At 43.3% G+C, this 271,540-nt stretch overlaps 1 protein-coding gene and 1 pseudogene across 2 annotated transcripts; one reads left to right on the top strand and one right to left on the bottom strand.

Moving 5' to 3' along the window:
* Positions 1-42,980: 42,980 nt before the first annotated feature.
* Positions 42,981-192,540, bottom strand: Adamts18 (ADAM metallopeptidase with thrombospondin type 1 motif 18). 2 transcript variants are annotated; one of them, XM_052166686.1, is made up of 23 exons: positions 192,451-192,540; positions 192,258-192,348; positions 188,825-189,138; positions 123,744-124,026; positions 121,423-121,616; positions 121,099-121,182; positions 119,151-119,310; positions 116,997-117,102; positions 112,787-112,924; positions 110,039-110,192; positions 99,839-99,934; positions 95,198-95,346; positions 88,583-88,755; positions 83,492-83,622; positions 82,179-82,302; positions 81,308-81,552; positions 58,547-58,688; positions 57,392-57,518; positions 53,753-53,957; positions 51,012-51,194; positions 48,760-48,963; positions 46,916-47,063; positions 42,981-43,096 (listed from the first exon to the last, which is right to left on the bottom strand). In XM_052166686.1, exons 1-23 carry the CDS (start codon positions 192,538-192,540, stop codon positions 42,981-42,983), a joined length of 3,657 nt encoding a protein of 1,218 aa, XP_052022646.1. The 2 variants fall into 2 exon arrangements, with proteins under 2 accessions (XP_052022646.1, XP_052022647.1); XM_052166687.1 differs by having other exon boundaries at positions 58,553-58,688.
* LOC127672209 (uncharacterized) lies at positions 74,270-74,388 on the top strand (annotated as a pseudogene).
* Positions 192,541-271,540: the final 79,000 nt, after the last annotated feature.

Here is a 271,540-nt window from a genome sequence, read left to right as displayed (position 1 = left end):
AGCCTGTCCCTCTCTCCTCTCTGCTGTTCACTCTCACAGCTGGGTCCTTGTCCCACAGAGACCTTCCCTTGCCATCCAGACCTCCAGGCTCCCTCAGAACAAGGTTTCATCCGGAGGCACTGGGTCACCATAGGGGTGTTAATATATATTAGAACTGAGGTATAAAGAGAGCTACTGTGAAAGATAGGGTGGGATTCAGAGGAGGGCAGTTGGAGAAGTGCTAAGAACACAGCCTGAGAAGCCACTGGAAGGATGAGGCTAGAAGAGTGAGCTTCCTTAGAAGCAGGGCAGGGATATATTAGTTTTTTTTTTTTTTTTTTGTTCCTGTGGTAAAAAGACCATGACTAAGGCACTGTGGTGGTTTGAATATGGTTGGTCCACAGGGAATGGCACTACTAAGAGGTGTAGCCTTGTTGGAGTGGGTGTGGCCTTGTTGGAGTGGGTGTGGCCTTGTTGGAGTGGGTGTGGCCTTGTTGGAGTGGGTATGGCCTTGTTGGAGTGGGTGTGGCCTTGTTGGAGGAACTATATCACTGGGGGAGTGAGTGGGCTTTGAGACCCTCCTCCTAGCCACATGGGAGACAGTCTTCTGTTTGCCTTTGGAGCAAGATGACGACCTCTCAGCTCCTCCAGTACTCCACCTGCCTGGATACTGCGATGCTTCCTACCATGATGATAATAGACTGAACCTCAGAACCTGTAAGCCAGCCCCAGTTAAATGTTGTCCTGTGTAAGATTTGCCTTGGTCATGATGTCTCTTCACAGCCATCGAAACCCTAACATGACAGACACCGTATAGAAGAGACGGATTATTTGGGCTTACCATTGCAGAGGTCTGGAACCCATAACAGTGGGGACAGAGGGACAGCAGGTGGCTTGAGAAGGAAGCTGAGAGATCACATTTCCACCCACATGCAGGAAACAAAGAAGGAACTGGAAGTGTAGCCCAGGCCACGCCCTTTCAAAGCTAACCATCTGTGATATACCGCTGTAGTACCTAAAAGTCCCATAACCTCCCCAAACCCACCACATCAGAGACTGGTCACCTTAGTGAAAAGAACCTGGAGCTGGACTGTCTCCCTGGCATCCCCACCCCTGCTGTGTACAAGCTCTCGGGCTCTGAGTAAACCACTCCCCTCTGCCTCAACTTCCTCATCTGCAAAACACTGTTATTGTATGGAGGACCCAGACCGCAATTCTCACTCTAGGAGCCAGGACCCCTTTGGAGGTTGCAGATGAGATATTTACATTATAATTCGTAACAGCAAATTTACAGTTATGAGGTAGCAACAAAAGCAGTTTTATGGTTAGGGTGAGGGGCTCACCACAACATGAGGAACTATATTAAAGGGTCTCAGCATTAGGAAGTCTGAAAACCACCGAGCTAGGACTGATAACACACAAGAAACACTCATAAGAATTCTCACAGAACTGTAAGGCTGGAGGAGGTGGTAGCCATCATTCTTATGAAGACCTTTCATATCACGTAGCCAACGCCCAAATCTCCCTATACAACCAGTGAGTGACCTGTGAATTAAACCGAATCCACAAGAGAACAAGGATTCCTGCTGTCCAACCCAAGTCATCCTGTGTTCAAGAACTTTATAAAGACAGAGGTTTATTTCAGCTCATGGTCCTGGAAGTACATGGTTGAGAAGCCATTTCTGGTGATGGCTTTCTTGCTGGCAAAGTCCCAAGGTGATGGGACTTCACTTCTGGTCTCTTCCTGTTCTTACAAAGTATCTGAATTCAGGCATGGGAACCCCACCCGAACAATCCATGAATCTTGGTTATTTTCCAAAGGCTGGGACCCTGAACACCATAGTCCTACAAATTGTCCATTGCCTTTCTCCTTCATGATGGTGATTAAATGAAGCATGCTTATTTGGCATGGATCATTTACCTATCCTGTCTCAAACAGTCCAACCTGCTTTGACCACCTACCACACTCTGATACTTTGCTAGTTCCTGAGAAAGTTCTAGAAAATGTTGTTCCCACAGGTTGCCACCATAGAGTTTAGAGTCTCAGCTGGAGGAAGTGTGTTTAGCACTCTGAGGGTGTCAGTGGGGAAGTACCTTGTCAGTAACTGGGCACTTCCCTCATGACTCAGTTCTTTTGACCTTGCTGAGGAAACAGTGAAACCAAAACAAAACCCTCTGCCAACCCAGGAGATGTCCGCACAAAACGTGACCAAGAAGACATTTTCTTCATTACATGGTCTCTAAGTCAGCACCACAGCCCAGGCAGTCTGTTAAAGAGATCACAAAGACAGAAATGTCACCCTTTGATGACCAGGCAGATTCAATATGTGAGCGGCAAGTAGTCTCCAAGCAAGTGCAGGCACGGTTCACGTTATCACAGGGTCCATACCGAGTCAAGGTGATTGGCTGCATCGAGATTTGCTTTACACAGGTAACAATAGCAACTGGCAGTTTAAGAAATGGGCACCTGCAGAAGTTCTTTCTACCCCACTACAGGGACCAGGCCTTAGGGTCCTTAAAAGGGCCTTCCTGGATCATTATAATGGCCAGCAGCACTTCTCTTTGGAAAAGATTTGTGTGTAGAGACCCAGAGGACGTTGAGCCAGGTGTGGAAGCCCACAGCTATAATCAAAGCACTGGGGAAGCAGATCTCTATCAAAAGAAAGCACAAGCCACATAACAGACTCTGTAGATGACTTTAAAAGACAGGGTGTGGGAGAATTAGGCATAGTATTTCCAATTGCCATTTGTCTTACAGCCGTGAGCAAGTCACTTCCTTCTAGCGGCCCTCCCCTCCCCTCCCCCTTTCTATGTAGAAAAAGACAATGGCTGCATCTGAGCGCTCACCATCATTAGGTACCCTGTTTTAGGCCTGACCAAGGTTGTGTAAAGCTCAGCTGACTCATTAGCGTTGGCCTCATTCCCTCTCCTCCTCCTGCAGTTGCGGTGGGAAGCTCACATGTTCTTCATCACACTCATCCCAAACCCAGCATACCCACCCAAACCCAGCATACCCAAGTAACACCTGATGACCAACACCAGAGTCATGGGAATAAACTCCCTGCTTTTCTGGTGCCGTCTTCGAATTAGCCTCCGGAGAAAGCAGACCACGGAGTAAAGCCAGGACCACGACCCTTCACAGACCCTCCGTCTGTTCTCTCCACCTGCTGCTCCTGTTCTCCAAACCTCCTACCCTATTTGTAAACTCGTTGGAATTTACAACATTTTACAATTTAAGGTTGGAACCTTACACCACAGCAAAGAAATATCCTTAACAATATCCCGGCGGGCAGTGGTGGCACATGCCTTTAATCCCAGCACTCTGGGAGGCAGAGGCAGGTAGATTTCTAAGTTCGAGGCCAGCCTGGTCTACAGAGTGAGTTCCAGGACAGCCAGGGCTACACAGAGAAACCCTGTCTCAAAAAAACAAAAAAACAAAAAACAAAAACAAAAAAAAACACCAATATCCCATAAACATTTTCCAACAGTTCCCATGCCCAGAAAGGGGTAAAATTCATATTCACTGTACAAAGAGCCCCTAAAACCTAACAAAGAAACCATAGTGTTATCCATCTATAGAAAGTCTGAGCTAGATCCCTGCCTTCCAAAGCATATTCGTGCCCATGGGTATGTTCTTCAAACCACTAATTTCCAAATCGTGCTACAGGCTGAGGTCAGCAGCAGCTCTGTGATTCCGTCCCTTTATGCTATCCCAACTATGACTGGATTTACTTTAAAAATTTCCAGTCGATAATGTGCACTTGGCTTTGCAGAGCACTTACCCAGAAATAAGGAACAGTATTGATCGAGGTCAAGCTCCAGGAAAAGTGATATCCGAACTCCCTGCATCAGCAGCTCCTGGGAACGGGCTAGGAAGTCAGGAAGCTGGCTCCTATCCCAGACCTGCTGAGAGGAACACTCCAGGTGGACACTGTGATCCATCTGAGTTTCACAAGCCCACTGTGTGGCTCTAATGTCCACGTTTGCAAACTGAACTGTGGCAGAAAAGAGCTGCTGTCTTTCCTGTCCACTTGTACCCTTGTGGTACAGTTTTTCAAAAAAGATCGCTATTGAAGCCAAACATTCCTGACTCAAGCCAAAGACCCTCCTTATTGAAAAGTGCAATTCAAGAGAGTAGGTGTGGTGGCATGCGCATGTAATGCCATCGCTTGGAAAGCTGAGGCAGGAGATTGAAAGTCTGAGTCCATGCTGGACTATACTCAGGGACAGGTTTCCTGTGAGAGAAAGAACTGGTTACTTGTCAGATGAGATCTCAGGCCATGGGCCAGTAAAGAACACGTGTCTCAAAAAACAAAGTGCGATCCAAGAAAAATCATTTACAGCTATAATCTTCACCACAACTGTAAAGCAGAGACTAAAATAATAGTTTCAGTAGAGTTGTGTAAAACGTCAGTTTCCTTTGCCGCTTTTACAAAGTTTTACTTAATGAGCGGCCACGTGTATAATATACAATATCTATAATATAGATTCTATGCCCTCCATTCCTCTCTGCCCCTGAAAATGTTTTAATGATTACTATTAACATGCATATACTCATGCATGTGTATCTCTGTGTGTATGTCTATATTGTATGTATGTATGTATGTATGACATACCCATTCCGTTTATCATTGCTCATCTGTTCATATGTCCAGGCCTGACCACTTGTATTGGACATCTTATGTGGACACTCATCCCTGGAGGAAACTACCCCTTTTTCTTTGTTTTGTTTGATCGCACTTTGTTTTTTGAGACACGTATTCTTTACTGGCCCATGGCCTGAGATTTCATCTTCCTCTCACAGGAAACCTGTCCCTGAGTATAGTCCAGCACGGACTCAGACTTTCAATCTCCTGCCTCAGCTTTCCAAGCGATGGCATTACATGTGCGTGCCACCACACCTACTCTCTTAAATTGCACTTTTCAATAAGCAGCGATTGACCTTCTACAGCTCTTCATCTATGGGTGTGACCCTGTGGAATATCCCCCCACCCCATGCACGTTGGTACATCAGCTGGTGGTGTCAGTGTGCAGGTCTTGTTTATGCAAGCACATCGTGAAGGTCTTAGGGATGCATTTTTATCAAAATGCAGAGGACTAGAGCGATGTGGAGGTACCCAAACCCAACTGATATATCTGCAATGGAGCCTTTCTCCCCATAAAGGAAATAAAAAGTACATGCTTTGTTGTGAGTCATAGGCATATCTATGTTCAACCTAATCCCAGTTATAAACATGTACATCTGTCAAATAGGATTCGTTTTTTAGATAAGATACTCACTATTCATCCCTAGTGGGTATAGACCTTGCTGTGTAACCACTCTGGCCTCAAATGCATAGAGATCCAGTGGCTTCTCAGGATGGGTACCAGGATTAAGGGATTGGGTGGTGTGTCACCACACCCACAACCCTGCAATATAGTCTTTGTATGAGTAGATCAGTGTGGGCCTAATGTCAGATTCTCTATGTGGGCCAGGTGACACCTAAATCACCAAGGTAGGGTGTTAATCTCCTTTCAAAATATTAAGAAATAAATCTGCGTTTTTGGGTTGAGATGCCTGAAACACAACTTCAGTCTTTGAATATCCCCCTTTAAATAAAGTCTTGAGGAAGCAGCTATTATTTTTTAGAGTATAATTTATTTGATTTATTTTCCTTCTATTTATTTATTTATTTATTTATTTATTTATTTATTTATTTATTTATTTATTTATTTTTGTGCTCTACCTCCAAACAGTTATCTAACGCCAATAACAGAAGAGAGAAACCCAGCTAGGTCCACCTGGGTCTAAAAGCTATGTCCTCTCCCATGGCAGTCGGCTGTGAGGGTGACCTTTAACCAGTTTCAATGGCTTATAAACCTCCAGGGCTTTGGATGATTGCTTTGGATCAGAGCAAAATTGAGAACCGGTTTTTGGAACGAGCTAGCGCTAGCCACGCGGTCAAACTAGCCAGGAGACAGAGCACAGCTGGCAGTGTCTAGCAAATCCTACAGCATCCATTTCAATTTTCAAGATGGGTTGGTGGCTCTTTACCTTGGTCACATGAATGACTTTTAAAACACCAAAGGCTCTTTTTCCAGAAGGTCCCACAAATTACTGGCTTTCTACCAGCCTTCCTGCTTGGCTGGTTATTTTGCTGGTGTAAAGCTTCATTAGAATGGATTCCTGGGAGCTAGGCCTTTCAAGAGGCCTTTCTGTCGCAGTTCTCTTGCTTTACATTGCAAAGGCAGGAATTTGCATGTTAATTAAAATTCACACTATACTCCTGTGATCATCCCCTCCAACCCGCTGAGTGAACTTCCCACACCCACTTCCTTGTCATCTTCTTAATGCCACCATCTTCCCTGGCTGGCCCTGCCACTTGTCTGGCTTCTCTAAGAATCTAAATTCTTACTCTGCCTCTAGTCTCATCAAATGTCCATTCATCAACCAACAGTGTGGTCAGAAATAACTAACTCATACCACTTTATTACACTGGTGATTTCCTATGAACCACAAGGTTAAGCCCCAAGCCCTTGTTCCAGACAACCAGGCCTTCCCACTAGTCTTGTGCAAGCATGCCTTTGTAGTGCTGCCTCTCCCCTCTCCTCCCCCACCCCCCACCTCTCGCTTCTCACCTGGATCCCAGCGGCCCACCTCCAAATCTCCCAAGGCAGAGACTGGTTTTTATGTGTGCTTACTTTGGATAAGGTACTCTGGACATCTTACAATTTTTTTATTTGTTTGTTTTATTTGAGACAAGGTTTTTCTATATAGCCCTGCCATTTCCCCTTGGGATATCCAGGCATCATTGAGCACTGGGCTGGACTGGAAGGAGAGAAGCTTAGCTGGGTGGGTGGGTGGATGGGTGGATTAGGCAGGATCTTGGCTGACACGAGGGGAAGGTGCTGGGGGGAGAGGGAGGTGGAGCGTAGACTTTTAGGAGAGAGTTTTTAGGGAGTAGGTAGGGGTTTTGGGGGTGAGTGTACACTATTGGCTGGTGCTGGGTGCTGGGAATGCTTCCTTTGCATGAAGAGAAATTCCAGGTGCTTGCTGGTCACGTCCTTATAGAGAGGAAGTTTAACATGTAATCTGGCCACCAGGCCATGTGACTACCTCAGAGGTGGTCTGTCAGGACATGCAGGCCCAGAGCAGGGTAGAAACAGTCCTACCCCTGCTGGTCTCAGGATGAGATTGTCAGGGTTTGGGTGCCTTTCTAGCCCTACATAGCCCCAGCTGGCATGTTTTATTTAGTGTGAGCTGGCCTTGCATTTATAGCAATGCCCCTATTTCAGTCCCCAGAGTGCTAAGATTATTCCCCCTTCGTACCTGGCGTCTTACAAATTCTTTTAATTGACACATAAAACATACAAATAATGGTGTGTCGTGTCACATGGTGTTTGGATACCTGCACACACTGTATGATGTTTAAATCTTGACAAGTGTATCTATCTGTGCCCAGGGGGACAACATAATCCAAACCCTTTCAGTTCAGCAAATGCCCCACCTGTGGAACAATGTCACAATTAGTGACTGGCCTGGGAGAGTCCCGTTCATTGTGGGCAGTGCCATGCCTGGGCAGGTGGCCTTGAACTGTGTAAGAAGCCAAACAGAGCAAGCTATAAAAAGCAAGCCAGTCAGCAGTATTCCCCCACAGTTCTGCATTAGCTGCCCCCTCCCAGCTCCTGCTTTGGGTCCATGCCCTGATTTCTCTCAGTAAGAGAGCAGTGCCCTGGGAGTTGTAGGATGGAATAAACTCTTTCCTCTGCAAGTTGCTTTTGGTCATGATAGTTTACCCTACCAATTGAAATGCTAACTAGCATTATATTTTATTCTAAAATACATGTCTACTTGCTTTTGCTCCCCCCATTTAAAATTTTAATTAAAGGATAATTATATTACTTCTCCTTTCTTTGACACCCCCTATTCCCTGCCATATCTGTCTTTTCTACTCCCTCCCAAATTTATGGTTTCTTTTTCTTCTTCTTCAATTGTTGTTACATGTGTGTGTGTGTGTGATTTGTTTTAATATGTAGATACAATGTAAAAAATAGTTTTGGGTAAAAATGCCCTCTTACCCTTTCTCCAATGACAACATCATCCATAACACTGATATGACATCAGAACGTCATATGCCTCAGAAAGGTGTTTCAAAGATCAGAGAACGATGAACAGAAAGGTTAGCCGGGTATATGGGTGGCAATGTTGCATGACTTTCCCTGGGAGATACAGACAGACATCTCCTCATCCAGGCTAGAACACTGTCAGTTGGCCAAAGATTACACCCAAGCCCACCCAAGGAAAGTAGTGCATTTACGAGGCCCCCTTAGAACAGCAGGGGTGGCTTCAGGCAGGCACATCATTGCAAAGTCTGCCACAGCGTGAGTGAAAGCTGTTCCCCAGAGCTATTCAGCTCTCAAGTGGAATCTCTCCTGACCCCTGCAGCTGCTACTGCTTCTGTAACCCCGAGAGAGACTCGGGACTCATTTTCTGAGGAAAGTGCTATTCACTCGCTGGAAGGAAACTTTGTGGCCATTAGAAGCTCACTTTTCAGACTGGTTTGGAGAAAGGGGTCACATAGACCTAGCCCTGGAAGTTTTTAGTCTACAACATCCAACACTCTGGGTGTGTTGCTAAGTGCAACTGTTCCCAGGAGATGGCAGCATCTGCCCAGAGACACACCAACTCCCTCCAAATAACTCAGGATGCCGAGTACTATGCTTAGAGAACAGCAGAGGGCGCCAAGCTCCACTGTTGAGTGTGAAAGAGACTGTTTAGTGGGTCTTGTAGGAACATCCTTGTGTTTGTGGCTTTTCCACACCAGCGTTACTGTTCCACATGTGCATGCTACAAAGTTGCTGAGGGGTGGAGCTGGAGTGGGGGGCAGCAGAGAGACAGACAGAAATAGGGAGAGAGACAAAACACTCCTCTTGCTTTTGCATTGCAGTAGTTAGACAAAGTTGTTTTTTTTTTTTTTTTTTTTGCATTAAATGCTTGTTTCTATCTAAACTTTGTTTTATTTTTAATTATGTGCCTAGGTCTATCATTGAGTATGTGCACATAAGTACAGGTGCTTATGGAGGACAGGGGAGAACCTTAGATATCTAGAACCGGAGTTACAGATATTTACAAACCTCTTGCTGCGGCGGCTGGGACCCAAACTTGGGTCTTCTGCAGGAACAGTATACACCCTTACCAAGCAACACACCTCCCCAATCCTCAAATCCTGTTTCAAAGCCAGGGTTTATTAGATGCCATGAACACTGAGGGTAAAAACTGAGTGGGAGTTGTTTCCATAGGAATCAAGAAACAACGAACTAGGACTACTTCCTTGTGACCCGCCTCTCTGTTTCTACCACCATGACTCCTCATATTGTATCAAATGAGCTTGTATTGATCCATACCAGTGTAGATATATCAACACCATATAAATTAACACCATAAGTAATATCTCTCCATTTCCTTACACTTTGATAAGTTGAGTTTTAATGTTACCTCTTAGGCACTTTTGTTAATTGTTTGGTTGATTTGTTTTAAATAAATCTATAGACAGACAAGAAAAAAGATTCAGTCTTAGATCTGAGGGCTTGATGTGTTTGCATAGCAGGTGTGAAGCCCCAACATCATAAAACATCAAAAAAAAAATCTAATCTCCCATTTGCCTGGTACCCAAGCCCATATTTGTTCTATATCTCTGGCTTTCCTTACAACATGAGAGAATGTTCAGTTATCTGAAAGGAATTTAGTGTCGCTTGTAATTTTGTTTTTTCTTTTCTAAATAAAATGCCCTTGAGTCAAAAACCTTTCCCAAGTGCTGAACAAAAATTTTTGTGCTAAAGGCAAGTTCTAGTAAAGTCGAATGAAATGTGGAATTCTGGCTGGGTGAAATTCTCAGGAGCCTTGCATAGCACAGTTTATTTTTTTAAAAAATAACAATATATAAAAGGTTCAATTATTCACATTTTAAAACACAGCGAAATAAATTGGCCGTGGTTGTTGCTTGCAGTGTTAACACATCCTCAGGTTGAGGTGAGATGGCAGCGGATGTCTCTTCTTCATGCGGGCTGGCGACAAGGCCAGTGTAAACCGGCAAAAGGAGGCTGCCTAGTAAGTCAGTGTGAGTTCCACGTGGCCTTAATCAAGGCATCGGGTTCTAAGCTGCAGATGCAATCAGTTGTTTCTGCCCCGCCGTGGTCAGACCACTGTGAGTGCTGGACTTTGGTTCCAGCCTTTTGGAAATTTGTTTTGGCAACTGGAAATGTGTCAGAAGAGCAGCAGGCTGAGACTCTGGAGCCTGCGGAGCTGATGGAAGGTAAGACTATGGCTGATCCCTATAGTGTAGGCTGAGGAGGGGTGATTGCTGGGGGGGGGGTATCTTGCACCCCTACTCCAATATGCAGGGGAGGGTTTGGTCAGATACCTGTGTACGCAGAGGCAAAGCAGAACCCATATATCAACAGTTCTCAACCTGTGAGCTCATGACCCTCATGGGGGTCACACATCCCATACCCTGCATATCCAGTATCATCATTAACAATGTGTAACAGTAACAAAATTACAGTTATAAATTCGCAATGGAATCATTTTATAGTTGTGTGTGTGGGGGGGGGGGGTCATCACAGCATGGGGAACTGTATTGAAGGGTTACCACATTAGGAAGGTTGAGGTCCACTACCTTATATCCATAGCAGGGACCCATCATCAAATTGGTGTCCTGCGAGGGTTGGTGGAGCCTTGGAGGGCTGATGACCTCTGTACCTACCAGGGAATCTTCCACAATTGGCTTGAGCTGAGCTGAATGCTGGGAACACAGTGATGGTCAAGATAGATACCGGCCTTGCTTTACCACACGTTTAGTCTGGTGAGGAGAACACACAGTATGATCTCAGGGTGGGAGGCACCTTACACAGGAGTGGGGAGCAGGGAGATGTCTCAGGAGATAAAAGAACTCGCTGCCAAGCTTGCCTACCTGATCTGGATCCCCAAAACCCACAGGCCAGAGGAGATACAGATGTCTGGAAGTTGTCCTCAGACGGTCACATGCTCACGGCAGTTTATTGCACAGACGGACAGACAGTCAGACAGACAGACTCACACGATAAGTCAAAGAAAGACAGATGCAGAGGAAAAAATACATAAATAAATGTGATGATAATATTAAAAACCCAGAGGAAGGAACAAAACAGGGAGGGGGCCATGAGAAAGCATTTTCACAGGTGTGAGAGGTAGGGGGTGGGGTGAGGAGGATGTGGGGGTGAGAGGTGAGGGGTAGTGGGGGGGGAGCGCTCGGGGTTGGGAGGGCGAGGGAGCCAGAGACAATTCCCAGAGGACCGGTGTCCAATTTGAGACCTGAATGGTGTTAAGAAGGGAAAATTCCTCAGACCAATTAAATTGAGCGGAGTGTATTTGAACAAAACAAAACAGTAATGCACAAACTATGCGGCTCCTGGAACTAAAAAGACAGCGCTGCGAATTCCCACCAAAGCACGGTCTGATGGTGTTTATCTAAAGTGCCGAGTGCGACCCAGAGACCCAAACTGGGAACAGCTTAATTAAGTAAGTAGTTTCAGAGCAGTCTGCAATTAGCCAACGCTTAGCTACTGTCATTAACTTGTGCGTTGCTTCGGTCTGGTGAGGCCAGCGGAGGAGCCTTGTTCACTCCAATGGCTGTCTGCAAATTCTAACAGTAGTCAGTGGGAATTAGTAGGAGCCCAGGGGTGAAAGGATTTTTTCTCATGGGAACCATTTGCCTTCCCAAGCACAAAAGTACCTGAGAACTGTCATGTGTTTGTAAACTTTACAGGGCACACACAGGAAGACTGTCTGTATCTAATAAGAGGCCAGGATTGCTGCTGGGAGCCATGATGGGGTTTAGCTTAGATCTCTAGCCTGGAATGGGCTCAGCCAGGTGTCTCTCCTCTTGAGCTGTCTAGTATCACCTATGAAGCGGCTGTCCTGTGTGTGGGTGGTCCAGGTGGCCTCTGGTTTCTGGTAGCTGGTGCAGGAATCCTTTGGTACCTCAGTTACTCCTATCCAGGTTCTCAGCCTTAAAATGGGGCAGACAGAAGAAGTTCCTTACACTGTGGTCTCCATCCAAGCAGTTCAAGAGGCCAAAGGAGGGGGTGCTTGAAGACTTTTGGGGAGCTTGGTTGTAGAAACAGCTGCCAGGGTTCAAGGCAAGTATGATCTTAGCCCAGGTCTAAACAATGATGAAATCAACTCCAACTTCCAAGATAGGTGCTGTAACATTTTGTGGCCATCTCATTTAAATTGCTACATTTTTCTTTAAAAAAAAAAAAAAGCAAGCAAGCCCCCCTCCCCCATTATAGTCAATTCAAAGTGACTTCAAGAAGCAAAGTTTTGAAGGATAAAGGGTTGAGAGGGCCACAGTATCTGAGGGAGAGGGTGTGGGAGAACATAGCTGTCTACTCAGAGATGTTCTCAAAATGTGGTACCAGAGAATCAGGGAAGGAATCGTGGGATGTCAGGGAAGAACATTCTTACAGCTATACCACTCTGTGCCTACCGGCATACCTGGCTGTCTTGAGGTGAGAACCACTAATCCTTATATGTGAATTATGAAGGGCCTTGCACAGTGGCTGAGGGACCAGTGTGAACATATTTACAGTTAGTGATGTAGACAGTGGGATTTCTCTTTGTCTATCCAGAGCCTCCTTTCCTGGATCCTCCAGGGACTAAATCCAGACTTTCTTCATTCTGTGAATTTGGTCACCAGCATGGCTGTGGTACTTACTGGGTCCTGGGTCCTATCATCTCTGAATCCTGGTTCCTAGAATGTGTTCTTGGAGGTAAAGGGAAGATTCTGCTTGCAAACTGTCTGCAAACATCGGTATTTGGCTCCATTGTGAGCACTACAATGAGGGGCCACAAGAATCATGACGGGTCTCAGCACTTCATCACGTGGACTTTGAGCACATGAAGGTAGAAACTTTCAAAGCTCTCTCCTGCTGTCCCTGCCAGTTCAGTTGCCATGGAAGTTTTTTTCCCTGCTATTTATCTCCAACAACTAGACAAAGGATGTTTTGCTTCTGAAGAGACAAGAGAAAAAAAATCAACATTTCGGTAAAGCCGAGGATGGAAGTCCTCAGCTGGACCAAGGTCATTTGATAGCCAAATGGTCTAAGCAGTTGGGATGGGACAATAAATGCTCACTCATAGTTTTTGTTGCTTAGTGGTTAGGAACAAAACAGGGTTTGAAAAGGAAGGTACAGACTCCCTCAAGCAAACCCTTCTGCTTTCTTTCTTTTTTTTCTTTCTTTCTTTCTTTCTTTTTCTCTTTCTTTCTTTCTTTCTTTCTTTCTTTCTTTCTTTCTTTCTTTCTTTCTTTCCTTTCTTCCTTCCTCTTTTTCTTTCTTCCTTTTTCTTTCTTCCTTTTCTTTCTTTTCTTTCTTCCTTCCTCTTTTTCTCTTTCTTTTCTTTTTCTCTTTCTTCCTTTCTCTTTCTCTCTCTTTCTTTCCTTTTTTCATTCCTCTCTTTTTCTTTCTTTTTCCTTTTCTTTCTTCCTTTCTCTCTTTCTTTCCTTTCCTTTCTTCCTTCCTCGCATTCCTCTTTCTTTTTCTCTTTCTTCCTTTCTTTCTCTTTCTTTCTTTCTTTCTTTCTTTGAAGCTGGTGAGCCCCTAGCCTTATGCTCAGTCTCCTTAAAAACTCAAGTAGAGGCATATCCCCTAGGCAAGGATGGGTACAAGTGCCCCTGGCTTCCTAAGTACACCCCTTTGTTTCATGTTTCCTCCCCCACACTACCCTGAAACTGAGGAAGCACCAGCAGAACACAGATCAAGGATTCAGCAGTTCTTAAAAGTTCTTAAGATGAGGAGTCGATGTCATTCGCTCAGCCTTATTGCTGGCAGGAGGCACTCTTTTGTTTAGCTTTGAGGAAAAGAGCAGGCTCTCAGAGGTGGGTAGGAGTAAGGACTTGTTGACTCAAAGCATTTCTGTTAGATTAGCCTGGATTCTGCAGAATGACATAGCCCTCAGCCTCAGGATGCCTGTGTTTTGGTAAGATAGGAACGGGATCCCCTCTGGGACAGACAGGCCTGGGGCTAATTATACCACAGGGCGAATTCATCACTAAAATCTTTCACTTACAAAGACAAATTACCTCATACCTTTTACAAGACCCTAAAAAATTAGGTGAGCGAATCCTCTGTCCAGCCAGCGCAGGGACCCAGACAGCAGATGGCACTCCTCCAAGGCGACGCCTTCCTTGAAGCAGGTTTTCAGAGACCAAGATGAAACAGGCAACCGTTATCATCACCTGGCTTATGAGATCTTTCACAGACCACAGTCTTCTTTGATCTTCACTGCAGTCAGTTTTGAGAACAGTGTTGTTATTACCTGCATTCGTGAACAAGGAGACTGTGGTCTGGACAGAGAGAACCCCATACTAGAGCCAAGATAGTTTGGGTTTAGAGGACAAACAGGTCTTAGTTCTAGATTCTAGCCTGCCACTCTGCATATAAGGTCTCTGGGGTTTGAGATGTGAAATTCTGTCCCTTCATCTTCTAGGGATGATAATCTTCAACTCAGGGGCTCCTGACCGGATACATAGGTGTATCATGCCACTTCCAACGAATGTACTATCTTATCCATTGGGATTACGTGTGATCAAACTCCTACCTGCTTAAGTTAACAGATGAAAGATCTAGGTTAGGTTAGTCTTTCTGGGCCATATTTTCTTACTGATAAAATATTGACAATCAGAACAGCCACGCCTATTGATAATAGGCCACTGACATAGCTGATAATGATTTAAGTCAGCGATAAGCACAGAAATGGTCGTAGTGATGTTCATGATGACAATGTTGCTGATGGTAGCACCTATGCTCTCGTGACTTGTGCAGCTGAAGTCCAACACCATGTCCTCATATGTTGACTTGCAAGAGCTTTTCTATTTCAAGACAGGAAAACGAATTAAAGCCAAAGATGGTAAGCAATTTGAAATCCCAAGGCATGGGGTTCAGGACAGACATTTTAAAGACAATGGAAACGTGGGAGGGCTGAGCTAATGCCTTCCAAATGGCTAGGATGGGCTCTCTTAGGCTTTGAAAGGAGTCTCTAGGAGAGCCCGGCTTTACTAATGGGTGCCCATGAGGCTGTGGGACTGAGCTGTAGAGCTGCTGGATCTGAGGTATGATGGAAGTCTTACCTGCAGCTCCAGTTGGACAGGAGTGACTCAGCAGTTTTCACAAGGAAACCACCACGCTCAGTTATTGCTTCTTTTGCCATCGTAGCCTCTTTTATTTGGAGAAGTGTAGGCACTAGTTAGCTAAGCTCAGCAGTAGGGAAAACCAAAACCAAAAAACAAAAAAAACAAACAAACTCCCATGTGATTTCACTACTTCATTTGCGTCTTTTGTTTTGGTTTCTAGGGTTTATTTGTTTTATTGTTGTGCCTGTAGTTTTGCTTTTGAGACAGGGTCATGCTGTGTAGCCCTTAGTGGGCTGACACTTTTTTATAACCCAGGCCGGCTCAGGGTCATGCTGTGTAGCCCTTAGTGGGCTGACACTTTTTTATAACCCAGGCCGGCTATAGAAATCTATAATCCTTCAGCCTTAATTTTTTTTCTTCAAAGCTTTTTTTTTTTCCTGTGTGTGTGTGTGTGTGTGTGTGTGTGTGTGTGTGTGTGTAAACAAATGCAGATATGCATGAAGGTGTCTACAGAAGCCAGGAGGAAGTACCTTGGGATACCTTGGGAGAAGTACTTACATACATTGTGAACCTTCAGATCTTGATGCCTGAACTTTGACATCTGAACTTTGGTCCTCTGATAGACCAGTGAGGTCTCTTAGCTGCTGAGGCAGCTCTGCAGCTTCCTTCCTTCCTTCCTTCCTTCCTTCCTTCCTTCCTTCCTTCCTTCCTTCCTTCCTTTCCTTCCTTCCTTCCTTCCTTCCTTCCTTCCTTCCTTCCTTCCTTCCTTCCTTCCTTCTTTCTTTCTTTCTTTCTTTCTTTCTTTCTTTCTTTCTTTCTTTCTTTCTTTCTTTCTTTCTTTCTTTCTTTCTTTCTTTCTTTTATCCTTGTTCTTTATCCACCTCTAGACCAAGGAGCTACTAAGCTATTAAGACCTCACTTTTTTTTTTAATTTTTTTTATTCGATATAATTTATTTACATTTCAAATGATTTCCCCTTTTCTAGTCCCCCACTCCCCGAAAGTCCCGTAAAGACCTCACTTTTTTATCTGTAGACATGTAGAGAAGAGTGTCACCTTGGAGTTTTGACTAAGACCCCACTAGACAATAAGCTGCCTTTAGTACCAGCTTGACTGCATTTTGGCAAGTCGGGTAGAGACACAGCTTTGGGGATCTGACAACAAGAGAGGGGAAGGGATCTGGTTCTGTGGTTACCATCTGAAGGGTTGAATCCCTGCATCCATCACCGATGAGTTCTATGAGGAAGGAATCAGTCTGGGAAGATCTGTATCTTTTCTTTTCTCCTGGAATCCCTTAATGAATGTTACAATTATGGCTGTCGAGCCTCTGCTATGTCTTGCCTCAGGGTCCTTTTATATTTGGGTCACAGCAGAACTGTTCCATTTCACCATCTGCTTGCTTTTCTTCTGTAGCAGGGACCCACCTTCCTATGAATTGTTCCTCCAAACAAGCTGATTTCCTGAGGGTCTTTTCAACTGCAATGTCTTTCTTTATACTCCATCTAGCATTTCCCTAGTTAACTCTAGCATCAGGTTCCAGAAAGAGATGTGGTTGTCAACAGCAGCTGCCTCATCAGTACAAACAAGATCAACTAACAGATCTAAGGTTACCCAGAGCCCTGTGGGGAAGACACGCAGGATTCCATGCGTGTATGCAGTGATGACCTTAGGCTGAAATCTAAAGCTGTGCTTTCTGCATTCATTACTGGACCCAATGCTGTTCCCACCCCCGGTGCTCTGGGCAGCCTGTTCATTAGAATCCTATCCCATTTTTCTCACCCAAATGGAAATAAAAACTTGGAACCAGAAGCTTTTCATTGCCTCTGAGTAGCTGAGCCAAAGAAGAGCAATGGCCTGGAAACCAGAGAGTCTGGACGCACATTCTGCCTGTGCTGTGAACTTGATCTTGATTTGCTGAGAATCACCTGTCCAATCAAACCCTGCACGTTCATGCGTTCATCTAGAGAGCAAAGGAGTTGAAGCCTCGTGGGCATCTGTGTTCCCACCCAGCATGGCATGTGGTTTTGTTCTAGATAAATGGCACGCAAACTCTGCTTTGACTCCAAAGCAGCCCCAGTCACCGACTCCCCTGTAGTAGCTGCCTGGGTCCTATATGGTTTGCATTAAGGACTTCACCCCCCCCCCCCCCCAACAAACACCAGCAGGGCATGAGAACAGCTCATACCCATCTGGCTCTGTAAATGGGGCTGGATCTCAGCCCATGAGTGGCATTGCCCACAATGATGTCATCCTCAATTTTTGGGGGGGTAGGGAGGTGGGGGTGGGGAGGGAAAAACTCTCTTCAACTATTGGGACGGCCTGTGGCCACTGGATCAGTGGCTTGGATTGTAGGGATTTGGCCGTTTTCTTTCTTTCTTTCTTTTATTCTATAATAAAAGAAATGTCACTGACACAAACCCTAATTCAAGTTATGTGAGGGATTTTATTTAAATCCACAAAGTCAATGAGAACCAGACCTGGGCCTGCAAATAAGGCCAGACACAGTGGCTTAGACTGGGGTACCAGGATCGGCCTCAGTTCTGAGGTTAAAGATCGTTCTTTCTTTGGTGGCTCTGTCAGACCCTTAACATCACTTAAGCCTAATTGATTCAGGGGAATTGAAGTCCGTGAATGTGTACGCTGGCTGCCGTGTCTCCGAAAGTGTGCTCACATTCCTTAAACTATGGAGCCCAGAGAGTCTCTCAGAAAAGGCCCTGAGTACTGGTTTTTGTGGTATTGCCTCTGCTCCCTTCCTGCTCCCAAAGGAGGGCCTCTAATTAAGACCTGATGATTTTACCTGGATCATCTCAGGCCCCTTGAGGTTAAGCTCCATCCCCTTCAGGTAGAAGAAACTCAAAGATGAGGTGTACCTCAAAGATTTTACTGTTTTATAACTTTGGGCCAGACTTCCTAGCACTCTGGGTCTTGCTAAGTGGGTTTTTTCCCCCTATAAAATGGGACAAAATTTCCCAGCATAATGTCCTCCCTGCCCCTGCCTGCTCTACTGCAATACAACTCTCTGTTCTCAGGTTGCTAGGTAATGTGTATGGATGATTTGGACTTTATCTGATTTCGCCATGATCTTTGGAGTCTTCCCCATCTTCTCTCAGATAGTTGTCTCAGAGAGCGTCTGACTAAGCCAGAATAGCTTGAACTCATAATCGACCTGCCTCAGATGTCTGAGTCTTGGGGTTGCAGGTGTGTTCCACTCTACCCGCCGGCTTACTTCAGCCTGATGTCTTGCTGTAGTCATTCCTTCAGACTCAAGCAAGCTTTTTCTCCTCAGGTGGTGACTTTTTGAAGGTTAGATGCTACCTTCAAAGATCATGTTTACATTATTTTTTTTAAAAAAAAATCAAAGAATAGCCAAAGATAGAATAGAGAAGATAACCTTTACTATGCTCAAGATGTCCACAGATACATTTATGACTGTGTGTTTCTAGTTTTTCTCCCCCGTACAGTATCGGTATTAAAGTTAGTGAAAACCCATGAAAATATATCTGATTTCAATATACCAGTAGAAAAAAAGAAAAATAAAGAAAAACTCCTGCCATCAAGTCACAGGAAGAAACACAGAGAGATCAAGAGGCAGTGGTAGTGGTGGTGGTGGTGGGCAATCTCTACTCTGAGCCAGTTCATTTTAGACATTTTACCACATTTAACTTCTGCAGATGCAAATTCAGATAATGTATATGGTAGTGATGTAATTTGAAAGAGGGGGTGGATAACCAGGCGTGGTGGCATATGCCTGTAATCCCAGCACTTGGGAGGCAGAGGCAGGCGGATTTCTGAGTTCGAGGCCAGGTTGGTCTACAGAGTGAGTTCCAGGACTGCCAGGGCTACACAGAGAAACCCTGTCTCAAAAAAAAAAAAAAAAGAAACCAAAAAAAAAAAAAAAAGAAAGAAAGAAAAAGAAAAAGAAAAAGAAAGAAAGAAAGAAAGAAAGAAAGAAAGAAACAAAGAAACAAAGAAACAAAGAAACAAAGAAAGAGGGTGGGGAACTATAACTCAAAGAAAGCCACAGCATCAGTTGCAACGTTTCAGAAGCAGGCACTAAGGTGGCTTTAGTAGTGTGAACAGTTCACCGACAAAATGCTTCTGAAAGGTAGGAAGGAGATTCCTGGAGGGAGATCCTTCAGGCTGTGTTGTGGGTCCAGAGTGGGCAGGGCAAGCCAATGGCTATGATTCAGATCTGATAAAGTATTGCCTGATTCACCAGGGACACCAGGGAAAAGAGGGATGTATTACAGATGCCCCATGCTGGCTTGAAACAGCCCCACTCCAGTGTCCCGTGATGTTTAGAAGATGAAGTACTGAGCTCACCAAATCTGAAAATTCTCAGGTGCCTGAACTCCTTGCCAAATCTGAGTTAAGATGTTCCCACAAAACCATGGCTTGAAAATGGGTCAGTGTGACCATTTCTGGACCTTGAGGAGCCTGGTATACATTTTAAAATATAGTTCCAAAGATAAAAAGCATGACAAAGATCAGAATGATATTGATATAAATAGGACTTTAAATCTCAGTGTCATATACATGACAAGATGCAAGGTGACTTTCTGGTTCACAATCCTCCATCCATTACTCTGTATTTCCCCTCTTAGAACTGTCTTGGCAGGACTTACAGGGATCATATAATATACAAAATAATTAAAAGTTATTAAAACCCCCCAAATGATTGAGCCTACTGATTAAGCAACTGTGTAGACATCCAAGTCACTGAACAGGCTGCAGTGGTTGCCAAGTGTTGTAACCTTGGGCTGGAAAGGCGAGGGATTTATACAAACAGGATTCCTTCTCAAGCTTCCTCTACCAGGCCTTGGTCTGTGCCAAGTCCTGATTAACTATGACTTCATTCTAGACATCCTGGGACTTCAGCCTTTAAGCCACATTCACTTGAGTGCCTTCAAGTAGATGGCACGGGATTCAACACAGTGTGGACCCTGGGGGGTGTTTATAGAACTGCAAAGAGATAAAAATACCTCTTCTCTCTCTCTCTCTCTCTCTCTCTCTCTCTATATATATATATATATATATATATATATATATATTATATATATGTGTGTGTGTGTGTGTGTGTGCGCGTGTGTGTGTGTGTGTGTATCTGTATCTGTGTGTGTCTATGTGTCTCTGTGTGTGTCTGTGTGTCCATGTGTGTCTGTCTACGTGTCTGTGTGTGAGTAATCCAACCAGGCTTTAGCGTTCTTCATATGTATTTGGATTTGGGGATAGCCACTTGGAATTGAATAATCTATCAGGGGCCTGCATTGTTGTGGTCTGTTTGGAGAAGGTCTCTTGTTGCCTTGGTTGGTCTCAAACATACTAACAGAGAGGAAGATGATCCTCATGCCTCCACAAGGCTACAAGACCGAACACTCACACTGTTGGGCGTAGTCCTGGAGATTATACGCGCTTTGTACATACCAGGCAAGCACTCTACTAGTTAAGCTGAACTTTTAGGCCTCTCTAAATTCTTTTTAAAGGTTGCAAATAAAAGCTCAAGTGGAGACAATGAAGCAAGTTTAGGTTCTCTTCAGGGGACGCTGATGCTCAAGTGTATATGTCTCAATCTGGAAATGATTTCAATCACTCCACTTGCTGGTTCCCAAGTAGAGTTAATAAAGATCTCTGGGCTTGAAGAGCTGAATGACTGACCACAGTTGGGGTAGAGGTAAGAGTGCTAGTCACTTGTCTCAAGAGAATAAGAAGACTGGTAACAGGGATAGACTCCTATCTGCTTTCTAGTACACCTAGACCCTAAACCTTGCAGTCCCAGAGCTTGTTAGCATGTTCGGAGTTCTCTAGACCTTCAGAGAGACAGGATGGTGGTTGGCTCACCTGGAGAGAAGCTCCTTATCACTGAAGGCTCTCAAGCAGTGGCAGAAAGTCCTCCATCAAGTGAGTTCTTAGAAGAGAAGGGCATGTTCTTTGATGACTCCAGAAGTCAGCTTTGAATATGCCACGGGAAATAATCCCCTACAACTGGAACCTGTAACACGTCTGCTGGTACCCTCCATCCCACTTTTGTGTCTACACACATACTTTCTGACTTGAAAATACAATTGTATCAGGAAATCACCAAAGGCTTCACTAACCTCTTTTGTTTTCAGTGACCTGTCCTGACTGCTATACCTTTCTAATCTGATCTTCACATTTCCCTTTAGAATCCATTCAGCTCAGCTCATCCTCTTATCCAATGGCATGATCTACAGGTGGGTGTCACCTAAATTACCTATCACTGTGGAACAAATAAACTTGAGACTTGGGTTTCCCAATTAAGCGCTTACTGGCTTGTCGTCATCCAGGTGCAACTAGTTGTGGGACTGTAGCCTGGGACTTTGATGGATCAGGGTTGCAATCTTTCTCACCTGCCTCTCTGGTTAGTCTGAGAACTATGCTTTAAGGTGACTCCCTTCTACAGCCCAATTGCAGTTGAGAAGAATTAGTGAGGTACTTGAGTATACTATGGTGACTAATCAGGCTGGCATGTGAGAGGCGGTACCAACCCCTAGGCTGGGCCCTGAAATGTATAAGAATGAAGAACACAAGCAAGGATTATTTTGTTTCTCTTGCCAAGATGAAAACAAGCAAGGATTCTTTTGTTTCTCTTGCCTCTTGGCTGTGGATATGATATGACTAGCTCCCTGAGTTACTTCTTTCTCTTCTTGGTTATGGACTGTAACCTGAAATTATAAGTCAAATAAACTCCTTCTTCCTATCACTTGCTTTTTTCAAGACATTTTTATTATAGAAACAGAAATCAAATTAGAACAGTGACCTGAGCCACAATTTATTTGGCAATATTTTGTAGGTGGCTCAAATTAGCCCTTCTGGAGAGGGAAATGCATAAAGGTGTGGATATCAGTGGGCAGAGATCACAGGAGGGCTATTTTGAAGACCAGTTACTATGCCTGTAAGTTCAACATGCTATCTTGCATGTTATTCTGTTTGCCTTAATTAACTCTGTCTTCTACCTAGCTACCTCCCATCCATATTCCCAGAATCATCTTAGATTCTATTTTGGTTAGGGTTGCTCTTACTGTGATAACCACACACACAACCAAAGAAACTTTGGGAGGAAAGGGTTATTTCATCTTATAATTCCAAGTAACAGTAAATCACGAAGGTAAATCAGGGTTGGAATTCAAGCAAGGCAGGAACTAAAGCTTTAGAAGCCATGGAAGAATGCTGCTTTCTGACTTGCTCTCTCTCTATTGTTCAGTCTGCATTCATATGTAACCCAGAGGCCCTTGCCCAGGGGTGGCACCACATACAGAGAACTGGGATCTTTCTCATCAGTCATTAGTCAAGGAAAGTTCTCATGGACTGGCTTACAGGCCAGTCTTACAAAGGTATTTCCTTAATTGAAGTTCCTTCTGATATGTGTCACAGATGCTATCTACTTTTTTGGGGGTCTTTGCTGAATGCATATAATAGAATCAATTTCTTTCCCTCTTTTTTTTCAAAGCACTTTGCACATGCTATTATATAAGAGTTTGCCACTCATTATTAAACAGCAGTCTCTATCAAGAGATGTGGGACAACAAGGGCTACTCCATCACTTCCAGTGCTTCCAAGACTAAGCTAAACATTGGCAACCAGCAGGTACTTATGAGACCCATCAATGAATTAATTTTATCTCCTTCCATCTCATCATGGCTTGCTTGCTTTCAGGGGGTCAAAATTAATACTAATGTAGAGTGCAAATCATTTCCTTGGAAAAAGAGAGAAGAGGAGATGACGACCAAATGTTTTTTATTGTAAGTGTTTTCATTTAAAAAAAAAAAACCCTATCATTACATATAACTTTTAATGGAAAACATCTTTCTGGGGGATGGAGAGACGGCTCAGCAGTTAAGAGCACTGGCTGATCTTCTAGAGGACCTTGGATTCAGCTATGAGTATACTTATGGCAACTCACAACCATCCTGTAACTCTAGTTCCTGGGAATCTAATGCCCCCCCTTCTGGTCTGAACAGCCACAAGGTGCACATGTGCTGCATAGATAGACATGCAGGCAAAACACTTACACACATAAAATAAAAATAAATTAGTCTTAAGGAAGAATGACTTCCCAGGGGAAAATTAAGATAAGCATTAGCAATCATTCAAGAGAAAAGAAGCCATAGAGGTTACGTTGCCCATACCTGTCCTTCAGCAAATGGTAAGTACAGAAGTCTTACTTTAAAGCTACTGAAAGGGTTAGCTCAGGAACTTTGGAAAGGTCATGGAACACTTGCCCCTCCCAGTAGGGAGAAGCTAAATTACATTCCTCAGACTACAGAGTGTTAATTTACTTCTTTAAAGGGAGACAATACCTTGAATGAAATTTGCTCTTCTCCCCCACCATTGGGGGGGGGGTGTCAATTTCATTAGTCTCTAATTTCATTCTCTTAAACTTCCATGGAGGACACAGCAAGCTGCTTTTACGCCATCTTGGTTCTAGCTAAAGTTATTTGAGACGAGGGAGCCTCAATTAAGAAAATGCCTCCATTAGATCAGACTGTAGGCAAGCCTGTAGGGCATTTTCTTAATTAGTGATTGGTGTCGAAGGGCCCCGCCCACTGTGGGTGGAGCCATCCCCCGGTTGGTGGTCTTGAGTTCTATAAGAAAGCAGGCTGAGCCAGCCATGATGAGACCGCCAGTAAGCAGTTCAGCGCCTCCATGGCCTCTGCATCAGCTCCTGCCTCTAAGTTTCTACCCTGTTCGAGTTCCCGTCCTGACTTCCTTCAATAATGAACCAGGAAGTGGAAAACATAAGCCAGCAAACCCTTTCTTTCCTCCTTAACTTGCTTGTTCTTGATGTTTCATCATAGCAATAGATAACGCCAACTAAGACAACCATCTGATAAAGGGAATAAGGAAGGCTCAACCTCAGAATGACTTCATCCCAGGCATCGGCTTTGTTAAACTCAGAGGGTCAAATTCAATGATGAACTGGATTCCTTTGAAAACAGGAGGTAGGGGGGATGGGGAGATGGCTCAGGTGGTAACTGCATTTAGTGATAGCCTGATAACCTGAGTTCAATCCCCGGGACCCATACCATGAAAGGCAAGTACTGATCAACGCAAGTTCCTGTCTGCTTTGCACACGGGTTTGATGATACATGCATTCCCATGCACAACCACTCCTACAGTAGCACAAATAAATAAGTAAAAATTTAAAGAGGAGGAGTGAAGGGAATCAGGAAGGACAGAGACCTTTTGCATAAATTCAGTTGTGAATTTAATAATTTCTTCCATTTGGATTAAGGTTTACTTAAGGATCCTGTTTGTATTTCTCTGTGACCTCTGTCACCCCAAATTGGTCCAAGTAAGTCATATTGCCAACATATACAGCAAGACCAATGCGAATTTTTAGATGCTCCTTGGAGAGGTAGAGAGGAAAATAAGACTGTCTGTGTATTGTGTACGAAGACTAGTATATTGGAAAGCCTTTTCTTCTTTTTTTATTTTGTATAAAACTTGCCATTTTATAAGGTAGGCAGGGCATTTGATATTAGCATAGGGCCAGTGGCATGTGCCTGGTGGTTTGGGTGTGTAACAAGAAGTCCCCTGAAGACCATTCACCCCCAATCTTCACTCTGTCCCTTGTCACCCTGGTGACTAAGACTCTGCACAGATGTTTTCAATCTTTGCTTGTTAAATCTACCCAAGGCTGATAAATAAATGGCTTCAGCCCCTTACACAACAGGCTGAAGTCATTCTTAGGTTTTTCATCGAGAGTGGAAATAATCGTAAAATAAAACAGGGCTTGGGTTCAGCTACGATGTTATTGGGACCAAACACAAAGGTTTTTGGTCCTGCTGAGTTTCAGAATATGTACTGCACAGATCTATCCCAAGTCAATGGAGCCAAAGAGTTTCTGTGAGAGCGGGACACGGGCACAGATTTATGTGCATCTCTGTGCATTCAGAGTTGAGAGTCACAAAATCTAATGATATCCAGAGCTCTAAGAGGATATGAGAATAAATCAAATTTGGGCAGAAAATGAGCACAAATCCTGAATCTAGAGTTACCCGAGCTTCCATTAAAGTCAGCATTCTGATTCACTATGAAAATGTATCTGGCAATTAATATTCATTATTATATCAATCTAATTAATTCAGGGAGTATAGTTAATAAGTCTTCTGATGTTTTTGTAGGAATAGTGACCTTTGGGCATTCCAGATCCTCAGTCACCAGAATGGCAGGGTCTACGATACATTTGTATGAATTTGGTGGAACTGATAAACTGGTGAGAGGCAGCAGAGCCCCCGGGGAGCTCATTGGAGTAGAAGTTGTATAAAACCATGTCCTAGCATCCATTTTGTTTTGCCTTAGACTACTCAGGCAACTTAATGTTGGAGGACATTCGATCTAGGGCTGTTCTCCATCCAACGGCACCCAAAATCACCTTTGTAAGTTTAGAGAATCTAGAAGATTCTCAGATAATATGGAACACTCCTGTGTTAGGAGCTGGAGAGAGGACTCGGTGGTTAAGAGCAGGGACCAGCTCTTGCAGAGGATCCTGTTTCCAGCACCAACATTAGGTGGCTCCTAACTGCCTGTATCTCCAACTCCAGGAGATCTGAGACCTTCTCCTGGCCTTTTGGGGCACACGTGTCTACCCATTTAAACACACATGCACACACATAATTAAAGATAAACTAGGAACAGAAACAGAGAACCTCTGTACTAGTTATCACTAAGTACTCCTACCAACTCTCACTCGCTTCTGATACTCTGTTATAAGGATGTCCACAACTGGGTTATCTTATATGTCTTAAAATTTCCTTATAAACTGTCTTCCTTGGACTATGTATGGTTCGTGTACCCTAGAACACGTTCACTTAAAGTGTTCAATTCAGTAACTTTGAGATCTTCAAAGACGTTGGAAAAAACACTTGTGCATTTTATGAATCTATACATTATCTCTTTTCTGGATACTGCGCATGAATGGAACAGGCTGCCTGCCGTGACTGGATTTTTTCATTTAGAATGTTTTCAAGAAGTTGCACATGTTTTATGATGTGCCAATACTTCATGTTATGTATTTTGACTTTTGTTATAAATTGAACAATTGCAAATTGCGTGTGCTTACTGGATAGAAAATCATGCTATTGTTACAGTTTTCTAGTGGATGTTTTAGGGACACACATACACACACATGACATGATGTCAGCAAAAAGACATAATTTATTCCTTTGACTTAATGGCTTGGACAGTCTGTGTTCTGTTGAATAGAAGTGCTGAGAGCCAGTCTCCTAGTGCTCTGAACATGAGGAGGACACTGCAACTTTTCACTGGAGGTATATGTTACAAGTGGAGTTACTGTAGCCTTTTCTGCAGTGAGATATATTTCTTATATACCTACTTTGTTGATTTCTTTTTTAGCACCATAGTTAAATGTTGAAGCTTGTAAAATGCTTTATTGTGCATTCTTGGAGAGATGATATGGGTTTTGCTGTTATTTTGTTTGGTTGGTCTTTTGTTTGTTTGTTATTGCTTTTTGTGGGCTTTTTTTTGTCTTTTTGTTCTGTGATTGTGAATGTTATATTTATTGATTTGTGGTTATTGAACCATTCTTAAGCTCCAAGAACAAACCATTGTAAACAAACCCTTTAACAGACTGTTTAGTGTTATAGGGTTTTTCCTCTTTTTTGGTGTGATATTTTGAGGATTTTTTTCTGTCTATGTTAGTAAGGGATCTTGGCCTATAATCTTATTTTCTTGCAACATCTTTGAATGGTTTCACTATCAATGTAATGCCAGGCTTGTAAAATCAGATCAGAAGCATTCTCTCATACCGTTTTCTTTTTCTTTTTTGGCAAAGAGTTTGAGAAGGACCAATGTGAGTTTTTAAAATGTTTGGCAGGCTGCATCCATGAAAATGTTGGAGTCCTTGGATTTTCTTTGAGAAATTTTTTATTATTATTATTGTTGTTGATTTAAGATACTTAGTCATAATCAGTCTGTTCAGATTTTCTCTGTCTCCATAATTCAGCCTTGCCAAGTTGAATGTGTTTAGGAATTTATCCTCATTTTAATGGTTGACTGATGCCAATTACCATGGAACTGTCATTGTCATTTCTGTTCTCTAGTATTCCCTCCTTTGCTTGCTTGGATTGTAAGATAAGCTCTTCCCAAATAGCCTAGGTTGGACTTAACCTCTCTGTGTAGCTCAGGATAGCCTGCATACTGATATGTTTTGCTTCTTTTATTATGTGTATTTTTTTCTTTTTTTTTTTTAAAGATTTATTTATTTATCATATGTAAGTACACCGTAGCTGTCTTCAGATACTTTTTCTTCTCTCTCAGGCCCTGCTCACTCGGGCCCTGCTCACTCTGACCCAAAGATTTATTTATTTATTATATGTAAGTACACGATAGCTATCTTCAGACACTCCAGAAGAAGGTATCAGATCTCATTATGGAGGCTTGTGAGCCACCATGTGGTTGCTGGGATTTGAACTCTGGACCTTCAGAAGAACAGTCAGTGCTCCTCACCTCTGAGCCATCTCTCCAGCCCCATTTGAATGTTTTCATTGGCTTATATCCATTGTAAATAGTACTGGGTTATATTTTTATACATGTATATAACGTATATCCAGCATATTTCTTGGGTAATTTTCTTATAAATACGGAAGTTATTTTGAGTGTCTTTCCCTTTTCCATCCCACCTGTTTTCTTATTCCCTCTCTCTCCCAAAACTCCACTTATTCTCCTAAATAATAGCATTGCTTCTTTCATGCAATACATATGTACATAACTCTATAGATCTATATAAAATCTAGTAAACACGGGTAAGGGAAAATGCATAGTATTTGTTTTTCTGAAACAAACTTGAGACTTAATTTGCATAATACAATTATCTCCAGTTGAATCAATGTCCTGCATATGACATAACTTTATCCTCTCTTACAGCTGAAAGCCATCTCAGGATTTGTTTGTTTATTGTGTGGAACACATTTTCTGTATCAGTTCTTCCTTTGATGAACACCTGGGTTGGTTCCATAACTTGGCTACTGTGAATAGTGTAATAAGTATCTATGTGCAGGTGTTAACTTGTAGGCGTTTGGGTAAACAGCAAGGAGTGGTACAGCTTGGCCATATGGTAGTGCTATGTTTACTTTTTCAGAAGAATCATATTGCGTTCTATAGTGTCTCCTTTAGATTTCTACCAGCGTTGTATGAATTCCCTGCCATCCACACATCTGCCAGAACTTCTTATTACTTTTGTTCTTAATGACTGTCATTCTAATTGAGATGAGTTAGAGTCTCAATGTAATTAAAGAAAATCTTTTAGTTTATCTTATTTTATCTATATCTATCTATCTATCTATCTATCTATCTATCTATCTATTTATTTTTGGGTTTTTTTGAGACAGGGTTTCTCTGTATAGCCCTAAAGAAAACTTTTTAAAAGGCTTGTTTATTTGTGGATATAAATGCTTGTCTGTGTGTATATGTGTATGCCATATGTCAGCAGTGGCTAAGAAAGCCAGAAGAGGGAGTCAGATCCTCTGGAACTGGAGTTTCAAGAGGTTGTGAGCCACATGGGATAGAACTCTGGCCTTCTGCAAGAACAGCAAGTGCTCTTAACCGCTGAGCCCTCTCTGCGGCCCCTCAAGGTGGCTTTTGCTTTCCTCTGAAGGTGACAGAGGATGAATATTTTTTTGTGTTGGTCATCTGTAGTTTATCTTTGAGAACTGTGCATATTTTCATTGGCATTATTTTTTTTACTGATCAGATTACTTGATTATTTCTTTAGTTTTTATAATTTAAATTGGTCCTCTAGCAGATGTATAGCTAGCATAATTTCCTCCCTAATCTAACTGCTCCCTTTGCTGTGAAGCCTTTGAATTTCACAAGGTCTCATTTTTTCCCAAGCAACTGAAGTCCTATTCAGGAAACCCTTGCCTGAGCCTAGTTTTTGAAGTGTTTCCTCTAACAGTTGGAGAGTTTCAGGTCTCCCATTATGGTCTTTGATCCATTGAGGGTTGGCTCCTTATAGGATAAGAGGCAGCAATCTAATGTCACCCTTCTGCTTGTGGGCATCCTGTTTGCCCAGCACCATTTGTTGAAAACTCTGGATTCTCTCTTGACATCCTTATTAAAATTCAGCTGTTATATTCTGTATTTTTTTTTTTTTGTCCATAGACCCACACATGTTTTGTGATAGTGCCACACTGTTTTTCTTACTATGGCTCTAGAATATAACTTGAAATCAAGTATGGCAGTTTTTTATTAATTAATATTTTTAATCAATTAATAATATTTTATTTATTTACATCCCAAATATTATCCCCTCCCCCAGTCCCCCAGCAGAGTTCTACCCTCTCCCCACTCCCCTTAGCCTCTGAGAGGGTGCCCCCCCAGGTAACTCCCATCCTAGTGTATCTTGTCTCTACAGGATTAGGCATATCCTCGCCCACAGAGGCCATACAGGGCAGCCTTCTGTTGCATAAGTGCCCATAGCCCGGAACCAGCCTGTGTATGCTCTTTGGTTGGTGGCTCAGTCTCTAGGAGCTCCTAGGGGTCCAGGTTAGTTGACATTGTTGGGCTTCCTATGGGGTTTCTATAGTGATATTGTTAAGAATTATTCTTGCTCTGGGTTGCTTTGTCTTTCTGGGGCCTTTTGTGCTTCCATATGAATTTTATTATCTTTTCTATTTCTATGAATAATAGTATTGGAATTTTGATAGAGACCGCATTGAACGTGTATATTTATTTTGACAGTACATTCATGTTTGCACTATTAATTCTTCCAATTGATGAAGGACTTTCCATCTTTTACTGTTTCCTGAATTTCCTGCATCAGTCTTGTAGGGGGTAGTTCTCTTTATTGGCGTAATACAAATCTAGACATATGTGGGAAGAAAGAATCACAGTTGAGGTATTTTCTCCATCAGATCGGCTTGTGGGCTGGTCTGTAGGGTATTTTCTTGATTAATGACTAATGTGGGAAGGCCCAGCCTACCATGGGCAGTGCTACTTCTGCTCTAGTATATAGTATATATATACTAGTATATAGTATAGTATATATTTCTGGGTGTATAAAACAGCAGGCTGAGCAAGCCATGGAGAACAAGCCAGTGAGAAGCACCCCTCGTGGCCTCTGCTTCGGTTTCTGCCTCCAGGATCTCGCCTTATGTTTCTGGCCTGACTTCCCTTTCTGATGGTCGGAAGCTGCAATAAGCCCTTTCCTCTCCAAGGTTTTTAGTCACTTTTTAAATCACTGCTATAGTATTAATTACATTTATGGCCTTAATCAAGGGCTTATACAAATAAGACACTCATTAGGATTTCAAAGTTGTATGTGACAGAACAGAGGAGATCGTATGATATAAATATGGTAAATACACTATCTAATGTAATCAAAATATGTTATTCTTACTGTGGCATTTAGTAGAAAAATTTATACTATTTTGGTTTTTTTTTTTTCTCATATTATACCCTAACTACAGTTTCTCCTCCCTTCTCTCATCCCAGTGACTCCGACCTCCTCCATTTCCCTTCAGAAAAGGGCAGGCCTTCCAGGGATAGCAACCAAACATGGCATAGCAAGTTGCAAAAAGACTAGATCACCACCCCCCCAGAGCAAGCAGAAACATTAGAGACCTCCCCAGTTCCCACTGTTAGGACTCCTGCAAGCTATACAACCATAACATAAGCAGAGGACTTAGGTCAACCCATGCAGGCTCTGGGACTGTTGGTTCAGTCTCTGTGAACTCCTATGAGCCCAGGTTAGCTGACTCTGTGGGTTTTCTCATGGTCTTCGTGTTGGTCATGGTTTTATCACACTGATAGAAATCATACTTGCCAAACGTTTGTACTGTAGAGGCTTCCCACTTCCTTGGTTAGGTTTTTCAAGAGGCATTTATTTCTGAGGCAGCTATGCGTGGTGGTGTCTTCCTGATTTCTTCCTGGGTGTGTTTATAATTTAGAGATAGGAAGGCTACCGAGTATTTTGTGTTAAGTTTGTAACCCTGCCAATTCCTGAATGTGTTCATCAGCTCTGAGAGTTTCCCATTGAGTAACTTTAGGGTCTCTCACACAAAATGATTCCATCTACAAATAAGGATTCTTTGCCAAGTGTGTCTTTTAAAAACTCTTCAACAGATGATGAGTCTTGTCAAATTTTATTATATGGCTGTATAGGTTTTCTCCTTTATACTTAAAAATCTTTTTATTATATTTATTTGTTTTGTGTGGGGGCATGCATAGAGTCCTAGAGAGTGTCTAGTTGTGGATTTTGTTGGGTTTATGCCATTTAAGATTCATTGAGAGCTGTGCATGTGGATTAGTTTTGAAATCAAAGTTAGAAAATTTCAGCTAGTTGATCATAGAGGACTCTTGTGTTCAGAATTTGGCCTGTAGGATGCTTCTATGGTCCAATGGCGGGTGGATGACACAGGGTGTTCCTAAATGTCATTGGCCTGACTTAATCTCTCAGCTTAAGTAGAAATATTTTGTTTTAGCTAATCTCAGTTGCACAGAGACAAAAGCTATTCAATAGGGTCACGTAGGAAAATGGCGAGCCCAAGGATTTCCTAGGCTGCAGAAGATATTTAAGGCCAATCTGGGCAAATTTAGGATCAGGAAGATGGCCCAGATGTTAAGCAGCTCACAATGCTAGCTCTGGAGAAATCTTCTGGCCTCTTCGGAACTGCATTCATATGCCCAAACCCCCCACACTGACACAGGTACAATACACTTATTAAAAATTAAAATCTCAAAATGTGTGCAATCAGACCCAGGGAAAAAGCTTGGTAGTACAGTGCTTGCCCAGGATGTGCAAGGCCCTTTGTTCACTACAGTACCACCAAAATGAAATAAAATAAAACAAAAAAAAACAAAACAAAACAGAAAACACCGGCAATTCAAATCCCAAACAAACAAACAAAAATTAACCATAAAGTCAAAAACAACCCAAGACAGACCCAAGTCTTAAACCCACTTAGACCTCTTATTATTAATTTTTAGTTGTATGATCTTAAATAGTTATTTAACTTTAATGAGCCTTAGCTCCCCTCCCCTGAAAGAGAAGGACAATAAGAGATTTCATAGGAAAATTGGAAAAAGTGCAGATAAACACCCCTGAACCTGATTCAGGGGTCTGTGGCTCAGTACATATCGGTTTCACTTTTCTCTTCAGATGGTTGGTAGCTCTTGGGGGCACTCCACTTAGAGGCAGTTAAACCAAACCTGAATGATCTGAGTTGATAAGATTATCTAGATTGCTGTTAAATCTTCCTGCTACTTTGTCCCCGGAGGCAGCGAGACACCCAACTCTTAAACCAGAATCCTCGGGAAAGCAGGACTTTCCAAGGCGCCTCTGAAAGACGCTTTGTGCTCGCAGACAATCCCGGGAGTGTGCCTTGCAGATAGACAGTACAGCGCCGCAGCATATTAATCTTGCCTCAAATCCTATTTCATGTCTTCCGGACTTTGAAGAGGAGCGGTAGGTGGGAACAATTGATCTATTGAGAATGGCAGGCTGATCTCCCTCTGAGACCTCTACCTGGGTGACTACATTTGGACAGAAGACAAGCGCTCTGGCCCCTGCCAAAGGGGGTTTCCTGTTCCCTTACTGATGCTGGCCGCAGTTCAGTTGGGAAGTGTGCTCGCACAACTGTGACCCTGGAAAAGATGTTGAAAGTGCCCACCCCGTGAGGGCGTAATAAATTGTCATACAGGAATCAACTTCCTCCCTCTACGACTGAGCGAGGAGGAGGCTGGCCGCTGGCGACTCTTAGGTTGCCAGCTTAGCCGCTGGTGGAGCCAGACACGCACCTGTGCCAGGAAAGCCCGCAGCTGGGGAGCGCTGACCTGGGGCTTCAGCCTTGTGAAATCTAGACCATGAATGAATCTGCTTATAGCCCCTTTCCTGAGGAGCTTTAAAACCGTAAAACATTTGTTTTCTTTGTAGTATCGACAAATAGGAATTGTATGGATTACATACAGCAGGGGTGGGGGTGGGGGGTGATGAGTGTGTTGTTAAATGATTATGGTGACCAAGTTAGCATACTAATCGCCTTACAAGCTACCCTGCCCTTCATTTCTCTTGTGATGTGGAAATACTTTCCACCTTCCCTCTTAGCACATTTTAAGCACATGATGACATTAACGTGTGTGTGTGTGTGTGTGTGTGTGTGTGTGTGTGTGTGTCCTATTCACATCTCAGTTGCTAAATGAGTTGGCTTTATGGTATTGTCATTACAAACAATGATTTAGTGAACACACCGGCTGAATTCCCTTTGGATGTGTACCTGTCTGGTAGTTCTATTGTTTCATTCCTAGAGAGGTTTACTGTATCAGTTCACATCTCCTCTGACAAGGAGGACTCCTTTCTCCATTGTCCCAAACGCTCGCTGCCCTTTGCCCTTTGTGAACGGGCTATTCTGACAGGTGTAAGGTGGCATCTCAAGGAAGTTTTACTTGGCATTTCCCTGCCGGATCCATTCTGTTGAACATGTTACCATTGTTTGTCTTCCACTGAGGAATGCCCATGCCCTTTGACCCTTTGCAGTCCAGAGTTTTCTTTTTGCTATTATAATGTATGAATTCCTTATATAGATTCTGAGTGTGATCCAGAGTTTTCTTTTTGCTATTACGATGTATGAATTCCTTATATAGATTCTGAGTGTTAACCCCTAGCGGACACATGGTCTAAAGTAATTCCCCCAGAGTTCTGCAGATCAGCCTCTCACTCTGTTGATTATTTCCTTTGCTACTTAAATGACTTCACAGTAATGGATTCCTCAGATGGAGAACAGAACTCAGAGGCTTTTTGTGCCAGAAGGCAGCTTCCCTACACCGGTCCTGGCTCAGCAGATTCACATCTAAAGATGAACAGAGAAGGATAGGACTTAGACATCTTTATTTATTTTATTTTATTTTTCCTTTAGTCCCTCTAATATGGTAGCATGCATTTTTCACTGCAGATTTTACATGAATGTGATTGGGTTGTCATGACAACATGACACAGAGGCTGTGGAAATGCAATAGAATGTTACAGTGCTTAGGACACAGAGACACGATAAGGCTGCACATGTGTAAGCCGAAATTTCCTTCTAGAACATTCTCTCTATTTAACCTTCTCTATTGAAATATAGCATGTGTATTCTTAGTCTACCTACTTAAAGTATCCTGTTAAGTGGTTTTGGCTTATTCACAGTTTCAAAGCGTTGAGCATTGCTCCTGGCCTTGGGGCACACGATAGATAAACTTCCTCACACACCAGACCTTTATAAAGGGACCGAGCGCGAGTGATACTTTTGCAAGGTCATCCTTATGATCTTTTTAGTGGTAATGGGGTTTTGTTAGAGGGAAACTTGACTTAATCAGTCATATGTGTTAAACGAATTCAGGAGTATTTCTTACTAGATTTCTGTTGGACTCCTACTCCTTATTAAGTTGTCCTTAATGTTAATAAGTGTTTCTCTGTCAAGTAAACATTGAAAAATACTTCAGAATACGATCAAATGTGAGTATCCCTGAAAAAAAAAATCACTTGATCTGATTTAGTCTCATTAATTTACTGGATAATTTTAAGAAAGATAATTTTAAGAAACTCTAAAAAGTTTGGCTCTGTCTTTCTAGGTCTGTGAAATGGGAGAACATTTCTCTAAAATTCCTTTAGAGTTAAATGTTCATATATTGTCAGGTAGGGCATTTTGTTTACTGCTATAGTTTTGTGACTTTGTTATCGTTGAATAAGGTGAAAAATATTCATATTTTTATCATGATTTGCATATTCTGATGTGCATGTTTCCTGAGAGCAACAGGTTGAGCATATGTACAAGGTCCCATTTAGTAGGACGAATTGTAAAGTAAGAACTTTAATAAATGGGTCTATGACCTTTCAAGAACGCCTGTGACCTTGGGACAATGTATGTTATCTTGCAACAACATCTGTAACCTTGAAACAATGTCTGTGTGCAGAGACCACCACTCTGTGTCTCCTCTGGCCTCGCATGCTTTCTGGTACTAGGACCACATGGTTACTAGGCTCTAGGGTCCCAGCCCTTTTGAATCTTTCTATTTTACAATTTGTAAAGGGTGGCTATTTCTAAATTCCCAGACTTTCCTAGTTATCCTTGAACTCAGTTTCCCCAACCTCAGTCTCCGGATAGCTGGGATGGCGGGTCTTTTTTTTTTTTTTTTTTAACGACCAGGCCAGCTGTATTCTGTACATTCAAGTCCCTTCGGGTCAGACACAAGATCTTTTTTTTTTTTTTTTTAGCTGTTTGGATCTCACGTCGTAGTTGTGGTTCATGGATATCCAATAAATCCTCTTGTTGAAAGAACACATGTATGCTAGTTAGCGGACATGTGGGAAAAATAATGTTAGTTGAGGCAGACCAGACTAAGAAAGATGGAGCGTTACTGTGCATGTCAGAGGGACTTTGACTCGAAAAACAAATAACAGCTCCAAGAACATGTGAAATGTCTTTCCCCTCGGTGGACCAGGCCACAAGTAATAAAATCTGTGGACAATAAGGGCGTCATAACAAAGGAGCAGGGCTGTTGAATACAAACACAATCCCTTCTTTAGTGGGTTTGCATTTAGCAGATGTGTAAATAGGCAACATGTTAATTTTTTAAGTATCTGGAACCAATCTCCTTTTATAAAACATGAAAGCTGTGAATTAATGAATATAGCCATAAAACAGAATCGGAGTCCCAGAGCAGTTCAGACCAACCAGGAACTTGTTTACACTTTACTCTGTCCCAAAGCACGGTTCCCAGCTTCTCCCCGCCATTAGGTTGTCTTCCTGCCTTCTTTCCTTCCCTTCCTCCTCCCTTCCATCCTTCTTTCTCTCTCCCCTGCTTCCCTTGCATCTCTCTCCCTCTCATATGTCCCTGGCACTATGTCAGGGAGGTGAGCATTGGAACTATTCACAAAAATGGCTCACTCACTAGCTCCTTGGCACACAATGACAGGCAGGACAGCCACCCTTTGTTCTATCTTTGTTATTCTGAATCTCGGGGCTCAGGCTGCAGCTCTGAGGCTGCACACCTGAGGCTGTGTGGATTTTTTTTTTTTTTTTGCCACAGTCTTGTTTCCATGGTTACTCTTCACCAGGCTCTCACCTACACTGTAGCTCTTGCCTGTGGCTGCCCTACTGAGATGATAAATGGCTGATTGTCCTCCACACTGTTGGTCTTCATTTGGCAAACCCGGAGTGTCTCTGGAAGTGAGAGAGAAAAAAATTGACCAGGGTGTTGGTTCTGCTCTCTGCCAGTCAATCTTTCCCTTGTGCAGTTGAGTGCAGGTGGTGGAGAGGAGACCAGGCAACGGGCCACTGCATTAGTAGGCGAGTCTGGCTTCACCACTGTGGAACTGTACCATGTGGCCTGGTTCCAAGGAGGCTCCTTTGTGTAGCTGGGAGGACAGTCCCTTTTTTATTATCTTAGACCCATGGTTCCAAAACCAATTTTTCTTAGACTTGAAAGCCTTTTAAGAGATAAATTCTTGGGCCCATCTGCAGGATTAACACATGCAATTTGTTTGAAAGGGACTGGGAAATTTGAATTACCCTTAGGTGGTGGATCGGATGGATACAGTTGGTTAGGTAGCATTGTTCTGAGGTTCTGTGTCCAATCTGCTTTTCAAAGGGCATAGGGACAGGAGCGAGAGTACTCTCTTTTTCAGAAAAAGAAGACACTCTACCCCTGATGCACAAAATAACAGTGTTCCAGACTCCTCCTCCCTTAGGAGCTTGCTGGGGACCATTAACATGGGTGATGGGTTTTCTCTACTCTAGCCATGCCCGTTAACATGGGTGATGGATTTTGTCTACTCTAGCCATGTGAGAAGGTAAGGGGAGTGAGGAGACACATGCCTGAGGCCTTGCTCATCTGACATAGCCCCTGAGCCTGGTTGGCCCTCCGAGAACACGTCCTCAGGGCCTCTACTTCCTTACAGAAGGGCTCTGCTCTTTGCAGTTCTCACACTGGTTTAATTATCTAGGGACCACCATGGGGTTGCATGCTTGCTTGGAGAGCCCCGAACGTGGTCTACAGAGAGTTTCTAACATGGCATAGGTGCTATAATGCAGTACTAGGCAAGGTCAAGTGGTATCCTGGCTTGTATAGCACAGAGGTACCTCTGTGGTTGGTTGGTTGGTTTGTTTCTCGACCCTATTAAGGTATTAGAACAGCTGTTGAACTTCATTGTGTCTGTTACAATAGCTGATAGCCACATACAATGCTTTCTTTCTTTCTTTCTTTCTCTTTCTTTCTTTCTTTCTTTCTTTCTTTCTTTCTTTCTTTCTTTCTTCATTTATTTATTTTAACTGTGGGTGATTGTATGTCTGTGTACCATATGCTTCCCTGGTGCTTGAAGATGTCCAAAGAGGAAGGAAGTCACATGTCCTGGAACTGGAATTATAGCTGGTCATGAGCTATATGTGGGTGCTGGGAATCCAATCTAGGTGCTTTGCAAGAGCAGCCAGTGTTCCGAACCACAGAGCCATCTCTCCAGCCCCCGACTTGCGGTACTTTTTAATTAGTAAATAGTATGATTGTGAACTCAACTATGCTCCTTACTCAACATAGGAAAGCACTTAGAGACGCCTAGCAGTGATAACTTTATGATGTGCATGCAGGATGCTGGTACCCTGAAGGGGAGGGGCAGCTTGCTACTGCTTTGTAGCAACTAACAAATATCTGGACACATTCAGAACATGCCTCTGGGCACTTTCTCAGAACAAAAATTTATTGGACAGAAATCACAACATGATTCCCAACATCTACCAAGGACAGTCAACATTGGTACCATTTGCCCTCTCTCTGCACAGTGGAAACTGGCCCTCAGGATTATCTCATCAATGGAATATTTCATCTCTATTTGTTCTGACACAGATACAAAACCTCACAAATTTTAAGGAATTATGAACATTTCAGTCCTCGTTGAGAATTTTTTTCAGATAGTACTTTGTAAGCCAATTATATGATGAATATTTTTTAAACTAAGCTAAAATGTGCAATATAAATGTTAATTGGGGTTGTTTTGTTTTGTGGACTGTGCACAGAACTTCAAACATGCAAATGCAATGCTCTGCTGCTGAGCCCTACCCCTAGCCCCACCAGGATATATTTTACTTTTTACTGATGTGTGTGTGTGTGAGAGAGAGAGAGAGAGAGAGACAGACAGACAGACAGACAGACAGACAGAATGTTCGGGTGCCTACAAGAAGCCAGAAGAGGGCATGATATCCCCCTGGAGCTTGAGTTAGTTTGTGAGTCACTAGATGTGGGTTCTGGCAACTGAACTCTGGTTCTCAACCATATACATATATTTTCATTTGAAGGAGTTATAAAGCAATGGCCTTTTAAAACTCTTTCTTCAGAGAAAATAATTATTTTCCTGTAACTGGGCAGAAAAAGTGAGTGCATATTCAGTGATCTCATGAGAAAGTCAGGATGATGCTTTTTGAGTGACAGGCATGAGGGTCACCTGTCCAGAGCCTCTCCTGAAGAAGTCTCCGTTACATGCACACAAGGGTGGCTGATGTACAGGAGCCTCAGGGTTGCTATGGTTTGGATGTAAACTGCTCCTCAGGCTCAGGTTTGACCTGCTGGCCTCCAGTTGGTGGCCCTGTTCTGGGAAACTGTGGAACTTTCAGAAGGTGGGAGCCTGGCTGGAGGAAGGGGGTCACTAGAAAGAGCTTTGAGGGGTATAGCCTGCTTCTGTTTCCTGTTTCATCTCGGCTGTCCTCTGCAGATGCAAAACAGCACCCACCATGGAGCTGTTTGCTACTGTGCCTTCTCAATCCTGGTGGCCTGTGACCCCTCTCAAAGAAATAATCCTTTCTTCTTATAAACTGCTTATTGATGGGCATTTGGTCACATCTATGAGAGAAACATCGAATACCAGTAGAAGCCACCAAGGCTTTTGAAGAATTAAAATCTTAGGGGAAAGATAAGGCAAAACAGACCCAGCATAGAAGAATCCCTTCCTGTACTTTTAAAGAATATCTATCATCTATCTATGTATCTGTCTATCTGTCTGTCTATCTATCTGTCCGTCCATCCGTCCGTCCGTCTGTCCATCCATCCATCCATGTATGTATGTATGTATGTATGTATCTATCTATCTATCTATCTATCTATCTATCTATCATCCATCCACCCACCCACCACCACCACCACCATCATGCCACATTCTTATTATGTAACCCTGGCCAACCTGGAACTGACTATGTAAACCAGATTGGCCTCAAACTTGAAGAGATCGACTTCCTTCAGCTTCTGCCTTTCGAGTGCTACAGTTAATGGCATGGTCACCACACCTGGCATGCATTATGCTGTTTTTAATTTGTATGTATGTGTGTCTGTCTGTCTGAGTGGAGGTACCTGTAAGACCCAGAGTGTCAGATCACATGGAGTTTGAAATTGGGTGTCTTTTGAGCTTCCCAACATGGGTTAAAAACTGAGACTTGCATCCTATGCAAGAGCATGTGTGTTCTTCACCACTGAGCAACCTGTCCAGCCCATGTTTCTATAAGCCCTTCAAGATAAGGCCACAGAACCCATAAACAAGTAACCATTTCCCTATGACATTTACAGCAATAGGCTCAATGATCTGAATGCTATAATCCACTCTTAGTAGGACACTCACTGCAGTAGAAATGATCGGAACAGAGCCCATGCCAAGAGCAAGCCTTCTCTCCATCCTGATGATCCTGGGAACCTGCAAGCTCCAGACACTCTGGTGCTATTGCTCAGGAAATGCTATCATCCCAGAGAGAAGCTATTATTAAGGAATAGAGTTTTTAAACTATACAACAAGTCTCCAAGTATCCTCTGTTGAAAAGAGGGGCTTAGCAGGAATTTATTACCTTCCACCCCGATTCCCCATCTTAAATTCCCAGCTCTGCCCATAATTCATCATCATTAAAGTCATTTATCACTAAAGCCTTATTCATATGCATCTCAGGGACCATGATTCCAAGGCTTCTGTGTTCCCTGCTTTCTTTATGTCTCCCAGGATTGTGACAAAAGAGTGCTAAGGGGTCTGAGTTCGAGTCTTGACCCTATCACAAGCTGGCCATTTGCCTCAGGGTCAAATATGTGATCTCTCAGAATCCCAGAGGCATCCTATCAAACACAGTGAATAGTATTCCCTAATTGAACTGGTGTGTACATTAAAGAACCTATATAAAAGTGTTGTGCATAGGACCTGGCAGCCATGAAATACAAACAAATCTCTCCTAATCATACTTTATTACTCTAAAATACAAAGATAAGCTTTTTTTGCTTTCACTTTCTATCCTTAATCCTATTTTTATTTTTTCTGTAAAATACTCTTAAATATGTTTTTTAGAGCTATGCCTGGTGTGTAGTCATAAATTCAGAGAAATGCTGGAGATTCCGATTATTTGCACTTAAAGAACTCTCTTTATCCAGAGAGTTCTTAGTCTTCATGGGTCTGATTACTAAAGTTTGGGATGCTGTTTAATGCCTTTCCCCCCTCTTTTCTTGTCCGATCCTGTAAATACTTTCTCCCCCCTCCCCTTTCATTTTGACACACTTTGCAGAATGCTTTTCAAATAGGAAGTAGCTTTGATGGCTTTATCTTCAATGATTTCCATAGACAAGTGTTCATCTGCTCCCCACAGCAGAACAGGTCAGAACATCATGTCTTGAGACACTCACATTTTGTTTTATGTTTTTTCATTCATGTGTGTGGGGCTGCACATGTGTCAAAGCGTGTGTGTGGATATCGGAAGACCATTTTCTGGGGTCAGTTCTGTCCTTCCACGGTGTGGGTTCAGGGCTTGAACTCTGGTCGCCAGGGTTGGCATCAAGTGCCTTTACTGGCAGAGCCATTTGACTGGCCCCAGATCCATCAGCATTGGACGGTTTATTCCCTCATGCATAAAGGTGCCTTCTTAAAGCTCCTCCCCTCCCCCTTAGTGAAGTTGCTAAGGTTCTGTAGCAACAGTTGGACAATCAACTCGGAAGCCACTCACTTCTCAGTTCAAAAATTTAACAAGTTTCAAAGACAAGGAAACAGAATACTTTATTATAAAACTTATAAAATAATTAAATATTACACATATATTTTGATTTTTTTCTCTATAATCCATGTTTTTTTTTAATTCAATATTTTCCCTCAGAATATCATTTACTCAGAGAAGAGAGGTGAGAACACGTAAGAATAGGCTATTAATAAATTAATTCTTTCCCATAAAATAATAAAGTGATAATTCTAGAAAGTCAATTTCCCACTTTTCATAGCGCAAGGGAATGGTAGTGTGGTTTATTTTTGTTTGGCTTTGTTTTGTTTTTCTCCTCATATCAAAATGGCTACTGAAAGGCCAATCCAAGATGGCCAAGCTGTTACTCTTCACTTCCATGGCAAGCAAGAGCGCATGGTTCCCACTGGGATGGGGACAAAGAATGCTGTTAAATTTAACAGACCACTGTCTCGCTAGTTCTGCTGAGCTGGCAAACCCCTGTTTGAACCAAGACTCTGAGAAGCAGTAAAAATGAGTGTACATTCATCAAAGAAGTTTTGGGGGGGGGAAGAGTAGTGTCATATAAACAAGCTCTGTAGAGCCACTTCTCAAAGAATTACAGGGGGGACACAGTCTTTTAAGTTACTCTGGTTTTGGCAAAACAGCGTGGTACTTTTCCAATTGAGAACAATTTTAAGCTTGTTAATGCCTATCAACAGCTGGCTGGCTCCTGATGATCAAAACTCTCATCTGAGACATGGTAAGATGCCGTTACTCATGGAAAGATCTTGGTGAGTTATAATTTATTAATGTGGCGAGAAGACAGATGGAATTTTCTCTAGCCACTGTGTTTTATTTTTTTTTTTCCTTGTTGACCAAGTCCCAGGGCGAATTGAAACTTGTCAGTTGGAAGGAGAAAAACCACAGGCAGCCTTTAATTTTCTAAGCACTCTGATAATATGTGTGGAGCATTATAAATGGCGGGCTTGTCCCCTCCTTCAAGCATGCTATTTCACCAGTGAGCACCTATTTTTACCCCGAGTGAACATGTCACCAGTTCTTGTCTCGAAGAGCAGGGAACATTCCCTGCCTCCCAAGTCCCCATTCAAGAAGCACCAAAAGTTATGAGGTTGATGTCACATGAAAGGCATCATCAGTATTTGACACCCCCCTCCCCCACCTCGGGTGTGAATTTTAATTCCATGGAGAACTTAATAGTCCATGTGGCCCTGTTTCCAGAATGTTCCTGGGAATATGTTTCGAGTTGTTCATTTCGGTCTTGGAGACTCACTCTAGGCAGAATATACTTGAAACCAAATAAAACCAACAACACACAAAATGAAACACAAGATGAAGCTTGCCCTCCCAGCAGCAAACACCCATGGAGCACCATCTGGTGTCAAGAGTTTGACACAATAGATTCCAAAGCGACTGTTAGGCAGAGTTCCATCCATGTATTCAATGGCCCCAAGTCTCAGTCCCTGACCTGAATGGAACCTTAGACGCTTTTAAAAATAGACATCTTTGCTGTTGAATCCTTTGATGTTCATGAGTACGTGTGTGGGGACGAGACCTATCACAATGTCAACGAGGTTCCCACTTTGTCAAAATGAAAACTTGACTCATTTCAGTATGCTGTATCTCTTATCTTCAGCATCGCAGTGCAAATCAAAGTTTTTTTTTTTTTTAAATCTTTTAAGTTAGATTTGTCTTCGCTTCTCATTGTCAAGTGCTTTAGATGAACCATGTGTTTCCAGGGGTCGACTAAGAAGGCTGGTGGCAATCTGTCCATTCTTTAAACCCTGTGTGGATTTCCTCTGAGGGTTGTGGTCTTGATGCCAAGACCTAGAGATGGACGGGTAAGGTCCTGGCCTAAGGAGGGTGAGGAGACCCCAAGATCAGCTTTTCCTTGTGCATGATCTACAACACTGCTTTCCATAAAATTTGTGGTTGCAGACTCCGTGCTGAGGGACCAGGTGACACCAGCTGAAGAAGTCCACACAAGACGGATCATCTGAAAGGAGAGAAAGCATTTAGCACAGTGGCTAAGGCTTCCAGCCTTCCTATTAAGACAAGGGCCTATGGAACAGAGACCTAGGCCTTGTTCCTCTGTGTGTTCTGCCCATGATACATATAGACTTTGTGAGGGCAGGATTACGATGCCAAAAGGGACTGCATTTGTTAGCAAAATTTAAATGAGGGGGCAGTGTTAGAAAAACTAAAAAGCCATACCCAGGAGGAGGACATGTCTACTTATCTGCATATAGCCTGGCAGTTAGTATAGACAGACATAAGGGTCCCAGGGCTATACCCTCCACAGGAACATTTCTTAACTGCTCTCCTCTTACCTTTGGATGTGCAGTAAAGACCCAAGCTCTCCAGACTCCTTTTGTATGGGTCCCAGCTTGGATTCTCTCTGTGACTCACATCTGCCTACAGTTCCTTAACTCCTGGGTTCTTGTTCCCTTTCATGCCCTTCCCCATTTCACAGTCATTCCCAGAAATCCCTTTTAGAGACAAACCAGTTCCCGTCGGGCCCTTTTCCCATCTCTAAATAGTCCAAGGAATGAAGGCAGAAGCTCTAGGACCGGAAGCCAGCCTCCATCTACCCCTCTCTTTCCAAACTCAGTCATACTAGGCCGCTTGCTGATTGGTGACGCAGCAGTAAGCTCTTAACTATCACTGTCCCTTTTACTGAAAGCTGGACTTTCCCTAACCTTCCGGGTAAGGCTCTTCTCTCCTCTGCCCACACAACAAACCAGACTACCGCTTGTTCTTGTAGGGAGGGTCCTTACTCCTTTCCTTGCTTTTCCACACTCAGTTTACCCACCTTCAACCACCTGGTTGCTAATTGTCCGTCCTCTAGAAGGCAAAAAGCTTTGGGACCATGGTCTTGGTCTTGACTCTTCGTTGGTTTCTTCCCCAGACTTAAAATAGTGCCAATCACAAAGTAGTCTCTAGATCAATATTTTCTTAAAGTTATCGATGATTTTCAGTCTTAGAACACTATCGTCATGTTGTGTTGACTTGAGCGTTAGGCTCCTCCTCCCAGGTTCGAGAACTCATACTGAACAATATTTTTTAAATCAGTATATGGAAAAATGGAGTTTAAATCCCTGAAATGGACACTCTGCTAGGTTGGGCATTGGGCACCAGAGACCTAGGTTTGAGATTCAAGTCAGACATTAAGATGAAGAATATTCAAGTATATTCCATTTGCCTAACATTTATGTATGTATATACACTGACACACATATATGATTTCAACTATTATATATGTGCCTACCTCCAATGCTCCAGATTAGGTAGCATGTATCTCTGTACTTTAGTCATTCTATTTACAGTCTAGATTATTCTGTTGGCACAATGGAAGTTTTGGAAGATAATACAAGCCACTGGAACTATTGTCCTAACCACATGGTCACCTATTTTTGAGTGAAGGTCCTGTATTATACCCCAGGATAGCTTTGACCTTGTGGCTATTCTTCTGCCTCTGCCTTCTAAGTGTTCTGACTAGAACATGGTATCAACTCTCACCTTACTTTAAAAACGTTTAAAAATTATGTGTGTAAGTGCTCTTTCTACATGTGTCTATTCGCCACATGCATGCAATGCCCACAGAGGCTAAAAGGCAGCATTGGATTCACTGAAGCTGGAGTTTTATGGTTATGAACTGTTATGCGGGTGCTGGGAATTGAACCTGATCCTTTGGAGGAGTGCCTAGTGCTTTTAACCACTGAGCCATCTCTCCATTGAACAGAACAGAATTTCAACACAAGCATATGTCTGGGGCCATGGGCTTCATGTAGATGAGGAGGTAGAGGGAGAAAGGTCAGCGTGCTATGTGAGTCTGGTACCTTCTTTGCTTTGTGAATGTTTGATGATAAGAACAGTTATGACTGGCTGGGTATGAGATATGAACCAGGCTTACATTGTGGAGGCTGACGTAAGAGCCCTCTCTCTTGGCCTTCCTCTACCCATGCCAAAAAGCAGCAAGCACCATTGTCTACGTCTTCAAAATCCATCCAGTTTTCTACCTTCCTTACTACCCCCCTGTACAAAGAAACTACTCTATCTCTCCTTGGATAGCAGCAGCCACCTCTCCATGGGGAGATCCTGTTCTCATTCTAGGTAACCCATGGTCATGATCTTACAGACCCCATGGCTTTCCACCTTAGCTGGCTAAATCTAATGTCTCTGATGACTGATAAGGCTCCTGTACCACTGTTGGTTTGTGCCTCTGCAGTCCTCAAAATGTGCTCCTACTCCAAGTATCTTTCTATTCCTTTGTATTTGCCCTTTCTTCTGCTTGGCAAACACGAGGTCTGCCTTTCTTATTTTCTGGAGGCCCTCTTTGAAAGTTGCTTTCAATTCTGATGTCTGATTTGACCATTGTGTCAAGCCTGGTTTCCCCACCTCTTTCTCAAGGTGGGTATTTATTGTGGTATCTTCCAACAAGGCTCTGTGATCATTAATAGCTTCAGAATAGGACCCTGCTTGCCATATTCTTTTGCACAGTGGGAGTCCTGGGCATACGTGGTAAGTTCTTAGTGACCTTGATATGAATAGACTATAGGCAAGGGCATCACCCCACCATACGTACCATCATTCATTTATTGCATGCTTAGTGGCTAGTATGAGCCAGGTAAGTATCAGATGAGAAGAAAACAAAACTAACATGATTTTGTCTCTCTTGTGCCTGAGAGGTGCTCCCAGGACTAGCTAGACTACTAAGGGGTCACATTTCCTTTTTGGGTGGTCTGACTACAGAGATAGACAGGGCGGGGATGGGGTCTGGCAGCATGTGCCCCATTACTCTAAAGTACTAAATCTCCTCCAAGTACAATCCCAGTGTTGATTACAGATGATCCTGCGATCACAGTCACTCAGGCTAACGCAGGGAAGAAAACTGATGTCCTGAGATGCCAATCAACTGCAGCTTAGACAGGAAGTGGTGCAGGAAGACTGGCAGGGAAGAGGGAGGGGCTGACTGACAGGCCAAATATTATTCACCACAAATTGGACAAAGTAGGCTGAGAAATTCGGCAGGCCTGGAAAACCTGTGATTGGGTTAAACTGAAAAGAAATCCCAGTAGTTGTGTGCTGCAGAAAGACTCTGATCTGACTGAGAGATACATCCAGGGTTTGCCAGATTACTGTAAAATGACTTGGATTTCTAAGCATGACTCTGAACTACCCATCAGTACCCACTGCCCTGTACTTGAAACCAACTAAGAACACTGTCATTTTAATGTATTGCAAGTTCCCTGTCTTGCCAATTAAAATGTAAGCTCTTCTGGGGGAAATTTTGTTTACCTTTACATTTTCACTGGTTAGCAAAAATTCATTTTTTGAGGGAGGGTCTCATGTAGCGCAGACTGGCCTCAGATTTACTATGTAGCCAAGGATGACTCCAGTCCTCCTGACTTGATCTCCTAAAGGCTAGAATTATGGGTGTGCACAGTTATGCATAGTTTTGTGTCATGCTGGACTGGAACACTGGGATTTGTGCATGCAAAGTTTGCATTCCACCAACCAAGATAGATCTCACATTCCAGATATTTCATCTTGAAAAGGAAGAGTGGTGATAGGACCTGAGATCGAATGGCTGAAAATCCTCATTGAATGAAACATCACCTTCAAATCATGTAAACAATATGGTATTGACCAGAACTGCCCCAGATTTGGGATTGTACAAGTGTAATTATGCAGGTCCATGGGTGCTGATTGGAACAGAGGTGTCATAGAGTCGTGCAAAGTACAAGGTGCACCACCAACTCTAATGAGCTGTGGAAAAGCTTTCTTAAAACTGATGGGGCAAAGGATCCTTTACCTCTCTTTTCAGGAGCTGGACAGAAGTTGGTATTACAGGCTCTGAGCACCGGGGGCTTCTGATGGAGTGGACAACTTGAGGAAGGCCGGCCTTGCTGCGTGCAGTGGACAGATCGGGTCTGGACCCCTCCCCCACAGGTTACTGTGCACTGCCAAGGAGGGGAGAGAAGGGAGTGTTATACCCATTCAGCTGGACAGCGTCCTCTCTGAGGTTAGTGGCATCAAATAGGAAGTATGACATTCATAACCAAGATGCCTCCAGATGACAGCATTTTTATTCAGCCCAGTGTGAGCTGTGTGGTCTATCAGAAAAATCTTGGGCGAGGGCTACTGCACCACCTGAGAATATGTGTTCCCAGTTAAGGGGTTCTTAAGGAGGTAGGCTTCAGAAGCGCCTTCAAAACTCAGAAACAAATCCAGACACGGCCAGGGATGGAGTCCAAGAAACCCAGGTAATCTCAACCAGATGCCAGAATGGATGGGGGTAGTTTGAAACAGATTCCATAAAGGACATACTAACTAGAGACACTTTGGCATGGTGCCTAGCCACGTTTTGAGGTAGCATGGTACCCAACAGCCATGGCTTTAATGTCCAATTAAAACATATATAGGCTCTGAGTTTCCTTTTGTCCTCAGTGGCTATGTGAAAACTTGATGGATCCTCAGCAGAAGGACAAACAAGGAAATCTTGGGGGCAGCAACGCTGTCAACAGATAGTTGCTGCTTTGCTCTAGAATGTGCTGCAGGCAGCTGAGGGTATCATTTCTTACAAATACTGCTTTGTGGCCTGGTGTTTGGGAGGAAAGAGGAAGCGTTTAGGAATTATCCCAGCATTCAAATACAGACGTATGATTTCCATCAAATTGTCTGACTCTAACATTTTTAAAATATGTATATAATAAGCATTTAGTTCTAAAGTCAGCCTTTATTATACAAAAACAGGTGTCTAAGGAGGAAAACATCTGGCATTTTTTGGCTGACTTCTGATCATATTTACTCATTCAGATAAAAGTATATAATTCCCCCAGTGTAAAAATGTCTTTATATTCATTACACATAGTGGGTTTCACAAACTATAAAAAAGAATTTGTAAATGTTAAATAAAATCACAAAACTTAAGAAGCCTATAGCAGTGGGTATATGCATCTTACCATGCCTAGTCTATTAAACATGTTCAATTCCTTTTCATTGGTGATTTATTCTCAGGTCCCTCCTGTACCTTTCTATAGCCCCCAGGCCCTGCATTTAAGTTAAGGGTGTGGTGAGCAGTTTCAGTTAGATTAGTGAGCTCTGTAGTCTGGATGTCTCAAGGACCTCAACATAGCTTCCAGTTCTTATGGAACCCAACTAGTGTTCCCAAGAAAAAATATCTATATCAGCTGATGGCTGAACATTCTCACCCACAAAATTGGGACAACGATGGCTAACACAAGAAATAATGCAAATATAGAACGGGAAAGAACATGTAGGTCATGAACAGAAAGCACAGGCAGGGGTTGGCAAAATTTAGGACGTGCTCTTTGGAAACATGTTTCTCTAGCAACTAGGAAGTAGAGGTAGAAAGCAGTATCCCCGAAGTGATGGTTTCAAATGGCAGCAATCAGCAGACTCTGTGAGTACAATGGCATAGGCTTTCTATTCAATGCTTTACTTAAATTTTTCCAGTCTTCTATGTCTAAAACTATGGTTGCCAGACCCTGGTACATCTAGAGGGTCCAGACTCATCTAGAGGGTGGGGTAGGTCAAATGATGCCAACCGTTCCAACTCTATACATTGGGACGACAGGCAATATCCCTCTGCTCTGTCTCACTTTACCATCTGCCTCCTAAATTGCATGTACCAACCTGTTGCCATGGTGATGAATACCAGCCCGCCACCACGCTGTACACTGGGCAAGCCCTTTGGTTGCAGGTTTCTTCCAGTTCCAGGTTTGGCTTCTTAATGTTGCGGCATCTCCGCTCTGGGAATGTTATCAGTTTCCCCTGCAAGGTCTTCTCGATGCACTTCAGTTCTCTCTTCCTCGTACCCAAGCCACAGGCTGCGGAACACTAAGAGCCCAGAAAGGAGGTGTGAGAGCTCCACAGTCAGATCTGCTGAGTTGTCTGTGCACACAGTGTCAACTGCATGATACGGCAGCCACGTCCCTCTGGTGACGGAGGAGGAAATCAAAGGTGGGAGCCGTTGCAGGAATTTTCCTATCCAGTTTCATCAGCATAGAGAGGGCCTGTGATTAGCTGGGGAGGGGGGGCAGGAAGGGCTGGAGGGGGGAAGGAGGCAGAGCAAAGGGTTGTGAGAAGAGGGGTGAAGGGCGCCCATGAGAGGGTGGCAGGTCAGAGAACCAGAATGGCTTCAGACGTTTTTCTGTGTGTTTCATAAGGTTAGAAATATTGGAATAAAGCTTATCACTTTTAATTGGCTCTGGAATTACTCTGTTGACATCTTGTAATTGTGTTGATAATATATGTCAATCTAATTGGCTAAGTAAGGTCTAAGAGTCGTGCTTTACTGGGTAGCTGGGGTGTGTGGGCACTGGGCGGAAGAGAGATGAACTCGAGGGACCCCACCAGAGATATGGCTAGGCTGACAGGACAGGACAGCCAGGGGAGCAGGGGTCATGTGGAGCGGGACCCTGCCGGGACATAGTGTTATAAACCACCAGTGCCCATACCAGAACCATGGCCTGGCAGGCAGGAGAGATGGTGGGGTGTTCTTTTTATTATTTTCTGCAACAGGGAAGTGATTTTCTCTGAGTTACAAAGAAAGATCCCTGTTCATCAGGAATGACGAGGTGTCATGTAGATGTGTGAGGCTGAGGTCACTGATTTACTCACTTTGTCAAAGCCCCGTACATTATCTTATAATAATTTAAAATACTCTTGATTTCACCTCAGCCTCCATCCTTAGAGCTGGGGATGTACTAGAGTGAAGACGGCTACTTGATACCTCTCTGAAGAGTGGAGAGTTTGAGCCACAGAATGAAAATGGTCAAGGATGGAACCATTTTAGGTCAAAAAAACTGCCTGTTATTCTGTCTCCTTCTTGGTTAGATGTAACTGCATGCTTCTCTACACACATCCTAGTTCCCTTATAATGACTCAGCGACCTTTTATTTTTTTAATGAATATATGTGTAGGCCATAAGCTTTGGGTCATTCCCTGGCTGGCTCATAACTTACATAACCTGTTTAAACTATTCTATGTCTACCACAAGGCTGTTACATCTCCTCAGTTTCATGGGTCCAACTATCTCTCAGAGTTCCTAACTTTCTCCTTTAACTCCCACCTTTTATTTCCTGCCTTTTGCTAATAGGCTGTCAGCTTTTTATTGACAGGTGATGCTTCTACACAGTTTGCACTAATATTATCCTAACTGTGTTACATCAGGGAGGGAAAGAGAGAAATATGAAAGAGGACTGACTGTTTTAAACTATTAAGCAATGTACGGACAAGGTCTTGATGAAGTGAGCATTTTAATACATCAGTATAAATATTATAAAATAGGAAGGTGATATGTTAGCTCCTTTGTAAAGATGAAGATGAAGGAGTTAGCTCAATGTTACCTGTGTGGTGCATATTGACGACTGGTAGCAAAAAGGGCACATTTTTCATTTGGCTATTTTACAGAAATGCCTCTAATAAAATGATTGAGAGGAGACAGGGATACTATAGGATTTCATTCATGAGGTGGGCCAACGTTTATCACCTGGAACAGAAGTGCATTGTGGGAACAGATGTGTGGCCACCAAGCTCCTTACAGTAGGTGATGCTCACTGTTAGGCTTACAAGATTTCAAACAACCTAGGAACCGTAGCTCTGGTGTTTCCAGAGAGGTTGATGTGAAGTTGGAAGATCCACACTAAACATGGGGGCTGCTACCACACGGGCTGGGCTCCTGGACTAGGTGAGGATTGGATAAAGCGTGTGGAACACCAGTGATCATCTCTACATTTTATAACCATGAAAACAAGAAAGAACAATAAGTGGGTACCTGGCACATGCATGTACAGGAAGGAGTCATGTGGGTGTGGGTGAGGGAGGGACCAATTATGGGAATATCTCCAAAATAGTCACGCCCACTTGAGTGCCTAAGCTCCTACCTCACTCCATGCAGAGGCGATCCATTGGAGCCTGTTGTTTTTGGGGCACCGTCCCAGCACACAGCCCTCCTGTGTCTCGGGTCTGGGGCTGCTGGAACACAGGCTCTCCGGGAGTGTCTCTGCTGAAGGGCTTTTACAAAGGACCTCACGTCTCCGCAGTCCTCGTCCACAAGTCTTGGAACACTAGAAGAAAGAAGAAGAGGAAGAAGTAGTTCAAGAAGAAGAAGGAGGAGGAGGAAGAGGAAGAGAAGAAGAAAGAGGAAGAAAAAAGAAGAAGAAAAGGAGGAGATACCATCTGTACCCATCTCAGATATATTTCAGTTGGGTAAACACTGAGAATATAGTAATGGGATATTTAGCTTCCTCTTGAAATATCTGACCACCTGCAGCTGCTAGGTTAGTCTAGCAGTCTGAAGATGAGCTAAGCTCATCATTGCAAAGGTTTTCTCTCTCTCTCTCTCTTTTTTTTTTTTTTTTTTTTTTTTTTTGGTAGGCATAGGGTATGTTGTACAGGAACTTCCTCTGTCTGCCATGAGAATTTGTCTAAGGAGTATTCCTGTGCCAGCACAGAAAGCTCAGTAGAAATGTGTACACACACTCAAGGAGGATGTGAGTGATAGTGTCTGTCAAGAACAAAATTCTCTCTCCCAAGATCTTCCTCTTGGCCACGGTGCATAGTGCAGACCACCAGACAGAGGATACATGCATTCATCAAACATCTCTGAACAACTTTGCACAATCCAAATCTCTCCCTTGGGAAGCTTACTTATTTTTTTTTTCTAAGACCTTTCTTCTTTGGCTTTCCCGAGAATCCTGCAAACCAGATAAGATAGCAAAGAATTGTCCCCAGAGCAGGGGAAACTTATCAAGATGTCTTAGAAGACTGGCTCCCCACAGGGCCTGTCTTGGAGGGCTCTATCACTGTATTGATCTTTGAGGGGTTCATCTTTTTTTCTTAGACAAAATGAGATGTGGTCTCTGGTACCTAAATGAGAGGCTGGGGCAGAGCCCTACATGGGCTTAGACTGTAAATTCTCACTCATCTCATGACAAGTACATCCTGTGACAGCTGGGACTTTGCAAAATATGCAGCATTATGGGTTTTGGGTAGCAAATTGGACCACATATCACACAACTGTCCATCAACTTTCTGAGTTCATTGCTGTCAATCTCTTCAAAAGAAAACACCTAGGATGAAGCCCAGCTCGCTAGCTGCTGAGAGAGAGATACGAGCTGGTAAGTGAGTGGGAAACCAGAGCCTCAGAGCCTATCAGTGCCCTCAGGTATAATTCCTGAGGAGTTAATAACATCTTAATTTTGCTCGCAATTTTTTTTTTCAGAAGAGCAAGCTGTATCTGTTGGTTGTAGAGGGAACTGATTTGTCACCGTGACCCACGTCTGAGAGCTGAACAGCTTGTGGGAAGTTTGTTTCATGTTCATCGTGAAACTACTCAGGATAGATCTCTGGTCTTTGCGATTCAACTTTAAAAAAATGAAAAACTTATGAGTACTTTAAGATTTGACGGATGCTCTGTAGCGCCGCCCATTTATGTTGGGCCACACCCATCATACACCTGGCTCCATCAGCCCTCCATTTGCAAGTCTCAGTTGGAGAGAAATACTGATTCCACACCACATCCTACTAAGATTTACTCCATGCTGTAAACAAATGTTTTCCTCTTTTTGCATGGAGCCATTTTCAAGTTCAATATATTCCTATATACTCTTGGATCCTTATTCCCTATAAAGTACAGTCTTACTTTGATTAAAAATCTCCCCCTCGTCTCTTCTAGAAATTTATTTGTGCCTTGTTAAACTTGGTTAAAAAAACAAACAAACAAAAAAACAGACTTCCTTTAGGAGAGAACCGGAGAACCGAATCTTAGGGAAAGCACAGCAGCCATGGGCCGTTAGCCACTAACTATCATCACGGTACATGCCTTCTACTGTCTGCCCACACAGGCTAAGATGAGAAGCTGAAGGTAAGGAAATCCTGCTACTTATCCTGTGTTTTGGGGAGCTCTCTGTACCCCAGAAGATGTTTGCCTCTGTGCTCCAGTAGGGCCCATTCACTTCTAAGATGTCTCTGAGATGTATATGCTCCCAGAAAAGGACATCTGTTTTACAGGACATTTATGAAGTGTGCAGAGCAGGCAATTCCTACTCTGTGCCTCTTCTGACCCCATGCGACAATTGCAAACTGGGTGCCATTTCTTATGTATTCTTTTAGCTCTATGTCTTTGCCACTGAAGTAAAAATTAAATCTTTTTTCCTTTATCTTTTTCTTTGTGTCCCCTATTAATTAATTAATTAATTAATTCTGTATGCATCAGAATGCATCAGATAACTTACAGGAACTGTGTGGGTGCCGGGGCTTGTTCTCAGGTGCTGGGCCTGGTGGCAAATGCCTTTACCCATGGATTCATATCTCTAGTAGCTAGGACTAAGTGCCAATCCCCTTCTATCTGCATTTGTAGGCTGCCCTAAATAGTCTCCATGCTAATTTCTGGACCACTAAGGAAGAGTCTAAGCTCTGGCAGAAGAGGCCCAAGACCTCTAGCCAGATAAGAACCATTAAACTGGTACTAGCTGAAATGAAGATTCACAGGCACTGTCTTGTTGATTCACCAGAAAGATGCACAGAGCTGAGTTCCCCGCAGACTGCAGAGTCACCTGTATTTCCACCACCTTGGCTTTTCCATGCAGACCCAAACCAGGGCTTCCAAAGCAGTGCTCGTTACCTGAGACCAGGGCCCGGGGCTCCACTCTGGAGGGCAGGCGTGGCTGTTGCAGACTTGAACCTGAGTGGGCGTGCTCACTGGACAGAGCGAATGCAGCACAGCCTCTTCTTTCTGGAAGGGCTTCTTCTGCACACACCGTATCTTGCGGCTCTGCTGGCCCCCGGCGCAGGACTTACTGCATGTGCTCCACTCACCTGGTAACCAACTTTCAGAGAGAACCAAAATTACTTCCTGTCAAGTCAAGGCTTGACGGTGCCACTCAAGCAGCTATTGGGAAAGACTTAACCACCCAAGAAAAGCCTCTGATCCATTTTATAACAATCAGGCCACACCCACTAACTGATCTTTTATGGCTGTTGGATCAGACGCCCACTGGGATAGCAGGGATGCTATCAGGAGACACATTTAGTTACCACAAGGTTCTGGGAAAACAAAATATACATTCTAGCCGTCTATATGGAAAGATACTTTCTACTCTCTGAGCAATTCATCCCTGCAAATTTACTTAGCTTTTAACTATGTGACAGGGACCTAGGTGCTTCGGTTGGAAAGATGAATAAGGTCATATTCTTCCCACGAGGGAAGATGAATAAGGTCATATTCTTCCCACGAGGGAGTCTACTACACAGAGAAACTGTGGATACGCACATCAAGACAAGGCTGGCTGATAAGCACCATGACCCAGATTAACAAAAGTACAACCTCAAGGCTAGTGGAAGTGGAAGTGGAAGGAGGGGCGGGTGTCTATGTGGGAGAGGGAACACCTCAGAGGAGGAGACTCTGGGAAGCTCTTTCTAAGCAAGCAGCTCCTCACATTCCTTTTCTAGTCTTGGTTGGTTTCTGGTCATCACTGATGGGTCAGAGACCTAACCTCACATGATTCATTTAAAGATGGCCAGATAAGGTTTTCCAGAACTAAGTCGTGACGCATGAATGCCGATCTATGCCAATGATGACTCCTTCTGACCAATGGAAATGGTGTGATTTACAGATATTAAAAAAAACCAGTAGCTAGGGCTGCTAATCTGACCCTACGTGGTGATTTCTACAAGTTATTTTGGACACGAATATGCTAAGTGCTGATTATTTTTAGGAAATAAGACCAAACCAGTAGCTAAGTGTGCTTTGTTCAGACCTCAACAATTTCATTACCTTCCTTAATCTTGTTTCCTCCCTCTTTCTGGTTTCTATCTGTGGTGGTTTGAATATGCTTGGCCCAGGGAGTGGTACTATTTGGCGGTGTGGCCTTGTTGGAAGAAATGTGTCACTGTGGGCATGGGCTTTAGGACCCTTGACCTAGCTGCCTGGAAGTCAGTTTTCTCCTGTTTGCCTTCAGAACAAAGTGTGAAACTTCCAGCTCCTTCTGCACCATGCCTGCCTGGATGCTGCCACACTCCCACTTTGATGATAATGGACTGAATCTCTGTATGTGTAAGCCAGCCCCAATTAACTGTTGGCCTTATAAGAGTCATGGTGCCTTGGCCTTGGTGTCTGTTCACAGGAGTAAAAAACCCTAACTAAGACACCATTATATCATGCCTGTGTGTGAAATTAAAGTCCTTCAGTCTACAGAGTCAAGTGCGGAAGTGCTAAGATGGTATGTGTTCTAAAATAATCACAAAAAACACACCATCCTATTTTTTTCTGTTAATGACAATGTATGGAATAAAATAATTCCTCATATTTATGTAATTTCTGTACCTTATAATACCTTTTAAAAAATAGTATGAAATTGCTAGTTTCGCCATTTGCCTACACAAATGGTATTTTTCTGTTAAATTCCAATTTCTTTCATCTTATGGCAAATAGGATGGGTTGTACATGCACTGGAAAAAGCATCACACAGGCACTTTCGGGTGGCCTGCCTGGCCTTCCGTGTTTGATTCCAGGGCTACATTTCCAAATGCCTTCACTGTATATACAGTGACTCCGGGCACAGACTCCAGGTTGTCCATTTCATCCCTTACTGCCTAATCCCTAGCATTTTACAGCACAGGGCTTTGCATCTCAGTCCTGTTCTTATCCACCATTTCCATTCCCCCCACGGAAGGTTGTTGCCAATGGCTGAGACTGTACCCTGTCACCCCCACACCACACTGCTAGAGCCTGGTGTACAGTGAGTCCCGATGATAGGCTTCATCAGGTGGGTCCGTTGTCTCCACACTTCTCAGAGTCCAGAGCCTTCTTTCTAGTCTATGCTTGGGGAAGAACAAGTCTCCTAATCGAATGTATTGACACCAAGCAAGGGCAGAGAACAAATGGGGAGAGAGGGGGCAGAGGAGCCCACCCATGAAACGAGCTTCCCTCCTCAGACTCTGCAAGGCGTGGCTCTGATTCCAGACAACAAGCTTGCTCTTCACAGAAGAGCATGGGTTTCAGGAGAGTCTAGAAGTTCTAGATGACCTTAGCATGCTCCATACACGGACATATGTATCAAAAAGTCCCTTTCTTTTGCCAGGTGGCCTAATTGGTGATAGGAGGAAGTCCTGAAATCAGAAACTATCATCTTGTCAATCGGTGTTACGATTCTGTATGTATACATCAGTACACATACTAACCCCCCTCCCCTAAAGAACAGATGAACCTAGTCAAGATAGTCAAGAACATTTTCTGTCAAATGTATGCTAGGGCCACGAGGGACTGCTTATTTCTTGGAAAAAGAGGAAAATCCACAGAAGCCTCCCCCCATGCTGTCTTCTCTTTGTAGTCATGGCTAGCTTCAGAATCTGAGAGAAACTGGGCATGCAGGATTGGTAGGTATCTAAAACCCCAAACAATTATGGTAAAATGAAATATTAGTTTTTATACATTATATATATATGTATATAAATGTGTATAAATATATATTCACATGCATGAGCACATATACACAACTGTGTCATTTATTAAAATAATGTGCATGACTCCTGGTGACTTCACCACTGCTTCATATAAGTATATTTGGCTGAAGATAAATCACCTAAGTAGGGTCTCTAGTTGGCCAGGCAACTTACTTAGATTCATCTTCCTACAGTGGCATGGCTAAAATGAGTATAAGCCCCAAGTGTTCCAGAGGGACAGTCATCAAGGAGGAGTGGCCTTCACCTCTGCAGCTTGCATCTTACTACTGTGAAGTTTTGGTTCCCTGGGCTGCATGATTGTCCTTCTGTGTCCTTGGATGCAATTAAAGCTAAGCAATGCTCGCACTGAACTAATATAGGATGCCTTGTCAGTTCAATATCTGCTTGATTCCATTCTGGAAAGAGGGTGTTCTCTTTAAAAGTTAAAATGGGGGCGGGGGGGGGGGGAAGCTGTGGCTATGGCTCAGTTGTTGAGCACGTGCTTGGCAAAGCATGAGACCCTGGGTCCAATTCTTACTACTGTGTGTGTGTGGGGGGGGGGGGGGGGAAGAAAATCCATCTTTATACATCAAGCTTCCAGAGCAAAACATTAGTATCTAATACATCTAATTCATATTTTTTAGGTCTCATGATTCAACTTCAGCCATTTTTCCTTTCTTGGTTTTTATATTAAATACTGTGTTTATATTTGAATCCCTTCCAGCTAGAAATATGGGCAGGAGGCTTTTCATTGCGTCTTACCAGTAGCAAAGTTGTGGGAGAACACTTACAAGCAAGAAGACATTTGCAGAGGACTTACTAGGCGGGGCAGGAGAAAGCATTGCATATCTTGGGCTCTGTTGCCGGCTTGGTTCTTACACTGCAGAATGAGGAGTTGACTTGGGTGTTTTGATCTCGTAAGCAAATGGCCTTGACGCTTATGTAACCTAGGAAGTCACCAGAAGTTACTCAGTGAGGCACACAGACAACCCATTTATTAAGTTTCAGCTTAGTTTGGGGGTGTCAGTCAGTGTTCTCATATCCTATTTAAGACACGGTATTCACATATTTTGTGAAAACGGTTCCCTTGGATACAATTCCAACCCACTGAAATTCCATTTATCCCCATGATGATAGATTTTATACTTGAGTAATTTTAATATATGATTTTAATTTTTCAAGTGGATTCTAGAACTATCAAATGATAGATACTATTTGAAACAGAGTAACTACAAAATGAAATGTCCCAGGAAGCTTGGACATAAATTGTAAAGATCTAAATGGAAATTATTTATATCAATAAAACACCAATGAGATGATTGGAGAAATGGCTTAGCGGTTATCTCCCTCTTGCCTCTAGAGGGCCAGGATTTGATTTCCAGCATCCATCCATGATGGCCAGTTCTAGGCAATTCTGATGTCCTCTCCTGCCCTCTGTGGGCACTGCCCACATGCAGTACATATACATACAGGTAGGCAAAACACCCCCACACATATTAACTAAAACCCTAATATCCTACTTCACCATGAAGTGATGCAAATATAGGTAAAAAGTTAAACTCTGAATATCTATTCATACCTACCAGCTTATGACTGGTCTGTGTAAATATTTGTTTTAGCAGAACCATACGGTCTGGTTCCCAGTATTTAAAATTTCCCACCGGAGGCACTCATTTCTTTGTAAATACTCATGTTTGGCTTCACACCGCTCGACTTTGAATTGTTCCTTGTTTTTCATTTATATTTTTTTCCCCTTGAAACGGCATCTGAGACATGATTCAAATGTCACTCTGCCTTTATGTCTGACAGCAGCTGCATTCCTCAGCTAAGAAAATTTTGTTTCCTAGAGACATGGATTTAACACCCCCCCCCCACCTCCCACCCGTGGTACCCAAGAGTTCATGGTGTCCGTCCATAGCCTGGATAAAATCTGTAAGCAGTGATGAACTGGGAAGCAGAGTTAGGAATCAGATACCTCCGCCACAGGTGACTGAGCAGTCAGACTGCACTGTGCGCCAGGTGTGGTGGTATCTCTTTGCTGCTGGCTGAGTTACATTCACGACCTTGGGAAGCGCATACTTCCAAGTGATTCCCGGATTTTTGCCTTGTGTCAGAATCTGCATAAGGTGAGATAAAACTTAAGAGGTCAGCATACTGGCGAGATTGCAGAAATCTTGACCGTCTTAAAGATATTTATATGTCATTTTGGCCATAAAGTCAGATCGTTTCTTGTTCCCAAGAATGTTACATGATATTTTTTTAAAGGCTTCCCATGATTCTTTAAACCATTAGGCTTGCTAGGATCAAAACAGGAGTACATAGATGCTGAGCTGCCCAATTGGATGCTTTCTGTAATCACAGAAAAGTAAAGGTATCACCAGCAAGAAAGCAAATGAGTCTTTGCAATGAAGGCAAGTGTGTCAGCAGGATGGCTCAGTGGCTGCAGGCGTGATCCTGATGGTCTAATGCATCCCTGAGAGATGCATGATGGGAGAAGGAGAGAACAGAATCTACAAAGTTATCCTTGGACCTCCACTGCTCATGTCCATACAAGAGCATGCCTGCATGTGCACACACATATACACATACACACAATATAGTTAAGAAAGAAAGGTTATATCATTGGGTTAAACAAAACACACACATTAGTGTTCCATGGATAATAGTTAGACTCAATGAGAGTGCCTCTATACTGACCATAAACTGACCTATAAATCTTTATGATCGACGCTCAGCACAGAATAAGCTTGCTTCCAAATCAGCATATCCCACTCAGAGTTGCCTGTCCCTACTATAAAGTCCAAGTAAGGTTCCAATAGAATTGTCAAAGATGGTTTGCAAAGAAAAAGTGTCTACATACTATGTCTAAATGGAGCAGTCACAGGGACTGGAGAGATGGCTCAGTGGTTAGAAATATATGCGCTAGACCCTGATTCAAACCCCAGCATCTTTGCTGGGTGGCTCACAAGGGCCTGTAACTAACTATAGCTTCAAGGGAATCAACATACACTTCTGGCCTCTTCAGGCACCTGCATTTATATGTATGTACAGACAAATGCACAGGCAATGACACAGACATACACATAAACACATACACATAAACACCTACCTATATAATCAAAAGTGAAATCCTAATAGAGTCAATATATGTATATAGTACAAGGGATTTAATCTAAAACAAATAAGGCTAGGACTCAGCTAATATGACCCCATACATATGATTCTGTGACTCCTGGTGATCTGTGGCCTGTGGGTCTCCTTTATTGTCAGGTGCTCCCCCAGCATTATCTCAGAACATTCCTCCAATAACTCTACAATGCTTTCTTTTTTCTTCATAAAAAGAATGTGTACTAGCGTATACAAGTGACTATATTTAAATAAAATCTGCAAAAAAAAAAAAAAAAAAGGACCATGCTTTTCCAGTGCCATCTATAACCTTCCTTTTGATGTGGGCAAACACTCTCTGGGTGTCCTCTCTTTTAAACCATTCCCTTTTTCTCTCTCAAGCTCAATTCATGAATATAAATAACTGTTTTTCTCCTACCCCATGAGTCTTGTGGAAAATTCTTCACCACCAGAACTGGGCATGCACACTCCAGAGGCAAAGGCTACAGCCAGTTAAAAATAGGAACCCCTGGTCTCTGTCTGATCCCACCTCAATTAAAGTTGGCTGGGTAGTACTGTAGCACTGTGCCACGCTGCTCTTTAGGATGCTACTGCATGGGTTTCATATTGCTGTTAGCTTAAATGTCTCCAGAAGTATTGTCTACCACCGAAGGGAGCATGGCAAGAACATCACATGGTAGGTAGTACAACCAAACCAATAATGGAGTCTTCTGGACAGAGTTATGTTAACAGAGGGACCCATATTTACCCCCATCACTACACTTTATCAGATATGAAACTACTACACAACACAACAGGAAGAGCCATTAGCATGGACGAACATCAGATCCTCACCACCTACTAATAAAAATGTTCTGCTCTCTTGTTTGGACTTGCTGTGTTTCTGCTAATTTTCTGGTGTCACATTAAGTAAATGCAGGCAAGTCACTGTCAAACTGGAACTGGAAGAGCAGATCTATGTTTAGACACTGTGATGGTTTTGTGTGCTCAACACAACCCAGAATTACCGCAAAGAGAGTCTCAGAGAGGGACCATGGACCAGGTTGGACTGTGTGCATGTCTGTATGCATGTATGTGTGTGTGTGTGTGTGTGTGTTTGTGTATGTAAATGTATATGTATATATGTGTGTATATGTATGTGTGTATATAAATGTGTGTATATGTATGTTTGGATATGTGTGTGTATGTATGTATGTATGTATATATATGTGCTTGTATGTGTGTGTATATAAATGTATATATATGTATACATATGTATATGTGTATGTGGTAGTCTATGTGTATATATGTGTATGCATGTGTGTATGTGTCTGTATTTGTGTGTATGTAAATGTGTTTATGTATGCATGTATATATGTGTGTGTATATGTATGTGTGTGTATTTGTGTTTATGTAAATGTGTATATGTATGAATATGAGTTTGTATATATATGTGTGTGTATGTGTGTTGGTTGGGGGGTTTGAGTCTGCTAACTGATATAGAAAAAGACCCAGCTTAAAAGTAGAGAGCACCACTCTCTGGCATTGGGTCCTTGACTGACTGTATAAGAATAGAAAATGTTAGCTAATCACTAAGCAGGATGCATTCAATCTCTTTGCTCTTGACTGTGGATATGACATATCCTTCAGCTTCCTGTCTTAATTTTCATCCATTAAGATGAACTGTAATCTTGAACTGTGATCTAAAACAAACTCTTTCTCCCTAAGTTGCTTTTTCTCAGAGTATTTATCAGCAACAGGAATGGAACCAGGACAGAGGTGCTCTCTTACTCTTTGCTGATATTTCGTCCCACCTGCTCCTCAGCTAACGCAGGTTGACAAATCTTAACACTCTTGGCTGCCACGGTCTCTGTGCAACGGAGGACCTGTGAGACGCAGGAGGGCTATGGCAACCGAGGAAGACCTTAGCAGGGTGATGCCACCGAACAGTGGAGTCACACTGAGCTGCACAAGGCAGAGGCATGGTCCTGTGTGCTCTGCAGGGGAAAAAACGTGCTGACTTATCTCTACCTTCTAGTGGCATCATACCTTTATCCAAACTAACTGCTGATGTTTATGGCAACGGGTAAAGGGAAGTCTACAAAAATACAAAGAAAATAGAAATACAAACTAATGTTAGTTCGTTCTTTTTTTTTTTTTTTTTAAGCTTCAAGGGTGACCACTTTGGTGAGCTGAGTGGTTTAACAAGGGTTTGGGATTTAGATCCCTGGTATGATATGTACTTGCTAAGCGAGTACAAACCCCTGGGTTTGCTCTGCAGGACTGGGAAAGCAAGCAAGGAAGCAAGGAAGCAAGCAAGCAAGCAACCTTGTGTTCAAGCCCAGGACCACATTAACAAGGCCCATGCAACACTAGCACTTGGGAGGTGAAGGAAGGATGCTCAGGAAGTTCAAGGCCATCCTTGGCTACAGAGTGAGATTGAGGCCATCCTGCCTACCCTCCCCGCACATCAATCTAAGGGGAGAAAGTGGTTTGGCAAGTTTGTATTGAGCATACATAGTATCTGTTACTTTCACTTTTTAGATACTCTTCAGAAGCTGATGTAAACACACGGTTTCTCTGCAACACTGAAAAAGACTGAAAAGAAAAACTTCCTCTACACAAAGAGCCAAACAACCAAGACTGCCACCTCAGCCCATCATTCAACATAACCAACACTGCCGGCAGGAAGAGACTTACTCGAAGTCTGTTTCTGTCTCAGCAGCCCATCCCCCTGACATCTCCATGATGGTTCTGCCTGGTGCCCGTCTCAGACCTCTCCCCCATCACATTCCAGTTTGCCTTTCTGTTGCTGTGATCAACATCATGACCAAAAGCAACTCGGCGAGGAAAGGTTCATTTGACTTACAAGTCCATGTGTCCATCATTGAGGGGGTCGGAGCAGGAGCTTAAGAAGGAACTGGAGTGGAAACCACAGAGGAATATTTCTAGGGGCTTACTGGCTTGGTCAGAGAGCCTGAACACTGCCCAGGTCATTAGTAGCTTCAAACTTCAGTCAGGCCAGTTTCAAGCTATCACGAGTGACTATTGGAAGCCATTCTCTATGAAATCTGAATCGCTGGCCTCCCCAGTCCTCTAACCCGCTGTTCATTTAGCCTCTGAATCTGAGTATTTGGGAGGTAGATTCAAGTTCCACATTAGATACATCCTCTTTTCCTGTATCCAGAAAGGCTACTTTTCAGCATTCTCCCCATGAGATGTCAGCCCATCCTTTTAAGTTTACAAGCCAACGCGGGATCATGGAGCCACCGTAGGCTCTTTTGAGTCTAACAACTCACACGCAGCAGGCCAGGACCAGGCGTGGTCTTCCCACTCAGTGTGTCTTTCGTCCCACCACCTCTCGTGTCACCGACACTATCCTGAGCTAAGCACCACTGCGTCACTTCTGACTTCCACAGACAGGAAGGAGAGACGTCGTCTTCTCCAGCAGATCCACAGGTCAGAGGAAGTCTGTCAAGGTCACCCAAAAAACTAAAGGCCAAGCGCTTTAAAACCCACAGAGGGAAATCACACACATATGTGAAACTTAGAGGTAATTAAAGGACTATCTAAAATCACATGACCACCTTAATCCCCTGTCCTAAATCAGCTTAGTTGCTATTATTTATCATTATAATAATTCTGGGTTCTACTGTGTTTCATGTTCAGTTTATTTACTTATTTAGTTATTGAAGTATATTTTCAAGTCGTCTGCCCTGGCACTGAGCTCACTAGGCAACTGAGGGGGGCCTGGGCTGCCTGATCCTCCTGACTCTGTCTCCCCGAGGGCTGGAGTTGTTTTGTTTCTAAGAATTGGAACTGGACTACACACATAGCAGAGCCTGCCCGAATTCATGATCCTCCTGCCCCCCCTCTTGAATGTGAGGATTCCAGGTGTATACCATGAAGCCCAGACTTAATTATCAAAGTATCTTGGCGAGGTCTTGAGCTGTGTGTCAAAATAAACACAAGGGGATTTAAATTCTTCTGAGGCTTTATATTCCTCATGAAGAGACAAATAAACCATTTCCCATCTTCTCTTCCTTCTTACATAATGGAAATATGCAAAGGTCTTTAGAAAAGTAAAATATTTGAGCTAAGAGTAAGAACACAGAATAGGATATTTAAAAGCTATAATGAACATATAACCCATATGATCGAAACAGGGAAGGAAGGGAGAGGGAGGGAGAGAGAGAGAGAGAGAGAGAGAGAGAGAGAGAGAGAGAGAGAGAGAGAGAGAGAGAGAGAGAGAGAGAGAGAGTAAAGGAAGGAAGGAAGGAAGATTGATTAAAAGACACAATGTATTGAAAAATTTCAGAGGAAACATGCACCCTTTAGTCAGTAAGTAACGAATCCCTATGGTGACTCTCTGTATACATTCTATTAGTTTTATAGACACTAACACACAAGACACCTTCTTTATATTTATTTGTGGAACACGTGAGTGTGTTTTTACAAAGGCATTAAGTGAATTAAAAGCACCCCACATTTAAAAACCTAAGGCCTGACCTTGCTGTCTGCATAGCTATAAATCCACATGCAGTTATATGAGCAGTCATGTATGTTAAAAGCAAATACATAAAACCAGAGGAGAGCATGTTGAATACTTTAACGTGAGCTCTTAAAAGCCTCTGAAAGAAGGACCGACTTCTACAGGCAGCAGGGAGAAGCACATAAACTCCAAGCACACAACGACTGACCTTAGGCACTGTCGGCCCTTTTCTTTATCCTGTGTGGGGATCAGAATGGCCGAAAATGGAGCACGTGGAGGGAGGAGCCTCCCCTCTTATGTTTGCTGCTCCGTGTAGTTCTCTGGAAACAGACTGTGCACTTTGCCTAAGGTAAGTGCTATAGGTTCTTCTTATATCCAAAAACCTGGGTTTGATGAAGAACTCAGTTTCACATTTCAGAATCTGTGATCCCAGAGTAAAGGAGAAATCCAAAGTCCCTTGACTTGAAGAAGAACCCAGCACTCCATTATCCCAAACTGAGGGCTCTACTTTAAACACACAAGGTTTTCTGATACCATTTATATCCAATGGCTTGTAAAGCCAGCTTAACCCAAACAATCAATTTAAAGAAACAACTTGAACTCAGGAGACAGTAGGTGTTGGCGAGGATGTGGAGAAAGAGGAACACTCCTCCACTGCTGGTGGGAATGCAAGTTTGTACAACCACTCTGGAAATCAGTCTGGCTGTTCCTCAGAAAACTGGGCATAACACTTCCAGAGGACCCTGCTATACCACTCCTGGGCATATACCCAGAGGATTTCCCGGCATGCAATAAGGACACATGCTCCACTATGTTCATAGCAGCACTATTTATAATAGCCAGAAGCTGCAAAGAACCCAGATGTCCCTCAAGGGAGGGAATGGACACAGAAAATGTGGTATATTTACACAATGGAATACTACTCAGCAATTAAAAACAACGAATTCACGAAATTCTTAGGCAAACGGTTAGAACTGGAAAATATCATCCTAAGTGAGGTAACTCATTCACAAAAGAACACACATGGAATACAGTTACTGATAAGTGGATATTAGCTCAGAAACTCTGAATACCCAAGATACAATTCACATATCAAATGACTCCCAAGAAGGAGGAAAGAGAGGTCCTGGATCCTGAAAAGGCTTGTTCCAGCATTGTAGGGGAGTACCAAGACAGAGAAGCAGGAGGGTGTTGATAGGAGAATGGGTGGAGGGAAGAGGGCTTAGGGAACTTATGGGGAGGGGGAACCAAGAAAGGGAAAGTCATTTGGAATGTAAACAAAGAATATAGAAAATAAAAAAATTATGATTAAAAAAGAAAAGAAACAACTTGAAAACTTAAAATCCATAAAGATGATATGATTAACAATCTCTTTCTTCACAGAAGGAGACCACAGCCCCAATACTTGGTGACCTTGTCAACGACACCCAATGGTTTCAATGTGGCCATCATAATCCTGTTAACTGCACATAGGCACCGTGAAGCACAGAGACCTTGGAGAGATGTTCAAGGCCCACTTCTCTATGAATGCTGGGGTATAAGCCTCAGACAATAAACCTCCTGAAAATGATAATGCCAGTCAACTACGGCTATTTAAAAACCTTCTCCATGACTTTGTCAACAATGATAAGTTGCTTTTCTCAGCCTGGGGTGGTGGTGGTGGTGGTGGGGGTGCCTGACCCAGTCACTCTCCCAATCCCACAGGCTTGATAGCTGCTCATTGCATTATATCGATGGCATTCTGAACCACCCAGCCTTGCACGGCGGGCTGAAGAGCCAAGCTGTTAAATGTGCAAATTTGGAAAGACCGCCAGTGATTCAGTCTACTTAACTGGACTTAGTCCAGAGAACTTTCCAGCCAACGGGGATTGGGTCTCTAATTTATAGCTGGCAAGCGACCCCGTTAAATACTTCCAGGTCCTTAATAGAACTGTTTAATGTCTACCTTTAACACAAGAACCACCTGCCCTCAGACACAGCACTCTGCAGTTTTGACCGCAGGGTGCATGGTTATAAAATTCACAGCTTCTTAAGTTAGAAAACCACAGAGGAGACTGGAGCCTACCAACTGCCCTCTGAAGTGGGGGGAACAGCTTCTGCCAAGGGTACCCAATGTAATCTTAGGTAGAAAACTGGATTTTTTAAAAAATATCTGCTTTGTAGTTTCTGTTAAAATTTACACATTTCTTCTAAAAGGTTTATATTGGTTTCATTATTAAACAAGTGTGTATGTTTTCTAAATTGTCTCATGAAAATCCAACTTAACAGATAGGTTTTAAAGACTGGCTTATACTCTAGGTGAGGAATTGTTTCTTGTCTTCCATTGTGCATTTGATTGCATGGGAAAGTACCTGTAGAGGCAGGAATTAAACCTTGGGTGCTGCTCCGCTGCACTCGCTCCCTGGCCCTCAGGACCCTGTGGTCCTTTCACTGATTGGGAGCTCCCAGTTTATCAATTACGATAAACTAGCTGTCCAGTGAACCCCAGCATTCCCAGTCTCTGCCGCCCTGGTGCTGCTACCACACCTGGCTTTTTATGTGAATTCTGGGGACTTGCATCATCACACATATACAGCAAGCATTTTATCAATGGAACAGGCTCCCTAGCCCCATAATGCTCTTGGTTGCTTTCAACATAGTAAGAGCAATGTCTCTGGAATATATCTTGTACTCCACCCAGGCTAAGGTTTACAAATGTTTTCTTTCATCTAAAGTGCATGTTAATATTATACAAAGATGTTATCAGCCATCAGATTGTAGGTGAATATTCTAATATCAGCTGCCATAGGATGGACTATATCCTATTGTCTAGTTATAACACTCAATATTGTTGGTATCAGGAACCGGCTTTATGGTTACAGGTTGCTTCTGAATACAGTGATGACGGTGACATCACCCATAGGTGACAGGGACCTGTTGCCATGGCAATCGCCATACATTCCCAGTGTCCATCTGGTTTACCTCCCATATTTACCTGTAAGCAGTTATGTCACAGCCTGAATAAAAGGCAGACCCTCTCAACCCCCCTAAGATTTATTTGTTTTATATATATATATATATATATATATATATATATATATATATATATATATATACACACACACACGCACACACATATACACAAGTACACTGTCACTACATGCCAGAATAGGGCATCTGATCCCATTACAGATGGTTGTGAGCCACCATGTGGTTGCTGGGATTTGAACTCAGGACCTCTGGAAGAGCAATCAGTGCTCTTAACGGCTGAGCCGCCCCTCCAGCCCCCTCTCTTGTCTCTCTCTTCTCATCTCCGTTGTCCCCCTTTCCCACTTTCCCCCACAATAAACCTCTCTCATGTGGAACTGCATTGGCCTGGTGTGGCCTGTTCAGAACGAGCCATGATTCTATCACAACATTTGTGCCAAAACCCGAGAACATGGACCGTCGCCCGGCAGCCAACCACTACACCCAGCTATGCCCACTGGCAGCTCACCAGCGGGGACTGTGACCGACTGACCATTGCTGCACGGACATGTGGACTGCCGCCCAGAGGGCTGCCATGACCGCAGCCTGTGACCATGGCTGCTGTGCGTACCCTCCTGCCACCACTGTGCCTGCTGTGCTCCCAGTGATCGCCACCCACTGCCACCACCCACGTGGCACACTTGAACTTGAGCCACAGATGCAGCCACTTCCCCTGGCCACCATAGTCCGAGAGGGGTCACTGTCACTCGTGCCACTGCCACGGCTGCTCAGCCACTGTTACCACGTGGAATTTGCCATGGGAGCTGTGTGGGACTCCCAGACTTCTGCCATGTGGGCTAGCTTCTGCCACGTGGGTTACTCAGTCGGATGGGCTCACACCAACCATACAGTTTTACATTTCCTGCTACTAGAAGGCTAAAATTTCACACAAACATTGGCATATTGGTACGTTTTTTTCCTCCAGTTGGCAGGGAGGACCCTGATTTCCCAAATAGGGCCTGGCCAGCCTTTATGGGTTAGGGGTTGGTGTTTCATGGCCACAGTCCTTATGACTAGCCTACTAGCTGACGTACAAGCTAGGGCTCCCTTTGGGAGACTACCCCCTTGAAAGCAGTGCACGCACCCTCTAGGCTCTTGCAGTCTTTCAGGAAACCCTAGGCTTAGCTAGAGATGCTTTCTGGTGAGTCCAGGATTCACCGTGTAGCCTCTAGAGAGTCCAGGTGATGACTTGGATGTCTTACCAGGCTGAAATTTTGTTATTGAATTATTCTCAGGACGCTGGTACAAATAATCCAATAACTCCCCAATGGGTGCTTCATTGTCTTCGAACGTATCTCCACGCTCCCCACCGGGATGTCTTCTGGAAAATCTCAAATCTCTGAAGTTAACACCAGACTTGAGGTCATCAAAACTGGTATACCTCTGCAGTAAAGTCTGGATTCAGTACCCACTAGACAATGGCTCCAAATGTCCACATAATGGCACACTAGATCCAATTATTTTACAGGATCTTCATACACACTGCCAGTGGTCTGGTAAATGGAAAGAGGTTCCCTCTGCCCAACCATTTATCTATTTTCACTCCAATCTCTCCCTGTGTTCTTGTTCCTCCATAATAAAACTTACATGTGGAACTGCATTGGCCTGGTATGGTCTGTCCGGACACCAGCCACTATTCTATCCCAACAAATCCAGTCTCTCAGAACATGGCTTCTCATGCTCTGAAACCATGTCTAGGATTCCAATGTGAAGTTTTAGCTTGAATACGTGGCACAAGCCTATAATCCCAGATACTCTGGTGGCTGAGCCAGATGAAATGTGTTCAAGGCCAGCCTGGGCAACTTATTGAAATCCTGTCCCCAAACTAAACAAACAAACAAACATACAATAAGAATTTGTGCAGGTCTTGTTCAGGTAAACACACTGTAGTGAGTTCATTCGTACAAGAACCAAAAAGACCATCACCGTTTAAAGTGCTGAGAATAGCTTATTTTAACATGCTACTGAATCTTAATAGTCATAGTTAGTCAGTCTCTCTCTCTCTCTCTCTCTCTCTCTCTTTCTCTGTGTGTATGTGTGTGTGTGTTTTACTGAGGATTAAACCCATGGCCTTATGTGTTCTAAAGCATGCACACTAGATTATCACTAAGTTATAGGTTCAAACTTTGGGGTAACTTTTTGAAAATATTTTTATGAATTTATGTGGTTTCTGGAACCCCACAGTATGATAAAATTTATCCAGTTTTCGTCACCTCGGGTGTGGAGAAATGGGACTGGACAAGCAACAGTCATACAACTTGGGCAGTCATCACTGAAGAGTGGCTTCAAAGGTGCGGACTGATTCACCGAATCGCTGCGAGGGTTGTAAGTCATTCCTCTGAGTCTAAGCAAAGAGAAGCAGTGCCTGCTGACCCATCACAGACGCATGTGCCATGAGTTAACCCGAGGCTCCAGTTTCAGACAGCATATGGGATGGAGACAAACCACTTGTTATTGCTGAAGGTCCTTGGGAACGGTTGTGTGTCACCTGAGGTCTACATCAGCTATTTTGAATTCATTCTCCGTCTCTCCCTTGCCTCATGTGTTCTGTATTTCCCTGGATGCATGCCGCTTGGCTGCCTTCCTCTTGTCTATACTGACTCATCTTAAGGAACACTTTTATCTATTATATTACAGCCATTATACATAGTGGAGGACTTAGGCAGAATTATCACAAAGGCGGGGCCTAGATGGAAAGGGAAGGGCTTACTGGTGGTGATTGTACAAAGTCATCTCACTAGTCAACATGCCCATCCACTTGGATCCTTGCCCCATAGCATCTTCCTTTGGCAGAAAGTGCAGGGCTAAGTTTCTTATTATAGTAATTAACTCTTATTCATATTCTCTCTGTGTGTCCCTATAGCCTCGCCCCCCCAAGACAGGCCTTTGTGAGCCTGAAAAAGCACTGTGCCAGACCAGGCTGGCCCGGAAGTCACAGAGGTCAGCTTGCCTCTGCCTTCCAAATGCCATGATTAAAGGTGTGCACCACCAAGTTCGGCTCACAGTAATTTTGTAGAGATATTTTTTCCAGCCATGCAATTAGCCTGAGCTCAGCCTGTATCTCACTGGCTGTTGCTGACTCCCAAGGCTGCCCTGTGCTTAGCTTTAGGATTCCTTTGGCATGCTATCAAATACCACAAGGTTTGCAAAGAGTTAAATGTGCCTGTGCAGCCTGACACTGCTGAGGGGGAGGGGAAACTTTTTTTTTTTAACTTAAAGGAAAGCCTTTTGTGTTTTAAGTTTTTCTAAAAGAGGAAAGCTGTAAAGGATCTTGGAGATGAGATTTCAGTTAAAGACTAGCAGCCTTGCTGCCCTGCCTTCCTGATCACTCTCTTCAGGAGATAAGCATGACGTCAGGCCTCAAGGAGACACTCCAGAGGAATCCCCCTTCCTTTGCAGGAGTTTGCTAGAGAATGGCTGTTTCCCTGCTGTGTGCCTGTGAACCTGTGAGAGACAGACACAGGGAGACAGACAGCCTGAGGGACAGAAAAGAATGATTGAGAGGCACAAACCAGCAAGAACCAGACACACCATGGGCTGGGGACTTAGCTCAGCTGTAGGCAGGTGGCCTAAAGCACAGAGCCCAGGGTGGAGCCCAGCACCACAGGCAGCTGACTAAGTGAAGTACTAAGTGAAAGATCTCAGCCACCGATTTTTGCTGATCACTATAATGGGGGAACGGAAGTTTTCATTCGTCACCCAAAACTCAACAGCAGTGGCTAATGCAAAGGCTTACATTCAGCCCTACATGAATGGGAGCCTATGCCTACTCCCCCTTGGCTCATGGTGCATCACAGAAAAGGAGACAGAAAGAATGAACAGAAAGGGCTGAAGCATGGGGCCGTGGAATTCTATCTTCTGGACACGCCGGGACTCTTGCTCAAGGCCCCACAGCAGTCATGATTACTTACGTGTAATCATACACATGTGAACCTATACAAGATTGGCCCATCAGCATTTCATCATGGAGAGGGGAGGGAAGGAGCCCTTAGCTTTGAGGGTTAACTTGGGAAGTTGATGGAGCCACTGCTCCAGTAAATGACCCCATACCCAGGATCATGAAAGCAACTGTAATTAAACTCAATCACATATCACCACACATCGTGCATATCACACACATGCATGTGTGCACACACAGGAATACATGCATACAAAAGTAGGAAGATAGGGATGTGTGGGGAAGGAGAAGGGACTCAGAGTGGGAGGGGATAAGGGAGGGTACTGAGGTGGTGGGTACAATAATCCAAATACACCATGTACATCTATACACTATCAAAGACCCCCCCCCCCCACACACACACAAACACACAAAGCCTGGCATACATACATCTGTCTACTTCAGATGAAACCAATTTGTTTGGGTTTTTTTCCCCAAAGAAGCTATGTGTAAGTTTTGACCCTGGCTGTCAACTTTTTTTTTTTAATTTCTATCACTTTAATATATAATTCTTATGTCCCCAGTTACACACACTAAAGTATTTGGGGATGCAGAATTAGGACAGGCAAACCCAATCATCGAACACAACCAACCACACACAATACCCTCAGCACCACTGAAACATAAGCTCGCTCTAAGCCTTCCAGATAACCAACAAGTTCATAAGTTTAATGAGAGAGTTTTCAGTCCTTCTGCCAGACTTTTGCCGTTGAGAATGAGTTGAAATAGATGGAAACTGTCTGGTTTCATAAAAACTCTATCTGCTGTGATCTCAGAGGACGGACCACTGCCAAGTCTGTGTTGATTTCTTCGGGGGGCTGGGACTTGCACGTGTGCATGCCTGGCCCTCGCTTTGAACAATGCAGAAATGTAGGTTGTCTGTATGCGTCCGTGTCTGCGTGTCAAAGCGGGAACGTGATGGATGAATTTAAATAATGTCTAAAGTTACTCAAGCCTTGAGATGGTTCTTAAAAAAACCGGCATCAGCCTCAGGAATGTCCCTTGGCCACTGAAGAGACCTGTGACGAGTGACATCCACCTGTTGGAAATGGGGAATCCAGATAGTGTCAGGATGCGGGAGAGAGGGGACGTGTGTAATGGACAGCATTTCAAAACAGGACTGGCTCGTGACTTCGTGATGAAGTGAAAGTCTGTTTTCCATTTAGTTTAAACTCTGAGTTGCCTATGAAGACATCCTATAAAATTTTTGACATATAAAAATAACCAGAAGCAGAAGGTGCTTTTATTTGGTGTGAGGCCATGTACTTATGTCTCAGGGTTAACTGACAGCAGTCAATTACTCCCGGGATTGTATTATTCTCATTTGATTATGAAACACTCAAGAGATACATGGAAAGATCTGGTGAACCCACAAGCTAAAAAAGCAAAATCATTTCCCTCAGGACAGTGAGCCTCCTGAGACTGCACAGGTCAACAGTATCTTATATGTAAATCATGCATACTCAGTGATAAGTATTACACGCATACTCACAGTGGAACAGAGGAACAGGGGTCCCAGAGAGCAGTTTAGGACTCAAAGTGTGTGACAGAGGTGACAGCTCAGTGTTCATGAGTGCCTGTTGGTCATCTGGGCTTGGTGGTGCTTACCCTTTAACCTTAGCACTCTAGGGGCAGAGGTAGGTGGATTTCTGTGAGGTGAGGCTGGACCAATCCAGGCCAGCCGGAGCTACAAAGAAAACTAACATTCTATTTATAGCACCCATATGGGTCATTTTTAATAACCTGTAACTCCAGCTCCAGAGGTTCTGATGCCATGTTCTGGTCTCCTCAGGCACCTACACATATGTGCACATACTTCTACACACAGTTACATGTATATAAATAAAAAAATTTAAGAGGTGTATGGATTTAAATGTTAGTCACCGCAATTAACTTTACACTGCATGGTTCTAAGGCTGGTCCTAAGAGATAATTAAACATCATGATGATAACATATACTGAAGAATATGAAGGAGTGGGGGAGAAAGGTGTATATGAAGGTTTAGAGGGAGGAAAGGGAAAGGATTAATGCTGTAATCAAATCATAATCTTTAAAACCAAAAACCCCTCAAGTTTTATCATGTGATGGCGTTTGCTCCGAACTTTAAAATTTTCCTCCTAGTATTCTAGAATGTTCTACACACTGTGTCCGTGGTGGAAAGCTACAAAGAGAAATAAGTCACCATTTGATCAAGTTGGGGTTCAGGTATCAAAGAGCACCCTTGACATACAGGGACCCAGAACATCTGAATGATCCATTTGATACCACATAGGAGTCATTAAGCCTGATCATCAATTACCACTACAGCCATTTTCTGTCTTGCCCACGAAGCTTTTTACAGGTAGAGGATCCAAAGAGTTATACGTTTTAGCAGCCGATGGTTGCTGAGGGAGAGAGTCACTCAGTTTTTGGTGTGAGCCCACTGGCAGGTCACCCGAATCCTAGTGGATGGTCCTGCAACTATGTACATATCGGCATCACTAATTGGACTTGGGGTTATTAACAGCAGAAAAAAGCAAGACATGGATTTGTGGTGAAGACAGGACGGGGCACAGGGGCAGCCTGGAGGGACGTATGTAATGATGGGTGGATACGGTGGGATTGTATTAGAGACATGGGACTTTCAAAGAATAAACACAAAGTATTGCTTTTAAAAGACAAATCCATAGTGGGTTATAACACCTTAAAAAAAAGAAGACACCAAGGTCCACGGGAGGTACACGCTTTCAACGTGGAGTCTAATTTGGGGTGGAGGATAGGATCAAGATACGTCATACATGTGTTAGCAACTGCCGAAGAATAAATAAAATATTTATATTATTTAATTTATTTTATATTATTTTATATATTGAAAAGACTCGAATCATCAAGGTTGGGCAAAATAAGTTTGTATTTTAACCCCTGGTGCAACTTCAGGAGCTAAGGTAGACCTAGGTAGTGAATGGGTGCCAAGGGGTATTTAATGTTTTTAAAATTAAAATCTGATTTCTAAAAAATATAATTAAAAATGTAAAATGTTAGATATTAAGAGGGGCAGGTCTCTTTGATGATTGTCATGGGAACCAATGCATCCCAAAGTGGTTGAAGATGGGGCATTGCTAGAACCTTGCCAAGTTGTGACATAATGTACATGAGTGGATTAAAAAAGAAGGGCATTGTCTATAGTCATACCATCCTGAACACACCTGCTCTTGTGGGATCTAGGAAGCTAAGCAGGGTTGGGCCTGGTAGGTACTTGGATGGGAGACTGCCTGGGAATACTGGGTGCTGTAGGCTTAAAAGGGGGGGGGTGCATCATTACTACAGGGCTACCCTTGAGTGTCTGGAAAACACGGCTTTCTGCTGAATCTCACATTGTAACCAGAAGTGAGATGTATGTGAGGCCAGAAGTGCTGTCCGTTTACTTGTTTCTGAGGGTGAAACAGCATTTTTCTTTTTGCTGTGTTCCCACATTCTGATTTCAGCATCCCACAGGATTGTAAAACATATTCAACATTTTTATATTGGAGTGAACATATTTCTGGCTCCCACAGTATCCATTTTGGTTCAACTCGTCGTCTTGGTGTGAGAAGGAAAATGAACTTTATTTAACTCCTTTTAAAGAATAATGCCATGGATCACTCAGACATTAAGATAAAGTCTACTTTAGGGAAATAAATTTGTTACTACAATTTCTCTGTCACTGTCTCTAACATTGTCTTTGTCTCCCCCTCTTCCTCCTCCTCCCCTTCCCTCTCTCCCTCCGCCCCTCCCTCCCTTCCCCTCCTTCTTCTTCCTCTCTCTCCTTCCCCTGCTCTCCCACCCTCTCTTCCTCCCTCCCTCTCCTTCTCTCCCTCCCCTCCCCTTCCTCCCTCCTTTTCTCCCTCCCCTCCCCTTCCTCCCTCCCTCTCTCCTTCCCTTCCCCTTCTTCCCTCCCTCTCTCCTTCCCCTCCCTCCTTCCCTCTCTCCCTCCCCTCCCTCCCTCCTTCACCCTCCTTCTTCTTCCTCCCCCTCTCTCTCTCCCTCCCCTCCCCTTCCTCCCTCCCTCCCCCCCCCTTGCATGTTTGTTCATGTGGGCACAGTGATGCTGGAGCCATGATGGATGTATGTGTATGTGGGTGTAGAAGTCAGTCAGAGGACAACCACTGGGGTTAGTCCTTACCTTTGCACCTTGTTTGTGACAGTCTCTAGTTTGCCAAGGTGGTTGGTCTACAAACTCCCGGGGATCCTTTCATCTCTCCCTACAGTCTGGCCGTAAAAGCCCCCTGGTTACCGACAATCCTCGTCACACTCAACCTCATGAAGGCTCAGGTGAACTCTAATTAGGTCCTTACAACAGACAGTTTACCTACTGAGCTGGACTTAATACAATTTTAAGGGTTTTGTTTTGCTGTTTTTTGTTTTTAAAAATAACATTAGGCCATCGTTTCAGAGAGAATTAAATGTGATTACAACTAATCAGAACCTTGGGGCTAGAGAGATGGCTATTCTTCTAGAGATCCTGAGTTCAATTCCCTGCACCCACATGGTGGTTCACAATCATTTATAATGGGCTCTGATGCCCTCTTCCGGCATACAGCATGCATGCAGACAGAACTTGCAGATACAGAAATCAATATATCTTTAAAAAACAAACATAAAAACTATCCAGAAATTTGATGATGCTCTCTGAAGACAATAAGAGTCACATAACCCAGATTCTTTAAAAAGTTCTAACAAATATAATAATTAGGCTATCAGAATTTTTTATTTTTTGTGTATTTTATTTATTTACATTTCAAAAGTTATCCCCTTTCCTGATCCCTCCCCCAAAACTCCCTATTCCATTCACCCTCCTCCTGCTTCTATGAGGGTGTACCCCACCTACCCACCCATTCCTGCCTCTGTGCCCTCACATCCCCTACACTGGGGTATCAAGCCTTCATGGGGCTGAGGACATCTCTTCCCAATTGATGCTTGACAAGGCCATCCTCTGCTACATATACGGCTGGAGCCATAGATCCCTCCATGTGTACTCCTTGGTTGGTGGTTTAGACCCTGGGAGCTCTGGTTGGTCGATATTGTTGTTCTTCCTATGGGGTTATTTTTAAGCTTCATATATATTCATACATTTAAAGTTAATCCATACTTGCTTTAAAAATTAGAGTATGTCTACTTGGCCATAGACTTTACTATGGGGGTGGGTGTATGTCAAATTATATATTCCAGCCTATTATACTAAGTTTCATTGAATGTAGCTGCAGAAAGGACCATAAGGTAAGGCTTTGGAAATTAACAACCAAGAAAATGTAATTTGGCTTCATGATGGTGACTCTATAATGCTAAATGGCTACAGATACTAATGTAGTTCACAATTTTCTTGATGTGTACTAAAGACTATTTTACAAGACAGGTGAGATGGCTCAGTGAATAAAGGTGATGGCCACCAAACCTAATGACCTGAGTTCAGTCTCCAGAACACCCATGCAGTGGAAGGAGAGACCTGACACCTGAGGTCCTCTAACATCCACTTATGCACTACGGCATGCATGTTCCCAAACACACACACACACACACACACACACACACACACAGACACACACACACACACAGAAAACACACAAAAAATTAAAAATACTTTTAAGAATATGATACATACTCAACTGAACATACAGCACATATTTATATGACTTTACTCAAATACATTCTATTCCACATTCTCCTTACAGGTGGCTGTTACTGTTTAAGGAGCCATTTGTGTTTAGGGACACACAGATGGATGAATCTGACCAATTTTAGGGAACCCCCATCCTCATTTCTATGAAAACTACTTTTGAGAGACTGGAGAGGTGGCTCAGTCTTTAAGAGCACTAGCTACTCTTGCGGACGACCTGGGTTTGATTCTCAGCACCCACACGGTGGTTCGCAACCATCTGTTAACTCCCGTTTCAGGAGATCTGATGCCCTCTTCCGGCCTCAACAGGCACCAGACCGGCACGTGGTGCACAGACATACATGCAGACAAAATGTTTGTAGTCATAAAAATAAATCTCAAAAATCCTTTAAAATCTTGTGCCCACTGAACAAGACATGTAGAAGAAGATATGTAGGTTTCTCTTTTTGTCAGAGTTAGCTGTGGTGAGATTATACAAGGCAGGATAGAGAGGCTCAGCCAAGACTGGTGTAATGCTTAGCAACCGCGCTTAGCAACGGCATATCAAAGTCTGCTCACTTAATCAGTGCAAGCCTTAGGACAGCCAGGCTTCACAGATGAAAGGAAGACTCAGTCACTGCACTCTCCCTACCTGCCATATCTTCTCTTCTCTGTTGTGTTGTTTTCTGCTGAGTGAGTCTGTTTAAGAGGAAAGCTTCGCTCACCAACAGAACTGTGAAAAACTGGGACACTTTTGTGTTTATGAACTAAACTACACAGGGAAACAAAATTAAAATAAAAGAATGGTTTGCGGGTCTTAAGTAGTAAAAAGACCATTTCTCATCAGGAGTGACTCACCCTGGCTCCTCGCTGCTTGTGGAAGGTGCCCTGGGAGCCATTTAGCCTGGCTTCCTCCCTTTGTGTTTGGTCACCTTTGGCCTATGAAATTTGCTTAGTAATGAATCAATGGACTTCCTAAGCAACCACAGGAGCCCATTACCAACTGTTTCTAAACTGGGCCTGATTATACTTTTGAAACTTTGTCCTACATATTTATGTGAAGCGGTGTCCTCAGCTTTGATGACTATAAAAATCAAAACATCAATCAACTCTGGACAAGGCTGACGATCTTCTAGACGTTGCCTACCAACTATTCCACCAAAATGTAATCTTTATGTGAAGTAATGGCTACTGGAGGAGCATCCACAGCCACACATTTACTAAATCGGCCTAATCCCTAATGGCGATCCGTAAACACTCATCTTTATACCCACAGACAAATGTAGTCTCCATTCCTCATCAAGAAATGTCTCTTTGCAACTGACAGAGGCCATAACAGAAAATCATAACCAATGGAAATACAAGATTATGAAGCCCAGTCCCAGTGGATACATCTACAACACACTCTGGCACGTATGGCTCAGTGGTGAGACTGTGTGAGCCAGGGGCTCAGGGAGTTTACTATGAGCTTGTGTCTCCTACGAGTGGCAGAAGCTACGCCCATTAATTCTCACCAGCACAACTGCCCATATGTGAACTGACTGAGGATGATGCCAATGGAGACACCAAAGTAGATGGAGAAAAGCTCATGAGGCTTCAACCCTACACCAAGAAGGACCAGCAACTGAAAGGTAGACATGGGAGAGGAGTTTTCCTCAGGGAAGAACACACCAAGTATTTATCCAGTGCCAAACAGTCCTGAAAACATCTATTCTGTAGCATTATACAGACTGAACAGGATACATTCAGGTGTACAAATGCAGGCAAGAATAATTAGTAGAAAAAGAGTCCATGGATTTGAAAGGCAGTGAGGGCTATATGGGAGGGCTTAGAAGGAGGAAAGGGAAGGGAGGAATATTGAAATTAATTTATAATCTCAAAAGTAAACAACTCAGTGACATAAATTAGTTTATGAACCATACAAATTGGACTCAAATGGGTTATTTAAAGAGAGAACCCTAAATTTGGAGGGTGGGAAGTAGGGTTCGTTCCGGAAGGACTAGGGAGGAAGAATTGGGAGGGGATTGGATCAAATGCATTGCATGAAATCCTTAAAGAATTAATAATTGTTTTGAAAGAATCATAGAGATAAGGATATCCATTTTATGAGTATGCATCTTAGTTTGCTTCCTGTTGCTATGATTAAACACTGTGATCAAACCAACATGGGGAGAGGAGCTGGTTTATTTTCTTTTGCAGGTTACAGTCTATCACCCAAACAAACGAATAAACACCCAGGCAGAGACTGGAGCAGAAGTCATAAAGGAATATTGGGCATGAGCTTGTTCCCTCTGGTTTGTTCAGCTACCTTTCCTATAAAACCCAGAGCAGGACCACCTCCCTAGGAATGGTACCACCCACTGCAAGCCGTGCCCTCTCCTTAATTGTTCACTGAGAGAAAAAATACCCACAGACGTGCCCACCCGATGATCTGGTGGAGACAGTTCCTCAACAGAGTTACACCAACTCACGTTGATAAAACCTGACTGACAGCTTGCAATTTTACTTTCCCCTTTAATAAATGATAAAATTATTTATGTGGCAAAAAGTTATTTTAAAATAAATTATGATTTATCATCTGTCAATGTGGGACTGAAATGCCTATTTTATATACCTGTGCATTTAGGGTGGTTTAAAATTTTCCTCAGGTGAAACAGGATCAAAAGTACAAAAAGTTTAAGGAGTCCCTGTGTGGGAGATGACTGGAAGCCAACTCATGACCAAGGTCTATGGCCAACTTTGCAAACTCAAAATCCACTAATGCCTGAAGTTTCTAAAAACAGTCACATTCTCCCATTACACTTTATTGCTATGTGATCTGGGAGATGGGGCTCGCCTTTGGCCACCAGTTTGCTCACCATGGCGTGATGTTTAAGGTCACTTTCTTAAAATGTGTGTGCCATATATGAAAAGGGAAATAGAGATGATGTGGGCAGCAAACTTACCTTAAATCATTCTTACAAGAGCCGCCATAGAAAGTGTGATTTGCCCATTCGACAAATGTAAACATTAAAAGGCAGAGAAAGCGAGAAGGTCCCCCCAGTTACATTAGCAAGTTAAGCCTACATTTCTAACCTTCAAATCTCAAGTTGTAGATGGTTAGTTTGGGGCAATGGATTTCTGTCTTAGTTAGGGTTTTACTGCTGCGAAGAGATACCATGACCAAGGCAAGTCTTATAAAGGATAACATTTAATTGAGGCTGGCTTACAAGTTCACGGGTTCAATATATTATCATCAAGATAGGAACATGGGAGCATCCAGACAGGCATGGTACAGAAGGAGCTAAGAGTTCTACATCTTCATCTGAAGACTTCTAGCAAAATACTTATTTCCAAGCAGCTAGGATAAGGGTCTTAAATCCATGCCCAAAGTGACACACCTACTCCAACAAGGCCAAACCTCCAAATAGTGCCACTCCCTGGGCCAAGCATATTTAGACCAACCCCCACCCAGGGCAAGAGAAGTCCATTTTCACTTTCACCAAGGACCCTCCAGAGGCCGCACCCGGTCACCACCCACTTTACCCCAATGCGGTCTAGTTCCATTGGTCCAGGAAGCAGGAAAATGAACAGGATGCTTCAGTTTATACAGAGGAAGAATCTGCCTCTGGAAAGAGCTTTGTTGATCACAAACTTGGCCAAAGTATCCCAAGAGGACGGGGACGTGGTGCTCTGAAGGAGCAAGTGCAGAGACACTTCCTGAGAATGCCAAGGACACAATCACTTAACTATGCACCAGGTGGCGAGAATGAAAGAGTCCTAGGCAAAGGTTATCCGCCAAGCTCCTGGCACCTGTCCTAACATTCAGTGTTCATAGCGGCCTTCTAGGTGCCCCTGGTTTATGTCTATTGGGTATATTCCAATGACGTTGTTGACTCGAGGGAAGACAAAGGGCTGTGGTGAGGTACATAGGTAAAGTCCACGCCTGGCATATACAAGATCCTGGGTACCAATTCTTAGTGCCGACAAAATGATTTAAAAGTCATTTGAGTAGCAACTGTCTCTGAGAAGCTTAGCTCCCTGTTCCCAGAGCTCCTGTACCTTCTAGGTCAACTGGAGCAGGTTTTCCTTAAGAAAGCTTTATCACATGAGTGGCTTCGCTTTTCTAAGCATCTTGGATGTGAGGTAACATCATGTGCATAGTTATTTAGAGAAATGCCAACTGTGTTCATTGCTTCTATTGCCCATTCATATGTTTTTCTTTCTTTTTTTAATTTCAGGGGAAGCTACAGCCTACAAAATTATGACTAAATGCCTGCTGACACCCAGGTCAGCATTTTCTCTACTAAAAAGCCTCCCTCTGGGCCAGCTGACAATGTTAGAAATAGCTACAATGGGCTCTCTGTATGGTGGTCACAATGTAGAATCATCTAATGAGTATTTTGCATTCCTAGGACCTCCTAGGCAGGTGAAGTGGAAGCAGGCTGCTATTTATATATGAAAAGCCTTCCAAATAGAGCTGCCAACTTCCTTCCTTGCACTCTGAAAGGCTGCCTATCAGGAAACGAGCAGAGTGGGAGTCCTCTGAGTCTGCTCAAGTTGTTGCCACTCCACAGGAGGCACCAGCATCAGAATCAAACTTACCTCAAAGACCAGCGTCTCATTGGTGGGTCCTGGTGCGTACAGCCGTTCTGGGCGGTTAAAGGAACGCTGGTATTCAAAAGTGGTCCCTGCGAAGGTGAAGTCCCCAGGCCAGTCGATGCTCCAGCCCCCTGTGAGGTAATACTTTTGACTGAGGCTTCGAACAGCAAGATAGCTGGAAGAAAGCTGTAGCTCCTGAATCTCAATGCTCCGCGCCCCAGCCGGGATGGTGACTACAGGGTAATACTCTAAATGGACAGAGAGGGATATTCCGAGTTTAACACTGTAGACTGGAGAATGGTAACTGGACGTTCAGTGATCATTTTGATGGAAACTTTAAGACTATTCTATTTAATAAAGTAAAAAAGACCAATAATTTTGTTTCATTTTTCCTATAATTCCATTAATTTTCCAATAATTTCCACTGCTGGTGGCCAATTTCCCCGTTTTTGAGATTCATTCTCTCTCTCTCTCTCTCTCTCTCTCTCTCTCTCTCTTCCTGTGTGTGTGTGCTTGGTCATGCATACATGAGTGCATGTGTTTCTGTATGTACCTATGTCACTTCATACATGAGCAAGTCAGAGGACAACTTTGGAGATTTAATTTTCTTCCCCACTCTCATCTTGGATCCTGGGGTTCAAACACATGTTGTCAGGCTTGGTGGCAACTGCCTTTCTCTGATGAGCCATTTTGTGGCCCTATTCAATACACTTCTGAGGTACAATGCATAGATGAACCTGCTCACCCAAAGGTTCCCAAGAACCTCACCATGTGACAAAAGCTACCACTGGTGTTAGGTGAGCTGGGGTTATGTTAACACGGTCCCATCCCTATTCAAAGGCAGTAGTGGGACACTGCCAGGCGTGGCTCTTACCGTTTGCTTTGTGCTGACTGAGGTACAGGCCTTTGTAAAACTTGCAAGTCGAGTTATCACCTTTGCAAACACCACATTCATCAGAAACCGCCTTAGAGCCAAGTTCATGGTCACATCCCACTGGCTGTGATGAACCAAAGCAGGGAAGAATCAAAGATGAGCAAACCCAGTGGTGAAGACTAACAGGGGTGGGGGTTGGGCAGCTCTGCTAAGATGAAAGCCAGAGCCTTAAGTCACACTGGGGTCCAAAGACTTCCTCTGGAACTCTTTGTAAATAATAATTGTACGCATTTCTTCAAAAATTTTATTCATGCCTATAATACATTTTGTTCATATACAGCCCCTGCCCTTCCAATTCTCCTAGAAGTCTCCCACTTATCTCCCCTAACTTCATGTCTCCTTTCTTTTGTGTATTAATTGCTGTCTTAACCCACTGGTTCTAATGAGTACAGATTGCATGCACACAGAAGTAGGGAGTCAACCACTGGAATATGGGCAATCTGCTGGTGGCTAATTTCCCCCCTGAGAAAAGCAATTCTTCTTCTGTAAGCAAATGCATAGTTGACCAAATTGCATGATTGATCTGAGGCTTAGACTCCAGCTCTTGGAAACAAGAGTAAAGAGTCATGGGCTATTACCAGAGTTCCAGGCCAACTGTATGAATGAAGCATAAAAATACTGAACATTACACATTCAGACTCCCTCTGTGCATGTGCATATATGTACATACATGTATACATACATGCACACAAGCATAAACAGGCGTGTACCCACACATGTCTATACATATGCACACATAAAAAATACCCATATCTATAAAAATAAACACAGGCACTTGTGATATACACACATACACACACACAGACACACAAACACACATGAAGACACACACACACACAGGAAAAGGATGAAATGCTCATAGTAAAGTTTAGGTGCAAGGGAAAGTGAGCACCCAAAGACCTGAACTGAAAAGACAGGACAGCTCTGTTCCTGTTGCACTTCTGAGATTCTACTATGTGGCAAGCATGCTTAGTTTGCAGGCATGGAGACATGGCCATCATTTCTGTCTTTAATTTTTATAGCAATGCAAAAGTGGCCGTAACTTACACACATTCTCTCTGCTCGGAAGTGGCTGAAACAGAAAGTGAAGGGGTCTTGCGAGAGTTAGAGAGGGCCTCAAAGGTGCACAGCTCAGCTGGATGCTTTGCTCACTCCACCCCCATGTGTATTGTAGGGACTCACTCAACCATCCTCACGGCACACAAGGAGACGTCAGCCTGACCGCACATACTGGGGCAGAAATGTCCTCTTACTTCACAAATCCCATCGATGCAGACGTCGTTTCTGTGTGGGGAACAAGGTGTCCCATCTTTCACCTTGCCGGACATGGCGAAAAAAAACTCGAAGTTCTCAGCCTTGCAGTAGAGTTTACATCGATCTTCCTCTAGAGGCGGAGAGAACAAAGGACAGGGTCAAGACTAGCTTGGGTGCGGAACAGTGTGGCCACCAGAGAGAGCAAGTAAATCGACTTGGATAGCAATTGTGAGCAAAGTAGATAGCATTCTACATAATTTTGTTTGTGAGCATGACGGTGTGTGTTCACAGAATACCACAGGTCTTTCAAAAGACCAATCCCATTTGAAAGCCCACACTAAGCCAATTAAATATTGATAGCAAAGAATTGTGGGCTATTTTGCTTTGTTTGAGAGAGACTCTCACTATGCAGCCATGGCTAACCTGGAAGTTCCTATGTAGATCAGGCTGGCCCTGAACTCACAGGCATTAACCTGCCTCTACCTCTCAAGCCCTGAGATTAAAAGACTGTGTCACCATACCTGGCTTGGTACCTAAGAATTCTGCATTCATAATCTATAGGAATCGATCACATATAGGGTTTCTGGGTTGTACAGACAGCCTCCCTGGACTGTAAATACTCCAGACTTTTTGGGCCCTACAGTTGAGGAATGGCAGCAGATAGGTAAAAGGGGATCTTTGTGTCTTAATTAAATTTTCATTTTTACACACAGTTCAGGTTATAGTCTAATGACTTGGTCAGGGACTAAATCCTCTCACAAACTTAGACAGTCTGTCAAAAGGTAAAGATCGACATACTTAGAAATCAAAACCATGTGGTCAATAATGCTTATGAAAATATCAAATTGAAATGTCAAAAAAAAGAGGGGGCCTGAAGAGATGGCTCAGCGATAAAGAACATTAACTACTCTTCTGAAGGTCCTGAGTTCAAATCCCAACAACCACATGTGGCTCACAACTATCCATAATGATATCTAACGCCCTCTTCTGGTGTGTCTGGAGACAGCTACAGGGTACTTACATATAATAAATAAATAAATAAATAAATAAATAAATAAATAAATCTTAAAAAGAAAGAAAGAAATGTCATGAGCAGAAAAATTGAAGAGGATAATTCTAAAGGCAAAAATAGAACTTTTAGTTGACCATTGAACCCCTGGGAAATTCCCAGTATCATAGGGGGAAAAAAAGCATAGTTATAGAGCTTTTGTTATCTGGAGGGAAAACAAAGCCAATGCCTACGATAGAGACAGCCGTCCTTGGCCAGCAACTCCAGATGACGTTTCTCACATGGGACCTTCGTAGGCGACACTGAGCAATATCCCTAACAACAGTTTTGCACAGATGTGTAAACAGTTCACAAACAGTCATGTTTCACAAAATTCCTCAATGGAGGCAAACTTATATGTGAAACAAAATAAATTACTGTGGTCAAAATATGTTGTTGTGTGGGTGGACAAAATGGCTTTCACTCAACTACAGTGTCTATTTTTCAAATAACTTTATTTAATACATACTAAGTTCTATAAATGAGATGATTAAGGAGGAGTTGGATGGTGTGTCTGTGTGTGTATGTGTGTGTGTGTTTCTCTTCTGATATTAGTCTCAGGAATGGAAAAGCTCTAGTAAAAGCTTATTATTTGCTTTGCTTTTTGTCTGTTGTTTTTTAAAAGAAAGATTTATTTATTATTATATATAAGTACACTGTCACTGTCTTTGGACACCAGATGTCAGATCTCATTACGGATGGTTGCAAGCCACAGTGCGGTTGCTAGGATTTGAACTCAGGACCTTCGGCAGAGCAGTTGGTACTCTTAACCACTGAGTCATCTCTCTCCAGCCTCTGCTTTTTTTGTCTTGTATGTTTTCATTTTTTCAACTACAGATCTCCAGGCACAAACTTGCTTTTGAAAAGGAATGAAAAAGGTTTTTTACAAAGTTTAGTGCTCATGGGGAGATCTCTATTCATGACAGAGCCTTCCCCTGTTCTTTAGGTTTGGCTTTTTTTTTTTTTTTTTTTTTTTTTTTTTTTTTTTGAGGACCCAAGCTGGCTTCTGATCTTGACTTTATGCGACTTACTTTTTAGTATGAATTTCATACAACCTAGAGTCACCTGGAAGGAGGAAACCTTAACTTAAGAGTTGCTCAGATCATACTGGCCCACAGTCTTGTCTTTCATAGAGTGTCTCAATTGATGACTGACATGGGAGGGCCTAGCCCACTGTTGGCAGCACCATTCCCCAGGCAAGTAGATCCTAGGCAGTCTAAGAAAGCTAACCGAGCATAAACTAGAGTCAGTAAAAAGTGTCACTCTGTGGCTTCAGCTTGAGTTCCTGCCCTGTTTCTCTGTTTCTCCTGTTTCTCTGGAGAATGGATTGGGATCTGAAAATATAAGATGGAGGGAATCTCCCTCTCAGCTGGGTTTCATTTGTTAGGGTGTTTATCCCAGCAATGAAAAGCAAAGGAAGGCCTACCTGCCTTATCTCCCCAAGGACTGAAGTTACTAGTATGCACCATTCTATGTGTCCTTCTGTTATTAAACGGTAGGAATGCACTAGATTTTCAAATAGTGCTCAGTCTCCTCTGATTCTAAGTGTCACACACAAAAGAAGGCAAGAACAAAAGGCTTGACTGTGCTGTCTCATGCTGTGAAGACATTAGATCCTGGGGCAGCAGATTCTCATAGAATTCAGTAACTCAAACTACACACTTCCTCGCTAGCGAAATCTACAATGCACTAGTGAAGCATTTTCCCAGTTGCAGACATTTCTAGCTCCTGTTTACATTTCAGCACAGAACCTATTTGTGGGTAACAACAGACTGCATTGGTGCCACACATGATGAAATGAATCAAACGTGAAGGTCAGAGAACACACAAGAAGTCAAAGGACCAACGGACAGCAGAGAGAAGGACACGGGCGTGGGGGTTAGAGAATGAACTACATATGAGAGACATGAGGTTGCAAGTGTGTGTGTGTATGTGTGTGTGTGTATGTGTGTGTGCAAGAAAAAATATAGTTTTAGATAACGGAATAGAGCAATTTAACCTATCCCATCTGGTGATCTGCTAGAGGCTCCTGTGTGGCATCTTTCTCTGATCATTACTCAACCCCTAATTGAATGCCTGCAGTGATAGAGAACTTATCACACAGGGATCATGTGTCCCCTTTGGAAAGCTAATATTCATTCATTCATTCATTCATTCATTTCAAATATTATAGCTATGAAAGTCAGTTATAGTAGCACATATCTATCATACCAGAATGGAGGCTAAAACAGAAGACTGGGCATTCCAGGTTAGCTTAGGCTACAGAGTGATACTCTGTATCATAAAACAAAGCAACAAAAAATCCCTTGCCTTTAAGTATAGACTAAGTAGCCTTCTTGGATGCTATGGACAGAAAACATGGTGAAGATGTACCAAGGTTTCCTCCCTGTGGACTCTTAAGTGGTGAAGATGTACCAAGGTTTCCTCCCTGTGGACTCTTAAGTTCTTGTAAAAATAATACACAAATGAATACATGAAGAAACAAACAAATAAAGTAAACTTGAGGTTGGAAAGATGGCTTAGTGGTTAGGAGTGGTAAGCACAAGTGACCAGAGTTCAGTTTTCACCACCCATAAATGGTGGCCTACCGTTGTCTGCAACTCTAGTTCCAAGGTACCTATACACAGACATATGTGTAGGTAAAGTATCCATACACATGATAAAAACATACATTTAAAAGTAAACTCATGCTAAATTGAATAAAGCAAGACAAACCCTTCAGAGAGTAAAAATGACAAAAGAATATAATGGCTAACTGCCTCTGAGAACCTGAGGTCCTGGAACATTGTGAATTCTCATGCTGATATGTTCTTTGAAACAGGTCCGAGTAAATCTAAAAATACCTCGGCTTTTAGTTTTTGAAACTTAGATACTTTTTTTTTTTTAAGGAGTAAGCATCCACAGGCCTCCCATTATTTTTTCTGAAGACAGAGTTTTCAAAATATTCACATTCACCTCTGTTCTTGATAGTCTTAAGGGGAGTACCTGCACCCCTAGACCAGCCAAGCTGGTATTGTTTAAAGCTGTGCTACCTGTTCTTAATATCAGGTGGGTATGTTCACTATGGTTCTTTTACGTACAGTAGCTCTCCTGATGCCAACTGACAACACAGGTTTGGATATTTTTTTAGAACAGGGACAGCCATCAATTGTCAAAAATATCACATCTGTCTCCTTCTACATGTATGCAACCAAGAGTCCCACAAATCCTTCCTCAAGAAAGTAAGGATGAGATCTGATAAATAGGGACAATACAAAGATGCCAAGAAACACATGAACTAGTGAAGACTTATTCAGCATGGGTAACAGAAAAGATATCAACATTTCCATGGCAACCAATACAAATGTTTCATTAATTTTAAAAAGTCAAATGCATCTAGGCATGGGGGTTCACACATATAATTCTGGCACTCAAGAGGCTGGGGCAGGAAGATTGCCAAGAGTTCAAGGTCAATCTGGTCTGCATAATTCAGCCTGGGATATATACTGAATTCTAGGTTAGTTTCAGCTAAAGAATGATGCATTATCTCAAAATACCTTCCTCATGTCTCTCAAAGTCAAAAGAAAGCTATAACTTTCAGTTATAATAAATATGAAGAGTTATGTATAACTTTTTATTCTCTCTTTCCCTTTGTGTGTGTGTGTGTATGTGTGTGTGTAAACAGAAATACATCCTTTTTACAAAAAAATATCTTCCTCTTCTTTCAATCATCTAACATGTTCTTTTCTAAATATGCTGTCTGCAGTGCATATATGGTTTCATGAGCTTTCAGTCTGGACAAATCATACCAATTTCAATTAACATCCCTGGGAGACAAAAATCACCAAGCTGTCAACAGTACATTTAGAAATGTCTATTCCAAGCAAACAGATCCTTTCACTCACAGACAAGAGGTGTCTTCTAGGGGAAACAAAAGACTGTGCAAAAATAAAGAACACCCATGGAATTGATAAAACACTGAACCAGGACAAACCTCAGAAATAGAAAATAAACATGGAAACCGTGTTGTGAATTTACATACTATCTATGGTGACTGAGTTACCTTCGACTTTTGTATAGGGTCTCCAACGATATAACCATCCCCGGAAGGGCTTGTTGTTATACTCTGCACACTGCTGGGCACGGAAATCCAAGCTATTCTCATGACAAGGGTTAATGTTGCACAGCTTGTAGATGCGGCTAGATCCTGGGCAGTACTTGCCACCATACTGAGGCCTAAAAACAGAATTCAAGAATTTCAGCACTAAGCCCTCCACTCTCAGCCATGTGCAATAATGCAGGAAGGGACAACTGAGGAGAGCATCATTGTGCTATGGGCACTTACATCTAGTTTATTGCACAATTGGAAACATATGCTCCATGTCTGGTTATTTCCTGCTACCATGCAGACATAACTAATCAACCGCAGAGCTCGTTTTGTTTTCACAGAGACTTAATATGGCCTCATAACTACAATATCGTTTTCATCATACTGGAAGGCAGCTGCTGCTGTGTTTAATTGTAACTGGCACATAAAACCAAACTCATTTCCTATCTCTGACCCACTTTTTATGTCTAGAACTTTAACAACTGATGACAAAACTCTTCTTGATACTTCATGTGTCTGAGATTCTATGATCACAGTTAGGTATTCTCTGCAACGGATTTTGTACCACATATACACACTGTTTGCACTGGTATCTAAAGTTTCAAGTACAGATCCACCCTGTATCTCCAGGCTCCCTACTCTGGTTGTCATCATATCCTAAACACATTCCTGGAGTTCTCATGCACCTGCTGCCATGAAGATCATAGCACGAGGAAGAAGGAAGAGAAGATCTTATTTGTCACGTTCTCCAGCCTGGAGCTAGAATGCTGGTTATTTTCCTACACTGGACTGCTTAATTCCAATTGATTCTCCACTCTGAGGGGGAGACACCAACTGGAGGTCACTGGCAGAATTGGCAGAATTGTTTTTTAACTTTGGTAGCCTGCTGCATTCCTGCCAAGCACAAAGAGAAGGAGGTCACGGTTCCCAGAGCTGAGAGTCTGATGAGCATGTGAATAAATGTAATCTCAAATCTCAAGAGTAAGCTCTTCACATCTTAGTGAGCAAATTCAGCTTGGCAAAGGCCAAGAGGAAAAAATGAAGACAGGCAACTGCACTGCAAATTAGTTATCATTCCCATCAAACGCTAACCTCCCAGCGAGCCTACCCCGACACAAGCACTTTCTTTTGCTCTGCCAACCTACAGCTTTCTCCAAAGCTAATGCTCAACTATGGACCACTTCAGAGAAAAATCCACTACCAGCAGGTAACACGAAAAGAGACTCAAGGTTAATAAATTGATATGATTAAAATTCTTTGTCCCTACAGGACACTGCTGGACTCTATGCCACAGCATCTTCTAGTAAATCCTCTTGCAATCCCATGGATAAATTTCACAGACACAGAAAGAGTTTCCCAGCCAGAATGACACTTTTATGCCTTTTCAAAACACTCTGGAGCAAATGGCTAACCATGCAGTCCCCACGGCACTCCATAAGATCCCCCAAGACTTCTCAGATGATCATTTGTTAGGCAATTAGAAAACCTTAAGTTGTGTCATCACAGCCTCAATATTCTTTACAAGGAATATTAAGACAAATGATCAGCTGAGGGCTTTCTGGGGTTTTAAATGTTGGCTGTACTTGGACTGCCCACATTAGTAAGGTTCATAACCATCCCACTGTGTAACTCTTCCAATCTGAACAGCTGCAGTTTGGAAAAAGGGGGGCCTCAGACTCACAGCTTTCTACTCTCCAGACAGATGAAGTGGAGGGTGGGCAGGTGGACTGCAGTCAGCACGTCAGGGAAGGTTTCACAGTTCAGCAGGACAGCGGGGCTGAACCCCAGACCTTTGGACTCTGTCCCAGACTCTCTTCCTAGTCACCTACGATTGCATTTATCTGAGCATGACAGGCACATGGGAACCAAGACAAGCCACACGGGAACTGAGAGAAAGATCTAGTAAGCAGAATGGTTAGAGACTCAGTCTTAAACACTGAGGCAGCTATGCATTTAATTTCGTGCAGTTTCAAAAAACTGGCTCAATGTTCTTGAGACTTTATAGATGAGTTAAACTATAAATATTTTAAATAGGTCATTCTCTCACATTACAAGCCACACTATGCTCCCCAGGATCGGAATGCTCAGATTTCACTTTTCACTATGGGATAGAGTCAGAGTAGTCAAAATGATGACTGCCAAGAAGTTCAGATTCCCTACCAAATGTTCCAACCCAAGCACATTCTCCTGCTGCCTTTTATTCTGTCTGTTTGAGACCCAGTCTCAAAAGGTAACACAAGCTGGATTTGAACCCAGATTCTTCCTACTTATGGCTTCTGAATGATGGGGTTAAGGGCCTGCTCGGCCACACCTAATTTCTGTGGCGTTAGCATGAGGGCATGGATAGGTGAACAGAAATCTTTTGCATAATATCCTGCAGAGTGGGAAGTTCTCTGAGACTAGAAACAAAAAATAGAGGCAGACAACAAAGTCTTAGCATTATAAAGTAGAACTGTAATTTTTTGTATTGTTTTTGCACCAATGAATGTGATCAGAGATGCCTATAGTATTCCTTGGTTATACAACTATTAGAATCATTTGGGGAATGTTGTTAATATACATATGTACATTTATGTATATAGCAGGATTCACTCTATATTTTTATTTACAATCTCTTATATTCATATTCTCTCTCCCCTCTCTTTATCCTTCCCTCCCCTGCCCCCATCTCTTAGACAAGGCCTCAGGTATCTCAAACTTGCTACACAGCCAAGGATGAATTTCAATTGCAGCTCTTCCTGAATCTACCTTCCCAGTGATGTAATTCCAGGTGTGTGTCACCAAGTCTGGCTTATGCAGTACTAGGTGGGAACTGAAGACAGAGAGAGCTTCTCATACATGATGCGTTATATGGCGTGTGTTCCAAAGAAACTGGTGTGCCCTTTAGGGGACCTGCTGATGTTGGTCACTGAACCTGGAAATTACTGTTTAGAAAAATGGGTCCCAGAGTCAGTTCAATAACTATTGCGAAGCCCCCACCCTCCTCCCAAACTCTCCTGGCTAGGTGGCACTAGAGTGAATAGTCTATAATTCTTTGTTGAATAGACTTGTGTTTTAAGAAAGTTCTAGAATATCTCAACATGTGGCCATTGATTTTTTTTTGAATCTCCATAGAGATCATTAGGCTCTGTTACAGCATGTTGATTTTGTAGATAAAGAAGCAAGAGAAATGTCAAATGTTGGACCTTAATTTGACTCTGACATTGTCAGTGTGATCCCCAAGCAGGTGCTAATGCTCTGAGTGAAATCTGTTGTCTCCATTGGTGGCCCATCTGTGAAATAGAGGAACCATGTAAGGTTGGAACTGATGTGCCTGGGAGAAGATGTCTGGAGAAGCATTTTGAATGGCTCATGCCACAGAAAACAGGGGAAGACATAGAAGCACCCGCAACAGACAGAGGAAGCAGTCATACCTCTAGCTTAATGTTGGCTATTTTTAGGATCAGATGGTCTTTAAACCATTGTAAAGCTAACAGTGTTGGTGAGTCTACAGATCAGCCTTCTGTATTTCCTTTTTTTTTTATTAAATAAAACGCATCCTTGGAAGAACCTGAGTAGATGAAATAGGAACCATCCGAGTCAAGCTGAGAACTACAGACAGAACCAAATGGGAGAATTTAGCTAGAAGAGAAAAATAAATCAGTAACTTCAAGTCGAAAGAGTGAGAATGAAATCAGCTTTGCTCTAATAAATAGAATTAAGAGCTGGGATAGAACAGCTCAGTCAACCATCCTTGGATGGCCTGATATCCATTTGGTTTACTTGTGGTTTTACCCTGAGGAAGAGTAGAGTGTCCCAATTATCTTCGCTCTCATTTAACATGACAAAAACCCCACCGAGTGGACATGGTTTGGTGATTAATTCTTTCATTTGGAATCTCTAAAACCGAGATAGGCTATTTCCACAAGCAGCAATCTATCATACATAAGGAGAGTTCTCAATCCCACAGATTTAAGAAAGGTTTTCATTTAAATCCCAGGGGCGTCTTTCCTGTACTCTGCTGGAAGAGTTATTAGTTATGTAATTTCTTTCTTGCTTAGGAAAATACTGAGATTATAAAATGTGGCCATGTATGAAAACCAGACCCAGGAAATAATATGCTACAAAACTCAGAGTAACGAGTAAATTTGAACTGTGGTATCTAGGACTTGGGTTGTAGTTAAAGCATCAGAAAGTTTGTTTCTGTAATCTGGTGTAAATCATGAATGGGCCCCTTGTCCCCATTACAGTCAGGTACTGAGTCTGAGGAGTCCCATAAGAGATACATTTGCCCCTTATAGGACATATGGCAATGTCGGATGACATTTCTGTTTGTTATAACTTGGGGAATAAAGAGATAGAAAGCAGTCCCAGCAGCACTAAATGGAAAGATGCCATGGATGCTGAAGATCCCACAACATACCAAAAAAAAAAGCCCTGGGGGAGGGAGGGGGATGCTGATCACAGGAATACTCTGCTCCAATGGGAGGGAGGCCCTTGGTCCGGGGGATGCTGGAGCTGTGGGGTGGAGGAGGGTGGGTAGGACCCCTGGGTATATACCCAGAGGATTCCCCAGCATGTAATAAGGATATATGCTCCACTATGTTCATAGCAGCCCTATTTATAATAGCCAGAAGCTGGAAAGAACCCAGGTATCCCTCAACAGAAGAATGGATGCAAAAAAATGTGGTATATATACACAATTCAGCCATTAGAAACAATGAATTCATGAAATTCTTAGGCAAATGGATGGAGCTGAAGAACATCATACTAAGTGAGGTAACCCAGTCTCAAAAGATCAATCATGGTATGCACTCACTAATAAGTGGATATTAGCCTAGAAAATTGGAATACCCAAAACCTAATCCACATATCAAATGATGCCCAAGAAGAACAGAGGAGTGCCCCTTGTTCTGGAAAGACTCAGTGTAGCAGTATAGGGCAAAACCAGAACAGGGAAGTGGGAAGGGGTGGATGGGCGAAAAGGGGGAGGGAAGGGGGCTTATGGGACTTTCGGGGAGTGGGGGGGCCAGAAAAGGGGAAATCATTTGAAATGTAAATAAAAAATATATCGAATAAAAAAAAAGAAGAGGGTGGGTAGGAAAGGGAGCACAAAAGGGAGGGGGGGTAATGGGATATCATTTGAGATGTAAATGAATGGAATCATTCATAATAAGAAAAGGAGAGGAGAGGAGAGGCTGGGAGGGGGGGAGGGGTGCTGGCTCCATAGCTTGTGGTCTAAATCCCTGAGGCTGCCATCCCTCAAACTGGGTGGTAAAATTATCACTTTGTAATCTACCATATTCTCTACAGGACACTGTTAGTGATGCCTCTGTGGCTATCAACTCCTCTATGTGGTTATATGTGACCCTGTCATCCTAGGGAGGTTGAGTGAGGACTGTGGGTACCATATGGGCCTCAGAACCTTTTGTTGTCTATTGGATGTTGTCTTTCAGATCAGTTGGTGTCTGTGTGTCTATATCCATCTGTCTGTCATTCTCAATATAACATCTCACTGTCTCTGTCTCTTTTTCTCTGTCTCAGTCTTACTGTCTCTTTCAATATAAAATCTCACTATGTCTCTCTGTCTCCCTGTCTCTTGTCTGTCTGTCTGCCTTCTCTCCATATAAGATCTCACTATGCTGCATCCCCCACTTCAGTATAATATTTTACTGTGATGTCCCGATTAGCCTTAATCCCTGTGGCTCAGCCTCCTGAGTGCTGAGATTGTAGGCATGTGCCACCACCCCAGGCACTGGAGGGATTTTATAGACACTACTCATAATTGAAATCTTCTGAGATGGACCTAACATCTTATTTTGTACATAACACAAGCTTAGAGTTCTGTGACTTTCCTAAAGTCACACAGCTAGAAAAGGGTCAATGAACTTTCTGCGGTCTCTGTACCTCCACAGCCTCAGACCTTTCTACCTGGAGAAAGAGAAGTCTTCCTTCCACGTGTGAATCAGTCTTACCAAGTTACTAAAGTGTCCTTGTGTTTTCTCAGGCTTGAGCCCCATAATGCACAGAGCGCAGTGTCTGTAGAGGTGACCACAGGCCAACTTCTCCATGTGACTGCATGCTCTAATTAGTTCTCACAGTGTCTTTTTGTTTTACTTTGAAAGAAAATTATAACATTTGTCATCAATATTTAGAAATTTCACATGCTCAAATGTGTGTTTTTGTTTATGGTATCTTTTGAGAAGTCAGACAGGTCTACCAACAAGGATTAAAGCTTACCCTGCAAGGTCAAAATCATAACACACTCTGATTTCATCTGTTGGAGATACACATATTCTACCCACCAAGCTGTCAGACTGTACAATAGCTCAGGTATTTGATTCTAGGACTGTAGAGCCTTGGTTCAAACTAAGAAAAAAGCAAAGTGAGTGATTGGAGTCTTTGGTCATCGTATTTATGCACAGAGTGACTCTGCTGATGTATTCTGAATTCTATATGCCTCTTCCCATCCCCCCTTCCCAGTGTACACAGCCTTCATACGTAAACAGTAAAACCTTGGCTGGTTGCTTTGAACTGGAAAAAAAGAAAAGAAAAATGCAACCCAAAAGTCAAATCTTTCTGGAGCCTTACTTTGGGTTGCTACAGTGTCTCTCCTGGTACTTGACTCCTCCGCCGCAAGTGCGAGAACATTCTGACCACTTCGACCAGGCAGACCACTGGCCATGGACGGGCCGGGGCCCGAGTTCTCCAAGCTTTACACATTGGCCTTGCCGACACCACTGCAAAAGAACATGCAACATGGCTCCCATCAGAGGCTATCTGGGAATGTTCAGGAGAGGCAAACAGCTACACAATCAAAAAGGGAGATGGGGTCTGGGAAGGCATGAGGAACAGTATGTGACTCTGTGACGCAGCCCTTCCTTGGTGTCTTTTATGAACACGCAGTGACTCATGGCTGTTTCTTTCATTTTCAAGTTGTTTTCTAGAGTAGTGGCTCTCAACCTGTGGGTCACAATCTCCCACAGGGATCACAATTCATACATCCTACATATTAGATATTCTCATTGTGATTCACTAACATGATGAAGTAGCAATGAAATAATGCTGAGGCAGGGGGATCACCATGACACGAGGAACTATGACAGAGACAAAGCATTAGAAGGTTGAGAACCATCATTCTAGAGAAAAGCGGTATTTTACATCCTTATGCTGAGAGGCACATGCCTTATGAACCGTCTACATAGAGAAAACATGCAGATAAGATTTGGTCCAAGTATTCAGACCGAATTACAAGGACCCCTTTGTTGCTTGGAGACAGTGCTATGTACGGAACAATTATAATGCATTCAAGACTTGATCACTGTGATTATTCCACTAATGAAGAAGATGTGAGGTACAGCTAACATGTGCTTTACCCTGTTCAACTACCACATACTCATCTCATATGAAATTAGCAACTTCCTGTATGAACAAATTGCATTCACGAAGGTGCCCATTTCAGACCCTCTGATGACTGGTGATCTTCAGTGTCCTTGGTTCAGAGGCTTTCGTTTGACTGTGAGTCACATTCTAAGGATTCATTTCTCTTCGTCTCCACTGTTACTTGTTACTTTGCAGGAAATTCAGGTTCTGCCTCCCTTGCTCCCTCCCTCTCTTCCCACTCCCTCTCTCTTTCTGCTTCTCCTCTAGGACTTTTATTTGTCTCTGGTGGTACTACTTTTTTTTCCTTGATGTGTTTTCAGTTGGAGCTAAGCCCTGCAAGACTTAGCAGAACGGTACACATTCCTGAAAAACCTCTGCACTTCAACCCAAAGGCCTGGGGTTTAGGTAGTGTCCAGTTTGGCTGAGAAGTGGGGTTCCGTTGCAGAATTAAAGGGAGTCTGCTTGGCTTCTGGTTCTCTCCTTTCCGTAGCGCGTGACTGTCCATGGTGTAGCTTTGTTGATAGTAAGCTTTGTCTTGGTTATTTCCTTTCTTAAAATTCTTTTTAAAGAATTTAAAGGTTATTTCCTTTCTTAAAATTGAACAGATCAATCTCTTTGTTGTAAGCTTTTCTTTTGTTTGGGTTAATTGCCATTTCAGAGTTTGAGATGACATAATACTGTGGGGAACTGGCTGACGATCTGTGGGTTTTGGCTACTGTCTCCACGCATCTTTCTTACTGGGAATCACAGGACCTTTACTGGGCTGACCCTGGACAAAATGCCCATAGTTCCAAGTTGCTCTGGTGTCCCAAGAACAGTAGGGGTCTGGTACATACCCAGTCTTCTAGAACCTTTTCAAGCATTCAAAGACTAATTTGCATATGGGGAGTTAGTGGGGGAACGCTGACTTACTCAGTCGCACAGGAACTCAAACATAGCACACGAGCAGAGTCCAGATGTCATATCTACATAGGATTCATTCTGCTTCTTATAACCAAACAAATTACCAACCAATGGCACTCAATTTTAATTTAATTTCTTAGTTGGACATGTGTTCCTTTATTTCTGAGTCAGTCAATGAATGAACTGTACTACCACGGTCTCAGTATTCACCTGATCCTAGGTCAGGCTGTGCTGCGGGCAGACTACCTTCTTGTGCTTTTGAAATCTATGTAACAAGTGGGGATTTACAGAAATCTACATATGGATGCAAACGAGACACATGCACACGTGAAATCCTACATATAAAATGTAAATATTAAATAGATACCCAGACCGAATTACAAGGATCCCTTTGTTGCTTGGAGACAGTGCTACATATGGAACAATTATAATACATTCAAGACTTGACCACTGTGATTATTCCACTATTGAAGATAGTAGAATATCTATTTATTATATTTTATGTGCACTGGTGTTCTGCCTGCTTGTATGTGTGCGGGAGGGTGTCATATTCCATGGAACTGGAGAAATAATAGAAAGTTGTAAGCTGCGATGTAGGTGGTAAGAATTGAATCTGAGTCCTTTGGAAAAGTAGCCAGTGCTCTTAACCTCTGAGCCATCTCTCCATCCCCTAGACCATCCTCTTTCTTGCATATACATCTTGAGATGGAAATACTTGGCTTTGCCCCATTTTAGTTTCCTGTGTCTGTGCTCTGCCTCTATCTCTGTTCTCTCTCAAAAGACTCCAGTTTAAACTCCAGTGCCCACACTGATACATGTCCTTATTACAGTTCACTTGACATTCATTCTCAACTCCTGGGTGATGGCAGTGCTTAAGGAAGAGATGTCTGAAAGCCAGTAACAGTTGATGGCTTCTGCTACAGGTTCTTAGAAGAACAGAGTCGACTTTTCCGTGCTTTTCATTTCCATCCCTTCAGAGCCTTATCTTGATATTTCATACTCAATAGCCACCAAGGAATTGAAATCACTCTAAATGACCAATTCTTGTCCCCGGGTGAAGAGTGTTTTAGAAAAGTGAATGGCAGAGATCAGAAAATGTGTACCACCTCATCAAATGATAAATTCTTTCATGGTCTTTCAAATGGACTTGCTGAATATGCTTCAATTATTTCTACACCCAGGGTACCTTTCCCACCATACCCTCCTAGGAAAAGGAAGACAGTAGAAATGAGTATGAAAGGTTGTGTAGACAATCATTTCTGTACTCATGGGGACAGCTGCCCCATGGGGCTCTCTCACAGGACATGGAAATTAGCCCACAAACAGAACACACTAAAGCCTACCAGTTGAGTGATACAGAGACACTTAAGATGCAAGGTCTCATCTAAAAGAGAGAAACACAAATAAAAATATCTGTGTAAAAATGAAGCTAATAGAAAAGAAACTGAGGAAGACCCTTGAGGACATCGGTACAGGGAGAAAGTTTCTGAACAGAACACCAATAGCGTATGCTCTAAGATCAAGAATTGACAAATGGGACCTCATAAAATTACAAAGTTTCTGTAAGGCAAAGGACACCATCAAAAGGACAAATCGGCAACCAACAAATTGGGAAAAGATCTTCACCAATCCTACATCAGATAGAGGGCTAATATCCAATATATATAAAGAACTCAACAAGTTAGACTCCAGAAAACCAAACAACCCTATTAAAAATGGGGTACAGAGTTAAACAAAGAATTCTCACCTGAAGAACTTCGGATGGTGGAGAAGCATCTTAAAAAATGCTCAACTTCATTAGTCATTAGGGAAATGCAAATCAAAACAACCCTGAGATTTTACCTTACACCAGTCAGAATGGCTAAGATTAAAAATTCAGGAAACAGCAGGTGTTGGAGAGGGTGTGGAGAAAGAGGAACACTCCTCCACTGCTGGTGGGGTTGCAAATTGGTACAACCACTCTGGAAATCAGTCTGGCGGTTCCTCCAAAAACTGGGTACCTCACTTCCAGAAGATCCTCTATACCACTCCTGGGCATATACCCAGAGGATTCCCCACCATGTAATAAGGATACATGCTCTACTATGTTCATAGCAGCCCTATTTATAATTGCCAGATGCTGGAAAGAACCCAGGTATCCCTCAACAGAAGAGTGGATGCAAAAAATGTGGTACATCTACACAATGGAGTACTATTCAGCCATTAGAAACAATGAATTCACGAAATTCTTAGGCAAATGGATGGAGCTAGAGAACATCATACTAAGTGAAGTAACCCAGACTCAAAAGGTTAACCTAGAAAACTGGAATACCCAAAACATAATCCACACATCAAATGAGGTACAAGAAGAAAGGAGGAGTGGCCCCTTGTTCTGGAAAGACTCAGTGAAGCAGTATTCGGCAAAACCAGAACGGGGAAGTGGGAAGGGGTGGGTGGGAGGACAGGGGGAGAGAAGGGGGCTTACGGGACTTTCGGGGAGTGGGGGGCTAGAAAAGGGGAAATCATTTGAAATGTAAATAAAAAATTATATTGAATAAAAAAAGAATGAACTGACTTATATTGGAATTCTGCTTTATAAATCTCACTTGATAGTGCTGGTTAATTTAAAGAGAAGATAGAAGAAGATAGAAGGAGGAGGAGGAAGAAGATGAAAAGAAGGACGAGGAGGAGGAGAAGGATGAGGATGAGGACGAGGGGGAAGAGGACGAAGAGGAGGAGGATGAGGAGGATGAAGAGGATGAGGAGAAGGAGGAGGAGATGAAGAAGAAAAAGAAGAAGAAGAAGATCAAGAAGAACAAGATCAAGAAGAACAAGATGAAGAAGAAGAACAAGAAGAAGAACAAGAAGAAGAAGAACAAGAACCAGCCAAGAACATGTGCTCTTCTATGGCTATAGTTTTATGACCTCAGCATCATTCCAGAGCTACAGACTAACAAGTGCAGTTACCATACTCAAGCCACAAACGGTCCCTTCTGCTGCAGGCATGAACTTGGTTTCACATCTGTGGCCCACGCGGTGGCACCAGAGTGATTTGCAAATGTCCTGAAAGGAAGAGAGAAAGAGAAAAAAAGAAAAGGTACAGTGAGACTGATAATACACACAAAAAGGACAAACAGTCAAGGCTTTGGGGTACAGTCTTTTATTTGGAGATGAATACAATCAAACAAACTCCTCAGAAAATATGGGCAAGTTGAGTTGGTAGCAGTCGAGCAATTTGCTGTAGTATGAGGATAAAGAGGAAGTCTGTGGAACCTGCATGTTCATGTATGTTTCATGACTAGGATGGTAGCACTGACTAATGACCAGAGCACTGACAGTTGGGCTTAAGAAGTAGGTAGTTTGGTGTGTGTGTGTACACATGCGTGTCCATATGTGCATATACATGTGGAGGTCAGAGAACAACTTTCAAACATCAGTTCTCTCCTTCCACCATGTGAGTGCTGGCAATCAAACCCGGGTCATTGGGCTTGGTGGCCATCACCTTCACCCTCTGAGCCATTGGGCCTGAGGTCTGTTTTCTGATGACGGTGACAATACCCTGGGTAGCAGAACACAAGGAAGGAGTAAAGCCACTCTGACTCAGGCCATGTCCCTGGCATGCTTTAGAACTGCTACCAGCTACAGGTCCACTTTTCTCTAGCTGTTAGTCTAAGAGTTATCAAACTATCACCTGACCCCAGAGAGGTGTGCTTATGGACCAATGAGATACCACACAGTCAGGGACCGTTCTGTTCAGCATGCATGGCCCTTAATGCGTTGGCTATTATTATCACCATCATTTCCACATTCTTGTGATTTCCCAGTACCATGGCAATGGAATTCTGGAAGTAGACTTATGAAGTAATTTAAAGGGTTTTGAGGCATCCTCTCAACAAATGGAATCAGGGTTTCCATCTCTATGGGCTTCCATATCAAGGTGCTCTCAAGTTGAAGGAAGTTTTTGAGCAAGAGATGTGAGGCTTGTAGGTTGGACTGGAGGAAAAAGGGGTCTCCATGGAAACAGTTCAAGTCAGTCCTATGGACTTGGGCTAGAGGCGTCATCCATCCATTTGGAACAAAGATCACTTTGCTAGTGAGCTTCTTCAAAGCTAGCATCAGTTCAAGCCCTAACATTGACGACTAAATAGTTCGTTTCCTACAGCCAATGGAGAACCATGGCCCATACCTACAGCAGCTATCAGAATGATCCCAGCACAGAGCGAGAGGAGAGGGCGAAGAAGAAAGGGAAGGGGGTAGAGGGGGAGGGTGGTCTAGACAACACAGCCAAAGCCAAGCCACGGGGCTGAGACAAAGGGCAGCTGGAGAAGAGCAGGCAAAACACGGGGATTCCAGAGTGAGAGGAGACAGGCTGTACGGACACGTTATTTCCCCTGTGGTGAAGTGCAGAAGTCAAACGTAATTATAGCCGATGACATGCTTTAACGACCACAAAAACCCTCTGAGAAAACTCCCTTTCAAAGTAAACAAAAAGTGGGAGCTTGCACTTTTTCTTCTTCTTCTTCTTCTTTTTTTGCTGGTACCTCCCTCTCTCTCCCCCTCCAGTATATTCTACTTTGTCTTATCTATAATTACCTGGACTTAAGTCATAATTTAAGAGAAAGAGAAATAACCACAGAGACCCTAAGGTTTCATGTTGCCTGGATATGATCCCTCTCACCTCAACAAGACTGCATATTTAAGCTGTGCTGGCTGTACTGGGTCCTGTCATTGGCTGACCCATGTTCTCTGGTTATATTCCACAAGACAAGTTCCTTCTAGTAAAATATGACACATTGAAAATGTTTAAAAGCTTCTGAAGACTCAAGTTCTATAGGTTGTATACATATCCAGACGCTCACCAGTCCTTTGGGAGCCATACAATCATGTTGACTTTACCTTCAAAGTACCTCCCGAATCTAAACAATTGTTCCCACACCCATTGCTGCCACCCTGTCCCCTGCCACTTTGTATGTGCCTTTATGCCATACCCTTTATCAGAAGGCAAGTTGTTCTGCTTAATTCCATCACTACCTAGTGAATTCTCAACAAGACACTACCCAAAACAATGGTCCATAACTGTATACAACTTTTGCCCTAGTCACATCCTATGCTTTTGAGAATCAGAGAGGATATGTGGGTATCATATTCAATAAGAGAAGACAGTCCTATCATTATAGAAAGCTATACTGGCCAGCATTAGAAACTCGAGGAAGCCTACTATGTAGGTCAGTCAGTTCAGGTTACTTCTTTGTTCAAATCACGTGATGCTGTCTCACTACACTCAGTGTAAATCCAGAGTCTTCATTCCCTTCTACGGCAGACACTGATCCTCTTTATCCCTTTAATCTCATATCTTACAGGTTAACTCTTGCTGTTGTGCTCACACTTCCTTGGGTGTGATAAAAAGCCTTCCACTAAAAGCGGCTTATAGGGGGGAAACTGAGTTGGTTAACAATTCCAGGTTACAGTTCACTCTAGCAGTATCAGGACCTAGAAGCAGATATGTCCATAATCAAATCAAAGAAAGAATCAATGTATCAATGCTTGCTTGATCTCAGCTGGCTTTCTCCTCTCTTCTACACTCCAGGACTCCCTGACTAGGGAATGGTGTTTCCCACAGTGAGCTATGTCTTCCTACATGGATTAATAATCAAGATAGTACCCCGCCCCAAACATAACAACTGGCCAATCTTATCTAGATAATTCCTCATTAAGACTCCCTTTCCTAGGTGATTTTTATGTTATATTAAGTTTCCAGTTACTAAGCAGCACGCTTTATCTACACGGGCTCAGCGCTCTGAAAGCACCTACAGGTTGCTCCAAATACTATCCTTTGTACTTCTTGTTCTATCTCTATCCCCAGCCAATGCCTAACATTGGCTCACTTTCAGAATTCATTTGTGTGTGTGTGTGTGTTTGTTTGCACATGTATGCATTTGTGTGAATCAGGTCTTCACACATGCTAGGTAAATGCTCTAAAACTTAGTAACATCCCAGCATCACTAATGGAAACTGAATTGGCCACCACCCAATCAACCTTAAACCCACTCTCTTCCAAAGTCATTTCACCAATAATTTATTTGCTTATGATTTTTATTTGTTTATAATATTTCCCATGTATCTATCACCTTCATTCCTAACAGAGTGCTGCTATTGTAAGGGCAGGGTACAAGACAGACTTCAGTAAATATTTTCAATAAGTCAGTATATGAATTAAAATGACTGACTTTATAATTGGAAAACAACTTTGCTGGGAGAGGTTGTTTTCTGGTACAGAATCTGGGATTCTTAAAAGGGGTCTTCAATAAATAGACCAGTGGTGGTGGAACATACCTTTAATTCAGCACTCAGGAGGCAGAGGCAGATGGAACTATGTGATTCTGAGGCCAAGTTGGTCTATATGATAAGAATATAATTTAAAAAAGGGGTATGAGACTCTGATAAAATGTTCTAAAAACATAATGAAGTTGGACACTGTTGAGGATATTGGTCCAAGGAAGAGCACTTATCTGGCATGCAGGAAGTGCTAGGTTCAACTCACTATTGAAAAGACAAGACAAGAAAGAAAAGGACAAAAAACCCAGGTCTTATTGTTATGAGTTTCCCCTGTATTATTTAATTGACTCCACACCTGTTTTCTTCCGCGTGCTTAATGGGAAAAATGAGACTCAGGAAGTCAGAAGAATTCTTCAACTGCTCTTAGCAGTGAGTCTCTCCTAGGCTGGGACTGAAACACCTTGTATTTAATTTCTCCACCCAAGCTTTTAAGTAGGGAGCAGTAATTAAAAAGCAGCAACCAACAGATGATGTTACTGACATCATTTTAAGAATCTAGTTCACTGAAATCCCAATTATAGCCATATGTTTTCAGCATATGGTTCTCAAAGCTCTGACAATGTTTATGTAACAGAGTAGACACCACCACAATCAAGACAAAACATTAGTACCCTTCAAAATGACCCTCTTGGAACCATTGTTCCAGTAGCTGTCAGAGAAGGCATATCTGTCCTTCAACTTCAGAGTGTAGAATTGTACCAAATGGACTCATGACTTTTTTTCCCAACATATAGTTTTTAGTTCTCCATGTTTCTGTGTCTGTTTCCTTTTAAAATAAAACAAACATACCAGTCTGTTTTCAGTCACTCTCTTAAGGACATTTGAAAGTTGCCTCCAGTCTTTGAGTCTTGTCAGGCAAGCAGTAGCTAAGAACACTACTCACTAAGTCACTTTTGTCCTAAGTATCTTCTATAATTTCTCTCAGACAAAACACTTGGAGGGAATTTTCTGGATCCAATAGTAAAGATATGTATATAAAAATAGAGCTATTTCTATATAAATCAATGGTTATATTGCTCAGTGTTCAAAAAGTTCATTCAAATGTATATAATCAAGAATTCAATCCATGTTGACTCAGAAGTCAGGGTTTCATGGTTTTCTTTTCTATTGGGGCTCTATGTGTGATCTTAGATTAGTTTACTTTAATTGCTTTACTGTTGAGTTTAAGGGGAACAATAATAATGCCACAGATTTTTATTGGTATATTAAAAAACACTGGATTTAGACAAAGCGATCTAGAATAACAAACAAACAAACATTACAAACAATTACAAGAAGAATTGGAGTATGACTCCAATCTTCAGCCAACTGGTCTGCAATACAATCTAGTGTTGAACTAACTGCACTTCCCTTTTGGCAGATAAGAGGGGTAAGCCAAACTATCTCTTGAAGGTGAGGTATCATTACAAGATTATTAAAAGAGAAATATGGCTTCTTTAGCCAAATGGCACAGACAAGTGATGCTGGCAATATCTTGTAGTATGCATTCCCAGATGCCATCTCTTTTTGCATGCCCATGTGTATCTAAGAACACTACTGACTAAGTCACTTTTGCCCTAAGTATCTTCTATGATTTCTCTCAGACAAAACACTTGGAGGGAATTTTCTGGATCCCTCCATACATACACAAGAGTGTATGCATGTTCGAATGTGGAGGGGCATGTATGTGCATATATGTTTAGAGACCAGTGGTCAATGCTGGGTATATTCCTCAACTGTATATGTTTTATTTGTTTGTTTTATTGAGACAGGGTCTCCTACTAAAACTGAAGTTCACTGATTCTGCCAACTTAGCTAAAAGATACCATCTTGCCTTCTGAGCCTTAGGATCATAGGCTAGCTGCCATGCTCAACAACCAGGATTTTAAATGGGTGCTAAGGATCCAACTCTGGTTATCAACCTTATCTACTGAGCCATTTCCCCAGCCTGAGATAACCCTTCTACCACATGAAATCATCCTGAAGAATGAGAGAGAGGGGATGGGAGCAAAATCTACCTTATGAAAATTTAGAGTATCTAAAACAGTGAACCTCAACCATTGTTTGTTACCAGACCAATTATGAGGACCTCCTGTTATGTCAGACAAATAGTGAGTAGGTTTTACACCAACTTGGGCAAGAAGCAAATATATATGATTCCAATATGGAACCACATGATCATAATGGTCCAGATATAAGAGGGAGCCCCGAGGAAATAGTGTTTAAATGATCCTGGGGAGAAAGAGAGGTATCTCTTGGGTCACATCTTTATCAGTACAGAATGATTGCATGTTCATCATAGAGAAGGCAGTGCAGTATTCTAGAATAGGAAATCCACAGACAAAGGCTGTACACATGAGAAAGGAAATATTGAATAGAATTTTTGAAGGTGCATAAGAGCGTTGATATCACCAGGATGTAAATTTGTGGGGAAAAGGCAGTAGAAATTGAATGATGATGTGTTATAATCACAGAGAACTTGGTAGAAGCTTCTAGAAACGTTCCCTATACTCTTCCTTCTTTAAGCCCAATGTCAAATTCTTAGAGGCAAAACACCTAGAGGCATATCCTAATGCCTTCTAAGAGAAACAGTCTCTGAAATGAGTGGCACTCCAACATTCATTAGTATTCAAATGTCTTCCCCACAATTTCTATTTGGTTTCAAATTCTCTCAGTGGGTCAATCAATCTGGATGCTTGCACCCCAGTTATATGATGGGAATGGGGGCTACAGAACCAAAAATCAACTCTGGGGTGCACCTTTTTTTCTACTTATGTTCAGTGCAGGGAAATCACCAGCATATAAACATTGATTCCTGTGCTATGCTTTAGACCTCTCAATTAGCATCACCAGTTCAACTTGATGACCCAGTATCTATTTGTTTTTCAGTGTATAACACTGAGAGGGTGTTCCTCTCATCGGTTGCTATGGAGATAACCCTCTTTAGGTTTGTCTAAATGGCATGGACCACTGGGTACTGTTAGCAACTCATTTTCATGAACACTGCTTTTCCTTGGCTATGGTTTGAACCCCCAGTACCCACGTGTTGGGAGTTTAGTCTCCAGTATATCAGCGTTGAGAGGTGGAGTCCTTATCAAACAGGGTCTAGTGGGAAGATTTCAGGTGGGTGGAGATGTGCCCTTGTCAGGGCTTATTGTGCAGTGGTTTTCTTCTGATTGAAACATTCCCTCCTGGAGAGGGGTTCTTAGGAAACAGGAAGTGCAGGTAACTTATACATCCCTGAAATGTCCTGTCATTTTTAAGATCAGCAGGTTCATTCCCAAGGTTACACTGGCAATAATGAATCGCAGAGGGGAAAGAGATTCTTCAACTGCCCAAGCTGTTGCCAAGTTGTACAGAGAGCTCCAGGGATGGGAAGCAGCTTTCCCAAATGAGCACTCATGATAGGTGGACAGTCGTGTGGTATTTCTGTCTCTGAGTCACCCATGTACCTATAAGGAAACCTAAGAAACTCCTTGGGTCACTAAGCTAGACATGGGTGGAATGATCTCTTTGTCCTGTTGTTAGTGTTCCAGCTGGGGGAATGGGGCTAGAAATGTGTTTCTGGGGCAGGAGAGATGGCTCAGTGGTTAAGAGCACCGACTGCTCTTCCAGAGGTCCTGAGTTCAATTCCCAGCAACCATATGGTTGCTCACAACCATCTGTAATGTGATCTGGTATGTCAGAAGACAGCTACAGTATACTTGTATACATAAAATAAATACATAAATCTTAAAAGAAAATGTGCTTCTGACTCCCCAGAGAATTTCACACAACAGCAATCAAGGTATTTTTCCTGTGAGCCCAGTTAGTTCTCATGTGAGTAGGGGCACTGTAATACCTTGGGCCTGGCTCCACTATCTCCCTGTCTGGCCTAACCCTTGCAGTGGGATTCTTTTCTTTTAGACATGCTCTGGCCACGGACATCATCCCCATTGTGACACAGTTAGGAAAACCCTCACTGGAGCTGAACAACATCAGCGTAACACTGTGAACCACCCTGTCAGCTGTCACATAAAACAACCTCTTTTTCTCCATATGCAGCCCTGCTTTAGGACATCTGTCACACCCCTCAAACTGAAACATGGCGGGAAGAAGCAGAGATCAGTGGGGTTTACTCTGCAAAGGAAATGAGAGGTTGGGGGAAGAGGAAGAACGGGCAGAAGTAAAAAACAGTGTCAGACACCTCCGTCTTTATGAGAAAGTCAGGCACACTGGTGGCAGTGATGCTGATCACAGAAGGAAGAGATCAAGAGGAAAGACCTGCATGTAGAAGGATACAAATAGACTCACAGAACAATTTCACAAATTAGCCCGAGAACCATTACCTTCTCTTTACAGATATCTGCCATAGCTCCCAAGGGTGGAGTACGTACATGTGTACTTTTTATAAAAGAGGATTATTTTATTTTTAATCTCTCTCTCTCTCTCTCTCTCTCTCTCTCTCTCTCTCTCTCTCTCTCTCTCTCTCTCTCTCTCTCTGTGTGTGTGTGTGTGTGTTTGTGCATAAATATAAGTGCCCCAAGAAGCCAAAAGAGGTTATCAGATCTCTTGGAACTAGAGCACAGGAAGTTATAAGGATCCCAGTGTAGGTTTGGGAATTGTACTCAGGTCCTCTGGAAGAGCAAGAAGCACTGACCACTGAGCCATCTCTCTACCTCTATATACATGCTTATAACTACTACGTAACCCTGCCTTTCTAGGAGGAATGGCAAAGTTCATGAAGATTGAAGGAAAAAGGTTGAAAGAGAAAATAATGATGGAGCAATGAAAGCCTTGAAGATATGTGCAAAATATTTTTAATGGGATTTTATTATGCTGAAAACTGTGTGTGTGTGTGTGTGTGTGTGTGTGTGTGTGTTAGAGCACAGTAGAGCACTATGAATGACCATGAGAAGTGTGTCCATGACTCAGGTTATAAGCTAGATTGTCGAAATACCAAAGGCTAGTTCACAGGGAAAACAAACCCACACTCAGGAGCCATCGATCAGTCTCGCCTTCCCCCTTCATTGGCGTCTTAAACCGTCTCTGTTAACCCACTCTCTCCAGCTCTCTGCCAGACAACCAGGCAGCTCTGAGCCGGCCATCATTTCAGGCCTTTTCATTTAGAATTTCATTTCCATCCACTAGGCTTTGCAGGGTCAACGCAGGCTGAGATACCATCTTTTAAAAATATGATGTGGCACCAGAAAAAGATTAAGGGGAGGTACTGACACCTTACTCACTGCTTGAAACAGAACAGGCATGACCCCAGCGGAATGTGACTCACTCAGGAGCTCCCTTGTGTGTCTAAAGGGAACCATACTTACTACTAGCTCCCGTACTTACAATGTGCGCATATTCAATGACTGAGAAAGCTGGTCAATCTCAGGATGAAGTGAAGAGTTGAGATACCTTCTACAGTGAGTGAGCTACTCCCCCTAATGTAGTTCATCAGGCAAATTGAAACAGGTTTAAACTTGCTCCTTTTTTAAAATCTACCATACATAAACACTTGCCAACACAAAGCCCACGTGTCATGGAGGATATGCCCCAAAGATGCAGCTGTGGATTAGGCTTTAATAGTAGTGCTTTTTAAATTACATTAACTTATATAGCTCCCCGTCAAACTTGTGACTAGATAGATCCCGTTTCTCAAGAATGGACTTCTGTTTAATAGGGGAGTTCTCTTACTGAAAAGCAGAGAGCTACAGAGATAGCACACAAGTCATGACAGTGGCTGCTGAACTGTCAGGTGGAGGAAAACTGGTATCCAAGGAAGGAGGGGGGGAGGCTTAACTTCCGCGTAGGTGATTTGTTTTGTTTAGATTTCATCATTTAAAAGTTCTGTGGCTTTAGGCAAGCTGGATGCCTTCTCTGGGATGTAGGTGAAAGGGGAGCAATAACTTTTACTTCAAAGTGGTTTTGAAGATGGAGGTCAGGTGCAATAAATCTTTGGGTAGAATGCCTTTTGTAGGAAGGGGGGTCATGCAGAGACTGCGGGAATGGCGGTGGCGGTGGCAGTTAGGCAGACAGGAAGACTGGTTGGCTGCTGATGTGTGTTGCTATGGTGATGGAGAAGGAGCAACAGGGGGAAGAGGAGGAAGAGGAAGAAGATAAAGAATGGAAGTAGTGGGAGAAAGAAGAGGCTACCAACTTCTATTTCCCACACTTCATATCTTCCACCAGACACGGGAAATGAAGGAACTTTGGAAATAAACGAACTTTAAAACCATGGCACATTTTATTGGCATTGGGACTACAACGTTGTCAGGTATGCACTTCCTGATGGAGCACAACACTGATTCTCTTATTTCTATGTGCTAGAGTGCCAGAATGCCAGAATTTTGTATTTTTCTCATGTATCTTTGCTGCAATCTTGTTCCCCAAGAGTTAATGCGAAAACCATGCTGAGACCAGGAAAGAGGCAGTCAACTCATGGTATCAGAGGGAGTTGTCTGCTGTATTAGTATTCTTACACTGTGAAGGGCACCTGTTTATCAATGTAATGGAGATTTGAAAGCACCCCTCTTTACATGAGTGAGCATAAAGACAGCAAAGGCCTTGGTTAGCAGGAGCTACCATTCCCAGCTTTACCGTGAGGAAGAAAGTCTGCAAGGAGGAAGGGGAACATTTTCTTCCAAGGACACAGACAACTGGTATTTAAACCAGGCATGCATGGTCTATGGGGGATAAGCCCGGATAATTCATTGACAGGAAAATTACCACTTAATTATCATGCCAAACCAATGACATTTTGGAGATAACCCAGATGCTAACCTTTGGCCTCAGCAAGCCAAATGTTTATCCTTTGGGAAGGTACTGGCACATGGCACATCCCTAATGCAAGTTAGACATCACAAGGAAACATACCTTCATAACCCCAAGGCTGCACAGCTTGGCTTTGGCTCCAAATTGCCACTTACACTGCGTGTCGGCATCATAAATCTGTCCCGGGAGTTTGTCCGGATATTTATACTGTCCCGTTTGCTTGGGCTCATCCACCAGACAGCCGGCCTGTGGTGTACTACACATTGATAACACATCCTTATTAACGGCTCTGTTCATCTGTGACCTTTTCCATTTAAAACTGCACCTCTGTGAGGGCAGTCATGCAAAGAAACAGAATGTGCTTAGAGACACAGGCATGTGTTTAAAGTTTTTAAAAAAAAAAGTATGTTTTATTGCAAAGAGTGAGTCCCATCTAAAAGGCTGGAATGCATACTGTCATAAAGGGTTTTATAGGGGGGCTGGAAGTTCTGGCCATCTAACTAATGCACGCTAGGACTGGGTAGGAGATGGAAGTGTAAATATAAGGAAAATCTCCCTTCTTCAGTCTTATACCAACAACGCTGGACATTTTTTTTTTCTTACTGAGAGCCTACTGTCAGGTTCGAATTAGCTTAAGAAATTAAAACACAAAATAAGTCAGACACAAAGGATATCTGTCTTCATGGGGTTTTAAGTGATGGTATACTTTTTAAAGATAGGACTAATGAGAAGATGAGGATGTACGTTGTCTCAAATAAGCTTTACAAACAAAACCAAACAAAGTTATATCCAAAGAATAAAGGAGGTTCTGGTTGTGTGATTATAGACCTAGAATCCTAGCATTTAGGAAGGAGACATTCAAAGCCACCCTAGGCATATATAAGAGACCTTGTGTAAAATATAAGAGCACCCCATAAAATAAACTTTAGAATCAGGGGCAAAAGGCAGAAAGCTTCCTTGAGGAGTCTTGACAATGTGGTAAAGATATTTTTAACAAAATTATATTATTCTCAATTTATTCATGTAATCAAACTGTGCCATCGCTAAGAAGTTAAATAGTAGTGATATTAAATGCAAACTTGGAGTCAGAGATGGGGAGGTACTATCAACCATGCATCCATAATGACTTTGTATAATTCTTGTAAACTTCCTTAATGATTATGACTCCCACAAGGGCTGTTATGTGGCTGAAACAAGAAAATGTAATGTGCTTAACCCAGCAGCGAAGGTAATGTCAATTGCTGCTGTAGTTATCATAACTGCCCAAAGCCCTGAATTGAAGCAAAGCCAAGATGGTAATTTAATCCACATGGAGTTGATCTTGATTTATATTTACTGAACTCATCCTCACATGAAGTAGGAAAGACAATGTCAATCCCCAAACAATGAATCTACAATTAATATAAAAATGTATGGGGATGTGGGTTGTGATAAATCAGCAAATATCTCTCCATTTTTACTATGCTTTGGCCATTAGTCAGCTGCACGTGCGTATATGTAATCTGCGAATATTTCCAGCTAATATACAGTAGCACAGGTGTGAACATATCAGGAACGTCAGTTTGCCATGAAACTTCATGAATATCTGGTCAAAGGGGGAGCGATTAGAGCACACATACCTATGTGTTATATCAGATCTATGTGAATCAAAAAGATGGAGAGACGTGCATGCTATTAAGCACTGAGTTTTGTTTTGTTTTTTAAGGCTTACTCTGATTTTTTTTTTAACTTAAGTGTATGTTTCTCTGTGTGTAAGCATTTGTCAGAAGTCAGAAAAGGGCATCAGTTCCTCTCTAGCTAGAACCATGGACATTTAGGAGCTATCCAACATAGCTGCTGAAAACCATACTCTGGCCCTCTGCAAGAGCAGCAGGCAGTCTCAATGGCTGAGCCATCTCTGCAGCCCTGGGGTTCATTTTAAAAATATAAATCAAGGGCTGTGCTCTCCTAAGTTCTACAAGCTGGTGTGTTAGATTAAAATAATTAGTCACAGTAAAAAGGCTATAGTCTAGGAGTCCTGGAACAGAGAGAGAGAGAGAGAGGGGGGGGGGGGGAGAGGGAGAGGGAGAGGGAGAGGGAGAGGGAGGGGGAGAGGGAGAGGGAAGGAGGGAGGGAGGAAGGCAGAGAGATTGATTATGAATTTTAGATTTTAGGGTCAAAATGGATCTAAGTAAATCTTGAGCCTGCCGCATGCCGGCTGACATATATTAAGCAATTTATTTGTGTGTGCCTGGGTGTACATGTTTGCACATATTTGAGCTCCTGACCACCACAACCCAAGCATGAAGGTTAAAGGTCAACTTGCAGAAGTCAGTTCTCTCTCCTCCATGTCACTCCCCAGTATGGAATTCAAGTAGTCAGGCTAGATAGTAGGTGCACTTACCATATGGCCACCCTAAGGCAACATGTGGAGGGAATCTAGCCTAGTAATAGGACTCCAATATCTTAACAACCGGATCATTATACTCATCAGTGTCATTGTACTAGGAACTTTTAGTCTTTCTTTTCATTAAAATACCAAAAGATATTTCTATGGAGTATTTGCCATTTGGTTCATTGCCTTTATGGGCACTAGAAGTTAAACCTGGTGCTTTGTATATGTGAGGCAAACACTCTACTGATGAGTTCTATCTGTAAGCACACCTCCCCCCTTTTTTCTTTATTCTTCAGGCTGGCCCTGAACTTACATTCTAACCCAGGTTAGACCATTACCTTTCAATCATTCTGTCTCAGTCTCCCAAGTAGTCACAATGACTAGGCTGTTTACCAGGCCTGGCTTGAATATTTGCTCTCATAGCCACTGAATACTGCTACAGATGGACACAGACCCCAGGATTTTGTCCATTTTACCTGAGGAATTTCTTTAGATACTGCCGGCTACAGGAAGACCATGAGAACACCCCATTGTTTCCAGTCAGTGTGGGTGACATGATGTTGCCTTCTGCCTTCTTGCAGGGGTTACCTTCACCGTCGTGAACCATGCCAAAGCTGAAACAGAAAGGAAAACTGCCTTCTGTGAACCCATGCTCTAAGTTACCACCAGAAAAATGTGGGGAAAAACCACCTAGACTCAGCAGACCCAGGCGGGAGACCGGAATCATGACAAAATTAGTTACTATGAACTGCTGTATAATTTCTGCCGAAAAACTTTAAGAATGTTAAAGACTTCATTATTTATTGGCCACAAAACAGAAGAAGGGTTTATCTGCTAGGTATTTAATGGCTAGGACACCTTGGTCAAGATTTCTTAGGTTAGATCAGGAAGACGAGTCAGTAGTGAAAAACACTAGTGGCCAAACTCTTGACTATTGGAGTTCAATCCCTGGAACATATAGGATGCAAGAAAAGAATTAACTCCTACGAATCACACACACACATACACACACACACAGAGTACACGTGCACACACATACATACCCATATATACACTCAGATATGCATGCACACATGCACATAAAATAAAACAAGATGAGTAAAATAATAAATGTTAAAAAATGTTTTAGCTGTCTTAAAGTTTAGATGGCTCATTTGTAAAAATTAAAACTAGTCAATTTCTCCTGGCACCAATCCTAGAGCTATGGCACACAGGCTGAGACTAAGGAGGACGTAGGCACAAGAGAAGGTAATTATAAGCCCTTTATGGATATCTGCTCATAAAGCTAAGCACCGTATAAATATTCCCCCAAAAGATCATCAACTGATTAGCTAAACTCTCTAATTCAGATTACAATTGAATCACTTCATAAAGATAAAGATCTTTACAAAATAATGATGAAAACTGTTCAAGACACAGGAGAGAAAACTGGAACTTCCCAGAGCTCAGTCTGTTAGAGAACACTCACCCTGTTGGAGAACACTCAGCTTGTTAGCACTGTAAATGATTTCTGAATACCATTCTTTCTATGACGTTAGAATAATAAAGTCTGCTGCAGAAGGACAGTCTCACTTAAATGCATTATACGGTGGGCTGCAAAGATGGCTCAGTGTTTAAGAGCGCTTGCTGTTCTTCCAGAGGACTTAAGTGTGGTTCCCAGCATCCATGACATCAGGTGGCGCACAGCTACCCATACTCTGATACCCTCTTTGAGATTCCCTAAAGATCAACATACATTGACCCTAATTGATTTCAGGTATCCTTGCACGCAAAGCAAATGCATTGTCTCTTGTTGTCTTAGGAAGTGCTACAAAATGCTTCTGCAGCCATCTTTGGAAAATATTTAGGAAACAGAGCCAATTTTGTCATATCTCTTTCAAGAAGGGCAAAGCACAGAGAAATGTTTATATGAATTTATCATGAATTTAAACTGTTCTTAATCTGATCATTTAAAGAAATAAAATCTGCCTCTTAAGAGTCATTCGTATGGGCTGGTGAGATGGCTCAGTGGTTAAGAGCACTGGCTGCTCTTCCGAAGGACCCAAGTTCAAATCCCAGCAACCACATGGTGGTTCACAACCATCCTAACAAGATCTGATGCCCTCTGCTGGAGTGTCTGAAGACAGCTTCAGTGTACTTACATATAACAATAAATAAAATAAATAAATCTTAAAAAAAAAAAAAAAAGCTGAGCCATCTCTCCAGTCACGAAAAAAAGTCATTTGTATAACCAGTTATAATTCCTATGGGGAAAATATAATATTATTATATAGCTATTAATATATTATAGCTAATATTACTATATAGAAGTAGGCTCTAACAAATGAGGATGAATATATGATCTAGACATTTCTTTGCTAGCACTCTTTCCAATTTACCAAGCAAGTGGATGAGGGTGGCTGTATACTGGGTAGTTATCAATAAAGTCCCTGGGACTTAGAGGTGACTATTCCCAAAAGCATAGTTACTAATCTCAAAAGGCATCTGGCAGAAGCATCTCTGCATTCCTCACTCTGCTAAATTCAATCATTTATGCCTATCCAGGGAGCTGAGAGGATTTGCTGGAGAGACATTCTTTCTAAATACGCTAAAGCCTGTGAATGAAGAGCGAAAATTCCAGAAGGAGCGACGAGGAGCAGAGAGATTAAAGCCATTGTTCAAGGAGGGAAAGCGGCTTAATGAGAGCCTCACTAGAAATTCTTGGAGCAAAAGAAAAACCAATTTGAACTCAATTTTGAGTTTCAAATTTCTTTGCATTTTCAAAAGTACTTTAATCCAGTAGTCTTTTGGAAGATACTTTCTTTTCCCCCTGCTCATTTCACAAGTTCTCCTCGAATCTCAGCTTTCTCCTTCTCTCTGTTTCACCAACTTCATGTCAAAAAGGCCCCAGGCCAAGGTCTGATCTTGAAAATGTCTTCCACGTCTGCACATTTGGCATGTTCATGTGTGCGTGCACATACTTGTATGCACATCTGGAGGAAACCCAGAAGTTCAGCTCTGGTACAGCTCCTCAGGTTTTCCCCACTTTTGTTTTTGAGGTGGCATTTCTCCTTGGTCTAGGACTCAAGTATTAGCCTCAGCCAGGCAGCCATTGAGTATTGGACATCTTCTAGCCTCTGCCTCTCTCAGCCCTGAGATGACCAGCACCAACTCCCACACCTAGGCATTGAACTCAGACCCCAAAGCTTGCATAGCAAAGTCCTTACTAATCAAACTCCCACCTAAATCTTTCATAGCAAAAGCCTTACTAATCAAACTCCCACCTAAAGCTTGCATAGCAAAAGCCTTACTAATCAAACTCCTACCCCAGCATCCTTTCTTCCCTTACCTCTAATACCTCTCTTCCACCCTACCTGAAGACTATGGCTTGTTTTCCTTAACTAGTGTATTAGATTTGGGGTTCAAGATAACATCTATTTGTAAACAAGAATTGTTACATTCTTCTTAGCCAGTATTTTGAAAACTGAATTCATTGTATCATTGCACTAGTGGGGGTGGATTTACATGTTAGCATGATTAGTTTGTTTTATACAAAGAATCAGCTGTTTTCAAGGTGGGATGGCTTAGGCCTTTAATCCCAATACTTGTAAGGCTAGGGCAGGTGGGTCATAAGTTCAAGGTCAGCCCTGAGAGACTGTTGCCACATAATACAAGTTTAAAAATGAAAGGGCATGTGAGACTCAGTGGAAGTGAATGTGTTTAACTCTACAAAGGGAAAAAAAAAAAGCAGAATGGGTTTTAAATGCCTTCACCAAAGCAAAACCTTAATGGAAATAAATAACTTGGGAGGCAAAAGAATCAGATGTGTAACGGGCAGTTCATTTGCAACCCCAAAAACCTTAACATGTGATATAAAAACAAACCAACAAAAACCAGACATCAGTGATTGGTCTTCATTGAATGTGCATGTGCACATGAGTACATACGTATGATAGAGATCAGGCCTTGTGTATCATTCTTTAGGTACCTTTTCCCCCTTTACTTTGAGGCAGTATCTCTTCCTGCCTTAAAACTTGTCAAGTAGACTAGGGTATCTAATCAGCGATCAGGGCTAGTATTAGGGTTAGAGAGCTGTTTCCATATGGCTAGGTGTGGTGGTCTGAATGAGAATGGTCCGTCCCATAGGCTCATATATTTGAATGTTTGATCCCCAGTTGGTAGAACTATTTGGAAAAGACTACGAGATGCAGTCTTATTGAAAGACTTGGGCTTTAAAGTCTCAAAAGACCATGACAGGCCCAGACTTTTTCTCTTTCTGGCTCCCGCCTACAATCAGAATCTAAACTTTCAGTTACTGCTCCTGGGTCATGTCTGCCTGCTGCCATATTTCTTGCCATGCTAATCATGGCTTATGCCTTTGACATGCTTTCTTCTATAAGATGCCATGGTATTTCTTCATGGCAATAGAACAGAAACTAAGACATCTGAATCACAATCATGCGCCATCATATCTGTCTATTATTTGATGTGCGCTCTTCGGAGCTTACATTCTTACACTTGTGTGGCAAATAGTTTAGTCGCACTGAGTCTTCTGTCCACCCTGAAACCCTTTCAGAGTCCACAGTTTGAAGCTTTGTACAAGATGAGTCCCATGTCATTGATTAGATCAATAATAATCATTAGAGGAAGGCCAAAGGATTACTTGGCCAGTTTCCATAGAGAGTAGTGAATTAAGAAGCCACTCACTTGTGCCCTGACTCATGCGCAATGGTGAAGGCAAGGCCAAGTCCTGTGTCTTCATTGATGGTACAGCTTCGGTATTTACTGCACATCCCACTGATAGGAGCAAATCCTAATAAAAGATCAATTTCAAATATTAACACTACGTGGTTATATACACATAGAGTTTAGTGGATTAGTAAGTTTAGGGGATTTTCTTTTGCAGAAGACTAATAAATACCTTTATTGTCACAAAAATGTATATGACTTATCTAAGTTTACTATTAGAGTAAGAGAGATTGATATAATGACAGCTATACCCAGGTACAATGTTAGCTTAAGAGTGTCTCTACTGTCTAAGGGTAGGATATACTTTCCAGCTCCTTCCTGATCTTTCTCTGAAGCAGAAAACACAAGCATGCCCAGAGAATATGTACAGATCAGATTAATTTTTCTCCCATTCACAATCTGGTAAGTGTCTTCATTCTCCAAAGTTACAACCCTGAAAGAACAGTTATACAATCATTCCCATCATCCCTTGTTTCTATCTTGATCAACCTTATAGCACATAGATTTTTTTTTCTTTACAGCTTTGAAAGCTAATGTCCATTGGAACATAGCTTGGTGGCCACATAGGCTTAAATACATACTTGTGAATTGGATGCATCCACCTCAATGCCAAGCCATGAGATCATCTGAGAAATCGAATATGCAGGCACACATATGTGTCCTGGGAGACATTATCATTTAACTAATATGTTACTTATGACACATGACAAAGGTAAGGGAGGACTGTTGACTAGGTGCTACAGGTCACATGATGCTAGATAAGGAAAGAAGACTTGGTTAATATGTGGCTCACAGTGATGCTGACTTGGTACCTAGCTGGCTGTTTCTGGTCTTGCTTCCAGTCTTACCTATTTAGGGCCTGACAATGTAAAAACCCCGTATTTCCTAATATATGGTATTTCTAATATATGTTTAGAAAACACCATATATTGTACTATATATAAAATGTGTGTGTCTACATTTCGAATTAGAATCTGAGTCTCAAGCCACTCAATCAATTTGCTTTGGGCAGCACAGTCCTAGGCCAGGATATTCACAATGTGCATGTGAATGTTGAAGCCTGCATAACAGGCTCCTTAGAGTGACCTATGAAGCAGATCAGGGACTGATTCCTGGTGGCATGCTTGCTGTGTTTAGGCCTTTGTTTACACATTTGTCTGCGGTTGTCTCCTCAGCATAACTTCATTAGAGAAAGCTTCACTCATTGGTTTGTGCCTGTCTGCAACTGGTTTCTCACTAACATAGCTGATGGGAGTAGTTGCCACTTTGCGGAACAGAACACATTTACTATAGAGCCCTCTACAGTAAAAGTTTGCAGATCTTGACGTGAATAACCCAATTTGTCCAGAAATCAAAAGCTCAATTCCTACCATGGGCAAATACTCTGGAAATACAGCAGGCAAGTGAAAAAAGATACTGTTCTTATGCTGGATGTCTTGTGCAGAGAGAGAGAGAGAGAGAGAGAGAGAGAGAGAGAGAGAGAGAGAGAGATTGATTGATTGATTGGAGTCCTTCAAAGTCAAGGAACTTGCTAAAGAAGACACCAATGACCAGTGAGTGACACAGCGAGGTGTGACATCAGTCAACGTTTCTTCTCCAGCTTCCTAATTACATGGTCATGGTCCTTATGGAATGACCTAAAACATGTTTAGTCAAATGACTGTCTTCACTTCACTGATCATCAGCTGAGGCAATAAAGAAAAATACCAACTGACTGATACACAGATGCCCCACACCACTATGAATCCAGTAAAGTAGAACACATTTCACCATGGAACAAGGAAGCTATTCTACAATGGAAGGAGTTAAATACAGTGAAGCACCACATAATGACCTCAGTAGACAGTGGAGGGTTTATTCAACAGTGGTCCTATAAGAAAATAGTGTCTAGGGATGTCACAGCCATTTCGGATTCCATGAGTGCGCTCTGAGATGGCTTCACAGAAACATTACCAAGTGGTACAGTTCTCAGAATGTGTGATGGACAAAAAGTGACACATGAGTATATCATGTCCCTTTGGTGAGACTCAGAAGGGCCATGAGTCCATTAGAAAGTTGTCGTCCTGTCCTCCCAGCTAGTAGGTGCACATGCGAGATCTGGGCATACCATACCTAGAGTGTCACATGGTTCGTTCTTCCAGGAACAGATGTCAAATCCCGTGAGGAGGATGGCGTGGTCGTGCCTCTTACCATTCTTTCCCACAAGGGCTGACTGCCACTGACAGAAGTTATTTAGAGACTGATCTGCGTGGTGATTGATCAGCAATCCTCCCTATGGGAAAGGTGAAGGGATTAAAGAATGATGATTTTGCCAGAGGAGAGAAGGTTGAACCATTGTGGCTGTGGAGGCAAATGCAGAAGTATCATGTTTCTAGGGGAAATTATCAGTAGAAAAAAAAAGTCACTGAGCCAAGCTCTACCAAAAAAAAAAATCTAGTTTAGGTTAATATAAATCTTAAAGTAAGCTTGAATTTTCAGTATGTACTTTCTAACTATGTTGTAACAATACAAGTTGTTAATTTTTATACATTTATTCACATTGAAGTTTAACAGTTTCTTCAATAAAGTGTGAGAAAGACAACATCCATAATTTACTTCTCTGTGAAGTTTGGTACTAAAAAGACCATAAGCAATCAATAACACAATGTAAATCTATCAAATGGAAAACCATTCACTAGGCTCTCAAGAGTAAGGGATTAGAGCTGGAGAGACAATGGCGCAGAGGTTAAGAGCACTGGCTACTTTTCTGGAGAAGCCACATACAATTCTTAGCCTGGCATGACAATTCACAGTTGTCTATACCTTCAGTCCTGGAGGGCCCGACACACTCTCCTTGCCTCTGGGTGTACCAGGTACACCTGTGGTGCACATATACACATGCAGGCAGAACACTCACACAACCAAATAAAAATGGAGAAGACAGAAACTATCCTAAAGCAGTCATTTTTTTCAAAATCTTTGACTAGGCTAAACCAATGAGTTGAACCAAATCAAATGTTTTAGATAATAATTTTGTCAGTGAATCAGGATGCTGCTGGCTTCAGTATCCTTGAGCAGTTGGTGAGTGGCACACTAATGCCCAGGTGCTTCCCAAACACACACACACACACACACACACACGCACACACATGCACACACGCACACATGCATGCAAGCTCTCTCTCTCTCTGTCTCTGTCTCTCTCTCTGTCTCTCTCTCTCTCTCTCTCTCTCTCTCTCTCTCTCTCTCTCTCTCTCTCAAAAATTTCAGGATAAAAACAAAAAGCTCAAACCCCTGTAACTCTCGACACCTGGGCAATTAGCTCCCTTTCCTTCCTCTTCTCTCTAACTCTCTGCATTTCACATTCTTTATTGGGGTTGGAGGTGAAGAGAACACACCTCGGGGGCTTTGAAAACTCATCTTCCTGATTGGTGAGATCACAGGGAAAGACCCAGCTTCCAGATCCAAATGCTGCAGAGCAGGGAGCACTGTGCAATTTAGCACGTTATTATAGGTTCTGCTTTTGCAATTTGCCCAATCCCTGTGTTGTGCCCCTCACCATAATCAATCCAAGGCAGTTTAAGGCTCCTTTGTTTAGTCTTTGTCATTCCTAAGTTGGTGCTTAGGAGACCATAGATTTACTGCAAAAAATTTATGATGGATTCCTTCTGGTAAATTCACAAAATATGCTTACATATCCAGCTTGGTGTTGATTGGTATATCTGAGCTATAAAGCTCAACTATCCCTAAAATCTATGACTTAATTAAGCTTTATTACAAGGACTAAATATATAAGAATACTTACATTTTGTATCTTAGCAACATGATATTTAACATTTACATACAACTACTGATATATCTATGAATGTATTATCTAGATTAATCTATAAAGAGTTGTTTTGTGATGATTTAGCTCAATTGATAAGTCTCTTTTAGGCTACACTTCCCCTGATGAAATGGTTAGCATACTTTCAAAAATGAGATTCAAATGACCATTTCAGGCATTGGAACACAATAGGTGTTCAACAAATGCATCCTGAACAGCAAAACAAAAGGATGAATAAATGAAGTCGCCACTTACAGGTTCTTCTTCCAACAAAATTAGGCTCACAACCACAATGTTTATGTCGCTTCCAATGGTCCCATCTTTGAACAGGCTAGAAACCTGTTGGGACAATTAAAACCACATGAAAGTGTTTTAAAGGCACAGTTGTACATGGAAAGAATCCATCAGACATATTGGTATGGGTGTAGGTTTCAATCTAACCAGACACAAAAGTGATTTTTTTTTTCACAATACAAATTTTTCAATTAAAAAAAATGTGCCTAAGCATGAGTCATTCCACCCGCATAACGAATTCTTTGTCTTAGGGGTATCAAGAGGGTTCCTAACAGTGTCCCTTACCATGTTCATGACCGTGAGAATGTATGTGGTGATGTCATCCTTGCCGTGCTTCTCCACCATCTTTGCATCTGCCACCACGAGGGTCTCCACATTGAGACCCTTTTGTGACTTTCCAGCTGATCGTCTCGGCCTCCCGGTGCCTCCGTATTCATCAAAGCGCAGGTAGGCATCCTCTGCAGGAGGCTTGGGGGCATCTGTGGGAGACAGAAGAGCAATTGGGAGGAAGATCAGCAGAAGAAATCTGGGTGACACAGGCTGAGAGATGGAAAAACGGGGAGGTGACACTGGGTGTGACTGTTGTCACCTGCCCTGGGGCTCTGCACCTGAGATTAACTCGACGTCTCAGCATTGACTGAGACGATGCTTTGACGCACGGATGGGTGGGCTGATGGACAGATCGGTAGATTCAGAAATGTTAAAAATGCTCAGAGGGAAGTAAAAGAAAACAAGCTACAATTTTAGTTGGCAGAAAATGCAGGGCAGTAAACGCCAATGAAGGGGGAAGGAAAACCTTATTTTTACCCCTTAATGGGATATATTGACTCTGTACTACCAACAACCAAAGGAAATGGCTGGCAGAAACACTACCCTGTATAAACGCCTGTGCCAGCTCCTGTTTGTGTGAGGAGCCCTCATCTATCTGTGTTGAACAGTGTAGGACCTGATTGCCATCTGTGTCTACCAAAGGTGAACAAAAGGATCTGATTTTTTATCTCATAAAAAAAAGAAGAAAAGAAAATTCAACTTGGTCCCTGAAAGAGTTCAAATATCTCTAAAGCAATGAAGTATCTAAAAAAATCTATCTTTCCAGCATTAAATCTTAGAAAAGCTACATACAAATGAAGTAATTCCAATGGAAATTCTGTTATTGGAATTGACACTGAGTTATAAGAGTAAATTAATTACCTTTCCAGAATATAACATGAAAGAGAAGATCCAATCTCATGGTAGTACTTTGTTATATGGTTTATAATCGAAGATGATAATGTTTTACATGTTAGAGTTAGATTAAAAAGTTGCTGTAAATTGTTTTAAAATTTTGGTTATTTTGTTAACAGATGTTATGACTGGTGTGTGTGTGTGTGTGTGTGTGTGTGTATGTGTGTTCCACACGCACATACATGCATGTGGAAGCCAGGGTTGACAATGGGTGTATCTTCCTCCATCAATCTCAATCTTATACATGGAAGCAGGGTTTCTCAGTTGAACCCAGAGCTTGCCGATTCATCGCATCTAGTTGCAATTCTCCCAACAGATTCCATTTCTACCTTCCTCATGTGTGGAGATTACAAGGTATTTGAGGGGAGGGGAATCTGGCATTTACATGGGTGCTGGGAATCTGAACTCTGACTCTCATACCTGTGTAGCAAGTGCCTCATTACCCTAAGGAGCCATCTCCTTAGTTCTTGCTTTTGATTTTTTTTTTTTAATTGCAGAATCTCACTTTTAATGGCAGCCTGGACTTGACTCTCCTACGTAGCCAAAATGGCTTCAAATTCCTGATTCTCTTGCCTTCTGCTCCAGAGTCCTTGGATCACAAGCATACATCACAATGTCTGAATGTGTTTTGAATGTAGCTGGAAAACAAAAATGGAGACGTATTCTTGGTTCTTATCTATTGGACCTTGCTGGTTTAGAAAAGAGCAAAAGAGACTAGAAAATTCAGGTTGGCTGGTTTGGATCTTTACTGAGCATAAGTAAGGCCCTGGGCTTGATCTGAGCTGTGGAGGAGAGGAAAGCAGGTTTTTGGTTGTTGTTGAAACAGGAGCTCATTTTGCAGGTTAGGTTGGCCTGGAACTCCTAATTCTCCTGTTTCACCCTTCCAAGCACTGATATCATAGGTATCCACCACCACCGGCTTAGAGGACATGCCTAAGAGTTCCTCTGCTCACTGCCAGTCCCTGTCAAGAGCCAATATTCCTGAGAGGTTGCCTGAGAAGTCTCTTCTTTGGGTCTCTAGAATTCTAGAAACACTCAGCTGTGAATTTATTCCCAGTTTTCTTTCTCGCTATAGAAAGCTGGGTACCCTCCCTAAGATTACAGAAACTAAAACAAGATTGAAATCTTTGCTTAAAACTGGGAGATGCTAAAAAGTTCCCCTCCCCCCAAAAAAAGACCTGTATGTCCATCCGTATCTTTCCTAGTTGAAGCTAGGAGAGCCACTCCTTTAGCATGGGGTCCACCGGTACTCCTGCCAGGTGGCATCTGAGAAGAACCTCAGCGCAGCCTCACAGGCCAGCCATGTCAGCGAGCCCAACTGCCCCCCAGGCTACCCATTGAGGCCCTCTTCAGAACAGGACAAGGAAAGTCTCCTTACATACATTTCTTGCGTCGTCCACAAAAATGCTGCTTTTGCCACCTTCGATGGCTGTACTCTGTCTCTTGGCTCTGGGAGGCAGGGAGAGTGTGACTTGGGGAGTGGCCAGGATATGTCCGCTGGGAGCCAGGGTAGTCTTGGTACTGCCTGACCCTCTTCTCTGCTGTCCTTTTGTACAGGACGTGAGGATGGTGGCCTGCAGGTGAGCTGTAGTTGTGTTCCTGGGCCAGCAGCTGAGGTAGCGGCGAGATGAGGAATTCCTTGTCCCGTGTCCTTATCAGACCTGACTAGAGAATCCAAACACAAAGAGCACACTCAATGACTCTGTGCCTTGCCTTTTCCTGGGTTGGTTCTTGGCATCTTTGCATTGATTACTTCCTGTGAGGAGGCACTGTGCATAATATTTGCTGTTTGCCTTTTTAAAATCACATGTATGTGTGTGTGCATGCATGCATGTGCGTGTGCATATGTGTGTGATTCATGTATGTGCACATTCATGTATGTGGAGGTCAGAGGACAATTTATAATAGATAGTTCTCTCCTCCTACCACATAGTCCCCTGGGACCAAATTCATGTTACCAGGCTTGGTGGCAAGCACATGAAACATGCTAAGGCGTCTTACCAGCCCTGCCTTGTAATGTTTTCTCTGTACTATTACACGCTGCTGTTAGAATTCCAGTTTTACACAGGAGACAACAAATGGCTAAATGGGATGGTACTCTATCTCTTAAATCTATGTTAATCATGGGGAACCCATCAACTGTATTTTTTCAGATATATTTTATGGTTGTAGAGGGTTCAACTCCAGGGCCTTACACATGCTGATTATGCCATGTATCCTTAGGCTATTTGGCTAGGTGGTCAATATTTCATGTTTTTATTGATTTATTTGTATACTTATATGTGGTATAGATAAACATGGTTGTGCACTTGTGCATGTGTGTGTGCTTGTGCATGTGTGTGCTTGTGCATATTCATGTGTGTATATGTGTGCATGTGTGTGTACTTGTGCCTATTATGTGTGCATGTGTGTAAATGTATGTACTTGTGCATGTGTGCACATATGTATGTGCTTGTGCATGTGTGCTTCTGCACATGTGTGTGCTTGTGCATGTGTGTGCTTATGCATATATGTATGTGTGCATGTGTGTGCTTGTGCATATGTGTGTTTGTGCATGTGTGCTTGTGCATGTGTGTATATATGTGCATGTACTTGTGCATGTGTATGCTTATGTATATGTGAGTACATGAGTATGTGCTTGTGCATGTGTGTGCTTGTACATGTCTGTATATGTGTGTGCGCTTGTGCATGTGTGTATATGTGTCTGTGCTTGTACATGTTTCTGCTTATGCATGTGTGTACTTGTGCATGTGTGTTTTTGCACATGTGTATGTATGCATGTGTGTATGCATGTGCCTGTGTGTATGCTCCATGTATGCATGTGCAGGCCAATGAAGGAGGATGTTGGGTACAGTCCTCTGAGAACTGGAGCAAAGCTTGTAGCCAGTAAGCCCCCAAAATCTTCCTATCTCCATACGCACAGTGCTAGATTACAAGTACATAAAGCTATACCCAGGTTGTTAAATGAGTGCTAGGATTTGAATGTGGGTCCTAATGCTTCTTGAGCAAGTACTCTTACCTACTGAACCATCTCTCCAGCCCCTAAACCACTGGTTCTCAACTGTTCTAATGCTGTGACCCTTTAATACACAGTTCATGCTCCGGTGACTCCCCAACCATCAATTAATTTCATTGCTACTTTAAATTGTAATTTTGCTATTGTTATGAATCACAATTTAAATATCTGTGCTTCCTGATGGTCTTGGGCAACCCCAAACGGCTTGCTACCCATGAGGGACCACTGCCCTAGACTGATGATGTGTTTTTGAAGGAGCGAGCTAAGGGATGCCCTGCTTGAATGGCTTTGACTGGCAGACGCCGCTGAGACCTGGATGGAGTAGTGAATCTGAAAACAGCTCCTGGCTTATGCAGTAAGAATGAGGCTTCCTCTATCAATTTCCTAAGTGCTAAGACCATGAGAAGACTTAAAAGAATGGCTGCGAGAAGAACCTCCAATGGCCTCTAAGTGGAGGCTGTGCTGTATCAATAAAGCCTCACTCAGGACGTCATCTGCTGGGTACACATCCACTCAAGGCTTCCTTGAGTCCCCATGAGCATGCCCACTGGGTCCAGGCACTGACTGAGGCCTGCAGATGTGCTGCCCCTTAGCACCAGTGGGACTCTCAGACATGGGGATGTTCTATCACTGCTGCTGCTGCTTTTTTGCTCTATCCAATTTATGGATCTGTGCATGAGGCTACCTTGCCTTCACATGCAATGAGGGAGACTTGGACCTGCCTTGACCGCCTTGCAAGACAAGGCAACAACAACAACAACAAAAAAAAAATGACTGCAGTTCTTTGTACTGTGTAGACTGTAGACCTTCTATCATACTCAAAGAACTAACACATGCTCACTGAGCACCTGCTGTGTGCCATACAATGGACAGGACACACCACACAACAGTGCAAGGAAATTGCAAAACACGGAGTTGGCTGGTTGGGTAAGTGGGGGTGTTGGAGATAGGGCAGCTCACACAGAAATACAAAGTCAGCACCTCTTCTGGGCTTTAGGATGCAGTGGGGTGGAGTGGATGACGGACATCAGAGTTCAGCTCTCTGTTAGAGACCAGCTTTGCTGTCCTAAAAGAAGCCCCAGAATACATGATTTTGGTCCTGGTTTTTTTCTGTCCTATCAAAAGTTTGCTGACTTCTGAGTGGTTAAATCACAGATATTGATTTATCCAGGGCCCGGGGACAAAAACCAGATGGCTCCATTCACCAGGCATACAACTGGGTGCCTAAATCCTTATCCTTTCTAGGCACTGGCATTTACAAAGGGAACATAGAGACAATAGAAAAGGGACTACATTCATCTCCTCCTGGAGAATGTGAGAGGAGAATGAATACTATTACAAAGTCATAATTGGGCTGGGGAGAAAATTCAGGCATCAAAGTGGTAGCCATGCAAGTATGAAGACCTGAGTCTGAGCCCCAGAACACCAATGAAGACATGAGCAGGCTTGGCGCCACACCCTTGGCATCCCAGCAGAGAGAGGAGTATCCCTAGGGCCCATTGGCTGGCCTGCTTAGTGAGCATCAGACTGGCCACCTAACCTGCCTCAGGAAAGGGGATGGGCGACTTCTGAGGAAGGACAGCTGAGATTGTCCTCTGCTGCCACATGTGTGTGCATAGATGTGTACCCTCTCACACATGAACACACAAATACCTAAAGACTGAACAAGCAAAACCCCACCATTCCAGAAACATTCTCCATGCTATCCATCAGACAAATCCCTCGGACAGACAGACATTGGCTGTGCTCCCCCACCCCTAAACCCCCACCCTACACCTAGTTCAGGTCATGCGTCTAGAAACTTCCATCTTTCATCTTGACGCCTTCTACCTAGTCCCTGACACTGCCTGGAATTCTCATTAAAGATAAATCAACATGTATAGCACTCTCTACCATTCATAGGTCGCTGGCTCCACAAATCCCCATAGTTCCTACTGGCTTCGTCGGTCCCGTCTCTCTCCATACCTTCCTCAACAGAACATCTTTTTTTTTTTTTTTCACTTTGAACTTCTTTCCCACAAACTGGCTGTTTCATAAGTTATGTTCTTCCTTTGAAATCTTCCAGTAACTTCTTTGATAACCCCCAGTAGGTGTCTCGGACCCATGCACATTACACCAGAGCTTCCTCGAACTTTCTTCTTTAGTCATCCAGGTGGTTAGTGGAATGTTGCAATGCTACGGGCTGGGGTCTCGGCTGCTATGTCACGTCTTTGGAGAAGCTCTGATGTCCCTTCAGAGAAGGGGACTACCAACAGGTAGTCCTTCCAAAAGCATCACAAGCCACACCGTCTGATGTCTTCCCATCTCTCTCCAATGAAAGGAATAAAATCCAAGTGTTTCCGTAGCTAATATAACATATCTGTTAATAATACGGACCACACAGGAAGCCCCGTTGTACTTGGCATGCTAACCGATGACCAATATTTGTTTCTTAGTCAACAAACGTGTGTGTGAGAGTGGAGACTAGGCTGAGGGCAGGCCATCAGGAGAAAGGAAGGAAACCAGGCTTGGGAAGTGAAAGGAGATCCCAGCTCCAAGAGCAGGAGGAATCCTGGGTCTCCGCTTCCTGTGCAGAATACTCTCTCCTCCAAGCCACACTGGCCCCTCCTCTAAACTATGCGTAGACAAAAGACACCATTGGCAGCCCTCCCTAGATAGGCATTACTGAATGAAAAACAATGCCTCAAAAGTCCTCCACCTTGCCCCACTTCCTTACGTGGTTTTAACTAATATCCTTAAAGTCCCGTAAGTGCCTGGACCGGACTCGCCAGTTTGGAAGTTTTCTTTCTTTCTCTCTCTCTCTTTTTTTTTCCTTCCTAATTCACAAAGACTCTAGGCTGCTCAAAGGCAGAAGGGGCATTTCTATGTTGAGACATAGACAAACTGGTCATCAAGAGGCAGGGCAGAAAGGTGTGAGCGGCTAACTGGACAGGGGGAGGGGGAGGGGGAGGAGCTCTTCTCCCTGGAGGCTGGTGGAAGCGAGGATGACAGCACAGGGGACATCATTTGCTCTGAAACAATGTTGCCTTTATAAAGAGACATTGTAAGTATGGGGATTAAAATAGCAACATTCCCCATGATGTCCTTCCCCGGCTTCAATTTTCCACGAGTCTCAAAAAACCCTTTTGCACTAAAAGAAATGCATGATGCCCCCTTAAGGGCAGGGGTTTTATCGGTACCAGATTTAATCCCATCAAAGGCATCCCTGGAGCCTTCCTTTAATCCCAATTATCAAGAAAGAGGCTAGAAAGGGAGGGGGGGTTCTTAGCAATCCTTTGAGATGTAACTTAAAAGACACCCAAATTGAGTTTGTGGGTGCTGTTCAGACACTTAAGTGGGACTCCTTAAAAACTCCACACCCATAGGAGTAGGCCTTACCCCCTGGCCCCACATTACTTCTATTTGTATCAATCTCCATACTTTAATCTATGTTAAAACATTCTCCTAATAAATGCCCGCTGTACTTTCTATTGGGTCTGAAATGCTTTTCTATGCCTAAGTCCAGACTCCAGCTTCTCCTGAGTGGACATCTATGAAAAGAACCCTGCAGGCCTCTCCAGGAGGGAGTGTAAAGATGTCCCCTGCTGACTGCCCACGTCAGCTGATGGGCCTGTGTTGGGACAAACATTGGTCCTACACACTTCAGTTCAGTAGGAAATGTCTAAAACAATTCTTCATCACGATAGAGGGATTGCATTGTGCTAGATAATTAAGAAAGGAGAATCTTCTTTCCCTGGAATCTGATGAAAAGCAATGTAATTTAAGCAAAGACACAAATTACAGTTTAAAAATACAGGCACGGGGCATCTAAATTGAACCATCTATGTCTTGGGAGTGTGAAGCCTTTTATACTTAACTAAATCAATGCCACCTTCTGCCTAAATATGGTGAACAAGGTGGATTGTGGTCCCCTGTGGCTTCTAATTCAACAGTGTAAACACACACACACACACACACACACACACAGAGGAAGCTTGAAGATATTACAAATGAAAATAAAATATTCATTAGTGTGCAGGATACAGTGTTTCTGGGAGAGAAGACTAGGATTCTACTGGAAATAACAAAGAGTTGGGGGCGGGGTGGGTAGGGGTTATACACAAGGCAAGCTTTTCTGAGGACAGTGATGTTCATTGAGACCATAAGGTATTTCCTGATCCAGGCAGAGAAACACTGGACAGAATGCAGGGATGGCCTCACAGAACTAAGGAATGAAAAAGTGGGGGCAAGCTGGAAGGCTGGGACCAAGGTGACCTTCAAAGCCAATAAGACAGTCTAGGTGTCCCTGGACAGAGAGAGGACAGAAGAGGGCTCCAGTACGCTGAGCTGGTGACATCATAAACCATGAAAGGTGAAGAATTTGTCAAAATAACAAAGAGATAAGCAAAACAAAATGGTATTAATCAGGAAAAAGAAAGATCAATACCCAACTGTCTCTTCCCTCCACTGAGAAAAGCAGAGATGGTGGCAGGTATGGTGCCCCCTACTGGGCTCTGCAGAAATACCAGCATGCAAGGTGTGTTCTGTCTCAATTGTAAAGAGACAGGCTAAACCACTAAATTTAAAAATACATCCTAACCATAGGCCACTATACTATTTTGATACCTTATTCTTTTTACTTTAGATTATTAGTATTATTCAATAATTTTTTTAAAACCTTGAGTACTTCATTAGTCAAAATGAAAACAGTTCTTCGGTCCAAAAAGAAAGAAAAAGCAGCAAAATAAAAAAAAAAAAAACACAGTATATTGGTGGTTAAATTAATAAACGTGTGATTAAGATAATAAATATATTAATAGTTCTTTTAAGAGATGCTCATGTTTCTAATCAAACCCTTATTCAATAAAACTAGCTGTCTATATATATGAATATGAATATATATTATATTACATATATTTCACACATGTAGTTTATATATTATTTTTATGTTTATAAATATATTATATATTTATGCATATTAAATATTCAGGGAAAATATGCATTGCTTTCTCCAAAGATGAGATTTCAATTCTCTTGGAAGTTCTAAAGACAAGAAGAAAGGAAAGACTCCTGATAAAGTTATGGTGACTGGGAGCTTATTTCATTTTTGAAAGCCCAGTGTGAACGACCTTTAAGAGTAATGAAAGCCAGGAAGTTATAAGCTCCCTTTTCAGTTTGTATCCCTGGGCCTTTAGCTACGCACCCTCCCCCCAACCCAAGGACACCCTAATGGACTAATGATGTGCTACAGCTGAAGCAGAGCTACGGACGAAATGATTGCATAGACCTGGATGAAATGATTGCATAGACCTGGATGAAATGATTGCATAGACCTTAAACAAATCTCTTGAATGAGAATACTAGCAGCTCTACTGGCAGTATCATTCCCCCTTAGTTTTTACTGAGTAACTGACAAGAACAACCAGACGGCTCCCAGAAGGCTCGCCGGAAAATATTGGTAAAGGCCTACCAATCATCTACCTCTGTAATCATCATCAAGTTCATTTTCACTTTTTAATTTTATCCCAACCAGAATCACTTTTAAAATGTGGTTTCTTCGACAGAGATGGTCTTTCCTTTAACTTGTTAGGATTGTATTTTATATGTATGGGTGCTTTGCCCCTATGTACACCGCGCGTGTGTGTGTGTGTGTGTGTGTGTGTGTGTGTGTGGTCCCTGGGGACATCAGATCCCCTTGATTACAGTTACAGATTGTTGTGAGCTACCATGCGGGTGCTGGGTACTGCAGCTGGATCCGCATGACTAACGAGGTGCCCTTAGGCCCCGGGCCAACTCTCCGGCATCCTATATGGTCATTCCTTTTAAAGATATATCATTTTATCCAAACCATTGTAGTAAAAATTAGATAACTGATTCATCCCTGCATAATATGTCTAGTGCCACACTAAAGGCAATTTCCTAGGTCAGATTAAATGAAAGGCTTAAGAAAAAGTGGTCAGTATTGAAACAAAAATCTGTGATTTGGAGGCAGGGAACAAGGAAAATGACAGAGAGAAGTACCGGTCTGAGGAGCAAAAGCTGCAGCAGTCTTCCACGGAGGACAGCCTGTGGGATGGAGATGTTTATGGATTTTTGTCCAGAGGCAAGAAGATTTACGGAAGGATTTGGGTGGAATGACACAGACATTCCGGAAGATTATCAAGAGAACGGCAGAGCTGAGAGGTGACGTGGTAGTGTTGCTGTTCCCTGGATGGGCTCGAAGGCTCTAAGCGTCTGCTGCTGTGTTTAGTATTTTCGTCTCCTAAACAGTAGTACCAGAACTCAGAGCTTCCCTGAGCGAAAAAATGTTGATCCTTAGCCACAGTGTGCTATGCCACACACACACACACACAAACACACACACACACACACACACACACACACACATTCTTGTTTCTGGACAAAAATCCATAAACATTTTCATATATATATACAGAGAGAGAGAGATACAGATATACATATAGAGAAAGAGAGACAAAGACAGAGAGATAGTGGCTCTCTCTGAAGACATAAATCCAAGGAGCTGAGGAACTGTGATGAACTGATTCACCATAAACTGTTTACTAAATCCCAGGAAAAAACAAGTGGCTCATCTGGACCACTGCTTGGGCCAAGAAGAGGACACCTGCTGATATTATGCCCTGAGATGACCAACATGGGTAGCTTACTGCATTTTCTACAAAGTACATTAATTCAAGGAGATCTAAACAGAAACTCTGTCATCCATACATGCAGAGGCAATAGGAAAGATGCCCTGGACAGACGCAAGGGTGTACACATGTATTCCAAAAAGAGATGAGATATCCAAGATTCTCTGTTGTTGTCAACAGGAAAATATCTCCTGTACTTTTGGGAGGAGGCAGGGGAGTATATATTTCAACAAAATATTACCATTTCCCATCAATTCGTTTATCTCAACATTCATGGGATAGACTCACAATACTATTTAGGTGGAGATTAAGAATTTCCAGATTTGGGCGCTGGGGAGAAGTCTTCATGAGTGAAATGCTTGCTGCCTCAGTATGAGGACCAGAGTTCAGATTCCTAAGACATATATGAAGCATGTGTAGTAGTATGTATAGGCTGAAATCCCAGTGCCCCCATAGCAAAGACTCCAGAATCCCAGAGGCTCACAGGACCCTGGCATATGCTATGGCCAACAAGGGACTCTGACTCAAACTAAGTGGAAGATGAAGGCTGATACAGGAGTCTATCCTCATGAACATACATACACATACACACACACACACACACACACATATACACACACATACATACACACACATATGACATACATACACACACATACATACACACAATGACATACATACACACACATACACACAAGCACATACATACGCGCACACACACACATACACACGTGTGCACATACACAATTTCTAGGTTGGTATACTGTTAGGTGCATCTCACTCTTGCTAATGTGAGTCCATTGAGGTTAACTTATAAGATCATGGATGATACACTGGCAGCTATAGCACCAGAAAGACCCAATATGCATTTGACTTGCTGTTTACTATTAAACAGTGGCATCCCAAGACCATGTCCATCCAGGGAAGGACTAAGAGGGTATGTCAACAGCTTCCCCCTTGTCTGCCATATTGCTCCACACTGTGACTGTGGGCCAAGTTATTCCAAAGTTTACCACAGCAGCTCTATTATATAACCATCAAGATAGAAATAATATATCAAACATGGGTATACAGACACTAAAGTTCCTTCCAGCAGCTGCCAGGTACTTCAACGAAGTATAAATAGACACTGTCAATAGTCCCTAAGTGTCCTTACCAATGCAAAGGTAGTGAGAGGCATGAATGTCTTGGATTCTGCAATGTTCAAATGCTTCTTTATCTTTTTCCTCATCTCCTTGGGATGTTCCCATATCTCTCCAAACTCACGTCCCTGGTCCGTAAAACGAGAATAACAATAGCCCTTCCCTTAGAGAATTAAAGGCATTGAAAAGACTTTTTCTTTCTTTGAGACAGGGTTTCTCTATCTAGCCCTAGATGTCCTGGAACTCACTTTATAGACCAGGCTGGCCTAGAACTCAAAGATCTGCCTGCCTCTGCCTCCCAAGTGCTGGGATTAAAGGTGTTCACCCCAAGGCTCAGCTTTAAACATGTATCCTATGAGAATTCTGGAGGATGTGACTCTGGGAAAGAGACAGCCATTGAAGTGTCAGAATTTTAAAAAGAAAACTACATCTATACTGCACCATCGTATAGCCCAGAGTCCTAACTACTGGGTATTCTTGTTGCTTCAAACAAATCGGGAAGACTTAAAGGAAAGTAAGTGTGGGCCTGTGTCAGAAACGAGGGGTAAGGTCAAGAGATGTTAAAACCCAGTGGTTACCCTTCTCTCTCTTCTCCTTGATGTTTTCACATCAAGAGGTATGAAGAAAGAGCAGCAGGTGCCTGAGGTAATAGTAAGACTATCTGTGGATCCAGAGATGGTTGGCTCACTGCTTTTTCAGGATATAGCCTGGACTGCTCTGCTTGACGACAGTCACATCATATCCTACAAAAGCCTTACCTGGCCAGCCGCTAAGCTAGCCAAGTGCCCTAGTCAACTCTAACTGTCCACTTGGCCCAGCCTAGAGTCATCTGCGAAGGGTGTCCCAATTAAAGGGTGTATAAATCAGATTGGCCTGTGGGAGACCATCTTGACTATTACTTGATTAAGAGGGCCCAGCCCACTGCAGGCAGCACCATTCTCTAGACAGGTGGCCCACGGCTGTAAACGAGTAGAAAAGTCAAGCTAAGTGCAAACGAGAGAGGGACATGTGGGTGTGATGTGGGTGGGTTGTTAAAAGTTCTTGCTGCTGTGCCTTCCCCATAGTGATAGGTAGGTTATAAGAGCTGAAACAAATCCCTTGTTGCTTTTTGTCAGAGTATTTATCACAGCAGCAGAAATGAAACTAGGAGAAGAGACAGAAGACTAAAGACCTCGATACCCACATTTAAGGGGTGATGCTACTCTGGGAGACCCACACAAGCACTCAATCAGAAGCACCCACTTTCCAGTTTATCTTCCTGATTTACAGATTCCTTACACAAGTCATCTAGTCACCCCACACTAGTGCAGGGTGTGTGTGTGTGACTGTTTCTCTAGTTTCTTCCTAATCCTTGTAACATAAATCCCCTGGCAAGGCAGAGGTAAATGGTCTTGATTTTGTGCCTTAGCTTGGCACAGAGCTTGGGCATGATGCGTAAATTTTGCTGAGTGCATGATGGCACCTATAGAATCCCGTGGGCATACGAAGTTAGGGCAGAGCCCCACTAAGGGTCTGAATTCTTGTCCAATGAGGGACCAGCAGGAACTCTGCAATGCTGCGAGAACCAATTCATGCTATAGAAAACCCTAGCAGGTACCCACATTGCTGGGATCCTCTGACCACCACACTCCCCCAGAACAATGAAGGTCACACCTGCCAGATACTATCATGAAACGTGACAGAAGCTGGCATGATGAGCACACATCACCCACCATCCAGTTTGCTAGGCCTTACTATGATGGCGTTCACACACATCAGGTTTTCTTCTTTAAATCCTAAACATTATAAACACGGTGTTTGACTATTGATGCTTGAAACGGTCCCTTTCACATTCATTAGGATGAACACTCCCTTATTTAAGACTGGCAGCCATGGATATAGGAAAACTCTAACTCCTTGTCATTCAACAGAAAGTGATTGAGTATTGGTACCATTGCTTTTTAAATTGCCCTCTTAACATCTAAGTTTCCTACACAGAAATTCCCATGGTTGGCAGTCAGCACTAGCTTCCTGAAAACAGTTACTTTTTCAAGAAGGAAGAGTTGATACACACTATCCATCTCAGCTGGAACTTTGTAAATAGCGTCTGCTATGTTTGTAAGATACCGGAGAATCGTTTTAGGAACCATGGATGCTCCCTGTTCCCAAGCCAGCAGCCTGCTGACCTACGACTGGGAAGACATATGTTTTCACTTGTTTCTGTAGTGGTGATGGGCTATGTCAAGCTCTCCACCCCGCCCTGCCCTGCTTCCCTTGGAACTGACAGCATTCATTTGTTAAACAGACAGTGAGAGTTGGAAACCATGCCAGTAACCAGCTGTTAGACATGGGAGGAAGTCTACTACGTGGCGTCAACTCACTGGGTAACTGCGCCGAAGGGCTATGTGATTGACTGGACTCCCAAGTGATCCCACGCGTGTATGGGAGCACCTGAGATGACCACCGTGTTGGTGATAGCTGGTCTTAATTTTCACCGGTTATTTATCTTCTGCCCTTCTGTGTCCCCTGCCTTAAGGTAAATCCAAGGAAAATAATCGTAGGCTTAAGGGATATATGAAATCGGGAAGTCTGTTTCCCTGATTTCTTGGAGGCAGGAAATGGGATTCAGGAAGAATAAAGTATGCTCAAACAGGTCAAAACTGATTGGCAACATAGTAAAACCTTGTCAACAATTCCATTTTCTTGTCTATTTAGTAGAAAAGGTGGACGTGATTGAATGGCCCACCTCCATCTTAAATTCAAGAACTGTCTTAATTCAGGAGCATAAGCAGGTGACAAGATGATGCAAAATAAACCTATGGTTAAGGCAGGGAGCTCCCCGTTCAAAGTCGCCCTTCTCCCACCCTCTTCAGAGCCCGCAGACGTTTTAACTCTGTGACCTTTGTCCTCACGCAACCCTGTATTGAATCTCTTATATTTAATACATGCCTGGCTTGCCGAGTCAAGGCGGAGGCATTTCCTTCTCTGTCTCTGGCATCTGCCAGACCACGTGGCAGAAAGCGAACACCCTGGGTATGTTACATATAAATGTAATCCCTAAAACACCTTGGCGTACGCACAAGGAATCGATACCAAGTAAAGGAAAAGGAGCCGAGATTTTGAGTCTGGACCTAGATTCAAATTTTGACTCTGCTCCATGAGGATCTCTGGCTCTGCGCTGCCTGCTCAAGCTGTTCTTTTTAATATTCCTTGGGTATTTACATGCGACTCTCCGAAGGCAGGCTGCGTGGTCATGGGCCTGTGTTGTGCAATCAACAGACGGCCACTGTAAACAGGAGGAGGCGGATAAACAGAGCTTTCTAGAAAGCTGAAATAGAAGCAGAGTTTATTTAACCTTGTGGAGTCTGCGTGCTTGCAAATACTAGGGGCTTTCATGCAGAAACAAACTCCAGCAGCCTTTAAGCAATCCGGGTTTCTATTTGGTGACTTACACTCGTAGAATCATCAACATCGTTGCTCTAGGCAGAGGCTGGGAGGAAGGGGGGGTGGGCTGGCTGGCTGGCAGAACCAGCAAAAGGCCACATGCATCAAATTAAACCGGGATCCTCCATCCCGGTTTAGGTTTAGAAAGAGGTCGATAAGGTATGTTAAGGAAACTCAAAACTGAAGCCACTAATGCAACTGAGGAACAGCTGACTGTGGGCAAGGATTTCCAGGCTTCTCCTGACCCTTGCTGACAAAGACATCCTTACTCAGTTGTCAGGCAAATTCTCTTCAGGTTACAAGCACAAAGTCGTGGGAGAGGAGGGTGGGGAGGGGTGGCTTTATCGCTAAGCTTTGGCTCATGTCTGTCTCCTGTCATACGGTTATATCAGGCTGACATGGATCAATTTACATGATTTTCCTCCCCTTCTCAAATATTAAATGCTTCAGGTCACCCTGGTCATGGGGTAAATTGTATCCTAACACACCTGATATGTCTGGGTTTACTACATTACTAAAAAAATAAAAATAAAAATAAAAAGGGCAGCCGGATTCTTGGAAGAAATCTCAAAACACATTTTATGCAAGAGCATCCACACGGGGGCAGGATGTGGGTGTGTGCATGTGGAAGTGTGGCTGTGCACGCGTATGAAATGCATGAAAGTCTAGAGCAGGATGCTGGGTATCTTCTCCTATCGCTTTCCCCCTTTGTGAGGCAGGCTCTCACTGAAGCTGGAGCTCTGTGTTGCTGCCAGACGAACTGGCCAGCAAGGACGAGAGGCTGTCCTCTGTTCTTGTTTCCTTTGTGCTGGGGCTCTCAGTGCACATTGTCACATCTACCCATGTAGATGCTGGGAGTCGGAGCTCAGGTCCCCGTACTGGTATGACAAGCACTTTACAAACTGAGCCACCTCCTCCAAAGTCCCTATTTTCATACTTTGATGTAGAATGTCTTTGGGGGATTGCTTCTGCTGCCGTACCATTCATTTAGGAGGAGTTATGAGCTGCCTATCAGTATTAAGAAGATCAGCACCACCAGTAGGTGGTGGCACGCGCCTTTAATTCCAGCACTGGGGAGGCAGAGGCAGGCAGATCTCTCCGAGTTGGTGGCCAGCCTGGTCTACAGAATGAGTTCTGGGACAGGCAGGGCTACACAGAGAAACTGTGTCTCAAAAAGAGAAGGAAGGTGGGAAGGAAGGAAGGAAGGAAGGAAGGAAGGAAGGAAGGAAGGAAGGAAGGAAGGAAGGAAGGAAGGAAGGGAGGGAGGGAGGGAGGAAGGCAGGCAGGCAGGCAGGCAAGCATGAATCAGTACCAGGATAGTGAGTTCTTTATCTTCCATAAACAAGGTTTTATTAGATTCTCTAGCCATAGCTAAGATAGCTCATGACCTAAAATGACAGCCAGTATCTCATTTGTCCATCAACATGCAGGGTGTAAACCAAGCAGGCCCTTTCTATCCAGCAGTGCGTTTGTTTAGCCAGTGATGACTACTCTCCTTTCAACATCTGTACAGCTTGGATAGAAAATAGCCAGGAGCCGGCTTTCCTTGTTTTCCCCATCCTCATCTGGACCCACCCCTCTTCCTTGTACTACTGTTCAGTCTGCCAGCTGGCCTTTCTGGAGTTCTTTCCTAAACTGGTTTGTCTCTGGCCTTCTCCCGCAGGAGCACAGCAAGGCTGGGCTCACCTATGCAGAGTGTTTATCCCTCATCAGCTAATTGCAAGCATTAGCTTCGGACGGCACTGCAGCCTTGCCATATGCCTGGGAGCCAAAACTTAACCGTACTGCTTCGATGAACTCTGATTCTGGGGAGATACTATTTGTGCCTCAGTTTCTCCAACAAGCACGTGTGCTAAGTGAAGGACATCAGCTCGTTCTGACATTAAAGAGTAAGATTAAAATATCTAAAGCATGCAGACAGGTACCTTCTGCACAGCCAGGATCTGTCCTCTGTGTTGATTCATTGACTAAAAACACAGTGGTATTCATTTCTCTCTCTCCTTCTTTCCCCCAATGCAATGGATAAAACCTGAGGCCTCTCTGTCGATAGTCACGCCCTCTAACATTGAGTTACACTCCCAGCTACCATTAAGTCTTCTCCCATTGGATTTTGAGACAAAGTCTCACAAATGTACGGTTGCTGGTTTTGACCATGTATTCCTCCTGCCTCAGGCTCCCCAGTAGCTCAGCTTACTGTCCTGCACCAGGGGGAAAAATTGGCAATATTGTGATTCTTTTGTGTGTGTGTGTGTATGCAATACAAATGGTAAATTATATTTCTATTGAAAATAGATATAAATGATCAACACAAATCCAAAACCAATCAACCACCATCCCCCAGATTGAGAAATAGATGGGTGACCATTGGGAAGAGCATGTGGCACCTGTACAAAACACATTATGCACATGGCTTCATGACCAGTGCAGAGGGTAACAGGGACATGCGCTTGATGGCCCTCGGGGAGAGGGGACCCAGTGGCTATTGGAGAAGGGGCTCAGAGAGGAGGTTACCATGTAAACTCTAGCCCAGTGTTTGCAACCATAACTCCCCAGCACCCATGACCTTGCCTGATGAATAATCAATTCTGAATTAAGTGGGTGCTAACTGAAAATGGCTGGTGGCTAGAAAGCGCGTTTGATCAGCAGCAGCTTCTATTAAAGTTGTTATCGGCCAACAAAGTGTACTTACCTTTAGGCATAAAGTTGGGGATGAAATTTAACAGTGAGTATGGAGTAGCCCAAACTCAGTGTTGATTATCCCTTACACAGGTTTGGTCTTAACCTTGTTTGTTCTTGTTTTCTTTCTTTGCAAAGGAGTTGCGGTCAGAAACCTCTCCCCAACCCCCATGCCAGTGTGCAACTGTCAGACTCATTTGTGGGACAAATATTGAGTATTTGTAGTGGATTAAGCAGTGGGTTTAAGGAATGAAACCTGGCTGGGGCTGGCCACTGCCCTCAGGGTGTGGGGATTCAGACTGAGGAGACCAAGAGTGAAACAGAAATTCCTCAGCAGCCCCCCTTCTCCCCACCCCGCACCACCCAGAAGTCTGTAAGACCGATGAAGGGACACTAACAAATTCCTGAGAGGGTTTCTTATAAAGAGGGAGTGTGTGTCCAAACAGCCTTTAATGAGGCTAGAGCTGGCCAGGTGAGCCAGAAGGAAAATGGAGTGCCAGGTGAGAGGCAGAGGTGAGAGGCGGAGGGGCTCAGCGCCCTGCAGCGATCTGACCTCTCAAGCGTAGAAGGGGCATGTGCACTGGCGTGTACCTGCTATTGAGAGTAGAAAATAAAGGAGAGAAGAATTGTCTAGAAGCACTAGCCCTTTATAATGACATCATGTGTATTCACGTGTAACTCAAAATCAAAATAGCATTGCTAACAAATTCTTGTATTCAGCTGACATAGAAGTAGGCAGAGTTCTATAACTGGCAGTAAAGAGCCCAAAACTCTGTGAGATTTGTGCCTTCAAAGGGCACTGGGGTTCAGTGTGAGAACAGGGTAGACACAGTAGGTGGGGATTTTAAAGAGTGGCTGTTGGGCTGAGAGATGGTAGGGGAGTTAAGAATTCTTACTGCTGCTTCTTCCTCTCTCTCTCTCTCTCTCTCTCTCACACACACACACACACACACACACACACACACACAGGCCTTTAGAAAGAGCGGCTGAAATTGCAAGTCAATGGAAGACACAAAGCAACAGGAACTGAAACCAAGAAACCATCAGAAACGGTTGTTTGGGTTTCCGCAAGAGACAGCAACAAGGAAAAAAAAGCAATAAGCAATGGTTCAGACAGAGTGAACTCAAGGAGAGAGAGGGACTCACCAGGATTTAGCTATGCATGCTGAGTAGGGGAGAGCAAAGAAACGATACACAAACCCAAACCTCCAGTCCCATCTTCCTCCATCTGTAATGAGTCTCAAAGCCCGGTGGTGTCCTGCAGACAATCCTCTACTACAGCAGTCAGCAGCTACAGGCATACTTACACTTGATTAGCGAGGCTGAGGATCTACCTCAGGGGTGGAATGGCTAACATGAGCAAATCCCTAGGTCTACCTCTAGAACCGCACGAAATGTATGGCAATGCACGCCTGTCATCTGAGCACTTGGGAGGTAGAGAGAGACAGGCCACAAGTCATCCTTAGCTACATAGTGAGTCTGAGGTCAGTCTGGGAGACATGGGATGTCCTCTCAAAAGAAAACTGAGTCTTTTACACGACCTTAATAAAAATGATTGGTTGCCTCTGTCACACACTTCAAGGGAGCTGTGGCCATATTTAGATGGCACGGATAATTCTGTTGGGTAGAACTCTGTTAAATCGCCACTTATTATTCCCATGACACCTCTACACGACACAGTACCGCCTCCCATCGGTTCTCCAAAGAACTTCAGACCTGCCTCATTACTCAATTTTACTTCCCTTTTTAATCTAAAAGGCATCCCACCATTTCTAGAAATCAGTTTCTATCCACCCAGAAAAATAAGTTCCATGTAAGTCTCAGGTGTCCCTCAGTAGTAGAGAGCTTACCTGGCATGTGGAAGGTTCTGGGGCTGGCCCCTAGCACTGGACATGAATAAGGTAAGTGCATATATGCTTTGAATGAAAATACAGCAGATTTATGCACCAAGTCCTTGTAATGGCTCAGTCTTACATGACACTAAAGAGAGACTAGAGAGAGACTCACTTGCTAGAGAGCTTGCCTGGTGTGCTTGAGACGCTGGGTTCTATCCCTGGTATTGTAGAGTTGGCCAAGGCCATGCATGCCTACAGACCCAACACTTGAGAGATGAAGGCATGAGAATTAGAACTTCAAGATCATCCATGGCTACACGGTGAATTTGAGGCCAGTCTGGGCTATAAGAGACCCATTCTTCAGGAGAGGGGGTTGGGGGACACAAACCCAGCTGCACAAACTAACTGGGAAGCTGTCCTAGTTGCAAGTAATTAGTGAGTGTTTGCTGCTGACATAGCACTGGCAGCCAGGGGACCAAGAAGTCAGCAACAGCCAAGCATCTCCCTTTTATGATTGCCCAGGGCTCTATGGACAGCATCTTGACTGCTGGGGCTGGAAGTAATGAGATTAAGACTCTGGGGACACCAGCTGCCTTGACTCTGGTCTGAAGAGAAAGGAGAGGCATGGTTTTCATTCTGTAAGGGGTGGGTCAGGAGATCTCAGAATCACAATAGAGATCAAAATGTGACCTGACTCTTAACTTTTCTCCCTCTTCAAAGAGACCCATGGGAGACCTTACTCCATCACAGGAAGAAGGCCACAGCGGACAAATTAGAAAGAGGCATCTTGACCTTGAGAAAGGTTATTCATACCGCTATGAACGTGCACCTCTGTAATATTTTCTCCACACACACCAGTAGCAGGAAAACAGTTCTGCCGTCCAGTGTCCTGCCGTCCCTATTAGAACAACGAGCCAGGCACACATGGCAAATGGATCACCCACTATGAAGGGGTATCCCTCCCTCCCTTCTCAGGACCCTTGGGTGATTCCTATGAAAGGAAAGCTTTCACTGTGGCCAGCATGGGGATAACACACGAGTCCCATGATCGTTACACACCACATGCACCCTCTGCTCTAGACTCCGTCTCTCAGGGTTCATGGAACACCGGCTGGACCAGTCTGAGGGCCAATCCTGAAACACCAGAATTAGCACTCCATGCCACCATGGATGCTCGCTTCCTCTGCACAGAATGCTTTTCCCTCTGTCCACTCAGAGTCCTTTCCTCCTCCCACTCACATGCCACTCTTGGTAAGAATTTTCCAGAACATACAATATGGAATTCCTACCCCGCTTCTCCATGGCTGGTGACTGACTGGCTTTCCTTAACACTTCTCCCTCACACAAAATCTCAGCACCTCCATCTTATTTCCTCACTCTATAGCATGAGCTCCAGGCAGGCAGGCAGGCAGGCATCCTACCCTGACAAATCCCTAGCTTCGGGTCTATAGTAAGCACCATGACTGCGGATCTATTAAGTGAGTACCTCAGTCCTGATGGAATTTATGTGCCAGATAGCAGGTCCCTGTGCAGAAAGCACTCTATATCAAATGACCCTTTTGATATAATAAGAATGTATTGCATTTCCAATTGAGTTTAATCAGAAGACACCAAAACATCCAACCTGTGTGGGCTGGCAGATGGAAAATTTTAGCCAGGATGGAAAGTCCAAGTGGTGATTTGAGGAGGGAGCACCTTTGGGGAGGCGGTTAAGTCAGGAAGGCACAGAAGGATTTTGTGCCCATTTAGGGGTGGGGAGGACCTGTCATATCCCATTCTACTCAACACTGAAAGAAACCACAGTTTGAAACCCAGAGAGGGTCCTTCTTCTCCAGAATCTCCAGATCTCTGACTCCCGGCTTCCATAGTAGAAAACAAAGTTCTGTTGTTAATAAGTTACCCAGTCATCTGAAATACCTCATGGTCTTATTATAATCAAGTCACCTCTATTAGTGACTCTTTCATCTCTTCAAACATCCTCTGAAAGGGGCAGGAGACACAGCTCAGCAGTCAGGACCACTTGCCCTTCCTACAGAGGACCTGGCTTCATTTCCCAGCTGTCCAATTCCAACACCAGAGCATCTCATATCCTTTTCCGGCAGATACAGGCACCAACGCATGTATGTGGTATGCATGTGGACATGTAGATAAAATACTCATACACGTAAAAACAAGAGTAGTCTCAGATCTTGCTTGACAGGGTCAGAGGAGTGGAGTCATAATCATCCGACAAGATTCACTCAGTCCTTTCTTGCCCCGTTTTTGTTTGTCCCTGACCATGAGCCATCATGTGGTTAGTGGGATTATTGCTGCTGAGACATTAGATTCAGGTTACCAGGACTTCACATGATTAATGATCATTTCGCTTTTAGAGACCTGAGAACTTCATTATAAAGATTTATCTGCCAGAATCTATTGAACCTGATACAGTAGCACATAAAAAAAAAAAATCACCTGCTGTTTGGTAGAAGTAAATGGGTAATGGTTTCCTAGACAAGGACTCCTTCTTAGCATGTTTGGGTCTTTCCTGGCCCTGAATTACAAGTTTGTAGACTACATTGCTTTGTGCTTAGAGGGCAAAAAGAGGTGAGAGTACAACAGGTAAGGGAGACACTCACTCAATTAAATCTAGGCACTGCCCAGGGGGAAACTCTGAGGATGGTTAACCTCTCTACCCCTCAATGGTTTTATCTAAAATATACAAAAAGAGCAGCTTGGGGCTGGGAAATAGTACAGCCTATTAGGTGCTTTCCTGGAAGGCGTGAGGAGCTGAGTTTGAGTCCCAGATCTCACAGTTCAAAAGCCAGGGACAGTAGTACATGCTTGTATTTCCCCTATGGCAAAAATAGAGACAGAAAGACAGACCTCTGGGGCTTACTGGGCAGCCTTCCTAATCTAATCTAGGAATTCCATCCTGGTGAGAGATCATCAGAAAGCAAGAGAGAGCTCTACATGCCCTCTGTGCTGAGCACCATGTGATCACACTTAAATACACACACACACATACACACACACACATGCACACACACACATGCACATACACAAAAACAAAAAAAAAACAGCTTTATTTGGGAGTTGCTGTGGGGAGTAGGTATTTGTTTGGTTAAAGTATACAAATATTGTCAGGCAGTGGTGGCATATGCCTGTAATCTCAGCACTCTGAGAGGCAGAGGCAGGAGGATTTCTGAGTTCGAGGCCAGCCTGGTCTACAGAGTGAGTTACATGACAGCCAGGGCTATACAGAGAAACCCTGTCTCAAAAAACCAAATCCAAAAAACAACAAAAACAAACAAAGTATACAAATATCATTCACTAGTGTCACTAGCCAAGAAAATAGAGGGAAGATAAAATTTAATGTTGTCATTAGAAGTTTGTACCAAGAGAAATTGTGTGGAGGAAAACAGATAAAGAAAGAAAGCCTGTCACAGAGTTATTTAAACTGCACTGGAAATTGCCCCAGTGCAAACAGTAACAATTCCCTTCCAAAATGTTACTTTTCAAGGCTGTTTAAAAAGAAAATTCCTAGTATTAAAAAAAAAAAGGTAGCAGGAAATTTTTTATTATTGGGATGATAAGATCTGAAAATAATGACTACAATTAACATCAACACAGAATTGTTATCTTCCTAAAAAAAAATCCTTCAAGTTTCATGGTCAATCAACAACATAAAGAAGATAAGAATGAAATCCATTCACAGGACATCACTGACTAGTAAGATCTGGGATGTCCTCTAGTATCATCTCCACAGGTATTTAAGGCCGGCAGCTAAATGCTAAGACAATACAATCAACTGTATATACCGGTTCCAAATTCCTATCCAATTCACTATTTCTGTCTGCAATGAAGCAGAGTACCAGAGGAGACCCCGGGGCGGGTTTCTGGTAGTACCAGAGGGAACATCGGGCCTTTCAGAGTTACCAATTTGAGATGGGGCTGAAGGCGGATAGCGTAATCTATGGGGAAGGCAATATTCTCTGGAGGGACAATACAGCATGACCCTTGAAGTCTCTTAGCCCTGTGGTTTTTCCAAGGACCATGGCTCCATCCGTGGCTGTGCCTTATTTCTTAGAGCCAGCCTACAGGACATCTGCATTAGCCATTGCCTCCCCCTTAGGTGTTTTGAAGTTCTCTCTTTAGCTGATTAAGGTGTCTTCCCCTTCTTGGTTGAACCATTTTCAGAGCTGCCTCCTCTCTCCACAAGACATGACTTCATAGCACTGTACACCTTTCTTGTTTCATCTCACACAACGGCTTCAAGTGCGTACCTCCAGAATTCTTTAATGGAGAAGCCCCATCCACAGAATTGGAAGTTACACACTCTAGCAAGGGCACGGATCCCACCTTTCTAACAGCCAAGCAACCTCAGAACCTACTTAAATCCTTGTCACTGAATGGGGGACAGGGAATATAATCAATGGGCTGAATTGATGCTGTCAACAGGATGGTAGAGCCCCTTGGATTGGAGAGAAACTTTGGCACTCCGCCAGTATGCAGAAAGGCCACAGGTATGCTGTTGCTATGGCCACCACTACAACAAGAAGCCACGATGGTGACAGTGGGTTATATTTACAGTGTTCCCGAAATACTGAGGTGGGGCAGGGTGCCAAGGTGCTCAATCTTGCTTAGTTCTCCTTACAGCACCCTAGGGGTGGGGAGTGCCAGTACCAGGGAGACTTGGTCATGAGAAACTGTGCAAAGAGAGAGAGGGGAGAAGGAAGAGGAAGAGTGGAAGGAAGAAAAGAAAAAATTTAAGTAACACACCCAAGGCCACCCAGCTAGCATGACAAAGCCAGAATTTTCACTAGCCATTGACTACTAAATTCTACCATGGAACCGAGATAATTTATAGCTCTCTACCATCTTCTCGTTTTCCCCCTAGAATTAAAGGCTGACTCATCTACCGACATTCCATTGGGGTAAATAAAGCCATTGGCACTCCATGGTAAGGGAAGCCAAGAGGTTAATCAGCAGACTGTGTTTGCCATAAAAGGGAAATGTTGATTATCAGCAGAAAAAAAAAAAAGAGAGTCAATATGGCTTCAAACTGTTGTAAATTAAAAACAGATCACAGCCTCCCTACAAAAATATGACTGTGTTTCAGCATAAAGTCACTTAAAAATAACTACTTCCAGACGCCACGCAGGTTATGAACCGGCTTCACATGATTGGTATGAATGTTAAAGAAAGTTGTTATCAGAAATACAAGGTTGACCAAAAAAAAAAAAATCATTTTAGACCAAAACCGCAGGAAAATTTCGAAGGTTAAGAAAAAATAATAATAACTTAATCAAAAAACAAATGTTGGGGTAAAAAAAAAATGGGTTCAGGACCAAACTGCAGAGGAAGTTCTCAATTCCGGCACACAGGGGAAATCAGGAGCCCAAGAACGCGAACAAGAAATGGGGATTGATTTATTTTGTAAACCAAAAGTCAGAAAGTCAGAAACCAGGTGGATGCCAAGACCATTATTGTTTTTGTAGACTGGCATGCTTTGGGCTCTGCCGGCTCTGTTCACCAAATATGCGCCAATCTGCACTGCTTTTAAAGAGATTCAGATTCTATGTTTAACACTGTTATTGAAATACATGAAGAGTAAGTATGAAAAATAGTTTGGGAGAATTTTTTCTTAGATATTTGCTTTATTTACGTTTCAAATGTTATCCCCTTTCCTCGTTTTCTTCCTGAAAACCCCCAAACCCATCCCTCCTCCCCCTGCTCACCAGCCTCCCCCCCGCCCCGCCCACTTTCCTGACCTGGCATTCCCTTACACCGGGGCACTGAGCCTTCATGGGACCAACGGCCTCTCCTCTCCTCAGATAATTAGACATAGTATTACCTGAGGACCCAGCTATACCACTCCTGGGCATATACCCAGAAGATGCTCCAACATGTAATAAGGACACATGCTCCACTATGTTCATAGCAGCCTTATTTATAATAGCCAGAAGCTGGAAAGAACCCAGATGTCCCTCAACAGAGGAATGGATACAGAAAATGTGGTACATTGACACAATAGAGTACTACTCAGCTATTAAAAACAATGAATTCATGAAATTCTTAGGCAAATGGATGGAACTAGAAAGTGTCATCCTGAGTGAGGTAACCCAATCACAAAAGAACACACATGGTATGCACTCACTGATAAGTGGATATTAGCCCAAAAGCTCAGAATAAACAAGATACAATTCACAGACTACATGAAGCTCAATAAGAAGAAAGACCAAAGTGTGGATTCTTTGGTCCTGCTTTAGAACGGGGATCAAAATACCCTGCATAGGTGACATTCTATCCCCTGAACCAGGGAGCATCTTGGAGGTCACTGAGACTAAAGAGGTGGTTCTCCTTCCTCATGCTGAGATCCTTTAATACAGTTCCTCGTGCTGTGGTGACCCAAACCATAAAACAATTTTCATTGTTATTTCCTAACTCTACTTTTGCTACTGCTGTGGTCTGTCATGTAGATGTCTGATATGCAGGATATTTAATAAGTGACCCCTGTAAAAAGCTCCTTAATAACACCCTCGCCCTGCCCCCGCCCCACGCAAGTAGTCTTGACCCAGAAGTCAAGAAGCACTGCTTTAAAGCCTTAGTCACCTTGAAGGGCTGTCCTTGTTTTTCTAATGGAGATTACACCTCTGGGATAGTGAGGTTTGTGCATGCACTTGGCTGGATACGGCTTTCTACAAGGCTGGCAAAGTATTGCTGCTGGTTGTGACTGACAGAGTGTCTCTGGATTAGCATGTTGGGATTAGCATGTTGGGATTAGCATGTCTGGATTAGCATGTTGGGCAGTAGACAGAGTGAAGAAGGCCCATCCTTAGCTTTGTGAGCACCATCTGATCTACAGCGGGCTTAGACAGAAGAAAGAGGTAGAGGAAGGAAGTGGTTTCTTCTCTCCTTCCTGGAGCTGGGACAGCCATCTTCCATCCTTAGATAAAAGGGTTCCAGATTCTCAGACCTCTGGAGTCTGGAACAATCAACAGCATCCCAATCTCTTAGGCCTTCAGGCTTGACCTAGAGGACACCCACCACCTGCTTCCTTGTGGATAGATCTTCAAGGTCAGAGTGAATTGTGTCAGCTTTCCTGGTTCTCTGGTTTGCTGTGTAACACTGGAGGTGCATTCAGCCTCCATAATTATACAACCCAGTCCACATCATATGCTATCACCTATCTATCTCTCTGTTTCTTATCTCTGAATATCACTTACCATCTATCTATCTTATCTATCCATTCATCCATTCACTTATCTATTATCTTCTTTCTATCATCTATCTACTAACATATCACTTATCTATCTGTATATCCATCTATCTCTGTATATCACCTACCATCTATCTATCCAGTCACTTATCTATTCTCTTCCTTCTTTCCATTATCTATTTACTAACATATATTATCTATCTATCTATCTATCTAATCTATTTATCTACCCATATTTCTATCATCTACTATTTATTCTCTATCATGTATCTGTAATCTATCACCTGTTTATCATCTATTACCTATCTACCCATCTTTCATCACCTTTTTATTATTTATTTACTATCATCTATCTATCATCTATTGATCGATCTATCTATCTATCCATCCATCCATCCATTCATCCATCTATCTATCCATCTATCCACCCATTTTGTTAAATGGTGACATTCTATTTGATTAGATTGATATGTACCTAGGGGACTAGTAAAACTTTCTCCTGAGTGTGTCTATAAGGGTGTTTCCAGAGAAGCAGAGGGGAATGACCTGCCCTGAGTGTAATAGTGTAATACCATTTATGCCCAGTTAAATGAGAAGAAAGGGGCGGGGGAACCTACAGTGATGACATTGTCTCCCTGTCTCCCTGTCTCCTTGTCTCCCTCCCTGTCTGTCTGTCTGTCTGTCTGTCTGTCTCTCTCTCTCTGTGTGTGTGTGTGTGTGTGTGTGTGTGAGAGAGAGAGAGAGAGAGAGAGAGAGAGAGAGAGAGAGAGAGAGAGAGAGAGAGACTACCTACCACCTCACCTTCACCTTCTGTCATAACCCCCTTTATGACATGTTTCCACTACTATGGTATTCTGCTAAAGCACCAAAACCAAGTGGCCACCAATTAAAACCTCTGAAACTTGAGCCAAAATAAAGACACCATCCTTTAAGGTGTTTACACCAGGTATTTGGTCATAGCAACATTCTATCAGTCTCTACGTATCTACCTGTTCAGTTGTTTTTGTTTGTCTGGAGAGCCTTGACTGACATACTCTGTCTCCCTCTTCAACCCTTGTGAAGACTTGGGACTAGAAAGACTTTAGTTATGTAATGAAATTTTCATGGTGTTTAGTTTCTCCTAAATCCCCCCCTACCACCTGCTTCTTACCCAAAGAAAGGAACGATCCACTGATTTGTGCTCACCCCTTCCTCCTCTGATTCTTCTCCCTCCCCCCATATCCCCCCACCCCCTCACCCTGTATCAATATCCTGGTAGACCTGTGAGTGCACTCTTTGCATTGATTTCCTAACACAAATTTGAGTGTGGCCAGGACCGATAGAGATTGGGAGAATGGGAGGCAGAGACCTGAGCTCACTTTCCAGCGAGGGCTGAGGTCCAGAGGGTTGACAACTCTGAGAGAAAACTTTCAGGAGACAGCAGGTGTTGGCAAGGATGTGGAGAAAGAGGAACACTCCTCCACTGCTGGTGAGGTTGCAAATTGGTACAACCACTCTGGAAATCAGTCTGGTGGTTCCTCCGAAAACTGGGCACCTCACTTCCAGAAGATCCTGCTATACCACTCCTGGGCATATACCCCAGCATGTAATAAGGATATATGTTCTACTATATTCATAGCAGCCCTATTTATAATTGCCAGAAGTTGGAAAGAACCCAGGTATCCCTCAACAGAAGAGTGGATGCAAAAAATGTGGTATATATACACAATGGAGTACTATTCAGCCATTAGAAACAATGAATTCATGAAATTCTTAGGCAAATGGATGGAGCTGGAGAACATCATACTAAGTGAGGTAACCCAGACTCAAAAGATGAATCATGGTATGCACTCACTAATAAGTGGATATTAACCTAGAAAACTGGAAAACCCAAAACATAATCCACACATCAAATGAGGTACAAGAAGAACGGAGGAGTGGCCCCTTGTTCTGGAAAGACTCAGTGAAGCAGTATAGAACAAAATCAGAACAGGGAAGTGGGAAGGGTTGGGTGGGAAAACAGGGGGAGGGAAGGGGACTGATGGGACTTTCGGGGAGTGGAGGTCCAGAAAAGGGGAAATCATTTGAAATGTAAATAAATATATCAATAAATTAAAAAAAAAAAACTTCAAGGTCTAGATCACAGCATGACACAAATAACTTTAAAAGTCAGCTTTATATGGGAGATTGTTTATATAACTTCCCTTTTCCCTGACTAGAATATTTGATCAACATGGATAATCAATCTAAAGGCTAGCAATCGATAATACCCTTTTGGAAAACAAACAAGGGTATGGATGGATTAGAACTGTCGGCTAGCTCCCCTGACCCCAGCCCTATTTTAGTTTTCTAATACTTTTTCCTGGTTCTCCGTAGTTTTTTTTTTTTTTTTTTTATGAGATACCTTGAGACCGACCACGAGCTCTAGCTGTAATGATGCCCTGTTGGTTTTCTGTCAACTTACTGCAAGGCTAGAGTCATCTCAGAAGAAGATTAATTAAGGAACCTCGCTCTTTCAGGTTGGCCTTGCACGCGTGGGGTGGGGGCATTTTCTTGATTAATGACTAATATGGGAGGGTCCAGCTCATTGTGTCTGATGCTGCTCCCAGACAGGTGGTTCTGAGCTGTATGAGGAAAGGCTGAGCAAGCAATGGGAAACAAGCCAGTAAGCATCACTCATCCGTGCTCTCTGCTTTGGTCCCCACCTCCAGGTGCCTGAGCTGTCTTCCCTTCATGATAGACTGTGATCTGGACACGTAAGCTGAAATAACCCCTCTGCGCCCCAAGTTGCTTTTGTCGTGGTGGGTTTGATTGCAGTGACAGAAGTGCTGAGACATGTGGGATGCCATGAGATGGGCACATCTGTAACCCGGTTCCTCGTGAGAAAGGCCCCCACCACATAGATGTCGATCGAGTACACATGAAGCGAATCCTGGGGCAACAATCATGTGGTATGTTATTAATAATGATGATGATCATCATCATCATCATTATCCTAAGTTATCACAAAAAGTAGCTTTTATGTGAATGGCCAAATATGGTTTAAAATTTAAATACACAATTCACTTCTGTAGTCACTGTAACTATGAAATAGGTCATAATACTGCTAGCCTCATAGTTAAGGCAAGCAATGCCTGAAGAAATCAATCTGCTTATCAAAGGGCATAGAGATCATGGTAGGAAGAACACACTCTTATAAATCTTATAATTAAGAGGGTCTTAATGGGACTGGAGAGATGGCTCAGCACTTAAGAACAATCAGACTCTTGCAGAAGGTGAGTTTTTTCTTCTAGCACCCAATATGGTGGCTCACACCTGCTACCATAACTCCAGTTTCCAGAGATCTGATGCCCTCTTCTGACCTCTGTAGGAACTGTACGCATCCTTTGCACATACATCTATGCTAGCAAATCTATATCCCTAAGGTAGTTACTGTTATTAACAACCAGCATTTAGGCAGCATGATTTCAGCAACTCCATTTAACATGCATATTTAGTTATGGTATGTATTAGGGAGAAAATTTCTGAACAGAACACCAATAGCGTATGCTCTAAGATCAAGAATTGACAAATGGGACCTCATAAAATTACAAAGTTTCTGTATGGCAAAGGACACCATCAAAAGGACAAATCGGCAACCAACAAATTGGGAAAAGATCTTCACCAATCCTACATCAGATAGAGGGCTAATATCCAATATATATAAAGAACTTAAGAAGTTAGACTCCAGAAAACCAAACAACCCTATTAAAAAATGGGGTACAGAGTTAAACAGGAAAGTCTCACCTGAAGAACTTCGGATGGTGGAGAAGCATCTTAAAAAATGCTCAACTTCATTAGTCATTAGGGAAATGCAAATCAAAACAACCCTGAGATTTCACCTTACACCAGTCAGAATGGCTAAGATTAAAAATTCAGGAGACAGCAGGTGTTGGAGAGGATGTGGAGAAAGAGGAACACTCCCCCACTGCTGGTGGGGTTGCAAATTGGTACAACCACTCTGGATATCAGTCTGGCGGTTCCTCCAAAAACTGGGCACCTCACTTCCAGAAGATCCTGCTATACCACTCCTGGGCATATACCCAGAGGATTCCCCACCATGTAATAAGGATACATGCTCTACTATGTTCATAGCAGCCCTATTTATAATTGCCAGATGCTGGAAAGAACCCAGATATCCCTCAACAGAAGAGTGGATGCAAAAAATGTGGTATATCTACACAATGAAGTACTATTCAGCCATTAGAAACAATGAATTCATGAAATTCTTAGGCAAATGGATGGAGCTAGAGAACATCATACTAAGTGAGGTAACCCAGACTCAAAAGGTGACTCATGGTATGCACTCACTAATAAGTGGATATTAACCTAGAAAACTGGAATACCCCAAACATAATCCATACATCAAATGAGGTACAAGAAGAAAGGAGGAGTGGCCCCTTGTTCTAGAAAGACTCAGTGAAGAAGTATAGGGCAAAACCAGAATGGGGAAGTGGGAAGGAGTGGGTGGGAGGACAGGGGGAGAAAAGGGGGCTTATGGGACTTTCGGGGAGTGGGGGACTAGAAAAGGGGAAATCATTTGAAATGTAAATAAAAATATATCAAAAAAAAAGGGTTAAACAAATTTTCTTGGGGTTGGGAAGTGGCTCAGTGGTTAAAGTATTTGGCCCTTAAGCCTTGAAACAGGAGGCTGAGGATACACACACACGTCACACACATGCATATGCCCCATACATATACATATAGATCCCTTTAAATATATATGCACACATACACATACATATACATGTTCACCTACAAGCATATGCCCCATACATATACACATACATATATGCCCCCCTTTAAATGCATATGCATATACATATATGCCCCCTTTAAATACATATGCATATACATATGCATATACATATGTGCATACATATATGCCCCCTCCAAGCATATACACACACCTGTAACAGCCACAAAAAAAATGGGGAAAATGTCAATATTAAAATTCTATGAAGGAGCAGAGCCAGGGCTTGACGGCCAGTCCTCAGAAGCCATGCTTCTAAGCCATGGCGTGACACTGATGCAGAATAATGAGTCTGGGAAAGAGAGATGTAAGGCTTGGGGATATCTGGGTCCTTTTTCTTGGATCACAGCCCACTCGCATGTGAGTCAGAGCCTCTGAACCACATTCAGCTAGCCTGCGTGTCTCAGCCAGTGGCTTTTCTATTAATGGAAACAGAGTCATCCCTTCCTTTATTTAATACATACGGGGCCCTCGTCTCCATCAGAGCTACTGAGAAAAATCAGGTGCAGTACGTACAGTCTAGGGGAGAGACTGAGAATAACCAGAACATTCCATAACTAAGTGCAGGATAAGTACTTTAGCAGGAAGAGTCTTGATGCTGCAAAAGGACATCCAGATGGACTTGAGGCTGGAGAGATGGCTCACTGGTGAAGAGCCCCTGCTATGTCCTTCAGAGGACCCAAGTTTGGTTCCCAGAACTCGCATCGGGTTGTTCACAACCATCCTAGACTCTAGGGCATCTGAGGCCCTCTGGTGGCCTCTTCAGACATACATGTACTAGATTCTTCCCTCCACTTCCCCTACCCCATCTAGTGTGTGTGTGTGTGTGTGTGCGTGCGCGCGCGCCTTTTATACACATGCCTTATACACACATCTGCACATAAATAATTTTTTAGTAAAAGAAAAACACACAAAAAATAAAAAGGAAAGGAAAACAAAGGTATTTGAATGCATTTAAGTTTGAGAACAGGGATCTATGGAAAAAGAAAATTTCTCTAAAGAGTGACCTCAGAATCAAGGTCTGAGGGATGATTGGCATTATATTTGGACTAAACTTCCTTGAGGGTATTGTGTGACCTCTGAAAATTCTCTAGACACTGGTCTTTCTCTTTCTTCTGATATCAAGTCGTACAAAGCTCATCTGGAATCAGACTCATCAGGCAGCTGGGGCTGCAGACCCGCCTCTACCTTCTGAGTGCTGGGGTCACAAGAGTTCTTCAGGAGACCTGGCTTTCTGTGGTGCTGGGAAGGATCCTGAGGCTTCAAGCAATCCAGCAATCACTCAGCCAACTGAGTCACAGTCACAAACCCAGACACTGGTGGCTTGTAATCCAAGGCTTTGACTTTTAAAGATCAACTTGTTTCTCAAGAGGAAGAAAGGGAGGAGAAAATGGGAGTGAATGAATTGACTTCTACATTCCTGATAAAGCAATTCGAAAACTCCACGTAACAACAAATGCCTGTGCCTGGAAAAATAAAAATAAAAGTAAAAGGTGAACCTGGGGGGATAACTTCTTGGGGCCATGAAAAAATTTGGATTTTGGGAGAAATGTATTTTGAGTGTGATTCTCAATTACATAACATTCTCTTATCACATAGACCTAGGGCTCTTCTGCAACAACTTAATAAGTAACTAATGATGGGCATATGATTCTAGGGAAAGGTGAAATAAAATACAAGACTCGCTGTAAATTGTGTGGCTAGATAGTTTCAAATACAACATGGAGGAGCTGGAGGGAAGCTCAGCAGTTCAGAGCATCTGCTGCTTTTTCAGAGGACCCAAGTTTTGCTCCCAGCATCCATGTTGAATGATTCACAGCTGCATTTAGGTCTAACTCTGGGATCTAACCCCTTCTTTTTACCTCATCAGGTATCTGCATTCACATGGTACGTGTATACACACACACACTCATGCATGCATGCACACACACATGCACCAATAAAATGTTCAAAAATATATCAAGTCCACCGTGATGGTGGAGTTAGTAAAGCGAGGTTGAAGTCTTTGATTGATTTTCCTATTTATGTCATATGAGAGCCTCATATTTCCAAAGGCCAACTGAGGCCATTCTATCTACTTCCCTGAATGCATTTTCCACACAACATTTCACATCAGTGGGAAGGCTCCTTGTCAGGTTGTGAGAATGCAAAGATTATCAGAAGTCAATTGCTGCTGTAGGAGTTACCTGTCCAGTGTGGGAGACAGCCACAGGAGACCGTACCTCACTTCTGAAGTGTCAGAGAAGACATTAGCTTGAAAAAGAGAAAGGTGTTTGAAAGGTGTCTTCATGGGAAGAGACCAGAGGCTGGGGGATGGGGAGGGACTTGCTGGGGGTTTCTGTTTTAGCACTGCTGTTAATTGCCTTAGCCACTGGTGAGGGGGAAAAAAATCAGAGTGATTTTGGGAAGATTAGGCTCTAAGAGTGGCACTCAAATGCAGACAAAGGGCGGGTTTGTCTAGCAGCGGCGCTCGGCCACCCCTGTGAGGGGCTCCGAGAGCAAATCTGGACTTCTCGGTGGCATGTTGACAGCTAAGAGGATTCAAATTCATGTCCAGACAAGAAGCCCGTGGTCAAATGCGTCCAAAAACTCTGCAGCCCCAAATGAAAAAAAAAAAAAAAAAAGGAAAGAAAAATCAAACCGAAACAATGGGATTCCTGTCAATGTCTCCAGCACCTCCCCACACACACCCCTCCTCCTGGGACTCTTGGCAGAGTGGATGACTGACGCTAAGCCAGGGGCCAACCTTGCACTGACTTCCAGGGTTCGGCAGACCTGCTGCACCACTCTAAGTGAGCACATTTAGAGTACAGGCAGGCTTCAGTTCTATTTAGTGCTGAATAAAGGCAGCATAGGAAATGACTCTTCCAGCTGTGGTCCGAAGCTCGGCATTTTCGTAAATAAGAGAATTTCACCTTCCAAAGTGACCCCTCTGCCTCACTATATCAGAGAGCTTGAGTGTTTTATGTCTTGGGGGTAGTTTGCCAGGGCTTCTGTGCCTCAAAACCACAGAATGGGTGGCACAAGAGACAGAAGTGTTTTCTCTCCGTTTCAGGGCCCACATGGCCAAACTCAAAGCAGCTGACCATCTGGTTGGTTCTTTTCTAGCTAGAAGGTGGCCAGCCACCTTCCCACTGTGTCCTCACATAATGGAGGAAGGTATTCACAGCATCTCTCTGAAAGGGCACCAGTCCCCTCAGATTAGGGGACTGGTGCCCTTTAAGAGCACCAGTAAGAGTGCCTTAGCTACTGGTGAGGAAAAAATTCAGAGTGATTTTGTCAAGATTAGGCTCTAAGAGTGGCACTCAAATGCAAAGAGACCCTTCTTATAATTTAACCTCTGTTGCCTCTTTCACTATTGTCTCTTCCTCGTAGAAGATATGAGGATGCAGAAACCACAGGTCGGCTACATGTCCCTGCTTCTTACTTTATTCAATAAAAACAGTAGTTATAAGACAATAGCCATACAACTGCTATAAGAGTTAAATGAGTAACAAAGGAACTAGTTTTTGGGTTTTTTTTTTTTAAGAATACTAAAATAGGGGCTAGTGAGATGTCTCAGTAACTAAGAACACTGCTGCCTTTGCAGAGGACCCAAGTACAAGTCCCAGCACCAACATGGTGCCTTACAACTGCCTGTAACTCCTGTTCCAGGAGATCTGATGCCCTCTTATGGCTGCCATGGGTACTGCATGCACATGGTGCACATACATACATACAGGCAGGCAAAATATTCTTACACACAAATACAAATCTTTAAAATCTTAAGATGTAGACTAAGGAAAATATTTTTTTCATTATTAGATGTTTGTGGAATATGACCTAGAAATATGCTCTTTCATTTCCTTACTAGGTGATGTTATTCTTATCCAATTCTTTGTCGATTAAAACATTGTCACCATATGTTCTTGTTAGCTTTTTCTGTCATCTTGGTGCAGCCTAGAGTGTTACCTGAAAGGGAAGTCTCAATTGAGATATTGTGCATCAGACTGGCCTATGGTCAAGTCTATGAGCAGTCGGCTCGATTGTTAATTGATGGAGGAAGGAGGGCCCAGCAACACTATATTCCCTGAGCATGTGGGCTTGGGACGGATAAGAAAGTTGCAGAACACGAGCCTGTGTGTGATGCACTGAACACTCTTGCTCCATGTTTTCCTTTCTGTTGCAGGACTGAAGGCAGTTCAGGGGAGAATGGTATTTATTTGCCTTCCAGGACACAGCCCATCACTGAGAGAAATCAGGACCCCACTGTGAGAGGCAAGAACCATGGAAAAACCTGCTTCTAAGCTGGCTCACATCCTCAGTAGCAGAAAGAAACCTACAAAACCTGTAAAAAAAAATTGCTTATTACTCCTCTTTATCAATACCAATATGGCAACTTTGGTCCTTGCAGTGCACAAAATGTGGGTCCTTGCAGTGCCAAACACAAAACATATAACATATGTGCAGTGGAAATCGACATTGGCTGTGTCTCTTTTAATTTTCTCTCTTCTCCATGGTGCCACCAATGATTCCATGGATAATAAATACATACATTGGGACTGTACCATACCACCCTATTATTCAAATAGAAAGTAGCTACAGAAACATTATAAAAATCCTTCCCTTCCTCCCTCGGGAACATATGAAATAGCTTTCTGGGTATCCAGGACCAAAGAGGAGAGTACAAAAAAGAGAAACAGAAGAAATCGGTCATGCTCTCCTTAAGGCACTCAGTGCAGATGACTGAAAGGCTCAGGTTAAAATAAGTATACAGAGGAAGAAAACCAAGCACCGTCTCCTGCTGAGTCAAGAAAAGAATTTCCTGCTAACTCAAGGAAGACGGAAAGTTGGGCCTTGTGTTTGGGGCTACGGCAGTACCTGAGACCTGAAGAGCCAACACCCCAAAAGAAGAGAAGAACAAAGACTGAGCCCGATGATCATGGAGGCTCAGCTTTGGGGAATTTCCTTCGTGAAGCTCAGTGGTTCAGGGAGATGGAACAAACAACCCAAAGTTTGAGGAAGCTAACCCATAGTGTAGGGAGCTTATGAGGGAATAAAACAAAAAGTGAACTCTACACAGGGAGGAGGAGGGGGAGGAAGGGGAGGGGGAGGAGGGGAAGAAGAGGAAGACATGACTAGGTACACATGGATACACCTATACATAGAGATGAGCCAATAGAACCCCAGAACTCCAAGGCCAGCTGGGGCCACATAGTGAATCCCATGATAGAAGACTTAAATTTTGAAGGGCTGAAAACAGGTATCATCTCACCATTGTTAAATTAAACTAGAAATAGAAAACAAAAATATGACCGGATATTAGATATTCCCAGATGTCTGTCCTCTTCTAAGTAACCCGAGAGTTGAAAGGGGAAGCCAATGGAAAACTGTCAAATATCTTCCATGGCAACGGAGTGAAGATGTGTGGCATGTTTCTAAAGCATGCGTTAGCAGAGAAGAACGGACTGAAAAGGGGGAATGATCTTAGAATCTTTTTGTTCTCAAAGAGAATGAAAGGGATGTGAATCAAACACAAAGAGGGACAAAGGAAAGACCTGCATTTTCCAGATCATCCCATGAAGACAGCAACCCTTCAGTGACCAAGCCTAATAGGGTGCAACAGGAGAACCTTTTAAAGAAACACATCTCAAAGGACCCACGGGAGAGTCTAAGCACATATTTATTTACAAATCGCATCCAGAACTGACCAAAAGGGACACTAGATCAAGAAGTGAGGGCAGCTTGATTGTGCATTTACAGAATAAAAGCTGGGGTCATCCTATGGTGATGGCATATGCTAAAACACAAACAGGTAAAAACCAGTTAAAACAAAACAAAACAAAACAAGGCAAATGCTACCAAGTGGCTGGAGAGAGGGCTCAGCAGCTAAGAGCACGCAGAGAGAGGACCCTAGGTTTGGTTCCTGGGACCCACATGGGAAGGCTCACAACTGCCTGCAACCTAGCTGCAGGGGACCTGACACCCTCTTCTGGCCACATGCTTGTATTCCCAAATGCATACAATTAAATGTGAAACTAAAATACTAACAAAAGGTGGCACCAATCAAACTGGAAGGAATCTGCCAGAGTTCCCAGAGACTAAACCACCAACCAAAGAATACACATGGAGGGACCCGTGGCTCCAGGCTTATATGTAGCAAAGGATGGCCTTATCTGGCATCAGTGGGAGGAGAGGCCCTTGGTCCTGTGAAGGCTTGATGCCCCAGCATAGGGGAATGCTAGGGCAGTTGGGTAGGAGTAAGTGGGTGGGGAGGGGGAGCACCCTCATAGAGGCAGGGGGAGAGGGGTGGGATGGGGGTTTTCGGAGGGGAAACCGGGAAAGGTGATAACATTTGAAATGTAAATAAACAAAATAACCAATGGAAAAAATATATGTATGTATAAAATCAAAAAGAAAATACTATTCAAAAAAAGAAAAGAATCTGCCTTTAAAAAGTCTGGACCCTGAACAATAAAGTCCCTCACTTATCCACGTGGAAATCACCCAACGTATGGAGATCCTGAAGAGAGACAAAAAAAAAAAAGGTTGAGGCAGGGAAAATTTGCTCTCAAGCTGAACCAACCATCTTCTACTGTCCCTGGGTACTGATTCCAGCACCCAGTCTGCTTCTTGGCCTCGAAACTCCTCCGTGGACTTTCCTCACACGTCAGTGTATGGAAGATGGCTCACAGACTCCTGGCGCTCTCTGGTTCCTGAAGGGACAGTGGCCAATTCCTCACGACACGCCATCTTTCTGCATTTCTGTTTCTCTGAAGAGCCAAAACACCTCAGGGCTGAGGCACTGATGGCTGATGAGCCGAGTGTGTTGCAGCACCATGGACAACCGGAAGTTGGATCGCATTCCTCGGTTGCTCCCCCTCTGCCCTCCCGGCACATTTAGCTCCCCCAATTCTGAGGACAGCTTACAAGATCCCACTAGGAGTTTTGCTCACAGATAAGGAAACAAAGACCCAGAAAGAACCAGAAACCGCACTGTCCCCTGGACTCCCTCCCCACAAAATCCACAGCTAGCATGGGGTAGTGTCAGCAGCAACACATAAGGAGAATAGAATTAGAGGTGGTTCGTGAGACTCGGGAGGGAAATGAAAGAGTCTGTGTCTGAAAGTGGAAGCAGGAAGATTCTAGAAAGCTCCTTCATAGCTTTATTGATGGAGGACACTCTAACGAGCTGCAGAGACAAGATCCCGGGGCCTGCCAGCCGAGCAGAGCCTCAGAGCTCCAGCTTTCCAGAGAGTCGTCACGTGTTCGGGTGGGCTTTCCCATGATGCAGCTGCATTTGAGTCATTCCCGTCCTTGTAACTAATGTTTATCCTTACATCTGTTAGTAACCATAGCACAGCCTCGTTGGCTCCCGAAGATGGACTCTGGTATAATCTTTACCTTGGTCTTTTGTGGATTCCCTTTCTGTGATGAAGAGGTGTGTGTGTGTGTGTGTGTGTGTGTGTGGTCTCCTCAGGAAAAGTCTGTCACATAATGGCCAATTTGGGTCACACTGTTCCCCAAAAGCCAATTCTAGGTAGACAAATTGTGAAGGTAGATAGGATTTCTAGAATTTTACATTAGAACGTATTTTAACGGCTCTTGATGCAGGAAGTTTTACTATAAAGATGCCAGAAAGTGACCCGTTGGGAGAAAGTAAAATAAAACTATCCAAAGGAAACATTCAAGTCAGGCATGAATGGCACATACCTTTGATACTAGAACTCAGGAAGCAGAGGCAGGTGGATCTCTGTGAGTCTGAAGCCAGCCTGGTCTACACAGTGCATGTTCCAGGCCAGCCAGGGCTACATAAGAAAAAATTCAGGGGGCCGAGAGACATGCCAGTAAATAGAACACATTTGCCCACAAATAAGCCATATTCAGGTGGGAAAAAAAGGCAAACACTCAAGTTTTTGACAAGAGGCTCTCCAAAGTTCTCACAAACATGTGAGAACTGTTTGGTTCCCAAGAAAACGTGACACAAGATACCCACTCCACGTGAGTCAAGATAGAAACAGACAATAATACATCAAGTACTGCCTATGGACTAAAACACAGTGTGCCGGATTGAATGAAAATGGCCCCAAAGGCTCAGAGGGAGTGGCACTATCTGAAAGGATTACAATGTGTGGCCTTAACGAAAAAAGTGTGTCACCGGGGTGGGGGTGGGGGTGGGTGGGGGGAGTGGGCTGTGGGGTTTCAAATGTTCAAGCCAATCCCAGTCTGTCCTCTCTCCTCTCGACGCTGTGTCTCTCTGTGTCTCTGTCTCTTCCGGTTGATCCAGGCAGAACTCCTTCCCCATCACCATGTTTGCCTACCTGCCTGCCTGCATTCCACCACACTTCCTGCTATGACGATAATGGACTGAATCTCTCAAACTGTAAGCCAATCCCAATCAGATGGCTCCCTGTCTAAGGGTTGCTTTGGTCATGGTGTATCTTCACAACAATAAAACATTGATTACAACACAAAGAAAACTCACACAGCTGAGAGAGAGAGAGAGAGAGAGAGAGAGAGAGAGAACCAACCAATTATAAAAGAACTTGGCATTTTCTATAGAAGTGGGAACTCCATACATACTATAAGCCAAAAATTCCACCTCAGAACACATCCAACCCAAAAGAGAAGACTCATCAGACTGAGAGATTTACTATTATGGATAAGTGTCACAAACATATTGTCTAGAAAAGAGAAGAGGACCAAAGGGCACATCCCGCTGCTTATGTGTGTAGCAGGTTCAGAGACAGGCAAATCCGATGCTCGGGGGTCAGAATCTGTAGGGACTGACTAGGTAAGGAACTAGAAAGGAGCTCTAAGAAATGTTCTTGAGGCCTGTGTGGCTGTGTACAGTCTCCTCCAGCCTGTTACAGGAGCTTGGCCACTTTGTAAATGAATGGACAGAGAGTGGCGCCCTGCCCAACAGGTGCCATTTCAATTCCTCATTGCCATTCCCTTTAAAAGCAGACACCGAAAGCTTCCTTAAGAGGAGCGAGGTGGCATGCGGGACCTCAGGAGCACCTCGTAAATGGAGTGGGACCTTTAGTCAGAAAACGCTTGGGCTGGGAGTGTATTGCCTGAAGCCTGCTCAACAGAAGCAGACAGTAATAAAAAGGGAGATAAGGAGCTGCATTAGACAAACGCAGCATTTGATGGGGGCTGGGAGTGGTGGGGGAGAGCTTGGCTTATTCTGCACAGCCACCAAAAAAAAAACTATTCTAAGCCGATAGGACAGGATAAACAGGATCTCAGACACTCCGCTCTCAGTAGCTGACTCAACAGCCAGCGCTGACAGATTTACAATGGAGAGCCGAATCCTCAGATAGAAAACCATGTGCTCTGCTTGGGGCTTTGTTGACCTACAGGATACCCCTGAAACCCTTAAATCAACAGCTCCGAGGCGTTTATGGTGATGCCTTCTGAGAAGTCTGCTTTATACAACAAGCCTCGTCTTGAGTCCAAGCTCAGCTAAAAGCCGGGCTATCAAGGCTGGGCCTTTGCTAACATGGAAATGAAAAGTGCCCCCTGCTTCTGCGAAAATAATGGGACTCTGCTCTTATGCCTCAGGGACTGAGGGATAAAAAAAAAATGGCAGACACATATAGAGAGGGTGGGGAGGTTTGTAATCATTAAGACTCATCAATGCCAGGGCAGGGTTATTTATCCAGTGACTCTGTGCCTCTTACCGTTCTTACCAAAAAGGTTTGGGGTTTTTCAAGTTCCATTTAAGTGTCACACACACTATTACTTTTTTAAAAGTGTGTGTGTGTGTGTATGTGTATGTATTACTTTTTTTAAAGTGTATATATATATATATATATATATATATATATATATATATGTATATACACACACATATATGTGTGTGTGTGTCTGCATATGTATATGCAGGTACCCATGGAGTCCAGAAGAGGACATTAGATCCTCTGGAGCTGAGTTACAGGTCATTGTAAGCTACGCTACCTAGATGATGGGAGCCTAATTCTCATCTTCTTCAAGAACAACTCAGTTGCTTAACTGCTGGGCTATCTCTCTAGCCCACCAATGCTATTTCCTGATGCACAAAGACTACTTTGTATACCCATTAAATGTGGATGCTTTATGATAATGTTTTTTTTAAAACATCTTGGATAAAAGCCAGGGCTTGTAAATCTCAACACTGTCATATTTCATAGCATGACTCCAATGGAATCACACCCGTGTGCACTGCAAACTCCATATTGTATTCACTTTCTCTCCACTATTATTAGATGATCAGTTACTGTCTAGTCAACTCTATTTTGCATGAGTGTGTTATGTGTGCAGGGATGCATAGAAGTTAGACAGACGTCCATGTTGGGTGTCTTCCTCCGTCACTTTCCACCTCTCTGAACCTGGAGCTCCCTTGACGAGGCTAGAATGACTGACCACTGAGTTCCAGGGAGTTGTCCTGTCTCAGCCTCCTCAGTGCTAGGGTCATGCCATCTTGTCTAGCTCTTGATTCCGTGTGGTTCTGGGAGATTGTACTGGCTAGTGCACAGCCAACTTGACACAATATAAAGTCGTCTGAGAGGAGGGAACCCCAATTAAGAAAATGCCTCCCTAGGACTGGGCTGTGGGCAAGCCTGTGGGGTATTTTCTTATTTAGTGATTGATGGGGGAGGGCTCAGCTATCCCTGGGCTGGCCATCCTGGGTTCTATAAGAAAGCAGGCTGAGCAAGCTATGACGAGCAAGCTAAGAAGCAGCACTCCTCCGTGGCTTCTGCATCAGCTTCTGCCTGCAGGTCTCTGTGGTGTTGAGTTCCTGTCCTGACTTTCTTCCATGATGGATTACAATGTGGAAGTGTAAGCCAAATAAACCCTTTTCTCCCCCACGGTGCCTTGGGTCACAGTGTTTCATCACTGCAATAGCAACCCCAGCTACAACAGAAATTGAACTTGAGTGTTCTTGCTCCTGGGGTCGGCACTCGCTGCAGAGCCCTCTCCCCTGCGCCTGGTCTTTGCTGTTCTCATCTCTAATATTTCATTTAATCTTACTGTCAATCATAATGAGTGACATTGATTTATCACTCACTAATTGGTTTGTAACCTTTAATTGAAAAACATGTCTACGATCAAAGTAGGTTAAGATACGTGATATGGGCAAGTTTTTAAAATTACTCGTTTTTACATTTTTCTGTGTCTAGAAGTCTTCTAGAGTACTTATTGGCTTGCGGATTCCAGCAGGTTTATGCTTCTAGGAACTGTGACTGAATAGATCAAGAACAATATTGGGTTTCCTTTGTTTCTTCATTTGTTTTGCATGTGCCTTTGAGACAGGGTTTCTTTGTGTACCCTTGGCTGTCCTGAAACATGTTCTGTGGACCAGAATGGTGTTAAGCTCATAGATATCCACCTGTCTCTCCTCCCAAGTGCTGGGATTAAAGGTGTATACTGCCACTGCCCAGCCCAGAAATATAAATTTTTAACATGCTCTTACATAATTGCTTATATCGGTACTCTGAAGTGGCCACTTTGAAAAATGTTATCAGGGGGCTAGAGAGATGGTTCCGTGGTTAACAGCACTGCCTGTTCTCCCAGAAGACCCAGGATCAATTGCCAGCGCCTACAATGGCAGTTCACAACCATCTGTAACTCAAATTCCATGGGTTTTAATACCCTCTTCTGACCTCTGTGAACACCAGGCATTCTCATAATGTACACAGTGCACAGACACATGGAAAGAACCCAGGTATCCCTCAACGGAAGAATGGATGCAAAAAATGTGGTATATATACACAATGGAGTACTATTCAGCCATTAGAAACAATGAATTCATGAAATTCTTAGACAAATGGATGGAGCTGGAGAACATCACACTAAGTGAGGTAACCCAGTCTCAAAAGATTAATCATGGTATGCACTCACTAATAAGTGGATATTAGCCTAGAAAATTGGAATACCCAAAACATAATCCACACATCGAATGATGTACAAAAAGAACGGAGGAGTGGCCTGGTTCTAGACTCAGTGTAGCAGTATAGGGCAAAACCAGAACAGGGAAGTAGGAAGGGGTGGATGGGAGAACAGGAGGAGGGAAGGGAGCTTATGTGACTTTCAGGGAGTGGAGGGCCGAAAAAGGGGAAATCACTTGAAATGTAAATAAAAATATATCAAATAAAAAAAGACACCCATCCACATATAGTAAAAACAAAATGAAAAATTCTTAAAAGCAGAGAATATGTAGACCATCCATTAATTATCAGGTGGAGAAACTGAGGCACAAGGAAGGGAAACCATTTGTGACAAGATACAGGGCCTTTAGGAAACACAAGGGAATGAAGCTCCCGTCTGCGGGCTCATTGCTACACAATCTTGCCAAGTCTCCGTGGGCCTTCTCCTTTTATTTGAGCCCCTGCTAAGGAAGAGATGCTACCCAAACAATAACACCAAGCAAGAGGAAGGAGGACAGGCCATCAACAGCACCGAGGATTTCTCCTTAGCAATAAGCCTGGTCCAGATCCAGGACTGAGCTCAGAGTTGAGACCATCTGCTTCCTTCAGCCTGAATGCCGACAGAACATAGTCAGCACATGATTTCCAAACCTTCACTTGGCTCACCCAACCTTACGGTGCAGCAGGCAACAGAGTAGACAGGACTCTCAGATATATCGCATCTTGCAGTTCTGCAAGCAAGTGGTGTCCCGTGTAGCCCAAGTACCCCACTTTCAATCTGGTTGAGCTATTTCAATGGACCCTTGTTTGCCTGCAAAGAGCTGACAGAGCACAAGAAAGGCACTGGCTGCTTGTCCTGGCTGATGGGACTGAAGAGAGAATGAGCTGTAGTGATTCCATGTTGGTGGCAGGTGCCCAATGAATTCTTGAAGCTTTGAGTTCCTAGGTTACATCTGTCACTTCCACTTCCTGCCTTTCATCACTTCTTCAACCGGACCACAGCACTGGCTCCCCAGCATCTGCCTTCCATTACTACTCAAGAGTGCCTGCTCACTAGTGAAATCACTTTGATAGGAAAGAGTGTGGTCGGGGCAGCCTCATACTGATGTTCTTCATTAAGACCATCCATTGCTACTGTTCCCTGAACACTTCTGGAGATGAAGTAGTTGGTATGCAACATGCATATAATGTATAGGTAGTTTTACATCTAACAGATTGAGCTATGGATATTGTTGTAGTTAGTTTTTGTCAGTTTGACAAAGCCTAGTGTCACCTGGGAAGAGGGGTTGTCAACTGAGGCCATCGGATTGGCCTGTGGCATGCCTGTTGGAGCATTTCATTAATGACAGATGTGGGAAGGACCAGCCCACTAGTATGATTCCTGGGCAGGTGGATAGTTGTGCAGGGGTTATATAAGAGAGCTAGCCAAGACATTGAGAACAAGCCATTATGCCATGTGCCTCCATGTCTCTGATTCAGTTCCTACCTTGAGATTCTGCCTTGCCTTCCCTCAATGACAGTCTATACACTGTAAGATGAGAAAAGTCTTTTGTCCCCCCTGAATTGGTTTTGCTCATGGTTTTAGCACAGCAACAAGGAAGCAGATAGAAAAGACATCATTACTGTGAAGCTCATTCCCCCACGACACTGGCTACCTGGTGCAGGAGACAGACACTGGTGACATAATCACATTACTAAATGTAGAAGCACAAGTTGAATCTATAAAGAAGAGAAGGTATGCAAAGCTGACTTAGACAACCCACCACACCCCTGGGGACAGTTTGTGTATCTACTTCATGGTGCTACAGAGTGCCCAGATACTTAAATGGTTATTCTAAGTGTGTCTTTGAAGGTGTTTCTAGGTGAAATTAACAGTGAGTTGATAACACAGATGAAATAGAGGGCCATCTCCACTGTGGGTGGTCCCAATCCAAACCACTGAAGGCCTAGATAGAGCAAAAAGGCTGTGTGAATTAGAAGTCACTGTGGCTGCTGCCTTTGAGCTGGCACCTCTGCCTTTCCCAGTCTTCTGAGTCAGAATGGAACCCAACACACTGGCTCTCTCCTGGGCTCACAACTAACCAACAACAGATCTTGAGATTTCCCTGTTTCCAAAATGAATGAGCTAATTCCTTATAATAAATCTCTTTATGCACATATGTATATAAAGAGAACTATAGGTTTAGTTTCTCTGGGGAGTCTTATTTAACACAGGTCTATTCACGCTCAACCCACAGCAAGGCTAGAGGAGGCACAGGTGAAAATCACCTCCTGCTATCTGCCTGGTCTGGAAATCCTTGGATCAGAAGAAAAGTCACCTTCTCTTTACTACTCAACGGCAGTTCAATTCTACTTTTTGGCTTAAGGAGTCAGGACTCAACAAGTATAAACACACACACACACACACACACACACACACACAAACATTAGAGGTTAAGTTGGTGCTGACTTTCAACCTATGGAAAAGAGCACTTGAGACCAGAACACAGAGAGACCCTTCCATTGGATAGACTTTAACCTACCTGCCTTGGTTAGCCTTGTGCAAATATTCATTGGAGGAGAAACAGAAGATAACTAAAATTTGTGATACAGTCAGTGTGATACTAACTTAGACTCAATAGGTTTATGAATGTAAAATGTCCCCAGGAGCTCTTAGTTTTGAACATTTGGTCCTCTTGGTAGTAGTGCTGTTTGGAAAGTGGTGGGACCTTTGGGAAATGGAGGATTGCTGGAAGAAGTAGGTCATTGGAAGAAATAGGTTACTGGAGGAAGTGGGGTTCTATTTGCTGTTTACTCTCTGCTTCTAGACTGTGGATGTTAATTTGACTAGACACTTTGGGTTTCTCCTCCTAAAATTCCTCTAACATGCTTTCTCTACCATGATCTACTGTAGCTCCTCCAACTATAAAACTTAGACAGACCATTTTTGGATGATAGGTCGGAAGGAAGAAAATAACCAGTAGGAATAGGGGAAGGGTACAAGAAAAGTTATAGGACACATGATAAGCCAGGTGTGGTGGTGCACACCTTCAATCCCAGGACTTGGGAGATAGAATCATGTGGATCTCTGGTGAGTTTAAGGAGATCTTACTCTACATAGTGAGGTTCAAGAAAGTCAGGGCTATAGAGAGAGACAAGCTTCTATGCAAAAAGAAAAAGTGGGATGATCAAAATACACTATGCACATATATACAAATGATGTAATGAATGAAACCTATTATTATCCATAATTAATATACACTAATAGGAAACTATAAGGCAAAAATAAATTCTTCTTTAAGTGCCTTCTTGTTAAGTATTTCTTGAAACAATGAGAAAACTATCACTACTATACTATCTATGTTTAACAACCCACAATACTAAATTTTTTTTGTGTGTCGCTTCTTTATTCATAAAGAAAATTTATAATACTCTGACATTAGTTCTTTTACTTTCCTGAGCAGAGATCTTTTTAAACCGATATTTTTGCTTTGCTTCCTAAAGATGTTATTTAATGTAACTAGGAAAGTCACTAAGGAAACAAAGCATAAAGCTAAGACCTAATAAAGTGTTTTCCATCTGGAGAAAGCAAGAGCTAGAGTTAATTAAACTGCAAGTTTTAACCAAATATAATTAGAAGAAGGTTTACATGCAAATTCCGAAATTTTTCAAAACATCATCTCTTTCATTTATCTTCAAGGGCATCCCCAAGTCTGACTTTCATCAGCATGATTGGGTAATTTTCTATGTAATTGAATAAAGACCAACTACTTCCAAAACAAGACCATCAAGCCATCCCACAGTAGAGCTGCCGAGGCCCTGAGAATGCTTTGTGGAAGAGAAGCAATTGAACAAATGAATCCATAAGAGGGGACACTTCGCCTCTTGTTTCACTGTCTATGGTAATAAACTTCATAAACAGGACTTTACAACACAGAGGCCACTTCTGGGCTATTTAGTTACAGCTGTTCTGACCTGAATATGCACACAGTATAGACTACATGCCAGTCTTTATCAACTGGTGTAAAAACTCAAAGCATCTCATTACTGACTTATACTTCATTTGCATCTTGAAATGATTTTATTTTTTCATGGTTGAGGATAAATAAAATGTAATCCCAATATAATTTTCATCTATTTTTGATGTGTCATTTTAGAGAGAGCTGAAATCACACATTTGACTTTAAGTCTTCTCGCCCAGAGACAGACTGCCCTCCTTAGAACAAAGAAGAGGTACGGTTCTATGAAATAGAAGACTTGGCGGGTACAGAAAAAAAAAGACATCTGTTGTCATAATTTAAAAATAAAAGACTACTACACACTAAAATTAGATTTACTAAAATAAACATCTTTAGAGACACACATGAGCCACAGATGAAGGGTGAGCAGTGTAATCCACTGATAAGCATTCTTGCTTTACAACACCACCCCACATGTCAACATCCAGGCAAATTACAGTTACAGCATGTGAGGTCAGCCTCTAAGCCAACCATAGAGTCCCCACCTCCAGCAGACTGCTCCTTGGAATCCCCACCTCCAGCAGACTGTCCCTTAACTGGCACGTAGTGTACCCACTTCTACTTCCTGCTTTAAAACCACATGTAGTTTCTGCGGGCTGGCAGGGCGGGGTGTGTGGTGATCACACATCTGACATGAAAAGTAATGGATCAACAAGACCACATGGCCAGGAGCACATACTGACAAAGCTGCACACTCTCATGTGCTGTGCTACATGTGTTACACCCAATACAACTTGGCTCAACAAATGTGTCAGTCAATTCTCAGTGCTTCAAAAAGCAGCTCTAGGCTCAATGAACTTGATGCACTGTGCTTGCCTAGGTCCTCTGTAAGGACACAAGCTCTTTGCAGAAAATGGCCAAAGCCCTTTCATCTCTATCACGGATTGGGTTATCCATTCCAAAAAGCTAGAAAAGTAACTTGACCCAGTGTCAAAATAATATCATCCTGAGTGAGGTAACCCAGTCACAAAAGAACACACATGGTATGCACTCACTGATAAGTAGATATTAACTCAAAATCTTGGAATACCTAAGATACAATTCACAGACCACATGAAGCTCAAGAAAAAGGAAGACCAAAGTGTGGATGCTTCAGTCCTTCTTAGAAGTAGGCACAAAATATTCATGGGAGGAAATACAGAGACAAAGCATGGAACAGAGACTGAACAAAAGGCCATCCAGAGACTGGGGATCCATCCCATATACAGACACCAAATCCAGACACTATTGTGGATACCAACAAGTGCTTGCTGATAGGAGCCTGGTATAGCTGTCTCCTGAGAGGCTCTGCTAGAGCCTGACATGTACAGAGGCAGATGCTCTCAGCCAACCATTGGACTGAGCATGGGGTCCCCTATGGAGGAACTAAAGAAAGGACTGAAAGAGGTTTGCAATCCCATAGGAAGAGCAACATCATCAACCAACCAGACCCCCAGGGCTCCCCCATCCTGGACTAAACCATCAACCAAAGAGTACACGTGGAGGGACCCATGGCTCCAGCTGAATATGTAGAAGAGGATAGCCTTGTGGGGCATCAATGGGAAGAGAGGCCCCGGGTCCTGTGAAGGCTCTATGCCCCAGTGTAGGGGAATGCCAGGGTGGGGAGGCAGGAGTTGGTGGGCAGGTGGGGGAGCACCTTCATAGAAATGGGAGGGAGGATGAGATACGGGGTTTCTGGAAGGGAAATCAGGAAAGGGGATAACATTTGAAGTGTAAATAAATAAAATATCTAACAAAAGAAAAAAAGACCAGCTTATAACTAACACTGAAAAAGAAAAGAAAACAAAGTAATCTAACTTCAGGATCACTGGCTGCAAGGACTGTGGTCACCCTATTATCAGATAGCAAGATGGTGGCCAGCAGTTGTAGGTTTACAACTTAGGTTTCCTCTTAGCTACCCCCCAGTGGCTTGCGATTTCACTTTACTATTTCAGATCCCATTTGGTGGTTGTCCTCATTCCAATCCCTACAGTCAAGGCTATCTGGCCTTCTGAGAAGACATTATGGGAAACATGTCACCTCCATCCCATGGACTTAATGTAGAGGTAGGGAAAATAGGTCCCTTGGGAAAGCCTCACTTTTATGAGAAGATTGTAAATAGGGCCAACAGGATGGCTCTGTGAGATGGCTCAGTTGGCAAAGGCACATGCTACGAAGCCCAGCGACCTGGGCTTGAATTCCCCAGAACACATATGGTAGAGGGAGAGAACAGACCTCCACATACATGCTGCAGCAAGTGTCTACACGTATACACACCTGTATGAATAAATTAATGTGATAATTCTTTAAAACTACAAATGGATAGTATGTAGGCAAAAACTCCATTTCTGAAGCACCACATAAAAAGATGCCCAATTGTTCTTTTTTTCTTCCCCAGTGAATGGATGCACTATGTCAAATTCATGATGTGCTCTAGACATGACTTACTGGTTTCTAATTATTAGGATAATAATTATAATTACGTGCAAATGTTTACCAGGTGCATCCTGTGTTTCAGTGATCACTTGACTCGGTAACAGCAATGATATGCAAAACAATAAACAAGTCTGTACTAAGCAGCAAATGAGTCTTAACCATACAGAAGCCAGGAAAGGGAGTGCACAGAGTGAAGGTAGTGGTTGGTTGGAAGCACTTTCTGAGGCAATGACATTTGCACAGTGAACCAAGGGAAGCAAGAAGCATTCCAATGTCAAGTCACTGAAGTGGAGACTCCTAGAATGCCGAAAGGCGGTGGCATGGCAAGCCACACTGGGGCACACCAGGATGGAGAAGATAGGAAGTTGGGAGGAAGACATCAGATCACAAAGGACCTTGCCACACTAGGAAACTCAGACACTGTTTTCTTCTCGGTGGAAAAAGAGAAATGTTCTGAAGAGAAACATGAAATAACTGGGTTACTGCTATAGAGGAGCTAAGAGGGGAAAGTGGGCTTCAGGTAGGAGTGCTGTGCTGGGTGCCCACAGAGAGATAATCAGCACAGCAAGGCTTAGTGGCTGAGAGAACATGGAAGAACATTCTTAATGGTCACGATAACATGGAAGACACTTAACTTTATCTTAGGAAAACTACAAACAGGAATAGAATCTCATTTTTAACCTACAGCCATAGAGTTGGGCTGAAGGCAAGGATAACTTTTATTATAAACAGTCTGCTCTTTCTTTAAAAAGCTGTTGTTTCCAGGAGTCTGGGGTGGCATGTGAAACTCACAAACAAATCAAAACGTTCCCAGATTTATTTCTTCTGCCAACCGATCCACCAGTCCCATCACCCCAACACTGTCTACAGATTCTCAAACACTCCCTCTTCCCTCCCCCTCCTCCCCATATTATGCCCACAGCCTAGGCAGATCCCCTGTCTTATTGGTGCAGCATCAGCAAACCACCCAGCCCCCACCCCACTGCACTATCCATACACCCTCAGCAGCTACAGCCCTAAAAGGCGGACACGGTACTGGTTTCATAATAACTTTTAAAACATGGACATGATGCTTAGAAATGCACCAAAATTTGAAGGATTTGAGTCTGGGATTTGGAGGCAAGAAGTGCTTAGCCAGTAAGCCTATGCAAATCTTAATTTAAAAAAATTAAGTATTAAAAAATTAAGAAATTAAAAAAACTACAAAATCTGAAACATTTTTAGTATTGAGTATTTTGGGGAAGGGATTCTCAAACTGCCTGAAAGCAGAAATGTCACTGAAATCAATTGCATGCATACTCCAAAAATCCACCTGTGTGAATGTTTTTTCTTCTTTTTTAACACTATAGCTTTATTTTATTAGATATTTGCTTTATTTACATTTCAAATGGTATCCTCTTCAGAGTTACCCCTCCAAAAACTCCCTATCCCATCCCCCCTCCACCTGCTCACCCCCACTCCCAATTTCCTGATTTGCTTCCCCTATTTTGGGGAACCGAGCCTTCACAGGACCAATGGCCTCTCTTCTCATTGATATCTGAAATGGTCATCTTCTGCTACATATGTGGTTGAAGGCAAGGGTCCCTCCATGTGTACTCTTTGGTTGGTGGTTTAGCCCCTGGGAGCTCTGGGGGTACTGGTTTGTACATGTTATTATTCCTCCTGCAGAGCTGCAAACCTCTTCAGCTCCTTGAGTCCTCTCTCTAGCTGCTCCATTGGGGACCCTATGCTCATTCTATTGGTTGGCTATAAGCTATAGGTGTTTTGATGCACTTTCCAATAAACATCAAAGTATCCACACTTTGGTCTTCCTTCATCTTGAGCTTCATGTGGTCTGTGAGTTGTATCTTGGGTATTCTGAGCTTTGGAGCTAATACTGTGTGTTCTTTTGTGATTGGGTTACTTCACTCAGGATGTTATTTTCTAGCTCCATTCATTTGCCTAAGAATTTCATGAATTCATTGATTTAATAGCTGAGTAGTAGTCCATTGTATAAATGTACCAAATTTTCTGTATCTATTCCTCATCTGGGTTCTTTCCAGTTTCTGGCTATTATAAATAAGGTTGCTATGAACATAGTGGAGCATGTGTCCTTATTACATGTTGCATCTTCTGGGTATATGTCCAAGCGTAGTATAGCAGGGTCCTCAGGTAGTACTATGTCCAATTTTCTGAGGAACTGCCAAACTGATTTCCATAGTGGTTTTACCAGCTTGCAATCCCACCAGCAATGGAAGAGTGTTCCTCTTTCTCCACATCCTCTCTAGCATTTGCTGTCCCCTGAGTTATTGATCTTGGCCATTCTGACTGGTGCAAGGTGGAATCTCAGAGTTGTTTTGATTTGCATTTCCCTGACAATTAAAATGATGTTAGAAATTTCTTTAGGTGTTTCTCAGCCACCTGGTTGAGAATTCTTTGTTTAGCTCTGTACCCCATTTTTTAATAGGGTTATTCAGTTCTCTGGAGTCTAACTTCTTGAGTTCTTTGTATATATTGGATATTAGCCCTCTATCGGATATAGGATTGGTAAAGATCTTTTTCCAATCTGTTAGTTGCTGTTTTGTCCTATTGAGAGTGTCCTTTGTCTTACAGAAGCTTTACAATTTTATGAGGTTCCATTTGTCAATTCTTGATCTTAGAGCATAATGAAGCCATTGCATGTTAGTGCTGTATTAAAATGTAACCCATAGGAGGCTATGAGACACTTTGGGCTGGCACAATTTGGGGATGCTAACAGTGCTTAATAGGCAAAGGCCTGGAATGTCCCTAGATATCCTATGAAGCATAGCTATTTCTTCCTAAAGAAAGCATTAGCCATCCTAACACCAATAGTATTCCATTGAGAATCTATACTAATATAACAATTTCCCAAGCAATTTAAACAAGTAAGTATGTAAGAAAACTGGCTGCTTCTCTTTCGATTACTATTAAGTAGAGTTCTCTAGAGGAACAAAACCAGGAGAGAGAGAGAGAGAGAGAGAGAGAGAGAGAATATGAATATGAATGAATATGCGCACATGTGATAAAATGGATCATTTGAGTGGCTTTTGGGGTAAAGACAGTCTAACAATGGCTGTCTGGAGAAACAGAACTCAGAACTTGCTCAAAGAAGCCAGGTGCCTCCACAGTCCTGAGTCTGTACTGAAAGCGAGGAAGATCCCTAGGGGGTCACTGGTGCTGTGTCCACATCAGAAGGCTGATCAAGCTTGACTGCTACCAGCGGCAGATGGGGAACACAGGAAGACACACAGATTTTCTTCCAGACGTTTTAATTCTGGTCCATCAGTGGATGATGCCACCCACTTTGCTGGTGGGGGTGGGCAGTTTCCCTGCTTGGTTGATCCCATTCTGGATTCCTAGGTGATCTTCAATCTCAGTGGGCTGACAATCTAAACCAATCATCATACACACTATCTTACCTGCTGCACGGGCAGCAGGTCCTGGTGGCAGATGGTCCAAGATGACTACAAAAGGGGAAGGGGCTTGCTTTTTGCTTGAACACCAGACCTAGAATAAGCCTCAGGGATTTGCATTTGTATTTTTCTGTAGTTCAAAAAATTATAGCAAATAAGCAATTTCTGGCCTTTTGCCAACTCACAAATCTGAATTCATGAAATTCTTAGACAATTGGATGGAACTGGAGAATATCATCCTGAGTGAGGTAACCCAATCACAAAAGAACATTCATGGTATGGACTCACTGATAAGTGGATATTAGTCCAGAAGCTTGGAATACCCAAGGCACATTTCACATATCAAATGATGTCCAAGAAGGAAGAAGAACAAAGTATGGATCCTTGGGTCCTTTGTAGAAAGGGGGAAAAATACCCACAGAAGGAGATACAAAAGGTTGAGCAGAGTCTGAGGGAAAGACCATCCAGAGACTGCTCCACCCAGGGATACATCCTATATACAGGTACAAAACCCAGACACTATTGTAGATGCCCACAGGTGCTGGCTGACCGGAACTGGATATAGCTATCACCTGTGAGGATCTACTAGCGCATGACAAATACAGAGGGGGACACTCTCAGCCAACCATTGAACTAAGCACAGGGTCCCCAATGGGGGAGCTAGAGAAAGGACCCAAGGAGCTGAAGGGGTTTGCAGTGCCACAGGAGGAACAACAGTATGAGTCACCCAGTACTCCCAGAGCTCCCAGGGACAAAACCATCAACCAAAGAGTACATATGGAATTACCCATGGCTCCAGACACATCAGCAGCAAAAGATGGTCTTGTTAGGCACCAAAAGGGAGGAGAGGCCCTTGATCCTGGAAAGACTTGATGCTGTAGTGTAGAAGAATATCAGGAAAGGGAAGCAGGGGAGGGTTGATTGGGGAAGGGGAAATGGCTTATGGGATTTTCTGGGGAGAGGGGAACCAGGAAAGGGGGAAACATTTGAGATGTAAATAAAGAATATACCTAATTAAAAAAAAGTGTGGGACAGCCTGCTATATTCTTTTGTTCTGTAATGGAATCCACTTCCGGTTACTTCGGACTATAGTTAGGATTCCATTCCTTTGGAGAACTGAAATGAGTCTCTGTTTGCTGAACATCCAGTTGCCTAGTGCTTCACAGTCAAAGACTACTGTAGTCCGGGAAGGCTGACTCTGCCTTGTGACATGGCCCCTTCCCCACAAGTGAGCGTCTCTTACATGTGAAGCCCTTCCTCCTGAGTCCCAGTGACGCCTGCCCACACACTAGACCCAGATTCAAAGAGCTTGCTTGATAAAGTTAGACCTTCCTAGAATGTCCCCATATAAAGGCCAACTGATTTGGAAGCTTATTCTGCAAAATCTCATCCTTGCAGCACCTAGATCCAGTCAGTGGCTACATAACCAGAAGAGGGAACATGTATATCAGAGCCCAGGAATATGGGAGATCATCTTGGCCTTTAGCCCTTTAATGGCCCCTCTTTTCCTTATAGTCTCCACTTTACAGACAAGTAAACTATTGCCAGATTGGTCAGGTATTCCCCCATGGCACCTCCCTGTAGTATTCCTGCAAATTCCTATGAGTCTAACATTATTTTAACATCAAAAGCTGGGGCTGGGCGGTAAATGGGTAAGGCACGAAGGTGTGAGTTCAGATCCCCAGAACCAACATACAGCCAGGGCAATAGCTTGTGCCTATAATCCCTTTTATTGCCAGATGGGAAGCTGAGACTGAAGAATCCCTGGAAATTTGAGGGACAGCTAGTCTGGTGTAGGCAGCAACAAAAGACATGGCATCCGGTTAGGGACAAACAGCCTGGTGTAGGTAGGCAGCAATAAACAGCAAGAGATGCTATTGCAAGGTAGAAAATGAGGTTCGACACTTGAGGTGGGTGGTCTTCCAACCTTCCCTCCCATGTCGAAGGTATGGCCTCCCTCTCAACATCTTTAACATGAAATAAAAATGTAAAAGATATTTAAATGTTATCCAAAAGAATCATTTCCTTGAAACTGCATCACTGCTGGGGGGGGGGACCCTAAAACTCAGGCACTTTATTATCTCTCATCTTAAACCATGACTTAAACAAGCTATTTCTGAGGCATTGAGGTGTCTAAAGTCCAGGGTATTTACCCATTCTCAAACTTTACTTTACTTTAGGACTACCTAGGGACTTTTTAAAAGATTGTGCTGACGTCTTGGCCTTATCTCCCAACTTTCTGTTTCTGGGGTCTGGACTAGGATCTAAACAAGAGCATCCACAGTCTCTCAGCTGTCTGCACTCAAAACCACCAACTCTTCTAGGCTTCTTTTGTTAGTGTCTAGGCTCATTGTGATAGTGTTAAGCATATAGAATTGAACACCAGGTCATATTCATCTTACACAGAGAAGAGAGACTTTGACAAGACAGGGTTCGTCCTATGCCAATGAGTTTTACTGCAAAGCTACGGCTACAAAACCCTGACCTCCTAAGAGGCGGCAGAGATGGACATGTAAGCCATTTTTAACTTCAATCTTATTTTGGACATGCATAAAACAGACCCTAGTACTTATCCACCAATACAAATGATTTGTGATCATATCTGCTCAATGGAGAAATCAATGCTGAGTTAGTGTGCACATGCCTCCTGGAAGAGATAAAACACAAAATGCAGGAGGGACTGTAGCCTCACAGGGTAACCTCAGGACACTAAGGCCTGCTCTGTTACAGAACCTGGCAAGTTGGCCGACATAAACACTCCTTTACCAGCTTATCTCAGTCTTTCAAGTGCTGCCCCTCAAAGGAGGCTGTGCACATAGCTGGCTCCTCATAAATCAATAGTGGCCACATCTGATTTATATCAGAAGGCCTGTCTCTGTGACTGATGGGTAAAAAGGGCAGATTGTATATTTCAAAGTTGAGTGGCATGAATAAGCCATCAAAAGAATCCTCCTGAAGGTAAAAGCCTTAGCTACATCAAAGCCATCCCTTCAGGAGAGGTGACCATGCTGTCCAGGCAGAACGTTCCACCGACTTTTGTTATAGCGTTCCAATATATTCTGCTCTATAATTGGCAAAACAAAAACAAAAACCCAAAAAAGACTGTGGGAACAGGCTTGATGTAACCAAAACTCCTGAGTTTGTAGACAGTGTTGTATATGAGCTGCAAACAAGAACTTTTTTTGGTCATGAAAGCTTTTTTTGGTCATGTGTAATACTATCATTCTGTTTATATTTGGATTTCCAAGATTTAGTCAGCGCCATTTTCTCTTGAATTGTTTGTTGCTTATGGTGGGAAACCATGTGGCTTTCCAGCTCATATATTCTGTTGGAGGGAGCTGTTTGAAGCCACTGTCTTGGGTCCATGCAAAACCAGGAGGAAGTGAGTTCTCAGAAGACCTGCATATTGAACTATTAGGGTTATAATGACAATGGCACTTGGTGGCACAGGCCAATAAAAGCATGTTAACTCTCCCCACTCCATCCCTGGCTATAGCTAATATCCTGTATCTGATATGTCAGTGTTTTTGTAAAGAAGTGGCTCAATGCCCTAACCCCTCCTACAAAATACAGCTCTGTATGCAACCAAGAGACTTAAAGATACATACTTATTCTTACAGCAACGGCAAAAACAAAAAACAAAACAGATATAAGCGTATTGACCAAATCTTGGGGATCATCTCCGAAGAGAGGAGAGTAGAAAAGAACCAGAATAATAAAATGATGGTTTTATGAAGCCACCACAGTTGTGACAGTGTCAACCTTACCCTTACAAGCTGAAGCCAGACAAAACACCAAGTCGCAGAGGAGGAGGAGGTGTGGAATCCAACCTCTGGCTGAGAAGCTATTAGCAACTGGGAGCAGCTAAGTGAGCATGAGCTGGTTTTCCTTAAGTATGTGATCCATGGTAGGATGATCACACTCAAGGGGACGACGGCACACACCTAGGAGTCTCTGGGCAGCACAAGTTGGACTGGATTGCTGTGCGATTTAAGAGGACAGTAGGTTGGGTGAGAAAAGAGTGGGGGGAGGATCACTGGAGAGTTGGGGAAGGGTATGAAAATGATTAAAATTTAAAAATGAAATAGCTCCAAAGACAGGCCTTTTATTTATTTTTTTATCTCTGTATTACCATGACAAAGATACCTTAATACAAATGTCAGTGAATACAACCTCCTCACCCCACCCCATACACACACACACACACACACTCTAAATATACAGCACACACAGGTACAAATAAACATTCCCCTCTGGGTTAAGTCACCCATGAACATACAAAGAAAAAGAAGAAGGATTTTGTGTTCTTTTTGTTCTGATGAGCACAGCCATCCACTCCATGAAGCCTCAAAGTCTTTGTGAAGGCAAATAAAGTTTAGACCACACATACCTGCTCTGAGCCGTGACGCATCTGGAGCTCTAGGGATGGATACATCAGGTGAGATGAATAAGTCGGGAAGCCAGTGGGTGTGAGAATCACCTGGGACTCGGGAGGCCATGTTTGCAGGAGGAAGTCAAGAGGAGGAAAGGATGATGGAGTAGGGTAGCGAGTACACAGCCGGGTGATCAGGCCGGACCCAGCTTTGCTGGATGCCAGCATCCGAGTGGGAGAGAAGGAAATGGGGGAGGGAGGTGGTAAGAAAAGAGGGAGGGGTAAAAAATGGGAACAAAGGAGGGAGGGAAGGAGGGAAGAAGAGAAAGTGACTTGGGGAAAGGGGAGTGGGAAATGGATAGAAAGGACTAAAGCCATTCCAGAAACTTATGCATTTATATACGTAAACATCTGTATACACTCATGCCAATAAGTATATGTATGTCATGTGTGCATATAGTTGTGTGTATGTGTGGGCGTGGGTGTAACAGTAGTAGTAGTAGTAGTAGTAGTAGTAGTAGTAGTTTGAATGAGATATCCCTCATAGACATGGTACCTGAACACTTAGTACCCAGTTGGCGTTATTGGGTAGGTTCAGGAGGTGTGGCCTTGCTGAAGGAGGGCTTCATTCCCAGTTCATCCTTCCTGATCTCTGCCCGCAGTTCAAGATGTGAGCTCTTAGCTATTTCAGCTGCCATGCTGGCTACCTGCCACCATGATTTCCCCATCAGGATGGACTCTTATCTCTCAGTAACCATAAATTCAAATAAACCATTCCTCTAAGTGATGTTGCCCATGGCATTTTTATCATGGCAGTAGAAAAGAAACCAATTCTACATACATGTCTTAGCCGGGGTTTCTATTCCTGCACAAACATCATGACCAAGAAGCAAGTTGGGGAGGAAAGGGTTTATTGAGCTTACACTTCTACAGTGCTGCTCATCACCAAAGGAAGTCAGGACCAGAACTCAAGCAGGTCAGGAACCAGGAGCTGATGCAGAGGCCATGGAAGGATGTTTCTGACTGGCTTGCTTTCCCTGGTTAGCTCAGCTTGCTTTTTTTATAGAAGACTACCAGCCAAGAGATGGTACAACCCACAAGGGGTCTCCCCACTTGATTACTAATTGAAAAAAATGCCCCACAGCTGAATCTCATGGAGGTACTTGTCCAACTGAAGCTCCTTTCTCTGTGATAATGCCAGCCTGTGTCAAGTTGACACACAAAACCAGCCAATACAATACATACACATGAGTACATACACATAATTACACACAATTATACACACACCAATTATAATACACATATGTCGTGTGTGTGTGTGTGTGTGTGTGTGTGTGTGTGTGTGTGTGTGTGTGTGTGTTTTGGACTGCAGTCCCAAGCAGTTCAGTAACTGCCACTCATACCACTCAAACTAATAACCACTAAATAGTAATGATTTGTGTTGCAAACTTTCATTCACAAAAGTGCCTGAACCTGAAGCCATTGAAGGAAAACAGGACAGACAGCACTCTAGCATTTAAGATCTAAAGTGACAAATCTTTTTTTTTTTTAACCAGGCACTTCAAAAAGACTTGGAAAAGTCAATACAAAGGTTCAAGACCCACTTCTGAATAATCTGCCAACTCTGGGTAAAACTTGGGTGTTTGTGTTTTAATAAAGCAGACACCCTCAAAAAACAGCCACAGTGTGCACTGACTGGTAACTTTCAACTTCTGTTCTGAAAGTGTGGTGCTAAGCTAGCACACTCAAGAAAGCCTGGGATCTTAACAAACCTGATTTTTTACGTTAGGGAATTTGATCCTGCATGGGGGCACCATCTTGAGCATCCATACAGGGTCTTTCTTGCCATCAAATATATGTGAGCCCCCCACTGGTGGGGTCCTATCAGCTTACAATGGAGTGGTCAAGTTCACAGTGAGTGAGTGATGGCCTGGCTGTGAAGACAGTCACAGAAAGAGCCTTCGGAGTCTGAAGACACAAATCTGAACTATGATCTACATGTTGATCACCCTCCTCCTCCTCCTCCTCCTCCTCCTCCTCCTCCTCCCCCCACCGTCAATCGGCATCCTTCTTTTATTCTTTCTTCCTCGATACAATGTTTCCTTTCCCTGCAACATTCCCAACTTTTACAGCAAGAGGGTTGCCAACACCAAAGAGATTCTTTTCCTGCTCCGACAGGCCTGCCTGGAAAGGCTTCAGGATTCAGGGGAAAGAGAGTTCAATGGCTATTTCCTGCCCAGACCACCTCCTTGCTCAAAATCAACAATTCAGCAGAGCAGCTACTGTGTGACAAGTTCAGCACTTACCACCCTCTTCCTCAACCTCTGCCAGCGGCCATTTCTACTCAACAGATGAGAAGCCTGAGGCTCCAAGAAGCAAGCCCAGGATGCCCCCAGCAAGGGCCCTGGAGTCAAGTATGGTTGGCAGAGCTATCCAGAAGGAATGGTGCTTAATGGCTATATTATAACAGGCAGGCAGCACAGAGTGAGGTTGGACCCTTCTGACTCTCATGGGAAACCCCCTTAAGCTTGTCTTAGCTACTCTAGAATCCTACTTCCCCTATTCCCCCGCCAGAGCTTTGGTGTTTGGGAAAAAAAAATTTTTTAATTTGGTTTGGTCTTTTGCTTGGAGCGTTGATAAAAGCAAATAATTCTATTCACAAATCATGTCTTGAGAAAAGCCAAGAAAATAAAAGGGTCTTTTTTACCCTTGATGAATTGAATAATAGCCTAAGAAAACATCTTTGATTTGGGTCAGCTTGTATTAAAAAAACGCGCAAACATAACCCAGTCTAATCTGTAATTTCACATGATCCTCTCAAGTGACCGTGAAGTTTCAAGCGGGTAGATGTAATTCAACAACACCTGCTAGCTAGCAAGGCCCTGCAAGGAGGCACAGCCATGGGCTAGGGGCATTCAACTTCGGCCCTTTCGTGAATGGAAATTGGCTTCCTAAAGATAACTTGGCAGGCAGTGGCTAGCAACAGACAACTCGGTGACAGCTTTTGGAGTTATAAAATACTTTCGAAAAGGAGACATCAAAGCTCCTTGCCGCCCATTCATATCCAATTGCTTCAAAAGCTCCTTGCAGGGGGACCCAGGTTCTCCTGAGAATGGTCACTGTAGCAGTCATTGGCTGCAAAGGCCACCACTGGAGAAAAGACACATGTGGCATCAGGGCAGCTGGCCAGGGAGCAGACAAAGGAAAGAGAAACCGAAGGAAAGCAAGCAAGCAACAAATCTGGATGGTACGCAGGGATCCAGGCTGGGAGGGATCCTCGAGGGCCACCTTGGTTGTTGTAACCACTCTGCTGGAACCTGTAACACAGTTGGGAGTAGGGACCACCAGCCAACACCAGACAGAAGATTCGGCGACAGTGGCAAAGCAGCCTTCCCATGTGGTCAGCTAGTCTCTGCAGAGATTACCAAAAGTCAGCAGACCCGTGCACTGTAGAGGTGAACAGAGGCACAAGGTCAGTGACCCTGTGTGTGTGTGTGTGTGTGTGTGTGTGTGTGTGTTTATGTGTGTGTGTGTGTTCACTTGATAAACATGTAAAGAACAGAGCCTGTCCTAGATTGAGATTATTAAGAAAAGTGTATTATCTCCAACTAGAACAAAAGAATGGCCATCAGAGAGGTCAGATACAAAGAAAAGGCAAATTATCTTACTTAGGCCTAGCAATTATTCTCTTGCCGAAATAGGGAATCCTGGCCTAATATGTCAGTCAGAAGTACAATTTTAAAACAGGTACCTTGGTTAGCCCAGTACTGATTTCATCATTTGGAGATTCAAAATGCATGTTAAGTGTGTTTAAAGATATGGAATGGCCAGGGGCATAGCTTAGTTGATAGAATTCTTAGCTCACACAAAGTCCTGGGTTCAATCCCCAGTACCACAGAAAACTAAATGTGGTGGCACACCTCCAGAGATGTAGAGGACCAGAATTTAAAGGTCAGCCTCAGTTACATAGGAAGTTCGTGCACAGCCTGGACCACATGAGACTCACCGTCTCTGTCACACACAGGGAAAATGGCTTGGGATGTAGCTCCTTTGATAGAGTTTGCTAGTTTCTGGCTAGCATTCACAGAGTCCTAAGACTATGTAAAACCAGACACAGGGATGCATTTCTGCCATCCCAGCACTCAAGAACTAGTAGCAAAGGGATCAGAACTTCAAGACCTTCCTTGGCTACATGGGGCATTTTCAGACAGCCTGGGTGCCTAGCTTTCTTTAAGTCTAGTGCCCATGAAGCTCTTGTCCCAAGAGGTTATTTTCAAGCATAAGACACAGTCCAAAATTGGGGAAAAGCACTGTTTCCATGGCTGTCTTGTCTTGATGAAACTATGCAGAGATCTTCTTCGGAGGGGAAAAGAAAAAAAAAAAATACCCATGATCAAACACGCTGGGGAAAAGTCTAGGTTTAAAGAGAATTAAACATCTGTCAGTGAGGTAGGAGTCTGACTCATGGTCAGGCTGGTTGCACACTGCAGTGCTGAGGGGTGTCGTCTGGTACTACCTCACCCAGCCTCTCCCTTTTCTGAAGCTATAGCCTCTGGGCTCTTTGTTCCTGAGCTCTGAGGAGCCACAGCTTAGTGCAGAGTAGGATGGGAATCTCTACATTTGAGAGCCCGGTGCTGTTTCTCCTCCAGGTGTGTCTCATTCACGGCCCATGGGCTATATGTAGCCAAGCAGAGCTATGAATCCTAAACTTACCTTAAAAAATCAGGTTGTTTTGTGAGTGAGTGAGTGTGTGTGTAAAACTGGACTACATGGCAAAGCATGGGCTTTGTAGTTGAACAATGTCCTATTACTGTCTCAAAACATTAGACACTAGCCTGGAGAGATGACTTAGCAACACGTGACTGTTAAGAATACTTGCTATTCTTGTAGAAGAGCTAGCTTTGGTTCCTAGCGCCATGTGGTAGCTCATGACTGCCTGTGACTCCTGTTCTAAGAGATCCAACCTGCTCTACTGCCCAGTTTGGGTACCATACGCACACAGGTACTAACTCAAGGCACATAAAATAAAAGTAACTCTTGTTTTTAAATAAAAGGTTAGACACGTCTGTCGGGGCCTGTTGATGGCGTCTGTGTCCTCCTCATTCGCAGCTTTACCCGCTGTGCTCAGACAAGTGTCTGTCATGACAGAAGTGATAAACAGCCATTGGGTGAAGGAGCCAGTGTAGCCTCCCCACTCATTCCCAAGCACAAATGTTCACAGTTTACTAGTTCTCAAATACTAAAACGCAGCAAAATTATTAGGAAATCTTATACATTTCCGGGCCTAAATTCCAGTTTTATGGAAAGAAGTCCAAATTTTTAGCACCTCAGACAAAGCTTATCAAGTGGGTCAGACTCTATAGGCATTTACATTTTTTAAGGTTGCTGAAAGTAGCATGTTTTAAAACATTAAAATCTTCAAAGAAATGCAAAGTCTGACAAAAATAGAATTAAGGAACGCAGGTGAGATTCCAGAGTTGGTTACAGTTTGACAGCAAGGTAAGGTCTCCTTCCAGGCGCCTGGGTTGGCTAGCAGTCATGACCTTCCTTATCACTGTAGAGGGCAGACAGAGGAGGCTTCACAGAGGGGAAAGGACAGATGTGCCAGGTAGTTATTGACTAGTTTACTATGTAACCCCATGATCTGTGACAAAGGCTGCAGTTCCAATACACTCACGGAACTTAAGGTCACCAGGCGGAATGGGCGCTGGTGACCCAGACCAGACATTTTGTATTAAAAGCCAAGCATGGCATGCAGACTTAATAACGAGCAAGATTCATTTGCTCCCGTTCTATAAATGATTTCGAGTAAGGAACGACCCACTGAACTCCTTAAAGTGAGTTCTGTCAGCTTGGTATGGTAAGTGTACATTCCAAAAAAATAAAGCATTAGAAATATTTTGAACACTGGGTAATTTCGAATTGTTCAGGGAAATCCCCTGCTAGAAGACATTCCAGCTGGAGTGTGTATGCCTACCTTCCTGCCGACAAGAAAAATATGCGTATTTCATTACTGTGGTTTTACTGCCCTTTCAGATTTTCTCCTGAAGCCTCTCTAGCAGGCTAGGTGGGAGCGGGCCGTTCTGCTGGCATTTTGCCAGCTCATTTAAAGGTGACTGATTACTTCCCTAATACATTCTGTGACTCGCTGAGTGGTGGCTATCACATCTAAAGCAATCCTGAAGGTGACGGTCCAGCCCACTCTTAAAGAAACCCCAAGATAGAAGCTTTCTGTGAAGGTATCTCATCTCACAGTGCCACCCACATCCTGATAGTGTCTGCATCAATGGGTGAAGAGCGACGTGTATCTTCCGGAATGTTAACATTTGGAGGCGTCACTCCAACATTCCAACAGGTGACACCAATCCATCTGCTGAACTTCTGGAACATCCATGATGTTCTGAATCCATCACTGTACCTGCCAATTAGCCTTAGGGGAGTTATGAGCCTCCTTCTTGGCCAGCGACACTTGCCGGTATCTATAGGTTGCTAGAAAAGGGAAGACAGAGCTGTTCTCTTCTAAGCTCACCCATCACTGTGGTAAATTTAGTGGTTCTCACGTGATTTGCTTTTTCGAAACACAACAGATGATGTCAGAGTTTGGCGGCCACAGTAGGAGGACACTACTATCAAGGCGTCCTGTTTAGAATCCTTGTTTCTATTCCCTGAGAAAGAAGTACACACAGCTATTCAAGTTGGAAAGACGTATTCTGTATCATGTCTGTATATAGTAAAGAGATTATTAGAGAAAACACATAAATGGACCATGAGCTTGACGGTGGCATGCCACCCCATTAACCATCAGAAAGATGCAGGCCATGGGTACAATGTGGTACCCAGTTCATACCTGAAAAATGAGTAAAATGGGAAAGACAGGTAGTATCAAGTGTTGGTGAGAACAGGAAGCGTCCAGAACGCTCCCACATACTATTGGTTGAAGTGTACACTGGCCCAGCCATTTTGGAAACCTGATTCAAAGCACCTGCTGAAGCTTCACCTATGCCTACCCCAGGAGCACAGCAACTTGACTCTTATACCCAACAGAATGAGAACACAAGAACAAAAAAACCCAAAACAATTAAAGAAACAAAACCATCATGGGATCCTCATACCAGGAAGTACATTATGATTCTACTCAAGCAACAATTTTCAATAAGCATAAATAAACCACAAATTTCATTAGGACAATGGTGGACAGGAAGGAAGGAACAACTGAGTGCTCTTCTTGGGGCACTAATAATGTCTGTTTGATCTAGTTTAAACTCATATATATGTGTTTAAACTCTGGACATTAATAAAGTTATACCATTACTTTTGTATATCTTTCTGTTGTGCGCATTTTAACATTTCTATGCAGATATTACCCTTCAACACAAGATTAAAAAAGTTATATGGTTAAGGGTTACCGCTTGCTAGTGAGAGTTCCATCCTCTCTCACTTTGGTTTTTACTGGTCTGCTGAATTTCCTAGGTGTTTTATGGGGGAATAGGAAATGGATAGCAGCAAACCCAGGACAAACATATTCGGTTGTTCCCTACCTCTTAATGAACAGACTCTACCAGGGTGACCAAATTCGATCACTAAAGTCAGGTGCCTAGAAATTATAAAAATCTTAGAGATCATCTCACGCCACTCAAGAGAGCAAACCAAGGCCCAGTGATGTCAAGATAACTAAGTCCATACACCCGCTTGTTACAGAGTAGGGACAACCTGCAACAGGGCACACTCCTGTGTCAGTTATTTCTTTCACACTTATGGAAGCTGGAAGATTTTTAACCTCTCCATTCTTCTGCCTTAGATGATACTTTGGCCCCAGTTCGAAAATGAACCCCTTCCCTAGAAAAGATAACCTGAGGTCTATTCTGGAGCCAGCAAATCAGAGTTTCGATCCCTCCCAAAGAGCAGAATTTCTGGGTGCTGAACATGGAGAGGCTACAGTTTGTAAGGATGAGAAGACACAGAGACCAAAGGAGTACCCGTCACACACAAATCGTTTCCTGTCTGTAAGCCTGGGATGAAATCTCCCCGGTTGCTTCTATTTTTATTACATTTAATACTTTTATTTAATTTGTATAATTGGTGTATGTGTGTGGGTTTGAGTACACCACAGCATGTGTGCAGGGGTCAGAGGAGTTGGCCCCTCCTTCTACCATCGTGCCCCAGGGAACTGAGCCTAGGTCACGGGGCTTAGCAGCAAGCATCCTTTGCCTACTGAGCTAACTCATCAGCCATAGTCCTAGTTTTAGAGATGAGGAAGCTGAGATGCAAGCAGAACCAGGTTAGCTGGTGCTGGTTAGATTCTGAAAAACGGGGTCCGTGAACGTTCATCGTGAGTATTTGGAACAAGATGGTTTAAGGCTCTGTGGTGGAGGGAGTAATGCTGGAAGAGTTTTGGAAATTGGAATGGGCAGAGAGTGGGAAACACAAGGAGGAAGCCAAAACCCAGCAGAAGTCTCAACACACACACACACACACACACACAGGATGAAAACTAAGATGTGCCCATGCATGTGTGTGTACACGTGTGTGTAACCACGTCATAACACCCAGGGAATCTTTGAGACAGTCATCACTCAAATGAATTGAGATTAGCTAGGTATTGCTAACTCGTCTTGTTTTGTAATTTAAGCACACTAAAGAATATCATGGCTGTGGTTATGGTTTTGGCTGGATTTCAGGGCAACATGTGGGAAAAAAGTTGTAACTAAAAAAAAAATCTTAACCCTTGAGAATATGGGAGCCCTCATTCACCCCTGCCCACCCCAAAAGCCACGCCTCTTGCTTCGCCAAGCCACCTCCCACATGTACATCACCAACTGACTCCCAATTGGGCTTTCTCAGATTTTCCCTTCTTCCGCCCATGCCACAGCACGATCGCCACGTCTCTCCAATCCCAGCTCTGCTGTCAGTCTGAGACATTTTTCCATCGCAACATGAAATGAAAGCCTGGGATGTCGTTTACTGCCTCGTATACTTGATTGGATTCTGAATATCGTTTACATGGATATTCTTGGCCTGGTGTTTGACACAGAAAGATTATACAGAAAGGAAACCGGGCTTGTCCCATGGGCTTTTAAATGTCTTGCCTCCGAGGGTGCCATGCTTTATCTTGCCAGTACCACACCACACATCCTCTCCTGTTCTAAGAGGATGCCTTCTGTAGGTACTATACCACCAAAGGAATTTCAAAAGAAAAACAACAGACCCCCTCATCCCCTAATTACAGCATGTTGAAGGTAGGCTAACTCAGGGCTGCTGAACACAATTTTAGATTACAATGCAGTTTTCCCCTTTCAAAGCCACGGAGACGCATGTAGCCAGTTAGATTTATAGAATGCCTGGTCTCCCAAGACGTTTCAAAGCGAATGGCATTCATCAAATTAATTTCCTTGGGGATTGTCTCAAACATGGAGAATGAAAGGGCCCAGGCCATTAAACATCAAAAGAATGTTCTAAATGCTCATTAAAGTTCTATTATAATTTCTTTTTTTTTTTACTCAGAGACCAGATTAGATTAATTCAATTAATCTAATTTATAATTATCCGTAATATTATACATATCAAAGTTGACAGTGCGAATGTGTGGAGTTGGCTAGAGGGAGCTTAATGCTTCAGACATCTGTTCGTTCAAGTTATACAAAACGCGAAAGAACTAGCTCCATTAGAGCGGGGCGGACTTACCAAGCCGGCACACGTAGACACAGCAACAGAGGACGAGCTGTCATTTCTGATAAATCCCTGATACAAACACTGCTGTTCCTCAGGCTCCCGAGTCTCTGAAGCGCCGTCCTTTCCAAGTACCTGGACTCTAAAGTGACTGCTCAAAATCGCCGAGGGCTTAAGGTCTAAGTGCAGATCCTGTCCAAATGCTGAAAAGCGGTAGTGCAGGGAGCCGCTGGCACCGTGTGCCGATCGCCTTTTCCTGTTGTGCAAAATGTCGTGCGAAATATATGACCCGCCCGAGTCCACTTCTACTGGCACGACAAAGACGTAATCTGTAATGGAAAAATTTAGCTGTCAGCACCCAGAGCCCGGGATGCCAAGGGGCCACTTTCCAACAGCCTGCCCCAAAGCTCACCAAAAAACCCCCTTGTTCCATGCACCTAACAGTGAAGAGAAATCAGAGAGGCTCATGTGCATTGCAGTCTGTGTGATGGGGGTTCTGGCAGCTTAAACTACAGAGGCTACAGCTGGGCCAGGGCTCAGGGGCCCAGCACTTGCCTAGAATTAAAAAAAAAAAAACAAAAAACAAACAAAAAAACAAAAAACCCTACAGAAACTAAAAGCTAAGTGCAACTTTGGTAAATTTCAAAGATATTTGGGTGAAAGGTCAATTCTCAGTCTGAAAAGAAATACAGGGACTCTTCATATATTAGCTATGGACCATCGTATGTAATTGTTATTTTTAATTATTATTATTATTATTATTATTGACAAAAATCAATATAAAGTCTTGTTTAGGTCGAACTTTTCCTGGTGGAGTTTGAACTTCGAATGACTCACAGGATATGTGAATCTGATGCTTCCCTTGGCTGGTTAACAAGGGGCACCCAGCTCCCTCTTGGAGTATCACTAGGCATGAGGCTACTCATGCCAGCATTTGGAGCTCCCTTAGTGTTTCACACAGCCTCCACGGGGATTCTCCTGTTTAATCACAGTCCTAAAATACAATCTCGGAAAAAAAAAAAAAAAAAAAAAAAAAAAAAAAAAAAGCTTCCAACCCATCAGAAGCATCCTCGATAGAGGCTGATGTTTTGAACTGCTCAGACTTGTTGGAGGGGGTGTGGCGGATCAGGGACACCTGGAAAGGCATGTTTAAAAATGCCTTCCCCCTAGCTCCCCCGAGCAACACTAATTGCTGTGTGATCTGGGGGTATGTGGTGGGGAGGGGGGAACGTGGGCAGCGAGGAAACAATTTGCTGTGGGAAAGGGCAAAGTCAGTACGCTGTTTTCTTTCACTAAACATTGGAATTGAAAAGCATCGTCCCAGAAGATGATGTGGAGCATGCCCAGTGTGGATTTAAAAAAAAAAAAAAAAAAAAAAAAAAAAAAAAAACTTCTGGGTTTCCACTTTCTAGGCACAGAATGGGAAACTAATTTGGAAAGTGTTTAGAAAGATTCCGAACAACTAAGAGGCATGTTTGAGTCACTTGGGTCCTTGGCTTGCAGATGAGAAAGGGGGTGGGGGGAGGGATTCCCTGTCTTGAACAGTCAACAACAATGAAATAAAAACAGAAGATGCTAAGGAAATCAGGAGGGAGTCTCACCGTGTGTAGGGATTGATACACAATACTCTAATTGTATTCTAAATGGGCTTAATTAGCAAAGACACCCAACATGTCAATAACGCCCCGCCCTGTCTTTAAGTCATTTGTGACTTTTAAGGCGTGGCCATCTCTTTTATGGTTCTCTCATTTTCTCCCTCTCTCCTTGAAACTCCCTATCATGGACATGTTTTCAAAAAAAAAAAAAGAAAAAAAAATGTGTTTCCCTTTTCTTTCCCTTAAAACTGAGCAGCACACGTTTTTGTTCTCAAAAATTCCTGATATGCTGCTCTGCAGGTATGTAGTCTTTGATTAAAGCCAGCCCTTCTTTCCTTTTTTTTTTTTAAAAAAAGGGGGAAAACCCATTTTCCTCTATCTACCAGTCATACTTAACTGCATAATAACCATTTCCGACACATGTTCCAGACAGTTTCTCCAGTGCCTCCTTGTGCAGGACGACTCCACCTGCTCTAACTTGGCTGATCATGTGGGAGTGTTAGCCAATCATCTGGACCCCTCATCCCCTTACCCCAGGCATCTGCTACAAGTTTGTTTCCAAGAGAGGACCATACAGGCTGTTGGTTACATTCAGTCCTGTCTTGGAGATGGGGCACTGAGAGGTCCCCTGTAAAAAAAAAAAAAAAAAAAAAAAAAAAAGATGTGCTGTACTGTGCTAGCTACTGACTGGGAAATGTAGCTCAGTAGGCAGAGTTCCTGCCAGACATGCATGAGGCCCTGGGTTCAATCCTTATCACTACTTAAACCAGGTGTGCTGGGCATGCCTGTGGAACCAGCAATAATGAGGTGGGGGTGAGGAGGGGAATCCTAAGGTCAAGGCCATCTTCTCCATAGTTAGATTACATGAGACTCTGCCTCCAAAAACAAAAGTCCTTCCAAGCCATGTCTGCGATAGAAGGGCTCCCTGGCCATTAGATCCTGGTGGAATAGGAGGGAAGTTTTAGACACTAATAGGCTCTGACTGGACCAGTGTATTCCTGGGTCTCTTGTCGTCCCCCCCCCCCATTCTCCGGAAGCTTTTGCCCATAAGTCTAGCAGTTTTCAGGCCCAGAATGAGCCCTTGCATCAGGACAAGAGGACTCAGTTCTACAAAGATGAAAAATTTAGAATCCAAAGAAATCCATGTTGGCCAGTAAGGTCTTGCTCAAGAGCCCTGGGCAAACACCAATTGTCTTTCTGTAGCTAGTGGGAAGCACTGAGGACAAGGGTTTCCCTCTCTGGGAGTTCTGGGGAGTTAATAAGTGAGAAAACTCAAGTGCGCGCACTGGATCTTTGAAGCTGGGGGACTTTAGAGACAGAAAAAAAAAGGGACTTAAAGCACCTTGTGCTAGGGCTTTCCACCAAAAGAAGGCATCTTTGGGCATCCACGCCGAGATGTCAGTGAAGAGGTTAGTACAGTGGGAAACCAGCAGTAGGGGAAACGGGGTGGGGGAGGGGGCTGGGGGAGGGGAGACGCTCACCTCTCTCAGCCTCAATCTGTGGCTTTCCCAGCGGAGGAAGGAAACGAAGGAGCCTTTTATCAATTCCCCACCCGGTGCCCACTTCCTTTGTAATTTCTTACTTAAATTCGGATTATTTTTCTTAACAAGCCATCTGTGAAAGAGGGAAATTATTTTCTCATCTATGAGACTCGCAGCTTGAGGCACTGATTGTCTGATAAGCTCAAAGACCTTGCCATGCTCCCCGTCTCCTTTTGCTCAGACAGCACACACCTGCCAGGTTAGGAGGTGCGCCTTTCTCTAACACGTCTCACTCTAACACAAAGGGGACCAGAGTGCAGGGGGGAGCCCTTGCGGGATGGTGGAGTACCCAGAGAGAGGGCAAATACGAACCGTCATTTAATCCGCTGCCACCGCTGCTGCCGCTGTCACTGGCTAAGGCGACGGCTACCGAAGCACAGCAGAGGCAGCACAGCTGGAGCGCCTGCAAGAAAGAAAAGGGTGACACCGCTGCGTGAGCAGCGCCGCGGGGCGGGCGCTTCCCTGGTCCCGGCTGTGTGGCGCGCCCCTCGGTGGTGGCACCTGCCTTGGCCAGACGCCCCAGTCCTGCGGGACCCCACGGCGGCCCGGGACCGGCGGCCCGGAGAGCGCACAAGCACAGGAGGGCACACTCCATGGTCAGGTGCGGACGCGGCGACTGCGGCAGGCGCGCATTGTCCCCCGAGGGCAGCGGAGCCCCAGGTGTGGCGCCAGGTGCGAGTCGCCGCCGCCGCTCACATGGCAGCACGGGAGCCTGCGAGCCTCCTCCCTGCTCTAGCCGCGCGGGCCTGAGGTGCTTCGGGGTGCAGGGGGCTCCCAGAGCCGGGTCTGCAGCGCCCGTGGCTATGAAGCTCTGTCGGTGATGCTCGCGGGTCTGGGCGCGTGTCGGTATCAGAGTGATTGTGTGCGGCTCGCACAGAGCAGCGCCAGCTGGCTCCCCCAGCGCGCCGGAGCCGAGCGCCCGCCTCTCCTCCGCGCCGTGATTGGCGACCCGAGGTTTCCCCGGTTCGTCCGAGCTCCTGTGCAGCAAAGGGCGTGGGATTTCTGGGCCTGGGCTCCGAGGGAGGGGACAGAGGGGGCGGGGAGGCCGGGTGGGAGTCGGGGAAGGAGGGACGGACGCACCGCCAGGAGAGGGAGGGCAGCCCTCAGGGTCCGCCTTGGGATCTTAGCTAAGGCGCACAGAGAGGTGAGTTAAGACACTGGAGGCTCAGGTAAGAGGTCTGACATTTGGGCATGTCTTCTGGTGACAGGGTGAAGAAACCCAGGGTTTGCTGGAAGCTTTCTGCAGCTCCCTCTCTCTTGTGCCACATCCCTACCCCTGAATTCTGAACTTTTGATAAAAGATGTCCGACCTGAAGCCTGGATGCATTCAAGATCGCCCTGCTGCCCGGAATCCTGCCAGTAATTAACTAGCCCAGCTAGAGCAGCTTGAAGAATGGACAGTGGGCAATGACTTGTCACTGTCCTCAGTGTGTGAACCCTCCCCCCACACCCCTGCTCTGTGATGGCCTTTTCCACGCCCTCTTTTTGACAAGTTGAATCTTGTCCCCAGACACCAAACCCCTTTTGTATTAGTCCTAAGAAACAGCTTGCGGTGGGCATTGCGTTACTTCCTATTCTCTATGGCTAACCATTTCCGCAGTGCATTTATTCGAGTCTTTTGATCTCTACAGTGTGTAGTGAGAAAGGAAATACTTTTCATGGGTCCGCAACAGTAAAACAGTAATAGAAACATGTGGTCGCAAGTATCATTAAAGAGCACAAACAAGCTTTTAAGCCAGAAAGGATGAAATTGTGAGAGAGGAGGGAGGGAGGGAGGGAGGGAGGGAGGGAGGGAGGGAGGGAGGGAGGAGATTGTCAGACATGAGATATCTCTTAGAGATGCCCCTAGGTTGGGGGGGGGGGCGCACCAGAAACTATGAAGAGCTTGAAGTAGAAAAGGTTGTTTGGTTGGTTTTTGTTTTTGCTACGATGGGAGTGTTAAACATGTCAGAGACAAAACCATTCAGTGGCTAAGAGAGAAGGGCCCTGTGGTGCCGGCACACAGGTATATTGGATACAGGAAAGCATTAGATTTCAGTGAAATGTGTGTTGTGTGTAGCTAGGGAATATATCAGCTACAAAAATCAGCCAATGGGGAGCCTGTTGATCATGGAGACAGATCAGGGGTACTGAGGCAAGTCAGAGAGGAGGAAGTTAGATTACTAGTGCCAGCATCAGAGTGCCAGGGTAGATCTTAGACCAAGGGTGGTAACAGGAGACAGCCCTGCTCAGTTCCCTGAATACCGGTTAAATGAGGCCCGAGCCAGTCTTAGAAGGGATACGCAGTCTAGTATACGCACTCACCGACTGCAACAGTGAGTGAATGGTAAACTTGGGCTGGAGAGACAGAATGCGGCACATAGCTGCTGGAAGGGTGAGGTATGGTGTCAAAGTGAGAAACAACAGGGTTCTGTAATCACTAGAGTTTCCCGGGGGGCCCCAGTCCTATAATATGTTAAACGGGAATCATCATGATTTATCTAAAGGTTATCCTGAGAACTAAGTATATTTTTTCTATGCATTTCAATAAGTAGTCTTTAAAGGAAAGAACAGAAGATCTTTCCATTACTTTGTATATGTTAAGTGAGACATATTATATGTCAAGTTACATATGCATCAAAAGTACCCGTGATGCTGAGCCAGGATCCATTGGGTATAGGACCCAGACGTGAACATCCAGAAGATTATGACATGGGGTGACTTAATGCCTTAGGTGGCTTCATGGAAAAAGTGGATACTAAAGGAAATTAGACATAAAAGATGCAGTAAAGAAAAAAAGATTCACCCACTGTCACTAGCCAACAGACTGGACAAGAAAGAAGGACTGGGGTCAATGATATTCTTAAGTCACAGCACCAAGTAAACTCAAAAGGAAACTGGAGGGGCAACTGGTCTACCCACAATCAGCTCATAATAACTGTGTCCCTGGCTAATGGTCTTCCATGGACTAAGATGAGTTTGCAACAAGAATTATCCATATCACTTCATGTTCCCTCTCTTTGTGACTAAGTTCAAGGTTAGGACACAAAGAAACAGCTTGAAATTACATATTCTATGTTAAGTCTCTGTCTAAGCGCTGCTACATTTGGACATGGGCAACCATTTGTGATGGGGACTCCCCTGTGCACTCTAAACATCGAGGGTTTAGCCTTCTCCCTCTGGCCTCTACCACCTACATACCAGTGGCACGCTGAACCAACTACAATTTTCAAGACTTTTACAAAGTACAAAGCATCCAACAAAGCAACATAAAGGGAGGCAGGGCATATATTAGCTCATAGTCAGAGGGGATACAGTTCATACCATCAGGAGAGATGGGCAGCTGGTTACATGGTGTAACCAGAAGCAGAGAGAGATGAATACCCATACTGAAATCACTATCTCCTTTTTATTCCATCTAAGAGTCAACCCAAGTGTGGCCTGATGCCAACCACTTTAGAGTGAGGTTTTCTCCGCAACAATTAGTTCAATCCTCTAGATTACTAACAGCCACATAGACATGCCCAGAGGTTCACCTCTAGGTGATTCTAGATCCTGTCAAACTGTCAGTCCATTTTAACCACCACATATACACAGTCGGGACAGACATCCAGATGTTCCCAGGGTGAAGGGAAGGAAGGTCTTGCCCAGATGAGAACATGAATGCAAAGTGTAGTTCTTAATCTCTTCCCTATCAACATGAAGTCATCAAGTGCCAGTCCAACAAGGTCCTCAGCCTCCTTATGGACCTAACATAGGTGGCCCATCTACCTCGGTGTCTTTCCCGTTCTCATAATTCAATAGATCTCAGTATGAGACTCATTTCTTGTTACACTATGAATATAGCAATAAAAATTCCAATTTTTTTTCATTTACAGGTGATAGTGTCCAATCTCTCCTGCAGAGCAGATACATAAACATTTGCAAAGCCCCAACTTCTGGGATGACTTTAAACATTGAATTTCCTATGAACTGGGCCTGCAATATGTTTGCACTACCTCTAGATGGTGACAGAGTCATCAGCACTGAGTCTAGCCTTGAAGATGGGGATTTTTTTTTTTTTTTTTTTTTTTTTTTTTTGTAGCAAGCCATTTGGAAATACTTTAAAATGTTTATCTGATTTTTAAAACTAAAATCTAAAACACTGTAATAACCATTAAAGTTCATAAGAAGCCAATAGATATTTTTCAATCTTAGCCCAAAACGTGGCATGCAGATGACAAGTCAAATGCGGAAGAAGAAACAGAGGAAGAGCTAAAGGCAAAGAAAGGGAAAACTGAAACATTTGACATAGAGAAAAAATTAATTTTTTCATTATTATCATTGCTTTAAAACTAATGTTAAAGTCTAGGTGTTGGTTTTATATTTAGTGACATAAAGTTAACCTTCTTATTCTGCAAAGCAACGTGTCTTTGGTACTATATCTCCTCCAGTCCAGGTCAAGAAATATGAGATAAAACCTATTTGCTGTTATACTGCCCATTGACCCTGATCCGTAAAGGTGCACATATCCCTCCCATAGAGTGAACCATTTCCCATCTCACAGTGGTTAGCTCTCTGAGCTGGCCACCTTGTGACTTTCACCTCTCCTACAGGCACAGTGGGGGACACTGTTCAGGCCTCTCAAAACTCTATCAAATAGCTTTCTAGAGTTCACTGAGCAGGTAATGTATCTCACAGTTCCTGGACATTCATCTCTTAAGGAAATTTCCACCATTTTCAAGTGATGGAAAGGAGAAGCAAAAGCTAGACTTATTTTAGCCCAGCAGCCAAAGGAGGAAAAAAAGCCCAGACACAAGGGACTAGGTAGATGTTTAGTAACACCCATGTGTAAGGGTCTGATTTCAGACCCCCAGACACTCTGTAAAAACCTGGCTGAAGTAATGCAGTGCTTGTAATCCTTCTAGTTGTGCACTCTAACATGGGAGCTGGAGACAGGAGGATCTCTGGAAGCACAGTAGACAGCTATCCTGGGAGACATGCCATTGAAGAGACCCTGTCCCAAATAGAAGGTAGAAAGAATGGAAAGATCCAAAGGACATCTGAGGTTGTCCTGGCTTCTGCGTGTGTGCTATACACGTATGCACCCACACCCACGTGTGTACCACCACACAATGCTTCCTTCCTCCATGAAAATCCCACGCTGATATCAATATACCTCCTTGGAGACCTGAGAAGTAGGCATGTGTCCTGTTTAGCATCTCAGAAACAAAGCCTAGGGTAGCAAAGTTGCCCTCAAAATCGGTGGGGGAGGGAAGAGAGTTCCTGACTCTGCCTCTTTTATAACCAAATTATTCTAAAGGCCAAGGAAGAACACAAAGGATGAAATTCACAGCAAAGACAGTAGCCCTTTTACAACTAATTAGTATCAGAAGAGCAGACAGAACCTTGGAGTTTAACATCTAATTTTCTAACTAGAGGTCATCCAAAACAATTTAGGAAGTCAGGCCTGGGCATGGAGGCCTGTAATCCTAAGCTACTTGGGAGGTTGACTTGGGCGACTGCAAGTTCAAGGCCAGTCGCAATTTAGTGAGACTTGATCTCAAAGTAAATAGTAGAAGGAGGGCAGAGGGTGTGGCTTGGCAGTAAAATACTTGCCTTCCATGTGTGATGCTATGAAGTCCATCTCTTCCAATGTGCCCCACTCCTCGATCAACTTGCAACTGAGGAATTCCCTGTGGATCTTTCTTCAATTTGGCATTACATTTTATTTTCTTATTCTATAGACACCAAAGCAGGACTCTTCTGGTTACCTGTATCGGAGGGTCTCCTCTCTGATTTCCACTGTGGATCTTACTCTGCGTGTGGTATGTTTGCGTCCCTAATTCTATTTTTAGCCCTTTCCCAAGCTCTACTATTAAAAGTTCCTTGCTTGCCAGAGGCTAAAGAGGTAGTATTAAAACGAGGCTACTTATTTCCACAAACAAACTCAAGGCCAAGTTTGGAGATTGTGGAAGAGTGGAATACGTGCTTTACAAAAGCTCTGGAAAATATCAAGCCGCCTAAGGAAGGACAAACACCTTTTGTGCGCAGGCTCCATGCGCTCCTGCTTTACCCATCATGCACCAGGGGGCGTTTAGACACCAGCTTCCCCTGAGCCTCAGGCCTGGAGCAGTGGAGACTGGTAACCACCATTAATCAGAATCACCTGGAACAATGTTGTAACTATACATTCTTGGCATCACTGTGAATAGTCCAATTAAGTGTGTCTGGGTTTCCGATGTAACTAAATATATTACAAAACAGTAACTGGGACCCACTCTACTTCCACTTCTGTTTGGATACCAGCACCATTTCCTACTGAACAGGATTCAACACTTCCGGATTCACCCTTTTCACTGTTTATACTTTAGAGGAAGCCTAGTACCTCATCCTCACTGTAGCACGAAGCAATGAGTGGTAAGGACTGATATGTCTGGTTTGTTGGATTGGATTTGGGGATTGGATTTGGGGATTGATTCAAATTTATCACTTTCTTTATACCATTTTAACCTATGTTGGAGGCGTGTCTAAATCTATATGACATGAAGAACGTATTTTGGGGAGAAAAGTAAACACCACACATTTTGTCTCATATATAGAATATATGTTAATACATGCACAAACACACATGACACAGAATGCTTAAGTGAGGATTTTCAGGGGATGGACAGGGGAAATACGATAGGCCAAGTGGGTCAGTGAATTCATATAAAAATGTCATAATGAAATATATTATTTTTAATTGTAATTAAAGTAATTATATATATTATCTATACACTACAAACATTTATATGTAGTAATGTTTTCATGTCAAAGAAAATTGTTGGCCCAAGAGATGAACTCAAAAACCTGCTATATTCTTTCCCTGGTATTGACTGACCCAGTTTTCTACTTATTCATTTACTGTGTGCTGGTGGGGTGACTGCTGGGCACACATGCAGAGATCCAAGGACAGCTTGCAGGGATCTGCTCTCTCTAACCACAGTGTGGATCCTCAGGTCATCAGACGTGGCAACAATCCCCTTAACCCACTGAACCATCTCGATGGCTAAACGGCATCTTTTCCATGTGGGCCATCTACCCCAGGGCTCACGGGGAAAGATGGGCAGGGCAAGTAGGCACAACCTTTCACTCCTCACGGACCTGCAATGACTCCCTACCCGTCGTCACATTTCCTTCAAATAAAAAGTGCCATAAAACATAGAAGTTAATAAGTATAGAGAAACAGGAAGTGTTCAAATAGTCATTAAAAATTCTAGACAGATGGAGACAGACAGAACTAGGAGAGAGAGCCGGCCGCTGGCAAGGTTCATCTTCTTTACAAGGGAATCAGGAATCGAATTTGAATGCGCGGGAGAGGGGGCTCAGCGCTCAAACAACACTTGTTCTTTCAAAGGCCCTCCTTACATCTTCGCCAGCCATGGTGGGCAGCTTACAACCTAGCATCCCAGTTCCAGATTCCAAGGGATCTTATGCCTTCTCCCTTCCCCTTGCACTCACGGGTGTGCACACATGCATGTGCACATATACACACCCCACATATAAAGATGAAATAATTAAGAAGTAAAGGTGTAGCGTTTGACACGGAAAGCTGCTGACTCCCTTGCCAAAACCTCCCAGCCTCAACTGCCCAGTCCACTGTCCTCTTTTGATTTAACTTAATTTGGGGTCACATTTAATTTGTATCCACCAATTCTTTGCTTTTATGTCTTTTGAATATTGATGGCCCACTGCTCTATAAGCCCAATAGTCTCATAGGTTCCCAGAGAGAACTTTGGTGGAATGCATCTCAGGTTGTCACTGGGACCAGGTGGGGGGGGGTTCCGAGGGGGAGATTTGGGGGGGGGGGAATTTAAGTCTCTCCCAGAGAAGGAATTTTGGCAACACCACGAACTGGTAACTCCCAGACTTGTTATCCCAGCTCAGATTTCTCCTGTGCTCTAGACACATATTTCCAAAGATTTAGAGGACTTTTTTATTGCTGATGTATTTGAAGTGCAGGAAACTTCACAGGCACTGAGTACACATGAGAAAGCTCACTCCATCTATGTCCCAATATCCCAGGAGCTCAGACTCCTGGGTAAAGGCAGTTAGAGAGACAGAGAGAGGGGGAGATAGAGAGAGAGACAGAGACAGAGATGGAGAGACAGAGAGACACAGAAAGAGACAGAGACAGAAAGAGAGAAAGAGAGAGCCCCAATTAATGCCCAAATCCACCTTTTAAGTAATTCAGGTTTCATCTTTCTGTATCCAACTCCAGTCGTCTTATTCCTGGCCATTTGTATCTGTATCCTGTAGGACTTAACAATGGGAGTGTCTCATCTATGCCGAATACCCTGATTGCTCCAACTAGACTAGGCTAGATGAACCACATTTCCGAAGGTACCCACAGTTGCCATTTCCTCCAGGGCCTCTGTCAGGCAACCAAGACAATGCATGAGAAGCTACAGGCTCCATCCAACTCTGCTGCCAGCTTTTTAAAAGCAGGTATCTCTGCTTCTAGTACCAAGAGCAGGACAACCATGGTCATGCCTTGATAATAAACACAATGCATGGATCCCACAAGGAAAACCACCACAGCCCACTGAATCCAGCGCAAAATCAATCAACCCATGGTTATAGGTAGCTGCAGCCATAACTTGACACAACCCAGAATCGCTTGGGAAGAGGGAACCTCCGGTAAGGAATTGCTTCGATCACATTGGCCTGTGGCCATATCGTGAGACATTTTCATAATTGCTAAAAAGATGGAAGAGTGCCCAACCCACTGTAGGCAGCACTATCTGTAGGGAAGTGGGCCTGAACTATATAAGAAGGGGTAGGAGGAGGAGATACAAGGTGTGGAGCAGAGACTGAAGGAAAGACCATCCAGAGACTGCCCCAACCTTGGAATCCATCCCATATACAGTCATCAAACCCAGACACTAGTGTGTGGATGCCAAAAAGTGTGTACTGACAAGAGCCTGATATAACTGTCTCCTGAGAGGCTCTACCAGTACCTGACAAATACAGAGGTGAATGCTCTTAGTCAACCATTGGACTGAGCACAGGGTCCCCAGCAGAGGAGTTAGAGAAAGGACCCAAGGAGCTAAATGGGTTTGCATCCCCATAGGAGGAACAACAATATGAACCAACCAGTATCCCCAGAGCTCCCAGGAACTAAACCAACAACCAAAGAGTACCCATGGCTCCAGCTGCATATGTAGCAGAAGATGGCCTTGTTGGACATCAAAGGGAAGAGAGGCCCTTGGTTCTAAGAAGGCTGGATGCCCCAGTATAGGGGAATGCCAGGACAAGGACACAGGAGTGGGTGGGTTGGTGAGCAGGGGTAGTGGGAATAGGATAGAGGATTTTCAGAGGGGAAACCAGGAAAGGGAACAACATTTGAAATGTAAATAAAGAATAGTCTAATAAAAATAAAAATAAAAAAAGAAGGGGTAGGAGGCAAGAAATCAGAATGGGGAACAGGGAAAGAATCAGCCAATAATCAGCATTCCTCCATGATCTCTGCTTTAATTCCTGCCTCTAGGTTCCTGCTTGAGAAGGTTCCTGCCTCGCTTCCCCATGATGGATCTACGCTGTAAGAGGAAATAAACCCTTCTCTCCCTAACTTGCTTTGGCTATGGTTATCACAGCAACAGAAAGCACATTAGAGCATCAGCTATGGCTCCCTGGAAAATACCAGTTCCCATAGCTCCATAGGTTCCACTTGCCTGTAAGCCAGAGCCAACTCTTTTGTCTGTTTCAACTCACTCTTTCTTTTCTTTTTTTAAAAAAAATTAGATATTTTCTTTATTTACATTTCAAATGTTATCCCCTTTCCAGGTCTCTCTTCCGGAAACCCCCTATCCCATCCCCCTCCCTCTGCCTCTATGAGGGTGCTCCCCCACCCACTCCCACCTTTCTGCCTTGGCATTCCCCTATGCTGAGGCATCGAACCCCCTGAAGCCCAAGGGCCACTCCTCCCACTGATGTCCAATAAGGCCATCCTCTGCCACATATGCAGCCTTAGCCACGGGTCCCTCCATGTGTACTCTTTGGTTGGTGGTCCAGTCCCTGGAGCTCTGAGGGATCTGGCCTGTTGACACTGTTGCACCCCACATAGGGCTGCAAAGCCCCTCAGCTCCTTCAGTCCTTTCTCCAACTCCTCCATCGGGAACCCCGCACTCAGTCCAATGGTTGGCTAGGAGCATCTGCCTCTGTATTTGTCAGGCTCTGGCAGAACCTCTCAGGAGATATCAGGCTCCTGTCAGCAAGCACTTCCTGGCATCTGCAATAGCATCTGTTAACCCCCTTTTTCATCCACCCAAATTTTCCTCATTTTTGTTCCCGCCTTCACACTCTAAAACACACTGGTCTTTGTTCCCTTCCCTTCCTAGGTGAACTGTGTGCTATCATGAATACCTTGAGATTGTGACTTTCTTTAGCCCCCTCCCCCCCACAGCTGATGTTCATATCATAGGAGCATCCTGTCCAAGTGCCTCTCCCAGAGGTATGTGTTAATGGCTATGAATACACAGTGGGACTGTTTTTATAGACCCTCTTCAGGTGAACCTAAAGAGTAGCCAGATGAGAACCAACGGTCTCATCTCCACGGTCAGGAGATGGTCCTGACGTCAGAGGCATTAGCATCCCTTTGGTAGAAGAAGGACACACACAGCCCCAGGCTGGCCCACCCTGCTGCTGCCTCACTTGCATTGCTCTAGATTTCCAGCGATTGATTGCAGAGACATTACAGATCAGATTGTGTTATTCCACAGCAGTGGTTCTCAACCTTCCTCATGCTGAGACCCTTTAAGTTCCTCATGTTGTGGCCGAGTGATGCCTTTATAAAATTTGTTGCTATTTCACAATGTAATTTTGGTACTGTTATGAATCCTAATGAAAATATCTGATATGCAGGATGTCTGATATGTAACCCCCATAAAAGGGTCATTCAGGGGCTGTGCCCCACAGGTTGAAAAGCACACTGTTCTAGAGTCAACCAGACGAGATCTTGAGGTAGTTGGGGTAGAAAGGGGAGATCTGTTCTCAGTAAGTGTCCCTGTCCATATCTACAAGATGGTGAAAACAACAAAAAGTACTGTCTCAGACAAATGCAAGAGCAAAGAGAGATCAGCTTGTGTGTGGTGTTTAAGCTCGACTGACAACCTAAACTCTGATTAATACAACCGCAGCCATCAAGTTGGTTGCCAGGTTAGGTTCTTGCTAAGTGGCTGGCAGTCTTGTTAGCATCTTCTCCTCTCTGGCACTCCTCATCCCACCATGCTGGTATCGTGAAACAGGGAGTCTTTATTCCCAGAATGCTGTAGTGGGGGCACTGAAGTACAGGAAAGAGGAGGCAGCTTCTAGGCAACCAGGTTCCTATCCAAATTAGACATTTCCAGTGTTAAGTGTGCAGAAGATAAAGGTTCCATTTATTCATCTGCATTACCCAGGCTCCCCCAGTGATCTGGCCTCTTTGACAGCCTGTTCACCCTGCCACTCAAGCCCCATCTTGCTGAGCATGTTGTATGAGGACTGTTCTCCATTATTCAGACCCTTTTTTTCTACAAATTATGAGCCTGCTGAACTCCCTGTGCTAACCCCGGCCCCAAAGCTATGCCATGCGGCTGAACAGAATATCAAGAACCAGATATTTAGAACCAATAATTAGAACTCATGTGGATTGTATGAGAAATTGATTTAAGAAATCCAAGGTTCCAGAGGATTGAGATGTGGGTACGGTACGGGTGTATTTCTTCTTTTTAAAGCAGTCTGGGATCTATCTGGAGATGTCCAGGCAGCAAATACTGAATATTGCTCTCTCTGCTACCAGACCCTTCTCCCTCTGCCACTGCTTGGAGTGCTTCATTGTGGGGATTATCACGGAAAAGTCTAGAAAGCTAACCTTGAACCGAGACAGGAAAGCCTGGGGATTTTATGTATATGACACGAGGAGCTTCCATTTCTCTGGACAAAGTAGGGGAAGCATTTCCTCAGTGGGTGGCCCCAATTAAACCTCGTGCCTAGTGAGTTCCCTCTTAGGCTGGCTGGAAGTCAGCCAGGGTTGATTAGAGAGCAGGTACGACAAATGGCTCGGCCTTACCATAATGAAAAAGCCCTGAAAACCTACTAAAGGACACAGAGGAAAATCATTACAATTGAAGTGCCTACCCCCATTCAGAAAATACACACACTTCTTCAGAACCGCATAAATATCTCTCCCTTCACTGCCTTAACTACATGGTAGATGGCAGCTCTCTTACAAACTTACAACCTAGGGCACACTGCTTTAATTATGAAACAGTTACTTGGTTTGAAAGCATATGAGGAAGACAAAAAATACACATATACACACATACAAAAAAATCCTCACAATCGAGCCAAATCATTGGTCAAATATACGATGACACAGACAAGATACTATAGAGGGAAACTGTGGTAATTGATTTAATACATTTGTTTGTTTTTATGCTGATAGAGTTGGCTCTTGTCTCAACCTTTGTATGTATGTATATGTATGTGTGTGTGTATAATATATATAATATATAATATATGTATGTATAATATATAAATATATAATACATATTAAATTATATAGTAATTATATATTAATATATAATATATATATACCAAAAGGAACAAGAGTGATTGTGTGCAAAGCTGAGTTCTGATTGTCAACTGGACATGTAGAGTCACCTGGGGAAGGAATCTGTGAGGGTTTATCTAAGGTTAGATTAGTCAGAGGATCATCCCTACAGGGGACTGTCTCTATTACCTCATTTTATTGTAGGGATACTTTATCACATAAACTCTCAAAGCCTGTCCCTGCACTTTGACAAGGCTTTATCACCTCCCCAGACACTATCACCAGCTGTGGACCAAGTGTTGAAATACATGAATGAGCCTATGGTGGGAATGGGGGATGGGGCGGGGGCATTTCCCATTCAAACCACCACAGACTGCAACCAGGAGGCACCTAAAAAAGATGACCACAGTTCACATGATCTGCAAAAGGTGGTAATGATTCTGGAGGCTGGTGAACCTTTGGGAGGTGGGGCCTAGCAGGAGGAAGTGGTTCCTGGTACTTCCGGTCCTTTCTCGGTTTCATGTTTCAGCCAGTTGTGAGTTCCCACTGCTACCTCCAGGAACCACTCCTACTGCCATGCCTTCTCCACCATTGATAGACTGCATCCTCTAACAGTGAGCACGAAACAAACCCACTTTACAGAGGGTAGAGGGGTTACACAGATAAAGCAAACACCTCCATGAGGAGATGACACGGAGAGCCTCCTCCCCCAGACTATAATCCAGAGCCGAGAACCTCATCCTTCTGATTCTGTCTTGCTTACTCTCTACGTCAGCCAGGTCCCAGCTGAGCTCTTACTGTTCCTTTAGATGCCTGCACAACACAATCCCTAAGTCCCACATACCTATAAAGCAGGCCCAATATCCTTTGCCAGGTCTGATGACTTCCTAGGGTTTTATTCTCTTGTTTCCCTTGGCTTCTGAGCCTTTAGCAATACCTGTCCTCTGACTGCACCAACCCAGATTATACAATGGAGCCAGATTTCTGTGCTCCAAACGACTCAAGGGAGGCATGTATATGGGTAGAAGTTGTTACAAAATTTGGGAGGCCCCAATTGATTTTATGTGATTGTGCTAAAATACACAACCCATAAAACTTGCCATTCCAACCATTTGAGAGCATCCAGTTTGGTGGCGTTAAGTGCATTCACTAGGCCACATACAACCATCACTGCCATGGAACGAGTTTTATATCACACAGGTGGGAAGCCATTTAGAGGGAGTATCAGATATCCTTTCAAGTCTTTGGCCACCCACCATGTGGCTTAAGGTTTCCAAGCCCCAGAAGACTGCCCCCTCCCACTTCTCTCTTGCATTTTATGCCGAACAATTTAGCCCCACTTCTGTTCTGTCTGAGGCCTGTCTGAGTAAATCAAGTGGCTTGTTAAAATGCTCAGAGGGTCTGAAAGATGGCTCCTTCTTAGTCTCGTTCCTCAGGGAGCAGAAGAATTGACTGAGGGGGCCTCAAATCTCCATTCTGCTTACCCAGTTTCTACCAGTGAAAGCTGTCCAGAAGAGGTGATCGTCCTCATGGAAAGCAAAAAATCACGCCAGCTTAGGCTCAAAACACACCTAAGTGTTATCTGTTTCAAATGGTTTCTTTCATCCTCCCAGCTGGGAGGAGCCACGCTTCAGTTTCTCACTTCCGGTTCACTTCCGGTTCTGGGCGACCTACGTGCGTCTATTTACAAAAGAAGTTTGTAGAGGTCAGCAATTGGAGGAGAGTCTGGGCTGGCATCGATGTGAGTTCACATTTCTCCATGGCAACATTTTTGAACCACCCTTGGGCCAACAACCTTTTTCTGTCATAACAGTAGGCAACAAACAAACAAACAATAAATAAATAAATAAGTAAATAAATAAATAAATAAATAAATAAATAAATAAATAAATAAATAAATAAAATTAGGGCAGGGAGTAGCTTAGCCATTGAGTGTGAGATCCGTTCCTCAAATGACTTGCTTTGGATTGTCGGCACCCATGTCAGGTGGCTCACAGCTGCCTGTCACTCCAGCTCCAGGGGTTCTAACAACATCCTCTGCTGTCCATAGGCACCTAGAGCCACAGGCAAGCACTCACAGGAAGACGCGCAGACATATAAGCCTAGTTTAAAATAAAATAATCTTTTCAAAACCCAAACTAGTAAAGCGGGAAGGCTGCCTTGCTGGATTTGAGACCTAGAGATCCAGGGCTGTGTCTACTTTATTTTTAACTGAGGTCCTTCACTAGATGCATTTTCCCCGATGAGGGAAATGGGGCGGTGACCAGGATGTTAATGATCACAGGGGCTTGCAGGTGCTGTTGTATCAGTGTGTAGAGGTCAACTTGCTGCTCAGTGTCCCTCACTGCACAGGGCAGAAGCCCACGACTGAGAGGTGTTTGTTGTGTTAATGTTTCTTGTTTACTGGCGTTCCTGTCTGACTACAGGAAGTGGCCTCTTCAGGTTCCATATCCCCAATACTGTGAGTCACAGCTAAGGTCACTCCCTTGGGCACCTCCCTTATCCCCGGTCTCTGTCCTGTCTTGGAGATGCTCCCCACTTCCTCACCCCTGTCAGTTTCAGATTTCCATTCATTTTCATGGCCATCTGGTCATCTCACCTGTCCTTCCCCACCTCTGATCCTGAACCCCCCACCTCCCCGTTCCCCTCCCCATTCCCTCTCCCAACCAGTTTCCTCTCTCAATCTGCCTCTTATAACTATTTTATTCCCCCTTCTAAGTGAGATTCAAGCATCCTCGACTGTGCCTTCCTGTTCAGCTTCTTTGGGTCTGCGGAGTATTAGCATGTGTTTATGGGTAATATCCAATTATAAGTGAGTTCATACCATGCATGTCCTTTTGGAACTGGGTTACCTCACTCAGGATGATATTCTCAAGTCCTATCCATTTGCTTGCAAGATTCATGATGACTTAGTTTTTAAATAGCTAAATATTATTCCATTGTGTAGATGTGCCACATTTTCTTTATCCATTCTTCAGCTGAGGGACATCTAGGTTGTTTCCAGTTTCTGGCTATTACGAATAAAGCTGCTATAAACATACTTGAGCAAGTGGTTTTGTGGGATGTTGGAGCATCTTTTGGGTATATGCCCAGGAATGGTATAGATGGGTCTCAAGGTATAACTATTCCCAGTTTTTTGAGAAACCACCAAATTGATTTCCAAAGTGGGGTTTCTACTTCCCCAGCAGTGGGGGAGTATTCTGCTTGCTCTAAGTCCTCACCAGCATGTGTTATCTCTTGAGTTTTTGATCTTAGCAATTCTGATGGGTGTAAAATGAAACCTCAATTGAATAGGTAAAAAAAAAAATTACATTTTAAAAAGTTTCTCATTTAGTAAGTACTTACTAGGTACTGTCTGGGTATACTTTACCTTATGCTGAGAGTTGGAACTAAGATATTGATAGTAGTGCTGTGACATAATTATCTTCTCTTCCCCACATTTACCTTTTTAAACATAGGATAGAATGGAAGTTCAAAAAGATTGGGTAGCCTTCCCAAGGCAACACAGCATCTGATTTAATGGTTCCAACTCTAAATTTCCACGCACAGTGGTCTGCAAGCAAAATATGCAATTGGTAATCTTGCTATCTGATCAAAGGATTGCTGAAAAGATTACCAAGTTTTTGTTTCCTTTGCGCTGAATGATTCTGCCAATGCAGTGGGCTACTCGCTCCCATATAGGCAACAGTTTGAGAGATGTGAGGCTGTCACTTGAGATGGGAGAGAACCAGGAAGCCTCCCGAGGCCGTGAGGTCAGGAATCACGATGCCAAGTGATTCCAGAAGAATGGTGGCTTCCTAGAAATATTCAGCAAAAGAGAAAAGTTGAGAGGGAGGAGGATAAAGAGAGGAAGAAGAAAGAAGAATGGAAAAAAGGAGAGGGGGTTCTGAGAATTCAATAGATAGGAAAGAGAATCCTGGTGGATTTTGCAAATGAGTAACTGAAGATAATGGCTCATTCTGGCTCTCCACCTCTTTTCTATCAGTGTCTCTGTGCTTACACACGGGAGTGCTTCAAGTTTTAACTAGGATCCTATAAGCAAGGTTAAATCCCTGACAACCTCATAGGGGGACTATGTGCAAGAAAAATGGGGAGGGAGTTGAGGAATCATAAGACCTGTTAGATTGTGATGTAAGTTGACTCCACGAAGGAAGGAAAGGAAATTGTTGAATAGACAAACAGACTAAGATACAATTTAGAGCTCTCGGCAGTCAAAGGAAGGTTCTGAAAACCACTGAAGATGCCAACAGGAGCCATTAGAGATCACTGTATCCCAAGAAAGAAGCCCCCTCAGTATCTTAGCTAGACTTACTGTGTGGCTGTGGATCAGTCTGCTAAGGTTTGGCCTGGCCACAGATGTGGGAGGGAACACCCACCTTTTTTTTTTTTTTACAAAATAGGTGTCTGGGCCCCACTTTAGACAGCTTTAAACAAATAAGACAATATTAGAAAACAAAATAAATACTAGCAAGGGTGTATGGAGGGAGGGAATGCTCAAATACCCACTGGCAGAAATAGAAATTCATCTAATCACTGTGGAAATCTGAATGGAGGTTACTCATGAAACTTTGAAGGTACACAGATGACTTAGCTCTACCTTTGATGACCTCTGACCTCCACACATGTACTATGAAACACACACACACAAACGGAATAAACATAAAGATGTTTACATGTTTCCTAAGACAAGCACAAACCCTCTCTGCTTTTGATTTAACTCAAACACTAAGCAGCTAGCACCTAACCACTCTCTGAGTTCTATTTGAGCATCACACTGTGGTGGTTGTTTAAAGTTGCTAAGTCAACGAAACACAGAGATACCTGCATACCTGCTTGTACTGGCTAGTTTCGTGTGTCAACTTGACACAGGCTGGAATTATCACAGAGAAAAGAGATTCAGTTGGGGGAAGTGCCTCCATGAGATCCAGTTGTGGGGCATTTTCTCAATTAGTGATCAAGTGGGGAGGGCCCCTTGTGGGTGGTTCCACCTTTGGGCTGGTGCTCTTGGGTTCTATAAGAGAGCAGGCTGAGCAAGCCAGGGGAAGCAAGCCAGTAAGAAACATCCCTCCATAGCCTCTGCATCAGCTCCTGCTTCCTGACCTGCTTGAGTTCCAGTCCTGACTTCCTTTAGTGATGAACTGCAATGTGGAAGTGTAAGCTCAATAAACCCTTTCCTCCCCAACTTGCTTCTTGGTCATGATGTTTGCGCAGGGATAGAAACCCTGACTAAGACACTGCTCTTACTGTGGCACTGTTCACGATAGCCGAGTTGTGTCCACGACATAGCCTAGGTGTCCTTTAGCAGATGGATGGACAAGGAAGATGTGATATAAAGCACACAGTGGAGTCCTATTTAGCCCAAACAAAGAACAAAATTTATTCTGTTTGCAGGAAAAGCGAATGCGGCTGGAGATTACCCTTGCTAAGCAAAATAAGTGAGACTGGGAAAGGCAGCTATATCGTGTTTTCTCCCATGTATGGACTGAAAGCAGAGGTAGGACTGTTGGGAGGGGAAGGGGCTGAGAGGGAGGGCGAAAAGAGGAGAAATGAGACAGGGTGGGAAGTAAGATAACGGTCGGTGATATGTTCAAAAGAAAATGCCACTATGAAACCTATTGCAGTGGACAGCAAATAACATAATGAAAACAAGTTATAAAAACAACATCATTTTACTGGGACCAAAGAGATGGGTGCTTACTGCCAAGCTTGAAGATCTGAGTTCAGTCCTGGCTGCACACATGGTAGGAGGAGACGCCGGGCTCCTGCATGCTACCCTCTGACCTCCATGCCTGTACAGTGTCATGCACACACAAAGGGAATAAATGTACAAACATTTACATGTTTCCTAAGACAAGCACAGACGCTCCACTTTGGATTTATCCCAAACGCTAAGCAGCTACCACCTGGCCATTGACTGAGCTACATCGGAGCATCACACTGTGGTGCTGATTTAAAGCCACACAAGTCATTTGCACAATGCCTCTCACTCTGTACGGCGGCCCCACTCCACCTCCTTTTCTGCCCCTTTTCAAAAAAAAAAAAAATCACATTCACATGCTGCTCCGGCCCTTTCCTTTCTTTCTGTGGCTATAGATGCTAGCATCTCAGACTATAAACTCTGTAGCCACAGGTCAGCGACACCTCTTTCTAAAGGGAGTCTAAGCCAAGGAGTCTGGGAAAGAGACCTCATTCACTCCCATGGTAACTCCCTAACGTCAGAACAGCCCAGAGGATAATAGGAAGGTTGATCCTGAGATGCTGGACCTTGGCCAGCCAGCTGGGAGTCCTTAGGTGGGGACCTGAAATAGTAATCAAGCAGGGTAGACAGAGGTGATGGGCTTCAGGATCTCACCTGAGTGCTCTGTAGGTGGCCGCGGGGTAATTGACTCGGATCCAAGAGAGGCACCTGGCTCCGGGCTGGCATGGCGCCAGTTTCGGAGGGTGAGCTTGCCCTGAATGACGGTGTCTGGACTCATTTGAGGCTTTTTTGTTGTGCGACTCCTTAAAATTAATTCCTCACTGAAAGACGTTTGAAACCCAAGCCTTCCGAGCCTCCCTCCCCATCTTATTTCCAGTTGCAGGCACTTGTCCATGTTATAACTGAGGAGAGTCTCGCTAGTCAGCCAGTCATTTAGGGAAACTGAATCCCCAAGCAATGCCCAGCACTGAAATACAGAGCCTTTCACAGGTCTTTCAGGAAAAGAACAAAACTGTTCATGTCTGTTTTAGTTAGGATTGCTATTGCTATGAAGAGACGCTATAACCACCACAACTCTTATAAAGGAAAACCTTCAGTTGGGGCTGGCTTACAGTTTCAGAGATTTAGTCCGTTATGGTCACGGCTAAAAGCATGGCAGCATGCAGATAGGCATGGTGCTGGAGAAGAGGCTGAACTCTACATCTTTATCCACAGGTAGCAGAAGGAGACTCTGTCCCACACTGGGTATAGGTTGGTAGCTTGATATAGGAGACCTGAAAGCCTGCCCCCACAGTGACCCACTTCTTCCAACAAAGCCACACTTAATCCAACAAGGCTGCATCACCTAATAATGCCACTCCCTCTAAGCCAAGCATTCAAACACACGAGATTTTAGGGGCCTATTTCTATTCAAACCACCACATTGTCCCAGTGCATCCAAAGCCAGACCTTCCGGTAAGGCAGAAAGGAATGATTTCTCAAAAATGCTGGGACCACAGATCTAGGAACTATCTTCCAAATGCACAGATGGGGTGGTATAATGGCTTCTAAAGTGTGGTTTGCCCCAGCAGAAGTAGCATCATAGGAAACTCATCGGAAATGCTGAGTTTTGATAAGCCAAAGCAGAGATCATGATGGTAGCTCCAGTGTTACTTCAAGAAGCTGAAAGAGTTGTATCAACCATGGCCCCCATTTTACCTGTTGTAATATAAAGGCCAAGATAAGGTTGGATGAGCACAAGTAACTAGAATACAAGTGTGCTTCCATATGAAATGATCCGATAATGCCTTGTTATGGTATATTCATTCAAGTATTCAGTGAATGACTCCTACATACTAGGCTATACAGTAGGCATAAGAAAGCATTCATAGCAAATAGGAGCTTGCCTTCTAGTCAAAAACCAAACCAAACCAAGCTGATATTGTTTTTAAAAAAAATGAATAGCTAAGTGCATAAGCATTGATTAGTAAAGTGCTTTGAGTCTAACAGTTTCTTACATAAAAAAGCAAATGGAAGAGGAGCTGTTATGAAGTAGATGATATCTGAGTTGGGATGTCAATTAGTGGAGGAGTTATGATAAAGAACTTTGGACAGAGACTTTTAATGCAAAGAAAGAGACCATGTGCTATTCCTGGCTGACTTGGGTTGGTCCAGTCAAGGAAAAGGACTGGGGTGGTCAGATGCAAGGATTAGATAGTGAATTAAGGAGAGGTTAAACAGGAGACACTTGGAGTTGGGGTTAAAAAGCTGATCTTCGTAACGAGACCTTCAGGCATTCACTGAAGGGTGTTCAAAAGAAGAACCTGGTCAAGATGAAGAGACTAGCACTTAACAAAACCCCACAATGAGTACAGAGTGAAGTGGGGAATAAAAAGCAAGGCAGAAAGAACGACCAGTAATTCCAGGTGTCCAGGCTAGAGGCAACAAGTTCAAGGGGACCAAGATGGCAAACGGGGGAGATTTAGAGTCTAAGAAGGGATTGGGAAGGTTCTACAAACGTCCAAGGATGGAGACAAATGCGTCAAGAATGAGCTCTGAGCCTAGCTGACATGGCTAGAGGAACTGGATGCTGTTCAATGAGGTGAGGTCTAAAATGCCTTGGGTTTGGGACAGGATGGGTGGTTATGCTCCAAAAACTAATCTTTTCAAAAGTTGATCCTTAACCTCCCTTGAGTCTTGGGATACAAATCTAGAGGAAGCTCTCTGACCCAAACTTCAGACTGAGGGCATGAAAATTTACCTGAGTCAAGCCTCTAAGTCAAAGAGACAAATGTTCCAAAGGGAACAAGGAGAAGGACCACGCTGGGTTCTCAGTCCAGCCAGGAAGGGCTCCGTCCTGTGTGATTTAGGGACAACAGGGGCTTGGTTAAAGTAAAGGAAGGGAATAGACAGAAGAAAGAGAACGGACTATTGGGTACACAATATGGCTCTCCTCCTGAACATATTTTATATCCTTCTCAGACATACTTGCCCCATCTATAAATGGCCCCTATCTTCCTGCACTGACTTCATGGATGAAATGAAGTACCTTTCCCTCAGAGCCACTCAGATACTCTTACATTTACATATTCATATTAGATACTAGGTGAATTGTGGCCAAATAAATCAACTGATTGAATACGTGAGATCAAATTGCATTTTCATATGTTTTTTCTTCCTGAAATTCAGTTTTCCATAACAGCATCAGAGGTAGAGGGGAGGCGGTGTCTTTGATCTCTGCCTTAATGGAAGACAATTTTCATTAAGCTTGTGTTGAGCTTCTAACTCACTGGAGAAGTAGAGAGTAGTGAGGTAAGATTTATACACAGCACGTGGTTTGGAATGACAGATTAGATGATCTTTGTTGTTTTTATATTCTCAAGGAAACATGAAAGTAACCCTATATGACCCAATACTGCATGCATCAAATATGCCAGTTACTCCATCTGGCCCTTCTTACCCTGTTTGACCTCATCATTTTTAGAAGCCTCATGTCTCTCAGAACAAGCATCTCATAGGCATTTTTACAATAAACTTTTAACAAAAAGCAGCAGCAGCAGTAAGAAACAAAGAAATGGGTATTTCTCTAAAAGTTTGGCAGTAACCCCAAACTAGCTCAATATGCAAAAAGATAAAAGGAAAGGTCATCAGGGAATCTGGGGCTCCCTTTTGTGCTCTTAGTCTCATCAATAGAAGAATTTAAAGATGGACTCAGCAGAAAGAGAGGAAAAACAAACAGGGTGGGCAAACGGTAAATCCAAGTATGAACAAGAGAACAAGCCTTGCCTCAGAGTCAAGGCCTGACAAAGCTGACTCCTTCAGGAGATCTGCAAGCAGCTGTGTGATGGAAGAGGAGGGGGCTTCAGAGAAAGGGAGGAAGAGCCTAGTTTCAGAGCATGTTTGGGCTGTTGGCCAGTATCTGAAAGAGAGAAAAGGTAAAGGAAACATGTGCTTAGTGCAGGGCTACAGACCTGATCTCAGCACCCACTCCAGGCTCTCCTACTCCAGGGAAAAATACAGCACAGAATTAGAGAAGGCATATTAAAAAAGGAAAAGCACTCCCCAAATTTAGGAGTGGGCTAGTGATGGAAGGGCATAGAAGGCTCCCACCGGGAGGTTTAAGACCTTTTATAAGACAGTTACACAGCAATGGTGCATACTCTTCTTTGCCCAGGTGAGGGAGGGATTCTAGTCTTTTTTCTGCCAATTGGCTTCATTCTTTGTTAATCTCCATACAGTCCTTCCCTCCTGCTATGGAAGAGCCTGGCACCTAAGCACAAGCAGCCTTGTCTGCATTAACATTGGTTAAACTAGCATGAAGAGCTGTATGGACTAAAACAGAACCAGTCATGGAGGTGAGTTGAGAGCAGTTACCATTGTATCTTACTGGGTCGTCTGTTTATTTAATGGTGAAAAGTTCAATTGTGAAGATGCTATGGTTGGCCAACAAGACCGGTACAAGATCAAGTGAGCCAACATTCCAGCCCAACAAGGAACTCAGGGTGTCCATCCCCCCAGTGGAGGAGCTATTGGCATTGGATGGCTACTGAGGAAAGGAGAGCCTGTTTTCTTCAAAGGTTAGTGCATAGTAGGTGGCCCATGCTCAGTGGTGAGTGCCCTGTACCCATGAACACACAGGAATCATCAGTTAGACTCAGTGGGTTATTTTAAAAAGATATCGAAGTGTGGGTTATGTTTTGGGTATTCCAATTTTCTAGGCTAATATCCACTTATTAGTGAGTGCATACCATGATTAATCTTTTGAGACTGGGTTACCTCACTTAGTATGATGTTCTCCAGATCCATCCATTTGTCTAAGAATTTCATGAATTCATTGTTTCTAATGGCTGAGTAATACTCCATTGTGTATATATACCACATTTTTTGTGGAGGAGTGGCCCCTGGTTCTAGAAAGACTCAGTGTAGCAGTATAGGGCAAAACCAGAACAGAGAAGTGGGAAGGGGTAGATGGGGGAACAGGGGGAGGGAAGAGGGCTTATGGGATTTTCGCGGAGTGGGGGCCAGAAAAGGAGAAACCATTTGAAATGTAAATAAAAATATATATCGAATCTTAAAAAAAGTCAAAAAATAAAGATATAGAAGACATTAAGGCAGGCAGGGAATGGGGGGAAGGGGAGGTGGGTCCTGGAGTAGTTGGAGAAGAAAGTCAGGAGGTAAGGTGCCCTAATAATATGACCTAACATATTATATTCATGGATGAAATTACCAAAGCATAAAAAAAAATTAAATGAAAGAGAAAGAGCCAGGGTTACTATCAGAAAACAAACTTAAAAATAATTAATGTACGTGTTGAATCTTTGGATAGAAATAAGTGAATTCTTAAGATTAATTCAAAGAATTCCACTCTCCATAACCATCCAAGAGCAGGGACAAAGATTGACATAAAATTCATAGCCAAAGGAATGACTAGAAGGTTAACACCAAAGTCATGCCCACTCAACAGCCAAGATGGGGTTGGCCTTGCTACTTTGTGGATTCTTCTTCCTTCTACCCTTCTCTACTTCTCTTCCACCACCCTTTCAACACTAACACTAGACACGAGAGCAAAAGGGTAGAGAGGAAAGGAAAGAGATCCTTGAATTAAGTCGGGATCAAAAAGGGGCCATGCTACCTTTAAATTTCTTCCTGCTGATTAGGGCCTTTGAGTCCCTTGAGTCAACTTTGGTCTTCATCATCAGGATATCTAACGTCTTCTTGTTGTTTCTTCTTTGCACACAACTACTTAACAAACCAAAACCAACAGCCAACCTCCAATCAGGGCACTAGCATTTATATAGCCTCTGAAAAGTTCCCAGAATTCCAAATGTCACACAACCTCCAAACTAGCTACAGCTGGCAAAATCACGCCCCTGCTACAGCATGAGACAAATCATAGTCAGCTGCTGTGGACAGTCTGAAGCAACTCCATACCCCACACCTGGGGTTATAACAAAAAACATTTTATAATATTTCTGTGTTTTTTAAAGCAACCAAAACTCCAAAATTGTCACTACACCAGGGTTGGGCTTGGGAAAAGTCACAGAAACAATAGGTGCCATTGTCTATACTTTTAAATAACAAAGAATAGCCCAGAAGCCTTGCTGTGGAGAGATCAAACACCCATGGGTTTGAAACACGTCCCTCTTGATATTTTATCCCTATGAAATAGGAGGGAACTGTGCAATTATTAACAGCACCTTCCCAGAATTCCAGAAACAGGACCAGAATGAGTAAAAGCTTGAAGTAAATGGGAACTGGGAACTGTGTTTACATTTTGTGTTCTAGCCATTTAATTCTGTGTTGTTCTATTACACAGAGAAATAAATTGAGGTATAGGGAGAAATCAGTTAACCCACAACCACTTAAGCCAAGTCCATAGACTAGTGAAGGATGAAGCTAAGATTAACAGAAAGCCTTGTCTGGTGCTGGGGTAATTTAGTGGTAGAAGGTTTGCCTAACTTTTACAAAGCCCTAGGTTTAACCTCTCATGCACACATGTGCATACACACACACATACACACACACACACACACACACACACACACACACACACACACATTCTGTGTGTGTGTCTGATTCTAGTGTGTTCTCTTAACATAAATGAAAAGCAGTTTTATAAATCTCCCTCTAGCCAACAACTCTTCTTCTTTGTTTAAAAAAAATAGTTAAAAAAAATAGATACATAGATCCAAATTCCAAAGGAAACAAAGTGTTAGATATCATTATCCTTACTGTGGTTAAGGAATAAGAGAAACAATGTAAACAGAAAAAGCAGGATGAGAGAATGCGTGGATGGTCCAATGCGAGCATGCCAAGCTGAGTGTGTTTGTGTTTTTTAACAAATCTGGGTGCACTTGAACTCTTTACTTATGTAACTCGCTTCACTCCATGACCTGAAATGTTGTTATTGTAAGAGACTGCCTTAATAGCTAAAACATTAAGCTGCTGAAGCTTTAAAAAGTTCTCCATGCCCCCAAGAACCCTCTGGAACACTGACATAGAATCCATTTTCCTTACATAGCAGCCTGGGGAAGGCAGAGAGGAAGAGAATAGAAAGAGAACAATGGCTGTGAGACCAGGTACTCCAGGTCGCTCACTTCAGGATCTTCTTTCACCTTCCCAAGGAGGCCCCATGAGGCAGGACTCAGTTGCCTTGGAAATTCTGGTCTGTATGGGCTGACCACTTGCTACCCTGTGTTCTATGGGAAGGCCGCTGAGCCATGCCAAGGACTTAGTCTTTATGTCCTCCCAGCCCTGCACATAGGCTATAAAAGTTTTAAAACCCAGAGCAGTTACTTATCAGGAAGGGAAGGATTCAGAAAATAATTGTGACTCCTACAATGGATTCAAGAGTATATAATACATTGGTCTCCTGCACCCAAAGAGGGTGAGCACAGATTACAGTACTGGCCAAGTGCTTACCTTCTCTCAAGTGGAAATTTATAGTCAAGCCTATTCCTGTTGTGGTGTCCTTTGCCATTCAATTAATCAAATCAGAAAAGATTTCCAACTGGTAGCTACTTGTTAAGCTACTTGCTAACAACCCTACTTATTAAGGGGGGGGGAGCTCTGATTCTAATTAAATAGATAACTCCTAAAAGAGAAGGATTATGAGAAAAGATTTCCTATAAGTTGCAATATTTTAAACTCTTCCTATAATCTAATTCTAAGAAAAGATTAAAATCTTCACTAGAAATTGAAGATTTATCAAAGCAATCAGTTCTAGACACAAAATATCAAAATGTGGAAATTGCCTCTTAAAAAAATCTAGGAGTGTTAATTGTTTTGCTTCTCATGTTAAAGCGAATGGTGTGACTCATTCCTCAGTGGTGCGGGCATGTGTTATATGCTTCCTGGTAGAGCTTAATGACATGTTCTCTCCACGATGTAAGAGTTTGGATAACTAGATGCACTCAGGTTTGATCTCATAGTCTTTTGCACAATTCATTATATCATAATTCAGACTAGCCCAAGTAGTCTCAAGGATGAGAATCAATTGAGTGAATAGCTAGAGACGGCTCACCACTTAAGGGTTTTTGTGGTTCTTGCAGAGGATCTGAATTTGGTCCCCAGCACCTGCATTGGATGGCTCACAATCCCCTATAACTCCAGTTCCAGGGGGACCCAACTCTCTCTTTTGGCAACATACAAATGAAGGCAAATAATCATGCCCAGGGACTGGAGAGATGGCTCAGTGGTTAAGAATATCTACTGCTCGTCCGAAGGTCCTGAGTTCAAATCCCAGCAGCAACCACATGGTGGCTCATAACCATCTCCTTAGTGAGAGCTGATGCTTTCTTCTGGTGTACCTGAAGACAGCTACAGTGTGCTTATATGTAATAAATAAGTCTTTAAAAAAAGTAGTCATGCACAGAAAATAACAAATTAAAATTAACTGAGAAAGAGTAAAAAGAACAAATCTATTTAGACTGCAAAGTCCAAGCCACAACTGCTACTCACTACCTACAGGTTATCTATCTAAGAGTAAAATGCATTCTTTCTGTGGTTTGGAAAATAAAGACATCATGAAGACTTACATAAGGCTTCTCAACCAATTTCCTTTATCTAAGAGGAGAAAAGGCATGTTGGATTTACGTTTTTTAGGGGAGGGTCAGAACAGGATGGGGAAGGAGGTCTCTCAGTTTTCATGTTACACATTTCCAAATATGTTAGATACGATGGGCTAAAACGATCACACCTCATGTTTCCGGGGTCCAAGAGTAAGATGACATTGAAAAATAAGGTCAATCAGAAGACAAAAACAAAAAAGCAAACAAACAAAAAGCCCAAAAGACAAAAACACAAAAAAAGGAGTCTTTGCTCCTTGATTTGTATCCTGATCCAAGTGACATTAAGTAGAACTTAAATCTGTGGGGGTTTTGCCCTAAAGCTGCTAGACATGCTGCTAGAGGATTCTTGTATTCTAGAGTAATTCGTGATTGGCAACAGCTCATAAATCTTGGCCTGTCTGAAGCTCAGATTTCCTCAGTGAGCACAGCCTTATTTCCTACTCAGCACACTGAAGAATGGAAGAAAGGGGTGTTTCAGTTTGCCATACGTATCACCATGATAGCATTCCTAATAGCCATTCGCGTTTATTAGTTTATTAGAATTTTGCTGTGGGCTTGGAGGTGAGCTTAGTGTAGTCTCTGTGAGCGCTCCATGTAATGCTTACACAGCCAGTCAGTAAGGCACTCTTCCCATCCTCCCCTTCGCACACGGGACAGATGGTGCTGTCGAGTTTGGGTATCTGATCCAGGGAATCACAGAGTTAGCAAGTAGCAAAGCCAGAAATGGGATCCAGCAATCTGGAATGTGACACGGAGTTAAACAGCAGGACTCAACGATGAGTAAGCTGCGAAGCTGGCAGCTTAGCACTTTCTGAACGCACTCGAATTTCTTGTTGGCTTCATTTGTAGACTCGGGAGTTTTCACTGTGTCGGGGATGGCACAGGTTTTTAAGCTGAATCCTTTCCACGTGCATGTAATGGACAGCCTTCTATGCTGTTTCAGCTGCTCCAGAGGAAGGGAGCCCATATGTGTATAAGCAGGTCTCCGTACCATGACCCATTACATACTTCTCCTTATAGCAGACAAAACAGGTTGCCCTAAGATCTTAGTTCTTAGTTCTCATGATGCACATAGTTAAATATTCCATAGGGTAGATAGATGCATGGTGCTGGAAATACATGGAGTCTCTCTCTCTCTCTCTCTCTCTCTCTCTCTCTCTCTCTCTCTCTATATATATATATATATATATACATACATGTGTGTGTGTGTGTGATAGATTTAGATGGCTTTCTATGAGAGAAGGGTGGATCTTGAGTTTAAGAACTTACAGTCTAAAGTCATTTGGACCTTGTCTCACCATTCAATTTGGGACAAATTCCTTAAGTTTGTCATTTACAAATGGATGCATACAGTAGCCATGCCTTTGGGTGTACAACAACAAATAACCAGCTTCTTAGTATAGCACAGTGCTAGGGAATACATAAAGCTTTTCAGCTCTACTTCTTTTATAACTTTCCTTTTTATTTTCCTTCTTTTAAAATAAATTGTACATGGCTATATAAGAGCATCTTCACGTGCATGTAAATATATGCTGATGTCACAAACCCTGTAACTCTTACACTCCCTAGTCTCCTGTGTTCCCCAGACATCCTTGTCTCTGATTCTATGTCATCAAGTACATATCTGACATATGTCTACAGAATATATGATCCCTAAAGAAGAGGGGATGTCATATTTGATTTTTCTCAGACTGATTCAATTTGTTTAATATTGATTTTCTTCTCTTCAGGGTTTGGCCAATCCTCCTTTGATCGCTCTCTGGTGTTTCCGTGAATCCCTTGAGATAAGGAGCCTGCATCTAGACACAACACTTAGATGTCTTTATAGGCCAAGGGACACAGGACTGTCAGACCCTATGATATGTACTCTCTGATTTCTAATTCAGTGTCTTTCTTCATCACCCCAAAATGTGTATATTTATTCTGGAAATAGTGTTTGTTAAAAACTCAGATTTCTGTTCTTGTTCTTTTAATGAGTCTCATATCTCCCATGTTACAAAGATTGGAATTATTAGCAATGTCACTCCCCCAATACACACACACACACACACACACACACAGAGAGAGAGAGAGAGAGAGAGAGAGTAAAGCCCACCTCTGTCTCTATGAAAGACAGACCTCTAGTTTTCAGTCCATTGTTCATTCCTGCCTTTTTGTCTCATTGTGTCTTAGTTCTGTCAGCTTCGTATCAACAATACCCCTCCACTTTACAGCAACTAAAGATGTGATACACAGACTTTCAACCTACGGAACTGATAAAAAATGACAAACAGACAGGGCCCAGGGAAAGATCCCCATGTCAATGGCTAGGGACCTCCCACTGAGTTGACAGGGCATCATTAATCAAGTGTGGCTGTGAGGAGTTCCTCAGACATTTATGATTGTATCCAGTCTTCCCACCATCTAGTTCCCATGTCATAATCCTGCTCATGTGGCCATCAGAGAAAAACATTATCAAATGCTTCTCAGAAACCAAGAGGCATTTGGCCTCTGTTCTACCAGCCTCGTGGTGACACCATCAATACAGGATGTGAAGCTATTTTGACACAAACCTCAACCTCGTTAATATCAGCTCCCTTTCATACATAGTCCCTGATGGAATAAACACCGGGCTCTTCTGTGATAAGTTTCCAAAGGAAGAAGCCACTTGGGCGGCCCAAGTGACTTAACACACTTTGTTTAGGATGGGTGAGTGTGGCTGAGCTAACAAACATCTATTCTCTTCCCTAATAAGATCCAAAAGCTCGGGAAACTTTCTCTAAGTTGTCAGACCTTGAGCATTGTTTTCACAAGCCCCCAAGGACCAGTTTTGCTTTGACAAGCTTGATTGTCATCTTCTTCCCTTTCTAGAGTCGTGGTGTCTGCTCTTCCAAAGCCCATTTGATCTTCTCCTTGCGGCTTCAGTCAGCACAGGCTTTTCTCCAGAACAGACAAGGAAACAGTGCAGAGCACCTGGGGGAGGGGTGCTTTCTATCCTCCATTCCCCTTCCTTAGCCCATGTCTAACTTCTTTGTGATATTTCAGATGGAAGTTTACCTTTCCATAATTGGATTTGTACAAGCTTCATAAATCTCAGGGCTAACGCCAAATAAATGCTACTCTAAGACATTCACCCTTTACCTCCTCGAAATATGCACATTTTTGAATTTTAAACTGGATTGAAATGTAACCTGGCTGTGATGTATGTATGTAGTATATATATTGTGTGTATATTTTAGCACAAGATTTAAGCAAGTATAATGTATCACCTGCCTAAGCTTAACACATTGAAAGTATAGTAGTTATATGACTTTCAATTTTTTAAAAAAATTATAATGTTTAATTTGAGATGAAATGCATGTTATCTATTTGAATGATTTTCTCAGCACTTGTTTCTCTGAGTGAAAAATTTGTACTGAATATCTTCAGTCTTACTATATGTTCAAAATATTTATCATATACATGTGCACAGATGTGTTCTTCAACATACTATACCTGCATTATGCATTATATACTATATATTTATACACACACATTCACACACACACACACACACACACACATACACACACACAATCTTCCATATGGTCCTTTCTGAGGAAAGGTTTTCTAATCTCACCAAGCTCCATTTATGACTTATACACATTTATAACATACTTAAATTGTGACATTTACTTTATTTAACTTTCTCAGTTAGATTTTAAAATTGTCCTATGAATTACCTTGTTAATTTTATTCCTCCTACTGAAATGGCATAAGTGGGGTATGGGGCTTGGCAATCTTCCTTTCCTGTTCTCTTTCTTTCCCCTGGCATGGTCACCTAATCCATTTATCAAAGAACTGATTGCAACATTAATTTTATTCCAGCACTATCAACATCTTCAAATTCTGTGAAAGCACATGCAGCACGGGCCAGCTTCTAAATCTTACCACATATTTCTATCACAAAATAATCATTCACATTCCAACCCATGCCAAGCATGATGGGTAATACCATAGAAACAAGGATATTCAACGATGCTAAAGCACTAGGGTGGGATCACCAAATTTTAAACAAATGAAAACAAAACACTAAGGTCAGTCTGGCTGCGCAGTACATTTCAGACCACCCTTGATAGCAGAATAAAACCCTGTCTCTAATAAAGCAATAGGTCAAGCAAGCAATCTCAGCCAAAATAGGAGCCCACTTTGGAAAATACCCTCAGCATTGCCATTTGCAGACTGAAGAAGGGAACATGTAACATTTAACTACTTCCTTGGAGCTAGATGGAGGGATGAAGTTTAGAGAGAGATGAAGACTCATTAAACACACAAACAGGCATGTTGTGTGTGCTGCTCAAATTAGAACATTATGCCAAATAAGGCTAACTCCTAGGGAAAACAGACTTGACTTCTGCTCCCACGGGGAAAGATCGTTTCTACACTTTGTTAGGAGCTGGGATTGTATTGAAAATCTCAAGGGTCTGGGAGCTGTTCTGTGGGAGAATGCCTGGTGTTTGGGGTGTGTTTGCCCGTGGCATGTGTTTTCCCAAGAAGGAGAGTTTGGTCTGGGGTCCAGAAGGACTCTGGGAACTGGGCTTGGTTCCCCAACCATGGAATGTGACTTCTACTCTGGGCTGCCGCTGAGCCTTGCCATCTAGTCCTAGGGATCCGGAAAGACAATTTGTCATTCTGGTATTTGTCAGGCAAGTCCCACTGAAGACCGAACCTTGGCTTCTTCTTTCCTCTCCGCCACCCAGAAATCCCACTGCAGTAGCCAGTCCTGGGTCTGGGGAAAGGAATGTATTCTCTGCATTCCTTTCTAGAATAGCTGTTTGGGTGCCTGATACCTCACCCCTTAAGGAACAGTGTTTATTGATTTTGTGTAACTCTGGGAGCCTACATTCCAGGGCAGCTTGTCAAAATAATGGACAAATTAATATGTCACTTGATTACCCCTCATGGTGGCCAAAGAGTCCACAACGTTGACATATATAAAATATAAATAATATCCCTTTCCCCCCTTCTCCATTTCCTCCCACTGGTGTTCAGCTATTTAGCCATTCCACGTTGCTGGTTAATCATGAAATACAGAAGGGGTAAGAGAGATGAGGGCACGAACGTTGGTCCCACCACAGTACCTGACCCCTGCTATCTCTCTACTGCCAGTTAAAATCGCAGCTTCTCAAAGGGGTTTTCTGAAGAAAGACACCTTTTTCTTTACCTCACAATTCTTTATCACAGTATATTATGGGACTGGGCTTTCCATGATAGGCATCGCCCTTCACTTGCTTCTTTTAACAAGAGGGCCCCACATGGATAAGAGCTTCTGCCTTACACATTTGCAGCCAATAAATACCTGCAGAGGGTAAGGTTAAATGAGTGGGATTTAGAAAGAGGCTCTTGTGATATGACCCCAAATACCTAAGCTATAATATCATGAATGACTTCATCCATATTTAAACGGTTCATACATCAAAAGATCTTTTCCAGAGATTTGACGGGTGGCTCAGCAGTTCAAAACATTGGTTGTTCTTGCAAAGGACCCAAGTTCGATTTACAGCATCCAAATAGCACTCACAACCATTCCTAAAACCAATGCCAGGGGATCTTACAACCCAACACCCTCTTCTGACTTCTTTAGCCACTGAGTGCTTATGTTGGCTAGGCATACATGCAGGCAAAATACTCATATACATTAAATAAAGCAAGTAGATCTTTATACAATATAAAAGAGATTTTCCAGAAAAAGAAAAGGCAACCAACAGAATGAGAAGAAATATTTCAAACAATATGCTTGGTAAGGATTAAATGCCCAGAATATATAAAATATTACAAATCAATAACAAAAAGACAGATGATACAATTCAAACCTGGGTCATACAATGTATAATATATTGAAAATGTCCTAATAAAGCCCATGACATTGTAAAATTAATTATGCTTAAAAAGTAAGAATAAATAAATGAACAAAATTGATATTATCTATATCTCCAAAGAATGGGTAAAAGATTCAAATAGATAGTCCTCCAACTGAGCTATACATATAGCTAGCAGCCACATAGATTAAAGTCACTGAGGAGATACAATCCCAGTCATGGTGAGATGCCATCTTATATCTCCTAGGATGAATACATCTTGTTGGTGAGGATGTGAAGACACTGAAACCTTTGTACATCACTCTCTGGGATGTTGATGGAGTCTAGGGGTCCCCCCCCCCAAATAATTTATCAACTAATTGTCAGCATTTCCACACCTAGGGAGATGCACAAAAGACTTGCAAACAAGAGCTACCATAGAAATCTACATACCTCTTTTTGCAACATTATTCACAGAGAGAAAAGGTGGGAACAGTACCTGCTATCAGACAGAGAGATAAACAAGATGTGACAGACACACAGTGCTACATTATCCATACATCAGGAAGTTACAAATATGTGTAACCACACAATGAATCTTAAAACACTGTTGCTAGATGAAGTTAAACACAAAAGGAGGTTACTACATGACTCTGCTAACACAAAATCTCTGTCACAGACAGAGCCCTGGAAAATAATATTAAGAGGTCCTAGGGAGAGGAAAAAATAGAGGCTTTAATGGTTAGATTTTTTTTTTTTTAAATCTCAGAAATGGCGGTGAACTGTTGGGTAACAGTGCTTACTACAAGCTTGATGCCATGAGTTACATGCCTGGAACCCACAAGGTGGGGAAAGAAGTGACTTTTGAAAATTGACTTCTGACCCACTCCCTCCTACATCAAAAATAAATAAATATATAAATAAATAAATAAATGTAAAACACAAGAAACTTTAAGAAGAAATAGAACTAGATGGTGGCTAACGTTATACATTTAATTAAGGATACTAAATTGAATACTTCAAAACCATAAAATGAAAATAATATATACTTTATGTGTATATTTACCAGTCATTTCTTATATGGCATTTTAAATTATATAATATTTGTGTATTCGCTAATAAGTGGATATTAACCAAAAAGTACAGGATACCCAGGCACAATCCACAGGACTCAAGAAGGTTAAACAAGCCAAAGGACCCAAGTGAGGATGCCTCAATTCCACTTGTGTGGGAGAAGAAAGCAGTCTCGGGGTAGGGGTGGGGCAAAGGGAGAAAGGGACCTTGGAGGGAGAGGGGACAGAGAGAGGAAGGAGGAAACATGATCAGGTATGGGGTGGGGGGGAAGAGACAGGACTGAAGCCCTGAGGGCCAGCAGAAAGAATAGAAACAGGTAAGCTCAGGAGGTGGGGTGGGGGTGGGGTGGGATGGGGCTCTAGAATGTACCAGAGACCTGGGAGGTGGGAGACTCTCAGGACTCAAAGGGACCTTGGATAAAGTGCTCTACAGTGGAAAGAGGGAACTTGTAGAGTCCATCTCCACTGGGGTTGCCATCCCATAGTCAAGAGCTCTGACCCAGAATTGTTCCTGTCTGAAGTTATTGCAGGGACAAAAATGGAGAAGAGCCTGAGAGAAAGGAGGTCCAGGGATAGATCCAAAGTAGGATCCAGCTCAAGGGGGGACCGGGGCCTGACACTGATACTGATGCTGTGGTGAGCTTGCAGACAGGAGCCTAGCAGGGCTGCCCTCTGAGGGGCCCAACAAGCAGCTGAAAGAGTCAGATGCAGATACTAGCACTCAACTAGTGGACAGAAGCTGGGGACCCTGTGGTTGAATTGGGGAAAAGCTGGAAGAAGCTGAGGAGGAGGGCAGTCCCATTGGAAGCCCAGCACTCTCAACTGACCTAGACCCCGGAGATCTCTCAGATATGGAGCCACCAACCAGGCAGCATACACCAGCTGATATGAGGCCCCCAACACATATACAGCAGAGAACTGCCCGGTCTGGCCTCAGTGAGAGAAGATGCACCTAACCCTGGAGCGATCTGAGGCCATAGGGAGTGCAGAGACCTGGTGGGGTAGAAGTGGGAAGATGGGGACATCTTCTTGAAGACAGGGGGTGGGGAGGAGGTATGGGATGAGGAATGGCAGGGGGTGGGGGAAGACTGGGAGAGGGATGAATTCTGGACGGTAAAAAAGGATTAAAGAATTAAAATAAAAAAATGTTTGTTACAGGAAGTACTGTATCTAGGAAACTTTGGTTATATCTGTGTCTTAGTTAAGGTTTTACTTCTGTGAACAGACACCGTGACCAAAGCAACTCTTATAAGGAAAGCATTTAACTGGGGCTGGCTTACAGGTTCAGAGGTTTAGTCTATTATCATCAAGGTGGGAACATGGCAGCATCCAGACAGGTATGGTGCAGGAAGGAGGAGCTGAGAGTTCTACATCTTCATCTGAAGGCCAGTAGCAGAATACTGACTTCCAGGCAGCTAGGATGAGAGTTTTATAGGCCACACCCACAGTGCCACGCCTACTTCAACAAGGCCACACCTTCTAATAGTGCCATTCCCTGGGCCAAACATATACAGAACACCACAGTCTGCTAGGATTTTATCTGTAACATGGGAAGGGAAGTACTGGGGCCTGACCTGAGAGCCTCAACCTGCAAGCTGGTTGAATGCTCTACACTAGGCTATTCCCCCAGCTCTCTTAACATTTTAATACATGACCTCATTAGAGTCCCAGTTTTTAATTTACTCTGTAGCCTAGACCGGACTTGAATGTGTGATCCTGATGCCACAGGTTCTCAAATAGCTGTGGTTACGGATCTGTGACACCAAGCCTGGTTTGATAAAAATTCTTATATAATATTAGTGTGTAGGACTGAATGACTATGTAGCCTCGCCTGAATGACTCAGGGCAGGCAAAGAGTAAGCATTCATGGGTTGCTGTAGGACAGAGGCAAAAAAGATGCTAAGATGATTTAAGAGAATTTATTGCTCAAGAAGTGTATCCCTAGGGAAGGAAAACATAAATTCCTAAAGCAGCTGTTGGAAAAGATGTCTGTCTATCAGAAATGTCTGACTCTGCACATCTTTGTCCTTAGCAGCATGCTTAAAAATCATGACATCTAGAGATTTTTCTCTGAAATCTACACTATGTTAAGACCCCAGCAAAGGTGGTCACTGCAGCCTGTGTCTTCTGCATAATGTTAATTCCCACAGGTATCCCTAGCACAAGACGAGGCACACAGTAGGTTCTCAATCAAAACCAGTGAAAGACACCAGGAATGAATGTAGTTATAACACCTTAACTCCTCCACAATAGCACAATTGACTATAGCACTTTAGTTTTATATAGAACAGCAGACTGCCTAGGTGACTTGACAAATTAGAGCAGGTTTCTCTTTCTCATCTTTGAAAAGCACTCTCATCAAATGTGAAAGTGTGGAAAGATCAATATCTTCTGTGAAAAAACATGGATTTCTTTGAGTTCCCACAGCAGGAGGGGAGAATACTGCATGCCTACAATGTATTCAAGGTTCCATTTAGGAAACTTAGGAAACACATTTCTTCCAAATACACCTACTCCAAGTAGAGAGGGACACAGAGCGAGGGGAGGGAGTGAAGGAAGGAGAGTGAGAGAGAGAGAGAGAGAGAAGAAAAAGAGGAGGAGGAGGAGGAGGAGGAGGAAGAGGAGAAGGAAAAGAGGGAGGGGAGAGGTAGAAGGGGGAGGAGAGAGATAGAAGGGAAGGGGGAGAGGTAGAAGGAGGGGAGAGGTAGAAGGAGGGGAGAGGTAGAAGGAGGGGGAAGGGGACGGTAAGCAGGAGAGATAGAAGGGTGGGGAGGGGGAAGGGGAGAGGAGGAGGGGGAAGGGGAGAGGGGAAGGCAGGGGAGGGAGGGGAAGGGAGAGGAAGATCTTTTCTTTAGAAAACATAGTTTTGGCAGTGATCATGATTCCATGGGATGTTCCCTGGAATCCAGGGAGGTGAGACTGGAACAGGAGAAGCAGGGAGGCAGCTCTGTGTTACTCTGAAGGTAACAGAAACCACAGATCCAGAAAACGGAAGCGCTGTTGAAGGCTGGACTGGTTGTTCCAGAAGGCACTTGGTCTAGTCTAGTCATGTCGCTCTCCTTGAGCCTCAGAGTCCTGCTTGTACCAGCTCAAGTCATTTGCTCCTTTGACCTGTGTCCTTTGATCACAGCAAGGGTTAGAGGAACCATCTCTCACAGTTCGGTGGTTAATTAGGTAATCCCCGCCCCTCACCATTTCCTCTATGATAACCTACTTGAAACGACATAGATGGCCTTGAAGACGAATCTCCCCTGTAATCAGGATCTTCAAACCTCTCCGTAGACACCATAGTTCTGAAGGATGACCCTGTGTAGCAGCAGAAAAAGCAAGGCCCATTCCACAGGGCCAGCCACCCATCGCTGTTTATAACACAGGAATTTCCAGCTGTGTACCAGTTAACAGCCACCTGCCTCTCGCTGGTGCCCACCAAACACTCAATATTAAACTCTTTGAAAAAAGAAAGAAAAACAAGTGATTTTCCTACCAAGCCTTTGATCTTACCGCGGGACCTCATTTGGCGATGGCGGTCTCTTTGCTTCCCTTTCTTTTCCTTTGCCCCTTCTCTTTCCCTCTCGTGCCCTTTTTCTTCTTCCTCGGAGACTTGTACAAGAATATTCTCTGTGGTCAGAAACAGCTTGATTTTTGTAGTCACAGATGAAATGTACACCTCAGCGCTTCATAACAAAGCTTGGGTTTGCAAACAGAGTGGATAAGCCTAGACTAGGGGCCCAGGTCCTCATCCCAGCCCCACGGGTGGCTGAGGCAGAAGAATCTCATCTTGCAGACCAGCGAGGTTACAGAATGAGCTCAAAGCCAGCCTAGCCAGCTCAGTGAGATGCTGTCTCAAACAGGGAAAACAGCTGAGCCCGGGGCTCAATGGTAGAGTGTGCCGCTTGCTCAGTGTACAAAGCCTCTAGGTTCAAGCCCCAGCACAAAACCCAAGAAGTAAATGTATAAGCTTGGTCCCTCTTTCTTAAGTAGGTGTTTGTGTATGTGATGGTACTCATCTCAATGCGCGCGTTGGGCCGGGGATCTTATAGAAGCCAGAGGACAGTCTCAGATGTAGTTCCTCACGTCCAAGCCACTTGTTTCAGAGGTCTAGACTCTCAATGGCCTGAAGCTAGCTGCTGAGTCAGCAAGCCTGTCTCCATATCCCCATTGCTCGGATTCTGGACACATGCTACCACACTAAGCCTTTTGATGCAGGTCCTGGGGGTTGAATGCAGGTCTTGGTGCTTAGGACCCACGTAGTTTACGTAAATCGTCTACCCAGATTCGCGGTCTTCTCTTCCTTGTTTCTTCCAGAGGCCGGTACAGGTTAGAGAAGAATTCATTTTCGTGGGGAACAGGGGTGAGGATGCCTCTGAGGCAGTGACTGAAGAATAAGGCCCAGCCCCTTACCAGTAAATCTTAGCAATATACAGGCTTGGGTAGCTGGCTAGGGAGGAGAGAGACTGCAATCCCCTCCCCGCCCCCCCATTCCTATTCAGGAAATGAGGACAAAGTACCACAGGCGGTTTCCAGGGATGACTTTCCCTGCCCCAACAAAAGAACAATGCCACCCCAGGGATCCAAGGCAATTGAGAAGAGACTCACTTTCTCACTTGCTGATTGCATCAGGGGGGAAGTTCGGCTTGCGCTTGGCCGGCCCCAGCGCGTCTTTTCTATCTTTCTCTTTTAAAAGGGAGATTAAGCCAGCTTTAGGGAAAGAGCCAGCTTCAGGGGGAGAACCTTTGGCAGACACAACTGTCTAATTAGACAGCGATTTTTGAAAAATAATAAAACATTGAAAATAATATAGTATTTAAAAATTCTTATGATGGCAAATGATATATAAAGATTTCTTTTATGTATTTGCATCGGGGGAGGGGCAAGGGGGGCAGTGATCTGACTTAAAGAGGGAGGGAGATCAAAGCGTTGCCAGTTCAGCCGCTGGCTGGAGAGTGCTGGGGAACTGCTGTCTGTTTAATGGTTCTGTGTCCTATAGCCTGCTTGGTCGTGTACGTCTTCTTACTTTGTATAATTTTTATTTCATTAGAAGAGGTTTTACTAGGCAATTTCCTACAAATACACTAAATGTTCTTAACAGCATTATCCACGTGTGTCCACTCCCCCTCCCTACCCGACCGTGAGTCCCATCTGCTCCCCTGAATGTATTTGCTTCTATTTATATCACCTGCACACAACTGTGTGCCTATAAAGAGCAGGACCTATACAAGTGAGAGAAAGGATGAGATGCTCATCTTCCATTTATGTACTTACTTGACTTAATAGGCTAATCTCTCATCGAATCCACTTGCCTGCAAATGACCTTACTTCATTCTGTAATCCTGTTTTCCTGCTTTTCCTCCCCAAAGTCAAGAACAGGCTTGGCATGTGTCAGATCTATAAGACACAGAACGATGGCCCCATCAGATGGCCTCTTCATCTTTGAGGCCACAGTTTGTTTCATTCCATGATCCTTATGGTCTGTTTAAGCTGCAGTGGCTATAGGAGGAGCTCAGAGAAGAGATAAAATCTCCCCCAATGCACAGGTCTTGGAAGTGCACAATTGGTAGGAAGATTCACTGCTGACTCTGCCCAAGCAAGTTGGAGGCAATATTCCCCAGTTCTAGCCACACTCTCATCCTGTAGGTATTTGCCAAGTGGGACTAGAGAAGCCTCAGATTGCCAATTCCAAGGCAGAGACCATCTGGTGTATGAGAAAGATCTGTGTGACAATGACATCAGGAGTGAGATGACACCGGCCTCAAGCCACTGGAGACCCATGCAGTTCCATTCTTCCTGGAGCTGGACTAAGGCCTCTTCCTTCCTATCACATAGGAGACTTCCCCATGTTTACTGTTCCCACAGGCCAGACCCAGGGTGGGCCTTCTGTGAATGCTTCCCAGATCCACCCTGTCTAAACATGCAGTCCCTACCAAGTACTTTTTCAGTTACCCTAGGAACATTGCACTCAACCCTTGTGCTGGGAAAAAAACCCCAAAAGACACTGTACCAAATGCCAGAAGTGTCTGTGTCATTTTGTTTATTGGATCTGGTCCCACTGATAATTGAAGGTCTACTAACTTGAGCAACAGCAAAAAAAAAAAAAAAAAAAAAAAAAAAATCACCATAGGGAAATTACTTCACTTGTCCCAACAGGAATCTGTCCGGTATGGTGGCATGCAGAGATCAAAGCTTGTACTGTCCTAAATTCATACCCTTTGGGCTCCAAAACATTTTCTAATCATGGTAACTGGAATTTTGTCAAGTTTGAAAGGCATGGATTTGGTTTATACTCAATGAAGTGATTTCCTGATTCAGCAAGCATTGTATATAAATGGTGCCTACTATGCTATAGAAAATCCCTCTGGAAACAAATGTTAAGACCATTTCCCATTCATGGGCAGGTAAGGTAATGGCTCAGTGGGTAGAGTGTTCACTGAAAAAAAAAAATCACAAGAACTTGAGTTCAAATCTCCAGGACCCACATAAAAAAATCAGTCACGTGAGCACATGCTTATAACCTTAGTACTATATATCTGAGATAGGCAAATCTAGAGTCTTACTCATGACCCAGTAAAACCAACGAGTGATCACCAGGTTCAGGGAGAGATCTGGTGATTGAGAAAGAAAGTCTCTGGTCTCCACATAAGCCCACACAATGCATACACTCATGGACCACACAAAAGAATGCCTCCTGTGCATCAGAACTCACCTTCAGTAGCTCTGATTAACAGTCTGTGAATTAGAGCAAAAGACATAGGTTAAATAGAGAAATCATTTGAATTAAAAAAAAAAACAAAAACAAAACCTTTGCCAATCACACATTTCTCTATCCTAAAATTAGGCTTCCATCTGTCTTCACTGTTGAGTGAGAAATTTGAAGGTAAGTGTAAACTATGTAGTCAGATGGTGCTGCGACTAGCTGGCTGAAGATCATCTCAAGGACACCTGGTGCCCAAGCACAAGAGTGTAGACATAGGAGCCCAGGAGGGCACACTAGACAAGTGCTTTGCTTGAAGTCAGGCTGCTATCCTCTGAGAAAGCTAATTACAGCTCTGAGTCTTCACCTGGGTTGTTCCACTGTTTCCAAACCTCCATGGGGGGCGCGGAGGGAGGGGGCACTGGAGCTCACACCTGTAATCCCAGCACTCTGAAGGCAGGGGGATTGTCATGACTTTTTGGCCAGCCTAGGCTGCACAGTGAGTTCAAGGCATACTTAGACTGCACAATGACCTCATTTTCCCAAATAGAAGCAAAATTTTAAAACAATTGTATTAAAATGCCTGACAATTCTTTTTTAAAATGAGAGAGAGAGAAAGAGAGAGAGAGAGAGAGAGAGAGAGAGAGGGGGGGAGGGAAGGAGGGAGGGAGGGAGAGAGAGAGAGAGAGGGAGAGAGAGAGAGAGATTGCAACAATAGTCTCTTTACCTGGACTTAAGCTATGATGGGTTTGATATGGTAAAATAGTAATAGTTAGTGGTGAGTTTTATGTAAATGGGGCAGTCTTTCCTCACTTTGAGTTGGGGAAAAGAACAGTCTGAAAGTCTCTCCCTGCCTGGCATATTTGACACACTATGAGTAGAATTCCTGCCTTGACTCCTCCTACTCAAGGTCTTCACATCAGGCAACTTAATTCCTTTGAATTTATTTCCCATTCTGGTGGCAAGGGATAGCCCCTCAGATCATAGCCATTTAAACACAAGGCAAGATTTATTGACCAATGCAGTTGAAAGGTCCAGGTACTGGCTTCAGATTAAAAATCCAATCTCAGATCTGGGATTCTAGATGGCTACATTCTGATGTCCTCTTCTTTTTGGGGCCTAGGCCTTCTTCTACTCTTAATCTTGGCTATTTTCTATTCTGCCTTGCCTCACTATGTTCTGTTGGCCAGGACTTTCTTTCCCATGGCTTTCAATACTTACATATAATGTTAACTCTAGCCTTCTAATTCTGTGTCCCCAAATACAGAACCATTTCATTTCAGCTCTCCATGAATGAGGCCCTGAAGAAGATTTTGTTGTTTGTTTGTTCATTTTTTGAGACACGGTTTCTCTGTGTAGCCTCACAAAACAGAACTCAATTTGTAAACCAGGCTGGCCTTAAACTCTGCCTCTCAAGTGCTGAAATTAAAGGTGTGTGCCGTGACACCCAGCTCCTCAGGATCTTTAGATAATCTATCTTGGGATACAGAACTAAAAGTCAGACCAATTTTCTGATTGGGAAACCATGGTTCTATTAATTGTCAAGGTCTGCATTCTATACCCAACCAACTGTCCTGCATTCCATGGATGTATCTATAGAATAGGGAATATTAAGACTAAAGGAATAGTTCAGTGCTGTCTAAAGATGTAGATGTGTCGAAGAATTCAAGCCTATATATCAATGTTCCTGTCGGAGGTTCATCCCTGAATCAACAGGAGGGAACTGAGTTACTCTACAATCTCTTCTCTGTTTTGAACATGACTTTGTGCTTTGTAGCTCAAAGTTTTATATATTCTTCCCAGTGAACAGTTTTTGTTTGCTTGCTTGGTTTTGAGGCTGGCAGAGACACAAGAACCCTAAGGATGCTTCCAATTTGGTGCAATGATTGCTAAGAAGGAAAAGGAATGAATGACTCTTACTGGTGTGGTCCCAATATCTGGAACATATGTTCATATTTCCACCCTTTCTTAATTTTTACATACCAAGGGAACTAGCTTGCAGAGGCTCCCAAGAGTGATTACTGGTCCTGTTTTCCACTCTAATCTCCCTCCATCTCCTACTGCCTCCAGAGCATATAAGTCAAGAAAATATGAAACAGAAAAATCACACAGGCAAAGTGACATTCCTATACATCCTAAAGACAACATGTAAGATTGAATTTGGGCTCTATCACTATAAACTATGTGAGATCAGAGAAGAACTGTGCTGATGTGAGTCCTTCTTCTTTCCTATAAAATAGAGAATGGCCTACTATTGCAAAGACTGTTAATGATATTCAGTAAGGTATTAGGATGGGAGACAGACAAAAATAGATGTCTTGCAGACCAAAGAGATGAACAAGACACACACACACACACACACACACACAGAGAGAGAGAATATTTGAAAGAATTCAACAAATAAAATGAGATAAAATATATGGGAAAGTTATCTTGTCTGTAAAAAGAAAGATTTTGTCTGTAAAATTATGAGTGAAATGTTAGAAAGAAAACACCGCTACATTCCAGTTTGCTTTGGGGGGGATGGGTTTGCAGTATGAGGTGCTCAGAAACACTGGTGAAATCTGGAGAACTGGATAGGAGAGCTGAGCTTTTGCATCTGAGGACCTCAGTGGCTGCAGTATGTCAGGCAGAATGTCAGAGAGGAGAGTTGGGCATAGAGGGAGCTTCAGCGATCAGCACATGGTCCTCCTTAGTGGAGTTTTAGTCATACATACATGCATGTAAGGAAACTATCCCAGATAAGAGTGAGAGCCACTTGAAAGGGTCAAAAAGAATGCTATGTGGCAGTCACACAGGGCCAGAAAAAGCTTCCCCCCCCCCCAGGTATAATTCATACTTCATAGGGTTTCTGGTAGCCTGTACAGGGTATTCTTGCCTCCATGGTATGGAATAATTAACCCTAGACTGAGAACTGCCCCACACCTGCCTAAGAAATCATATAAACAAAGACACCTGGTGTGTTTAAAAGGTTCCCAAGTTACTTCTCTGTACTGTAGAGAAATCCTAACAGTATTTTTAGAAATATATCCATTAATAAGACAATAAACTCACGATGCATAACAAACAGTTATTCAGTGTCCAGTGAGGACCTGCTTTCTGGTGTTTAGACCATCTTTGTTGGGTTTTCACTACTTCCATTCATGGGTATTCAAACTATCCTGATCTACTCATCCCTCAAAGGTCCCCACCTCCCAATGCCACTGCACTGTTCATCACTCAAGCTTAAAGAGGACACACATATTTAGCCAATAGCAAAACTAATCACAAGGTAGTATCCCCCTTCATGAGACTGAAGTTGGCTTCTCAGTCCATAGCGTGGTAGAAAAGAAAACTCTCTCCTATACCACATGTGACTTGGAAAATACAAGTTGCCTCCGCTCACACCCCATTGGCCAGAACAGGACCTAACATGTAGGGAGGGAGGACGTCTGTAAGCAGATGCTCTGTCCTCAGGGACACTGCTACACTGCTAGATCAAAAGGACATGTGTACAGTAAACTGATTACCAATGTCTGTCACAGCGAGCTTACTTACTGCTGTGAATTTATCCAATCTTCTCTTTATTTGATCAGTTAAACACACACACACACATACACACACACACACACAATTAAGTTCCCAGGGGGCATGGCCAAGCTATCTGGTTTATCCCCATACCAAGACGCCCTCTTTCTCTCCCATCCTTCTTCCCTTCTTAAGAGACCACTTTGGTATATTCTTTTTATTAACACACAGTCCACAAGTCACCCAACTTACACAATTGAACATACAATCCCATGTTTCCCTTGTATGTTTTCAGCTATCATCAAAATCTAATTTATGATATTTTGTCCCCATAAGAGCAACCTCATCTCTGTCACCGCCATCAGAGATTTTTCTAGAGCGTCTTGCCCCTTAGGGAGTATTATCACTTTACCCTGGAGGCCAAAAAAAAAAAAAAAAAAAAAAAAAAAAAAAAAACCAATAAGCTCCCACTGTCTCATGATTTAACAGATAATATTTTTCATTTTTTCTCTACTATAGACATTCTAGGTCCAACCGTACTTCTTATTTTGCAGATGGGAACTTTCTAGTTTGGCCCCCTTATCACAAGGGGTCCTTCATTTGAGGATGGTCAGCAGACTTTCTAATAAAGCTCTGCTCCAGTCTTCAGACCCTGCCATGCAAATTCTTGTCTTTGAGAAAATACTGTCCTCACAGGGATTCTTTCTCTGAGCCCTGAGATTCTATCCGTTAGAGATGCAATATTGGGGAATAAACCACTACAATCAACCGTCTGATCTGCCTGCCAACCACCTTCCTAACAGGCATTCAGGCTGTGCCATCGAGTTTCCAAAAGGACATAAATATCCAGCCTTGCACTTCAGAGAACGAGATATCTTCACAGACAAGAATTTTTCAATTTCTTAAGCTATTTCCCAGCTTGCTATCAGAGCTAGCACACTGCCTCTGTTGGTGACAGCCTGAGTTTTTCTTACTAGAAAAATCTTCTAGCCAACCAGCACTGATGCCCTTTGTACCTGAGGGGGCTTTAGGTTCATGGTTACCGGAGGACACTTGAAGATCTGATCTTCTGATTCCGCATAGGAGGTCCTCATAGTTTTCAGTGTATTTGCTACAGCAAAGGGGGAAGGGGTACAGAGTCCAGTCTGTGTCCATGTGTGTGTTGGTGCATATTCAGCTAGAAGCCACAGGTCAACCTCAGGTTTTGTTTCTCTGGAGACAGCTACATTATTTTTTAGTATAACACCTTTCACTGTGACCTGGAGTTCACCAAATGAGCTGTACTAGCTAGCCAGTGAGCCCCAGGGATGGGGGCTATGAGCACTGGGATTATGAGCATAGAACCATTTTGCCTTTGTGCGCAGGATCAAACTCAGCTCCTCATGGTCGCCTGTCTAGCTACCTCCCAGCCCCTGTGTGTTCGATTTTAACACAGCCACTTCCCATTTCCTGTACCAAAAGGAAAACTTTAATTTTGTAACAAATCTATCTCCTAGCTCCCAATCCCCTGCCTTCAGCCATGAAAGTTGCCAAGTACAGTTATCTGTACTTGCCCTTCCAGCAGTTCAGGTTTTTAAAAGGGAACAATCGCTTCCCATTCCAGAGACCTTGTGGGAAGTCTGGAGGAAGCCATTGGGGGCTGGCAAGGGTAGGAGCTCCCTCAGAGACTCCAGTTGAATGGCAAGAGGATGAGACAGCCCAGAGAGGAGGGTGGGGCAGCTTTGATGTCTTCAGGCCTGTGGAAGGCAGCCAGGGAAATTCAGATACACTCACCCAGTAATTGATTGTTCAGCTGTGTCTCAAAAAGACCCAGCTTGGCCGAGAGAGTGACAACCATTGTTTCCTTTGCAGATCTTATTTGGGAGCCAAGGAAATGTGGGGCACAGAGGCAGCCTCGGGGAACCTGAGGTGAGAGATCACCTGACCCTACTCTTTCCATATTTGTAAAATCTCCTTCTTGCACCCAGTGTGAGATGGGTACAGGTACGGAATGGGATCTGAGAAGAAGACAGAAAAAAAGAATGGTCGAGGCAAGGGGGGAAGGAGGAGGAAAAGGTGTAGACACTCTAGACAAATGGAATGTTTGTGGGTTTAATGATTTTTCAAGTCTTTGTAGAGTAGAAAACCTGAACACGCCATAGTTTGGCGGATACAGGGGGTCTTAAGGGAAATGATACCAATGCCATTCCACCATGCCACCATTCCGTGGACTGCCACTTACTACTTATATAGACAATTGAAAGAGCTTGTAAACCATTATGCCCTTGTCTCCATTATAAGTATAAGTATATTTTCTTATTTTCTGAAAGATGAGAGAAATATCCACAATAATGTTTGAGTGGTGACTCCCACTGGTTGTTCTTACTCAATGCAGGGAGCTAACACTCAGGCAAAGAGAGAAAGCAGGCACTGGTTTGGGCAGGGCATTTTACTTTCTGTGTATGCACAACTGATAGGAAGATTTGTGTCCATCTATCACAGGAAAGTTAATGAATATATTTACAACAATTGGAAACCCCATCTTACTGCTTAGGTTTAATGTCATCTAGTCAATTTCATCTAATTAGAAAATTCATGAGATGGAGGAGCCAATCCTGCTCATGGTAGAGGAATGTGGACTCATCTACTCTCATTGAAGCAGGTAGCAGGTACTCAGAGTGTTGTACGCAGGTGATCCTGCCAGTGGGAACGGTGTACCTGAGATCTGAAACCAAGTATTCTACTTGCAAATGCGACCTGCTATCCTTGATATTTAACTTACTTTCCTGGATGATTACCCACTCAGTGGCTACAGGTCACATTTGTCTGCACTCTAAATCAAAGCAGGCTCTAGGTTTCTTAGAACTGAGTGGGATTTAGCCTGTTTTTCATCTCAGTATTCTATAGTTCTGGGGTGAGTTGAGCTGTCTCAGAAGTGAGCCGCACAGTCGTTGAGGATCCAGAGTGGAGTCGCTTTCCAGGAGGAACAGTGGTTCTGGTTCTGGGAGTGTGTGATCTCCTGGGCCTGCTCCTCAGGCCTGCCTGTGGAGTCTCATCCTCACTCTTCCTCTTAAGCTATGATGTCTGCCAAAGTCACCAAAGTACAAATGGTCCCGAGGATGCTGCTAAGCCATCGTCATGAAAGAACCTGAGGGACTTTTTAAAATACGGATGTGTGAGTGTTCAGCATTTGTTTCTTTCATGTCTTTCAGTTCGGGAAAACAAACAACATCTGAAGACTGTTGCTTGAGCCCCTAGCTAGTGTAACAATGGGACCCAGACTGATGGTGAGATTGGAGACTGTATAGTCATGCACTTAATAAGAGACAAAGCTAGGACTGAACTCATATCTGTCTGACCCAGAGATTGTTCTCAGAGCCCAAAGTGATGACAAGTAACTAGAGAAAAGGGAACTAATTAAGTGGCAGAACATGGAAACGGAGAGGACCCACCAACAAGGAACGGATCTCTCAATACCATACTAAGCAGATCAGCCAAAATTGGAAAAGGCAGGCTGTTGGAGTCAGCACCACAGCCTCTCTCTGTTTGACACTATTCCCCACATGGCTTTACTGACATTCATCTAGCTGTACCAGGGAGGAAGAGAAAAAACACGGTCCAAAAGGACAATTCTATGTCACATCAGCTGCTCTTATGACATCATTAGTGCCTATCACTGCATGTGTGTTAAAATAATTTAGAAAATTACTTCCTGCAGATGTCTGGAATACACAGGGCATACAGACTTTTGAAAAGGACATTAAACTGCAGCAAGCTTAAATATTGACTCACTGGAGAAGTACGACCTCTGGGTATGTCGGTGGATACTGGCTGTCAGCTCTCAGCTCTACAGCTTTAATTGGGATGGCCATGGAGTTGGGGCGGGATACCAAGGTTCCTCCCAGATCTCTGATGTCTAGCTCTGATAAGGATGGGAAGGAAGCATTAGCCAGCCCTCCTTCCGTTAGCATTTCCTTCTCTCACCATGCTCTTTTTTTCTTCTCCTTCCCTTACTATACTTTCCTGTCATGTCTGAGGAACCTTCATTCAGCTTTGATGGAAGCTAACCTTAAACCATTCTTTTGCTTAGGAATCCTCAGCTTGGAGCGAATGAGGATGTGCTCATGGGAGCACCTGTACATTTGGGGATGAACGCTCACATGTGTCAGCATTTGATTGTCCCACCTTCTCCGCTAAACTAGGAAATCCATTGTGAACTTAAAAAACACCCGCCTTCTTTGCTTTTCACCCCCATATCTAGATCATCCAGCAGTGGATTTCCATCCCACGGATGCCTCGATACTCTCTTGTTTTGGTTTGCGTTTGTTTCTATTTCTCTCTATGTATGATCTTCAAGTAGTCCCTGGTGGTGTGAGGATGTGATTTCATATCATGAGAATGGTGTGGCCATGGTCACGAGGCATGAGACTGTGTCATAAATCAGCCACAGTTCGAAGAGACGACGACAAGGGTGATTTATAGTCTATCTAGCACAGATTTCCATATAGCTCGTCTCTGATTCACTCCTATCCCTCTGGGGGTTGAGAAGTGAAAGAGAGTGCAGTGTGGGTGGTAGGTTCCCTCCCTAGAAGTCCACAGCAGTCACACTGTCCATATAGGAAAGCAGATAGTTACGCCTTGCAATGGATGGATAAGAGCCACGGCAACTGGGAAAGTGTCCCAGACAGAAGAAGTGAATCAACCAAGGGCTGTTTTCCCTTGACCTGTGTAACACACAAAACTACTTTTTACATAATGGTCAGGAATATTATAAAGTCATAAATAAGTTATAGCCCAGAGCATCCCCGTAACAAATCTCAACTACCAAGATGTAAATTAAACAGATGCATATTGGTACACACATTCTGGTGGACATCCAGTGCAAGTAGAAATCATGATCAGTTTTACCAGTGTTATTTATCATCATCATCATCATCATCATCATCATAATCATTTTTGCTTTTTTTTTTTAACCATAGGATTTTCAGCCTGTCTGTCTAGGGCAGCTTGCATATTTTCCACATTGGACTCTTTCTGAAAGCAACAGTATTTTCAAGGGTTATCTGACAGGGGAAGTGCCTGGCACGAGTGATCTTTGACATGCATGGTAATCACTGGGCTTTGCCCGGTCCATCCCTAAATGTGTGAGTATGTACACATCAGTGCATGTGCCCACACAAGACAGAGGCTTTGCATCTCCTGCAGATGGAGTTACAGGGACTTGTGAACCACTCCACATGGGTTCTGGGAACTGAACTCAGGTCCTGTGCAAGAACAGCTCTTACACATGAATCCACCTTTCCAGCTAGATGCTCTATCACTGTTGAGATAGCATTTCTCATAGAACCTGGAGCTTGGCTGATGACATCAAGCCTCAGAAATTTCCATGTATCCATTTACCACAGTCCCAGCTTTTCACATGGGCACTGGAGATTTGAACTCAAATCCTCACGCTTGCTCAGCGAGTGCCCAGACCTTGAAGCCATCTCCCTAACGCCTTTCACTGTTTTCTTGTGCTACCTCATTTTATGCTTCTCAAATACAATTTCACCCGGAATCCTAATACACAAAACAGACAGAAGCAGCACACACAGCTGGAAGAAACCTCATAGCATTTGCAGGGTGTATAAAACACAACTTCAGACTCTGATGCATTACTTGGAGGCAGATTCAAACACCAGCGCTCTATATAAATCTTAATTAGAACGTTAAAATATTAGTTCAACATGATTTGCAGAAATAATCTCAATATGTTCTGGAAGTTCCAAAGGACATTAAGGAAGAAAATATTTAGTATCCACTAGGCTGTGGTTTCCTTTAAAGCCAGATGCATGTGATACAGTGAGTGGAGCACTTTGTGATTGATCCCTTGGGCTACGTGTCAGACACAAAACAGAGCGGAAAGAAGAGGCCACTAGTGATTGCTTCATTTATCTTCATATTTTTTTCAGACCTCAAAACACATTTAGTGGAAAATAGAGCTTTTTTCTCCATGAACTCTAATGATACCCCTCCTGAACATCTTGTCTCTAGATTGCCAAGTCCTCGCTTGGCCAATGTGGATAGCTGTTGTTCTTTGAAATCCTTACTGGAATATAAGTGGGAATCACAGAAGACTCCATACGACATTTCTATTCAGGACTGTAAGGGTTGGAACAAAGATTTGGATTTGGTGCTGCCTTCTAGAAACATCTTTCCCACGTTCTACAAAGCCTGAGTTGTCTGCAACAAGTCTGTGCCAATAACACAGTAGAGCTACACTTCAAAATTTACAAGGCCTTATGCTCCAGGAAGCCACTGGCCTGTCTAACCCACAATGGGGCGACTCTCTTCCTCATGCATATTTGTTTCCAACAGCTATACAACAAATGAACACACACACTTACTGTCAGAGAGTCTTCATGGATCAGGAATCTGGGTCCAGGAAGACCAGAACCTTTGCTTCAGGGCCTCGCATAAGGCTGCAGTAAAGGCAGAGGTTAAGTCTGGGACTGCATCTGAAATTTCCCCCTGAGTCATGTGGTTGTTGGCAGAGTTGAGTTCCTGGAGTCAGAGGAAGTCTAAGTTCATTGTCTTTTGGCGATTCAAAGCACAGCAGGTGGGAAAGACAGAATGCCAGATGGCCTTCACAGTCTTTTACAGACAGTATGATCCTGGGAATGGCATCCCTTCACCTTTGCCATAAACTTTTGGCAGGAAGCAGGTCACAGGCTACGCCCACACTCAGAGGTAGATTACACAAGGGTGTCCATGTCTAGGCGTAGAAACCATGGACCTTTCCCAAGTTGCATTCCCACATCCACTGTTAGCTGTCAAGGATCTAGTTGAAGCAGAGAAGCTATATGTAGTGAGTTCAATCAATGCGTTCATGCTCAATGGACAAGGAGGGTATGATCAGCAGAAAGAAGAGCAAACTTGGCATGCCACACATGAGCAATCACAGCACAGGTGTGTTATATGGTGTGAGGAAAGACAGCTGACAAGGTACCTGGAGTACAAGGCTTTGTGTGCCCAGATAAACGTTTGGCTTTATGTTGCTGATTAAAAAAAAGAAGATCAAGAGCACGAGCAATGGAAATGACCAAGTGGCTTGATCAGGAAAAAGCTTGCTTTACAAGCACAGGGGTCCGGGTGCAATCTCCAGGAGCCATGGTGGCCTGTGCTTATCACACACTACTAGGGGATCCCTTGGACTCTGGACAATCAGTGGAGACTGGTTGATGAACTTTAGGCCAACAAGAGACAGTCTTAGAGGTAGTGGATAGCCTTCTTAAGGGTGACACCCGAGGCTTTCCTCCAATGATATACATGTGTCCATATACCTTCATAACACACAAAACCTGTGACCTTTTATTACATATATCTATCAACTACCTATTTTCTCCATCATCTATCTATCATCTACCTATCTATCTATCTATCTATCTATCTTTCTATCTATTTATCTACCTGACTATTAATCATCTATACATCTATTTATCTATCTTTAATCTATCAGATCTCTTTCTATCATTAATCAGACAGATCTATTATCAATCAATCAGACATCTATCTGCCTAACATCTATCTTCAATCAATCATCTGCCTATCTTCAATGATCCTTCTCTATCTATCTATCTATCTATCTATCTATCTATCTATCATCTATCTACCTATTATCTATCATCTATCTGCCTATTATCTATCATCTACTATTTATCTACCTATTATCTATCATCTGTCTACTACCTATCTATCTACCTATCTGTTGTGGATAGCCCTGAACTTGTATTTTGATGCTAATTCCACTCCTAGGAGGGGCTGAAGACAAGGAGTTACCTTGTGAACCTTCTCCCCACCTTAACTTTTCAAATAAAGGCTTGAGCCAATGATTGGGCAGGAGGAAGGAGGAGGAGCTGAGGGTTTGGGGGAGAAGAAAAGGAGCAGAAGGGAAGGGGGAGGAGCTACGGAGGATCAAAGGGAAGGGGAGGAGCTACAGAGGATCAACAGAAGAGGCTGGAGAGAAGCTCGTGGCCTGGAGAAACCACAAGTGATATGGGATACTATAGATGGAAATAGAGTAGTGTAGTGGGAGATCTGCCCAATCTAGGCTTATAGCTTGTATTGTTACTGAGTGGGTTGAGATTTCTTTTACAGGGTAATTGGGTTGGAAAAGTATCGCAACAAAGCCTATCTATATATTATCTATCATCTATCTAGTATCTATCTATCTATCTATCTATCTATCTATCTACCTATCTATCATTTGTGTGTACTAAGTGGGCCATAGTACAAGTGTGGAGGTCAGAGGACAAACTACAGAAATCCCCATGTAAGTTCTGGAGACTGAACTCAGGTTTTTAGATTCAATAACAAATGCCTTTACCCTCTAAGCCATCTTGCCAACACAACTGTGACTTCGTTTTTATTCCCCCTCCTGTGTGTGTGTGTGTGTATGTGTGTGTACAGTACATGTGTGGAGGTGAAAGGACAACTCTTCTCTCCTACCCTGTACAGCCTGGGGATCCATCTCAAATTGATGGCCTAGGTAACACGTGCTCTGACCCTCTTAGCCACATTACTGGGCAATCCTTAAATCCCACAGTTGCTCCTCCCATGTGCCACCTCTCCAGTAGTAGGATGGTAACCTCAGGCCATCATGCCTCTCATGTTTATGTGGGTTCTGGGTTCTTGGGCTTGAAAGGCAAACTTTTTACTGACTGGATCACATCCCCATCCCATTCTCTCTCTCTCTCTCTCTCTCTCTCTCTCTCTCTCTCTCTCTCTCTCTCTCTCTCTCTCTCTGGCTCTTGAAATTTTTATAAAGAGTAGTTAAGAGTTCAATGGGCAAGGAGGGTATTTTCAGTACCAAAGCAAGTGCCTGCCCCCAGTGCTTCTGTCACCATTCACTGCTCGAATATCCCATGCTATACATAGTTGGGAATGGGAGTCTTTTATCAAATTTTGAGCCATTTAGTGACTGATGATACCTTCTTCATCACCATCTCCCCAGGACACAGTTAGTACAGCAGTTTCTCAGTACCATCATGTAGTACGTGTGAGCCAACACAGCTCCCAGGAGCAAGAAGCCCTTCTTGATTTCTCCTGAGCTCCTCCTTCTACCTTGATCTTACTTTTCCTCTCTTAGAAATGCACCCTGAACTCATGACTGCATGACCTACAGCAGGCATGTCTGCTGTCCCCAGGCATCCCATGATGGATGAGAAGCTCCACCATGCCCACCCAGGAATTAAAAACCTGGTCCCCTGACTCTTCAGAGGCTTTGGCATAGTCTTTGAAGCCCAGTCTGAATTGGATACATCTGTCTTCAAAAGAACTTAAGTACTAAGAAGACAGTGGGTGGTGTTGGGCATGTCTTCATATGCAGAAGGCAGACTCTTCAAAGGGTGGTCTATCTAGTCTAGACCGTCACTCAGGCCACATGGCCAGTGTTCTCAGATGAACCACTGGATGGCAATGGTCTCTGTGGCCAATAAATCACTGCTTGCATAGAATTTTGTTCTATATGCTATTTCAGTATTTTACTTTGGTGAAGATGAATATATCCTTGAGTTGGTGACATAGGTTTGTGGTTAAAGGTCTGATGATCTGAGTCCAACCCCCAGAACCTAAAATGGCAGAGAGAACAGATTCCTTAAACTGTCCTCTGATTCCCACATGCATAGTATGCCTTGCACACACACACTATCCAAACACAAAATAGATAGGTAGGTAGTAGGTAGATAGACAGACAGGCAGACAGACAGACAAATCAGTTCTTAAAAGACTTATACTTTCAAGACTTTAAGATAAAATATGCTGTTTTTTAGAGTCTCAGTCTATGAAGATTTCTGTCCCAACATAAAATTACAGGTGTTAATAAAAAGAAGAAAAGCATTTGGGGCAAGAAGCTTACTCCCTGCTTTTGATACTGTCCTATGTTTCTCTTATTCTGTTCTTCAAAGATATCTCAAATTGATGGTGTTGGTGTATTTTGAAAATGGGGAAACTTGGCCTCAGAGGGCAAGAGAAAGTGGATTTAGGGAGCCAGTATAGGCCTTTCATTCCTAGCTGGTCGAAGACCACCCTGGCCACCCTGTGTCTGCACATGCCATTCCTGAGAGCCATCCAATCTTCAGTGACTGATAAAATAAAGGTGCCTACAACTGCAGAACCAGTAACACACTTACATGCAGTGCAAGCACCAATTACTGTCTCTCTTTTGAAGGGAGAGTTCAATTTTTTTTAAAGATGTATTTACTTATTATATGTAAGTACACTGTAGCTGTCTTCAGACATACCAGAAGAGGGTGTCAGAGCTTGTTAGGATAGTTGTGAGCCACTAGGTGGTTGCTGGGATTTGAACTCAGGACCTTCTGAAGAATAGTCAGTGCTCTTAACCGCTGAGCCATCTCTCCAGCCCCCAAGAGCTCAGTTTTTAAAAGGAGTAGAGGGAGAATGGAGAACAGCTAGAGGGGCCAAACAAGAGCTCAAGGTGACTAAAGAAGAAGGAGGACAATCAATGCCACCTGCTGCTTTCCCAAGGAGTTCCCAGCATCTGTATCGAGCAGCTCACCATCACCTGTAACTCCAGCTCCGGGGAATCTACTGCACTCTTCTGGACTCTGTGACTATCGGCAGGCATGCGCATGCATGTACTCATACAGCTCCTCCCCTTCCCCCTGCAAACACACAGACACACATCAAAAATCAAAAAGAAACCATTCAAAGGATGATGTAGGTTGAGCTGAAGATTGACTGTAAACCAATTCTCCTTTATGCCAGGTGTGGTGACTCGTATCCACAGAGTAAACTTGAAAGGCTGAGACAGAAGGATTGCCACAAGTTTAAGGTCAGCGTGGGCTACAAAGTGAGACTTTGATTTAAAAGTATTTCTCTTGATGATTCGTTATTTCACCCCTTGGTGGATCTGCCCTTAGCATGGGATGATGTGAACTGGCCAACCTAAACAAATGCCCTTCAACAACGTCAATGGAAATTTTCTGAAATGTTTCAAAGAATGACCAAAGCATGTTGCTTCCATATAATCAGGGAAGGAAAGCTATTTGTTCTGTCAGTGGATAACAAAGAATGGACATAAACAGAGTGTCATATGACAGCTTTCAGAGCCTCGGGAAGTCTCCCATTGTGACCTCTAACCTTCATATTCCTCCTCTCCATGGGCAGAGCCTCTAGAGAGAAGACTCAATCACCCTACAGTATAAGGATGATGTTCTAAGCCTTCCAAGAGGCCCTTCTCAAAGTACAAACTGTTTGGCATATCCTAGGACCCACACTGCTGCCTGGCTCTACTCTGACATGCATACCCCCCTCAGGATTGCTACCAGGGCTTTTAGAGTTTGGATATAAACTACCTCCCTCAGGTCATAGGCCTGAACACCTGATCCTGGCATGGTACTGCTATTTGGGGAGACTCAGAACATTTTAACAGTCAGAGGGAAGCTCTGACTCTTATAGCCCACCCCACTTCTGGTCCTAATCTCTATTTTCTGATTCACCAGTGTTTGACAAGGTGTGGCCTCATGTTTCTTCTACTATAGACTCACTTTGGCTTCCCTCTGATGGACTGAACCCATGAGCCAAAATATACCTGTTCTCTCTTAAGTTGCTTCTGGCAGATATGTTTTTAGAGTGAGAAAGTAACTTACAAACTCTCTGTTTTTCCTGTTTGTTCTTTTTGTTTGTTTGTTTGTTTTGTTTTGTTTTGTTTTTTGGATTTGGTTGTTTTTGAGACAGGGTTTCTCTGTGTAGCCCTGGCTGTCCTGGAACTCACTCTGTAGACCAGGCTGGCCTCGAACTCAGAAATCTGCCTGAACTCAGAAATCCTCCTGCCTCTGCCTCCAAAAGTGCTGGGATTACAGGCATGAGCCACCACTGCCCGGCTTCCTGTTTGTTCTTAAAAGAAAAAAATTACTTTTACTTTTCAATGGTGGTGGTGCTGGTACTGTGTGTGTGTGTGTGTGTGTGTGTGTGTGTGTGTGTGTGCAGTTGTGAGTGTTCTGGTGTCTATGGAGTACAGAAGAGAGAATGGAATCCCCAGAAGTTACTGGCCCTAGTGACCTGCCTATGCTGGGTACTAGGAACAGAACTTGGGTCCTGCGCTCTTGACCACTGAGCTATCACAGTCCTCTGTTCCTCTTTTTGCCGTGGGTTCTTGAATCTGTTGCTGAGCTTCTGTTGTCCCTGCTCATGTTTCTTGGCACTTCCTCCTTGGCCGGGAACATAGATGATATGAAATCCATCCGATATCCCAACATCCATTGACAAAAACAGATAACACCTTGGCCTCAAAGCTCCTCTGTACATCTCCCTTTTAAAAAGTTGAACTTTCTTCCTTGTGTGGGAAATAAAGCTAGTCCTCAAGGGTTCTGAGTGAGACTTTTTACAACCTAGGTGGGTAGTCAATGAATGTCTGTCTGAAACTCACAGACAGACAGACAGCCCACATGCAACATTCTCTAGAAGTTAAAAACTTATTCATGTCCGTACAACTTTGGACCATACAGTCTGTCATCAGAAAGAAGGAAAATTCAAAACAGAATGTAAAGACTTCCATTTTCAAAGCCACAGATTTAATTGATAATATTTAGGAAGTTTGGAATAGAACATCTAATATTGAGAGAGGAAGAAATGTCTAACATAGCAAAGGAAGGAGAGATGGAGGAGGGGAGGGGGCAGATAAAAGCAGGAGAGCAAGAGAAGGAAGGATGCAGGAGAGCAGGCATGCAGAAAGGGAGAAGGAGCAGGGTGTAGGGTGAGATGATTGAGGAAGCGGGGAGGGGAGGGGAAGGAAGAGGAGAGGTGCTATGGTTTAGTTGAGACTTGAGCATCCATTCTAAGAGATCTTGCACTGCAAGTTGGGCCTCCAGTATGGTAGTTTTGGGAGTGGGACCTTTAGAGGTTGGGTTTCATGGGATGTAATTAGATGGCAAATTAGTCTTGGTAAGATGGACTGTTTAAAAATGAGGCTACCCATGCACTTCTGCATGCTGCTGATTTATTCTGTGTATGTCTGCATGCTGCTGGGTAACCCCATGCACTTCTGCATGCTGCTGGGTCACCCCATATACTTCTGCATGCTGCTGGGTCACCCCATGCACTTCTGCATGCTGCTGGGTCACCTGATGCATTTCTGCATGCTGCTTATTGATCCCATGCACTTCTACATGCTGCTAGTTTTCTTTCCATTTCTCTTCTATGTAAAATCACCATCAGGGGATACTGTCTAGGATTCTGGTATTTAACTATTTTGTTATTTCACTGTTTCTGTCTTTCTGTCTGTCTCCCTCTCTCTGTGTCTCTGTGTCTCTGTGTCTCTGTTTCTGTCTGTCTGTCTGTCTCTTTCTCTCTCTCTCTCTCTCTCTCTCTCTCTGTGTGTGTGTGTGTGTGTGTGTGTGTGTGTATTATACCAGCACATGTATGAAGAGGTCAAAGGCCAATGTGAAGGAGTTGGTTCTCTCCTTCTACCATGTGGATCCCAAGAATTGAATTCAAGTCATCAGTGCATTTATTCCCTGATCCCTAATATCATGTTCCTTGAGCTACACAACTGTAAATTGTAGGAGCCCTTATAAAGTTCAAAGCCTCAAATATTTTGTTATGACATGAAATAGACTGACAAACAGGATAAAGAAATGATAAATGAACAGAGAGATAAATATGTAGATACAAGGGATATTTAGGTAGATGGACAGATACACAGTCATGATAAATGATACTTTGTTTTGTTTGGGTGGAAGAGCATGTTCTGTCTCCATCACTACCAGTGCTCAAAAGTCATCATAAAAGAAATACAACACCACACAATCGCCAAATATGAGAATAGAGACTGCAGCCCAAGGAGCTACATCATCTTTTCCAAGCACAGCCACTGACCTGGATATTAATATGGAATCTAAGGAAACAGATGTTATACTCGAGAGGCAGGTCCACTTGTCACAGCAGGTGGAATCAGATCCCTGGCTTCCCAGCCTTCCAGCTCCTTTTGACTTTGGACCCTTCCAGGAGCCAAGGTTAGTAAAGTTCTCCCTTTCTGAGAACTTTAAAGTCACAGGAATAAACAAAACAGAACTGAGACCCAGGGGAGGAATTCAACTTGCCCTGCTTTGAATGTGAAGCTTGAAAGAGTGAGTCTGTACTTCTCCAACGCTGGCCAAGGTCCAGAGACACGAAGAAGACAAGACGTGCTGGAAAAGACAGCTGAGAAGGTGCTGACTGTGAGTGATGGCTTCCCATACCAGAAAGGCAACAACTATGGAAGAAAACCTGACACGCAGTCCCTGGGGAGTAAAGCTGAGGCAGGAAAGTGGACCATGGAGAAGGAGGGAGGAGGGTGGAAGATGCTGCACAGTGGATTAATGGAGGTGTGAGTGGGAAGCAAAAAGGAATATACTCAAGCCATTGGATGCAAAGTCTATAGCAAAGTCAAAGCGAGAGCCTTCCTCCAGCTCAGGAGGAATAGGCTTGCTCCTGGGCAGCACACCAGGCCATCAGAAAACTCTTTCTTAAGGAAACCTGGAGGGAAAGTTGGAAGAGTAAGGTCCTGACTGGACAATGTTGCTCAAAACCTGCCTCTTGCTTTTGAGCAAGCTTCTACCCTGACACAATCTCTGTAAAAACATGGATACTCAAAATGTATGTTCCTCTCTTTGACCAATCCAGGCAAGAACACCAATCGTGTGGCAGTTATAAACACAGACAGACACCAACCAGTCTTGAAACCAGTTATGGGCTGTCATGGTTTGAACGTGCAATGTATCCCATAGGCTCACAGTCGAATGCTTGTCTGCACATGGTGGCATTCTTTCTGCAGGTTGTTGCACCCTTAGAGGTTAGATCAGGCAGACGTTGACTACTGGGAGTGAGCCCCGAGTTATAGCCAGGACTATTCCACCCAAACCAAGCTTCTATCTGTCTTCCAGTGTGTGAACAAGGCCTCGTGCAAGCTTATGCTGTCACAGATGGTGTCGCCCTCCACCGTTCCACCCCACTATACTGGCCTACATTCCCTGAAACTTGAGCTATCATAACCCTCTTCTGCCTTAAGTTGTATCTCCTTAGATACTTGGTCACAGCAGGGAGTAGCATCGCCAATACTCATGTCGAACGTATTGCCCCTCCATGCTGTAGTCGTATCCCTGTTTCACAAATGAGAAAGTTTACACTCGGGGATAGGAAGCCATTTGGCCAACATTTCTACACAAATTCCAAGTAGGCCAAGGCTATGGTACCAGACGTGTGAGCTGGACCAAGTGTCAAGGCTGGGTTCTGTCTACCAGACCCTCGCCTCTGAATTAAAAGCAGAAGAGAACTGAGAAAAGGAAGAAGAGAAAAAAGTAACACAGAATAGCGGACTACTACTGCTTTAATTTTAACAAGAAACAGACGTCGGTAGCTTTGTTGAGACAGCTTTCCACAGGCCTTACACATTTCTGTGCATCTGGGGAGCACAGGCATGGATTTCTTTTGTACTTCGGTCTGTTTTCAGAGGACATATTACAAACAGACTGAGAAGGTAGGCACAGCACCTCCCCAAAAGGACTGTCACCACACTGTTGGTGGCAGTGTAAATTAGCACAACCCATGTGAATAACAGTGGGCAGGACTCTCGAAAAGCAAAAATAAAGACCAACTCAAAACAGATCTACCACTCCATGCCACCCCCAACCTCTGAGTAGATAGCCAAACTTAAAGAAACCTGCTTACCAACGGTATCTGCATGCATGTTTCTATGAGGTGCCATTTGCAATACATAATGCATCAAAATACAGGTGCTCATCACTGTGTGAATGGGTTTTTTAAAAAGCCAGTAGAACATACATACAGTGGGATGTTGTTCAATGATTTAAAAACTGGGATCTTGCCATTGTTAACAAAGAGGGTGGAACTGGAGGAAATTATGTCAAGTGAAATTTGCCAGCTACAGAAGCACTATTATGTTGTACTGGATGCACTGTCTTTTATGTGTGAAAGTTCTGAAATGTTGACCTGGCCAGGCACAGTAGTGAACACCTTTAATCCCAGTGCTCGGGAAGAGAGGCAGATGGACCCTGTGGATTCTCGGCCAGACTGGTCTACATAGTGAGTTCCCGGTCGACCAGGGCCACATAGTAAAAGCCTGTCTTGATGAATAAATAAATAAATAAATAAATAAATAAATAAGATGATTAAGAAATGTTGAGCTGAATACAGCGGGGAATAGAAATTGGTAAAGAGAACTTGAATTTGATCCACTCTCTATATGAATATACTGAAATATCACACTAAATTTTATATTCATATATACATATATATACATATATATATATGTATGTATATATGTGACATATGCTAATAAGAGCTGACAAGATGCCTTGGTAAGTGAGGATGTTTGCCATCAGGTCTGTCAATCTCTGCTACATACATGGCAAAGGAAGAGCGCTGACTCCCACAGGTCCTGTGAGCTCCACACATGCATACACCCTCTACCACACAGATAATTGTGATGGCAAAAAAAGAGAGTTAAATCCAAGGTAATAAATTCTCAAATAATGTGACTTAGGAAAAAGAAGACATAGTCTTTCTCTGTGGAGCATTGGGTAGGCACGCTTATTGTTCGCTATAAAAAATCCCCCCATCTCCTAAGCCTCTATTTCCTCGTCTGTGACAGACCCGCCACCTCGCACCATCCTGTGAGTGACAAGGCAAGGGGAGCAGACGCAAACATGAGCTCACGTTACCTCCTGTGCCAGGAGCCATGAAGCCCTTAGTTAGTCTTCTGACATCTGCAAAGCCCTAGACAACGTTTAGCCTGTAAGCTGAGTCAAACCTCATTTCCCAGCACAGAAGGCTTCCTGTGTATGTAGGGGATGGCCAGAGAGACACAAAGTATATCTTTCTCTCTTCATCTCCTGGCACTTACACACGATCTAGATGCATGCCCCATACGGTGCACTAGGCTTGATCAGACACCTGGTGTGCCTCTGGGCTGTGCTACCTGGGAACTGTGACGGACAGCGACTGAGCCTATCCCATCCTTCAGGATATGGCTTAGTTTTAAATGGTTCCCTACTAGTTCATTGTTTTAAACACTTGGTCCCCAGTGGGCACTCTGCTATTGCAGTCAGTGGGGTCTCGCTGGTAGCATGAGCCACTCCGAAGAGGTCTCTGAAGGTTACAGCCCAGCCCTTCGTCCAGCCCCATTCTCTCTGCCTTCTGACTGCCCAAGGTGTGCGGAAGCTACGCATCAATCTCCCGTCACCAGGAACAAAGCAGTTTCAACCACCAGGCCTTCCGCACCATGATGGATAACCCTTAAAACCCGTGAGCCCAAGTCAACTTCTCCTCTGGAAGAGGGGGTAGCTAACTCATAGGAGGCACTAAAATGTTGGGCTTCAGAACAGTGGATCCTTCTGAGAACCTTACCCACATCACTGAAAGCTGACAGCAGCTCTCTGACTGAGAGACCAGTGCTCTCAGGAAAGTAACACACTCCTATAGGTCATAGAACTAGAACCCAAGTGGATCTGAACCCATGCCCATCACGGTCATTCTTGGGAGATCCCATCTGCCTCCTGCCACCAGAGAATCAATCCACCACTAGTCTCAAAACACGTCCCCTTTCAGCTCCTTAAGCAAAGAATTTTGTGTGGGTAAGAAAAGGCAATTACCACTCAGAGGGAAGAAAGGGGAAAAAACACCCTTGTTTAGTTAACGAGGAACACTTGTTCAAGCAATGAAGTACTTGGAGGCAAAGGAAACTAGGGGTTCCACCTCCCCTTAATTATCTGAACTCCATGCTGGAGTAATCTAAATCTCCCCACAGAGAGGATGGAGTCTTAAGGAATCCATTTTCCCCTTGGACCTAGGACTGTTTGATCCAGGTCAGTTGTTTCTCTGCAATGAAGGGAGATATGGCACCAGGGAGCCTGAGTAGTAGTAGGGATACCATGCACTGTGAGGCAATCGCACAGATTCCTCAGGTCATGCTACTTTGGGCATTAAGGCCAGGCAGCGAATCCAAGCTTGCTCACAGCACATGTAGCTCCTAGGGTTGCATGGTTCTATTCCTTCGGGAGACATGCTTTCTGATCATTCCACGTTGAAGGAAAATTACCATGAGGTCTGTTGTGGGTCAGGTATAAAGACTAACTCTCCCTCGGAAGCTTGCATGCTGAATGAAGCCTTCATTCCCAATTGGGCAGCATTCAGAAGTGGGGCTTTGGGTGTGGCTGAATCAGGAGAACCTCTGCCTCAGTGATTCAGTGGAGGAATCCATTGATGGCGGATTCCTAATTCAATAGTGTCATTAGGCTAGAGGATGTAGTTAAAGGGGGTTTCTCCCTTAGTAACATAGTATCAAAAGAATCATCTTCTCCCATCCCTTTATCCTTCTTATCCTTCGACCCCTGGCTTCCGGATGTTATGAGGTAAAGTGAGTAGCCTCTGTCACAACCTCTTCTTCACCATAGGTCCTGACAGCTGAGCAAACTGACAATATACACCCCGAGATCCCTGTATCCATGAGCCAAAGTGAATCTTTGGTCCTGATTAATTTTTTCCTCTCAGAGACCTGTCATGGCAACAAAAAAGCTAACACAAAAACCCAGAAGAGCGACTATATCATCGTGACCAGCCTTGGATATATATCACAAATCGAAATAATTGATTTATCACAGTTGCTGCCCAGGACCTGCCCTAACACCCCACAAAAGAGTAGGTAGCTTAAAACAAATGGAAACCCTTACCATCCTGGAGGCTAGAAATCTAAAATATGAAGTTGACAGAACCATGCCCCACCTAGCTTCTCGGCTACTCTGCCATACTCGGCTCCCGTCTGCTCCTGTCTCCACATGGTCTCTCCACCCCAATTCATCTTTATGACCTTCTCCTTTTCTTTGTGTAGCATCAATCAGACTGAATTTAGAGTCCATCCTACTCCAGCATGGAATCACACCGAGTCGAGGGTGTGGGGGATAAAATCCAAAAATGATACAACATGGAGACTGCGACAAAATTATCCCCCAACCACTGCAGTAAAACAGAAATTAAAGCCAGATGTGACACACCTAGAGTCCCAGCCCCTGGGAAACTGAAGCAGGGTCAACCACAGCAGTAGGTCAGTGTGAGCCACATAGTGAGTTTCAAGCGAGGTGAGGGAGGCTGAGTGTCAAAGCAGCAATGTTGTATCATCCATATCCTTGCCTTTCTGCTCGGCACACAGGCATAGGGCTTCTTTCACTTCCTCGAAGCCTGAGCTTTTTAGTTTCACAACCTTTCCTTCTTTACCCCACAGATTGTTTCTCCATGTGGTCACCTCTTTGTCCTTCAAGGTCTGTGCATAAATGTGTCTCTTCATCTCTTCTCTACGGCTCTCCCACACAGTTCCTTTCATTCCCATTCACCCCAGTAGCACCTTGCGTGTGCATATTGTAGTTCATCGCTCACGTCCAACTTGTGTGTTAATGATAAGGAGACCGGCTGTGTTTGCCACCCTTGGACCTTGGACCAAGACGCACAGGACCTCAGTCTACAGAAGTTCAATACCTGGTGAGCAAGTGAGTATATACAGTGGACATTTTTAGGAGCCAAAATGAGATGCGCTTCAAAACTCGCATTTGGAGAACGACTCTTGCCACCCGCATACCCTGCTTGGTCTAGGTCATTCCTAGACCCTGTGCATCCATCTTTGATCCGGGTTAAGAATGTACACAGTTAGACATCCAAGGAGTGTTTCTCTACAGTTCCTTATACCTCCACCTTGTCTCTCAGGCTCTCTGACTTACCATACGATCCAACTATTAAACAACAATAAAACTACTGAGTGGCTGTGCACACACAAAACTTTGACAGATACTTGTTTAGAGGCCATAGATAAATGAGACACATAAAATTCTTAGTTAAGGTTTTGGTGTGTGGAAGGTACTTTGCTCAGTTAAATAACATCCAATATCTACAAGAAGAATGAAGAGATGTGGGAACCAGAGAGCCTCAGCATCCTTCCTCTCACAGGGGTCCCACTCTGCCACACTGAAACCCAAAATGTGGGATGGTGAGGGGTGGCATATAGGAAAGAAACTGTAAGGGAGCATTATCCAAGGGAAGCATCATCAAGCTGGAGAAGAGTAGCAAGGTGACAAGGCTGTCACTGTGAACTCCAGAAGCTCCCATTTCACCTGCCAAGGGTGGATGGAAAGGGGGTACGGCGTGCAGAGGCCCCAGAGTTTCTGTCCTTGGCAGACAGAAAGCAAAGCACATAACCACATTCAAAGAGATCTGTCTTCCAATGGTGGGGCCGAATGGTCACTGTGTGCCCTGTCCTATAAACAAGCACCACACAAGTGAGATAGGATGTCATAGCCTCATTTCACAGGTGTGGAGAGTGAAGCCTGGGAGGCTGATAACTTCTCCAGGACAACCAGCTACGTCATGAAGCAAGAAGCCTGTCTTCCTTCTACTCCCAACTTTTAATGTGCCTCCTATCCCCAAGGTCCCTCCCTGGCTGTGGACCTGCAGAACATAAGCAAGACCAAGTTCCAGTTCATTCAATGTATACATGGCTACAGGGCTAGGCTATTCTGCCATTTTTCATAGGTTATTTATCTCTATAGATAGATATAGATACAGATACAGATATATAGGTACAATATAGATATAGATATGATATAGCTATAGATTAGATATGGATATAGATATGATATAGATATAGATAAAAATTCTGTGTTTATGTGTAGATGTGTGTGTGTGTGTCTGTGTGTATAAACATATATTGTTTAGCATATAAAGTTAAAGTAGCAAAAGGAAACGCTCTTAGGAGGAGGTATAATGACTTGACTGTAAAGCAGTAAACCAGTCAAACAGATTCAAATTCTTAGTCTGCCATGATGGTAGTCCTGGGATTAGCACACACTACTGCAACACTCCCCATGTATAGAATATGGGCAGTAACTGGTATCATACAAGGTGACGGAGAGATACTAAGTACACTAGGTGGAAACTCATTTTTCACATAGCTATTGCTTAGCGTCTGTAGTACCACCTTTAAGGAGCTTATTTTGTCTCCTTGTAGACCATGAGATAGACTGCCTTTAAGTGGTTGCTGCTCACTTCATGTGAACAGGTCTTCAGTATTTGTGAAAAGTGGCTTTTTATGATGTCATTGATCTCTTCTTATCTGCACAGTACTCTCATCGATGAGTTGTCGCCATCACTATTTTCCAAAGCAAAAAGCAGATTTAGGGACACTGAGTAATGTACCTAAGTTCATGCAGTTGTGAAGTCTAAACTCTGGAGCTACATACATAACATGATATTTTCTAGTGTCTTATGCAATAAGAAATTCCCAGGGTTCTGTTCTGAGGACAGAGTCCCATTCATGGAATTTACAAAGAAAAAATAAGCAATTTCCCTCAAGTGTGTTCAATCAGTTTTACACAGTGGTAGAAACAGCCGGTTAACAGAGCCAGGAAGAGAAAGATCCATCCCATATGGAAGGCACCAGAAAGCTTTTAAACCGAAAATGTATTGAGAAAATCAGTAAGGATGAATTGGAATAAGCTGGGGACAATCTGGAAGAAGCAGGCAGCCAGACAAAGTTAACACAGGTGCGGAGTCCTAGCGTTGAGAAAGAACCCACCCGCTGGGAAGTTTCTAGTGGGCAGAGTTAAGAGCCCAAAGAAGAGACTGGAGAGATGGTATAGAAAGCGGAAAGAGAGCCAAGGATGTGACATCACATGCCTCATGCCTTGCGACTACATCCTTTGGGCCTTTCCCCACTGTTTCATTTATTTCTCTGGTCCTCTGTAAATCCAGCTATTGTTTGTTTGTTTTATTTTTGTTTTTGTTTTGCTTTTTTGGTTTTTCTTGCTCTTTTGTTTTTGTTTTGTTTTGTTTTTTGTTGTTTTGAGACAAGTTCTTCTTTTGTAGCCCAGACCAGCTCATAACTTGCTGTCCTGTCCCAGCCGCTTCATTTCTGTGATCGCAGGTCTCTGCCATCATGCTCTGCTACAAGAGTAAGATGTTAAAGTCACCACAGAAATAGCAAATCATTTATTAGGTAACAGTTTTGACACACTGCTGTGAGAAACCATGGGGATGAAGAGCAATGGAGGGCAGGGTAAGGGATGCAGGAGAACAGTAACGCAGCTTGGATGCTATCCTGAGAGCCAGAGGCTTGGACTGGCACAGCCCTGACCATCAGGAATGGGGTGCTGAGATGAAGGCAGAATCATGAGCCCTTTGATTCTATTAGATTCTTCTAATTCGTGAATAGTGGATTTCAGTGGTACAAAAGCTATACAAACTCAGATTCTCAAGCAAGGACTGCTGATTTCCATAGCATTTCTCAGCCTTCCCCTAGCTAGGCCAGGATAAACATCTCAAATTATTCTGTATTTCCCTTTGAGAACTATTTATCCTGTATCTCTTGGCCCACAACCACACTGATAGTTGAGTAAATGTTCATGATAATATTTTTTTATATTGAGTTTTAACTGAATCAGAAATTAAGAAATATGCACACATTATATAGTGATATTTGAAGAACTTATATTGTTTAGCATCAGTTTTCTTCATCAAGTTCTGAGGTCAAAGGCTTTGACTGACACATTGTTCCTAAACCCACCAAGAAAACTAGACATCTGGTATTGTTTCCACAGGGCTACCTCTCTAATTTTAGTCCTTCTCTGGGAATCATCGTGGGTAATTTCATTGTCAGCTTGATTAGACAATGAAAGACCTGAGAAGCAAACCTCTGGGTGTGTCGCATTTCAGACACCTCTATAGTTGCACACCAGGAGGACTTAGACCTAATTAATGGATTAATCCTTTGATGGATTGAAAATCGTATAGCAACATTGGGAAGTGGTGAGGAGCGTAAGGTGAGGTATTTTGAGGATGTTGACCACTGGCAGTAAGTCTTTCAGACTATGTCTTGCCCTGGTCCATTACTGTATCTACTTCTTTCTGTCTACTGTTTACCAAGAAGCAAAAAGTAAAGAATAACCGCAAGGATTGCTCGAACATTCCCAAGACAGAATGCAGGAGCAGGTCTCTGCCAACTTCTACTGACTCTTCCTTCCTTGTTAATGAGTTGGGGGCAGGACTGCATAAGGGCATATACCCAGAGGATTCCCCAGCATGCAATAAGGACACATGCTCCACTATGTTCGTAGCAGCCTTATTTATAATAGCCAGAAGCTGGAAAGAACCCAGATGTCCCTCAATGGAGGAATGGATACAGAAAATGTGGTATATGTACACAATGGAGTACTATTCAGCAATTAAAAACAATGAATTCATGAATTTTTTAGGCAAATCGATGGAACTGGAAAATATCATCCTAAGTGAGGTAACGCAATCACAAAAGAATACACATGGAATGCAATCATTGATAAGTGGATATTAATTAGCCCTGAAGCTCTGAATACTGAAGATACAATTAGCATATCAAATGATTCCCATGAAGAAGGAAGAAGAGGGCCCTAATCCTGGAAAGGCTTGATCCAGCATTGTAGGGGATTACCAGGACAGAGAAAAGGGAGGGGGAAGATAAGAGAATGGATGGAGAGAAGAGGACTTATGGGATATATGAAGGGGGGGACTGGGAAAGGGGAAGGCTTCTAGAATGTAAACAAAGAATATAGAAAATAAATAAATAAATAAAAAAGGAGGTCATTGTGATGGCTGGTTTTATGTCACTATAGCACAAGCTGTGTCACCAGTAGAGGGAGCCTCAAATGAGAAAATGTCTCCATAAGATCGGGCAGTAGGCAAGTCTATAGTGCATTTTCTTAATTGGTGATTGATGTGGAAGGGCTCAGCCTAATGTGGGTGTGGAAAATCCTGGGCTGGTGGTCCTGGGTTCTATAAGAAATCAGGCTGAGAAGGCCATGGAGAACAAGTGACTGAGTAGCATCCCTCCACGACCTCTGCATTAGCTCCTGCCTCTAGGTTCCTGTCCTGTTTGAATGCCTGTCCTGACTTGCTTTGAAGATGAACAGTGATATGGAAATGTAAGCCTAATAAGCCCTTTACTCTCCAAGTTGTTTTGGTTATGGTGTCTCATCAGAGCAATCGTAACCTTAGATCATCATGTTTAATCTTGGCTATCAACTTCATCATATCTGGAGGTAGGTTACTAGGCACACCTGTAAAGGGACTGTCTTGAGTAGGTTATCTATACTGGGAAAGGTTATCTGTACTGGGAAGACTTTCCCAAAGTACAAACAACTCCTTCCAGTGGCAGCCAGACAAAAGGAGATTCAAGAAAGAACATTTGCTTTTGTTAACTGATATCATTTTCATTGGTGAGCTCAGCTATACCATTGCTGACTCTGCTATTGAACTGATATGAGAATCCAGCTTCTTGGGTTTCAAATGTAGATTGAAGACAAGCAATTCTAGAAATTCCCCCCAGCCTTCAGTGCTAGTCTGGGGCTGCAGAGACATCTAACCTCTCAGAGTGTACAACTACCAGGTTAGTGGAATCTGCTGTGGGAAGACCACTATTGTTGAACTAACCAACCAACCATTCTATTGGTTCTGTTCTTCTGGAGAGCCCCACCTAATATAGAAAGAAAGGAGAGGGGAATAAGACATCATTTGTGTGTGGTTAACACATTAACACGTTATTTCATTTCTCATAGAAAAGTCATTCTGAATGGTGTAGAGACTTGATCATAAAAAGTCTGAGAATGATATCCAAATATACCAGAGTCATTGGCCCAGATCTTCCTAGGTCTGAACTCCATGCACTGTTCCATGGGCCAGGCTGCAGTCACGAAGCTCTGCTGTGTGCTCTTTGCAAAGACGCCTTTGCATCTAAGGGCTAAGATGACCTGAGTCTAACACACGACTCAAATCAACGAATGTTCAACCATACTCACAAGGCAAAGGATGGCATTAATATGACATTTCAAGAAGAAGTTACTCCCCGATAAAAATGAAAAACAAAAATCCATGGCCACCCTCTCCCACTAAGCAGCTATTGTAATGGTGCTGGAGATGGAATCTAGAGCCTCCTCTATGTTAGAAAATCACTCTAAACCATGAGCTATGGCTCTCATCCTCTTATTTTGAGTCAGAGTCTTGCTAAAGTGCACAGACTAACCTGGAACTTATTTTGTAGCTGTGGTGGTTTTAATAAAAATGGCCCCATTGGCCCATAGGGAGTGGTGCTATTAGAAGGTGTGGCCTTGTTGGGGGAGGTGTGTCACTAGGGGTTGGGCTTTGAGGCCTCAGAAGATCAAACCAGACCTAGTGTGTTTCTGTCCCTTCCTGTTGCCTATGTGTGGATCCAGATGTAGGAGTGTTAGCTACCAGGCAGCACCATCTGCCTGCACACTGCCAAGCTTTCTGCCATAGCAAGAATGGAATAAACCTTTGAACTTTAAAACATTCCCAATGAAATAACTTCTCTTATGAGAGTTACCTTAGTCATGATGCCTCTTCACAGCAATAAAACCCTACTACATTAGTCCAGGTAGGACTTTGTGATCTTGCCTCAGCCTCTGTGTATAGCAGGGGTGACAGGCCTGTACCACCAAGCTACGAATCTTGACAGATATTAAAGACATTTAGGTGTTCATGCATTAAAAACACAGATGAATGGTATTCTTAGACCCCAACAGGGAAGAAGGTTTGAATTTTTAGTTCTGTCTGAGCTGAATTCCTTGAGAATCGAATCCCCATGAGGAAATGTCCACAGTTGGTTGGTCTGTGGTGTGTCAATTGATATGGGAACACCCATTCCATTGTAAGTGGACTTCCTTCCACAAGAGCTCTTGAGCTGTGTCTGAGTGAAAAAAAAATCAAATAGAACACAGTCAGTTGAGTGAACATTAATACATTAACTTCCTTGACTGTGGATATGATATAGCTAGCTGTTTTAAGTTGTTGCCTTGGAATTTCACATGATAACAAACCTGTAATTATGAGCTAATGCAAACTCCTTTCTCCTCTAAGTGGCTTTTGGTTATTGTATTTTGTCACAGCAACATGATTGTGTCTAGAACATATTTCTGAAGTGTGTCTAGGACACCATCCATTGACCAACTAGCCAAGCAGCTAGCCAAGGATTCTTCTCCCTTGTATTCCTCTAGTTACTAAAGAATAAAGTAGGAAATATGAATGAGGACAGATTCCTGGTGTCAATCCATCCAAATAGCCATATATTTTCTGGCTACTTGGAGCCCCAAATAGACTTTTGACCTTACCAAGGGGGTTGAAACTTCTCCATTTATTCCAGAATGAGAACTCTTTTGAGGCTAGGTCATATCTTTCTTGATTGCTTCATTTCCAAACATCAAACTGTCCCAAGAATTTAAGGTTAACAGCTCCCTGCCACATAGCTCACAAGTGGCGTTATTATTTAAACCAATGTCTGCTTCCCTCAGAAGGTGATACTCTTTCCACAATTACTGCCCAGCCTCCCACAGCAACAAAGACTAAACATGGAGAAGAAGGCTTCAAATTCCACTTGTCTGATGAATACTGAGTGCCTATCTGGAGATTTATGTTTGTTTTTCTACTAAAAAAATGGTTATAACATTTCCCCAGCCAAGAATACATTGGGCTAATTAATAACAGCTTTCTTTCAAAGTCTACTGTATAGAAAAATTCTGTCCCCAGAGTCCAATCCTTCACAAAGTCAAAGGACAGACCATCTCAAGAATCCCTCACTAAGAGACCCCAGAGACTAGACACGTTGACGTTCAATGGCCATTTACATGTTAGCTATGATTAGCTCTGGTAAACTGAAAGGGAGAGAGCAGCAGAGGATTATCAAGTAGAAAGTGGTATGGGTGGGGTAGCAGATGGAAGAAAGGAGAAGAAAGAAAGAGGGAGGAGGGCACATTTGAGGGGAGGAGACAAACAATGAAAATGGTGGTATAGGTTAAGTTTCTCTTATCCTAAATATTTGGAAGCAGGATTTGGGGGTTTCTTTTTTCCAGATTTGAAAAATATTTGCATAGATCTTCCTAACCAGTTTCCAGTTATTTCATCACTAACCAGACACAAACAAACAAGCAAACAGCCCACAAAGTGCTCTAAGTTCTGCGATTCTTTGATAAGGATCGGATAAGGGATTATGTAGTCTGTGTTCTCTATACAACTCTGAGTTCCTTACTCAGTGTCCCCGTATTTTTAGATGAATCCTCTCGTGCAGCATACCTCACACACAGTAAACAGCAGAGTTAGGTGACCTCAGCTGTGCTATTAAGCGTCTCTTTAGTCATGGTGTGCAGCTTTGCTTTATTCTAAGTTTCCCTTACACTCTTATGTTAGACTGATAACCTTTGTCACCGTGGTCCAGGTTCCCGAACACCCCTCATCACTATGGTCCATGTTCTTAGATGCCCCTTATCACTGTGCTCTATGTACTTTGATGCCCCTAATCATTGTGATCCATGTTCTTAGATGTCCTTCATCACTGTGGTCCATGTTCTTAGATGCCCCTCATCAATGTGGTCCAGGTACCTAAATGCCCATCATCACTGTGGTCCATGTTCCTAGATGCTCCTTCATCACTGTGGTCCATATACCTGGATGCTCCTCATCACTGCAGTCAATGTATCTTGATCTCCCCATCACTACTCCTGATTTACATAACCAGATACCCTTCATCACTCTGTGTAAGTACCCGAATGACTGACTGTCAGCATCCTCCCCTGATTCTTGCGCTGCTTGTACATGGTGAACTGTAATCCCTGTAGGTGATGCTGCTGCTAGACGCAAGTCAGATCTATTCCGTTGTGACCTGATTCATTATCACATCATGTCAGACTTTTCCTGGGCTGTATTTCTTCATCTGTATGCAGTTCTCCCAGATACAGAAATCCAAATGGCCCCACTGAGGCAGACATTGATGTTCTTTCTATATGTTCTACATGGGACTCAGACTTTGTGAGACTCCAACGCATGGAACTCTGCTAACCCAACTCATCACATGATCTAGCAGCAATGTAGCAGCAGTATTTTCTTTCTCACTTTTTCTATAGACATGATGGACAGGCATAAGTATTGCTGTCCACATTTAGGCATTGAAATGCTTTCTTTTGTAATGGAAAACAAGTGGCTTCCTGAAATAGCCCTTTCTCCCAAAGTTTTCTCTTGTCCTATGAAGCCTCTAGTTGGTCCAGCTATGCCCAACAATGCTTCCACATGTCTTAAATATCTTAAACATCACCCACTTTCCATAGAAACAGTTTAGAGACGTTTCTCTTCATGACAGCCACCTTTGAGAATTCCCAGCTCCCCCTATCCTTCCTTGGCACATCTGTGTGCTTCCTCCAGTTGTAAAATAACTTCACAGCCTCCAGCATTTACTAAGTACCTGCCATAGTCTGACTCTTTATGAGAACAATTTCATGTAATCCCTAAGTAAACCTACAGGGCAGGCTTTTGGGTCCATAAACGGTGTTTTACAAAGGAAGAACGAGCCAGGGGCTCAGAGTGGTGGAATTGCCTCCCCCAGCTCAGTCTCTGAACCCCTCTCAGCTATTGCCTCACTGAGGATCCTCGCCCTCTTTCCCGGTTTGTGTAACTGAAGGTATTTAAAAAAAACAAATTCCCTATTACAAATATGAGATTTATTTTTACCCATTTCCAATCATCTTAGCGTGCTAGCCACTTTTCATCTTTAAGATGCAGCTTTTAATGCATTTACCCATTCCCAACAAAATTATGAAAGTACCCAGACTCTTCCACCAATAATACCCTGCTGGACTCCCGCTAAAATGGGGTTTTTTGTCTCACATGCAGGGACTATGAGGTCACCTCCTCCATGAAATTCTTCGCCCTTACAGTTCAGCTCTCAGGCTCACACTTTCAACTTACATCCATGTTTTTATACTCTCTTCTTATAAAATAATACACAGATTTAATGGAGACAGGCTCTGCCACTGTGGGATGGCCAGACTCTGGTTTCTAGGAGTGGAATGATTCAGGACAGCTAACAGAAACCCAAGCACATTACCATTTCTGGCTTGTGACAATAAGCGTTGGGTCTTCAAAGGCCGAGCAAGTTTCCAGTGATTTCCAACAATCGCAGTTGTCATTTTCAAATGACGGTCCTTTTCAAACGCCAAGTGGAGTGAAGAAAACGCAGATGCTATTGCTGAGTCTACAGGAATATGACTTACAACAGCCTATGTTACTCTCTTGTCTGCGAATTTTCTGCCCTGATTAATTACAAAGACTGCCAGAGCGTGTTGATGTTAGTTAAAAGCATTTGTTCTTTCCAGCCTGTCGTTATACCCGAATTAAGGATCTCTGTGTTGAGGGGAGGTCAGGAGAGTTCAGATCTGTTTTCCACTGATAAATCTTGCTGTCCTGTAAGGATTAAAGGAACTCAAGACTTTCATATGTAAAACTAATACCCAATCACCTATGTGTGTCTGTCCCCATGATCAAAGGGCTCTTGGCCAAGTGAGAATGGCAAAAAGAGATAATAAGTAATTTGTTCTCTACAACATTATAATTATCTAAACCTCTACAAAGTCCTGGAAGTAAATTCTCTAATCAGAGTTAATTAGCATCCTTGTTGCTTTGAGTTTGCCTGACTAGTTCTCTTAAAGGCACAGGAACATGAAAATGACAGGGTTCTTTGGAGACAACTTCCTAAATGCCTTCCAAGTTAGGTGGCAAATTTTTACATAGTTAACTTTGACCCATTTATGTCAACTTGCTAAAATTATTTGGAATAAAAGCATATTTGGTAACTTTTTCATGGTTTTATTCATAGGCTCCTAGCTCTCTACCAACTGATTTTTTTTGAGGGTTTGCTACCCTCAAATTCAAAATAGAAAGAATTAAATGAATTGGTAAACCAAAAAATTGAGCTAATTTACCTTCAATTGTTTTAATTGGATACAACAGGGATGAAACGTGGGGTGAGAGCCTCGGGACTAAGTCACAATTGCTTATCATCCCAACTTTGATGTCATTTGTCTTTTTGTAACCTGGAGAATGATGGTGATCGTTCCCATATAGTATTTGTTTTGTTTTGTTTTTGTTTTTATTTTTAATGCTGGAAATTGAACTGAGGCAAGAACTACACAGGTAAGAGCCATTGCTTTGCAAGCATGAGGACCTGAGTTAAAATCCCCAATCAGTAAGCTCAGCATTGGAGGAAGAGAGAGAGTAGCTTAGTTGAAGTGATACAGTGAGAGACCGTTTCAAGGGAAGGTAGACAGAACAATAGGGGAGACCCCCCCCCCAGTGTCTCTGACATGATCAAGGGTATAAACTATACACGAACCCAAGCTAGTCATGAGGGAAATCAACCAAATGGATTGGCAATGACTTTACCTACCAAGGACATATTAGAAGCCCATAGAGTGCTTCATGGGGGCTCTCAGGTGATATGCCAGATACATTTTTCTAATACTGAGAGCTGGCATAGACCCTCCTAGCCTAGGGTATTCACTTCAACACTTACAAAAGTCACATGCAAACCCCTGGAACTGAGTTTCCATTTCCAGATTCAGGTTTTACTTCTTCTTTCATTTGGAGGAAGGGGTCCTACAGTGTAGCCAGCCCATCTGATTTCAAATGTACTAAAGTATCCAGGCTGACCTCAAAGTCACAATTCTCCTGTATCATCCTCCTGAACAGTGGGATTATAGAAGTACCTGACCAAGCCTTGTTTTACCAGTTTTCTCCTAAGTTTCAACATTGTCGTATGAGCTCTATCTTTACAAAGTCTTAGACATGCAGGTTACCATGTTTGTTTCTGAGCCACAGCAGCAAAAACATAAGATTCATTTTGGCACATAAACAGCTTCTCTGTGGCCTCACAAGAAGTGCTGACACATATGGAGGATCACTTTGTCATTATGCCTTGGATTTTGATGACCTAATTTTATATTTCTAGACAAGAGACCATCAGGAAAATGCCTTAGAGTTTATGTAACATTCATATGCAGTCTATTAGTCACCTGTGCAACAGACGATGAGCCAGGCATATCAGAGAATTGCCCATTATCCCTGGGCTACAGGAAAGGAAATAACATCCCTGAAAAGTCAGGAGAACTGCTGTGATCTTTACAATTAAAATGTGTAAAGACACGGAGTACTACTTCCCACTTGCACAACACATGTATCCAAGTCAGTCACTGTGATGAAAAAGTACAATGGATTAGCAACAACCTCACCCACCAAGGACAAGAATGTTTACTGGGAACTCTCGGGAAATAGCACAGATGCACTTTCCAATTCTGAACTGCATTGTCACCTCACCTTGACAAATGCCAGAGAACGGGAATTCATTCATGGACTCTAAGTAGAAAAGCTCAGCTTGCCAGCAATTCTGACAAATGGGGTTTTTAATGACATCTCTGCTAACTCAAAATAGCAAAGGAAACAAAAGACTAAAGCAGTGGTCCTCAGTCAAGGGTGATTCTGGAATTGTGGGCATATGTGGGACTGTCTAAGGACATCTTGGTTATTATACTTCAGAGATGGATGTTAATGTCATCTAGTTGGTAGAGGCTAGGGATGCTGGTAAACATGCTACAGGGTCCAGACAGTTCTTTACAACAAAAATTATCTCTTCTATAACGTCGATGGTATTAAGTTCAGAAAAATCCAGTCTAGAAAAGTTATTCCTAGGAGAGAGAGAGAGAGAGAGAGAGAGAGAGAGAGAGAGAGAGAGAGAGACTATAAGTTGTTATTCTCAGACCTATAAGATGCCTGCTGAAAAATGGTAGAGAAATGTCTTCTGATAGATTGTTAAGATATTTACTATTTTTGAGTACCCTGTATTCTCAGACTATGGACACATAGGAAATCCATGTATGGACGTTTTGTCTCCTGATGTCAATAAGAATATAGGGAGACAAACATAGCTTAATAGATGACAAAAAACACTGAAGGGAACTATCCTCTAAACTGTTACATACACTAGAGTTTCCAGCTATAAGATTAAAGTACACTTTGGGGACTTTTTCTTACTATGGTCATATGAAAAGAAAACGCTCCAAAAGTACTCTTCATGTTTGAACACTCTCCATAAAACAGTTAACGAGTTGCCAAAATATTTAAGACATTATCATGTTTGTAAACTAATTTATAATATAGCTAGTTGTATGATTGTATAATATAAACTAATGGCAACATAATTGTGATACAAATAATTTGTATGCCTTGAAACTCAGAGCTAGGTTAACTCTAAGCTGATGGATTCTGTAGATCCATTCCATTTTCTCCAGCATGCAACATTCAGACACATGCTAGGTAGGGTGAGCAATCTGTTTTCACCACCAAACAGGAAATCCATCATCTGAGAGAAGACTGTAAACTTTTCATTTAGAAGAAATTCCTCTAGCTTGCTTTACTGGGGGAATCCAAGCAGTAGAAAAAAAATGAAGACTGAGCTCACACAGACACTATCCTGCAAGAGAGGAAAAGTAGCCAAATATACACAACTCAACTGCAATGCTCAAAACACACTTCTAGGAGTGATGAAGAGATGGGGCTGGCAAACAGATTACAGCATTTGCTTTTGGCTTTCCTAATTAAAAATACCTTAGACAACCCAATTTGCATGCATCAAAAATAAAAAACTGGTTTGACACATGAAGATAGTCTCAATCACAGCATGGAAGGTATTGGGTGTTGCCTCTGTTTTCTGTCTTTCACACATGGTTCTTGGAAATAATTTATCTTTATATATGAACGATAAAATGAGTCATATACAAAATGCATTTAAACAATAATCATTGGAAGGTGATCGATCAGTCAAGGTTTTACCATAGGTTGTCTAGACAATAAACAAAACACCCAACAAAAGGGTACATGGAATGGAGGTGAACCAACGTGTGGAGGTACATGACTGTCACTTCAGTACTCTGGAGGCTGAGGCAGGAGGATCACAAGTGCAAGGTCAACTGGATTGGAGAAAGAGAGGAAGAGTAGCAGAAACTCAGAAAATGGAAAAGAGGGTTGAAGAGAAAGAGAGGAAGGGAGAGACAGAAGGAGAGAAAGAGAGAGAGAGAGAGAGAGAGAGAGAGAGAGAGAGAGAGAGAGAGAGAGAAAGGAGTAAAGGGGCAGAGGAAGAGAGGAGGTGGTTTGAATGAGAACATCTGAATGTTTGGTTTCCTGTTTAGGAAGGATTAGAAGGTGTGGCCTTGCTGGAAGAGGTGTGTCACTGGGGCCCAGCCTTTCAGATTTAAAAAGCTCACGCCAGTTCCAGGCTTACTTTCTGCCATGAGCTTGTGGCTAGGATGAAGGGGACTCAGCAAATGTTCCAGCACTTGCTGCCAGGCTTTCCATTAAGATAGCAATGATCTAACCCTTTGGAATGGCAAGAAGCCCGAGTCAAATGCTTTTTTTTATAATCTGCTTTGGTCAAGGTGTTTCTTCATGGCAATAGAAAAAGTAAGGAGGGGCTGGAGAGAGATGTCTCAGCGGTTTAAAGCACTGGCTGCTCTACCAGAGGTTCTGAGCTCAATTCCCAGCCACCACATGGTGGCTCACAATCATCTAGAATGGATCTGATGCCTCTTCTGTTGCACAGACATGCATGCAAATAGAGCACTCATATGTATGGATGAATGAATCTACAAGAAAAGAACACAGAGCATGAGGGAGAGAGCAAGAGGAGAGGGGGGGGGCAGAGGAAGAGAAGAAGGGACATAGGCTAGCCCTTCTTTTAGACTATGAGTCATTGGTCATCACTATTGAGGAGTTACAGAATTTCTGCAACATGAAGGTATTAATACTTATTTCATAGGAGAGCTATAGAAGTTAAGCAAGATACTCTATGAAAGGGGCTGGAGAACCAATATGTCTTAGTCTACTAAAGTTACTATAACAAAAAGAACTAATCTAGACAGTTTATAAGTAAGAGAAATGTATTCCTCATCATTCAAGAGGCCAGGAAGCCTAAAATAACTGATTTGGGGTAGGGAGAGAAGCCATTTTCTAATACATAAGTGGAATCTTCTCTCTGTGTCTTCACATGAAGAAGCAAGGCAGCTCACTGAGGCCACTTTGGTCAGAATGATCTCCACCATGTGGTGTCTGCTGTGGTGTCTGCTTCATGGCACACGAGCCCCACAAAGGCCTCATCTCTTAATATCAGACTGAGGACTAGGACTTTAACGTGTGGAATTTGGAGGGGACAAGAACATACGGACCAGAGCCATATTAGATCCAAGAGAGGTACCTGTTGCCTGTTGTCCCAGAGCAGAGGTTTAGGATGCACAGAGGTGAAAAAAATAGGAGTAGTTTGATTTGCACTGGAAGATATAAGCTATAATTGAGAAATCAGATTTAGAAATCTAATCTTGTGTGGTCTTGGGTAAGCATGTTGATATCTTCAATTTCCTTTTAGAAACATAATAGACATAAAGAGGTATCTGCCCTTTTTCTCAGTTAGTGAGTAACTTACACAAAATAAAATGTTTAGACTAGATCTGATAGATGAGAAAGGACTCAGGGCAGGGGGGCTGGCTCAGTGGTTAGGATCATTGACTGCTCTTGCACCCCACCTGGGTTCAGTTCCCAGCACTGACACAGTGTGGCTCTGAACCATATCTAACTCCAGTTCTAGGAGATCCAACATCCTCTTCAAGCCTCTGCAGGCTTCAGCACACACTACCACACCACAGTGCACATAAACTCACATAAGCACACACACACATTTATGTAAATAAAATAAATGATTTTTATCCCAAAGGGATTCAGATGTCACTTTGTGTGTGTGTGTGTGTGTGTGTGTGTGTGTATGTGTGTGTGTGTGTGTTTCTTGGTACTGTAAGTATTGCTACTCAGGACTAGCTAAAACACCTTTCCTAAGATGTTTGGGAGAAACTGAGCTTTCATGATTGGTCATTTTAACTGCAATTTGGAAAGTTGCCATTTAAGACCATGACATGGTGAGAGGTCTGCTAAGACCCAAAGCTTCTCTTCACATTCAGTGTCCCTGACAGCCACCTCCTTAACTGCTGAAGTAGAAGGGACCGTCAGAAAGGCCCCCACTTGAAACTACCAGCATTGCTAAGTCATATAACAGTACCTATGTCTCTGGTCTATTTCCTGGTGGACAGGTCTTTCAGCATCCCACCTTTAGCTCCCCATCCTAATCATCCCACCTTCAGCACCCCACCCCCCCAGCATCCCATCTTCAGCACCCCACCTTCAGCATCCCACCTTCAGCATCCCTACCTTCAGCATCCCACCTTCAGCATCCCACCTTCAGCACCCTACCCTCAGCATCCCACATTCAGCATCCAGCAACTCCTGGAGTCTCAGCAACATCTTCAACAGAGTTTCTGAGATGGTGCCTCCCAATAAAGTACAAGACAAATTAGAATCTGGGGGTGGAGGGGTGTCTGTGTTCTGCTTTCATTCTTTTAACTGTTCTACCTGTGATTTACAGCACTGCGGAGGGGCAAGGCTATAACTCATCAGTGAGGGGGTTGTGTGAGCATGACACAGAGAAGGAAATGTGAAGCAAGCCCATCTCAGCTGCACACACAGGAGACATGGAGCTGTTTTATTTTTGAGAAGCAGGAGCTAAGAAAAATCACAAGAATGGAACAGAAGAGTGCAATGCTTAGCAGGTGCCCGAGCCTACCCATCAGCAGATGTGGGAAAACAATCACAAAAGCACACAGCCAGTTTTCCCTATCAGCTCTAAAAGTATTTGGAAGGCCATGTCAGGACTTCACACAAAATTCAGATTGATCATCTGTGAAACCAATTTGGATGAATGAAAAGAAAATCCAGAAGGTATTTTTTTGTGACTCTCTGCTCTACCCATACCCTCC

This window comes from Apodemus sylvaticus, chromosome 21 (assembly GCF_947179515.1).
Source record: "Apodemus sylvaticus chromosome 21, mApoSyl1.1, whole genome shotgun sequence".
Taxonomy (NCBI): Eukaryota; Metazoa; Chordata; class Mammalia; order Rodentia; family Muridae; genus Apodemus; species Apodemus sylvaticus.
Note: the sequence above shows the minus strand (reverse complement) of the source record. Positions and strands in the feature narration are given on the sequence as shown.

Bases quoted from the DNA above. Each gene is read 5' to 3' on its own strand.
- Adamts18 (XM_052166686.1), bottom strand. From the start codon at position 192,540: ATGGAGTGTGCCCTCCTGTGCTTGTGCGCTCTCCGGGCCGCCGGTCCC. The intron at 110,193-112,786 runs GTAAAATGGACA...ATCAATGTGTAG, and splicing joins TATCTAAAGAAATTCCTCAG to TACACCACAGGCCGGCTGTC. The intron at 82,303-83,491 runs GTAAGAGGACAT...GGTTCATCACAG, and splicing joins GCATCGATGGGATTTGTGAA to CCAGTGGGATGTGACCATGA.